Below are 288,358 nucleotides of genomic sequence, written 5' to 3'. Positions count from 1 at the left end.
GCGCGCCTTCTTCTCGACACGGTCACCGGACGAAACGGGCTCTTGATGTGCGCCAGCTAATGCTTCCCGTCCGCAACACCATGTCAGAAACTATCATCGCAAGTCGAGCGCATTTACATGCTGCCAAACCCTGAAAGCGCGGCAACTCGCGGGAGCTTCACACAACACACCTGTTCCACTGCACCACCCCAGCCAGACTCCGTCTTCTCTCTGCTCTGTCCGCGTTCCACGCGGCAGAGTTAACACTACCAAAGATCCTAAACACTTTGGTTCTCCACACGACTTATCGATGTATTCGTTCGATAGCATAGTTTTCCCTAGGCCAGACCCAGCGTATAAATACAAATAATATTCACAAAACAAACCAATTATACATCGACATAAATGCATATATATACAAATAGTAGAACAATTACAATATACAAAGACACAGAAATGTTATGTCTTCAGGCAACAAAACAAGGCAAAAAATTTGCAGTGCAATAGATGGAAATAGGAGGATATGCATTTCCGGCTTTACAAGATTCCCTTTAAGTGCAGTGTGGCAGAGAAAGAAAAGCAGTTGATCCAACGTCTGTCGAAGATGTGGCGACACTACTGCTGCAGGGGTCGAGCGGTTGTGCACAAACATGCTGTGCACGGGGAATTACCCGAACGTTCAACATGCCTGCGAGCACGGTGCATAAAATTCTACTAAACAACGCATGCACTGCTATCCGTACCAAATCACTCATGTTTAGGAGCAGCTTCCTGCTGATCCTGCTGAACTGCCAGCAAGACAAACGTTCAGTACGGAATTTCTTGCCCGCATGGAAGAGGACAACAAATGACCGTGGAACATTCTGTTTACAGACGACGCCCATTTCCATCTTCGAACACATAATAATACACAGAATTGACCGGTTCCACATCATTCTGCACAATTGACTGGGTAGTGCATATTGATGGCATCGATTATGGCAGGACTGTATTTTTTCGGGGAGATGAGTCCTGCGGATCCGGTATCCTATACCATCACTAGTAAACGCCACGAGAGTATTTTGTGCAGACAGCAACATTTTAATGCAAGGTGGTGCTCCTATGCACACTGCACAGCCACGCAGTGGACTGTCTGCTGCAGAGGGATTTCGGAAATGGTAGATTTATAAGCCGTCATTTCTCCACAGCCTAGACGTCCATATTACCTGATTTTAACCCCTGTGACTTCTGGGTGTGGGGTTATCTGAAAGATGTTGAGTTAAGTGCCCCAATTACTAACGTAGCTGAACTCAAAGAACGGATTGCGCGACGCATTCTGAAGGTAACTCCGAGACACTCCAGTCTGTTTTGGAACATGCTGTTTCTCGATTTCACTTTGCGGTAGAAAACGGCCGACAGCATGCTGAGAAAGTCTTGCACCAGTCTCACAACAATTAGAAACCGATGCCATTTTGGCTTTTACGCGGTTAGTGGATGGACTCACCTATCACTGCCATAACTGTAGACCACCGAACTTGTGCAGTCATCCACTTTGAACAGCCAGTGCGGATAGTTTGATGTGCAACTCAGACAATATCTGTAGTATTGCGATTCATCTGTCATTTGTAGGCAAACCCATTTACGTTAAGACACTTACAGCGCCATATGTTGATAAAAGTTTTGATTAATTTTTTCGTTTTTTTGGTTCCATAATATTTCCTCCTTCGTCAATAATATGATGTTTAAATTAGACGAAATTCTGAGCAGTGGTTCTCTTTCTGTAACGTCTTGAATCTGGAACTATAGTTATGAACACCCCGTATATACTTACTTGCAGGGGAATTCAGAATGAACTACAAGCGGCGATAACTTGATAACTATTTAATGCATAATGACACATCCATACGATTTACAGATAACGTAAAAGAAACTTCAAAATTTCGGTCATTGCCAAGCGCAGTGAATAAAAGGCGGCACGTGTGCGATGTTGTACAAGTAAAAATCTCCGTGTTTTAAGATGTAACAGACATTTGCATGGCCATACTTGAGCAATACCGAGTACCTCAGCTTGACACCAGTTCTAAGGATTAAAATTTTTTAAGAAGACGGAGCATGGCAACAGAGGAAAATGAAGTATCAAAGTCCGTAGCTCGTGGTCGTGCGGTAGCGTTCTCGCTTCCCGCGCCCGGGTTCACGGGTTCGATTCCCGGCGGGGTCGGGGATTTTCTTTGCCTCGTGATGACTGGGTGTTGTGTGATGTCCTTAGGTTAGTTACGTTTAAGTAGTTCTAAGTTCTAGGGGACTGATGACAATAGATATTAAGTCCCACAGAGCCATTTGAACCATTTTTCGAAGGTTCGAACACCTTCAGATCAACATTTTAAAACCGTTGAATGGATCGTAATGGACATGAACACGCTGTGTTCTGTTCTTGGTCACCCACATCAACGGGTCTGACACTCGTGGATGAGTTTTATGGGATTATGTGAAAGACCTCGTATATGTCTCCGGAATGAGATTTTCACTCTGCAGCGGAGTGTGCGCTGATATGAAACTTCCTGGTGGATTAAAACTGTGTGCCGGACCGAGACTCGAAAACGGGACCTTTGCCTTTCGCGGGCAAGTGCTCTACCAACTGAGCTACCCAAGCACGACTCACGCCCCGTCCTCACAGCTTTACTTCTGCCAGTACCTCGTGTCCTACCTTCCAAACTTAACAGAAGCTCAGTTGGTAGAGCACTTGCCAGCGGAAGGCAAAGGTCCCGTGTTCGAGTCTCGGTCCGGCACACAGTTTTAATCTGCCAGGAAGTTTCACCTCGTATAAGTGTTTCCCTTGCCAAAATCAATTCCAGATCTGAAAATGCGCTCGCGTCGTTAGCTCCACCTATTTGCTAGATACTCTCCGTGTGACCAAGGGAAGTCGCATGGAACACTTATAAAGCTTGTAAAAATATTTTGAACTTTCTTTTAGACTCACTGTAATTCTTATCGATCTATCACGAAGCATTAAACAGTAATACTCATTTGTTATGAAGAAATTTATTTGGAACTGTCCTTTATGTTGTGTTTGCCCCATAAAGCGTGTTAAGTCCAAAAATAACTGTCGGAGACAAATAATTCTGCAAGTTTGAAAGAAAAGGGTAATTCGTGTGTGTGTGTGTGTGTGTAATGCTGTGGCCTCCCCTCGCCCTTCACCCTCCACCCTCTCAGTTTTATCAGGCCGTCTCTGGCTGTGCAGCATCATTCGCGCCGAGTGGAGTGCCGTTGTCCTGTTTCCGTTCTCTGATCGTGTCCGCTGTTTGGCCCAATTACACGACCCGGGCAGTACTCCACGTTTTCAATTCTCCGCGGCTCGGTCGTATGCCAGCTAACAGTCCCCGCCCCAGCAGGCTCCAATGTTATTAAACACGCTACCACTCCTCGCTTGCCTTCCATTGCAGGGTCATGCTTGTTTGTAACTTCGAGCTTCACTAAGCAGCCACGGTGTTAATTAAGGACATAAGTTAGTACGTGAGACCCAACATAGGTACAGTTCTTCATATTTTACGCGAGGTTAATATCACGTTATTTGCGCTTTATTAAATGAAAAAAATTGTGTTGTTGTTGTGGTCTTCAGTCCTGAGACTGGTTTGATGCAGCTCTCCATGCTACTCTATCCTGTGCAAGCTTCTTCATCTACCAGTACCTACCGCAACCTACATCCTTCTGAATCTGCTTAGTTTATTCTTCTCTTGGTCTCCCTCTTCGATTTTTACCCTCCACGCTGCCCTCCAATACTAAATTGGTGATCCCTTGATGCCTCAGAACATGTCCTACCAACCGATCCCTTGTTCTAGTCAAGTTGCGACACAAACTTCTGTTCTCCCCAATCCTATTCTATGCTTCCTCATTAGTTGTGTGATCTACCCATCTAATCTTCAGCATTCTTCTGTAGCGCCACATTTCAAAAGCCTCTATTCTCTTCTTGTCCAAACTATTTATTGTCCATGTTTCACTTCCATACATGGCCACACTCCATACAAATACTTTCAGAAACGACTTCCTGACACTTAAATCTATACTCGATGTTAACATATTTCTCTTCTTCAGAAACGCTTTCCTTGCCATTGCCAGTCTACATTTTATATCCTCTCTACTTCGACCGTTATCAGTTATTTTGGTGCCCAAATAGCAAAATTCCTTTACTACTTTAAGTGTCTCATTTCCTAATCTAATTCCCTCAGCATCACCCGACTTAGTTCGACTACATTCCATCATCCTCGTTTTGCTTTTGTTGATGTTCATCTTATATCCTCCTTTCAAGACACTATCCATTACGTTCAGGTGCTCTTCCATGTCCTTTGCTGTCTCTGACAGAATTACAATGTCATCAGCGAACCTCAAAGTTTTTATATCTTCTCCATGAAAAAAATCTGGTGGTTCTATATTTTCAATAGTATTTGAAGTCGCACTGATCATAAAAAACCGACATTAGAAACAGTTTTGATACGTGCATTAAACTGCGATCTTCTGTTAGCATTGTTCAGGATTTTCTTAATCATAGGTAGACAGACAACAGTCTGGAACATATAAATGTTTCATTGAAGCAATCAAACTATTTTTTAAAGAGGTATGCGTCTACATTTACGTTTAAAGTCACATTAATGTTGAAAACTTCTTCTGGAAACTCCTGAGAAAACTTCTTGTTTGAATTATAATGGTGTGAGTAGTGTTTATTTACTAATTTAGAGTACTTCTAATGACAATTTCTGATAGCCTGTATCCTACAGCAGATGTATAATCTTTAGTTTTGTGCTTCTCTTAGTGTAATGTTTCAGTATGTTCCTGTCTATTGATGATGTTTCCAAGACGTTGGACAAACAGCTCTGCCCCGTTTTTCAAAGTCATCTCTGAATTGAATCTCAATAGAATCTTAAATGCTGTCTCATTCTAGAATAGAGCAAAGTCGTAGTGTGATATTTAGAATGCAGGAAGAAATGTTCTAATACCAGTTATTGTAGATATAAATGTAGTATAAGTGCAGAAATTATGTTTGTAAATGGCTAAACATGAAATAGTACAGAAAGTTCCAGACTTCACACTGAAAATGTAATCTTGCAATTTTGAAATTAACCTATGTAACCGCAAACAACTTACACGAAAGCTCAATAATTATCTCATTGACTTAGTACGATACTAGAATTTCAGAACTGCAGTTTGTTTCTCTATTACATCAAATCTAATTTCGTTAAACTGAACTTGGTAACCTGCTATGATTAATACTTAAACACAAGAAGTAACTATCTGTGAAACACTCGACAGCTTCCCCAGCAACAAACAAAACTTGAAACATTTAACTGCAGAGGGTCAAGTCTGTAAGCGTTTATTAATGAAACTTCAGGATTATGTGGAATATTACGAATTATCACTGTTTCCTAATCACAATGGACAATTCCTTGGCTTGGTCCTTACGTAGATTCTTACCTGAATAAATGGAACAGCTGTGTTGTACCCCGATCAAATACCTGAAATGAATCACTGAGCTGCTGGTACCTGTAAGAAATCATTGCGCTGCAAGCGCACTTAAAATCAATGCTCCTTCTCGCCAAAATCTAAACTTTCGTAACGAATACAGCTAGCTGACCTCCCAACAGTGCAATATTAAATTAGCTTTACTTAAATGCATTTAAGTGAAACGTGACAATCCTGGATTTAATAACTCAAAAGCACGTTTCAAACTGAAGCTGTCTTGAGACTCGAATTCACAGAGAATTTCAATTACATTAGTACGAGAACTTCGGATCTTCTTTAAGCATTGTCACAAACCGTGTGACAGATACAAGCTGGAACTAAAGAGAAGTTAGTACACGATTTTAGCAAGATTTACAACTTATTCCTTTCTGAATTGCAATTAAAAGGGCCAAAGAACGAAGAATCATTTACCAATTCCTGAACACATGACTGGTAATAGTGAAACGGATACCATTCCAGAGATTCTCTAACGAAATTGTCTTTCACCTAATAACAATTCGTGAAATGAATGATGATACCAAAACAGCTTGCGCGAGTGTTACAGTTAGAGCCCGTGATAAATACACAAAAACTCATACATATTACTTCATTCCAAATGTACAGGTACGTAGGGAAGCATTTCAATAGTCACCTACCGTCTAGTCCGCCAACGACACCGCAGACGTCACGACTGCTCGACAAGACCACGGTGACGTCATATGTCCCTAGAAATTCCCTCTGATAAGAAAAGGGGTGTGTATCATCCACGTGTTCAGGTAGTGAAACGCAAAGAGTATGAAATTTACCGCCATTTCTCATCATATACACATCTTGCACGGTATGAGGAAGAGGGAACTTGAGGTGCCACTATAATCCACCCTTCTATTACATTCCCCAGAGGTGCATGGATATAGCAACTGCCTTCGTACGTTATCTACATTCACTGATTTTCACGCCGCGGGCATTTCACGAGACGTAGGTTGGGTAATTAGTATGTCGAACAGTAAAAAGGTCCACATAACAGGCGGAACAAGATTCTCATAATTTAATTTACAAATACGGTTGGCTTTTAAAACATCGAAATGGCAAAGATGATGATTTAATTCTACGTTTTAAAATGCATTCAGGTATGTTCATCATATTACTGTAATACAGTTTGACCTTTTTGAAATTAGAATTCTGAGAAATAAAACCAACTGTATATAGTAAAATCGAACGGGTCATCAGGCCTTGATCGACTTACCAATAAATTACAGTTTAAATTAGCTATTTTTCATAGCTCGCATATATAGGGATTCTCTTGTACAACAAACGGTCTTGTGTGACTGGAAAACAGCACAGCTGACTTATGTTTTTTTATAAAGTGGCAAAATAACGAATTAAAAGAATTACAGATCACTAATTATGACATCGGTGGCGGAATTCTACAGATCAATAATTATGACATCGGTGGCGGAATTCTAGACAATAGTCTATGTCCAAATTTTGTAACACCCAAAGCGAAAGCTAATAGTAGTTATGAATGAGCCCGGATTCAAAATAGCCAGTAGTCTGTTAAATGCAGCTACCTTTTTTTCAGAGGCGAATTATCGCAAATAATAGATGCACGTGATATGGTAAGTCTGTCCTAGCTCTGCTACTGGTATTCGAGAATGAACCACTTCGTGCATTAGGTACAGGGATACCACCACACATATTATCTTTACAGTTTTGCAATTGGGGCGAAGAATTTTTTGCTAATAGGATGCTGTACGCTATAATTGCAACATAATCTTCAATAGAAACTAAAATAACAACTGCCGTTATCCAAGATATCGTAACACGACCTCCAGTTTCCTCGATGAAGTAGTTTGTCAGGTAGGCTACAAGATGACTCAGATTGTTCGCTGAGCGTATTGTTGCCTGCAAGGCAATACTGCCTCTGAATGATTGTAAGAAAATGGATCCTCTCTTTCAAAATGGTTCAAATGGTTCTGAGCACTATGGGACTTAACATCTGTGGTCATCAGTCCCCTAGAACTTAGAACTACTTAAACCTAACTAACCTAAGGACATCACACACATCCATGCCCGAGGCAGGATTCGAACCTGCGACCGTAGCAGTTGCGCGGTTCCGGACTAAGGGCCTGAAACGCTCCTCTCTTTCATACAGATTGAAACGCCCCCTTTGAACAATTCTACAAGACTGTGCTTAAACTGAAACACAATATTTTGTTAGCGCAACGCAATCTGACTTTCAAAATTCCCTACAAAAGAATGGCCATGACTAACATTAAACTATACCTTTCACAAATCACTTACCTCACAAAAATCTTCGCTGCTCAAGCTACTGCAATACAGCGAGCGCCACTACTGCCAGCTAAATAAAAAATTCAAACTATGGAAGGCACTAACTACTGATAGGGATAGTTAGCAAATGAAAGATATTAATAGAGAACAAACAATGTATTTACCTTGATATCATCATATATAAATATAGCAGTTCATGACAAATTTCAAAACTCCGCCATCTCTCTCCCCACATCCACCACTGCTGGCGGCTCACCTCCAACTGCGCAACGCTATGCGCTGTTCACAGCCAGCTGCCTCACACTACAATGGCGAGTATTACAACAATGCAAAGCAGCCACAGACTGCACACAGCACAGCCAGTGATTTTCATACAGAGGTGGCGGTACCAATAAAAAACCTAAACAGCCTACTTACATAGCCCCCATGCTCCCCACAAAAAATTTTACAAATTGGATTGGGCAGTGGCCAATATAGATTTGAAAAAAATTTTTCATAATTACAATAACAAAGAAATCAAATGCACACACTTATTGATACAATGTTGGTCAAAAGCTAAAATTTTCTCACAGTCCATAAAGACAGTCCTGATCGTTCATCAAGGTAAAATAGTAGTGTTTTCCTCAAAGTCTGAGCAGTAGAAGAAAATGCACATGGAAGTAGTGGATTTCCATGCAGTCTTGAAGAAGTAGCGTTGTCCTTCCAACGGAAAGACAGTGCTGACTCTTGACATGCTGACAGATAATGGGCCACAACAGAGCAAACCCACAGCAGAGTCAGTCATAGTTTGGAAGAATATTGGTAGGTAGGTCATCACAGAGCAGACCCACTGTAGTCCTGGTAGAGAGTATGGTATTGGTGGGCCACCAGAGGTGCAGACCCACTGCAGTCCTTGTAGAAAGTGTGGACAGGCCCACTGTAGTCCTGGTAGAGATGACCAGCAGCCATCTGTTGCGATTGTGCAGGTGCACATTCACCATTGCGGAGAATATAGCAAGTCCATAAACCACCACTTGTGCACTCACAAAGTTTTTGGAATTGTCCTTAGAACCAGCAATGCTGTTATCCAGTCCCTTGCTGAATTAGTAACATACGTGCAAACACTAACAGTCCCTACTTCTCACATATTGTCCATATACTATGACCAACAGAAACGTCTGCAGTGAAATGTAACTTACAAGTTAATAATAAGATGAACTGGTGTCAATTACAATTTTATAACATGAGAATACAATTACAAAGGTACAAAATACATCATTAAAGTACATAACAATACAGATAACATTTGTAGTACAGGCTTTACAAAAGAATAGAAATAAACAACTACATCAGTGTTACAGGAATTATGACATGAGTACAAAAATAAAAGATCAGAATCACTTTCGAAACATCAACTTCACACATGAGCATTAAAACAAAACAGAATAAATAATGTGTAAGCATATTTATAAGGTAAATAACATATTATTATTGCCAATTATTTTTGAGGATAACAGTATTCCTCATCATAGTGAATGTAGCTTAATATTAAAAGAAGAAAAAATTCTATGAAACTACACAGAGACAGGAAGAAAACAAATACACAATGGTACACAAACACATAGTGGGATAACACCAATAGGAAAGGACAGGATTCGTTTTCAGTGTAACATGTGGTACTGCAGTCCAACCCAAAACTTCATAATCTTTCCTCTTATTTCATCCTTTGTTTCCACCAAAAAAATTCTATCTAAGCATGCTTTCTGTATTTATATGTTCACACATTTCTTACCTCAACATTTATTTCCAAGAAAATCCTACTTAAACCTGTTTTCTGTACTTTTTTTCGTATAACTTCTGAATGCATTTCTTCCAATTCATCGCAACTCATTCTCTTAGAGGCTACCCCCTCTTAAGCTAACTTAAATGTACTGAGCTCAGATGCTAAACTAAGGGACGAGGCAATGCAGCAGCACATAAAACAATTAATATAAACAGCAATGAAAAAAAATGGAAAATCGCAAAGCAAGCTACAGTAAATCTAAATTACCAAGCAATTCAACATTACAACTAATATGAGGCAGTGCGCAGCAAACAAAAAAATAAATCTGGCTTAGCAGAGTAACACAAATTAAAGTTCAGTAGCACTATGCCTGGCAAACAGCAGCTTATATCGAAACATGACATAGCTCAAGCAGAAAAAATTGTACACTAAAGATAACAATGCAGATAAGGGAAATGTATAATCACATCTTAATGTCTAAGTAATTAAAGTGGTGCACCACAACAACTTATTGTAAAAGAAAGATTGCCATGTACTTGAAAAGAATATTATGTATGCAGTTACTGTTACTAGTCCCTTCTTATTGTTCTTTCCTTTCCAAGTGCTCCTTTTTTGAAGAATGTGGATCAAAAAATTATTATTTAATAGATCTGTTGACAGAAAGTGTTCACATTAGCAAATGCATTTAATTTTATTTTATGAAACCAATGCTGCAACACAGCTGGAAACCAGATATTAAACAAAATGAGCAATCTCTTAACTACAAAGACAATAGAAGTAAAATGTTTCTAATCATTTCATTAGGCATTTTAGTAAATATCATAAATTACGAGCTCCACAGTATGCTTTCAACAAGGAAATGTCAATAGCGAGGACAATGGCCTCCCCTTTCTTTTATTCTACCTGTGCTTCTGATGAGGCACTCACTAATGACTTGTTCTCCCAGCGTCTGACACAGCTGGGTGCCCACGACGCATTATGTGCAGGTGGTCACTTAACTTTCTTACGGAAATATTTACGACAGCAGTTTCCGCTACAGTGACAGTCTCATATAAAAATTTCACAGGTCGAGAATTTACGTTGCAAATGTGTAGAAACAAAATCCTATGAATATGTGTCCAAAAAAAATTTTCGCCGGCATTGTGATACATTCACGCATTTACACACATTTCATAACTCTTAAAGTACGGTTCTTGGTTTCCAACACCCTGTTTCACAAGTCAAGAGTCCCTAACTTCTATTCATTATTCATATACATATAAACACGTAATCACATTCCTCATATGTGGTAGCATCATCTTATTGATATAAACACACCTCAACAGCATAATACACATCGTCGTCGTAAAAATAACATCATAACACCTCAGTCAAATCTCAAAAAGGTCGTAGCTTTCTGCAATAATTTCAAACCATAAAAAATATTCTCTGCTCATTTCAATAGTGTCATCTACCTCAAACGTACTTTAAAATCATGCTCCCTTACCAAATACATCATTCAAAGCTCTCATAGTATCACGATGGTTCCAAAAAATGTGAGCATTTCTCAAAGTACAGACAAAATACAATTTCGTAAGTGTGAAGTTATCCAACTGTGTAATTACGTAAACATCTGTCACTGATGTAGTAAAAACGTTTGTCTGTCTCAGTTAAATGATCAGATAGCTGTGTAATTATGTGTTGGAGAAATATGGTACCGATGTGTAAAGTTGTATAAGCAAATACCATATTAGCTAGGGTTCCTTGTGGTTGCCACACACATGGTACACAAAGTAAGCGTGTACCCCCCTGAGGATTAATGTAATTATACCCTCAAGTGTTACAGATTACAGCAATGGAATGAAATGTATCACGGAAAACCTTTGTATCATTGTACTTCAAATATCTTTAAAAATAAATGATTTAAGTGCAAAATTAATCACTAAAATACGTGTCCTGTAGTGCTAATGTGCGTCTTGCTGTAAGATAATCTCTGTGGAAGTGTCGTAGTTATTGTCCTCTGAAAGCTAAGTTCTGCAGAAGCCAATGTACTTACCTCATGATAAACAAAAGTGAAATGCTTTATGTATAGATATCGTAGTTATTGCGCTTATTGCCATGATGAAGAAAGTACTGTGCTGTAACGTATTGTTGTGCTACGGAAAAGGCAGTCTCATTGTAGCTATACCACAAAAGTTACTACTAAAACATGTTTTACTTTCCAGAATAAAACAGAAAAACTGTGCAGATATAAAACAGAAACACCGCAAAAGCAACATTGTATATTGTCACTCATTAGTAGCGTCGTGATAAAATCGTGTAGCTGTCGCATAAACTAACCACTGTGTCATCTGGTATCTCACAGAAAGTACTTTAAATCCAGAATATATTTTCAAGTAAACCAAAATGTTGCATTAAAATCTCATTAGCAGTACTGGCAAATGTTCTAAGTATGTGAGCCTTATAGTCGTTACGTAATCGTGCAACTAACAAGCAAGAATGTACAAATACAACACTGTGTCGTCCGTTCACTATAACAATGCATTCGTAATTTCTGTTTAAAAATGTTCCCTAGGTTCTAGACTGGATATTTAACTTCAAACATTGTTGCATGTTAACGGTTTCTCAAGTCTGACAAAGCATACTAGAAATGTGAAGTGAAAAGTTTTATGGCAAAGACAAACTTAAAAAGCAGATTATCTTTCAATAAACGGTTTTACATGTGAAATGTGGTGTAAACCTTTACTCTTCCTAGTACGCAGAGTTTCAACTTCAACGCAATTATCATGTGGTATACGTCGGATTCTGTAAGCTCCATTGTAAACTAGAAAGAATTTGTGACTCAAGTGTTTCTTCTTATGTGACAATCAATGAGCTTTAATGAGAACTTTCTGACCAATATACAGTTTCTTTGCATTTGCTTTACCGTGTAGTTTTCTCCTTTTGTCTGCTGCAGATTTTATATTTTTAAGAGCCAAATCAATTATGTCTTTGTGTCCAAGTTTACGTGTATTCGGGAAAGATACAAGCTCTCTGATTCTGTTCGGTGGTTCTTCATTCTTCAGTACAAGAATAGGTGGTAAAACAGTGGAATCATGAGGCATTTCATTCAGCACATTTTGAAATAAGTGTAAATATCTGTCCCAATGCTGATGCTTTCTGTGACAATAAAGTCTGCAAAGCTTATTGATTTCTTTCATAATCCTTTCAGATGGGTTGCAATGTGGTGAGTACAATGAAATAAAAACAGGTTTGATTTTATGATTCCGAAGCGTGTGTGACCAACAGCAGATCAAAATTGCGGTCCGTTATCTGAAATGACTTTAGCAACGTGGCCAACTTCACGTAAGAAATTTTTGACAAAGGCGTTGGATACAGATCGTCCAGTGGCTTTACGTAACGGAGTGAAAGAAACAAATTTTGAAGTAAGTTCAACAGCGACTAGAACGTACGAAAATCCATAGGATGTTCTGACAAGGGGTCCCAAGAGATCAACAGCAGCAAATTCTTTTAATTTAGAAGGAATAATAGGAAACAACGGAGCACGATGTGAGATAGTAGATGGTTTCGCCTTTTGAAAAAGTTTACAAATAGACAAGACTCTTCGAATTTGCTTTTCCATATTGTTAAAATAACAAGTCGTTCGAAGAATATGATAACATTTTCGTGGACCAAAATGTGCGTAGCTGAAATGAATGTACCAAATGAGCTTATTAACAAAATCGTCTGGAATGCAAAGTACCCATAGCTCGTCATCAACAGTGCAGCGTTTGAAGAGTATGTTGTTTCTAACCAGGTAATAATGCCGAATCTGAGTGTATGTCTTTTCATGCCATTTGCGTTTGATGTCTTTCCAAATCGGATCTTTATCTTGTTCATGAGCAATGTCCTTAAAAGATGTGGTGATGAAGTTTTCAAAGGCGACTTTCTGAATGTAAAGAGTACTGAAATTTTTCTCGAGGTTGCCTTCTGTGTTACTTTTCTCAAGCCCAGCCGGTGCGCGTGACAGCGCGTCCGCAACAATGTTCTCCTTGCCGGGAATGTAGACTATTGTAAAGTGGAATTCTTGCAGAAACAATGCCCAACGTTTTAACCTGTTATGATTTAATTTTGAAGACATAAGAAATTGTAATGCACGATGATCACTGTATACTTTTACGTGCTTACCAGAAAGAAAGAAACGGAATTTGTTAAATGACCAAACGATAGCTAAAGCTTCTAATTCAGTAACGGAATACTTTTTTTCAGATTTTGTTAGCACTCGGCTAGCAAAAGCAATGGTTTTCTGAATGGTAGTGTCATTTTCTATGGCTTCTTGAAATAAATGGGCACCAAGACCGACTTTAGAAGGATCCGTGCTAAGGCAGAAATCTTGTGACAGATCTGGATGAGCTAAGTAACGCTTCTTTCAAAGAATTGAATTCCAATTGTGCTTGTTCGTCCCAGTTCCAAATAGTATTTTTTCCAGTTAGAGAACAAAGTTTTGGTGTAACAAGAATTTGCATATTCAGAAAACGACGGTAAAAATTTACGAGACCTAGAAAACTGCGGAATTGTCTTTTTGTGGATGGAACTGGAATGGCTCTGATTGCTTCTAACTTTTCAGGATCCAGCTGAATCCCTTCAGAAGAAATAATATGTCCCAAAAACTTCACCTTTGTCCTACCGAATTCAGACTTTTCCAAGTTAACTGTAATTCCAGATTCTGCAAAAATACGTAACAAACTGTTGAGGATGCGATTATGTTGTTCCCATGAAGCTTCTGCTATCAGAATATCGTCCACATATAAGGTGATGTGACGTTTTAAGAACTCAGGTAATATGGAAATTAACCCACGAATGAATGCTGCCGAAGAAATGTTCAAACCAAAAGGAAGTTTCCGAAACTGATAACAAACGCCGAAACAAATGAAAGCTGTGTATTTTCTACATTCTGGATGAAGTTCGATCTGATAAAAGCTGGATCTGAGATCAATGGAAGACAACACTTTTACACCATTAAAATTTTGAAGAAGTTCTTCCATCGTCTGCGGCCTGTCTGTTTCAGGAAGGATGATAGTATTGATTTGTCTCGAATCTAAAACAAGCCTGATCGATCCATTTTTCTTCTCAACAACATGTAATGGGTTGTTGTGTGATTTTACTGCAGGCTCAATAATGCCCTCATTAAGCATAGATTGTATTTCTGTTCTAACACGGTCCCTATAATGCGCCGGAATTACGTATTGTCTAACACAAAATTTAGTATGCTCACGAACACGAAATTGGTATTGAAATCCCTTGATTGTTCCTGTTTTGTGAGTAAAAACTGTGGAATGTGCTTGTAAAATCTCAAAAAGGTCCTGCCTATCAGTGTCATTACAATTCTCAATTGTTTGAATTTTATTCTGAATTAACTCATTAATTTCAAATATGCCGTCGATGTCATCCCTGTCAGTACTTGCAGAGTGATTGTTAGTGTCTAGTTCCGTAGAAAATTCCGAACTGTTGTCTAACAGAAAGTAAAGCCGATTAATTTCCTCATCATGGTTTGAGAGCCAGTCTTCAAATTTCAAAGCTATTGACTTACCTTCTTTCTCTAAACTTATTTCAGCATCGTGAAAGTTTAAGATTGCTTTGAATTCATTCAAAAAGTCTACTCTCAATATAATTTCCGTCGACAATAATGGAACAATAAGAAAGTTCGTAGAGAAGCTGTGGCTTTGACAAAAGAATTCTAAGTTGGTTTGTTGGCGTACATCTACACTTTTTCCAAAGATTGCACCTTGTAATTTAATCTTACGTAACGGAAGTGTGGGGCAATCGTTCGATTTGTTGCATTTGCTAAAGGCTGTTTCACTAATTACTGAGATGGGACTGCCAGAGTCAAGTACTGCCGTAAATTTTACATCATTTACAGTAATCTGAATCACAGGATATGCAATGTTGTTAAGTTTTACGTCGTGTTCCTGGAGTAAGATGTCCCTAATGTCTTCCATTTTTACGTAATTACTAGCTATGGCAGATGCGTCATCAGTTTCATAAGTACGTTTTGTTGCTGCCAGCGGTGTGAGTCATTGCCTATTGTCTCTTTGTTGGCGCTCGTCGTTATTGAGATTTGGAGACCTAACTTCTACAAATTCACTGTGACGAGAGGGCCCTGCTCTGTTTGAATCCCGCCAGTTCTGATGCAATTCAGGTCTGTCGTTACGATCATATCGTCTGTCGTCATGTCGGTAGATTCCATAGTTTCTTTCTTGTCGGTCACATGGTGGAGAATTTCTCCCTGAATCGTAACTGCGCGCTGGTCCGTTGCGTCTTAAGTTATTCTGTCTCCCTTGATAATAATTATTTTGGTTCTCAAATTGTCTGTTTCTCTGATTGTCTCTGTGATAGTCATTACCACAGAGAGGTGATCTTTCCCTGTAATTATTACTACTCTGCCAACGGTTGTCATACGAGTGGTGTCTGTTTTGGTCACGATTTGTGTTGTGAGAATAGCCTTGTCGTGTCAAGTTATTACTTCTTTCATCGCGGAATTGCGACGGATGTGACCTGTAATTGTTGTGTTCCTGGTTTCGCGTTCCGCGATTGTCAGTGTCAATTTCTAATTCTTGTAAGAGTCCCTGAAATGCTTCATTGTCGTCTTTGCAACGTCCTGCCAAAATAATATGTCGTAAATGTTCAGGCAGTTTGATTAAGCAAATGCGGATGAGTTCTGAGGGGCTGTATGGGTTTGAAAGATACTGATTCTTATGCAACATGTCTTCAAAATATTTCATAAGACTGGAAAATTCAGATTGTTCGAAATGTTTCATCATTATGATGCTATGTTTTACTCGGTCTTGTGTGGCTTGAGACCAATATGCTGAGAGGAAGGCATGGTAAAACTCTCCTTCACTGTGGCAATCGTGAATTACCGATCACATTCTTACAGCTGGTTCATTCTCCAAGTAGCCACACATAAATTCTAATCTGTGTTCTAACGACCAGTTGGGAGGAAAACAATGCGAGAATTGATGGAGCCATGCTTGTGGATGAATGTCGTTGCCAGAATTCTTAAATGTTTTGAATTTACGTGTAGTAATGATCAGCTTATAGTCAAAATCATCACGTCGCCGAGTCGCATATCGGTCATTGTTAGGTCGTGTCTGCCGTTCCATCTCAAAATTCTGTGCACATTGCCAATTTCTTTCATAACTTCCGAAATGCCCTGTGTTATTATTTTGTGGCTGTTCCGTATTTCTGTGTCCCTCTTCCCATATTGGGGCGCGAGTATCCTCTGAAATACGTAATTCTTGTATTACCTGTGTCAGCTGATCTTGTACTTCCCAGATTTCTCTTTTGTACTGTGTATTGATTTGATTTTGATTCTGTTTGAATTTTCTAATTTGTTCATACTCTTCTGTGTCAGTGAAGGCTACAGGTCTTGTGTCATTCAGATCATCATCTACCTTTGTAGATAAGTTAGTGACCTGATCCGAAAGTTTGGCTACTTTCTCCGATAGTGAACACATTTCCTCAGTGTATTTTTCTGAACCAAGTTTCAGAGTGTCCATTTGTGTTGAAATCGAATCTACTGTGTCCTTTAAGTTTTCCTGAGTTTTTGCAAGTTGCGTAACCGAATCGGTAGATGCAACTGAGTCAATTTTAGCCCACAAGGTCTCATGATTTTCATGAACAATGGTTTGCAGTTCTTTTAGGGCTTGTAACGTCCCTTAGCAAAAGACATATTTTGTAGTAAAGAGAAAATACTGTGCATCGTATTCTGTTATTGTATGGAATTATGTATTTTTTTTATTATTATTTATTTTAGATAATATCTGTGTCGGCGAGTACTGAAACCGCACAGATGATAAATATCATACACAAATGAAAAACATCACTAGTATAAATAATACAGCATGAACATTAATTTCTTTGTCTTCTTCTTGGAGTTATGGGAGTAAGATAGCCTGTGTCGCAGTTGTACATGCTAACGTAGTCTTCTTTTGTCATGGTTAATCGATGTACGCCATTACGTACGCATTTTTAAAAAAGGTGTGTATTGTAGATAAGTTAACATATTTGAATGTTTTGAATAGAGTTATTTAATGAAACCTTGCATTATTATTTGTAGTAGCTTGCTTAAATTATTATCCCATCCTTTTAAGACATTTTCAGTTATTTAAATATTATCCGTGGTGCAGAGCTGCGCTACGAACGAACAAGCCGCTGCCGCGGCGCTTTCAAACTGCATTAAAAGAAATCGATCATACCGCCAAGAAGCGGGAAGGTAATAGTGAAATAAAATCATCTCTTTCAGCTTCTGGACTTGCAGAGCAGAGCAGCAGATTTTATGATGTGTTTTGCAGGTTGACGCGGGCTGCTGATAATATATTGCTAACAGTACAAAAGAGATAATTTACCTTCGTAACATAATAGGAATTTTGTTGTGCTTAGTTCTGTTCTGGCAAACCTTATAGTGAAAACGTATTTTTCTCCAACAATAGTCTCATGTTCTTGTGCTAGTCGTGGTAATTATTGGTGTTTTATGCTTAACAAAAATCCACTGCAAAATGTTGAACAATCTTTGCGAACTGTAACATCAGTATTTCATAACAAAGTAATTTTCATTTTCAATAACTATAAAGTAGGGAAGATATGTTGATTTTTTATAGTGAGTTACAGTAACCAAAAATGTTCCTTTAATAGAAAGCCAGATACAGAACAATAAGAACCCAATATATTCTGTTTTGTTGAAAATTAATGATTATAAAGAAATTCTGGGCACAGCATTACTAAAAGGTATTTCGCGGCTCTTTTCGTACATCTACATCTACATCTCTACTCCGCGAGCCACCTTACGGTGTGTGGCGGAGGGTACTTATTGTACCACTATCTGATCCCCCCTTCCCTGTTCCATTCACGAATTGTGCGTGGAAAGAACGACTGCTTGTAAGTCTCCGTATTTGCTCTAATTTCTCGGATCTTTTCGTTGTGATCATTACGCGAGAAATATGTGGGCGGTAGTAATATGTTGCCCATCTCTTCCCGGAATGTGCTCTCTCGTAATTTCGATAATAAACCTCTCCGTATTGCGTAACGCCTTTCTTGAAGTGTCCGCCACTGGAGCTTGTTCAGCATCTCCGTAACGCTCTCGCGCTGACTAAATGTCCCCATGACGAATCGCGCTGCTTTTCGCTGGATCATGTCTATCTCTTCTATTAATCCAACCTTGTAAGGGTCCCATACTGATGAGCAATACTCAAGAATCGGACGAACAAGCGTTTTGTAAGCTACTTCTTTCGTCGATGAGTCACATTTTCTTAGAATTCTTCCTATGAATCTCAACCTGGCGCCTGCTTTTCCCACTATTTGTTTTATGTGATCATTCCACTTCAGATCGCTCCGGATAGTAACTCCTAAGTATTTTACGGTCGTTACCGCTTCCAATGATTTGCCACCTATGGCATAATCGTACTGGAATGGATTTCTGCCCCTATGTATGCGCATTATATTACATTTATCTACGTTTAGGGAAAGCTGCCAGCTGTCGCACCATGCATTAATCCTCTGCAGGTCCTCCTGGAGTACGTACGAGTCTTCTGATGTTGCTACTTTCTTGTAGACAACCGTGTCATCTGCAAATAGCCTCACGGAGCTACCGATATTGTCAACTAAGTCATTTATGTATATTGTAAACAATAAAGGTCCTATCACGCTTCCCTGCGGTACTCCCGAAATTACCTCTACATCTGCAGATTTTGAACCGTTAAGAATGACATGTTGTGTTCTTTCTTCTAGGAAATCCTGAATCCAATCACAAACCTGGTCCGATATTCCGTAAGCTCGTATTTTTTTCACTAAACGTAAGTGCGGAACCGTATCAAATGCCTTCCTGAAGTCCAGGAATAGGGCATCAATCTGCTCGCCAGTGTCTACGGCACTGTGAATTTCTTGGGCAAATAGGGCGAGCTGAGTTTCACATGATCTCTGTTTGCGGAATCCATGTTGGTTATGATGAAGGAGATTTGTATTATCTAAGAACGTCATAATACGAGAACACAAAACATGTTCCATTATTCTACAACAGATTGACGTAAGCGAAATAGGCCTATAATTATTCGCATCTGATTTATGACCCTTCTTGAAAATGGGAACGACCTGCGCTTTCTTCCAGTCGCTAGGTACTTTACGTTCTTCCAGCGTTATTACGCGAGCAATAACAAAAACAAAACCAAAATAAATAGAAAAGAACATATATATATATTTACTATGACAAAAACGCGAAATTGTCGCCCAAAAACGCGGGGCCCGAATTTGCAGTGGCCACGAAAAGAAGAATATTTTATGTACTTTCTTTCAGTGTTTATTGTTATATATATGTATGTATTTAGTGATAAATGTATGTATGTGTATCATGATTAATGGTATGTATTAATGAATGTACAAAAATTTTTCATGAAAAACCGCACCACTTCAAGCAAGTTAGAGGAAACGATTCTGATAGTACTGAGAAACTGTAACGACTACATAATCCGGGGGCAGCCGAACCCCGAGATCAGATAAATAAAAGGTAAGACTACAGTGTAGTTGTCCTGTTTGTAGAAGCTTAACTCCAGTGAAGTGATCTCATATCGCTAGTGGTGTGTAGTTTGATGTTAGTGTTTATGACAGGACAAAGTTGATTGTAGATAGCAATTTTTAGTGTGCAGTGTATTGTAGATAAACTAACATATTTTGTGTGCAAGTGAAAAAACTGTCAGGTCTTGTGTTCGAGTAGGTAATTTATGAATATGGTTAAATTGCGTAGTCAACGTCCGAGCAATATGGATACTGAGGAACAGCCATTAGTTAGTGCAGGAAATGTAGAAGCGGGTGCATTAAGCAGTACAAGTACTCTCTTTGAGGAGATACCATGCGAAAATGTGGGGGCAGGGGCACAGGAAGTGATGCCACCGCCCACCAGTGCTCAAGGAGAGGTAGATAAAGAAATTGCACCACCTCCAGAAAAGCAGGAACCAGAGAGTGGTAATCTGCCTGGTGGGAATTCACTTCAGGCGATATTAGAGCGCGTGTTGGATTACCAGGCAAAATTTGCGCAACAGCAAGCCGAGCGAGATCGCCAGCAAGCTGAGCGAGATCGCCAGTTAGCAGACAATTTACTTGCCCAGCAAGCTGAGCGAGATCGCCAGCAAGCTGAGAGAGATCGCCAGCAAGCTGAGCGGGACCAGCAACTTGTGCAATCGTTAGAAAATATGAAAAAAGAGATTGCCTGTATGAAACAGAATTATGAGTCGATACCTAAGGCCGTGCAGGAGTTGACTGAACAGGTCAACAACCTGCAAGTAGCAAACACTAACATGGTAGATGAAATAGGTGTCTTAGCCAACCGATTAGAAAAGCTAGAAGTAGATTCCACACAGCTTGTAGAGCAGAAGTGGAACGAACAAGCAACTAAAATTGAAACTGAATTCAACTCATGGCTAGAAGTGAAGGAGAGTGAGATCGACAAAAATATTAATTCTAAGGTACAAGCAGCTATGGCAGATAGAGATTCCGACTCGTTCAGTACCGCAATAAATAGTCAGGTACAGAACGACGTGCAAACCATCAAACAAATACTCAGTGAGGATATTCCGCAGTGGCAAGTGAATATTAACAAACGGATATCCGACTTGGAAAAGGGTTTAGCACAAAGTAGCAAACATCTTGAACATGAAACTATGTCGCCAACAGCCAATGTTTCTGGCAACGCACAAACTTATACGCTATGCAACAATGGTGAATCTTTAGGCGATAATGCGAAGAGCTGTAGCTTCGTTTCGGAGCACACAGCCTATGTCCCAGGAGCAAACCAATATAGCCCAAAAATATTAGTTGAAGAAAGTTTGATAAAAAATAGGCAGTTTCAAACGTTTACTACTGAACGGAAGTCAGTACACCCAGTAGTATTCATAAAAAGCTTTAAAAATATCTTGCCTAGTGTGTGGAACGAAGCACAGAAAATTCAATATGTAATGTCATACATTCAGGGTGATGCAGCATTGTGGGCTACGGAAGTAGCAGACAGCTGCATGACATATGAACAGTTCGAAAGAGCGTTTTTGTCGAAATACTGGTCGCCTTGTATACAAGAGCGGCTAAGAAAAGAAGTATACAATCCCGAACCGTACTCACCCCGTCTTGGGAATCTGAGACGGTATTTCGAGAAGTACATAAACAAAACGCGTTACTGGGACTAGCCTATCTCACCAAGAGACATAATAAGACTCCTAAAATCACATTTACCCCTTCATATCAAAGAGAAATTAATACACATACCAGAAAGCGACATGGAACATTTCCTGTCTGTTCTGGATTCAATAGACTTAATCCAGAAAGACGCAAAAGCAGCGTGTGATCACTCGCGTATTAATGGATCAGGATGTAAACATGACAGAAATAATAGTGCACAAAACCACAACCATGGAAATGGTGAGGGTGGTAACAAGCGGCAAGAGCATTCGCAAAATTGTAATAATGGTAGAAGTCAGAACGGGTATGGGCAGCCGTCCCACAATAAAAAGCGTCGATTTGACGACCGGTACGATTCCGGATTGCCAGGGACCAACCGCTGAAAAACTGCGCGATGTCAGTGGCATAGCAATTACAATGACGGTAATCGTAATTGGAATCAGAATCAGCGACCAAGCCCAGAGCGGCAGGGTAATGACCGGTACGATAACAACAGACCACAACTGCAGAACGCGCCTATTGCGCAGTCGTGGCGGCCCACAAACCAAAGCGTAAACATAGTAGAGGTCGCGGATAATAGCCGTCCAAGTACCTCGCAAGCAAGCCATCCGACAAACTAGAATCGACCTCGATATGCTCTCCATCGCTGGCCGAGGGGTGGAGTGAGAGCAACACGAATAACAATAGTATCCCTGGAATACATATGCTGCGATACAACGACGGTATCAGTATGGATAAAGATCTACTGACCAAACCGCATGAATGTAAGAAAGATAGCAACGAAAATGTGCAAGCCATAATAGAAGCGAAAATCAATGATGTTGCAGTGAATATAGTCATTGACACAGGTGCCTCAGTGAGTGTAATGAGTACAGAGTTGTTTAAAGCGCTAGGGAAGGGACGTAGTATACCGACTTTCCGGTTAATAATTGCAAGGTGTCTGGAGCTATAAGTGCACACAGCCAGTTAGTTAAGTACCAGGTGCAGGTGGAGATTTGTAAGGAGGGCGAAGCCATAGTGAGCTCGTTCCTCATTGTTAAAGGGTTAAAGGTGGCCTGCATTCTGGGAGTAGATTTTCTCCGTGAGAGGGACGCAGTGATCGACCTCTCCTCGGGAAAACTAAGTATAGTTAATAAAGGTAGGAGGATTGAGTTGTCTATGATGAAATCGAAGGCGGTACTTGTGCCATGTTGCAATCGAATTAATATCAAAGGTAGGAACGCCTGGGTACTACACTTTAATGATTATTCACCTGTGACGGATCTCTATTATCCGAATGTAGGAGATAGAAATTTTGAACCAAATGTTTATGAATTTCGAACCAAAGTACAGGAATCTGAAAGTTTGAGCAACATACAAAAGCAACAGTTGACGCAGCTGTTATCAGAATATAACATGGTATTTACCGACCGACCAGGAATAGTCAAAGGGTACCACTATCACATAGAGGTGATGCCTCACAAAACATACTGTCGCGCATCTTACTCCATCCCTTGGTCAAGGAGGGAGGTAGTGGCTAATGAGATTAGGAAGATGTTAGAATGGGATATCATTGAGCCCTCTCTCTCTCCATATAGTAGTCCTCTTGTAGCAGTGGCGAAAGCCAACGGAAAAATCCGGCTAGTGTTAGATGCACGGGATATCAATAAAATCATTATACCCGTCAGAACTCGCCCAGAAAATTTAGATGAGCAGATACAAAAATTCCACGGAGTGCAGTACTTGACCTCGGTTGATCTTAAAAGTTCGTACTGGCAAATCCCACTTACACCAGAATCAAGGAAGTACACAGCCTTTATATTCGGAGGGCGAAGTTACCAATTCAACGTACTTCCCTTCGGATTGAATGTAAGTGCTGGAGTATTTATTACTGCTCTAGACACGGTACTGGGTCCAGACTTGTTAGAAAAAATCACAGTGTATGTTGATGACCTTGTAATCGCTACTGCTACTTGGGACGAACATATGGAATTGCTGCATAGAGTATTAGAGAAATTTAAGCACGCAGGTGTGACAACAAGTTTAGAAAAGTCAAAATTCGGACGCAATAAAATTAAATTCCTAGGACACCTTATCACGCCGCTTGGTATCAGCCCAGACAACAAAAAACTAGAGGCGATCCGAGAATTTCCGAGCCCCCGAACTAAGAGGCAATTGAAAGCATTCATTGGACTTACGTCTTTTTTCAGAAGGTTCGTACCTAATCAGTTGTTACATGACGCGTCATTGTTAAATCTACTCGAAAAAATGTGCAGTGGGTTTGGACTGACAAATGCCAGCAAGCTTTCGAAGCAATTAAAACCGCCCTGCTGAATGCAAATATTTTGCAGCACCCGGACCTATCAAAAAATTTTTGCCTTGCGACAGACTCGTGTTCATATGGCTTGGGAGCGTGCCTGTTCCAGTGGGAGGAAGGCAACGACCCAGCAACAATAAAGATTATCGGCTTTGCCAGTAGGACTTTAACTAGCTGCGAGAGAGCCTACTCAGCAACAGAACTGGAAGCGCTCGCCGTAGTCTGGGCTGTAAAAAAGTTTAATTACTACCTATATGGGAAGGAGATTAAAGTGTATAGTGACCACCAGGCGTTAAGTTTTTTGATGTCATGCAAGCTATTCCATACCCGACTAAGGAGATGGATGCTTACATTACAAGAATACCGAATAAAGATTATGTACATAAAAGGACAAGATAACATAGTAGCGGATGCTTTGTCGCGACTGCCGGTAGGATTACCGGAGTTAGCCGAGATGCTAGAACAATCCGCCGAATATAAAGTGCTTTTAGTACGAGACAATGCTTACAGGAAGAATTTTCTATATATATGTCAAAATATGTCTGAACTACAGAGGACAGATCCGATGTGGGCAAAAATCATTAACAATATTGAAAATGGTGTCAACAATAGAGACGACCAAGGTTTTAAAATTGTGGACAATATTTTGTATTACAAACTTAGCACGAAAGAAGACGGCTTGGCAGTATGCATACCTAACCAGTCTGTCAAAGTCATAATATGGCACACGCACTTGGCATGGGGCCATGCAGGAATCGGAAAGTGTGCAGAAATCATGGCGAGATACTGCCACTTTCCCTGAATGAAACACCAAATTCAGGTAACAGTTAGGACTTGTACTGTATGCCAGAAAGCAAAACATTATAATAGGTCCACCAAATTTGAACTTCATCCCATAGTTCCACTCCGGCCGCTTCAATTAGTATCTGTGGATGTAGCAGGTCCCTACCCCATGGCCAGAGGAGGTATGAAATATATACTGGCCATGTACGATATTTTTTCCAAATACTTGGCAATTTATTGTATAAAATCAGCTACTGCCAAAACCATAGTCAGACGGATCAATCAAGAATACTTGCCTCAAGTGGGGAAACCTGAAGCCATAACGACTGACAATGCCACTTATTTCACGGGTCACACTTGGAAAAATTACCTAATGGAACAAGGTATACAGCATATTCTAGTATCCCGGTTCCATCCAGAAGCAAGTTTAGTCGAAAGAACGTTCAGAGAATTGAATAAGTTCCTTAGAATTTACATAGGGAACCGACACACCAGATGGCCTGAGTTGGTACCTAAATTTGTAGAAATCCTCAATTCAACACCCCACTCAAGTACAGGATACCCACCAGTAGAGATATTGAAAGGGGTTAATGAGACACAGAATGAATGGCTCACGCCTTTACCGAGACTACCAGCCAGGGTAGAAACAAGAGAGGAAAAGAGAAAAATGGGACAAACTAACCAGCTGTGCTGCCAAGAGAAAAAAGAAGTACGACCGAGGTGTAACTAACGAACAGAAATACAGTGTAGGGGACATGGTGCTTATTCGTAACCACCCCAAATCCTCAGCCACCCTAAAGCGAAATAGTAAGTGGCAAATGGTATATTCAGGGCCCTTTGAAGTAATAAAGGTGCCACACGAATGTAGCTATTTGTTAGCACATCCCTAGACGGGGAAAATAAAAGGACTGTATCCACATAAAGATGTAAAGTTATTTATTCAGTGACATGTCTGATGTAAATAGTTGTGGTAAGAAGATTTCAATTGTGTTTTAAAGTATGTTAGTTTTAAGAAAGAATTTATGTATAGTTACAATTCTGAGGAAGTAGAATCAGTAAACTGAGCAATAATATGCAAATGGAAGACTTTGTTTACAGACAGTTAGTGTCATTAAAATACTACATGCTCTTCAAGCAATGAATAATCTTTTGTTGATAAAATAATGATTAATTTCTTGAATCATTTTGTAGTAAGTAAGTACAATTAATGATGAAATCTCATATAAATATGTAGCAGATGTAATTGTGTTAGAATTAAGGAACCCTGAGAGAGAGACTATACTGGCAAAAAATTGACTTTGTAGTACGAAATAATTATGTGATGTAATGTTTACTGCCAATAGTGATCTGAGAACGACACTGGAGCAGAATCCAATAAAAAACAAAACCGTTCCGTGTAACCTATGCTTTGTATGTATTAATGCTTCAATTAAAGCCTGTGTACTTGGTACACGTTCTTGAATATTAATTACGCGGTACGCGAATCAAGTTACGCGGAAACTACACTGTAGTCCTGTAGGACGGACCGTTAAAAATAATATTAGTACTAAATGAAGTATTTATTGAACAATATGCCCAAGTCAAGCTGTCATGCACATGGTAAAATCTGTTTGCTAGATGGGTGATAACCTGGCAAGCTACACTAAAAGAGGAAATGAAAGCTATGTATAAAAAAAAAAAATCACACACCTTTAAATAATTACAAAAAAGCAATATATGCCTAGTAATAGTATTAAAAGTGTGGAATGAGAAGGTAACACAATGGACTCAATGTAGATGAGAGTGATTATGCTAAGAACAGTTGTTATGCATTAAAAATAAACTGTGTGCATAAACAACCTAGGAAAGGACGGAATATTGTGTGTAGTAGGGACAGAAAATGACTGTTGTATCTGCACCAATATAGACGTCGGTATAAGTTAAGTGTTGAGTGACTAACTGTCATAGTGCAGTGCTCAACGAACAGTACACTGTGAGTAAAAACGGTAGTTAGTGATCCGTTCGGAGTCGATTCAAACAAACATCGCTCGACGGAGACATTTAGTATGTGTGTACAGAAATATTTTCGCGTGTTGAAAGACGCTCTGGCAGTGTATCAACCGTGAGAACAAGTGAAAGTGTGTAGTACAATGTGCGTGTGACGAACCCTGAATACCAGTGTCACAATGCCACAAGAAACCTGTTATCATGCCAAAACATCCTGTGCATACCAGTGGAGCGACGGCGTAATGAACAATAAACGCTTTTAACCAGAGTGCATTTTCTTCCACAGCTAATAAGTTGTATCCTTAAAGACAGTACACCGTTGTGGAATATTTGTTTCATGCGTTACGACGGGGAGCCATGCGGAGAAGCAGAGACGGGTGCCGTGCCGCCAGCCAGCCGGTCGCAGGAAACCACTACAACACGCCGACATTGGTGAATGGTTCGGCGCGGTTCGCGACTGCTCGGGCGCCACTGCAGCACGCCGTCGATGTTGCTGCTAGCAGATCGTCGACCTCAGCGGTCGTTGGTACGCCGCGCTCCAGACGACGCTTCGCAACAATTGCTTCGCGCCGCCCGCTCCGTACGACATTGTTGACGTTCAACCGAACATTACCAACTACGTTGTTCATGTACTAATATGAAAATGATTTATTGAACACGAAATTACGTGACAAACATTTTTTTTGCTGAGTATAACTCAAAACATTCACTTGTTCGATGATGTATGTCATATGTTTTCGTCATATTAGTGAAACAAACTGACACGAATGCCATACAACGGTAGAACATTTGTCGTGAGTAAGTGTAGAGACAATCCATTACATTGCTATCGAACTGGTTAATGATTGACCTTAATTGTGACACAGAACACAAATGTGAAAAAGTGTAGAAGGTACATTTTTAATAGAGAGACTAAAGGGTTTAACATTTTGACATAAATAATCATTGTTATCTGTGAACATTGGATAAAGTCCACCCTTGTTTAATGAACAAAACCGTGTGTTAAGACAAACCAGGCGAGATGACCATGGTTCCGGCGCAGTTTTCCCAGGTTTTCTGATCGCACGTAGCCCAAATGGGGGAGCCAGAAAACTGTAATGACCCTGGGACTAGGTTTACGGTCACCTCACAAAGTGTGAAAAAACTATAAAAAGTGTAATTAAAACTATAATGTAAAAGAGCAAAGAAGTGAACAGTGAATATTCCAAACAAGGTGATAGACAATGACAAAACGGACGTTAGTGGCAGCATATTGCCGAACATTCTTAACGTTAGTCAATTGCTGCCAGGGGGCATTGTAACGTCCCTTAGCAAAAGACATATTTTGTAGTAAAGAGAAAATATTGTGCATTGTATTCTGTTATTGTATGGAATTATGTATTTTTTTATTATTATTTATTTTAGATAATATCTGTATCGGCGAGTACTGAAACCGCACAGACGATAAATATCATACACAGATGAAAAACATCACTAGTATAAATAATACAGCATGAACATTAATTTCTTTGTCTTCTTCTTGGAGTTACGGGAGTAAGATAGCCTGTGTCGCAGTTGTACATGCTAATGTAGTCTTCTTTTGTCATGGTTAATCGATGTACGCCATTACGTACACATTTTTAAAAAAGGTGTGTATTGTAGATAAGTTAACATATTTGAATGTTTTGAATAGAGTTATTTAATGAAACCTTGCATTATTATTTGTAGTAGCTTGCTTAAATTATTATCCCATCCTTTTAAGACGTTTTCAGTTATTTAAATATTATCCGTGGTGCAGAGCTGCGCTACGAACGAACAAGCCGCTGCTGCGGCGCTTTCAAACTGCATTAAAAGAAATCGATCATACCGCAAAGAAGCGGGAAGGTAATAGTGAAATAAAATCATCTCTTTCAGCTTCCGGACTTGCAGAGCAGAGCAGCAGATTTTATGATGTGTTTTGCAGGTTGACGCGGGCTGCTGATAATATATTGCTAACAGTACAAAAGAGATAATTTACCTTCGTAACATAATAGGAATTTTGTTGTGCTTAGTTCTGGTCTGGCAAACCTTATAGTGAAAACGTATTTTTCTCCGACAATAGTCTCATGTTCTTGTGCTAGTCGTGGTAATTATTGGTATTTTACGCTTAACAAAAATCCACTGCAAAATGTTGAACAATCTTTGCGAACTGTAACATCAGTATTTCATAACAAAGTAATTTTCATTTTCAATAACTATAAAGTAGGGAAGATATGTTGATTTTTTATAGTGAGTTACAGTAACCAAAAATGTTCCTTTAATAGAAAGCCAGATACAGAACAATAAGAACCCAATATATTCTGTTTTGTTGAAAATTAATGATTATAAAGAAATTCTGGGCACAGCATTACTAAAAGGTATTTCGCGGCTCTTTTCGTATATGCGTTATTACGCGAGCAATAACAAAAACAAAACCAAAATAAATAGAAAAGAACATATATATATATATATATATATATATATATATATATATATATTTACTACGACAAAAACGCGAAAGGCTGCTTCGTGATTCTGTAATGCATTTTCATGCCGCGAAAAAATAGGTTGAAAATGCTCACAAATTTGTGTTTTTACGTCATTACAGACTTTTTGACATTTCGATTCAATGTTATGTAACTCAGTAGTTAAATCTTCACGTGTTTGTTCAAGTGTTTGTTCCAATGAGTCTAACTTTTTAAGATTTTGTTCCACTGTGTCTAACTTTTGAAGCTTTTGCTGTGTTTGTCTCTGATTTTGTTCCATTGTGTCTAACTTTTGAAGCTTTTGCTGTGTTTGTCTCTGATTTTGTTCCATTGTGTCTAACTGTTGCTGTGTTTGTCTCTGATGTTGTTCCATTGTGTCTAACTTTTTAAGATTTTGTTCCACTGTGTCTAACTTTTTAAGATTTTGTCCCATTTGTCTCTGATTTTGTTCCATTTGTTGCATTAATTGCAATAATAATGTATTAGTGTCTGGAATCTGTTTCTCTACGCTTTTCGGCAGTGCATTTGCACCGGCAACATTCACATTTTGACAAGCAGAAAATGTGTCTTGACTTATTTGAGAAAACGGTGATGACCCAAAACCTGAATCTACAGTATTTGCGAAATTGTGTCCTGTCATTTCGGATTCCTGAGGCGAGCTGTTGCCGACCGATCGATCGATAATGCTTCCCTGTTCAGTAATTGTTTCACTGTCTACACCATTGTTTGCAGCCCGCTCCATTTCCCTATGCACAGTTACCAAATTACTGCTTTGAACATCAGTTAATTCATTACTCGGTGGCGCTAACACACTGCTTTCATTTTCACTGTCATTTCTCAGTTTACTTTGGAGCCTAGTATTACGTTTTTCACACGCCATTATTGTCACAGTATTTCACACGACAACACAGAAAAACACAATTCGAAGATCAAAAATAAGAGAACACATTAACATAGCACTGAAAATAATATCTAGTTAATTGCTGCTGCGAAATACTTGGTGCAAATCTACATGCATGCCACAACTGTTTTACTGTACAACAATGAAAGACTGCAACTACAAAGGAGATTTTCTCTACAATTACGCGCTAGCAATAAACAATAGCTACACTAATTACACAAACTACAAGAAAAAATCAGAAGATTCCAGTGAGGTATCCTCGGCTAAGGGTCGACATATGAAACGTCCCCTTTGAACAATTCTACAAGACTGTGCTTAAACTGAAACACAATATTTTGTTAGCGCAACGCAATCTGACTTTCAAAATTCCCTACAAAAGAATGGCCATGACTAACATTAAACTATACCTTTCACAAATCACTTACCTCACAAAAATCTTCGCTGCTCAAGCTACTGCAATACAGCGAGCGCCACTACTGCCAGCTAAATAAAAGATTCAAACTATGGAAGGCATTAACTACTGATAGGGATAGTTAGCAAATGAAAGATATTAATAGAGAACAAACAATGTATTTACCTTGATATCATCATATATAAATATAGCAGTTCATGACAAATTTCAAAACTCCGCCATCTCTCTCCCCACATCCACCACCGCTGGCGGCTCACCTCCAACTGCGCAACGCTACGCGCTGTTCACAGCCAGCTGCCTCACACTACAATGGCGAGTATTACAACAATGCAAAGCAGCCACAGACTGCACACAGCACAGCCAGTGATTTTCATACAGAGGTGGCGTTACCAATAAAAAACCTAAACAGCCTACTTACAAGATATACGAACTGTTCTTTGAAAATAAAAAGTGATAACGGCTGCCAGTCTTGCTTGGTATAGAGTCGAGTGAAGAGTCTGAATCAGAGGCTCAGGCGGTTCTGCGACCGCGTAGGCTGCGGATTCCTCGACTTGTGCGTTAGGGTGGTGGGGTTTCGGGATCCGCTAAATAGGGCATAGGGCAGGAGTCATTACACGCAGGAGACGGCTACACAGGTAGCGGCGGGTGTGAGGCGTGAAATGGATGATTTTTTAGGTTAGAGGGTCGCGGGAGAACGTAGAAAGGGCATCGGTCTCAAAGGGTGCTGGTCGAACACAAGAAGAACTAACTCTAGGAAGCATTGGTATAACAGTTGTAAATTGTCGTAGCTGTATTCGGTAAGTAACAGAGCTCCAAGCGCTAATAGAAAGCACTGATGCTCAAATCGTTATAGGCACTGAAAACTGGCTAAAGATGGAGATAAGTTCAGCCGAAACTTTTGCGCAGGACCTAACGGTGTTCGGAAGGGATAGGCTAAGCTAGGCTGACGTTGGCGTGTTTGTTGCTATTAGAAGTAATTTATGTTGTATCGGAACTGAAGTAGATATTTCCTGTGAGTTAGTACTGGCAGAGGTCATTCTTTCCAAACTTAAACGAACGCAAAATCTCCAAGATTTCGGTCCAAACTGTATACCAGTAAGCTTCCTTTCAGAATATGCCGATGCAATAGCTCCATACTTAACAATCAAACACAACTGTTCAACGAAAGATCCTTAACCAAAATCTGGAAAGTAGCACAGGTCACACCAATATTCAATATACGCAATAGAAGTAATTTACTAAATTACAGACCCATACCATTAAAGTGGATATGCAGCAGAATTTTGGAACATTTATTCTGTTCGAACATTATGAATTACCTTCCAGAGAATGGTCCATTCACACACACTCAACATGTATTTAGGAAACATCGTTCTTGTGAAACACAGCTAGCTCTTTACTCACACGAATCGCTGAGTGCTACTGACAGAGAATTTCAAACTGGTTCCGTATTTTTAGATTTCCAGAAGGCTTTTGCCACCGCACCTCACAAGTGGCTCGTAATCAAATGCTTATGGAACATCGTCTCATCTATGTGATTGGATTCGTGATTTCCTATCAGAAGGTCACAGTTCGTAGTAATTGATGGAAAGTCATGGAGTAAAACAGAAGTGATTTCTAGCGTTCCCCAGAGTAGTGTTATAGGCCCTTTGCTGGTCCCCATCTATATAAACGATTTAGGAGACAATCTGAGCAGCCGTCTTGGATTATTTGCAGATGATGCTATCGTTTATCGTCTGGTAAAGTTATCAGAAAATCAAAAAAATTGGTAAACGATTTAGGAAGTATGTTTGTAAGGTGCGAAAGTTGGAAATTGACCTTAAATAATGAAAAGTGGAAGGTCATCCACATGAGTGCTAAAAGGAATCCGTTAAACATCATTTACACGATAAATCAATCAAATGTAAGACCGCAAATAGAATTAAATACCTAGGTATTACAATTACGAAGAACCTAAATCGGAAAGAAGACATAGAAAGTGTTGTGGGGAATGCGAAACAAAGAGACTGCCTCCACTACGCTTCTCTGTCCACTTTTGGAGTACTGCAGCCCGGTGTGGGATCCTTACCAGACAGGATTAACATTCAGAAAGTTCACAGATCCGTTTGGACAGAGGTGGCTACCAGTGATTCCTAAACACACGCGCTTAGATGTTCTACAGAAATTCCATGACACACCTGAAGCCGGATATTTAGTACTTATTAAGACATACGTTAGGATACGCACTCTTGGCCAGGTTTATTTAGGAGTATCCGTCACTATGTGTCGCACTGTCAAGAGCACAAGAGGAGAAAGGAAGTTCCTCAGAAACCAGTCAAAACGCCTTTCCAGCGTGTTGGGATTGACCTCCTCGGACTATTTCCAACGTGTGTAAGTGGCAGTGGATGGATTATTGTTTGCACTCATTATCTGACGCGCTATACCATTACAAAAGTCGTCAAAACAGCCGAAGCCTTCGAGGTAGCGAAATTCATCGTGGAAGACATTGTATTAAAACACGGTGCCCCAAGGTCGTTAATTACGGATCGAGGGAAAGTTTTCAATCGTATCTTGTGACAGAGAGAAACCGTCGGTGCAACATTACTCATCACATGACGACTGCCTACCATCCGCAAACTAACAGGCTTACTGAACTCATTAATAAGGCCTTGGCCGACATGCTATCAGTGTTGGTCAGTGTTGAGCATATCAACTGGGATGAGGCGCTACTTTTCGTAACGTTTGACTACAACACCGCCAAACAAGACACCATTGTGCGTGAGGCGACTACAACGAAGGACACTGTGTTTCCGTTACATCCTGATGACAGAGCTGAGGAAGCCCGACAGTTTTTTCGACTTCGCACGCTGCAGGCTCAAGAAAACGATCGCCGAAGCAATGACGCGAGCTACCGTCCTGTTGTCTACCAGCCTGGTGACCTCGTCTGGATCTTCAGTCCTGTTCGGGAGGTTAGTCTCTCTGAGAAGCTCCTCAGGCGTTACTGTAGACCTTACAAGGTTGTAAAACAGCTCTCCGATGTTACTTATGAAGCTGAAGATTTCGACCCCGACACAAGACGACGAAAGATCAGAGATACGGTCCACGTCCTTCGAAAGAACACTGACGAACACTGATAGCATGTCGGCCAAGGTCTTATTAATTCGTTCAGTAAGCCTGTTAGTTTGCGGATGGTAGGCAGTCGTCATGTGATGAGTAATGTTGCACCGACGGTTTCTCTCTGTCACAAGATACGATTGAAAACTTTCCCTCGATCCGTAATTAACGACCTTGGGGCGCCGTGTTTTAAGGGTCCTGCAACCCAGGGTAAATTCGAAGCTCCAGCAACAGGCAACAAGCGGACAGGTGACGAAGAGCGTAGCGGCAAAGGAAGTTCTAAGAAGATGAACGCCAGGGATAACATCAGTCATCGGGAGTCGGAGTATGCAGGACTGATGACTCGTTCCCGGACTAGGAGGACGTAACACCGAGACGCTGTTCTCCTAAGAAGGGAGCAATGTCGCAGAAGACTCTGGGTAGCACTGTCACCGTGGTGTAGTGGTTATGCTACTAGACTGTTGCATCGGGGCTCGAGAGTACGAAATTCACCTTAAATTTTAATTTCTGTATTCGGTTCGAGTACATTCTAGAAGTATCCACAAATGTCAAGAATCATTTTACTGGAATGTTCTGTAACTGTATATAGACAGTATGTGTTCTGGCAGGAGGCAGTTTGCTCTGCGCTCTTGTATGTGCAAGTGCTGAATAAACCTTCGTTAAGTGAAGTTTGTGATCGTCATTCATTAATTACACCATCTTCAAAGTGTCAATATGACGTGATTACTGTGAGGGTGTTTACGAGACGAGTGGGTTTCACCTGTTTGGAAGAAAATTAACGCACTCTTGTTCTCATTTAGATTAAGGACGAGATCTGTGACGTGCTTAGAGACGTTAAAAATCTCAATATGATGCTTAAGTTTCTGACGTTTTGCTTTATTTATCCAACAGGTAACGACTTTAAACCGATGTTGCACATCTGCAGAGAGCCTGCCTGGAGAAAGTATTGTCGCTACTTTGGACGTTAAACTTTAGATGTCAGATAATTTAATTCCGAGTTCAGGAAGGGGATTATATTACGTAAGTGAATTTTGGGTTGTGGTATTCGAGGTAGACTGTACAAGAGTCCTCCTATCCTTAACACATACATCGTATAGAGGCCGTGATGAAAAAATCAAAGTGCTTAGGAAGCGAACAGAGGTAGTCATTTTTCCTTTGCTCAGTTCGAGGATGCGAAAGGAGAATAGGTAATACGGGTCGAATGTACCACGTGACATGCGCCTTAGGGCAACTGATAACATGCTGAGGTCGAAGCTCTTTTGTCCGTGTTTCCTTAGTAAGTGATTTGTTTTTGGAGGTCCGTTTTGAGAAAAACATGATTTCATCTTTTCTTCTATTTTTGAGACAGGTTTCACTGAAGTTTCAGCATCATCAGCGAGCTTTTATTTCCTTTCTATTAAACAGGAAAAATGTTCTTTACTACTTCTACACATATAAATTTGACATTTCAATACAATTTTAAAAACAGATGAAGTTTTTTATCCGAGGTGTGTGGAAAAGTAATGAGACTTTTAACAAAGCGAGCGAGCTGGCAACGCTGCGTTGTTCTACGTGTGTAGACTGTTGTGTTTATCCCTTACAGAGATTCAGTTCGGGATTCATCTCTGTACAGATACCATGTGATTTTTGAGAGCGCCATCAGTGAAGTTGTGTTATTGTTGTGGGTTACGAAAATACAACAGCGGATTTTAGAGCAACCTTAATGCCGTCAAGTTTTGTGTCAAACTTGAGAGTCCACGAGTGTTACCTTTTAAAAGTCGAAACAGGACTATGGGGAATATTCCGTGTCAACAGCATAAGATTTTCGCTTGCACAAATCATTTTTGGAAGATCGAGAACACGTTGAAGATGAATTTCGCTCAGGAAGATCTTCAGCTTCAGAAACCGACTAAAACGTCGAACGTGTACGATTTCCTGTGAGATCAGGCCGATGTTTAAAAATAAGGATGATGTGTGACCCGTAAAACTTCAAAACTTTCGCCCTACATTAAATTTTGACGGTCGTTTTGCACATGGGAAAGGTTTGTGCTAAAATGGAGCCGAAAAACCTCACAACTCAGCAGAAGGACAGCCGACGAAACTTGTGTGTTGATCCTCTTGACACGATTGCCAATGACAACGAATGGTTCAGTTGTGCGAATCCTAGATCTCTGAATAAGGCCCTGAGACAAAGTGGCGAAGTGAGAAGAGGCACACGTCTGCTCGGCCGAAGAAAAGCTCGAAGGATCAAAATAATGCTGATTTGCTTTTTTTTTTTTTGACGATAGGGATGTCTGGCATAAAGAATTTGTCCCTCCAGGCAAACTGTAGACCTTTTCATAAAGATGTCCTCGAAAGGCCCTGGGTAAGGGTGAATCGAGTGAGACCGTACATTGCAGACAAGTGGACGCTGCAAGATGACAACGCTTCATGTCATATGACCACTTCCATCACAGAAGTTTTGACTTCAAGAAAGGATTCCTGTTTTCATACTGCCCCCCCCCCCCCCCCCCCCCACTGTTCACCTGATCTGAGTCACTATGACTTACTTCTTTTCCAGAAATTGAACAATGTCTTAAAAGGACGTAATTTTGGGAGATCGATTACACAAGTTACTTAAGATAGAACTCAACTCACATGAGCAGTCTTTAACTTCGTTGATACGTTGTTATAAGCACTACAATACTTATTTCAAGGAATATTATAACGGAAACTACTAATTTGGGAGATGTGAGAGTCATTTCCATGTTATTGCAGTTATTTGTAAAGACTGGTCTCAGATGTTCCATTGCCCTATTTACTGAACCTGATAACGCTAAGTCGTCAGGAACAGGAACAACCACTTGTTTAAGAGGTTTTGTAACACTACATGCGCTTGTTACTGATAACTTATTTATTTTGAGAGTAGTCGATTTCTCTTCCTTTGGGCCCCACCTGTCCCTGTCTTCATTATATGCCATATAGTTCTTATTTTGTTGCCTGGTGCAATTATCTTTTTCTCATAATAAACGTGGTTAGATTTCTGGATTACTTGCTTCAGTATTTTGTAATATTGTTTGTAATGCATTACACTGCTGACATTACAGCTGTTCCTAAATAGTAGATGCAGTCTCATTTTTTTTTCTTACATGATGTCTTCATTCCTTTGTAAGCCATGGTTTATTTTTAGACTTCTGCTTGATTTGAGCTACCTTTAGGGGAAAACAATTTTCAAAATAGGAAGGAACTTTATTACTGAATGCTTTGTATTTTCCATTTGAGTCTGAAGTACTGCAAACATCTAACCAGTTCCTGTCTTCGAACAGTCTCCTAAAAATCTCAATTTTTGACTGGTTATTATCCTCTTGTACTCAGATTTACTAGAGTTTATTTTATTCTAACAACTTTCAACATTTAACACCAGATGCTGCATGTCAATAACAGATAGCCCATTTACTACTGATTTTGTGATGTGACTTTTTCCTTCGATTTGTCCTCAAACACAGGCCAGAGTGGCCGAGCGGTTCTAGGCGCTACAGTCTGGAACCGCGCGACCGCTACGGTCGCAGGTTCGAATCCTGCCTGGATGTGTGTGATGTCATGGATGTGTGTGATGTCCATAGGTTAGTTAGGTTTACGTAGTTCTAAGTTCTAGGGGACTGATGACCTCAGAAGTTAAGTCCCATAGTGCTCAGAGCCTTTTTTTGTCCACAAACATATTATCAATAGCAGTCTCAGAGTATTTAGATAGCCTAGTTGCAAAGTATACAGTAGGAATTAAATTGAATAACAGTGTTACTGACTCTGACTGCAATAATTGTTCAATAACAGACATTTTCAATAAATCCACATTATAATTATCAGCACCCACTATTTCCAGTTTTTTTTTAAAATACTACGAATTGGGACAACAGAGCTTCCAGATTTTTTCTTTATAAGAGCATAAAGTTTCTTGCAGGTGCTCTGTATACACTTACTATTGTAAAGGCCTTATTCTGAAATACTACTTCTGTTGCACAAGTTTTTAAGTACTGCACTGAACAGAATGTATTAATACCAATATTTTTAAAATTAAAAGAGTTTTTGACAATTGTGGAAACTCCTCCTTTCTCCATATTTTCTCTACGGATGTAAGAAGCTAACTTGGACCCAGTAACATTTAAGGTATCTGTGTGAGTGCTCACTTGATGTACAGAGAGGCAGATTATATCAACTCGTTTGCTCAACTCCAATTCTTGAACACAAATAAGGAACTTATTGACTTTATCCCTTAGTCCAGGATATTCTAATGCAATAAGGATAGCTGATTTTTTGCACTGATTGAATTACAACTTGATAAACCTATTTGTTCTGCCAATTTTGGATTATCTCCAGGTTCAAATAATGAATTGTGTACATTAAAATTAGATTTGAGCTGCCTCTTTTATCCCTGTGAATGCAATTTTCAACCTGTCTCTGAATACTTTGGTTTCTGCCCTCCCTACCCTAAAAAAATTGCAATTTTGTCACTTGTACCCACTGACACTTTACCACTTGTGGCAGTGCTCCCCATTAGTTACTTGCTATTAGCCCCGTCAGTTCTCCCTTCCCTTTCCTGTCGAGGTGAAGGCCATAGTAAGTATAGTCACAACTACTTATAAGAGTCAACAGGAACCACATCAATACAAGTCCCCGTACCTGATACAAGCAACAGTTCCACCTATAAGTTAACCCACCTAACAGAAGAGTTTGAATGACGCCGGTCATGATGCCTCAGAACAGATACAAGTCTAACGCCAGTATGTCTGATTGCTGAAACTATCTTTACCAGATCACCCCAAATTGAATAATTAGGGTCCCTCTCAAAGCTGTCGCCTGCTCCACCCATGATTACCACTTTGTCTGCCTACGTAAAGTCATAGCGATGTGAATCTACGTCCTCTATCACTTGACCAAGATTTGCACTAGGTTTAAAAAATTTTGATCAGGTAATCTGATCTTCGTTCATCCTGCAACAGTTGGCCAACAGCTCCACCTTGTGAACTATCTAACAACAAAACTTTTTTCTTCTTCACAAGTTTTTCTGAACTCTTCTTCTCAAACAGTATTTGAAGGTTTGTTGTATCCTGTCTACTCCTACACCTCTTTGTGTCTTATCGGTTTTCAACTGTGACAACAAGTCAAACCTATTTTCTGCAGGGACAACAAAACTGTCTGAGAAAATTATGTTGCTATTTCTTCTACAATCTGTTGTCACTTACCACCACTGTTTTCCCTTCTCTCCCTTAACCTTTCCAAATCTTGTTTAGCCTAATCTTGCTCTACCTGAAGGGTACCAATCTACATCTACATCTACATCTACATGGATACTCTGCAAATCACATTTAAGTGCCTGGTAGAGGGTTCATCGAACCACCCTCAAAACTCTCTACTGTTCCAATCTCGTATAGCGCGCGGAAAGAGCGAACACCTATATCTTCCCGTACGAGCTCTGATTTCCCTTATTTCATCGTGCTGATCGTTTATCCCTATGTATGTCGGATTCAACAAAACATTTTCGCATTCGGAGGAGAAAGTTGGTGATTGGAATTTCGTGAGAAGATTCAGTTGCAACGAAAAGCGCCTTTCTTTTAATGATGTCCAGCCCAAATATTGTATCATTTCAGTGACACTCTCTCCCATATTTCACGATAATACAAAACGTGCTGACCTTCTTTAAACTTTTTCGATTTACTCCGTCAGTCCTATCTGGTAAGGATCCCACACCACGCAGCATTATTCTAAAAGAGAACGAACAAGGGTAGTGTAGGAAATATCCTTAGTAGATCTGTTGCATTTTCGAAGTGTCCTGCCAATAAAAGGCAGTCTTTGGTTAGCCTTCCCAACAACATTTTTATATGTTCCTTCCAATTTAAGTTGTTCGTAATTGTAATTCCTAGATATTTAGTTGAATTTACGGCCTTCATATCTGATTGATTTTTCGTGTAACCGAAGTTTAACGGATTCATGTAGATGACCGCACACTTTTCGTTATTTAGGGTCAACTGCCAATTTTCACACCATTCAAATATCTTTTCTAAATCGTTTTGCAATTTGCTTAGATCTTCTGATGGCTTTATTAGTCGATAAACGACAACGTCATTTACAAACAACCTAAGACGGCTGCTCAGATTGTCTCCCAAATCGTTTATATAGATAATGAACACCAAAGAGCCTGTAACACTAGCTTGGGAACACCAGCAATCACTTCTGTTTTAATCTATGAGTTTCCGTCAGTTACTACGAACTGTGACCTCTCTGACAGAATATCACGAATCCAGTCTAATAAATGAGACGATGTTCCATAAGCATTCAATTTCACTATAAGCCGCTTGTGTGGTACAGCGTCAAAATCCTTCTGGAAATCCAGAAATACGGAATCGATCTTAAACTCCTTGTCAATAACACTCAACCCTTCAAGCGAGTAAAGAACTAGTTTTGCTTCACAAGAACGATAATTTCTAAACCCATGTTGACTGTGTGTCAATAGACCGCTTTCTTCGAGGTAATTCATAATGTTCGAACACAATATATGTTCCAGAATCCTGCTGGATATCGATATTAACGATACGGTCCTGTATTTAAGTGGATTACTCCTACTACCTTTCTTGAATATTAGTGTGATCTGCGCAACTTTTCAGTCTTTGGGTACGGATCTTTCGTCGAGCGAACGGCTGAATATGATTGTCAAGTAGGGAGCTAATGCATCAGCATACTCTTAAAGGAACCTAAGTAGTAAACACTCTGGACCAAAAGACCTGCTTTTATTAAGTGATTCAAATTTCTTCACTACTTCGAGGCTATTTAATTCTACGTTAGTCCTGTTAGCAGCTGTTCTTGATTCGTTTTCTGGAATATTTACTTCATTTTTCATATGTGAAGGCATTTCGGAAGGCTGTGTTTAGTAACTCTGCTTTGGCGGCACTGTCTTCGATAGTACCTCCATCGCTATCGCACAGAGAAGGCACTGATTGTTTCTTGCCACTAACATACTTCACGTACGACCAGAATCTCTTTGGATTTTCTGCCAGGTTTCGAGACAAAGTTTCACTGTGCAAACTGTTATAAGCATCTCGCATATAAGTCCGCGCTAAATTTCGAGCTTCTGTAGAAGATCGCCAATCTTGGGGATTGTGCGTCTGTTTAAATTTGGCATGTCTGTTTCGTTGTTTCTGCAACAGTGTTCTAACCCGATTTGTGTACCTAGGAGGACCAGCTCCTTCATTTGTTAAATTATTTGGTACAGATGTCTCAATTTCTGCCGACACTATTTCTCTGAATTCAAGCCACATCTGGTCTATACTTGTACCATTAATTTGGAAGGAGTGGCGATTGTCTCTCAGGAACATGTCAAGTGAATATTTATCTGTTTTTTTTTTTGTTGAATGGTTACATTTTTCGTTTATTTTTGGAAGATATGGGTTACAATATTCAATCTCGCTACGACAACCCTGTTTTCACTAATCTACATCTACATCCAATCAACAGCCAACTGACGGTGTGTGGTGCTGGTCATTAATTCAGGATTATTTGTGACTAAGAGGTCAAGTGTGTTTTCACATCCGTATACTATTCGCGTGGGCTCAAGAACTAACTGCTCGAAATAATTTTCAGAGAATGCGTTTAGCACAATTTCAGATGATATTTTATGCATACCTCCAGAATTAAACATGTGTTTTCGCCACCATATCGATGGTAAATTAAAGTCACCACCAATTATAATCTTATGAGCCGGGTACGTGTTTGAAATCAAGCTCAAGATATCTTTGAACCTTTCCGCAATTGTATCATCGGAACTGGGAGATCGGTAAAAGGATCCAATTATTATTTTATTCCGGATGCCAACAATGACCTCTGCCCATACTAACTCACAGGAACCAACTACTTCAATTCCGCGACAATAATAAAATACTTCTAACAGCAACAAACACGCCACCGCCAACCGTGTGTAGCCAATCCTTTCGGAACACCATTCGGTTCTTCCCAAAAATTTCGGATGAGCTTATATCCGGCCTTAGCCAGTTTTCAGTGCCTATAACGATTTGAGCATCAGTGCCTTCTGTTAGCGCTTGGAGCTCTGGTACTTTCCCAACACAGCTATGACAATCTACAACTGTTATACTAATGGTTCCTGTACCTACATTCTTCCTGTGTAGCCTTCACCCTTTGTGACTGAAGCCCTTCTTGTGTTTTCTCGAGACCCTCTAACCTAAAAAACCACCTAGTCAACGTCACACAGCCGCTGCTGGTCTTGTAGCCGCTTCCTACGTATAGTGGACACCCGACCTATTCAGCGGAACCCGAAACCCAACCATCCTTTGACGCAGGTCGAGGAATTTGCAGCCTACACGTTCGCTGAATCGTCTGGGCCTCTGATTCAGACCCTCCACTCGGCTCTGTATCAGAGATCTGCAATCGGTCCTGTCGACTATACTGCAAATGGCCAGCTCTGTTTTCATCTTGCAAGCAAAACAGGCAGCCTTTACCACTTCTGTTCGCCGCTCGAAACCAGAGAGAATCTCTTCTGATCCAAAGTGACGCACATGATTGGTACTGACGTGAGCAACCACCTGCAGTTGGCTGCACCCTTTGCTCTTCATGGCATCAGGGAGGACCCATTTCACATCTGGAATGACGCCATCCACTATGCAGACGGAGTGCACATTGGTTTTGTTTCCCTTCTTGGCAACCATGTCCCTAAGGGGCCCCAAAACGCGCTTAACGTTGGAGCTCCCGACTATCAATAATCCCACCCTCTGTGATTGTCCGGATCTTGCAGGCTGAGGGGTTTACTCTGAAACATGACGGGCGACAGCATCTGGCTCAGCGACAGCGTCAGCCACAGACAGCGCCTGGAACCTGTTTGTCAGACAAACTGGGGAGGCCTTACGTGCAGCCGCCTGGGAAGTCTTTCGCCACCTGCTATGCCCTGGCGCGAACTCCAACTCGACCACAGGTGAGGGATCAGCCTCAGTGCGAGCAGTAAATGGGTTGTCCACCGGTGATGACCGATCGGAGGACTCTGACGTGCTGGACGTCCGTTGGATCACCACGGCCTCCCCACAACAGTGGTGCCCATCCACTGCAGCCTCAAGGTGTGTAACTGAACCAATTCTCATGCTGCTGCAGTCACCCACATGAAAGAAACCGCAACAGCCCTCACACGCTAACAATCCTGTAGCAAGTCATACACTTCTCACTCATGGCAGACAGATTTTAACTTTAGTTTAAACCAAACAAGAACAACTTCTTAGACTACTCAATTAATATATTAAATACCTAAAAATGTTTAGATCTAAAGTGTGGATCCTAATTCCGAACTTCTGGAGAAATAGAAGCGATTAAATCTGTATAGTTTACGTGACGAAAAAAAGTAAACAAAAAAGTGAGCCTGCACTATATGAAATTTTTGCTTATTTCTGAACTTTTCACTTTGGGAACGTGTTAAAGAACCAAATGGATAACGTGTAAGAATGCATTAACAACATAATATGCACTTTACCGAAATAATCACGTAACGTGCAGTATACGATAACGCAAACAAACACTAGGCCAAAATTCGTGCTGATGAAATATTTTAAATTTCCGAAAAATACGCAAATAAAAGTGTAACCTTCAGTTGATAGCTTACAGTAGGTATTCATTTACTTATTTATGGTATGATATTTTCTTAATTTATTGTTATTATACAATTAAAAACTTATCTTTAAGGGAGCTCTGAATGTACACGTACCGCGCGGAGTGACCTCGCGTTTTGAGGCGCCATGTCACGAATTGCTTGGCCCCTCCCGCCGGAGGTTCGAGTCCTCCCTCGGGCATTGGTGTGTATGTTGTTCTTAGCATATGTTACTTTAAGTAGTGTGTAAGTTTAGGGACCGATGACCTCAAAAGTTTCGTCCCTTAGGAATTCACACATACTTGATCATTTGAATGTACACGACTCGTCAACCAAAATTGCTGGAAGTCTGTAGAAGACAGGAAACGAGTGACTTGTTGTGTTGAATCACGCTGTAGCCCATGAGAATAAAATCACAGAGTTTAGGAAGTGAACGGAACCAGTAATTTTTCCTTTGCTCAACTGGAGCACGCGAAACGACTGTATCCCTTGTTACGCGCTTTAGAGCAACTGTTGGGTATAAATGCGCTGTATGATCCAAACTATCCCGACACCCCTCTGAAATGTGGAACGGTTCCATTGAGGTGAATATCTGCTGGCGTCACGTTTAGAGCCAACAGTGAATCTGGTGCTATGATATGGGTTTGTCTTTCCTGGGTAGGGTGTTGCCGCCTAATTGTGTTTAAGAAAGTGATAAATGTGGGAACGTAAGAACACATTTTACAGCATTCTGTTGTACTGCGTACCGTAAAGGGACTGTTAGGCAGCGATAACTGTTCATATTAGCATGGCAGTGTACCCTAGATAAAACAGCATAAGGCAATGATTTGTGGATACTAATTGTGAATTGTAGTGGTCTGGCAAGAGTCGCGACTGTAGTCCATGGGACATCTTTTTTGATGAGTCAAAATATCGATTTTGCTCTAGAGCACAGCCTGCAGCGTAGAATGTCCTTCGGCTTCGGTTCTTCAGGAAGAATGGGCTACCTTTCTTCCACAGACTTTTAGACACCTCATTGAAAAAGTTCAAGCCTTCATAAACATGAAAGATGGACACACCCCACATCAAACCCACCAATGGATCATACAGTGTAATGGCTGGATAGTTTTGATCGGATAATGTACGTGCATGTCGATGTCGATGCCGATTGACAGCAAAACCTACGTTTTCAGTGTGTGTAAATGTATCTGAAAATAATGATGGAGGCTGAAGAGTTCAATGAAAATTTGTTCCAAGGCCAGGACATGAACACATGTCTCCATGCCTACTACACAGGTAAGCTAACCGTTACTCTGCCACGATATTATAGCTAACATAGCTGCGCAGACTACTTCAGTCCAGCGCTTTCCTTGATATAAATTTCAATTCCCATCTTCAACATACTTTCTCCGTCTTAGATCGTGAACTGAAGTTTGTATTAGTGAGGGCAATGGATTAGTGTTTTCCGTCTAGCTGTGATAGATACAGTTTTGAGGTGGTGTAATGGCTATCACACGTACCTGCCAATCCAGGAGGCCTGGGATCACAACCCAGCCACAACACAAATTTTAATTTCTTTCTTCAACTTCCATCATCATCGTAGATAAAGGTGAGACTAGAATGTCTCGAAAAAAGTATAATTGTATTTGAGAATGTTGTATGAGGATTGGCCAAAATAGAACTTGGAATCCATTTTTTCAGTCATGTCGTCACACTATGTCTGATTAAGGTATGCGATGGAACTTCATTCGTAGATAGAAAGATACATGAATGTCTAATGAAGATAGTGCTGCCGTGTCCAACATTCTGCTTATTGAAGAATAAATGGCATCGCCTACTCTAGGAAAGAAACAGAAGACACTGAGAGGACTCTCCACCAGTTGGTAACAGTGATGTTAATAACACACTCACAATGAAGCATTCCACGCTTCCACGAGAGCCATTCGTACCTCACCCGGGTCGCTGCCCAAGGGGGCCTACTCTATTAGCATTTTAAATGTTGCAACTAGTGTGTTCCGACGTGCCGCGTGCAATCAGAGCTCACCGAAATTCACGGCGATGATTGCATTGCATTGTCGCGGGTGCAACGAGCACACGCACAGGTCGTGTGGAGTGAGCTGCCTAGCAGAACGAATTGCTACGTGGGCTGCCAATGCCGGGGTGGTCCGACAAGCCAAATTAGTGGTCCCATTGTGTTCCGCGCACGCCGGGAGCTCTGAAACCCTGCAGCTGTAATCCGCGGTGTCTGCCTTTGGATGCGTACTACCGGGGCAGTGCTGATCACGCCAGTGCAGCGGTATTTTCTGCGGATTTGCGGCATGCACTCATAGCGAATCAGAACCGGAGCGCTATCATCATTCATTGGCAGCAGAGGTACAAGCGCGCAGTGTGGTCAATGTTGGTTAATTCACATACCATTTTCACGACGTTTACGTTTATATTAGCAAGATATGAAGGAATATCTTCTTACACGCTCTGAATGGTGACTTGTCCGGAAAACCTCGGAAATGGGGAATTCTCAGGCAAACTGAATTTGCTAGAAAAGTGAAAAGACTGTGGAACACTCACGGAATTCTGAGAAAGTGTGGCGAGTTAAAATGGTCGATGAAGGAAAGGTGTATACTAATTACGATCTTTTGCCCGAGATACCATTCTGAGGTTCTGCTTCGGAATTAGTAAGTTGTGGAGTTGCGTGACGTTGAATAAGTGCCCTAAACTATAATGTCTGTTCCTTTGTCGCGGGTGCCTTCGTTTTTGTCTGCATCTATATTAAATGACTACCCTGTAATTCACAATTAAGTGTCGGGAAGTGGGTTCATAGAACCATTTGTAGACTGGGCTACCTCGCGACCGATCCAGTCTCGAACAGCGCCTGGGAAAAATGAGCATCTAAATCATTCTATGCGAGCTGTGAATTTTTTACTTTATTACGATGGTCATGTAATCTTATATAGATGAGAGTCAACAAAATGCTTTGAGATTCTGAGAAAAATGTTGGTGACTGAAACGCTTTGTTTTCACGACTGCTAACCTAACTCGTTTCCTACATCTTTGTCAGTCTGTCCCCTGTTTCGCGATACTTCAGTGTTTATAGTTTTTTCTCCTTGAACTTCTAGTCCTTCTCCAAATTTTTGTTTGGTTTCCTTTACTGCTTGCTTAATGTACAGTTGAATAACATGGCTATAGCCCTGTGTCACTCCCTTCTCAACCACTGCTTTCTTTTCATGCCGTTCGACTCTTATAACTGCCAGTTGGTTTCTGTGCAAGTCATAAAGACCTTTAGTTCCTTGTATTTCGCCCGTGCTACCATCAGAATATCAAAGAGAATATTCTAGTCAACATTGTAAAAGCTTTCTTTATCTCTACAACGCTCTAAACATAGTTTTGCCTTTCTTTAACCTATTAACTCTGCTTCTTCGAACGATCACTGGTCACTGTTACCTCGCGTGTCCTACATATATCAGGAATGCAAACTGATCTTCTCCAACGCCGGCTTCTGCTGGTTTATTGCTTTCTTCTGTAAATATTTCGTATCAGTTCCTTGCAACCGTGACTTATTAAACTGTCAGTTTGTAAATATAAAGACCTGTCAACACCAGCATTGTTTGTAATTGTAATTATTACGTTTTCCTTGAAGTGTGAGGGCATTTCGCATCAATTATACATGTTGCACTCCACGAATAGTTCTGTCATAGCTGGCTCTCCCAACGATATCAGTTGTTCTGAGAGAATGTTGTGTATTTCAGGGGCCTTAATTTTGCTTACTTCCTTCAGTGAGTTATCACATTCATTTTACAGCATCATATATCCCATCTGATTTTCATCTACGTCCTCTTTTCTTGCTGTAACATTGCCCTCAAGTCCTTTCCCGTATATAGTCGCCCCATGTATATTTTCCGCTTTTTAGCTTTCCCTTCTTTGCTTAGTACTGGTTTTCCATCTCAGCTCATGATATTCATGGAACTGATTCTTTTTCCTCCAGAGGCCTCTTTAATTTTCGTGTAGGTACTCTCTACGTTCCCCCTACTTATAAATGCTTCTACACACTTGAATTTGTCCTTTAGTCATTTCTGCTTAGCCGTCCTGCAATTTTCTGACAATCTCTGCATTTTACCTTTTCTCCTTTCGTCGATTACATTCAGTATCTCCTGTGATATCCAAGGGTTTCTATTAAGCATTGTCCTTTAACCTATTTGATCCTCTGCTGCCTTCAATATTTCACCTCTCAAAGCTATTCGTTTTTGTGCCCTGCTCCTTTCCTCTCTTTCAGTCAATAGTTGTCTAACGCTCTTTCTGCAACTGTCCATAACCTCTGGTTCTCTCAACTTATCGAAGCTCCATCCTCCTAGCATCCTACCCTTTTCCAATCCCTTAGTTGTAATCTAAAGTTCAAAATCATTTATTATGGTCAGAAACGACATCTGCCCCTGAATGTGTCTTACAGTCTGATTCCGAAATTTCCTTCTTACCATTATGTGACTAACTCCAAACCTTCCCTTGGCTCCAGATCTCTTCAGAGTTTACAACTTTCTTTCATGGTATTTGAAGCAAGTGTTAGCGACGATCAAATTATGCTCCGCGCAAAATTCCGGCAGACTGCTTCCTCTTTCATTCCTCTTCTCCAGTCCATGTTCTCCTACTACTTTTCCTTCTCTTCCATTTGCTGCTATCGAATTCCAGTCACACATTATGATTAAATTTCGTTCTCCCTTAACTATCTGAATCATTTTTTTTATCTCATCATACAAACTTTCAAAGAATATGTAATACTGTACTACTGTGCTATTGTGGTGGATGTTGACTTCGTGTCTATGGTGGCTACGATAATGAGTTCAGTATGGTGCTCCTAGTAGCGTAACCATATTAAAAGTTTCTTACTCATAATTAGACGAATTTGCATTACGTAAATCTATTTCCTTTTGTATTTATAACTCTGTAAGGACGTGACCAGAAATTCTGTTCACCCTGCCACATAACTTCAATAATTTTCACTATATTCCACTTCAATCCCTCATTTTCCTTCTTAGAATCTCTAACCTTTATACCCTATTAAGAGATCCAGCATTCCACGCTCAAGACCGTAGTACGTCAGTTTTGTTTTTCCTGATGACATGGGTCAAATATTGAGAACAAATTTGTTATCATTTTCAGTTTAGGTTTTTCATTTCAATTACACCTTCTTCTGCTCTTTGAATAAAGTTAGATTTAAAAGAGAAAATGTTTATTTGGTTAACTAAAACCAAAGCGGCTGAGAATATAATAAATGGGGAGAATCACATGAGTGGCCATGTTTGAGGGCCTTAGATTAATATCTCCACATCATAAGTAGGTGTTAATTAACTTTCCTCTGGTTTAAGAGACCATTACTTATTTTCAGTCATCTGATGTTTCAAGGTGTCCTAATTATTTAGTATTATTAATTATTTAGCCTGGAGGTCGAGTGAGGGACAATTTTACCTCCGGAATATTTTACCCAAAAGGATACAGTCATCATTCAACCGTATAGTAGAGCTGGATGCACTCAGGACAAGTAATGCCTTCCTTCACACCGCTCCCAATAACAGCACAGCAAGGTCATGTTGGCAAACGTAACAAGGGCAGATCAGTGACTTTTGCAAATAGTTGCCCTTGCCACTACTCAAAATGCAGCTGTATTTCTTTAGGAAACAAATGTTAGTCTGGTCCTTCCACAGAGACCCCTCTTTTTTGGGGCAACTAACGCATGGAATCTGTATCGCTCTTCCACGCAAGCGACCCCATCACCGTAAGGTCCATGGCTTATCGGGGTACCGTGCTGATATATTGTTGTTGTGGTCTTCAGTCCTGAGACTGGTTTGTGCAGCTCTCCATGCTACTCTATCCTGTGCAAGCTTCTTCATCTCCAAGTACCTTCTGCAACCCACATGCTTCTGAACCTGCTTAGTGTATTCATCTCTCGGTCTCCATCTACGATTTTTACCCTACACGCTGTCCTCTGATACTAAATTTGTGATCCCTTGTTGCCTCAGCACGTGTCCTACCAACCGATCGCTTCTTCTAGTCAAGTTGTGCCACAGATTCGTCTTCTTCCCAATTCTATTCACTACCTCCTTATTAGTTACATGATCTACCCGTCTAATCTTCAGCATTCTTCTGTAGCACCACATTTCGAAAGCATCTATTCTCTTCTTGTCTAAACTATTTATTCTCCATGTTTCAGTTTCATACGTGGCTACACTCCACACAAACACTTTCAGAAAAGACTTCCTGACACTTAAATCTATACTCAATGTTAACAAATTTCTCTTCTTCAGAAACGCTTTTCTTGCCATTGCCAGTCTACATTTTTATGTCCTCTCTACTTCGACCATGATCAGTTATTTTGCTCTCCATATAGCAAAACTCATTTACTACTTTAAGTGTCTCATTTTCTAATCTAATTCCCTCAGCATCACCTGGTTGAATTCGACTACATTCCATTATCCTCGTTTTGCTTTTGTTGATGTTCATCTTATATCCTCCTTTCAACACACTGTCCATTACGTTCAGGTGCTCTTCTAGGTCCTTTGCCGTCTCAGACAGATTTTCATTGTCGTCGGCAAACGCCAAAGTTTTTTTATTTCTTCTCCTTGGATTTTAATTTCTACTCCGACTTTTTGTTTTGTTTCCTTTAAAGCTTGCTCAATATAGAGATTGAAATACGTCGGAGAGAGGTTACAACCCTGTGTCACTCTCTTCCCAACCACTGCTTCCCTTTCATGCCCCTCGACTCTAAGAACTGCCGCCTGGTTTTGGTACAAATTGTAAATAGCCTTTCGCTCCCTGTATTTGACCCCTGCCACCTTCAAAATTTGAAAGAGAGTATTCCAGTCAACATTGTGAAAAGCTTTCTCTAATTACACAAACGCTACAAATGTTGGTTCTCCTTTCCTTAATCTATTTTCTAAGGTAAGTTGTAAGGTCTGTATTGCCTCAGGTGTCTCAACATTTCTACAGAATCCAGACATATTATACAAATCATTTTGCAGTTCTCTGGTGATTTTACTAGACACTTTACGACAGCATATCTGTAAATAATCAAGAGAGATACATAGCTGACATAATTAGGAGCAATGTGGGACTTGTAACACATCATTGGTGGGAACTAAATGACTTCTCGTCAGTTAGTACGAACAGTGACTTATCTGACAGGAAATAACGAATCCGGTATCACAGCTGAGACGATACTCCGTAAGCGTTTAACTCCATTAGCAACTGCTTGACTAAATGGCACTGGTGCGAAAGCATCTTGTTTAAAACATGATGCTTCGTTTTTAAGTTAAGTATCTTATCGTTGGTGCTGGTAGTTGCGTTATCGCCGTTAACGTTGCTTCTTTTATGTTATTATTTTATTTTATTTTTTTATTTATTTATTTTAATTTTTATTTTTGGGCGCCCAACCAGTAGTAATTGGGCGTAAAAGAAGAACAGTTGGAATTTATTGTTACTGAGTAGTGGTGGCTCGGCTGCTCGTAGGAACGAGAAAGAGTAATATAGCTGCAAGAAACTTGAAGTGTGACTTAAAGAGTGGTTATTGATGATGCGTTCACTCCAGTGTATCGCGTAACAGCGCCAACGGTATGCGTAATGCAAAAGCTAGCCGAATCGTATGTGATAATAAACCGCACCGCGTGGACGGATCTCGTAACACAATAATGTTCACGAATGGATGATCAGTGATCTTTCGAGGTTGACTGTGAAGGCGACTTATACTCAACCCTACGAAGTACGTACGCTTACTTAAAAATATCGTGAAAATTCCATGAGTATATGCCAGATTAATTGGTATTGTAGCACAAACTCATTCTCTCCACATTGAATATGATACTGAATGAAATATTTGGGCATAACTGCAATCACGATATTATGTAGGAAGGAGCAGTCTTGTCCGGGAATTGCTGGTAGGCAGGAAGGGGCACGGTCGTAAAACGTAATCTGTCTTCCCCACGTAGTACCGTCATATATTGCAGCCGGGCACCTTACACGTTTTTATTAAAGTCTGTTGGTATTACATTCCAGTGTAAACATTTCCAAGCAAGCTGATACATCGATTTCTCATATACTTTGTGTTTTCGCACAATGGTATGAAATAGTGTTAAACGACGGTAACGAAAGAATTTTCACTTGTGACAAGAGCTTATCAATTTCTGGATTTTTGGTAAAACCACAAAAAATGTCTTTTTGAATGCGTCGTTTTGATGTGTGCCTAATTATTTAGTCGAAAACCGCTCTATCAGTACGCTCAGGGTGTACTACGTTTTTATGCATTACGCCTGCAATGTGAAAGGTGCCCGTTTATTCGGCATGTTCCTTTCTTCACATTATTTTTAGTGGATCACGATATTGAACTTTTCTATACTCTATACGAGTTTGCATCAATCGATACAAGCACTGTAGCAAATCTCTGCTTCTTCAGAGCCGTGATTTCACGTCTTTGGGAGTCAATTTTGCTTTCTACCAGTGGGTGCCATTCGCAGGTTTTTGCTCAGGTGATGTGCCTTGTTTGAAAGGCAATCTGTCATTCTAAGTCTAATTCTAGTGATTGCTTCGTTACTGTCGAGTCTGTGAACTGTTCTGCATCGATAGGATGCCTCAGGTGGAAAGGTGTTTTGGATCGAAGATAACTGTCACACGCTTAATCGGAAGAGGCTATTTCAGTTTATTTGCTGCGATGAAGATTAGTTCTGGTCGCGAAGTTATATTGGTATTGTTTACTATTGATCACTCCCCAAGTGGTCAGGGGTCATTCACTTACGAGCAGTGATTGGTAGCACAGAGGATGCTCATATGTAACTGATTGGAAGCTGATTATAGCGTCGTACATCAAATTATTTCACTTCATTTCGTTGTAATTTCAAAGGTCTTAACCTCTATTGATGGACAGAAAATAGTTTCTCTCTCAGTCAGAATTAAGAGACGAGAGATCGTGTTTCTTTTGCTTGAAAATCTACCTCTTGCAGTTGTGGGTTTGAATATCCTTGAGAGGCAGTAAAGTTGTTTTACAGTATTCGTTGATGATATATTGCTTGTTAATTCACTTCTTTCCGTTTTATTTTTACCACGAACGTTGTCATTCTTTGTATCCAGGCATTTGCGAGTGTGAGGTAGCTTGGGCGCCACTTGTTAAAACATGTGACTTTGGCTATGATCCATACGCACGCAGGATGTGTCGGAAATCAGTCGGTGAAGTCGATCGTAAGTAATACTGATAATAAGCGACACTTCTTTGCTCAGGTAATCGAGCGCTGCATTGCTGACTACTGTTTGTCAAAGACTGGACTCGGTAACCTCACTCCCTATTAGCATGTTATGTAAGAATGAGAATCAGGATTTAGTTACTTGTCAGTCGGTTTAATAATTTTTGCACGTCAAAATCGTGATCAGAGAATCAAGGAAACATCCCCACGTCCCAGCTGGGCGCCACAAGTAGAAGGCTAACACATGGTCAATTTGGTTCTCGATCTTTGAGCGAAAACAGCATACATCTACGATATACAACTACGAAATGGCAGACAGTGTTTCCTTTGGCTGAATTTATTAACATATATGTGTGTGTGTGTGTGTGTGTGAGTGTTTGTGTGTTTGTGTTTGTTTGTTGTTAGTTCCATTGAACTTCACCAGTCAGACAATGTTACCAAATTGCCGTTACTTGGTATGAAAAAAGTTATACATAGTTCACATCTTGAAAGTATCAGTTCTTGGTAATCACTGCACATGGGAGCAATCCCTGCTTAGTTAAAAACATACAAGTTTTTAAAATTTTATTAATTTTATCTCGCTTAAAAGGAGCAGCCACTACGTATTGTAACAAATACGTCTCGGCTGGCTTTATTTAACAATGTTGCTACGTGTTTCCAATTGTTCAGTTCTTTGGCTGTCGTAATGTAATAGTTGCTCTCACCTACAACAAAAATAGCTACGAAGAAATACAAAATTTCAGCCCGTAAATCTTTTGATGGAACAAAGTCGACACCCAGATTACACAAATACAGCAAAAAATCATTAAGGTAACGACCCAAAACCGTTAACTGACACGTGTGGGTAAAACACGAAAACAAAGTGCCGTGCAGAGAACATATATTTTCATGGAAAAGAGTAGGAGCATTTTTGGAAGATCAGATCATCTTTTTAGAGAAACACAGCTCTATATTCTTCTGATCATGTCTTGTCGCTGTTTTGTCATCATCTGTGAGCTTAAGAGTTAACATTAATCAGAGCTGTTACTTTGTTCGGTTCTCGTTTCTTCATTTTATTCAACTTTTTGCCAGTAACATTATTTTGTGCTACAGCAGGCACATAACAGGGATGCAATCTACGAGAATATCGTTACAGCACCTCATTTGAAACACCAAATATGTGTTGCATCATATACATTAAGAAATTCTGAATCTCGGTGTTGCGTAACAACTCTTTTTTACTATAATTCTGACGTTTTTGAAAGTTCTCACATATTACAGCTGCAAAAGATTACTCTAGCGATTCATAACTACGATAATGTTACACTATCCTTTATGTGAGTTATGAGCTCATTTCGGCACATTGCCATCGTCAGGTATTTTGAGGTGTAATATCGATGCTGCCATAAGCTGTCATTGCGATTTGCGCAATAAAAGTGAAATATAGAGCAGTGTAACTGATATTCATTAACGTAATCATGTCGCTACAAGACATATTTTACACTGTGGGCTCCGAGGAATAAAGGTTTATAACTAAAAGCACATGTAGAAAGAAATCAAACTTTTGAGCATCTTTGATTAAATTATTTCTTTAAACGACTTGTTGCACTTAGGGGACTACAGCCTTTAACAACTCATGAAAGACTCACCCTGCCACATACCTGCAAGCCGTTTGAACATTTTATATGTCTCGAGAAATTCAAGTTTAATAAGTATTTTTTGTAGCATGTATTTAGCTGCAGTGATATTTTTCTATTTTATAGTCTTTATCGAACCATACAACAAGGCAATAAGAAAGAAAATTTAGATAATGCATTACAGAAGAAAGAAAAATTAATGTTGTTGTAGCTCTAATAAAGTAGAACATAATCACTGATAACGCCAAATCAGAAAGATAAATCATGTCTGTGTAAGAAGAGAAAGGAACTGTATCTTTCCATAAAGCGAACTTGATCACAAAAAATTATGATGTCCAAATACGGAAATAACTACGAGTATTGAAGTGCAGTGTTACTGTACAGTACACGAGGATTGCCAAAATTAAAAACGAATTTATTTTAGATGGAGATGAAGTACAGATGCTGCCACTTCCCAAGTAACTGTGTTGTTTTATAATGCTGATATCTTCTTTTAGTTTGTAAGCTACTATTATTGGATTTAAAGGTGGTACTGTATATGTGGATTTTCTTCCAAATGTCTTACGCTAGATGAGTAATTTATGTTGTCTCCTATCGTGGTTGGGGGAGGGGGGGGGGGCGCTGCTGTAATCGACTGTCAGGGTTTCTTTTATGTATATAGACGGAATCAGTGAGTGAAAATTTATACCAAGACCGGGAATCTAACCCCCTCCTTCCCTTAAGTCAAATAATGGGAGATAAACAGTGCCACCACAGTATAAACCAAATGATTTGAGGCTCGGGCCGGAACATGAGCGATGAAAAATTTCACTGTTTGTAAATTATACGGCAGCCTCGACGTTAAGTAACTTTTCCTCAAAGTACATTAAAATTTCCGTAAACGCTTTAAATTATGAAGGTAGTTTGAGGAGATCGTGTCACTGACCGAATGCATTGTTCGGCCTTTACGAGTTTCACATTTCAGAAGCGGTCATCCATGAATTGAACCTAGACCAGGCAAATTTTTGCTGTAACCTAGCGGTGCTGAGACAGTTCGTTACAACAGAGGTAATGTCCTTATGTTGCCCATGTTGAACTTTGATTTGTAAACCGTGACTGTTTAAGACATAAAAGATAAAATAGTTGTTTTCGTCTATCACTGATTCCCTATTTGGTGGCACCTCACAGAAACGAGTAGATGAAACTTCCATACTAGATTTAAGGATCACCCAGTGTTTCAATGTACATAATCACCAGTAAACCTGACAATATACTCAACTTCATTACACTGAACATGTGTTTGACATAATAGATGATAATCTAATAATGCGTAATAAAATAAACAAAGACCACAAATTGAACCTGTGTGAACAAAATGGCAAATCAATTAGTGAATTAAGATGCTGAGACGTAGCTTTAATTAAACATATTGATTCACAAGGTACTGTATTTTTACATATGTACAATGTCTGGATCGTTTAAGTTGTTGTTACGGGTTTGTTTGCCAGTTAGGATGAATATGTAGACTATATTTACGACGGCTCTCGGAATTCTTTCAGGTGGAAATTCTTGTAAGTAGCTCTATTTTTGTTTACAATTTAAAATTCCAGTGCTATCTTATAATAAGTGCAAATCATAGCCTCTTTGTTGAGAAGTGTAGTCACAACCAGACAACTGGGTACATGCAGCTGGGTACATGCAGCAAACGAAAGTGTAATATAATCCATAGACACACCTCAATATGACGGTGTAAGTCCTCGAAACGCATCGTGTGAGAAAATAAGTGACTGTCACAGATACGAGGTAATGTCAATAAAGAATCTAGTCACCACCAGCAGCTGTTGAGCAGTTACAGAAATTTGATGCTGTGAACACCAGTGGTTCACCTGAACCCACAGGAAATGAATGGTAGGCTTATACAATTTCTCTCAACGTAGTAAGAGTAGCGTGAATGAAGTGTGTCACCGTCCAGGGCAAGGCAGCTGACACAAGCCACCGAAATTATCTCCATAGCTGGTGAATGTGTAGAGGTCGGGTTTTCTCCCGGTTGTAATAGACAGTGCGGCGAATTTACTGATGTACACAAGCAACATTGAACTGTAATAACTGTAGACTTTCTGTACTGGCATTGTTAACAGCAGAACTTGAACTTCTCTTAGTCGGCACGGATTTTTAACTGATCCTTACCGAATAAAGTTATTTTGAAAAATTTAGAAAACCACAGGACATTTTCTTAACCTACGATTTTGTAGTGTGTACCCAATAAAAGATTGTGCATTAAGCTACTGTACTGCAGTTCTCTTAATTTTTCAAAATGATCTTGTCCAGTTACGGCTGCTGCATGAGAAGAAATCTTCAAGAATACTGTAAGTGACGTTTTATCCGAAAATAGAAGCTTGCATAGATGCGTCGTATCACTCATCAATTTCGCGAAGATCTCTCGGACAACTGTAGCCAATCTTGAAAGCCACTACTATGAATATATTGGACGAGAGAAATGTGGAATGAATGAAATGCACTGGAATGCAGTGTTCGCAGAATACCCCATTGGTTGATCCCACTCGCACATTCAAGTTGACACGTAGCAACACATGGATTGTTTGACGCCATAATGAAATTTCAGCTGCATTTCTACCATCACTTGCTGCTATTTTTCATCGACGTGTTTTATGCTTACATTTCTGACTTATTTATTTTCGTTTCTTTTTATGTTTGAAAGACAAAGACTCATGGCCTGAAACGACCCGGATACTTTTCAGCTAACAAACATATCTCTGGGCTATTATTTTGGCGATTCACCATAAACGAAAACCTTGTGCACTTTTTCGACTGTCTTATGCATTGAGAAAGTCTGAATAGCTGTACGAGCAAGTTTTCTGATCGGTGGGGTTTAAGCGCAAAGGTACGAGGAAATATAGCTGATTTAGATGTTTCTTTACATTTGGTGCGACTGGGTAGACGCTCGATGGACTTGTTATTCTGACGGCAGGACAGTAGTTTGCGGCGGTTGCATTTTGATCAGTTTCCACATACATATGCAACTAAAATCCTCTTCGAATCCTCCTACAAATTTCACAGAAAAAACATGTATTTCAGTTTTAGAGAAATGTAACGAAATCCGTAAAATAATTCGCCAGGCATAGATGTTAAGAGTTACTTACGTTTTAATAGAAAATTCGCCACATTGTCCATTATAACTTAGTCGAAACTTGAGATCTTCGTAGTTCCGGATATGAACTTGTACCTGCTCATGATTGGCAAATGTTATATTCCACTAAATCCATTTCTAAAGGAAACCTGTTTCTTTGTATTGTTGAGGCGCAATGTTTTTCTGTCGGACGGAATGTCCGAGCGGTTCTAGGCGCTTCAGTCAGGAACCGCGTGACCGCTACGGTCGCAGGTTCGAATACTGCCTTGGGCATGGATTTGTGTGATGTCCTTAGGTTGGTTAGGTTTAAGTAGTTCTAAGTTCTAAGGGACTGATGACCTCAGATGTTAAGTCCCATAGTGCTCAGAGCCATTTGAACCAATGTTTTTCTATGGGGTTCTGATAATTAGAGTGATTATCTTGTCAATTCAAACGATAAAGCTAATGAATCGATAGTTTTTACGTGTTGTTTGTCGACTTTCTTCTGAAGTTAAGAAATTGCTACATTGTTCCACAACTGTGGAGCTGTTCCTCCACGAAGAGTAAGTAATCGTCCCGTAGATAGGGCTGGGGTTGACGAGGTGCTGACCTGTAGTAACAACCTTTAATCTTTAATCCATGGAAAAATCTGTACTCACGCTTGATACACATAAAATATACTCCTAGGTTGATACATACTGCTAGGAAAATATTACTGTGAAGCATAATGCAACATCACGCTCTAGCGACGGGATTGAGATGGAGATGAAACGTAAAATAATAGAAGACAACTAACATTATGGGCAAATACATGTTAATAGGTTCACTAGGCTGACCAGTAAAATCTCAGGTGGTCTGTCCCATCTCTCGGTAAGGTACTGGTGGCAGCGTGAGAGATTATTATGTATAAGGGGAAGCCAAATGAAAACTAGACACATGGGAAAAGTATGTGAACTGATAATTATTTCAAAACTAATCGCCATAACTGTTAACACAGTTATCCCATTGTGAGACAAGGTTGCCAATGTCGACACTTTGCAAAAACTCAAATGCATCATCAAATCCCAACGCCCAGGGATGTTGACAGAGAGCATCATTCTGTTGCAGGATAATGCCCGCTCACATGTTGCCACAGTTTCGACTGAGCGGCAGAAGTTTCGGTGGGAAGCCCTTACACATCCTCCACCCACGCCCGCTCCCTCTCTCTGTACGATTTCCATATTTTTGGAGCCCTAAAGAGAGATAGTCAGGGCCATAGATTTGCTTTGGATAAAGAGGTGCACGCTTGGGTACAGTCATGGTTCCGTAGACAATTGTACATATTGTAAATAAAATTCTTCTGTGTTTGAAGCCGCATTGTCATTGGTTAAATTCTGACGTTTCGTCGACTGTTGCAAGGCGCCTTCTTCAGGGTGTATTGCAATACACCCTTAGGAAGGTGCCTTGCAACAGTCTCCGCAACGTCGGAATTTTACAGATGACAATATGGCCTCAAACCCAGGAGAATTTTATTGACAGTGCAACGGCCGCGGAAGCTTACGTTTACAATTGTATACATTTTTTTCATGCAGTCATTGACCCTCTTGTCTGTCAGTGGGATAAATGTATTAACAGTTATGGCAATCATCTGTCTCGTTTTCATTTGGTAGCCCATTACAGATTTGACCCTGCTATCCAAGCGTAACTCATGACCCGCCTTCATGGCTTTACTTGCGGCAGTATCACTCTGGTAATTTTCCAATATATAGGTTTTTATCCTGCTTACCTTGTAGAAATCCTTACTGAAAGGGTACTGTGGAGAGATGGCCTAGCCACAGCTTAAAGGATTATTTCTAAAGTAAATTTTCGCTCTGTAGCATAGTGTAAGTTGTTTTGAAGCTTCCTAGCACATACAAAAAAGTTCTGGGCCCAAGTCTCAGCCTGGCATCACTTTCCTGAGAGGTCTTTGCATAATATTCTGCTATGGTAGTCACAGTTGGCTTCAAATGTTGCCCTTCTAACAGCCAATTCCGTTTGCTTTAATATCACCTTGCGTACATTCCAGTGGTGGATATGAAGATCCAACACACACCATTTTGTGTTGAAGTTGGTGTCAAGTGGTGCTTTCAACGTGAAACGTGTTACCACCAAGGCAGTGAATATCAGGTGATGCTCATGTCTTACTAGCAAAACTAGTTAAATAAATAAAAAAATTCTGACATGTGTGGCAATTTGAAAATTAATTTCGTTTTCAGCGACAGGTATGGAAGATATATATCGATCATTTGAAATACTAATTAAGGCAGAACATGTAAAATTGTTTACTTTAAGCTTTTTAAGAATCTGGCATTCAGTACTCGCAAATCTAATAACTACAACAATTGGTCTTAGATGACAACCAAAAACTATTAAAAACTATTTACATATTTCTGGTAACTGTATATTCTTTGTAAAGGTAGTCACCTAATTAACTGTTTTAGTATTAACAGGGAACATGACATTACTTAGATGTCTGCTGAAGGAATATAGATTGTGATAAACATAAAAATGAGTGAATATTAACATAAGTACCATTATCTAAAATAAAAATGTTAGAGTAAACGGCCAGAATAAATAATATAAGATAATTCGTTAAACAGCTTTGTAATATATGAACAAACTGACAAAATGCTATGCATTAACTTAACCATAATAAAATTGAATTTCCCAAGTACATTAAACTATGACTCAGCAGTTTGTAAAGAACCTTTATATGCATGTAAATCCTTTAAAAGGAATTACAGTACTCATAGACCAGACTTAATAAAACGGATGAGTATATTAGTTATATATGTGGTAAAGACAAAAGTTGGTTGCATGAGTAGTAACAGTGAAGAGATATTTCATAATATGCTAAAAGTATCACAGATAATCAGACAAATTATTTCTCTAATACTTTTACTGATGGCAAAGAGTTTAATGAAAGAAATAAAATTATGGTGAATCCATAAGCAATAATTATCATACCTAAAATGGAGCCCTACATAATGTTTAAATGTCCCTCAGATATTTGATCTGTTTATTGAAAATTTTTGTTATATTTATTTTTTAGATGAATGTCACGTTTCTGGGAAAATCTTTTGCTAATAACAATAATCCACAGAAGAAAAAAGCGGATTAAGTAAAAATATGGTACACCATAATTTAAAGCACCATCTCTTTATTAAAAAGTTTGCTATAATTCTATTTCTCTCTTTTGTAACAGTTTCCTCTGAATACATTCTATATTTATTAATCATTAATAGACACCATTTATATATAAATGCACAACATGTAAGCTTTATTGGTTGCATTAATGAAAACATTAACTCAATAACCCGTATTATTGATGTAATTATGTATAGCTACTCTGAAAAACAACATTAAAATTGTTTTCTAATTCAAAATGTCACAATGAATTTCGTTTACAATGAAAATAATTAGTAGTCACATAGCACTTCCAATACCCTGTGAACGTATTTCAACTACGTTTAATCTATTACATGATTCCTTGGTGAGCTGTCATAGCTGGGAGGGTTTTTTTCATGATGGGAAGTGACAAACTCTGATTGTAATGTAAAGTATGATAAAAGCTTTCATTTCATCCATGGATCTTTCTATTGTTTTATATAATGGTATAAAACTCTGCAGTGGTAGCCTCATAGTTGTAGATCAAAATTACAAGATGTGTATAAGAAGATGTGTTACACAAATAGAATAATATACACAGACTATTCTCTATATTTATGGTCCCTAATTTAATCACCTCTGTTAACAAAATATATTTAAAGTAGTCAGATTACTGACTGCTTATCAACTTTATTCTTGTGTTTATTTTATGCAGTTTAATAATAATTTTATTTAGGAATTCAACAACTTCTCAAATTTTTATAAGAAATTGTTTACAACATTGTTACATATTAAAATTCTACAAATTGAGGTAATCTTACAGACCGGTGTATTAAAATATTTTCTTATAACTACAAAACTTTGTTTCTACATAACTTTCTCGAGCACAGTACTTGCAAGAAGACACACATTGACATAGAAGAACATACTAAATTGACTATATACTCAGTTAAGAGAGGAAAATAACGGTTAGAAAAATTAGTATTATTATGAGGGGGAAAATGTACAAATGTTTGTGGCGTTTTTAGACACAATTATACTTCCACTTATGGCTAGTCCGTTATTGAGCTGTATTTCACATTATTTTAATTTACACTGAAAGTAATTATCCCCATAAGAGAAGTCTGCAGTGATTAATGTTAATATTTGGGTTTCACCAGATGTCCTGAAGACTTTAGTAGACCTTCTGTTACTTCTCTCTTGTTTATTTACCACACGGTACATTTACTATTTTAAATTCTTCGGAAGTATCTGACATTAGTCTCGTTTTTTCACCATTAGAATTGTTTGATATTTATTAGAAACAATGGGTTGTCACTTATTTCACTAGAATTTACTTTTATGTGGCTACTCTTCTGTTTCAGTAACATGTGATGAGCTGTATATTATGGTTACAATAACCTATCAGGTCCCAAACAATAAATGTCATATGTGGAAAAGGTTGCTTAGTAGCTGCCAGTGATCAAAATAATACGCCTTTTCTGTATATTTTTTAAATAACAGACGAAAGGTAAAAGGTGTCTAAAATGCTAGGGCTGTTATTACCACAATTTCTATGCAATTTTCTAAACGTAAAATATTGTACTACTTAAAAATACATGTCTCGAGTACTACTTGGGAACAATGTCATTCATTCTTGTATTTTATGAATATTGTTGTTCAAAATAACAAACTGAATTGGTCTGTAAGAATACGATGTATTGTTTAGTTAATTTAGATATAAGGATGTGAGTTATAGTAAGATATAACAAATGGTATGAACAATCTTTAACAGAACAGAAAATTATAACAAAAATGGTACTTGAATTTATCCAGCGAGTTTCGAAGTTTGCTGAAAAGTAAATAACGAAATTCCTAGTCATTGAGAAAGGCCATTCGAATCAGGAAGACGAAATAAAAAGAATGGGGAAGATTTAAAAGCGAGTCTCGCCCCATTAGTAATAAGAATAATTTTTGGATATTATGTTATGGTTTTTAATTCTGTGTTGACAGTGATTCAGTGGGCATAACTTATCAGCGAGAATAGTGCTTTGGAATGAAATTTGTGCGTATAATTGTAGATGATGGAAGCTATTGTCTAGTGGTAGAAGTGAAAAAAATGTTTGAATGAAAGAAACCATTCAAAAGTGGCATGAAAGGAACTGCGGACATAAATGGTGGATTTTGATTATCTGTTTGTTGAATTACCTTCCTGGTTACTTCATGTTGCACGAAATTCTGGCTGAATTTGCGGCTTGATAGGGCAAATGGAAATAATGATTTGGTATGCCTGTAACCCATTTTTTTTATTTGCTTCTTTCTCATTACTCTGTGTTTCAATATAGTTAAGTGTCCACAGATTTATGCAATAATAGTGGTTTGGTCTGCAGCTTTATGCTAATGGGGTACTCCAATGTCAAAATGCTTCTATGTGGCTGTATCATTTTAAATCCACCTCAGTTAATGTACAGTACTTTGTCTCAAATATGGTAATCAGTACAGGAACATTATAGGTTATCAGTAGAGATGTGCCAAAACAAATGCGAAAGGAGGTGTCGCATGGGATGTGAATTGATGCAGACAGTAATGGAATGACTGTTTAGGAATTAAGATGATAAGTTATGGACTGGTGTGGACTGAAATACGAGTAACGTCTGTAGCAGTGTACACACCCACCGCAGGTGTATCACATTTGCTGTACGGTGTTGTGAGGAGCTTCTGGTCTCAATAATCGTTTTAGTTCTTCTCGTAATCATTTGTGAGGCCCAACACTTGTTCCAAATGTCTGCTCTCGCAGTAGGTAGGTACCGGTGAAGAGACTTGCTAGAGCCGTCATCTCAGACGCTGACTAGAGTGGTAGAGTGGCGGAGTGCCGAGTCGTGTCAGGTGTCAGGACGTGCACTGGAGAGACAGTCCCACCAGGTGCAGCTGCGGGAACAGGTGGAGGCCCTTCAGGCAGCCCGAGACACGAGGGCGGGCGAGGTGGAGCGCCGCGGCGGCGGCGGCGACGGCGTGGTGGGGGCGGCGGCGGCGGCGAGTCGCGCGGCGGTGCGCGCGCACATGACGCAGCGGCGCGCGCCCAGGTAGGCGCCGGGCCCGGGGCCGACGCCGGCGCCGCCGACGCCCAGGAGCAGCGGCCCGGCCCGCGAGCAGCGGTCCCGGGCGCGGCGGGCCTAGGCGCTCACGTAGAACTCGCGCCGCTTGCGGCACTTCTCGCGCACGATGTAGCACAGCGCCATCGAAATGAGCACCGCGATCGTCACGCCCATGCCGATGCTCACCCATATGATGGCCTCGTTGATGCCCGAGTGGCTGCGGCCTGCAACACGGCACGTCGCATTCTACATCCAATGCAGTGGTCTCACTGACAGGGAAACGAGTACGTAATTTACGAGAGGAACAGTAGCTTCACTTCAGTATTCGACAGAAAGGATCTTAGTAGTCACTGACACATCAGAGCTTGAGGTGACCATTATAGCACCCACTGTTATACTAGGTGCAACTAAATTCCCTCTACAGACTATCGAGACTTGTACAGGGGACTGAACCAGTTAAATCTGCCATAGCAACTCATGTCCAGAAACTTTCCGTTTTCCCACTACACGAAAAATACCACCATACACGTTGCTGTCTCACTCCTGCTGCTTCTCGTCTGGGCCTGCTGACAGATATGTCTTGATGTGACATCACACTCCAGTACAGTCTCTCCACATCACACTCCAGTATATACTTTCACCAATCCCTGGTTGACCAACCTCTGCCCCAGCAACAACACCTGCCAGCAGGCCTTCTTTAGATGCCACAGCTCTCGTAAATCGAGGGTTTCACGCCCACAGGCAGTAGTCGATTACCTTCAAGTCGGGAGAAGGTTTGGCCCAGTCGCACGTCCAACCAGGAGAACTTCTCATATGTTCATACTGTATCGTTCCTGAAATCCACAGAGATGGCAGCACGTGGATATTAATTACCACATACACGACCGTTTTGGAAACTGAGAGCACTATCCCTAGTGCACTTCGCTTCATCCATGGAATGGATCCACCATGGGAAGCTGCGCTCGTCCTCACATCCGTGCAAGAACCCCCTGCAGAAGTGGGCTCGTGACGCAGAATTCTGTGACTGCCTTCCCTTTACCTTCTATGGGTTTACAGGCGCAGCTGCTGCTCGTAAAGAACACATGGTACAGTTTGATCATCCACATTCCGTCTACTTACTACATTTCTGGTACTCGCCACTGCAAGGACTACATCCTCTTCAAACTTAGGTATGCGAAAACAAGGAGTGCTAAGGATTCTGGCGATGTGTAAAACTCTCTTCATACATCTGACAAGCAACCCTCCCATTTCACTGAGCTTCGCTCTACATTAACATCACACCCTGAACACTTTTAAAGTATTTATTAAGAAGCCCGGTATCCGTACGACTGTGATCCATCGTTGTACACGACCTGATACAAAGCACAGATGGTGGAGATTGTAAAGTTGAAGATGTGTAACTTTTCCATATGTGTGCACTTGTTAATTGTATTTGGTTACACCTTCTGTAAAACTATTACACTGTCAATTTCTTTCTGTCCTTACAGATCTGAAGATGGTAACACAGTGTTACCGAAACTGGTCATCTAAATAAATACTTTACTAGCCATCTTGGCTGCTTGGAATTTTTATGGAGTTCATTATACCACAGATCGCCCCCAATCTGAGAATGTCAGGAATATAAACGTCATGTATGCTGATTCCGCAAAACTGTGGTTCACTATAGTCAAAAGCAACATACTAAAAACGAAATCTACACACAGCTTATATTTTTTACTCTACTGAATGATTACTAGCGTACCGTAGTGCAATATAAAAAAAGCCCATGACCACAACAGCAACTCAGTTCCCTTTGGCCATATCACAAACTCAACTGAATGGCACGTAAACAAACCACTAGTGGACATGAACAGGTGATCGTGAATGATGTATTTAATATCCTAGTCAGTGGAACCGAAAATGCAGGACATTTAAAAGTGTATTGTGATATTTTGCATTTAGCGGGAAAGCAGAACACTTCTTGGCAGTAGTTCCTATGCTAAACTTAACCGTCTTGTTCCTCACTAGAAGTCCTCAAAGTGTGCAATGGAATTTTAGTTACAGCCTGTATTAACTGAAAAAACTGATATTATGATCATATCCATAAGTGAGGACTAACAGTGAGCTAAAATAGGTAGTTGTAATAACTGACACAGTGCCACGGAAGGAAGCGAACGATGATAATGGTTTAACATCACGTCTACAACGGATGAAGGACACTTGCTCGGAAGGGGAAATGAATGGGGATAGAAAATGAACTGACTTTTGGTTTTCGCCATTGTCAAATGTCTAACTGTCAAATGTTTCACCACTCTCCCACTCCACTCATTATGTAGGCTTGGAATATAAGATGTGTTAAACTTCTCCAGTGATGGACGTGAACAGCAGAAGTTTCTGAACGACTTGTTAGGAATCTCAGGCATCCATCTTCTAATTTTTCATAGCAAAATTAAAAGGATATGATGGTTGCATTTTCCTCATAATATAAGTTGGGCATCAGTTTATGGAAATGACAATACTCCATAATCAGGAGAGGCACAGAGTGAAATATATGAAGTGCTCAAAGAAAACTGATGGCTCAAATGGAAGAACCAAAGAAATATTTTAAACCTCAGTTAAAAAGTCCTGAGCAAAAAACAATATTTATTGGCAGTGGTGACCGGTATTTGTCAATATGTGACCATCCTCAGACCATATACAGTATGGAGCAGGTGGTGCCTGTTAATGGGGTAGCTATCTGGGATCCACGAATGTCAGTTGCCACGATACCAGCTTCATTAACCACCACCGCCTGCTCCGTGGTGTGTATTACATTACATTACATTAATACTTGTTCCACGGATCGTGTAGATCACGAATACGACATTTGTAATGATGTGGAACATGTCAGAATAACATAATGCTTCTTCAGATGATATAATTAATTTGTTTAAATTACTACATCATATCTACAAGTTCATCTACTGAGTAGAAGGAGTTGTCATTCAGAAAGTGTTTTAATTTTTTAACATGTGATTGGCTATCTCTTAGACTTTTAATGCTATTTAGTAAATGACCAAAGACCTTTTTGGCAGCATAGTTCACTCCTTTCTCTGCCAAAGTTCGATTAATCTAGAATAATGCAGACCGTCGTTTGTTCTAATATTGTAGCTATGCACTTTGCTGCTATTTTTGAACTGGGATGCATTTTTAATAACAAATTTCATAACTGAATATATGTGTTTTGAAGGTACTGTGAATATCCCTAGTTCCTTAAATAGATGTCTGCAAGGTGCTCTTGGGTGGGCTGCAGCTGCTGTTCTGATTAAATAAAGGCTTTTGTGCAATGAATGCTTTTTATTTTAATGAAAGCAGTGAATGAAAATATGCATAGTAGGCTAATTTACTGATATGTTTATCATCAACCCTAATAGCATAAGTAGCGGAACTCAAACATTTCAGCAGGTCATCAATGTGTTTCTTCCAATTCAATTTCTCATCAATGCACACACCCAAAAATTTTAAATATTCTGCCTCAGCAACAAACGTCTGTTCAAAGTCTATACTTCTTAAAGGTGTTAACCTGTTTACTGTAAAGAACTGTAGATAGTGTGTTTTCGCAGAATTTACTAAGTGACCATTTGCACAGAACCATTTAATAACTTTCTGAAAGATATTATTTACGTTTTCCTCATCTAACTCTTGTTTTTGGGGTGTGATTACTACACTTATATCATCAACAAAAACAAGTAGCTTTGCATGTCTATGAATACAATGAGCCAAGTCATTCATATATATTACGAACAAAAAGGGTCTCAAGATTGAATCCTCCCAGTTAGAGGACTATTTGCATTGTTAATTTCAAACTTTTGCGTTCTCCCAGTTGAATATGAATTAAACCATTCGTGCACTCTCCCAGTCATACCACAATAATCAGGCTTATCCAGACGAATTTAATGAGTCAAATAGTCAAGAGCCTCTGAGAGACCACAAAAAATTCCAGCTGTTTGATGTTCGGTTATTCAGAGCATTTAGTATTTGACCAGTGATAGTATGTATAGCGTTTTCTGATGAGAAGCCTTTCTGAAAACCAAACTGCCATATTGTTAGTACTTAATTTTCACAAACATGTGAAGCTACTCCAGAATTCATTACTTTTTCAAGACTTTTGGATAAGCTGTCAGAAGTGAGAAGAATCTAAATACAAATTTAAACTGCAAATTCCTTGCAAAGCCTCTGTGACAAACTGGTAAGCACTGTACCAGTTTTATTACTTAAATGGGTTATTAACAGTACCTTTAGGTTCGTCTTTGAACAGGAAACTTAAAAATGCAAGCTCGACATCTGCAAATGTCGTGTAATAAATTCTACTTTAACAGTGAATTTTCCTGCTAGTTGACAATGAGATCTAAGCTCACTTTTTCCGAGGTATGATATGGTGAGGCCCTCTTCATTGAACTGAAGTGAATAACATGGTGCTGTGAGTCATTGATATGGTTGAGATTTAGTACAAATGTTAAACTTTCCCAAGAAGAAAAGCTCTATTTCTATTCTTGGCTCCGTGTTATGAATTTATTAATCAAACTTTCACAAAAATATTTTGTCTGAAGTAAGTCATGATGGCTTTAAACGGTTACGAAATAGTATTTCATGTGAATTGTGAAGGCAGTATACCCAGTTTTTACAGACTCAGTTTCAAGGACATCTCCATATGTGGAGCAAACACTAGTCATAAAATAACGAAACAGTACACACTATAAAATTATTGTTTGTTTCTCGTTTTGCACTTTTCCTGTATCTACAATTAGATCTGCAAGAGACCTTATGGGTTGTAGCGTACATAAATTATCACTGACTTGGCGTTATAGAGTAGTGCTCATTAGATTGAAAAACTTTCGGTTCAGAACTTCCTCCGCACCAAACTAAGGAAACCATTAACGATACTGCAACATTAATTATTTTGTAAAATGTGAGTTTTGCAACAGAAAATTTCATACAACTCTATAAACAGCGATTGCCAACTTCTTATTATGAATTTTCAGTTGTCATAATGCTCCTAGTCTGATTCTAACCATGTGAAATATTACTGGATTCTATATTCGATGTCCTGTCTGTATATGTTTTCCTCTGGTGTTAGTTTTCAGTAATGCTCTTGATGTTATCATTGACTGTGTTTTATTATGTAACTGATATGAGTATAAAAAAGAAGTAAGTGACTCTTGTTTAACTTGATCTGGATGTTTTCATTGTCACATTTTGTCTTTTGTCCTTTTATTACCATGACCTCGACGGTATATGAGATGGATGTTACGCCGCGTACAGTGAATATTGAGCAGCTACGTCCTACCCATCATCCGTGTATGCCGTTGGTCGCAGGCTTGAAATTTAGGTCAATATTTCCTCTGTACTGTTTCTTCAGTTCCTTACGTCTTCTCTATTTCCCTAATGCTCAGGATCAGTATATATGTCACGTTGCATTCATTGCTGATGCCTTTCATTTCCAAACAATGGGCAGAAACAAGCTTTATTGGTTCAAATGGCTCTGAGCACAATGCGACTTAACTTCTGAGGTCATCAGTCCCCTAGAACTTAGAACTAATTAAACCTAACTAACCTAAGGACATCACACACATCCATGCCCGAAGCAGGATTCGAACCAGCGACCGTAGCGGTCGCTCGGTTCCAGACTATAGCGCCTAGAACCGCACGGCCACTCCGGCCGGCCCAGCTTTATTCATACGTTTTTAGATATCTTTGTCTTTGTTAAGCTTGACATCCCACGTGCCCAGAGTAAGATTTTCACTCTGCAGTGGAGTGTACGCTGATATGAAACTTCCTGGCAGATTAAAACTGTGTGCCGGATCGAGACTCGAACTCGGGACCTATGCCTTTCTCGGGCAAGTGCTCTACCATCTGTGCTACCTAAGCACGACTCACACCCCGTCCTCACAACTTTACATCTGCCAGTACCTCGTCTCCTACCTTCCAAACTTCACAGAAGCTTTCCTGCGAACCCTGCAGAATCAACACTCCTGGAAGAAAGAATATTGCGGAGACATGGCTAAGCCACAACCTGGGCGATGTTTCCAGAATGAGATTTTCACCCTGCAGCGGAGTGTACGCTGATTTGAAACTTCCAGACAGATTAAAACTGTCTGCCGGACCGAGACTCGATCTCGGGACCTTTGCAAAAGGCCGGCACACAGTTTTAATCTGGCAGGAAGTTCCATACCACGTACCATTTGCACTTTCGACTTTCGGGTTAACTCAGTAGAATACTTGTCAATTCTAAAATAAATTTTGTTAGCTTTTCTGGCGCTGCAATATGCCTTTCTTCGTGATTTCATTACGTAATATTTATTTGACACACATGGTAAATTTCAGACATTTTTTTGCGCTTTGAACTTGTGAAGTAATACAACATTTCTTCAAAAGCTGGGTTATAGCTTACCATCTGTTCCCGTAGCTGACGTCATCGACTGTTCCTCGAGTGCTGTAGAAGTCGTCTCATCTATCATGATGCACCATGTCTAATTTCTGAGTTTTACGCAGATCTTTGTAACGCGGGCAGTTACAACCGTTAAACTTCATAATAAATTTCTTATTTTATCTTTGGATACATTATTTCATTCTTAGGACGCTCCCCAACCTTTCTTAATCAAAAATCCCGCCCAGTTTACCTTATGTCGCGGTCTTAGCGTCGCTCTCTAGTGCCTCCCATTGTATGTCATCTTTCTGCCTGATAAAAACACTGTCAATAACCATGCCAGTATGTTGAGGTTTTAGTTTAGTGTCCCTAATGTCATGGAATCCACACGGATACGCTTATTGGATTGTTGCTCATTCAGCCCTACGGCCTCGACACATTTATTGGTAATAGGGTGAGTGAGGGGTATTGGAGTAACAAAGCGTGGCCGAGATGGAGTTGTTGGTTATTTATACCACTGGAGAGCCCAGTTTTTATCTTTCCTTACAAATGTGTCTCGTTTTCACTCATTGTACTTATATACGATTTTTTTCTCGTAGTGCGCCACCGCAATGTTCGTCCCGATGTCATGGGCCTCTTGGTGCATTCTTTGCCACTGTTGCGAGTTAAATTTTTATTTTCTTATTCTGTTTAAATACCTTACATAAGATCGAAAAAAAGTTTGTAAAAGATTGTAATAGTATTTTGATCATACTTATTACATGATTGTCTTGTGACAGCCAGAGCGACAGCACCAGCAGCAGCGAGTACTGTTTGTATAAAGCGTTTATTTTGCATTTTGTTTACGACCTTCCACTAAGGAAGGGATTCTATTTGTGTTTATCTGCTCTGCATAGTAACTAACAGTTCTTGATAAAACTTTACGTAGTTTTCGTGTTAGATTTCTTAGTGTTTTCTTGATCGTTTAGAACAGAAAGCGCCCTAAAACCGTCTTTTGTTTGTTTCGCGGCCGTTAGCCACTAGTCACTTGAATCAGCAGTTGTCTTGTGACAGCCAGAGCGACAGCACCAGCAGCAGCGAGTACTGTTTGTATAAAGCGTTTATTTTGCATTTTGTTTACGACCTTCCACTAAGGAAGGGATTCTATTTGTGTTTATCTGCTCTGCATAGTAACTAACAGTTCTTGATAAAACTTTACGTAGTTTTCGTGTTAGATTTCTTAGTGTTTTCTTGATCGTTTAGAACAGAAAGCGCCCTAAAACCGTCTTTTGTTTGTTTCGCGGCCGTTAGCCACTAGTCACCTGAATCAGCAGTTGTCTTGTGACAGCCAGAGCGACAGCACCAGCAGCAGCGAGTACTGTTTGTATAAAGCGTTTATTTTGCATTTTGTTTACGACCTTCCACTAAGGAAGGGATTCTATTTGTGTTTATCTGCTCTGCATAGTAACTAACAGTTCTTGATAAAACTTTACGTAGTTTTCGTGTTAGATTTCTTAGTGTTTTCTTGATCGTTTAGAACAGAAAGCGCCCTAAAACCGTCTTTTGTTTGTTTCGCGGCCGTTAGCCACTAGTCACTTGAATCAGCAGTTGTCTTGTGACAGCCAGAGCGACAGCACCAGCAGCAGCGAGTACTGTTTGTATAAAGCGTTTATTTTGCATTTTGTTTACGACCTTCCACTAAGGAAGGGATTCTATTTGTGTTTATCTGCTCTGCATAGTAACTAACAGTTCTTGATAAAACTTTACGTAGTTTTCGTGTTAGATTTCTTAGTGTTTTCTTGATCGTTTAGAACAGAAAGCGCCCTAAAACCGTCTTTTGTTTGTTTCGCGGCCGTTAGCCACTAGTCACTTGAATCAGCAGTTGTCTTGTGACAGCCAGAGCGACAGCACCAGCAGCAGCGAGTACTGTTTGTATAAAACGTTTTTGTACTTATTTGCTGCGCTTAGCTTTTAAATAGTTTTTCTGGGAAAACCTAGCGTAGTTTTCGCGTCTCGTATTTCAGTGAGTGTTTCTTGATTATCAGAGTAGCTCATCAGTAGATTATCTTGGGAATTTGTCACCGTATAGAGTAGGGTAAACATAGTCATGTGTAGGGACTGTGGTTGTTGTGAGCGGACGCAAGGAGAATTGGCCACTCTTCGGGGGCAGGTGGAGGCTTTGTCTGTTAGGCTCATCGAGCTCGAGGCGCAGGCGTCGGCTCGTAGTGGCGTTGGGGCAACTGTGGTGAGACCTATGCCTACTTCGGTGGCCTTGGAATCACATGGAACCCCTGATGTCGCTGCGTCTTCCGGCAGTGAGCATCTTACCGGTCAGCCATCACTCCAGGGTGAATGGCGGACAGTGGTGGGCTCGCGCGTGCCTGGCCGAAAGGCGAAGGTGGGATCTGGCCGCGTGGCAGCTGCCTTACCCCTTTCCAACAGGTACGGGGTGCTTCCTAGTGGTGATGACATCGTTTCCGAGCCACCACAGGGTGCCTCGCCTGTTGGGCCAGTGGCCGATTCTCCGGCAAGGTCCCGACAGTCACAGAGGGCGGGCCTATTAGTTATAGGGAGCTCCAACGTTAGGCGGGTTATGGAGCCCCTCAGGAAAATAGCGGGTAGGTCGGGGAAGAATGCCAGTGTGCACTCGGTGTGCTTGCCGGGGGGTCTCGTCCGTAATGTGGAGGAGGCCCTTCCGGCAGCTATTGAACGCACTGGGTGTGACCGGCTGCAGATAGTAGCACATGTCGGAACGAATGACGCCTGCCGCTTGGGTTCTGAGGCCATCCTTGGTTCCTTCCGGCGGCTGGCTGATTTGGTGAAGACAACCAGCATCGCACGCGGAGTGCAAGCTGAGCTTAATATCTGCAGCATAGTGCCCAGAGTCGATCGCGGTCCTCTGGTTTGGAGCCGTGTGGAGGGTCTAAACCAGAGGCTCAGACGACTCTGCGACTATAATGGTTGCAAATTCATCGACCTCCGTTATTGGGTGGAGAACTGTAGGGCCCCCCTAGACAGGTCAGGCGTGCACTACACACCAGAAGCAGCTACTAGGGTAGCAGAGTACGTGTGGCGTGCACACGGGGGTTTTTTAGGTTAGAGGGACCCCCCCTTGGGCGAAACGATAAAATACCTGACGGCTTACCAGAGAGGACATTATCATCGTTGATAAAGAATGTCCGTCCTCAGAGACCAAAAACAGGAAAAGTTAACGTAATATTGGTAAACTGCAGGAGTATCCAGGGCAAGGTTCCTGAATTAGTATCTCTTATTGAAGGAAATAGTGCGCATATAGTATTAGGAACGGAAAGTTGGTTAAAACCGGAAGTGAACAGTAACGAAATCCTAGACACAGAATGGAATATATACCGCAAGGATAGGATAAACGCCAATGGTGGAGGAGTATTTATAGCAGTAAAGAATTCAATAATATCCAGTGAAGTTATTAGCGAATGCGAATGTGAAATAATCTGGGTTAAGTTAAGTATCAAAGGTGGGTCAGATATGATAGTCGGATGCTTCTATAGACCACCTGCATCAGCAACCGTAGTAGTTGAGCGCCTCAGAGAGAACCTGCAGAACGTCGTGAAGAAGTTTCGTGATCATACTATTGTAATAGGGGGAGACTTCAATCTACCAGGTATAGAATGGGTTAGTCACACAATCAGAACTGGAGCCAGGGACAGAGACTCTTGTGACATTATCCTGACTGCCTTGTCCGAGAATTACTTCGAGCAGATAGTTAGAGAACCAACTCGTGAAGCTAACGTTTTAGACCTCATAGCAACAAATAGACCGGAACTTTTCGACTCCGTGAATGTAGAAGAGGGTATCAGTGATCATAAGTCAGTGGTTGCATCAATGACTACAAGTGTAATAAGAAATGCCAAGAAAGGAAGGAAAATATATTTGCTTAACAAGAGTGATAGGGCACAAATCGCAGAATATCTGAGTGACCACCATCAAACGTTCATTTCTGAGGAAGAGGATGTGGAACAAAAATGGAAAAAATTCAGAAACATCGTCCAGTACGCCTTAGATAAGTTCGTACCGACTAAGGTCCAAAGCGAGGGGAAAGATCCACCGTGGTATAACAATCATGTACGAAAGGTACTACGGAAACAAAGAAAGCTTCATCATAGGTTTAAGAGTAGTCGAATCATAGCTGATAAGGAAAAGCTGAACGAAGCGAAAAAGAGCGTAAAGAGAGCAATGAGAGAAGCATTCAACGAATTCGAACATAAAACATTGGCAAACAATCTAAACAAGAACCCTAAAAAGTTTTGGTCATATGTAAAATCGGTAAGCGGATCTAAATCCCCTATTCAGTCACTCGTTGACCACGATGGCACCGAAACAGAGGACGACCGAAGAAAGGCAGAAATACTGAATTCAGTGTTCCGAAACTGTTTCACTGCGGAAAATCGTAACACGGTCCCTGACTTCAGCCGTCGCACGGACGCCAAAATGGAAAATATTGAAATAAACGATATCGGAATTGAAAAACAACTGCTATCACTTAGTAGCGGAAAAGCATCCGGACCAGACGAGATACCCTTAAGATTCTACAGTGATTATGCTAAAGAACTTGCCCCCTTTCTATCAGCAATTTATCGTAGATCGCTGGAAGAACGTAAAGTACCTAGCGACTGGAAGAAAGCGCAGGTCGTTCCCATTTTCAAGAAGGGTCATAAATCAGATGCGAATAATTATAGGCCTATTTCGCTTACGTCAATCTGTTGTAGAATAATGGAACATGTTTTGTGTTCTCGTATTATGACGTTCTTAGATAATACAAATCTCCTTCATCATAACCAACATGGATTCCGCAAACAGAGATCATGTGAAACTCAGCTCGCCCTATTTGCCCAAGAAATTCACAGTGCCGTAGACACTGGCGAGCAGATTGATGCCCTATTCCTGGACTTCAGGAAGGCATTTGATACGGTTCCGCACTTACGTTTAGTGAAAAAAATACGAGCTTACGGAATATCGGACCAGGTTTGTGATTGGATTCAGGATTTCCTAGAAGAAAGAACACAACATGTCATTCTTAACGGTTCAAAATCTGCAGATGTAGAGGTAATTTCGGGAGTACCGCAGGGAAGCGTGATAGGACCTTTATTGTTTACAATATACATAAATGACTTAGTTGACAACATCGGTAGCTCCGTGAGGCTATTTGCAGATGACACGGTTGTCTACAAGAAAGTAGCAACATCAGAAGACTCGTACGTACTCCAGGAGGACCTGCAGAGGATTAATGCATGGTGCGACAGCTGGCAGCTTTCCCTAAACGTAGATAAATGTAATATAATGCGCATACATAGGGGCAGAAATCCATTCCAGTACGATTATGCCATAGGTGGTAAATCATTGGAAGCGGTAACGACCGTAAAATACTTAGGAGTTACTATCCGGAGCGATCTGAAGTGGAATGATCACATAAAACAAATAGTGGGAAAAGCAGGCGCCAGGTTGAGATTCATAGGAAGAATTCTAAGAAAATGTGACTCATCGACGAAAGAAGTAGCTTACAAAACGCTTGTTCGTCCGATTCTTGAGTATTGCTCATCAGTATGGGACCCTTACCAGGTTGGATTAATAGAAGAGATAGACATGATCCAGCGAAAAGCAGCGCGATTCGTCATGGGGACATTTAGTCAGCGCGAGAGCGTTACGGAGATGCTGAACAAGCTCCAGTGGCGGACACTTCAAGAAAGGCGTTACGCAATACGGAGAGGTTTATTATCGAAATTACGAGAGAGCACATTCCGGGAAGAGATGGGCAACATATTACTACCGCCCACATATATCTCGCGTAATGATCACAACGAAAAGATCCGAGAAATTAGAGCAAATACGGAGACTTACAAGCAGTCGTTCTTTCCACGCACAATTCGTGAATGGAACAGGGAAGGGGGGATCAGATAGTGGTACAATAAGTACCCTCCGCCACACACCGTAAGGTGGCTCGCGGAGTATAGATGTAGATGTAGATGTAGATGGGATACTTTCCTTCTTATGTAGTTCACCTGAGAATGCTGTTTTAATGCAGAAGAATCTGGTGTGATAATACAGAAATCTCCAATTACAGTTGTCGTGCCGTTCAGTTTACTTGCATTCATTCTACGTTTTAGCGTACTACATATTTCAATATTTCATTGCTCACTGTGATTTCCTTCACGCAATCTATTTCTTTAGTAATTAAGTGCTATTGAAGGGTTTACCTCATGTCAAATCAACTACATCCACTTCCAGTACGTCTTTTAAATACGCAGTGCATCACTTGAAGCTTGCACCGCAAATATTCCGGAAATGGAGAAGACTGATGATGTACGGTTTCCACAGAATGGATTCGTAGTCAGCGGCTCTCACTGTAAGCCAGTCAACTCATTCTAATAATACAAATAAAATGTATTTTTGTGCAGTCATACACTTTTCTCAATGGAACAACGAGTACTGTTATTAACGAACTAAATCAGGGTAAATTAGAATATCAGTGGCTTTTGTTGCAGGGTTCTAGTGTGAGTAGTTTACGAGATATCGTAATTTTCGAAAGTTCCCACAATGACACTTGTACAATGTCTGTGATAGCAGTACTAGCGAACAAAGTGCATACACTACGTACGTGGATTATGACTAGTAACGAGACAATTGACCATCAAAGGTTGATTTCAAAATGAACACCTGCAGCGGCGATACCCGCTTCTACTTTGATATGGAACGCCTGCTGCACACGTGCTAGCATTTCAACGGAGATTTCCGAGCTGGTTGCAGTAATACGTACTTTCATATCATTGGTTATAATGTTCTAGACAGCGGCCAAGGTACAAGTCCTCTGCATCCAATCCAATGATTGGGAAGCAGTTTGTGAAGACATGCTGTAGTACTTTCTGCACTATGGGCTGGCCAGTCATCATGTTGGTACCTCATGTTTCACCTAGTTTGCAGAGGAACGTCTTGTAGGATCCATGGAAGATGGCCTGTTAGGAGGCTGAGACACTTATGCACGTTCAGTGTTCCGTCTATGAAAAAGGGGCCTTTGAGCTGATGGTTCACTACTCCACGTCGGACGTCGACACCCCACGGACGCTGACGAAGGCAACAGACGTGACAAAGCCAACGTGGATTGTCAGCAGAACACACGTGCATGTTTCGGCGGTTTACCTGGCCGTGATTGGTAAACGTCTGTCTTAATGCCCATGTACAGAAGCTAACAGGATTCTCATAAACATCTCCATCCAACTCGTGATGGACAGAGATGTGATAAGGATGGAACCTATGTCGATCGAGAATGTGTAGGACACTTTCCTGACTCGTGCCCCTTCCTGATGCAATTGCATGGGAGCTAACATGTGGAACAACGGCAACAGCGGGAAGAACATTAATTTCCCACTCATCTGTCGTCACTCATTTCCTTCTGTTACACTGGCTAAGTGTTATACTACCACTCGCACGTAATTGGTTGAAGAGGCTGATAAATAATTGCCGAGCTGCTTCACGTCTATTGATATATCTTGTCGCATACACCGCACAAGAACCAAGTACATTCTTTTTACATTCTCTGTACACCATGAGCATGTTGGATTTTGCATGACCTATTAACTTCTATCGTCCACTCAGGACCTACTCCTTGGACTATCACACAGTAAATGACAAGCAAGTCACAATGCACTCAGGGAGCACACAAGCACACCGTACGCAAGCATAACAACATAGTATGTAGCAACTACACTGGTTGAACGGCATAAATAAGTGTCGGTTTGAAAACTCTCCAAAATACGATATCACGTAAACGACTCGCACTGGAATCCTGCAACCAACACCACTAGCATACTAATTTTCCTTACTTTTAGTTTATTAATGCCAATAGGCATTGTTCCATTAAAACAATTGTATGCTTGCATTAAAAATACACATTATAAGTACCATTACAATCTGTTCATTGACTAACAACACCAATTCCCGACTATCAATCCATTCCGTGAAAACCGCACAACAATAGCACTTTGCATGTCCGGAACATTCTTGGTGCAAGTTTTAGGAGATTCGCCGTGTTTACTCTTTATACTGCACATTGCTTCTAATCTCTCTATTTTGCTGTTGGTATGTAACTAAACTAAGCAAGAAAACCGTAAATCTCTTTACGAAAATAATGGAATATAGAATCTGAATTTGAATCTGCATGAATTAACACGTGCTGCTGAAACTCTCTCTCAAACTTTCTTTTGTATGTATGTCTGTTAGGCATATCACTAGCTGGAAGATCATCTTGGAATCGGTTATTCAGTGAAAAAGACACAATAAACATAGGTAATAGTACTCGAATTTGATTTTATACAAACACATTTCCTTTAATAACATGTTTTATTAGGTTGTTTAAATCGCCGAATACCTCATGTGTTTAGATGTTGGTCTTAGGTGTGATTCCTGCATCCGAAAAGAAAGACACAAATCCTTTCGCGTTACTCACTTGACAGGTCCGCCACAAAATCGTTGACCGCTAGCGGGATGAACATTAATCCCCTCGAGATCCACCCATCCGCTAGACTTGCTGGAGCCAGGGGCAGTCAAAGCTACTGCTACATTCATCGTCCTCTTACCACTGTACTTAGTGTGATCAGATTTAGGAAGCAAGAAGTTGCGGGATGCTAGAGGAACACGTACCACTGTTTCGTTGGCTTTGTACGCCCAGCAGTATTCTGTTGCCTGAGAAAGTAATGGAAGCAGCCGTCGTACACTATATGAAAAGATGGAAGACGTATGAGACGCGACAGGAAGTGTCTAAGGTGGTTTTTTAGATGGCCAGATGAAATCCATTTGTGGAGCAAGATTAAAATCGTCACTGATAAAATGGGAGGCACTAAGAAACGTGAATTAGCCATTACCCTTCGTACAACGACATATCGCTCCTGACAAATGACAGAAAAACGGATTAATGTAGATGTCCAGGAACGTACAAAAGAGATGAAAGAAAATAATTAGAAAGGACTGAAACAAGAAGTTGTCGTATAACGTCACTCTCATCCAAAATTCTCTTTAGCAATTAGTGGGGAAGACATGCAATGGAATGAACACCTTAAATATTTAGGGGTTTGTATGGATCGAAAATTAAACGTGCAAACCCACATAAATAAATGTGCTGAGAAGGCAAAAAGTAGGATCAGCGCACTGAAAAGATCAGCTTGTAGTAAATGGGGACGTTCAAGCACAATGCATAATACAACGTAAGAAACCTACATAAGACCAATTACAACCTATGGTAGCGAACACTTGTTACAGCTACTACATGAAATATCAACTGATTAGAAGAAATCCAGAACCAAACATTAAGAGTTATAACTAGTGGAGTAAAAACAAAAGCTTTATTGTTAATGACAAATACAGTTCGATTAGAATCTACTGACATAAGTATTCAAAAGTCGACATTGCTGCAGTATGAGAAACTGATTCGTCTATCCAAAATAAGTTTAATGTCTAAAATATGAATTCGCCTACAAATTAGTTTCATCCAAAAAGGTAGAAGACATAAGATTACAATATCAACAGTTGAAAGGTGACACTTAAAAATTTATTTTCCCACTCCCTCCAATTCTGCTTCCTCGGTTGCAACACTAGCTAGACATAATGGTTAATTATAAGAATGTGAAACAGATGAGTTAATAAAGAGAGCTACAGCGTAGAAAACTAAAGATCTGATACAGGCTGAAAATCACTGGCTGCACATCTGCACAGGCGGTTCATTGACTAAAAAAGGAGGAAACATTGGAGTAGGAATATACAGCAAGATTTTCTCTTTCTGTCTAAATTTACGACCGCACACTCAAATTTTTAAGGTGAAGTTAAAACCATTAGAACTGCCAAAAATCAGGTAAATAAACATTTACATACATTCGACAAAGTGGCTCCATTTTGTAATGCCATGGCAGCAACATCGATGGTTATCATCACACAAATCCAAAAATCGTTCAAGTTAAACAAGTTTCAGATGTAATTAAATATAAACAACAGAAGAACAAGACACTAGCAATTTAGTGGATACCATCACCCTGTCGGTAAGACGGTAATGAAAAAGCAGCTTTTATAGCCAAAAATGGGAGAGAAATTAGAATAGAGAAACTAACATGTCGTATTTTACAATGAAGCGCGCTGTTAACACTTCTAGAAGAATTGAAACGATCCCTAAAATATTTTGTGGGGGGAAAAGATCTGAGGAAACCTCAAGGATAGCTCAGTAGTGTCTGATCGACCAGGGACGGAAGATGTAACCATATGTATTCTCTGTCACAAGATTGATTCATGAACAAGAAGCATTTAACAGAGTGAACAAAATTAAGTTATTAATTCAGAATTAACAACATATCACGGGGTAGCACGAAACCGAAAGACAATAAATGAAGTCCCAGAACACCCAAAATAATAATAATTATTGTGTGTGTGATGTCGCTCATTCCTGACTTGGCAAGTCCTCTGCTCTGTCATTTGGCATTGAACTAGCAACCATGATCAGCAGTCACGAACCAAGTGAAGTGCCAAACAGTAAGCATCCCCTCCCTGACCTTTTACAATGGCCTTCCAGTGGGCAATAATACCTGGCATCCTGCACCATAAGGGACTCCCTATGTCCTTATCCAGACTAACTGACCCTGAAGTGACCAATTAGAAACTTGTGCTATTTACTGGAGGCCACGGAATTCTACACTCCACTGCTTGACAAACATTTCCAAAGCACAGACAACTGCATTCTTGTGCCCATTAATTACCTTCTGCCAATCATTATCTACCACACCGACTAAGAATCTTGAAATATATTGGTCAATTTTTAAATTCACATTTGAATTGAGAACATTTATAAATGATTCCTTACTCATTTTTAAAGCATGTGATTTCTTACTAGCTAGTTTTCCTTCGAGTAACTTTGATTCTTGTCTTTGTAGAAAAACCCTAACTGAAGTTTTAACGTTGAAATCTAAATCACTTCGAATATATGGGATGTTACAGGAAAGGTATTCGCTACACATTTTCAAACGAGGAACTGGATATAGTTGACTATCGTGGAACAGAGGATTCGTAGTTTATCCTCTTTTGGTTGAAAATTATATTTTTAGTCTCGTTATGTCATTACAGCCAAGATAAGGAAACAATGAGGATTTTGTTAGTCTGCCTTGCTCTGCATAATGTTACTTATAGTTCCTAGAGGCGTCTACGTGATTTCATCCCACACAGATTGACAATTTTTTGGAAATTTACATTCGTTATGTAGCCCAAAAATTATTTCAGAGGTGCTGGCTATTTTTGGGTTGTTATTACACTTAAACACTTCCAGTACATCGATAAATACATACACTCAATAATACTGTAATCCATCTTAGTTCCTTCTATTTTCCATTTCATAACTGTGTGTCATTAACATGTTACCTATTTCTGACAGTCTAACAAAACGCTTCCCCTATTAACGACCATTCCTATTCTCTGTAGTTACTGGTGATAATAAATGATGACTTTATGGTAACACAAGGAAAATACATGAGTGGTTGTGCTCAATGGAAGCAGCAATGCCCTGTACAAACACCTGCGTGCATCCACAAAAAACAATACTATGTATCTGGTGAATCGCCGATGGTGTGGAGTACTACAAATAGCTTCCCGAGGTGTAACCTTCAATCAACAACTCAGTCGTCTTGCAGACGCGTTTCCAGCACAACAACCTGGAAGACTGCGTGAAGTTATGCTACTCCACAACAATACCGGAATGCTCTCTGATAGACTGACAGAGAACACTACACAGGAAATGCGTTTCCAGCACAACCTGGAAGACTGCGTGAAGTTATGCTACTCCAGAACAATACCGGAATGCTCTCTGATAGATTGACAGAAAACACTACGGTAGCGTTCTCGCTTCTCTCGCCCGGGTTGCCGGGTTCGATTCCCGGCGGGGTCAGGGATTTTCTCTGCCTCGTGATGATTGGGTGTTGTGTGATGTCCTTAGGTTAGTTAGGTTTAAGTAGTTCTAAGTACTAGGGGACTGATGACCATAGATGTTAAGTCCCATAGTGCTCAGAGCCATTTTTTAAAACATTACACAGGAAATGGGCTGGGAAGTCATTCTGCACCCACCTTATTCACCTGACCTTGGGTTATCAGATTTTCACGTTTTCCCCTCTCTATTGAACAACCTTCAAGGAGCATCCTTTCCGTATGGAAATATGCTCCGAAGGTAGCTCAACGTGTTTTTTGCCTCAAAATCGCATTATTTGTGCAGTCGTGCAGGGTTGGCAGTCTGATATAAATAGTGAAGGAGAATATGTTGTTGATGACCAAAGTCTATGTTATGTGTATCTCCTGTGTCCTTATGGAAAAGTGACACGAATTTATACACCAACTTAACTCACTAGCCTGTCAATAACAATCTCACATTAAAACGATGCAAATGGATATCTGTGATAATGCCCCTATCTAAAATATTAGAATATCAAACTGCAGTGGCCTCTGTTGTCGATATAAGACTATGTGAGACGATTAGCATCCACGTTGGTAAGTAATACATAAAGTCCAATTTCTATCTGTGCACTACACGGCAGAGCTTTTGCATGGCTGCATTTCGTATTACTTTTAAGTCTTTGGACAGATGGTTGTCAAACTTTTTTGACACATACTCATACTATTTCATAACCCAGTAAATTATAACTGAGTGTATATGAAACAAATAAAGTGTCGCTTTTAAATTAAAATAAACTACAGTTTTTGGAAGAAATCTGGTTCAGTGGCCGTTACAAAGAATTTATTGTGAAAATATTGTCTTTCTGGCAAATCTTCGACAATATAACATACATAAGAGTTTGATTTATGAGTATGCTTGTTCTCTTTCATGACAAATAAAAGGTAAATACCATAAAAATGTAAACATATGTTTAAAAAATTAAGGAATTTTAACCAATATGAACACTATATACGAAAGGCATGCAAGAAGTCAAATACGTTAACTAAAGCAGTATATAATAGATTTCTGCCATTATTATTTCGAAGTGTATTAAATTGAAAGACACACTGAAAAAGAGTAAGATTCATGTCAGTTACCAACATTTACATATCAGTATCTAAAATGAAGGATTTCTGTGAAATGGAAAAACAGCAACAACTGAAGATTAGGCTTTGTCAGGAGACATAAAAAGAAAATATTGAGGGTCGTTTAGAATATGGGAAATATTCGGAAACAAATTAGAGAGAGGACAATTGTCAGACGTGCTGAAGTGCTAAAACACATTCTGTACAGAACACAGACGTGCCATGCTACAGGCTAGACACATAGATGCTACACAATGATTGCTATAGGATCATCTGGAAAAGGAAATATATTACAACAAAACTTTTAATCATTTGGTTATCATCTTAGGCATCTAATTTAATAAAAACATAGTTACATGTTAATACATCTTCATCATTTAAACAATTTATTGATGAGTCAAGTGTATTGAATTATTCACATGAAACCATGTGAACTTTATTTAGTAGAACAAAGTTTGGCAAGTTTCGTTGGTGGCATGGTATTTGTCTGAGAATTTACTATACATAGTCATTTCGTTTCTTAGATATATTGGTGATAAACTACAGGATTTCTTACACTGGATTCAATAAGTGCTAGTATTCTGCACAAATTGTTGAACAACTCGAAATACTTTTGGTAAATGTTAGTCAAATGTAAACCAAACTTAGGTGACAGCCATTAATTGTTACTGTAATACAAAAAAGTATGTTTTTACGAAAATAGTCAGGAGAGTAAAGTTGGCATCATACGAAGTGGACACTGTGGACTGATAACCAATGTCTAGAAGTATAGTAGTTTTGTAGTTAACCAGACAAAGTGTGTCAGAATGTCTGTTATTGACAGAACTATCATGTTTCCATTGAGATGTTTCCTGTGGCATGTATGTTATCAACTTCATTTTAAGTCGTGATTTATGCATGCTCTGTCATTAGAGGTTGCTTTTTTTAACATAGATCTTTAACAGCTTCAAGGATTTCTGGAAATGGAAGAGAATCACATAAAACCAAAACACACCAATGAAAAAGTTACTTGATATACATATAAATAACAGCATAACAGGGACAAATGAGGCGTTTCTTTCCTGTGTACCAGTGATAGCGCTATGTAGCTACAAATTCTTAAGTATAGTCGGAAAAATGATAACTATTCTGGATCACGGCAAATTCAAGGACCATCCACATACACTATATATTAAGAACTGAAATTTGCTGCTTATGAAGTCGTTTCATTCACTGAAATCTCTTTTGTTCACATTTCTGATGTTATTGCGGAAACTGCACGGGTTCTTAGAATCTGATTTATTTTAGAAGAATTTCTCATGTTCCACTTTTTAGTAAATCACTGTTTTCAATAGTAGTTCATTTCTCAGTATGTGAACATATAACTATATGCTGAACACTACACAGAATATTAACGGTTTTGGGAGTGGACTATTAGACAACATTGCTAAAGTATTGTACATTGGCATAGGCCTTGAACTGGAATGAAATCATTCAACCTCAAATAAAAGAATCTGCTTCAAGTTAGTAACTTCTATGAAGCATCATTTATTAAGTTCAGATTAGTTAAGGAAACCACACTAAGGTAACAAAAGAAATTCTTAAAAATATATGATAGCAAAAATGATGAAAAAACCAAAAAATAGTTTCTCTACAAAAGTAACAATATTTTTGAAAAAATGTGGTATAGTGGGTTTCACAGTTGCTGAAAGTTAAATAGCACTCAGTTTTAAAAAAGCAAAACTTTACAGTAAGCGTCATGCAGAGAGCTCAATTTATTTCACTAGCACTGATATTTAACTCAATTAATTAAACCTTATTCTGAAAATTAGTTAAATTCTTGTTAGTGGTCGTAGATTACTTTTTACTTTTCACCTTAGTGACCCCTTATGCTCTGAGTTTTCTCTCTTCCACTGTTCTCCCCAACCAGACGAAAATTTTTCTTTTTGTGGTGGATGCACTAATGTTCCAAAGCTCGGATATAAAATTCTGCGCTAGAGTCAAACTGTTACTACTGACTTGAATCTTCATTTTATTAAATTTATTTGAAATGTGTATCATTTTTAGTCAGTATAAGTATAGGAGAATTCGCAGCACAGTTCCTTAGAAGAGCTTTTAAAAGTCGTTGAGATAAAAGTGGATTGCAGCAAAAGCTTTAGGGGACTTGGCCTAAGTCCCAAGGCAGAGAGAGCAAGCGACCGGGTTTGCGGCACAGAATTTGCCCCGGTTATGCGTTATTTATAAAGTCACTTATCTGGAGGCCAGGCGCTAGCACTTGCTAGCACGCCTGACCTCTACCGGAGGAGCTGCGCAACTCGACGATGGACGCCATTGTAGGCTCAGCGACTCACCATCTGAAACAGGAAACAATCAGCTGCACTAACTAACACGACACTCACTGCCAGGCGCTGGGAGCCACAGCTGGTTCAAGTGGCGCGGACACGGCCACTGATACAAACACCGTGGTGCTGCCACAGTGAGCGGAAGCAATCTAGAATGCAAGCAGTTTTATTCCGAAGGCAGGATGAGTTTACTATGCCTCCAAAGCTATTTACCAACAAGGGAACCTTGTACAAAATACTGCAGAGTATATGAAAATAACAATACTGCAGAGAAGGAAACAAGAATAGTTGTAAAATCCTTTCTATGAATAGCGTGCATTTCAAAATTCATCAGTTGCTACTCAAAAAGGGAAATGCAAAATAAATCACTATGATTCATCATTTTAAAAATAAGATTAAAATCTGAAATATTTTCGTGGACAATGCTCTTACAGACTGGAATTACCTGCGTAAATAAAGAATTTTACCAGCTGTTCAAGACGGTAATACGACATTTTTCCAAGAATTCTGTACTATCTGTTAATCGATTTCCTTTAAAGAAGGTGAACTAGGACGTTGGCTTCATTACTGCCGCCAGCAATTTTGATAAATTTAACGTAAAATGATCTATGTTACATGTAACTGTTGCACTTATGGGCGAGGTAGTACCTGCGTAATTTTCAAACGGAACATGAAAGACAGATGATTATTGCATAATTAATTTCTCTAGATAAACCAGCGTCAGAAACATCAGTAAAATGGACGATGCCTATACTTCACGATTCATAGTTTCATTAATGAGTATGCTCTTGAAGTGTCACGCTTCACTTAAAAATGATACTGATTTTATGTGAGCTGAACTGTTATGATGTACTTATAACCCTTGTGGGGATATGAGGAATGAACGAGTAGCAGGTAAAATTTCGGGATGCTGAATGAGGCTCCCGATTCTTCGCCTTCGAGACCATACCAAACAGCTACCACGCAGAAGACAAAATTACAGTCTCATATTAGAACAAAGAACTGACATAAAGCGTATATTTTGTTAGTAGTTTTTAAAGTGCCCTTCCACCTGTTCCTTGTGTCATCATGTACGGAAATTCATATTCGTTGTTAATTTCTTCGTATGTCAGTAGTTAGATGAGTGGTTTTGTCACTGGCTGGAATAGAGTAGTGTCTACCAATTATTTTGTGAAGTTTGCACTCGAGAAAGGAAGGTCTAAGGGAGTTTTGAGGAGTGTTTGCTGGTGACGGAAAAGTGTGACAGCCCGTGAGTCGAGCCCTGACCCGCTGCTGTCGTGGGCACCCTCCTTAACCAGTAACCCCACTCTATCATGTATTCGAGCCGTTCTAAGATTGGCATTGCATTGAGGAGCTTGGCTTATCATAGGGGTATACACCCACTAAAAATTCACGAGTATGAAATATATCTGATCAGTGCGTATAAAGTTATGAAATCAGTGATGTGGAATGATATTAGTGCAATCTTTGAGAACTGCTAAATCTGCGACGTAAGAAGCATATTTTTTTTAGAAACGAAATCTTTGTGAGGAAAAAATTAGAACTGACTCCACCTGCTCTTTGCAAGTCCAGGCTTTATGTGTATAGCCTATAATGAGCACGCCTCCAGTAAATTTCATGCATAAAGTCTCCATTAAGTCGTACTGCACAGCTTTGTTAACCGGGGTAGGACGTCAAACAGGCCGACATGGAGCAGGAGACGCACTGCAGGACATTTTAATTTGCACTGTCTATATTTTTACAAATAAATTCATAGAACTTTGTCAGAATGACCAGGAAGGATTCAGAATTCACACTCATAGCAGTGGAAGTTCGAAAACATAACGAAGTAATTTTTTTTACATGTGAAATTTCATCTTTTTTTCACTTACTGCATTTGTTGCTATAGGTACACTTTTCTTCATAAGTAAGAGAGATTCTTCGATGAATTTTGCACAGGATACAAACCATACTTAAAGGTGTATGAAACTCTAGAATTTTCCAAATCTATTAAAAACTGTGGTGAAAATTGAGGTAATTAACTATAAAATTTATGTTTTTCCTAAACATGAAGTTTAAAATATAACAGCTCATTAGTTTTTTCATAAATTAAATAAATTCTAGAGTTTCATAAACCTATAAGTATGGTATGTATGCTGTGCAAAATTCATCGAAGAATCTCTCTAACTTATGAAGAAAAGTGTACCTATAGCAACAAATGCAGCCATTAGTAAGTGAAAAAATGATGACATTTCACTTGTGGAAAAAATTATTTTCTTATGTTTTCGAGGTGGAAATTCTGAATCCTTCCTGGTGATGCTGACAAAGTTTTATGACTTTATTTGTAAAAGTATAGACACTGGAAATTAAAATACCCTGTGATGCTTCTCCTGCTCCAAGTTGGCCCGTTTGACGTCCTACCCCCCTTAATGTAAAACCACCACAATTTGCTAGAAACTTTTATTTTGCTGCAACTTATTTTGATATTAAATTTATTGCCCGGCAGGATTTAATATTGTGATAGTGTATATCATACTTCTACAAAATGTAAATCTATTAAACATCTATTTATCTCTGGAATATGACACGACTTCATCAAAAAGATATATGAATAAATATGTGTGACATCCACTGTACAAAATTTTGAAGTCTGCCCGACAATGACTCTAATGTTGAAGCTAGTTGCACAAGAATTCAAATTTGTGACAGCCTTACAACAAACTGAAATCTAAGTCGTGTAGCATAAACCTTAGAAATGCTAAGCCAGGATCTTCCGCGAGATTCCTCGGTCCACTGGTCAGATATAATTGGAAGAAATGCCGTTGACAATCAATGTGTGGGATGTACCTGAAGGCGTGCACAGACTACCAAACGCGACTGCTCGCATAAAGCAGAAAATTCGAGTTAGAAACTCTGTTTGGCCCAAACTTTCGGTGTCGACGTCATCATTACATCAACCAGCCCTGAGAGTATGCGACGGCCGATGACAACAGACGGGGAACTTCAGTGCAGTACCTATTTAGGTATTTGTTCCCAGACGATTCAACGACCGAAGACACAGAGAACCATCGGCTCCGCTCTGAATTACTAGAACAGGATGTGAATAATAGCGTTGTGACTCTGTCCGTCTAGAAGGAAGTGAGGCTAGCAATGATGTTAAACAGGAAGAAAGCACCAAGGCCTGCTAGAATATGACAGGGCTATTTGTTTGGTAAATGCCAAAGTACAGGAAAAGCTACTATGCCGTCACTGAGGGACCTCAGACAGGTAGTAAACATGAGCCTCCTGCAGTACGGTTTCAGACGAGGAAAATACGCTGACGATGAGTTAAATCATTTAATGAATACTGTGAATACCTCACATAACATGTATTTTATAGGCATAGTGATTGATATAGCTGGAGCGTTTGATAATTTGTTGTGGCCTGCCCTGTTCAAAAGACCGAAACAGACGCATTGTGCCAGCTGTGTCTACAGCAGTGTACGAGATTATTGCAACGACAGGCAGGTGTGATTAAAATGTCCTAGGAAGGCTGACCACAGAGTTCTATGATATTGTCATAGTATCATTGCTGAACCAGCTTCAAACTATAAAAAACACTGCCGGCATCACCACCTACGCAGACGATGCAAGAAATCTGCGACAGGGCAGAAACAGGGAGAAGAACCTACCAGTTAGTTCCTAAGAAAGAACAAGAATGGAATGTGTGTGAATTCCTAAGGATCAAATTGCCGAGGTCATCGGTCCCTAGACTTACACACTACTTAAACTAACTTATGCTAAGAACAACACACACACACACACACACACACACACACACACACACACACACACACACACACACATGCTCGAGGGAGGACTGGAACCTCCGGCGGGAGGGACCACGCAGTCCGTGACATGGCGCCTCAAACCGCACGGCCACTCCGCGTGGCTTACAAGAATGGCATACTTCCTTCTGACCAAGAGCTCTACACATTGATGAGAAAAAACATTATGACCACCTGCTTAATAGCTTGTTTGTCCGTCTCAGAAACGAAATAGATCACTTTTTCTGCGTAACAGGGTTGAGGCAGTTTGTTGGTAGGTTCGTGGAGGAATGTGGCATTAGATGTCCTCGCACGTTTCATGTAATTTGTGAAAATAACGGGCCGCTGATTTGCGTACGCAGTGATGGCGCCCAATAGCGACCCAAATGGGTTACATTGGATTTACATCACGCGAATTTACTCACTGAGACATCAAAGTGAGTTGACTATAGGGCTTGTCAAACCACTGTAGCACGGTTCTGGCTCCGAGACACGAACATTTATACTGCTGGAAGATGAAATCGCCGTCGGGTAAGACAACAAGCATGAAGCAATGTATGTGGTTCGCTGCTGTCGTTGTGTCTTCGATTGCAACCACAGGTCCTAGGCAAGCGCCGTACTGCTCCCATGAGCCTGCATCCCTGGCGAGCAGCACGTTTCGAGCTTGTGGAGACGACCATCGACCTAGTACAGCAAAAACGTGATTCACTCGAAGGGCCGACACGTTTCTACTGATCCACGGTCGAATCCCGATGGTCCCGTGTCCACTGCAGTCGTAATTGACGATGCCGTTGGGTAAACATGTGAATACGTTGGGTCGGCTGCGGAGTTCTACTTTCAACAACGCACGATGAACGATGTGCTCCGAAATATTTACGTCTGCCCAAGAATTGTGCTCTTTCGGCAGAGATGCCACAGATTACCATCTATACTACTTTAGTCTTTAAAGAAGCCTCCGATCCCCATCTTCTGTCCTGTTCTCCTACCTCTTTCCCGTGATACTCACGACAGTAGCATGTGAAAATTCAACCAGCTTCGCCATTTTCGAGGTACCCATTCACAGGCTCTACGTAATAATAATCTGCCCTTTCTGAAAGTCGCTTATCGCAATGAATTTCTCCATTTGCAGCTCATATGACCGCTAGGGTGATCCCGTCTCCTTGTCTACTTCGCCTATATACTTTTGTTACCGCGTCCAGTGTCGAGTTGGACGGTAGTCGTAATGTTTTTGACTTATCAGTATAAACTACCGTCGAGACATGGTCCAAGAGCATATCCCAGCTATTTCCTAAAAATACAACAGCGCACCACAGACACTTATGAATGGGGAGCATTCGGAATCCCGGATCACATCACATGGGAATGTACCATGTGACAAGGTGTTGGAGACCAGGTCAGGAACGCATTTGTAAATGCAACAGTCTTTAATATAATAAGGAATGAGAAACTGTGGCATAACCGGAACTCGCTGACACCTAAAATATCAGACTATGAACTGCAAACCAACATGGCTTTCCGAAAACGAAGAAGAGGCCATACTCCACCCACAGTAATCTTCTGGAAGCATTGAGGAGATGAGCCTCGGGGGACGAGGAAGGATTTCCTGAGACCTCGTCTGCTGGCAGCCAACCTCTACACCTCTTCGAGCACAGAAGCCTAAACCCTGTGAATCCTGAGGTGTACCTCAGCGTGTCAGAGCTAACCATCCAGACAAATCATAAATTCAGCGTGGTTCTGATACCAAGTACAGTAGTGAAGTGTAATGCAGTGTAGTGCAGCGTTGTATAGTAGTGTAGTCCAGAATTATAAATTAAAAAATTTGTGACCTACCACTGCTGCACAGCGTAAAAGAGCAATAGTTGGTGACAATTGGATTCCAGATGAAAGATATCTGTGCACTAGGCAGGCAAATGGTACACATTTTTAGTCATTATTGTTCCTTTCTATGCAGATATTCTATGTAGAATTTTCCCTTAAATATCATAATTCTTAGTTATTACTAACACATTTGAAATTTAGTTAAGGTATTACGTGCTACATTCATGCCAGTTTAAGTACAACATTCGGTCTGTTCCCTTACACAGAAGAAAACTAAAAGCAAATACCAAATAAATAAGTAAAGAACGTCTTCATTACAGTGCAGATTCAGTGTTACTGGACGAATTTCACTGATGTCATTACATATCCTCATTCTATGCTAATTGTCCTCTTGCCGACAGGTTCCTGGTCTCGCTCACAACAGTAATTTGGGAGTTCAAAGTGAAGCACACACCCTTACGGAGAGAAAGATCCTTTTTGGAACAGGTCCCTTAGGGTGTGGCTAAGGCATTTCTTTGCGATGTTCTTTCTTCCTGGAGGGCTACTGGAGCGAGTTTTTCAGGAGAGATCAATTGAAGAATTGCGAGTAGGAACGAGGGACAAGCTGAACTGACTGGATAGCTCACTCTGCCAGAGCACTGCCCACGAGATTCAGTCTAAAATAATGACAAATTCTCGAGAACTTAAAAAAGAAAATTAAGTGCTGTCTATAGTATCAGCTGATACTTGTCTCAATGTGACTTTTAGGAGCGAATGTACATTTGAGGAGTAGTGAGCGCGCACTCACCGTTCTGAAGGTTGGAGAAGATCCCCACCTTTCCCGCGACCCGGCCGCCTACCGGCATGATAGCGATGGCGGCCTGCAACACAGAGAGCGCCCACGCCGCCATCAGCGCTGAGCGTAGAGCCGACTCCGCGACGCAGCGAGCAGCGATCAACTAGCTGCTGAGCCGAGCTGAGCTGAGCCGAGCCGAGCCGAGCTGCAACAGCAAGCGACGCGCCACGCGGCCCACGTCAGTCCTGTCGCCGTGTCACCATCCGCCCTCCGCGCCCCAGCCGCAACACCGAGCGCAGCGTAGCAGCGAGCGCCAAGCGGCGGCAACAGCAGCGGCGGCGGCAGCCAGGCAGGGAGCAGCAGAAAGCGGGAGCGCCTGGCGGTGAGGCTACACTTTCAGCAGCAGCGTCCGTCGCGTTGTCAGCCGACAGGCGAACACCAGGCCCTCTCAGCGGCAGAAAAATGTTGCCTGTTATCGTGAACTGTGTAAGAGCCGTAAAGTAATCCACGCCCTGCCTGAGGCAGCATATTTCAAGTTTAATTTACTGTTATTTGTTTCACCTTTTCCCTCTAATCTCAAGTATTTAGAAAGAGTCATATCTTTCTTATTTTATCGTCTCTTTATCCTTATCATCTAGTCTATACCCAGTCTCATCTACAGTCTCTTTTATATATTTCAATATTTGTGTAATGTCCTTATTTTCTCTCTCTATTTGTTCCATATGAAAACATCTAGATGTTTTCCTCAAAATGTAATTCGCATTTCAAATGAAAAGAAAAATAATAAATTAACAATTGCTAGAATCAGCTGAACACTTAGTATTTGGAGCAGATGAAGACAAGCATCGACGGACAGCGAAAGATATCAACAGAACACTAAGAATGGCGACGTGTACTTCTCATAAATCAAATAAATATTTCAGAAATAAGCTTCCAATTACCGTAAATTGGAAAGTTTATGGAGTGAGAGAGCATTGTTGGTATAGGGCAATGACACATGACATTCAAGTGTGAAAGCAGTACAGACACTGAGCGTTGCATGATGGGAGTTACTAGGAGAAACAGAAAAGCGGAAAGACGAAAGAGGGAAAAACTGGACTCGAAGACGTAAACATGACTTCATATCGACATGAAGTATTTTGGGACATTATTCCGGAGAGTGAACATCACATCTTTAGATGTTTGTTCTACTCCAAGAGATGGGAAAAAACAACGAGCCGATTAGAAAGAATGTGGTTAGGCAGAATCAGAAAACTCTTCGAGGCCCAATACTTAAACCAAAATTTAGATAAAAGACGTGTTAGTTCCGTTCATATGAATTGAATCATATGGATTAGTGATTACGTTAATATCTAAAGGATTAGTGTATACTTCAAGCTACAACATGTGTTCCATGCATCTGATCAAATCTGAGAATGAGGAGGTACCATAATTATTTTGAAGGGTTTGCGTACATGGGAGCTAATTCTCTGCAAGTCACACAAAGTTTCTCTTGCAACCAGTTAGCGTATTTGTAAAGCTAATATTTGCAATCTTGGGCATATTTCCTTTCACTTGCGCTACGCCATCACGAAATAGTCTATACGTAACTGGTTAGGGTCCCTAAAGCTGTATCATAGGGTCGTAGCGTAAGCACCATCATCGCCTCCAGTTGCTTCGAAAGTCAGTCCGCACGCCACTCCTTGAGGAGCTTTCCGTTCGTACGTCGTCACGAAGTCGTCGTAGAAGCTGTTTATTGCCTTAATCTTGGGTGTGGGCGGCTGCAGGCAGCTATTATTTAACAACAAGCAAAACAGAGAGCCAGCTCTACGTAGCGGGTAGGTCTACATAGAAGGGTCTGACTTGGTGCAGGCAGGATCAACTTACCGTCACATGCAGTAAACACCGATCGTGTCCCCTTCTTCGTTACTCGGTATTGAACTACTCTTGTATCTCCGTCTGACAAGTGTTGACGGACAATGCTTCGTCCTTATTATGAACCTCTTATTTTAATGTACACAGTTTAAAGTTTGGAAGTAATTCACACAATTTTGCGTAGGTGTCACCAGCATTGATTTTAGTAGAATTTTTAAGTGTATGTTGTGTTCAAATATTAGGAGTGACATCGAAGAAAACTGTCTAACTACACATAATGAATATGCTATCACAAAGTGTAGTTGTTACGTAAACAACTATTTTCTACTCGCAGGAAGTAATTAATGTGAAGAATTTGATTTCAAATGGCTCTGAGCACTATGGGACTTAACATCTGTGGTCGTCAGTCCCCTAGAACTTAGAACTACTTAAACCTAATTAACCTAAGGACATCATACACATCCATGCCCGAGGCAGGATTCGAACCTGCGACCGTAGCAGTCGCGCGGTTCCGGACTGAGCGCCTAGAATCGCTAGACCACCGCGGCCGGCAATTTGATTTCATATTGCAAAATTTTCGTAAGGCTTTCCTCACAAGATGCAGTTAGTTAAATAGCGTGTCAATAGGATACCGTCTCAGTTACACGTTTTCTTGTCAACCTACTTTGTATTTGTTCCTTTCCAGTATTTGAACAATTGTCTGTTTACAGTCTTCAGAATTTCCGTGTCCTAACTAAAGACAGCCATTCAATTGAGCAAGCTATTCTCTGAATTCGGTCAGCTCGGCATAACTTCCGAAGGTTTTTCGCCTACGACGTTTTTGAACATTCTGAAAAGGTCCTCATCGTTACGAGCGAGGTTCGAATTGTGTACTGGCTGATGAAGCCATTCCATCTAGAAAGTCTCTGGTTGCAGCAGCACTGCAGGAATAGACGTGAAAAAGCACAACACTGACGAAAAGTCATTCGATGTCTACTATTTTGCACTATTCGCCGACGTTTTCCTACTGTGACACCACATCGATCTTACTCCAGCCAATTCCTTTTTGCTCCCATTCTTGTAATACCCTCGTGATATTTGAGAAAACTGGATGTGCTATTTCGAGATAAAGGCATTAGCAGTGGAGAGGAAGTACTTACAGGCTTAATCAGAGCAACTCGATTCACAGACTGAAGGCAAAAATAAAAAATTAGAAACGGTTATATTTCACACAGACAAGACACTAGCGAACTATTCGTGTTACTTGTTTGATCAGGTGCTATGGTATTTGCCAGAATCAACTGGTTTGCCTTCAGAGCGTGTTGGCGTCAAAGTTTGCAGCAGGAAGAGACGTCTCTGCTTTAAGCGGCGCCGCTGTGTCGCAGGCAGTGGGCGGTCGAGTAGGGGGAGGGGGAGGGGGAGGGAGATCGAGGTGGTGGTGGTGGGGGGATGCTCCCCTCCCGCCCCGACAGTCATTCCAGCGGCTGGGACCGCGGCTCCACGGAAGGAAGGAAGCATTCCATCGCGGCCGCAAGGCCAGCTTCTGCAGCGGGGATAGTTCTGGCTTGTTTGTCACAACAACCATTTGTGATTTTTTTCATTACTGTAGTTACAGTATGTAAACATTACTCATTACTATAATAAGTTTGGATTACAAATAATACAGCTTACAAAAGATATGTTGCATGCAAATAAAGTTTTAGTCGAATTAAGAAGTGAAGAAACCATGTGTTTTTAAGAAGAATGACGCCATCTTTAAAGCAATGAGTTCCCCTGAAACTTTCTATTTTCTCTTCCAGTATCTCTTTTGTTCACTTTGAGCATATCGCAGGTGCAGGAAAATGAGTAGAAGACTGTCGCTCAAAATTTAAAAGCTCTAATGATCATTTCCGCAGTTATTCTTTATTTATTTTATTTTACACGTCTAGTTCCGTAGGACCAAATTGAGGAGCAAAGCTCCGTAGTCATGGAACATGTCAGTACATGAAATTACAACAGAAAAGTAATAACGAATAAAATGAAATGTGTATGAATTTTAAAAAGAAGTCAAGCTATAAGTTTATGTAAGTTCCACTAACAATATAACACAGGAATCAGTTTAATTTTTCAAGGAACTTGTAGCCAGAATGGAAGGAGTGACCCATGAGACAACTACTCAGTTTAGATTTGAAATCGCGTAGATTACTGCTAAGATTTTTGGAATCTTGTGGTAGCTTATTGAAAATGGACAGCAGAGTACTGTACGCCTTCCTGCACGAGTCAAGGAAGTGCGATCCAAATGCAGCATTGAGAGGTCAAAGTGAGAATCGGTAGGGGCCGAATATATGTTCGTGAACTTACACCACTTATTGCCCGAACCACCCGTTTCTGAGACAAAAATACCCTTTAGAATGGGAAGAGTTACCCCAGAATATAATACCAGACCCCATAATCGAATGAAAATATGCACAGTGTCGAGCTATCACTTACTTCAGATAATGTTGTAATAGTAAAAATGGTAGCCAAGAAACTGAACACGGGCGATCCACGACAGTTTACTCGTATGTGTCTCTAAACCAAGAATTTGAACTGTTCAGTCTCACTAATCATATGTCCATTCTGCGTAATTATAGCAGGTTTTATTGACTTTCGTGTTACAAACTGTAAGAACTGAGTGTTATTTTGATCTAGCGTTAGTTTATTTTCTACAAGCCAAGAACTTGTGTCTTGAACTGCGCTACTTGAAACAGTGCCAACGTTGCACATATCAACCTTTATTATCAAGCTTATGTCATAAGCAAACAGAAACCACAATTGAATTAGAAGGTACATCATTTATATAAATAAGGAACAGGAATGGATCCAGCACTGATCCCTGGGATATCCCCCCCCCCCCTCCCCCATTTAACCATGCCCCACTCGGACCTTACATCATGAACATTCTCAATACTGTGGAGAATCACCTTTTGTTGTCAGTTCTTAAAGTAAGAGGTGAACCAGTTGTGAGCTACTTCCGGCATTGCTCAATGGTCCCACGCCTAGAGCAATATTTTTTGATAAACAATTTTAGTGCCATACGCGTTTCGCCTTTATTTTCTGCAAGGCATCATCAGTGGCAGATCTAGATTATATATGGCTTTAAAACAAGCGTTCAGTGCATAGTGTTGTGGAATGGGGAAAAAACAGCAAATTGGCGTTCATAAGAAGAAGAACAACACCAAAAATGCAACAGGAGCGTAATATGTAGGAAATTGTCGACGCAACCTGCCACTGATGATGCCTTGCAGAAAATAAAGGCGAAACGCGTATGGCACTAAAATTGTGTTTTATTCAGTTGCTGTCAGACGGTCCATAAGTAAAAATTATTAATATACCGTAATATTACACGCAACTGAGGAAGACAGGACTATAAAAGTTGAAGACTATCAAACTCCTTAGTTAAATCAAAAAAAGATGCCTAGCGTTCGAAACTTTTGTTTAATCTTCCCAATACATTCACAGAGGAAAGAGAATAGCATTTTCAGTTGTTAAACCACTTCTAAAACCAAACTGTACATCTGACAGCAAACGAATTGATCAACTATCCTTAGATACATAAGAATATCACGTAGAAGAAAATGGGAACTATATCAAAATGTTAGAAGTAGTCAGCATTTAGCTACAGTAGCCGGTTACAAACAATACTGCAAAGAGCCTAAAATGTTATTAGGAGCGCAAATGACATGTGGTACCCATATGAAACCGCTAATTCACAGAATAAAACTAAAACCATATGGTCAGTCGTGAAGGAAATGTCCAGTCAGGACCACAAGGTCGAGGATATAAAGTCCGTACATAGTAAAAATGTTTCTGATTTTCCATTCGTGTTATTCCCTCCTGGCTTTTGTAGATTGGTATATTACCCATCTTTTCTTACAGCTAACCCTACTTTTCTAAGAATTTCGAACAACTTGGACCATATTACACTGTCGAACGCTTTTTCGACGTTCACAAATCCTAGGAATGTGACTTAATTTTTCTTCAGTCTTTCTTCGATTATCAACCGCAACGTCAAGAACTGCCTCTCTGGTGCTCTGAAGCTAGACTGTTCGTCATCTAAGACCTCCTCAACTTTCTTTTCCATTCTTCTGTACACCGTTTTTGTCAGTAACTTGGGATTATGTGATGTTAAGCTAATTTTGCGATCTTCCTCGCACTAGTCAGCTACTGCAGTGTTCGGAACTGTGGGGATGATGTTTTTTTCCGAAAGTCAGATGGTGTATCGCCGGACTCATATAATCTACATACCAATGTGAACAGTCGTTTTGTTGCCACTGTCTCCAATGATTTTAGAAATGCTGATGGAATGTTATCTAGATTATATATGGCCAGATTCGTATATTCTGCATGCCAACGTGACCAGTGATTTTGTTGTCATTTCCCTCAATGATTTTAGAAAATCTGATGGAGTGTTATCCATCCCTCCTTCATTATTTGATCCTAGGTATTCAAAAACTCATTTAAATTCTGATTCTAATACTAAAGCCACTATTTCATCTCTATCGACTCCTCATAGAGGCCTTCGGTGTATTCTTTCCTAGCCGGCCGTAGTGGCCGTGCGGTTCTAGGCGCTACAGTCTGGAGCCCAGCGACCGCTACGGTCGCAGGTTTGAATCCTGCCACGGGCATGGATGTATGTGATGTGCTTAGGTTAGGTTTAATTAGTTCTAAGTTCTAGGCGACTGATGACCTCAGACGTTCATTCGCATAGTGCTCAGAGACATTTGAACCATTTTTGAACTCTTTCCACCTATCCGCTCTCTCCTCTGCATTATCTAGATGATACATTCCCTTTACACACTTGTCTATGAGAGCTAATTATTGCCGGCGCAGGATTCCCCACTTCACTTGAAACCATCACGACCTCTAACTACATCATTCGTCGCATGTATTTCAATGGCTTCTCTGAACACCGAAACCGCCAGTGGTGATACAGATGTTAAAAATCTGGAGCTTCTCGTAGTATGCAGCGTTGTCTGCCTGTATACAGTGCCCGGCAACAGCGAATTTACGAGGCTGTAGCAGACGGGTCTAGCTTCCATGTTCCGCGGGACGTTCTTGTTCTGTTTGTAAAACACATCCGACGTACTGTATTCATGACTGCCTTCCATAGAGTCAGGTCATCCTGCCCAGAGCTTACGAGCTGACCATGACTTTATGTTTCGAGATGATACAACTTGTTTTAGATTGATTCCCTACAAAAAGTAGGAAGGCCATAGGCTAGAACGTTGTCTCATTAGATTCTTTAGGTAGGACATTCACCTTCAGTCTGATTTATAAAGATCTGCGTATCTTCCGTAGTGGATAGCCAAAGTCTTCAATATCTTTTCTGAAGTGATTGATTTCTTCCTGTAGATCGTCCTTTTCAGCAGTCATTTGTACCTTGTGGACAGACATACTGAGGACACCTTTGTTCTGCACAAGATGATTATGGATATCTGTTCGCAGGAACAGAACAGTGTCTGTCGGCTTGGAAAAAGTGTCCATTTGGCGGTGAAACTTTCGTCCTTTTTAAATCCTGATGGCAAATTAGATGTTCTCACGAATGGAACGCAGGTTGTCTTACAACTGATGACGTTACTCTTCGCCTTGAGGGGACGTTACAAACGTATCATTCACAAATTCTCAAGATATGACAGGCTCAAAACTTGCAGAGCCCAACGCTTGGTCCTCAAACTCACCCATGACGTAGTTGGCCAACAAGGCTGACCCCGGTCTTTCAATGGCAACCGTGCTAATTTTTTCATACACTGATCAGTCAGAACATTATGGCCATCTACCTAATAGCCATATGTGCACCTTGCGAACATAAAAGCGGCGACGCGTTGTGGCATGGGAGCAATGAGGTCTTGGTAGGTGGCTGGATGTAGTTGGCACCACATCTGCTCACGTAAGTTACCTGATTCCCATAAACTCCACGGAGGCAGGCAACGCGCTCTGATGCCGCGTTCAGTGACATCCCAGGTGTCTTCTATCGGTTTCATATCTGGTGAGTTGGGGTGCCTGCGCATCAATTGAAGCTTGCCAATGTGTTTCTCGAACAGCTGCATGACATACCTGGCCATGTGGTACGGTGCATTATCTTGCTGAAAAATGCCGCTGCCATCAGAAAACATGATCGCCATGAAGGGGTGTACGTGGCCTGCAAACAGTGTACAATAATCCTTCGCCGTCATGGTGCCTTGCACCAGCTCCACTGGACCCACGAATGTTCCTCAGAGCATAATGGAGCCGCCGCCAACTTGTCTCCGTCCCGTACTACAAGTGTCAAGTAGCTGTTCCACTGGAAGACGACGGATTTGCACCCTCTTATTGGCATGATGAAGAAGGTATCAGGATTCATCAGACCATGCAACGCTCTGCCACTGTGCCAACATCCAGTGCTGATGGTCACGTGTCCATTTCACTCGTAGTTGCCGATATTGTAATGCTGACATTGGCACATGCATAGGTATAGAGGCCGATTTTGTTCAGGGCACTGTGTGTTCAGACACACTTTTATTCTGCTCTGAAATAAAGTCTGACGCTAGTTCCGTCACAGTTCGCTGCATGCCCTGTTTTACCAGTCTGCCCAGCCTACGACGTCTGACATGTGTAAAGAGGGTGGCCGCTCAGCCCCGCGAGGCCTAGACGAGGTTTCACCTTCGGTCCGCCACGTGCCGAAGACACTTCCCATAGCACCCGACATATCTTGAAGTTTCCGAAATACTCGTGCCGAGCCTCCAGGCCATCATGATCTACCTTCGGTCAAACTCAGATAGATCGCGCGCCTTCCTCATTCTACAGATTCTCAACACGCTCACTGATACCACAAGGATAGTGTGTGTGTCTGACTAGGAGCCATTCATCGCCACGTGGAGCTGCTGTCGCCTGAGTGGTTTTATATCGATAGTAGGTCGGTAGTCATAATGTTCTGGCTGATCAGTGATTAGTTCCTTGTTATATACGAATTATTTCCAGAGAGCACGTGCTGAAACAAGGTTATAATTTAGGATGATATCCTCACTCTGCAGCGGAGTGTGCGCTGATTGAAACTTCCTGGCAGTTTAAAACTGTGTGCCGGACAGGAAGTTGGTCGAAAGGAAGGGCCGGCCATGGTGGCCAAGCGGTTCTAGGCGCTTCAGTCTGGAACCGCGCGACCGCTACGGTCGCAGGTTCGAATCCTGCCTCGGGCATGGATGTGTGTGACGTCCTTAGTTTAGTTAGGTTTAAGGGGACTGATGACCTCAGATTTTCAGTCCCTTAGTGCTCAGAGCCATTTGAACCATTTTTCGAAAGGAAGGAGACGAGGTAGTGGCGGAAGAAAAGCTGTGAGGAGGGTCGGTAGTTGTGTTTAGGTAGCTCAGTCGGTAGAGCACTTGCCCGCGAAAAGCAAAAGTCCCTAATTCGAGTCTCAGTCCGGCACAGAGTTTTATCTATTCGGGAGTTTCCAGGTTGTAATCTGTTTATCCCATTCTTTCTTTCCCAACTGAAAATAAGGACTCAACGATTGAAATTTTGGTTAATAATGACACAACATGAAAACTAACCGGCTTCACGCTATTCGTGTATATTCCGTAGCTGCAGCTAAAATCAGGGAAGTAAGCCTCATACAGTGGCGTACTAGTAGCCACTCTTCCCTCTCTCCATCCGTGAACGGAATTCAAAAAATCTTAATGCTGCGGGGAATGTACCCTCTGTCACGGACGTCACAGTGATCTACAGAGTGTATACGCCGATAGAAGCTCGCAGACGGAGTGATACTGATACCGGTCAATAGGAAACTCAGGAAATCGTGGCTCATTTACCGCGTTTTCTCTGGAGCAGAACTAACTGTCATGGAAGTCCTAGAAATTTATGATCGTTAAGTGTTCTATGAATGCCCGACAATAAGAATGAAAAGTCATCTCTGATACCAGTAAGCAAAACGCGTATAGTAAAGTGGCACATTTAGGGGTAACAAGATTAATGGGATGTCGTTTCCAGTGACAGAAACGAGCCACAAGTAATATAAGAAAGGAAGAAACTGGAGGAACTACGTGCAGAAGAAATTTTATGAAAACGTGGGAGTCTAGAAGTATGGTAGACATTAGTAGAAATCATGCAGAGAAAAAGCATTATCATCGCATTACCAAAGAGAGCACCAGCTGATACATATGAAAACTATCAGACGATTACTCCGAGAACCAAAGCACATATAAGAGTAATATACAAAATAATAAAATGGAAATGAAACTTTATAGCACGATCGGTTTAGTTCTGATAGGGTAAAGTGCGCCAGAGAAGAATTGCTGCATTCAGCATGATCTTTTAATTTATTACTTCAATTTGCAAAACAGTCTGCAGACAGTATTCACATACACCAGTGAATGTACTTCCAAAAATATATCGTTGTACGATAGATAGTTCAGGAGCTATGTCGTCATAAACATTGAACGCAGCATGATGTATGACATTTTCATTTATTACTTCTTTATTACTAACACTATTCGCAATACATTTCGCAGACGGTATCCAAATATACCACAGGATGTACCTGCAAAATCACATCATTAAACGACACACTGTTCAGGAGATACGACGTCATCAACAATGAACTACGTGAAGAGGAAACAGCAGGGCGAAATTCGCGAGAGATACAGGTAGAATAGGTAACAAATATTTGTGAAATACGTTAAGTGTATGGCAAATGTATGTGCTATGTGCGTAGGTGGGCAAAGCCAAGGGTAAAAGTTCCTACTAAGACCCTGGCTCGACTTCAGCCCAGCTTGGTACACATATTTCATACTATTTGGAAGGAAAGTAAGATAAAGTGACCTCCTACTGAGGTGTGGTTGATAATGTGCAGAGAAGCGGGAATGACGAGATGGACAGAGAGAGAAGGGAAAGAAGGAGATGTGCATGTGTTGGGGAGGGAGAAATGTACAGAAAGTGAGGAGATGGACAGAGAGAGAGGAGATGAGAGATGCTGACAAATGAAGGGGCAAGAGGTAATGGACTGAGGAAGAGAAGGAGATGTTGAGGAAGAGAAAGAGGGGGAGGACGAGATGGACAGATGGGGAAGAAGCAGAGGAACATAGGGGGAGGAGCAGATTGACAGAGGAAAGAAGGAGTAAGCATGGACAGAGGGAGGAGATATTAGATGGAAAGCGAGAGGGGGGAAGAGGAGATGGTCAAAGAGGGGGGAGGTTGAGATGGCCTCAGAGGTGTGAGGAGAGAGTGGGGAGGAAGAGATGAGGAGATGGATTTAGTGGGTGGAGTGGGAGGTGGACAGAGAGGAAGAAGCAGATGGAAAGATAGAGGCGGGGAAATAGATTGAAAGAGAAACAGGCAGGAGGAGACAGACAGACGGTAGGGGTGGAGGGGATGGACAGAGAGAGGTATGAGGCAATGGACAGTAGGGAGAGGAGGATATTGGCAGGAGGAAGTAGGAGATGGATTTTAGAAGACCTGAGTAAATACATACCTGGGCAATACCAGGTACTCAGCTACAAAATAAATAAAGAGAGATAGAGGAAGGCTAGTAGAAAGGGGAAAGATAACAAATTTGAGAACTATGTAGTAGTACAAGTATGTTGGATTGTGGGCAGGAGGGGGGGGGGGGGGGGGGGGCGAAGTGAAGGAGAGAAGAAAACTGGAAGCATTTGTAATGTGGTGCTATGGAAAAGACCGATCAAAATTAAGTAGGCAGATAAACTACGAAATAATGCAGTACTGGAAAGGGAGGGTTGCCAAAGGAATCTGGTTAGAAGTGGATGGAATGAGTTAGTGGCACATCTGCTCCTGTATCCATAAATGACTTTGGAAGTAGTGATACGTCTGCACAATATATTTCCAAGGATGCTGAGTTTGGTAGCTACATAGTAATGAAAAGATGAGCACAAGAAAGGGACAGGATAAGAACACTAGAGAGGGCAGAATAAGAATAGCATAAAGCCAGTCAAATGACTCTTGAGTTAAATAAAAGGGAAGAACTCTTTTGGTAGTATTTTTGTTCATTCAGCGTAAAGCTTCCTTTGTGGACGTGCATTCAGAGGGGTCCCTTTAAGATCATTGGCAGAGCAACACCAGTCCATTTTATCGTTCTCAAATTTACACAGTATCTTTGTTTAATTCAACCCATCCATATCTGATCGTCTATCAGATTCATCATTACGTAAATATGTAAATTGATTTTCCCAGTAGAGAAAGTGTTTGTAACAGCTTTTAGAAATATACTTATTCATTTAAAAAAAAAACACAAAAATTTGTAGCTTTTGCTTGATATCCTTCATAGAGGCACTGGGACGAGGGTGAGGTCCGTTCTGACCTCACACTTGCTCTATTGGAAACTCATGTGGGCATCTTGCTGAGCAGGGCTACCTCAGTATCGTGCATACAGTCAATAGAGACCCGTGGTATGTGTGGACGAGCAATGAGCTACAGTCGATCATCAGGGTCGATGTTCCATCCAGGTGGAGGTAGGGCGCACCTAGTCATTGCTACGCATTACATTTAAAATCTCGCACGTGCTGCTGCCGGGTGATCATAGGGTCAAGGGTGACGCCACAGCACTTTGCGTCATCGGCCCATTGTATAGGCTTTCCGAAAAGCTGCAGTTGTGGACTCACTGGCCGATGCCTCTTAGCTCTTAGTCACATTGAAGCATATCCTCTAATTTGTTGCCCAGTCCTCTACGGCTGAACACGCCTTCAACAAGCGTCGGTGTATGCCTAGCAGCCATAGACTTCTCGTAAGGATTGCAGTGTCGTCCGCATAAACCGTCCGAGAAACTTGAAGTGTCCTGAGTAGGTCCGAGGTGTGGAGAGAGTAGAGTATCGGCCCTAGGACACTGGAAAACCCCTACTTCATTTCTACCTCGGAGATGCTGTGTCCCATCGCTCGTGCGCCGACTATCACACCACGTTCAAACTCACCTAAATGTTCATAACTTGCCGTTAAAACAGCAGTAACCGATGTGACAACTGCGCTAGACACTTGTCTTATATAGGCGTTGCCGACCGCAGCGCCATATTCTGCCTGTTTACATATCTCTGTATTTGAATACGCTTGCCTATACCAGTTTCTTTGGCGCTGAAGTGTATATTCGCAGCTTCGTCTACTAGAGTTTGGATTCTTTCAGAACCGATTATAACTGCTCGCTAACTGCAACATAACACTAAAATTCAACTTGTGAGGGTACAGAAATCTCACAAGGGATATTAGCATTTTACAATACGTAATTAGTTTTTCCACATAATAAACCGGGAAGAACTTCCATAACCGATTTTCAGGACGAAAGATTCGAATACTTTTCAATGTGGAGGAATTTTAACTTTAAATGGTAAATTTACAAAAATTAAACAATATTAGTTCTCATGGGAAAAAAATTATTTGTTTTCAATGAAAAAATATTTTTCGTTTGCATAGTAAATAATTTATATTTACAGACTCATTTTAAAATTTATGAACAATCAAACGTGCAAAATAATTTTAACCTCCAAACAGTTTTCTGCAGACATGGACGCAGGCACACGTTCACTTTAATTCCTAATGGTAGGACGTTTGAAAGTGAGCCGTTTGTGTATAGTGTAGGCCTTTTCCGAAACCATGGAAACACACCACGAACGATTACCAGTTGTAATCGAGTCATATAATTTTTTGAGCAGAAAGTCTAAAATTTACAGTATCTGGCTGTCGCCCTGGGTTATTGAGCGTCAGCTGCAAATGACGAGGCGTAATTCCAATACTGGAGGTGCAAGTGAAAATTCAGCATTGTATCAGACATAAAGCACACGCACCGTGAGTGTATCCTGTGGACGACACCTCATCAAAGCTTTACTGACTATTCCTTCACAACTGTTCGTTCTTATTTATATCCACATAGATTATGGCATTAATTGAGATAAAGTTTTACGTATAGCTCACTTTCGCCATTTGCCAAGTCAGGGGGTTTAATTTGACTATGGTGATATGTAAAAAACACGTATGGAGATGTTTTAGATCTCTGAAGTACTCTTACACTGTTATTAATGGTGTTAACACCTTAAAAACATTTTTTTATTGACTAACTAGGATCGGTAACAGATTCATTTCCTGGTCTTTCCTTGTTGCTTTTTATTTTTCCGATACTCCTTCCAATGTTGATATTTTTTACCTTGGTCCATGTTGTTCCCGACTGCTTATTTCTTCTGCATTGAAAACCTTCTACATTTATTCTAAATTCTAATTAATTCAAAATTTATTCTCAAGAATATTCCTGTCTGTTGCTTCCGATTCTTTGATGTTGCTTCTTTCTAGATCTTTCTTTATTTCTGTAATCCATGTTTTTGTCGATTACTTGTCCCGGAAATAAAGGAATATTTATTTCATGAACCTGTTCTCATTCATCTGCTAGAGGAGTCCTAAGACGATTAATCATCATTTACCCATTACTTCTGCTATTTCTGTAGATCTCCTCGCTACTTCGTATGAATATTATTTTCGACTGTCGGTAATAAGACAACAGAAAATTAATTTCTAGGCAATATCAATTAAACCTTTTTTTCTTACGATGGAAATTTGTGATTGAAAAGTCACACTATGTCTAGTTATAAATTTGTGATTGAAAAGTAACACAGTATGACTAGTTATGTTATCGTAAGAGGTTTCTAGCCAGTAAATGACGAATACCAAGCAGAAGAGGTTGATAGTATTAAATTCTTCAGGTTACAACTTTGTAATTAATTAACCTTGTAATGAAACCAAAGAAATGGCGATGCGTCGAAATAACTTATTATTTTCAATGCAGATGCGGTCATAAACAGGTACTTCCCTTGCTTTCATTCCGTAAAACCATATGCGCTTATTTTTGGGTAACTCAACAAGCTTTGTGGGTTCAGCTCAAGGACGTCCTACAGAGGCCTCGGTGACACTACTTACTGCTTCACAATATATTAGGTTCGAATCCTGCCGCGGGCATGGGTGTGTGTGATGTCCTTAGTTTAGTTAGGTTTAAGTAGTTCTAAGTTCTAGGGGACTGATGACTTCAGAGGTTAAGTCCCATAGTGCTCAGAGCCATTTGAATCATTTTTTTGATAATGTCAATTACGTTCTGAGCAACGGTCATAAGCATCTCCCTTTTTTTACGTATTATCTGCTTTTGTTTTGTGAATCATTTCCTTAGGATCTCCTCACCAAGGATATATTGAACTAACAGTACATAATCTAATCCGATGCAGTAAAGGAAACAAAAGAAAAATTTGGAGTAGGAATTAAAATCCATGGAGAAGAAATTAAAACTTTGAGGTTCGCCGATGACATTATAATTCTGTCAGAGACAGCAAAGGACATAGAAGAGCAGCTGAACGGAATGGACAGTGTCTTGAAAGGAGGATATAAGATGAACATCAACAAAAGCAAAACGAGGATAATGGAATGTAGTCGAATTAAATCGGGTGATGCTGAAGATATTAGATTAGGGAATGAGACGCTTAAACTTGTAAATGAGTTTTGCTATTTGGGGAGCAAAATAACTGATGATGGTCGAAGTAGAGAGGAGATGAAATTTGGACTGGCAATGGCAAGGAAGGCATTTCTGAAGAAGAGAAATTTGTTAACATCGAGTATAGATTTAGGTGTCAGGAAGTCTCTTCTGAAGGTATTGTATGGAGTGAAGCCATGTATGGAAGTGAAACGTGGACGATAAATAGTTTAGACAAAAATATAATGGAAACTTTCGAAATGTGGTGCTACAGAAGAATGCTGAAGATTAGATGGGTAGATCACATAACTAATGTGGAGGTATTGAATAGAATTGGGGAGAAGAGAAATTTGTGGCACAACTTGACTAGAAGAAGGGATCGGTTGGTAGGGCATATTCTGAGGCATCAAGGGATCACCAGTTTAGTATTGGAGGGCAGCGGGGAGGGTAAAAATCGTAGAGGGAGACATTAAACAGTTTTAGAAGGATATAGGTTGCAGTACGTACTGGGAGATGAAGAAGCTTGCACAGGATAGAGTAGCATGGAGAGCTGCAGCAAACCAGTCTCTGGACTGAAGACCACAACAACAACTATCCGATGATCCCTTTGTTGGCGGATTTTATTCGAAACAGTATTCTTCTACACCCAGAGAAGAGGACTATAGAAAATACGCTGCCGTATCGGCTGTCTCAATTAAGTTAATGCTGTTTTTTGCCGAACTCGCCATTCGCGCACATAAATCGTCATGCATGATACTATGAACAGTGCATACAGCAGTGCCGCCTTGACCGGCAACATTTTTGGCGTCTGTTTGTTGTATTCACAGGTCCATCAATTCTGGACTAGGCCATGAGGATCCTGTCACAGGAACTCACAGAAATTCTTAAGACACGAAACCCTTTCGTAAACCCAGCTGTGAGTCAGCCATTTTTGTACGCCTGCTTTGCGGTTTTTCTGCTATCAAAACAAAACTTAATTTGGTTCACGTTTCCATTTTGAAAACAATGGCAAAGAATGAACTTGTACCATAACATACATCGTGAACTGGAAAAAGTTCGTTGCTAATCGCTACAATAATAAGTAAAATAAAATACATAAAGACTGCTGGTACAGGAGACTTGAGTCTACGCTTATCCAGTTTGTTCGAGTAACAGCGTCACTTGTTTCTCGTACAAAACTCACTTCCGAAACTTATTCCTTTTTTGTTATTTGGAGTTGAATTAGTTGTACAGTCGTCTCCAAAACGTTTATGGTGAGCAGATATTCATACTGAGCATATCTCTGAGTATACTACACACTTTTAATATGTGAAGCTTCTCTCTCTCTCTCTCTCTCTCTCTCTCTCTCTCAATCTACCTACCTATCTGTTGTGCGGGCGGGGCTATTGTACCGAGAGAGACGGCGGCAGCGCTTCCAGATCGCTAAACGGCCCGCGCTGTCGCGACGGAACAGCAGGTCAATACACAACGGCCGCTGCACTTGAAGCCGAACCACCGTGGCAAACGAGTACAACCGAAAAAAAACTCTGAACTAACTTTCCTCTAAGATCGTAGAGGAATTACGTTTACGATGTAGATATAACGCACTAGCCTTGCTCTTCATATGCAATCCCTCAACAAAAATATACGGGGCCTGTTCAGAAAGTAAGCTCCGATTGATTGCCAAATTGAAACCACAGTGAACATCAGAAATGTTTTACTTGTAACAATTAGCTACACCTTTCAGCTACTTCTCTACGTAGTCGCCGTTCTGACTTAGACTTTTGTCATAGCGTTGTACCAACTTTTCAATAGCCTCATCATAGAAGGCAGCCGCCAGTGCTTTCCGCCAATTCTCCACGCTGGGCTACACCTCGTTGTCTGTGTCAAAATGTTGTCTTCAAAGACAGCGGTTCATGTGACCAGAGATGAAACTCAGGGGGAGATAATTGCGGACTGTATTGTGGGTAATCTCACATTTCCATTTGAAAACGATGCAGGAGCATGTTCATTGCCCCTGCAGAATGCGGCTGAGAATTGTCTTGAAGAAGAAACAGCACGACAGTTATGTAATGTTAGCTGCATAGCTTCAGGCGAAATTTCTCACCAGGCCCTCGTACTTGGCGGCAGACACTATTTTCTAGACATCTTTACGCACTCACTGCGAGCTCAGAAATGAGAAGAGCGACGTGATGCTAACTGGGGTTATACTAGAGACACTACCCAACACATCTGTGCAAAGCTTTATCGGATTTTCATAGTCGTTTCCATTTCGCGACCGATCGGAGCTTACTTTCTGAACGCCCCTCGTAAATGATTTGAGTCACAATTGTCTGTTACTGGTAGAACGGCTACCAGTGTGCGTTAGTTTGTTTCATGTTTAGTGTTGTTATCAGGTCTTGCACGGCATATAATACAGCGTTTACTGTGAAGGACGCAGATATAACACTTCAACTTTGGATTTCATGGTCGCTACGTCCGACTCAAGGAAAGTGATCTCTGGGGGAGGACGTTTATAGTCCAAGCAGATGGGGCCACCACTACCGTCCGATTTGTCCAGGCAGGTGTCCCACGAGCATATCATGAGTGTACCGTGAATATCAGGAATGCGATAAAACATCAAATCTCCAACATCGCTGCAGCCGGAAAAAGAACCGGTAAGAACGGGACCAATGACGACTGAAGAGAATCTTTCAGCGTGACAGAAGTGCAACCCTTCCGCAAATTGCTGCGGATTCCTATGCTGGGCCATCAACTAGTGTCTGCGTGCGAACTATCCAACGAAACATCATCGATATGGGCTTTCGGAGCCGAAGGCCCACTCGTGTACCCTTGACGACTGCAGAACACAAAGCTTTACGCCTCGCCTGGGCCTGTCAGCACCGACATTGAACTGTTGATGACTGGAAACATGTTGCCTGGCCGGGTCTCGTTTCAAATTTTATCTAGCGGATGGATGTGTACGGGTGTGGAGACAACCTCATCAATCCATGGACCCTGTATGTCAGCAGTGAACTGTTCAAACTCTGTAATGGTGTAGGGCAACAAGGAAGAGAGTAATAGTGACATTCAGATGAGACAATAGCAGTGGGAATGAATGAATGAGATAATAAGAATAAGAGAGAGCAAGAGGGAGACAGTTATAGGATAGGAGACAGTAGCCGTACGACAGACCGAAAGAGACTGTGGCTGAGACACAGGAGACAGCGACAGTTTTAACGACTCACAAAGAGATAATGACAATGAGTTGGGCTGCAATAGTGAGTGAAAATGGGCAGGTGGGAGTGGACGAGTATGAGCGACTTACAGCGATGGACTAGTGGATGTGAGAGAGTCATAGTCACGGGAGCTTGTGGCAGTGAGTTGCATACTAAAAAGGGTGCGAACACGTTCACATGCCAAAATTTTGAAGAAAATTTCTAAAGGTGCTGTGGAAGGTAAAATAAGGCAGCTGCTATCCGACTTTTCAGTCTGAGTCCTTTATACAAGAGCATATTCGGCTCGTTCGTTCTCCGATAAGAGAATTTTTCCTGCTGGTTCAAGTATCTACTCGAATTTTTCTGCATGAACACTATCCTAACGTCCCTCTTCGTTTAAAACTAGTCGGGGAAATTCTTAAGCGGCAACATTATTGCAGAAAAAAATTTGATAATTATTGTAGTAATGGATTAAAACGTTACCACTGAGAACGAACAAAAGATATTGATAAATAAAATTTAAAAACTACACTATTATGTATCACATGTATTTCAATATAATAAATGGTAACTGACGAACGGCTAGAAAAATATAATGTTGTATTCAATGCACTTCCATAGCGACTGTTTATCCTGACGCAGTAGCGTTATTTAATGACAGTCTGGGCTTCTCTGATCCTCCGGTGGCATGGGATCTGAAGATTTGGCGATATTTTGATTTAATAGCATCATTTTGGGAACTGACATTCCACGCAAATGAAGCACAACAAGTAGCAAAATAGCTGTGATTGATGACTCTGGCACTACGTGAAACTCTACCCTAACGCTAAACTCCAAAATAAAATCTCTTTACATTTTTTCTTGAAAATTCAAGGTTTCGTATTGAGTCTCATGACAGTTCTGCAAATTCTTCTTGAGACTTTATTGAAAGATTTTTGCTTAGTTTATTACCATGGAAAAGTGATTCCGAGTCCAGTGAATAATAAGTTGTTATTATTGTTTATCCATTAATATGTGTCACATAATTGGTTTTTTTTTGTAGAAAATACTTCTCAAATGTGATGGTAGTTATCCACATACCATATTGTTATGATATACCTGCTGTCCAAAGAGTGGCCAATCGCTGGAATAGAAATTTCAGTGTTCCACAATACTCATTACTGTGACTGATTTCAGTTAAATATGACAAATGTAACAAATGGCTCCAACAAACGAATGGGTACAGTTCTTCTCCTTTACCACGCAATAAACAATGTTAATATTATTGGCGAAGATTGAAACATTCGAAAATCATTTTTGTCCGATCATTTTTGCTACCCCCAAATGTGTTCCTGCCATCCCCAGAGGAACTCTAGTTTGAGTAGCCCTGTGTCAAACCTACCCACCACACTCCGATCTGTAGAATGACAGATCTGTATGACAATAAATTATACTCTTGAATATTCCCAACCCAGATATCCGAATGGGGGACTATTTTACCTTTAGAATATTTTAAGAAGAAAGACGATATCGACAGAACCGACGCTGGTTTATGGGCTTAAGACCGAACACCTATGGTCTTCTATTCGTCCCCCAGGACGGTATCTGAGTGCACCATCTGTCTGCATCTAGAGTAAATTATATGAGCAAGTGTGAGAAAGTATTATGGCGCAACGTAGTGTGTGTGTCCGAGTCGTGGACTAGTCCAGTAATCACCTAGTAGGATTTGCAAAACCACCTAACACTAAGAATATGACTGGGCACCACATCGACTATCGCTGTCAATTCGCTGAGCAGATTTGAACATATTGTGGTACTGCAGTATTTTGGCCGTGTCATGGGCAAATGATGTAATTTGGTAAGCTCTGATAGTTTCGTATTCCCAAAGGTCGACTTATACAACATATCGCAGTTTTTGCAGCGTTTACTGATAGTCTGTTACACCTTGCGTGTATATAGCTTACTTGTTATGTTCTCTCACTTCTTGACTTTCACATTTCCAGTCGCTCCTTGGCCCTGCAACTTTATCTTACTGTCAGCTATTTTGCGGCCAGCTTTCTTTACGGTTTCAGCTAGATTTGTCTTGACCATTTCAGCGCCTTCTTCATTTTCTTGTAGGAACTTTTGTGTTATTTACAAAAGGTAGGCAGTCTTCTCCGGTGTTTTACTTCGTATCCCATTTGTACATCTTCGGTAGCGATGATTTTGTTCGCCTGTCTCCACTCATTGGCCACTACATCCACAACCAAACTGAACAGGATCGATGACATCTTATTTCCTCGTTGAACTTCTCTCCTTATTTCAAAGCTTTCCTACAACGAGCCTCACTAACGGACGTTTAACTTCCAAATCAATATATTTTATGTATAAATGTTACATAATTAAACATTTTTAGTGTTTCTAAATTACGTTCACAATTCTTAAGTCCAGCTCGCTGAATAGCGCATGTGGTACTATTGGAAAACTACCCAACATCACCGAAAATTCAATGTTATTTTTGAATCCAAAAATTGCAAATATTCACGATGTAGCCGCCAGTATCCAGCATAATGCCATCTCAGTACACAGGACACCAAATTTTCGCGACTGAAGGTCGCTCAAATCAGTTCGTATCACGACCGTAATTGGAAGGAGCCGAAGGTCCTCTAAAATAGTAAACAAGTATTTTTCACTTGCGTCCACGTTTTCCTGTTTAGACTCGTAGCAGATTCAATATTGTGAACTCCGTAAGATTGCTTATTCCTTGCACAGCAACTCTATTTATCTCAAATCAACGTGCAATATTCCTACAGCAGAAGCAGAAACCATACTGAAAGGACTTTCCCAGTTCCACTTGTTCCTGGGTATCGGAACATCTGTGGGTGTCAACTTGAAGAGGTCATCGTCTTACAACAACAACTTCTCTTAGGTAGAAATAAACTGTATTGGAGGAGACAGCTTAAAATGAATAGCAGCAAACATTAATCAAGTATTACACAGGAACAATCCGCCACATACTCGACTACGCCTGATTCGGAGTTCTCTCTGCAGCCTTTGTAATCCTGAGAACACGACTGCAGATTGTACTTTATGCAAAGAGTTCTATCGTTTCCACAACACGACAGGAAGAGAGCTAATTCCGATCACCAGATCAGTGCCTCACAAAATCAGAATACTACATATCCTGAAACCAGATACAGAACGTTTCTTTTTAACTAGAAAATATTGATGCATCAAGTAACACTTCAGTTTACTTATTAAACATTTTTTTTAGTCGTCATTCTTTTTACTAGTTTGATGCGGCCCGCCACGAATTGCTCTCCCGTGTCTACGGTTTTCACCCTCTACAGCTCCCTCTAATACCATGGAAGTCATTCCCAAGATGTCGTAACGGATATCTGATTCTGTCTCTTCTCCTTTTTAGTATCTTCCACATGTCCCTTTCCTCTCACGATTATGCGGAGAATCTCCTCATTTCTTACCTTATCAGTCTAACTAATTTCCAACATTCGGCTGCAGCACCACATCTCAAATGCTTCGAATCACTTCTGTACCAGTTTTCCTCAAATTCAACCCTATGTTTGATACTAGTAGACTTCTCTTGGCCAGGAATGCCCCTTTTTCCAGTGCTAATCTTCTTTTTATGTTCCCCTTTCTCCATATGTCATGGATTATTTTGCTGCCTATGTAGCAGAACTCCTTAACTTCATCTATTTCTTGATCACGAATTCTGATGTTAAGTTTTACGCTGTTCCCATTTCGCTACTTCTAATTTCTTTCGTATTTCTTAGATTTACTCTCAATCCATATTCTGTACTCAGTAGACGGTTCATTCCATTCAGCAGTTACTGTAATTCTTCCTCACTTTCACTGAGGACACCAACGTCATCAGCGAATCTTATCGTTGGCATACTTTCACCTTGAATTTTAATTCCAGTCTTGAACCTTTCTTTTATTTCCATCATTGCTTCTTCGATGTATATATTGAACAGTAGGTGCGTTTCTTACACCATTTTTAATGCGAACACTACGTTTTTGGTCTCCCACTCTTATTTTTCCCTCTTGGTTCTGCTACATATTATGTATTACTCGTATTTCCTTAAAGCGTACTCCCACTTTTATGAGAGTTTCAAACATTTTCCGGAATTTTACCGTGTCGAACGCTTTTTCCAAGCCCACAAATACTGAGAAAATAGCCCGATTTTCTCTTTAATACTGTTCCCATTGTCAACCGCAACCTCAGAACGACCTCTTTCGTGCCGTTACCTTTCCAAAAACCAAACTGATCGTCATCTAAGAAATTCCTGTTTTTCCCATTCATTTGTATATGTTGTTGCCAGCAGCTTGTATGCGTGGGCTGTTAAGTTGGTTGTGCGATAATTCTCGCACTTGTCAGCTCTTGCAGTCTTCGAAATTGTGTGGATGATATTTTTCGGAAAGTCAGATAGTATACAGCTAAACTGGTGGAAAGTTAACTACTTCTAGTGTGTTATTGTATCTTAGGTCTTTCTAAGCTCTTTCAATTTTTGATTCTAACACTGGATACCCCATCTCTTCCCTATCGACTACTCTTTCTTCTGTCACATCAGACAAGTCTTCCCTCTCACAGAAGCCATCAACATATTTTTTCGACATATCAGCACTTTCTTCTGCAATTAACAGTGGAATTACCACTGCATTCTTAATGTACCACCCTTTGCCCTTAATTTCAACGAAGGTTGTTTTGACTTTTCTATATGCTGAGACAGCCCTTCAGACAATCATTTCTTTTTTAATTTCTTCCCATTTTTCATGCTGGTATTTCGCTTAGGTTCCTTGCACTCCTCTTTACATCATTCGTAATCAAGTTGTATTTCCGTATTTCTGAATTTCTCTGAACGTTTTTGTACATCCTTCTTTCATCAATAAATTGAAACGTTTCTTCTGCTACCCACCTATTCTTCGCAGTTACCTTCTTTATACCTATGTTTTTCTTTACAACTGGTGGTCCTTTTTAGAGATGTCCGTTCCTCAACTGAGGTGCCTACTTAGCTATTCCCTATCGCAGTTCCTATACCCTAAGAGAACCTCAAGTGTATCTCTTCATTCCTTGGTGCTCTTCTATCCCACGTCTTTGCGAACTGATTCTTTCTGAATAGTCTTATAAACTTCAGGCTACTTTTCATCACATCTAAATTGTGATTTGAGTCTATATATGCTCTTGTGCACGCCTTACAATCCAGTACCTGATTTAGAAATCTCTGTCTGACCATGATGTAGGCCCGCAGCTCGTGGTCGTGCGGTAGCGTTCTCGCTTCCCGCACCCGGGTTCCCGGGTTCGATTCCCGGCGGGGTCAGGGATTTTCTCTGCCTCGTGATGGCTGGGTGTTGCGTGATGTCCTTAGGTTAGTTAGGTTTACGTAGTTCTAAGTTCTAGGGGACTGATGACCATAGATGTTAAGTCCCATAGTGCTCAGAGCCATTTTTGAACCATGATGTAATCCAACTGTAATCTTCGCGTATCTCCGGGGGTTCTCCAAGTGGACCCTGTAATCCCTGACACAGTACTCGTTAAAGCCTGTGCTATGGTAAGTGAGCGGGATTCCCCTTATGAGAAAGGATTTTCGCATAGATATCGACCACGTGTACCTGAATGGTGGCAAATCAGACTTAATCCACTCTGTAATAACAATGATCCGTTAAGTAAGTTCGAAATGCAATTACACGTTAGGAAGGATCAAAAGCAAACCAGAAGATGCTAACGATGAGACAATAATACGGTCGCCAGCCTAATTAGCCACTAACGGAGTTTCTTCCCTGTACAAGTTGGTATATATTCATGCAAAACAACAAGTTGTAACACTGCATAATATAGTAGAATTTTAGAACCATAAAATCGATTGAACTGATAGTTTCACGTTCTGTACTGATATGGAAAATTATGAATACATGGCACTACACTATAATGTTTACTACAAAACTTTATACCGTCTATTAATCTGATTAAAATCGGGCATTGGTTACCCTAGAAATTGTAGTTTCATGCCACACACAAAATGTCAATTTTGATAAAGGTAAAACACTGATAAATTTTGACTTTTATATTGACACTGTTATGATCGCTGTATTTAAGAAAAAAAGATTACTGACTTTATTATTCATTCAAGATTTTCAGTTTATAAGTTACTACTCTTTTCATCTTATTTACTGCTCATTTAAATGCCTTTAAATCTGTCTCGAAATAATAAACTTCATTACTATATCAGTACTGAAGTTATATTTCTACTTCGTTAGACTTTCGCTGTTCATTTACTGGTTCATTAACAAAACATTTCTTTAAACACCATTCTAATATAGCTAGTTCTGCAAATAATTATTATTAACACTATTTTGAATTTTCATTTCGGGACACTCGGATTGCACAACGTTTAGAAAGCACCCTGTGTATGTCAGTTGTGAGGATAATTGAATGATGGAAAAGTTCTGGTAAAATTTAGGTTATTATTGCACCAAACAAACACAGTTCACTCTGATCCATACGAATACAGTGCTAAAAGTTTCAACCTGCTAGTACTGATGCGGCGGTTGGCGGGCGACAAGATGGCGAGGCACAGAGCACACATACGACCACAGCTATGGCTCTTGACGTATCGGCACTTTAATTCTTATTAGCGTCGCAATACTTTTCCATTTAATGGCTATGGAATTTTGCCATGCTGTGTGGGCGTTGGAACGGCATACCCGAGGCTCAGTGATGCTATGCCTTCCAGGAGAGCCTCCTCGCTCCAGAAGGTGTTGCTCAAACCAGTGTCAAACTCCAACTACTACTGTACCCGTTGTGCCGTGCAGTGCCCGCGCGCATTTTCCCGCGCTCGCCTGTCATCCACCTTTATCCGCTCCCTGACAGACCGGGTATTCACCCGAGGTTTTGCATTCTACACATCCTAACACATTGCCTGCGTATGGACCAGACGCACAGTTACAATTTTAAACATCTTACAACAGTTTCAACATTTGTTACATTTCAACTCTATTACAATATTACTTGACATTTGACATAAACATTAATATTCACATTAGAACTTATCTACAGTTTTCTTAACATAATGGCATGAAACAAAAAGAAATGAAATCAGAACATCAATTACACAAGTTTATTGTAAAATCAGATGAAAAGAATTACTTATATGTACAATAGTACAGAGTCGTTGTTACAACCTCCCCTCTTGTGAGTCTTGATCAGTGTATTCGCTATTACTAGCTGAAATTAACTGCAGAACTCAGTTAGTCTTTCTCCTCTTTCATCCCGAGTACCTATCTCATATTCTCCGGTAAACATTTCGTCTAATCCTTCTCCTACAACGGCATTCCTGTCGTCCATGACTATTAGTTTTTCACCTCCCCATACATTCTGAAATACTAGTTCAATATTTTCATATACTTTCTCTACCTCTTCATATTCAACTTGCGATGTCCGCATGTTGATTCTGATAAGAACATCCCTATCAATGAACTGTTAACAGTAACATATTCTCTGCCCTATCTTATTATTCATAACGAATCCTACTCCCATTATATCATTTTCTGATGCTGTTGACATTACCCAAAACTCATCTGACCACAAATCCTTCTATTCTTTCCATTTCAGTTCACTGGCCTCAGATGAAAATAATTACTTATATGTACAATAGTTCAGAGTCGTTGTTGTTACAACCTCCCCTCTTGTGAGTCTTGATCAGTGTATTCGCTATTACTAGCTGAAATTAACTGCAGAACTCAGTTAGTCTTTCTCCTCTTTCATCCCGAGTACCTATCTCATATTCTCCGGTAAACATTTCGTCTAATCCTTCTCCTACAACGGCATTCCTGTCGTCCATGACTATTAGTTTTTCACCTCCTCATACATTCTGAAATACTAGTTCAATATTTTCATATACTTTCTCTACCTCTTCATCTTCTACTTGCGATGTCCGCATGTTGATTCTGATAAGAACATCCCTATCAATGAACTGTTAACAGTAACATATTCTCTGCCCTATCTTATTATTCATAACGAATCCTACTCCCATTATACCATTTTCTGATGCTGTTGACATTACCCAAAACTCATCTGACCAGAAATCGTTCTATTCCTTCCATTTCAGTTCACTGGCCCAACTATATCTAGATTGAGCCCTTGCTTTTGCCCTTTTCAGATTCTGTAACTTCCCTACCACATTCAAGCAAGCTACTGACATTACATGCTCCGAGTCGTAGAACGTTTTCCGTTCTTTGGTTATTCAACCTTTTTCTCGCAGAGCAGTCTCCTCCCGGGGATTCGAATAGGGGACTATTCCGGAATCTTTTGGCACTGGAGACATCATCATGACACTTCTTCGATTACAGGCGACATATCCTGTGGATATATGTTATGTGTCTTTAATTCAGTGGTTTCCATTGTCTTCTGCATCCTCATGCCTTTGATCATTGGTGATTCTTCCGCCCTTAGGGCAGTTTCCCACTCTAAGGACAAGGGAGTGTCCTGAAACTGCAGCCCCTCCTCCGCTTTCTTTGACAATGTCGTTGGCAGAATGATAGTGTCTTCTTATGCCGTAATTCTTCAGCCGCCTCTGCTCATGATTTTTATTCGTAATTTAAGCGTTGGCGAGGTTCAAACACGTGACCAAGGACGTCTTGATTATTAAGCAAATACGATATCCTTAGACCACTTGGAAACCAGTAATCTGACCTTCCGAGAATTCCAGGATTATCTTTTCTAGAAGTACACGAGGCTGCAACATCAATTACATCACACAGATAAAGACACATTTAAATCTCACTTGCGCATACCAGTGAAATCTGAATCAAGAAATACTTTTATGAAACCTTATATTTATTTTTGTCCAGCATAACCATGTGCAAGTGATATGGTGCTGACCTCCTGCTTCTGTTTTATATAACGGTGCAAGCGAAGTCGCATGTACTACTGCTGCTGAAGATAACGTGGCTCAGCTTCCGATAAACTGTAATTTTTCTTGTGGTTATTTATTATTAGACATGAAAGAGTCTTCTAATTAAAAGTCAGTGATACGAATAATGAATCCTCACAGTTATTCATAATCGGGTAAGAAGTAGCCATAAGTATTTACACATTTGGCTGAATAACTCATAGAATGTATCAGTAATCATCATTAGTGCATTCCTCACTGGTACGGGAGTTATCCGCTCACTGCGACTTCCATTGTCCTATCGAACTATTTCTCCACTGGTTCGCTTCTTCTCCCTGCTACAGCAGAGAATCTCACTCACATGAAAAGAATTTTATGAGTCAGTAAGATTTTGATAATTTACTTGTGTGAAACTGAAATAACTCATAGCTAATTGTACATCTCATTCCGAATCTTACGCGCCAAAAAAAATTTCTTGTGCTTCAGTGCTACAACAGAGGGTCCCCACCTACGTTCTGATGATAATGGAGACGCTGTACAACAGGTTCTTCGTACTGCGACATTTTATAACCTGCGTTTTCGCCTCATATCGGAATCTACAAGCGTATTTCATGTGTACAAGTGCGGTTACATTGAACCTCTGTATTTCAGAAACGGGTAAAGATATCAAGCAAGATCGAGATGTGGGAATACATCGTAAAAAAAAAAAAAAAAAAAAAAAAAAAAAAATCCACTTGCTCTCCGTAGCCGTCTTGGAATCCGCGCATCGGTTTTGGTATCCAAAATAAGCTAGTTTGTAGGGGGTGGATAAAGGATAAAGATTTTTAAAAACGGAAAGATGTCACTTTTAGATAGATGCCTAGAGAATATATCGTTAAAATTTGAACAATTTGTTGTTGTTAGTTATTTAGCAAGACATCCGCTATTGACAACTAAAAAAATGGAGAAAACACTTTTTTTAGGTTTTTTCAGCAACCACTCGTGTTACTAAAGTCTCTTCATAACCTCTGCGGTTCCAGGCCACCAGCGGCATGTTTATCCGTCTAATGTTTCTATTACTTATAACTGATGACACAGAATGCTGCAACCTGTTGCAGTGGGTAATGACACCTCCCAGAAGGTAAGGAAAGTTCTGACGCGTTATTTTTGGCGTCACATGGTTTATGTATGCAGCTGAAAGTCGCCAGGTCATTGTCGTATACGACTCTCAGGGAGCGAAGAGGATAAGCTCCGTAAGGTGTAACATAGACCACATCTAACGCAAAACGAACCAAACGATTTGCGCCATTTGCCTAACCTGGAGAAAGTGTGTAATTTTCAGTTACCCTGTACTGTGGGGTAGTTAGGGTATAAGACGATCCTTCTGTTGTGTGCAATACAAATGGTCCCTAGCCCAAGGGCTGTCCAAAACACCTGACCCTACCTTTATGTCCCCAGCAGAACCCGAGATATGATCCCTGAGAAAATCCAGTTGTTATGCGCTGCATTTGGCTGTCGTATGCGCACCAATAACGGTTTTATACATAGGTATTAGTAAAAGTATTATAACACTGTGAGGATGTCGAAGAAATGCGCCTGTGCGAATGCAGTCACCGACGGAAAATTTTTGAGGACCCCTGGGTTAAAGAATTAGAAAAGACAAATATACGATAACTACAATGTTATCAAAATCGTGAAAGAACGAAATGTATCACAATAATTCGTTTAATTAGTTGCAGATGAAGATACTCTTTCAGTAAATACGGCACGTAGTGCGCGCTCGGTGGTGCAGCTTTGTTCTCGACTGCCTTTGCCGCTGAACCGCTGTGGGTCGCTCCAGAAGCAATTGTGTTCGGGCAGGGCCGGACCTCGCGGAAGCGGAAACAGGGCTTCTTTCTCCACGTCTCTCTCTCTCTCTCTTTCTCTCTCTTACTGTCCTTTTGCTCATATTTGCCCTCCCCCCCCCCCCCCCCCACAGGCTCCACGCCTCGCGCTACACTAGCTGCTCTCTGGAAATAAACTTTTGCTGCTCCGTCGAGTTTTATTACTGGCCGGAGTTTGCTATTAAACTCCGGTTCTGCGGGCCGCACTGCACCGCCTTGCTTTCATGTGCAGCCGACGGCGCTATGACTGGCAGACTGGTTACCACACCCAAACTTCATGGACTCACTTAACAGCAAAGCCTGCCAACAGCTGAGCTAATTAGCCTCTGTCCGCCGCCTGACGGATGATGTGTAATTAAAGATTCCAGTCAGGCAGGCTCTCTGTACATGTAACAATGAAAACTGACACGAAGAAAAAGACCGCAAGCAATTATTCCGGATGTTTTGTCGCTGAGTCTTTGTCTCAGATCTTTCAAAAGCAGTTGGTATTTACTTAAGCAAAGTCTGTTGATTTAACCTTTTATTTGGTGCTTGTAAACAGATTTGACCCGTTTTTTTAGAGAATCTGTTTTAACAAGTCTAATAACTGGAGCCAAACTACACGTTATCCAGGTCAGACCGATGTTCGAAGACTGGAGACTGAATAATTCGATAGTGAACGCATGGCAAATTCTGAGGCGTTTGGTGAACTGTGTAGATGTACGGAAGAAGTGTTTTGTGGCGGTGACTGGTTGGGAAACGATCCAGAAAACAATGACTCATAGAGTTATGGAATTGTGAAATTTTAGTGATGATAATCGACATGAGATTGATAAGAAGGTACATGTATGGTGGAAACGAATGTTTCGTTGGATATGGGTGGAAATTGGTGCAAATTACTTATTGCGAACTGGAAAGAGGGGAAGTAGAATACGTAAGGTCTTTATTTAGTTACAAACGACTGAGTTCGTTATAAGAAGCATTATTTGTGTTTGATTAATGGACGAAACTGAACTGCAGATTATTACTTTTATGAATATTCATTCCGAACGTCACAGTAGTGAATGTCCGTTTGTAACACCAGCTGGAGTTATTCTATGATTTCAGTGACCTGCCAATTATGTCACACTCTGTTCACTATACGTAGTAATCACATCAGGGGATGATTCGCATTTGTGACTTATTGCTTACTAATGAGTTCCTTTAATTTCCTAGCCAAAGACTTAGCTGAACACTTGTTCATTTGACTGCTTCATTACGGTAACCCGATATAGTTGTGGAGGTATACGACATTGATCGCCCAGCGAAAGTGTCTGAAGTTGGAGCCTTATATGTACGAATTCGATCGTAAGTAAAAAGAAAATTATTACTGCTATTTGGAAGCACAACAACAAGAGAAAAACAGTTCTTATTCTCTACAATAGCCACGCGGGATTAGTCGAGCGGTCTCAGGCGCTGCAGTCATCGACTGTGTGGCTGGTCCCGCCGGACATTCGAGTCCTCCCTCGGGCATGGGTGTGTGTGTGTTTATCCTTAGGATAATTCAGGTTAATTAGTGTGTAAGCTTAGGGACTGATGACCTTAGCAGTTAAGTCCCATAAGATTTCACATACATCTGAACATTTTCTCTACAATAACACATACATCCCGAAGAAAACTGATAGCATATTTAGTGAATGCTGAACAAAATTAAAGCTCAAACTATTTGCTCTGAGATGTCTATATCTACATGAATATCCCGCAAGTCATCTAAGGGTCTGTGGCGGCAGCTACTTCTGGTACCATCAAGTCATCGTCCCTTCCCTGTTCCACTGGCGAATGGCGCGCAGGGGTACTGATTGCCAGTAGCCCTCTGTCTTTGTCTTTTATTGTTCAACCCTGAGGTTCGTTTGCAGCAGAGCGCCATTCCTCTCTTCTGTCTGCCTTCCTCTTCATTTCCATGTATATGTTACATCCAACGTCATACATGATCTGTTGCATGCATGATATCCTTGGTCGCCCCCACCAATTCCGCCAATTCCTTCCGTCAATATCTCCTTCTGCTATTGTGCCAATGATGTTGTTGGGTCGTAGGATGTGTAGCCCTCTGTATCAGGTCTAATTTCACGAATTTTCTCTTCTTGGTCATTATGCTAGACGTATGTGGGAGGAAGTAATACGTTGTCCTACTCTTCCCAGATAGTTCCCTCTAGAAATTTCAATAGTAAGTCCCTCCGTGATCCACAGCGCCTCTCTTGCAGCGTCTTCCAGTGGAGTTTGTTGATCGTCTCTATCAAGTTCTCGCGCAGACTTATCCCGTGACGTAACAGAGCCGCTCTTCGTTGGATCTTCCCCATGTCTTCTATCTGTCCTACCCGATAGGATCCTATGTTGATCAACAATGCTCAAGAACCGGTTCAACAAACGCCTTGTGTCCCACTTCCTTCGTGGTTGAGTTACATTTCCTTAAGATTTTTCAGTGAATCTCAGTCTGGTATCTGCTTTTCCCAAAGTTCGTTTCAAGTGGTCATTCCACTTAACGTCGCTCTGGATAGTTATTCCTAGATATTTTACGGCAGCTACTGTTTCCAAGAATTTGCTGTCAGTGGATTTGTTTTCCTATGTCTACGCAATATGGTACATTTATTTACGTTTAGTGTTAACTGCCAAAGTCTGTACAAATGATCAGTCCTCTGCAGGTCATTTGGAAATACATTCTGCATTCTGACGTTGCTACTCTCTTATAGACAACTGCATCGTCTGCCAACAGTCTTAAAGAGCTTCCGACGCTTTTTACTATATCATCTATGTATGAAGTACTCCAGATATTACCTCTACATCTGCCGATTTTGTTCTCTTAGCAACGTGTTGAGTTCTGTCTGCAAGCAAGTATTGGCTCCAGTTGTAAAGCTGGCCCGATACTCCTTAAGCTTGCATTATTTTCACTAGAAGGTAGTGCGGTTATGTGTCAAATTCCTTCCTAAAGCCAAGGTACATGAAATGCACCTGAGAGCTGTTATCTCCAGCGCTGTTGATCTCAAGGAGGAACACAGCGAGCTAAGTTTCTCTCGATTTGTATTTGCGGAATTTTGATTTTTCTAGAGGAGATTTTTGTCCTCAGAAAACGTAATTGTTGAGCATAGAATATCTTTACTAACTGTGCAACACATTGACGTGAACTACAAAAGGTCTATAGGACTGTACATCTATCATACAGTCCCTCTTAAAAACGGGAATGACCTGCGCTTTCGTGCAGTTGTTAGGTACCCTCCGTAGCTGAAGCGATCTACGATAAATTACTGCTAGGGGGAGAGCAAAGTCTTTCTCATTATCTTTGTAGAATCTTATAAGTATCTCATCTGGTCCTAACGCCTTTCCACTGCTAATCTACTGTAGTTGCTTCTGTATTCTGTATTTGGGCCTTCGTACGATGACAGAAGTGAGGGACTATTTACGATCTCCCACTGAGAAACAATTTTGGAAGACCGAATTCAGTATTTTGGGCTTCATTCTATTATCTTCCGTTTCGGTGCCACTGTGATAACTGACAGAGTAACAGATGATTTTGAAACGCTTACTGATTTTAGGTAAGACCAAAACCTGTTAGGGTTTTTAGTCAGATCGGTTGATAAAATTTTATTTTTAAAGTCACTTAACGCTTCTCTCATAGTTCTCCTTAATCTGTTTTTCGCTTCGCTCAGCTTTTGTCAGCTAGGTTTTGACTTCCCTTGAATTCGTAATGAAGCTCGTTTTAAAAAGAAATCTGGAAGCGTTTGAACGGGAATTTGATACTGGGGTTGAGAAAGAAGAAGCGATTGGAGAAAGAAGAAGCGATTGGAACAATGGACGGAAGGCACAGACCTTGCACGATAGAAAGTGCAGTGTATTTCATCTGCTGGAAATGTCTGTGAATTGCTTTTAGAATGAAGAAAATGAATGTGAAGGCGTCTGACGAAAAGTAGAAAAAAACCATCTTTCGTTATGAAAATGTGGCTGCCGTCTTAGCACTAAAGCACCCGCTCGACCCTCTAGAGCAACGTGTCCGAAATCGTGGGGAAAATAGGCATACGCTGTTGGGTAACGTATTATAAACACAAGCAAGCAAGGGGTAAAATAAGAATGGAAGACCAAGAGAAAGATGAAACGATTAAAAAGGGCGTAAGGTCTGATTCAATCTGTCACCTCTAGTGATCGAAATATATAACGAAGAAGCAATAAAGGAAAGAAAAGAAACATTCAGGACAGGGATTAAAATTCAGAGTGAGACCTACGGCAACAGTCTTCCCTGAAAATGTTTCCTGTGTGTAAGCGAGGAGTAACAGTAGGACCTGCCGATCAGCGTGGTATGTTGAGCACAGACTATGGAATACAGTAATCTAAAGAAAAACGAAAGAGAAGAGAATATCAACTACCTTAGCATCTATATTGGAGAGCACGTAGCAGAAGCTAAGAGAACATTTCTCGCTAAAAGAAATATGATACTTTCAAACATTGGTCTAAACTTGAGTAAGAAAGTTCTGAGAATGTGCGTCTGAACCAAAGCATTGCTGTGTGAAAGCTGGGAGAGAAAAGATTAGAAGGGTCTGAGATGTGGTATTATAGGACGACACTGAAAGATAAGTGGACTGAGGTAAGAAATATGAAAGTTGTCCACAGAATCTATGAGGTAAGGAATACGTGGAAAACACTAGCTGGAATAAGGAATGGTATGCTACGACATGTGTTAGAGATAAGATATTAACCTCAGTGGTAGTAGAGGGAGTTTTAGGCAAAAACTATAGTGACAAACAGAGGTCAAAATGCATCCAACAAACAGCTGAGGAATTTGTTACTAGGGGCTACTCTGTGACGAGGGGAGTGGCACAGTAGGGGAACTTATGACGATTCCAAAAGACTAGTCAGAAAATTGATGAACAAGACAAAAAAATCCCTTCCGCCACAAATGTGATGCTGGAAAACAGAGTTTAAAAATACAAACTGTAACAGTGACTATGGCCATCGGATTTGCTATGATGTGTCTTCCATTAAGAAAGTATGACATTCATAAATCGGTATCGTGCAGGCGTCTCTCAGTCATAATACCAATTCATTATTCCAATACCAGATAGCCAAAAAATTAACACGTTTACACAGATACATGCTGTGCTCTTGTTTCATGGCAATCATTTTTAACGTACACAGCTTGTGCCCCTTTTAGTTCGTAATAAAAGCTGCGACTGGAAAAGGGTGTAGTTGGATAGAGGCTTTAAGACAGAGATAAAAATTGTGTCGTAAGATATCTAATGTGATACCACATAGAAAAGCGTATTTTCAATAATATTGTATATGTAATTTACTTAATGTAATGGAAACGGTAATTTTGAAATATGAACAGTTTGTTGACATTTTGCACATTGAATAATAAGTGTAGATCCAGTCACACTTCCTTAAAGCAATATTAAATTTTACATTCACTTTGGAGTTTGCCATTATTCAGCTGTCTTAGGAAGAAGCAAAAGTGCAATCTAGTTAAAAAAAATACATGGTTGCAGCAATAATTACGCCGAAACGTAATAGTTGTTACTGAAAATAAAGTTGCGAATTTTTTAGTATTATACTGTAAATTTTCGCCTCTTATTGCAGCAAACCGGAAATTTGTCTCCCATGTCCACTACTAGCTGCAGTATGAGACGTGGCAGTCTACGACCGTAACACTGCGCCACTCAAGTTCATAATTCAACGAATTCAACAATTAAGATTAGTAATTACGCAAAGGAAGTCACTAGAAAATATGTTAGTTGATGCAGTATTTTATTACAGTAAGAATGGTTGAAACAAAGTAACGATCGGAATTCGTATAGCTGAAATATTTAAATCAGCGAACCCATCAGAATTTACTCAGCGTCGGCTGGAGACGTGGAACCAGAATAGAATGTTTTGGAGCAGGCGCCGCCATTTCTGGCCTCCCCATTCTGCGTGTACAGCACCAATGCAGAGTGGAAAATTCCAGTGAAACGTACATGCAGAAGTCTATCGTCATTGTCAGCAAGAAAAGGTCGACAATATTCTACTATTGGCGCAAAAACGCCTTTCGGTAGTTGAACACATCACCAATTTCAAATAGGCGCACACTCCACTTCACAGTGGAAGTTCATTGAGAACAATGGACTCACAGTAACATCCCACAGCATTGGTCGGAGACTAACAGCAGAATTACCGCACTATGCGTGGACTGTCGTTAACGCCACAACACTCTCGGCTGATGTTTGCAGTGATGCCGTGATCGGGAAGCATGGACTGCTGGTGAATGGCATCACACTCTGTTCATCGATAAATCACGGTTCTGGACTACCCCTGATAGACTACGAGTTTGGCGGCGACCTTGTTGGAAATTTGTGGTAAGGTCTTATGGGACCAAACTGCTGAGATCATCGGTCCCTGAGCTTACACAATATTTAATCTAAATTAAACTAACTTACGCTAAGGACGACACACACACCCACGCGCGAGGGAGGACTCGAACCTCCGGCAGGGGATGCCGCGCTGTCCGTGACAAGACGCCTGAGACCACGCGGCTACCCCGCATGGCTGGCGACCTTGTGTGACGTCTCATTCGTCCAATGATTTGGAGAGGCATAGTGGTTTTCCTCCTGGCGTCATAGTATGGGGACCCATCGGGTACGACTGCTGGTAGTGACCGAGGGAACAGTGATTGCAAAGCGGTACGTCACAAACGTAGTGCGATCTCCAGTGCTACCTCTCATGTGACAGCATCGTGGTGCGATTCAGCAACAGGACAGTGCCCGCCCACTCATGGCACTTGTCTCTGAGACCTGTCTGCTTGATGTTAACGTATTACCGTGGCCAGCAAGATCACCAAGTCTGTCCACGGCAGGGCAACTGTGGGAGTTACCCTTCCATCAACTTAACCTCAGTGTAGGTATTCAGGTAATCAGGGACCAGTTACTTGCAGGCCATCTTGCCTCAGGAGAGGATACAATGGTTTTCTACCACACTTTCCAACCGAATCAGTGCGTACATGCAGGCGAGAGGGGGTACAAGCCCATATTGATAAGTGGAATGAAACTGCCAAGTTATTTGTAAATTTGTCTCGAATTTGTAGTCACTGAAGAAACATCAAATACCTTTTCGTCTCCTCCTCCCATTTTGGGTGCTTTACTTGTTTTGTCAGACAGTTTATTTACTCCGCCTTGATGTATTGTAGGTATCGGTTGTTTGGTTGGTTGATTTGGGGAAAGGGATTAAGCAGCGAGGTCATCGGTCTCATCGCGCTAGGGACGGATGGGGAAGGAAGTCGGCCGTTGCCTTTCAAAGGAACCATCCCGGCATTTGCCTCAAGCGATTTAGGGAAATCAAGGAAAACCTAAATCAGGATGGCGGGACGCAGGTTTGAACCGTCGTCCTCTCGACTGCAAGTCCAGTGTACTAACCCCGGCATCACCTCGCACGGTGGGTATCTGTATCGCCGTGTATCTTCTCAAACAGGTGTTAGCATACCAATTTATTCTCACTTTCGGGTCCGTCTCTGTTGATATTATGAAATTGGTAACATGTACAGACAATCAGTACTGTTTCATTCGCAGTTAGTTAACATATTCTATGACGAGTTTGTGTTCTGACCCGCTGTTTTAAATGTGATTTACTACGTTATACCGCACCTTAATATTGACTTACGGTTGGCGGCACAGTTCTAAAGGGTGATATTTCAACAAAGTCTCCGGGCATGAGAGAGAGCAGAGAGACTCCTCTGTCACTGAAATATTTTGTCTCATAAGACGAGTTAATTACAGGACTTTCAGGAGTTGAATAGCATCTACAGACGTCAGTTACCACATTTTTATTTAAATAATCAGTTTCCACAGAAATATAGCTCCTATATATATATATATATATAAAATTATTGCTTCAGAGGAGGCCTAAACTCTTTTTCTTTGAGGCTATTCTATGATTTCTCAGAACAATCAAGGTTTACTACTAAAGTAGATTACACATATAGACACAGACAGCGGAAATGCTACTATTCTCTCTTAAATCAAAATTTAAATGGTATATCTTTTCAGAAGAAGGATCTGGTTGTCATCTTGTTCTGAATACAGAAAATAAAATCTCAGTGACCGGCGATTAGAATAAGAAACTTCTATCTTTTTAGAATGCTAACTACTATTCAAAGGCATTCAATTCTTGAACCACGTATTGGAGACTTTTATAGCTACGTCGGTCTGTAGCGTTTCTTTTATAAAGTGGTGCATATGTAGTACTTTATGGTTACATGTACAACTTTTGAGTGCTGTGTGCTTCTCCTATCTGGGATTAGGTTAGTTCTAGTGGTGGGAAGGCTCTCAAGTAATTACTTCAGTATAACGGTGGTAATGTGTCACATTTATTATGCCACTAATGTAAAGAAATTTCCTGTTTGGGGAGCAGCCGGTTCCGGGTTTAATTAAGAATCTTTGGTCTGAAGTTAAAGCTCAACTGTATCTGACATTTCTAGTGCTTTTTGTTTTCATATGGACTCCAGTGTCACCTTACCGATCAGGCTGACAATACTGGGTTAACTGCTTGGGAAGCCGAGGAACTGTATTCAGTACAAAGATCCTCTTGTGTCTCCTAACGGTCATTACAACCATCCCTGAGACGATCGCATCAAAGCTGTCACTTTTCTCAGCAGAAGCAGTAGCTATAACTGCCTTACTTCAGACAGTTAATCTCCCCAACACAACACGATTCTTTACTCAATCTCAGTGAATGAAAACATCGACATATAAGCACTGATTACATTCATACGCGTTGCCTGCAACAAATACGTCTCTAGATACACATTCCACGCAAAGATAACTTGCTGAACAATCGATATTGGTGTTGTTAAGGTTCTCATCGGCTAATTGCTCTGCGTGACATGAAAAGATGCATGTGATATGCAATTAGCGCAACAAAAATTATTATACCGACCATTTCCTACCAAAGCATAGCATCTTACGCACATTTCAACTATACAGGATGTAAATCGTAACTGTTTACAAAGTACTGCAATGATGGGAGGGGAAGTCGAGACAAAGAAATTGACGCAGGACACTAGCAGGCTATTAGGCCGACACACAGCCACAAATTGGCATATAAAAGCCGTTAACTATGCAGCACATGTGTGATGCGCGAGATTTTCTGTATTCTCTTTCCCTTTAACGCCACCAGCTTAGTCGGTTATTTCGTTAAGACATTAATATACCCTCGAGGGTAATTAAGAAAGAAGATTTTTAAAACTGTTGTGCATGAACTAATTATTTTTACTATTCGATCTAAACTTAATCCTTAGGACATAGTGGTTTCGTAGTAAGAAATTCATAAAAACAAAACGATTTATCTGTTAATTTTATGCTGTTACTGTCCACCGTCAATTTTAACGTCTTGGAAGTATAAGGAAGGGGCGGTTTAAGGGCGATTTTCGGCCAAAATATCACGTGGCCAGCTTGTACAGTAACTTAGGTTGCTCTTCAACACCAGTTTCGTATTTTTTCTCTGTTCGATAAACCACAAGTGTGCTGTATCAATTTCTTCGTCTCGATGTCAGCTACAACGTTGGGTACGTTGTAAATTGTTGTTTACACCCAGAACACTGCTACTTATTTTCTGAGAACTAATACTCACCGAATAGTTAGAAAGGTACCTGTCACCAATATGACATGGTAATACTGTCGTAGCGCATGGCCGGTATCTGCTCTTGCTACATCCTGCATGAAAGAACTGCAAGTAAACACCAGAAATGTGTTGCAGCCAAATGTAGAATTTTCTCGATGTCCTGTTCAGCCAGTACATAGCCAGGAAAGATAGGTCAACGCCCCCAGTAGAAATCAAATGGACAAACAAGCACAAAGCAGACATCGCGGAAAATCGAAAAATCCGGGGAGAAGCTTGAATTGTAATCTTAGCAACACGACCTAAGCAAGCAGAAGTCAATACGTCATTGTAATAGCTCAGTCTGATTTCGTAAGAGAGAGTAAAACTTTCATGAGATCGCCTATGGATGGAAAGCAAACAGCCTGAGGCTTTGAAAGCTAGTTTTACGAAATAGAGAATGCTGAAGACCGCTGATGAGCCTGCAAAGGTAACTCACACGCGCTCATCGCCGGTCCGACATAATGTCACTGCCTCAAACCAGTAATTAAAAATACTCAGCCTATGTGTTCAATCTTTACGTCTCAGTACACCAGCTATGAGGCTGAGCCGCTGATGTGGTGCTACGTGCTACCATTCTTCAGGATGCCCTCCGCCGCCCAGATTGCTACATGTCTGGTCTAACAGATCCTGTTGCTGTGAACTGCCGACCTCACAGTCATTGCCCAGAAGAGATGAAGACTTCTACCTACGTCTTGCTGGGGAATTGATGGTAATTGACTTACCAACCACCTGTCGCAGTATTCGGGAGCCACGAAAACAGTTACTGCCCGCGGCTGGTAGCTGGAGGTAGCCAACGCCATTCGCAGCCTTACTTGCATAAGGGCTATGTTGTTGGTCACCTCCCCGCAACATGCAGAGCTGCTGAGAGATTACCCAGTCACAAGCCTCCGACGTTCCTGCCCTAGTGATACGCAATCTCCATATCGGTCAGCCTCTACCGTCGTAGAGGCTACGCCGTTTGTGTCAGAGGCCTGCCACCGGCGAGACACCGTGATTACGCGAGTTGCACAACGAGAGTGCTCTCCAGCTAAGTTCGCCTAGACAGCATCAACAACGTCGGAGGCTGCGACGCTGCAGTGCCACCGAGCTCGGCGACTACTCATTGCAGAATATACGTTTCTGTACTTAGTGAACGAATTCTTGTCCCGTTAATGTTGTGTCATTAGTCCCCAGTGCGCCGACTGGCCCGCTCTACTGCACTCGCACTCCACTCTCCGTCATCCGAAACAGTAGAGTCTCAACCCAGGCGATTACGGCGTTACACTAACTGAATATCACACTCACGGTTTCACGTCATATAGAGGTCATCAAATTAACTGGTGAGCTTGTTCAGAGCTCCAAGGTATATTCTTCTCCTATCTCAAAGGTAACTAACGCTTGCGAGCAGTACAGTGTATATTTAAAATAAAACTGACCCGAATCTTCATAGTGGACCTGCTAGCGTCACTCTAATGCCAATGGCGTGAAATATGAATAGACATCACAGCAACACTTCTACCAACTTTCGTTCACATCGCACAACTCTTTTTTGCTGTTCGATATTCTTCCGTCAGTGTATTTAATGATACCAGAAGATGATCAGATGGTCGAAATATATGTATATCTAAACCTGCAACAGATAAAGAACAGCACTGTCAGCAGAACATACTGGTTTTGATGTAATTTTCTGTTAAGGTTTGGCTGACAATGTGTTGAGACATTCAGCGATTAAGGAATAGTCGTTACAGGAAAGAAGGGAGGAAGCTACTTGGTAGTTCATCTTTTCGTTGATGCGGTGGCAGAAAACTGTAGCGAAGTGCAGCAAGAACTAGATGATAGTGATACTTGGTGAACTGGAAGCCAACGTACAGCAAAAATGCAAACGGCTTGCGTCCAAGCGTGAGGAAAATACCATTATTTTTTGATTACGCGATCGTAGATGAATCACTGGAAACCATCACCACTGCTACACATCTAATGTTATGTTTCAGATGGGTTTTTATGTTGAAATTCCACATAAAACATGTTTTAGGGAAGCTAGAACTCACGCTGAATATGAATAGAATAACTCGACAGTCACTTAGTACTCCCTCGAAAGTGGTATCTTGGAGAATCCCCGATCGACCACTTCTGGAATACTGACCGTCAATCTGCGACCATTAACACATAACGGGAAAGGATTGAAAACGACCAAAATTTGAGTAGGCGCGTCGTCATTGTTTAGTTCTGTCAGCTCGAGAGTACCACGGAGATGCCCATCTCCAGTGGCAGACGGTACAAAAGAGGCGTTGTACATCATGGACAGGGTTACGTAAAAAATTCAGACAACACGAGTCCCATTAGATACATCTCACGAAATGGTAGTGAATCTAAAACCAGAGAATTTAGAGCTCAAGTTTTTTTTTTTTTTTAAATCAGTTTTATGACTGATTTGAAAAACTCCAACGATATCTGAGCTAGTGATGAGTCAAGAGCAATATATTCCATTAGATGCATCTCGCGAATTGGCCTTGAAGCTAAAACCAGAGAGATACGAGATCATGTTTTCACTGAATCCTGTCTTCTGACTGGTTGGATAGGGTCCACCACAAATTCTTCTCCTGTGCCAAACTTTTCATCTCAGTGTAGCATTTGCAATCTACGTCCTCAATTATTTCCTGGATATATTCCAATCTGTGTATTCCTCTATAGTTTTTACCCTGTATAGTACCCCCTAGTAGCTTGGAAGTACACTAAGCAGATGTAAATCGATTCAGGTTGAATTAACTTTGCGGAGATGAAGAGTGTTGCAGTGGACAGAGTGGCGTGGAGAGCTGCATCAAACAAGTCTTCTGACTGAAGATGACAACAACAACAACAAAACACTATGGTTGTCCGACAACCGCGCGCATTTGACGACTGGAAGAGAAGAGGGAGGGTCGGGTCGGGAAAGACAGCAATTTCTGCTGTCACCTCCGTTATATAAAGTGAGATGGCTTGCAGAGTACAGATGTATGGAACGTTATTTTTCTAACGGCTACCTCTAGGTCCACAAATTCATGGACATACCAGTAATCAATGTATTGCGTAGTTCATACGCACAGTTTTCTGACATACTAAGAGCACCGATATTTACAAATATATTTGACGTATGTGTATCATTTAGAGGCAATTATTTAAGTTTTGAATAAAATCTGTCACTCTCACAGTAGTATTAATATAATGAAATGAGAGCGAAATAAAACCAGTAAATAGGTGAATTGGGGATGGAGCGCACTCTTCAATAGGTTGTGACATCGAAATTGGGAGTTTCAGTACTGTTTTCACTCATTTATCCAGCAAGAACATCTGCTATAGATCTACAGGGAAATTTTGATTTACAAGTGACATCACTTTCTGTATAAATGCGTACGGCTGTGTTAGTAGCTGTGCAAAGTAATCGTAATGGGTAGAACTCTTCCACTAGGTAGATCTGTGACAAGAACCCACCGAATTAGTTTCATCGTACTGTGAGGGCAGGCGACAGCGATCGGTGAATATATGAGGTTAACTTCTGGAACTCGTGAATAATTTTGGAGCACTATCGATTTCAAAGCCAACATAAACATAAAACATTCTGAAATAGGAGTCATCTGAGACTGTGAGAGTATTGCAGTGAACAGTTCGTCCTCCATCAGCAGTGACGGTCAGTGTTAATGGGATGCATCCTCATTATGGGCACCTTTTAAATATGGCTTTGTTGGACACACATTGAAAACTAATTGCCACGCCGAGCTCATCTCGGTTATTACAGCGTGCATGGCGCTTGCATTAAAGCCCTGGGGCAGCCCATTTAGCCAGGGAGTGCTGTCGGCAGTCGCGATAGATACTGTTTAGTGCGTATAACCAAATTGTTTACCGCCGCCAGAGAGCTTCATAGTTACACACTACCGACACATCGTGCAAACGCTGCGCTAATTTAGGCACGTTTATTCAGCGTAGATGAAGAGGAAGCAGGTTGCGTTATGTTATTACGTGGTGAGAAGTACTCGAACACTTGCAGACATGGCGTCAGTAACAACAAAATTTGGTTTCTATTAATATGGAAGAGTCCTTAGAAGAACATGGCAGCGAAGAAGCCTAAGCTATACGATGCTTACCCATTCCTGTCTTATGCGTTATACGAAATGAAAATCTCGTTCCTCAGATTGTTTCACAACGTTGAACTGCGTTCAGGGAACTATTTATCATCATATTGACCAATCGCTTAAGGAATATGGACTAAAAACAGTCAAAGAGAAACGAAATAGGCACTGGAGAATACGAAGAACGTAAGCGATAGAGCGGTTGATCATTATAGTGTTTAAACCACACTTCGCACCACCATGACGGATTGACTTTTTTTTTGAAGATCGTTGATCGGTTACATCTTCCTCAACACTCTTTTGGACACAGGAAATTAGTACGAACAGCCACCTGTGTAGAGGAATTAAAAATAAACTGGCATTCTCCGTGCTGTATAAAGGGCTATGCACGTCGTACCTGGAGGAATGGTCAATACCAGCAGATACCACACGAACGATTATTCGAAATAAATGAGTCAAACACGAGCTCTAAAACGCATGCGTCAAGGGTTATGGGCATTTCTTCGTCTTCAGTACTATGAACCAAATTTCTTCTATTGGAAGGTAATTTCTTTCAGTAATTTTGTAAAGAGGTAGCAATGAACAAATCAAGAAAAGATGGTGCAGTAAACGTCAGCTCTAAAATGTACACCTTAAGAGCTAAGGGCACTTGTTCAGTAGAAGAGACATGTTTCAAACTATTTGAGATAAAGAAATGGTCATATCCCTTAAAGTACGGAGTTTTGAGCCTAGAATTTATTGCTTAGATTGATCGTTCCTGCCATATCCATGAATACTAATCATTCGTCTTCGGACACCCTGTACAGTGTTCAAACACCGCTTTAAGCATGTGGCTTGGGTAAGCTGTTAAATGTGCCTCGAAGTGTCAGCTGAAGCTTAGAAACACCGCGCGTGTATGGTTTATAGTAATAAGTGATGTCAACATGCGAAGTGGGCCGCAGAATCGGCGTACAACTCAGTGACCCTGTGGCTTACTCGCTTACGACCAATCGGCTATTCAGATCATTGTCTAGGGAGCGCTCGTCCTATGAAATATAACAACACGGAGATTCTAGCATGCGCTTCCAGCCATTCGGACAGTGTTATTAAGAAAGCAGTTTCAATTAAATCAGCAAGTAACATTGTACATAGAGGTTTTTGCTTAAATGCTGCTAGGAGCCCTGCTCGGCCATTGTCAGAAAACAGAGGGACAGAGTAAGTGCTATAACATCCACTGTCCAATTGTTTTCATTATCGATAACTTCTGGGTTCAGTCATCTTTGGTTGTGTTGTGACGTTGGTGTTAACAGTGTGTGTGTGTGTGTGTGTGTGTATGTTTCTTCTTAGGTCTTCAACCATCATGTTGAATAACAGCACTAGCCATCCATTTCTGTCTTCGGTCTTCCTCTTGAGAGCGCTATAAGTGGTGCAGCTGGTATCCTCCATGATCTGCTTGATGTATTCTAGCTTCGCCCTGCCTCTTGTATTTTTCCCTTCTATTGTGCATTCAATGATACTTCTAATGATACTATCATGTCTGAGCAGATGGCCGTCCAACGTGTTCCTTCTGTGTTGGACAAACTGCAAGAGACACGGCTTCTCTTCCTCCACTCTGTGATCGCCTCTTTGTTTGATATCTCGTCTGACTAGGAAACCTTGAGCATCCTGCAGTAGATCACAACTCACAGGCTATTATTTTATGCTCTTCTGCTTCTCCGAGTTTTCCTATTTCACTTCCTTACAGCAGCACACTTCACATTTTTAAGAGTATTTTTCTGAAATGTTAATCTATGCTGCTTCACGCGAAAAGATTTCTTCTCTTGTTAAAAGCAGCTTTTGACTGGTGCATTCGCCTTACAATGTCCTATCTCGATCTTCCGTTTGATGTAATGTTACTCCCTAGATAGGCAAAGGATTTGACAGCCTCAAGTCGCTCATTGATTAGATAGCATTGGGCAACGGCATTTTGTCTGCTCACCCCTGAGAATTTTGTCTTAACTTTATTAATCTCTTTATTATAGGAAAGACTATGGGTGGCTTCTGTCTGGGCCAGCATCGCTTCTTATTGTTCTGCACCTTCACTTAATACTTCGATATCATCAGCAAATCTCAGCAAGTATACCATGAATTTTAACTCCTCGTAAGGATCCTAGTTTCTCCCGGACTTCACATACTGCTATCTGAAAGTATCTGTTCAACAAGACGGAGAGAGTGAGCAGCCCTGTCGTACACCTTGCTTTTTAGTAGGTTCTTCTTTATGTTCTTCACAACTTACCACAGCCACCTATTCTCTTTACTATCTCTACATTACTCTTCTCCCCTTATTCTTTACACCACTCTCTCTCAGCATCTTAAAAAGAACTCCACCCCTTCAAATGTTTTTCCTTGTCACAAGACTATCCCGCCAAATGCTTTTTCTAAGTTGATGATTGCAATATGCACTCAGCCAAAGAAACAGATACAGCCATGCGCATTCATATAAAGAGACATGTAAACAGGCAGAAGACGACGTTACGGTCGGAAACACTTATATGTGACAAGTGTCTGGCGTAGTTGTTAGATCGGTTACTGCTGCTACAGTGACAGGTTATCAAGCTTTAAGTGAACTTGAACGCGGTGTTATCGTAGGCGCACGAGCGATGGGGCGCAGCATCTCCGAGGTAGCGATGAAGTGGGCATTTTCCCTAACGACCATTTCACGAGTGTACCGAGAATATCAGGAATCCGGTAAAACATCAAATCTCCGACATCGCTGCGGCCAGAAAAAGATCCTGTAAGAACGGGACCAACGACGACTGAAGGTAGACAGAACTGCATCTCTTCCGCAAATTACTGCAGATTTCAATGATGGGCCAGCAGCGAGTGTCAACGAGAAATCATGATACGGGCTTTCAGAACCGAAGGCCCACTTGTGTACCCTTGATGACTGCACGACAGAAAGCTTAACGCATCGCCTGGTCCCGTCAACACCGACAGTGGACTGTTGATGACTAGAAATATGTTGCTTGGTCGGACGAGTCTCGTTTCAAATTGTATCGAGCGGATGGACGTGTACGGGTAGGGAGACAACCCTATGAATCCATGGACCCTGCATGTCAGCACAGGACTGTTCAAGTTGGTGGAGGCTCTGTAATAGCGTGGAGAGTATGCAGTTGGAGTGGCATGGGACCCCTGAAACGTCTAGATACAACTATGACAGGCGAGACGTACGTAAGCATCCTGTCTGATCACCTGCATCCATTCATGTCCATTGTGCATTCCGACGGACGTGGGCAATTCCAGCAGGACTACAAAACACTCCACACGTTCAGAATTGCTACAGAGTGGCCCCAGGAATTCTCTTCTGAGTTTAAACACTTCCGCTGGCTGTCAAACTCCCCAGACACGAACATTTGTGAGCATATTTGTGATGCCTTGCAACGTGCTATGCAGAAGAGATACTCTTACGGATTTGTGGACAGCCCTGCAGGATTCACGATGTCAGCTCCCTCCAGCACCACTTTAGAAATTAGTCGAGTCCATGCCACGTCGTGTAGCTGCGCTTCTGCGTGTTCGCTGGGGCCCCATACGATATTAGGCAGGTGTACCAGTTTCTTCGGCTGCTCAGCGTATTACACACATTTTTCAAGGTTCTTTCGCTTAACACAGGGATATCATCAGCAAATTTCGGCATGTTTATTTTCTTACCGTGAATTCTAATTCCTCTTACAGGTCCTAGTTTCTCCCTAGCTTCATCTGTTGCCCAATGAATGTATCCGTTGAACAAGGCAGGAGACAGTCAGCAGCCCTTTCATGTTCGCTCCTTTATAGCAGGTTCTGCTTGATGTTCTCCACACCTTATCACAGCCACCTCTTCTTTCTACAGTTTCTGCTTTATTTTTGTATCCTTGTACTATATGCCAATCTCTCTCAGCATCTTGAAAATCCGCCGCCGGTCTATTATGTCCAGTTCTTTTTCTAAGTCGATGAAGACAATGTACGTGTCTTGAATCTCCTTTCTCTCAACAATTAATCACGATCCGAATATTACTTCTCGTGTGCCTGCACCTCTTCTAAAGCCCAACTGGTCGTCCGTGATCATTGAATCTTTCTTACATTCTGTCCTCATTATAACGAAAGAGGTCAATGTCCTCGAGGCATGTGTTCCCAGACTGAGGGCCTATATTGTTCACATCTGTTTTCAGGTGCTTTCTTTGGTACTGCCACTGTGATGCATTCTTTAAAGTCTGTTGGGAGCTCCATGGTTTTGTATATAATTTGTGTGAGACGGAATAGTTCTTCATGTAGCTATTCTGCAGCAGCCTTGATGAATTATGCAGGTATATCTTCAACGGCTTTCTAAGATATTAGCTGCTGGGGTGCAAGGTCGAATTCGTCGCGCAAGAAATAACGTTCCTCTCCTTACGGACGTTTTCCTCAGCATTCTCCAGTTACATATATTCATTATTTCCTACATATAGTTTTTAAAAGTATTCTTTCGAACTTTGTACTACATCTTCCTACACGCACAACGCTATTCCATATTTTTTTGGACTACACTGCATTTTATTTGTCTGCTTCCAAAGAACTGTTTAGCTGATGTATACGCATATTCCAGATTTTCTACCTTTATTATTTCGTTAACCCCTCTGAATCGCTTCTCCAGGAATTTGTTGTTTACTTTTCTTTTTTTTTTTACTCTTGACTGATTTCAATCCTCAGCGCTCTATATTGCCTTTGTCCTCCCTATTGTCTCACGATACGTATTAATTTTATTTTTGTTATGCTTTCTGTAAGCCATTATTTTTTTATGCTTTGCCTTCTTTCTCCCAACTACTTCGTTTGCTGCTGGTAAGATATTGATTTCAAGAAGTCCCATGTTTCTTCAACAATCCTGGTTTTCATCATAACTGTAGCCAAGCGTATTTGTTCCTCGTATCTCAAACAAACCACATCATCCTTTAGTCTCTTCAGAAATGGGTTTCTCGCAAGTTCTTTTGTTAAGGGTTTTGTATTTTACATCACTTTCTCCTGTCACTATATTATGGTCACTAACAATATCTGTGAATGGGTAGCTTCTGCAGTCTCTTATTTGACTGCGGAACCTTAGTCTAACTAGAATGAAGTCGATCTGATATCTCTTCCTACCTTCAGGGACTTTACATGTCTACCTTCTCTGTGGATGCTGCTGAAACCACTTGTTAAATATTACTAGTTGATGCTCTGTACAGAATTCTACCAAGCTATCTCCACGTTCATTTCTTTCTCCAAGGTCCCACTATAGTACCATCTCTTCCTTCTCCCATAGATGCATTCCAATCTCCCATAAAGCTTACAGCAGCTTTCATCTCGATGTACACTCCTTCCATTTCTTCATCATCATCATAGTTTGATGTCGACATGTACACTTGGATTATCAATGTCTTATCTGTTTCGTGTCCAACTATACAAGTGGAATTCTGCCCCTATTTGTTGGTAACCATCTACTCTACAAGTCTGATCTCCTTGGAAAGGACCACTCCTATCCCCCCTTCTCTCGGGCACTCCTCCATCCAGCACGTCTCAGTAGTAGCAACTCCAAAGTCTCCAACGTGTGGCCACGTAATCTGCCTCACTCCTGATAGGTCCAGCTTGAGTTTCTATGGCATGCTACACCTCAGAAGTGTGAGGGCATTCCATGTTGCGATTCGTTTTCTTGTGTTTTTCATAGCATGTATTTTACGGGAAGCACAGACTTAAGCATTCCCATTTAGGAGATCCGAATGCGGACCTATTACGACATCTTTTACAAAAGTAAGTACACATTCATTTCTCAAGTGAAACGAAACAGCTGATCCTAACGATATCCTGTGGATCTTTAATTTGATGGTTTCCTCCTACCTTCCATAGCTGTGCCGTTCACTCGAGAAGAATTCTTCCGTCTTCATGAGGGGTATATCCTTCCAAGGGCTAGAGTTTGTCCTGGATCTGTACCGTCTCATCCGACCACCAAAGTGGCCGTTGGCGCTTAGTAGAGTGGGATTCCTTATCTCTGGAATAATTTTGCCCTGTGCTCATTAACCACTTCTCGCAAACGTTGCCCGCTCTCTGACACAGGTAAGCGAGCATCAGGATTTTTCTTTCATCGAGACTTGGAACCAGACGGCATTTCCTAGTCTCTCCAGTACTTTAGAGAGACTAGGTTAGAACTAAGACTGAAAAGTTCGTAGTCAGACCGAGGCCGTGTTACACTATCGTATTTATTTGACACGGAAATCTGATCAAGTATTCGTCAAAAGTCTTTGAAAGAGATATTTGGCGGGGTGCTAAAAAGGGGTATTACAGTGTCGACATCATTTTCGTCAAATTTAAAGATGACGGACAACAACTGCTTGTTATTATGCGCTGCATTGTGTGTGTATTTGGAAGAAAAGCGGCGGGAAAAAAGGAAACGTACTTGGGTGGAGCCTGGGTATTACGTCGAGATCGTAAAAGCATTCAGCAAAGTTTGTTACGGGAGCTGCAACTGGAGGAGTCAAGTCTTATATAAATTACTTGCGAATGGGTGAGACCGCATTTCAGTATTTGCTCAGTAGAAAGGCTTCTCACATTACGGAAAAGAATACTTGTTTGAGAAATGCTGTACGTGCCGAAGACAGGATCACATTGATTTCTTGATGCAGGAGAGAGCTGCTCTAGTAGAACGCGAGTATCACTTTTCAAGCTAACAAAAATAATTCGAGAAATGTATGAAGCGATTTACAGAGCACTGAAGGGGGAAAATCTGAAGGTAAACATATGTTTATTACGCAAAAGGGGCCAACACTTGGTTCAAGAATCATGAAAGAAGAGGCCTGGAGACACTGGAAGGTTTCAGATGAATTATATAATGGCAAGACAGAGATTTAGGAACCGGGTTTTTAAATGTAAGACATTTCCAGGGGCAGAGGTGGACTCTGACCGCAATTTACTGATTATGAAGTGCAGAGTAAAACTGATGAAATTGCGAAAAGGTGGGAATTTAAGGAGAAGGGACCTGGATAAACTGAAAGAACCAGAGGATGTAGAGAGTTTCAGAGGGAGCATTAGGGAACCATTGCCAAGAACAAGGGAAAGGAATACAATAGAAGAAGAATGGGTAGCTTTGGGAAACGAAATAGTGAAAGCAGCAGAGGATCAAGTAGGTAAAAAGATGAGGGCTAGTAGAAATCCTTGGGTAACGGAAGATATATTGAATTTCATTGATGAAAGGAGAAAATATAAAATGCAGTAAATGAAGCAGGAAAATAGGAATACAAATGTCTCAAAAATGAGATCGGCAGAAAGTGCAAACCGGCTAAGCAGGGATGACCTGAGGACTAATGTAAGGATGTAGAGGCATGTATCACAAGGGTAAGGGTAAATTAAAGAGGCCTTTGGAGAAAAGAGAACCACTTGTACGAATATCAAGAGCTCAAACAGGATACCAGTACTGAGCATAGAAGGGAACGAAGAAAAGTGGAGGGAGTATACAGAGGGTCTATACAAGAACCATGTACTTGAGGACAATATTATGGAAGTGGAAGACGAAGTAGATGAAGATGAAATGGGAGATATGACACTGCGTAAAGAGTTTGACAGAGCACTGAAAGACCTAAGTCGGAGCAAGGACCCAGGAGAAGACAACATACCATTAGAACTACTGACAGTCTTGGGAGAGCCAGTCCTGACAAAACTCTACCATCTGGTGAGCAAGATGTATGAGACAGGCGAAATATCTTCAGACTTCAAGAAGAATATAATAATTCCAACCCCAAAGAAAGCAGCTGTTGACAGATGTGTATTTTACCGAACTATCAGTTTAATAAGTCACAGCTGCAAGATACTAACGCGAATTCTTTACAGACGAATGGAAAAACTGGTAGAAGCCGACCTCGGAGAAGATCAGTTAGGATTCCGTAGAAATGTTGGAACACGTTAGGCAATACTGACCTTACGACTTATTTCAGAAGTAAGATTAAGGAAACGCAAACCTACGTTTCTAGGATTTGCAGACTTAGAGAAAGCTTTTGACAATATTGACTGGAATACTCTCTTTCAAATTCTAAAGGTTGCAGGGGTACAATACTGGGAGCGAGAGGCTATTTCGAATTTGTACAGAAATAAGATAGCAGTTACAAGAGTCGAGGGGCATCAAAGTGAAACAGTGGTACGGAACGGAGTGAGACAGGGTTGTAGCCTATCCCCGATGATATTCAATCTGTATATCGAGCAAGCCGTAAAAGAAACAAATGAAAAATTCGGAGTGGGAATTAAAATCCGTGGACAAGAAATAAAAACTTTGAGGTTCGCCGATGACATTGTAATTCTCTCAGAGACAGCAAAGGACCTGGAAGAACAGTTAAACGGAATGGACAGTGCCTTGAAAGGAGGACATAAGATGAACATCGACAAAAGCAAAACGAGGATAATGGAAGGTAGTCGAATTAAATCAGGCGATGTTGAGGGAATTAGATTAGAAAATGAGACACTTGAAGTAGTAAAGGAGTTTTGCAATTTGGGGAGCAAAATAACTGATGATGGTCGAAGTTGAGAGGATATAAAATGTAGAATGGCAATGGGAAGGAAAGCGTTTCTGAAGAAGAGAAATCAATGAAGAAGATATAAAAACTTTGAGGTTTGCTGATGACATTGTAATTCTGTCAGAGACAGCAAAGGACCTGGAAGAGCAGTTGAACGGAATGGACAGTGTCTTGCAAGGAATATATAAGATGAACATCAACAAAAGCAAAACAAGGATAAAGGAATGTATTCCAATTAAATCGGGTAATGCCGAGGGAATTAGATTAATAAATGAGACACTTAAAGTGGTAGATGCGTGTTGCTATTTGGGGAGCAAAATAACTGATGATGATCGAAGTAGAAAAGATATAAAATGCAGACAGGCATTTGCGAGGAATGTGTTTCTGAAGAAGAGAAATTTTTTAACATCGAGTATAGATTTATCAGGAAGACTTTTCTAAAAGTATCTGTGTGGAGTGTAGCCATTTATGGATGTGAAACATGGACGATGAACAGTTTAGACAAGAAGAGAATAGAAGCTTTCGAAATGTGGTGCTACAGAATAATGCTGAAGATTAGATGGGTAGATCACGTAATTTATGAGGTGGTACTGAACAGAACTGGGAAGAAGAGAAATTTGTGGCACAATTTGACTAGACGGAGGGATCAGTTGGTAGGAGATGTTCTGAGGCATCATGGGATCACCAGTTTAGTACTGGAGGGCAACGTGGAAGGTAAAAATCGTAGAGGGAGACCAAGAGATGAATGGACTAAGCAGATTCAGAATGATGTAGGTTGCAGTAGGTACTGGGAGATGTAGAAGCTTGTACAGGATAGAGTAGCATGGAAATCTGCATCAAACCAGTCTCTGGACTGAATACCACGACAAGAACAACACTGGCAAGGAACACTTGTTTTGTTTTTGAATAATTTAATTAATAAAGGTAGTGTTTCCACAAATACAAATAACAAAATTACGAAACAGATGAAACGCTTTTTAACTCGTGGCATCCAGAATTCAAAAATAAAGAAAGTAAAATGGAGATTTATGGCCTTTTTTTTTCCGGCTCGCTCAAAAGCTGCCAGGATATTTCCAAATGTATAGGCGGATGGCTGTAAACTGTGGATCATGATGTGAAGTTGGCAACCAATCAGAACATGGTTAACAGCATACATTTTGCCCATTGTTCAACCCCACCACCCCAGGCGAAGCAAGTTTATTAAAAGGAGTTCCAAACCTCACCTATCCCTACTTTGAAGCAATGTTTACAAATACACTAAAGAGAAGTCAAATAGCGGTAGCTATGCAAGCGCTTCAAGCGGTGGCATTTCACACTGCAGTGAACAGAAGACGAACGACTTTAATGATAAAATCTACGGTGAGGCTCTAGATTTGAGCCGCGCGGTGTAGCGGGCCGTCCAGAGCGCCTTGTCATGGTTCGCGCGTCTCCTCCCGTCGGAGGTTCGATTACTCCCTTCACTCATGGGTGTGTCTGTTGTCCCTAGCTTATGTTAATTTAAGTTAGATTAAGTAGTATGTAAGCTTAGGGACCGATGACCTCAGCAGTTTGGTCCCGTAAGACCTTACCACAAATTTACAATTTTTTTTCTAGATTTGCCTCGTACGTACACTACTGCCCATTAAAATTGCTACACCAAGGTGAAATGCAGATGATAAATTGGGTATTCATTGGACAAATATATTATACCAGAACTGACATGTGCGCGATTTGGGTGCACAGATCCTGAGAAATCAGTACCCAGAACAACCACCTTTTGCCATAATAACGGCCTTGATACGCCTGGGCATTGAGTCAAACAGAGCATGGATGGCGTGTACAGGTACAGCTGCCGAGGCAGCTTCAACACGTTACCACAGTTCATCATGAGTAGTGACTGGCGTATTGTGACGAACCAGTTGCTCGGCAACCATTGAGCAGATATTTTCAATTAGTGAGAGATCTGGAGAATGTGCTGACCAGGGCAGCAGTCGAACATTTTCTGAATCCAGAAAGGCCCGTAGAGGACGTGCAACATGCGGTCGTGAATTATCCTGCTGAAATATAGGGTTTCGCAGGGATCGAATGAAGGGTAGAGCCACGGGTCGTAACACATCTGAAATGTAGCGTCCACTGTTCAAAGTGCCGTCAGTGCGAACAAGAGGTGACCGAGACGTGTAACCAATGGCACCCCATACCAACACGCTGGGTGATACGCCAGTATGGCGATGACGAATACACGCTGCCAATGTGCGTTTACCGCGATGTCGCCAAACACGGATGCGACCATCATGATGCTATAAACAGAACCTGGATTCATCCGAAAAAAATGACGTTTTGCCATTCGTGCACCCAGGTTCGTCGTTGAGTACACCACCGTAGGCGCTCCTGTCTGTGATGCAGCGTCAAGGGTAACCGCAGCCATGGTCTCCCAGCTGATAACGTCATCGAACTGATCGTGCTGATGGTTGTTGTCTTACAAACGTCCCCATCTGTTGACTCAGGGATCAAGACGTGGCTGCACGATTCGTTACAGCCATGCGAATAAGATGCCTCTCATCTCGACATCTAGTGATGTTGGGATCCAGCACGGCGTTCCGTATTACCCTCCTGAACCCACCGATTTCATATTCTGCTAACAGTCATTGGATCTCGACCAACGCGAGCAGCAATGTCGCGATACGATAAACCGCAATCGCGATAGGCTACAATCCGACCTTTATCAAAGTCGGAAACTTGATGGTATGTATTTCTCCTCCTTACACCAGGCATCACAACAACGTTTCACCAGGCAACGCCGGGCAACTGCTGTTTGTGTATGAGAAATCGGTTGGAAACTTTCCTCACGTTAGCGCGTTGTAGGTGTCGCCACCGGCGCCAACCTTGCATGAATGCTCTTAAAAGCTAGTCATTTGCATATCACAGCATCTTTTTCTTGTCGGTTTAATTTCGCGTCTGTAGCACGTCGTGTTCGTGGTGTAGCAATTTTAATGGCTGGTAGCGTATTTTTTTGACGAAAGAAATTTGACAAGGTCCCCTCTTATACTGTCAGATGCCTTTGACGTAAATTTTTGACGTATCAACTTTCACAAAGAAATATGACACTGTAATACCGGCCTTACGGCTGAATCACAAGGCCCGATTCGTGTGCAGACAGTTCATGTTTACGGGTCTTGAGCGTCTCCCGGCGTGTACAATATTAAAATAACTTACGGGAATGAAGCCTGGTGTATGTTGTGTTTCCGAAATTGCTCTGAATACCGAGGATTTAAGCGTTCACTTTCTGCGGTTTTGACTTAAACATGACAGGGTGTTCGTCGAAATATCGGCAGTCTTCGACGACGTCACCAGGCTGAATTCTCTTAAGTTATTCGAACACTGTACACGTCGGGAGAAACTAAAGTCTCGTGTACGTGAACTATCTGTACACGTGTCGGGCCTGGTGATCTAGAGGTAAATCATGTGTCTTGAAACCGAGAAGCCGGGGGATAGAATCTCGGTCAGACTATGGATTTTTCATTATTCGTTCTAAACTAACCTTTACCACTCAGCAATTTGGGAAAGCTGCCACAAACAACACCTGGTTTTGATGTCACGTTGAACTGTACGTCTCCTTTTCCGTAGTTGAATAACTGGCACAGGTTAGAGTCACGGAAGTTATCGAAGTGGCGTCCAGTAGAACGATTTACTCCCTCGATCCATGCGGATTATCTATACCCATAATGAAGAGTTTATGCAACCCTCAGAGCGCTAGCCCAACAAGTATTCGTCCGGTTTGTTTTAGTCGTCAGTCTTCCGTCTGCTTTAATGCGACTCACCACCAGTCCCTTTTCGTGCCATCCTACGCATCTGAGTGTAGCACTTGCAACCTATGTTCTCAATTATTGGTTGGATGTGTGCGAGTCTCTGTCTTCCACTACAGTCTTTCGCCTCTGCAGCTTCCTCTAGTTCCATGGAAGATATTCCTACTGTCTATTCGTCTTGGCAGTGTTGTACACCTGTTCTGCAGAAAATCTCCTCATTTCTTATCACTTGTCTGCTCCTAATTTTCGACATTATTCCATAGCAGTAGATCTAGTTCTCTTCTTTTCCAGTTTTCACACAGCGCATAAATCAATACCATACAGTGCTGTGCTCCAAACGTACATCTCGGAAATTTTCTCCTGGATTCGTCGGTCACGTGTTATTTTCCTACAGACATACCAGAATTCCTTTACTTCATTGTTACCAACTTTAATATTAACTTCCTCTCTATTCTAAACCACGCTACTTTTCATTTCCTCTTTCCTCGGTTTACTCCAAGTCTGTATTCTATACCCATTGAACCATTCGATTTGAAAGATCGTGCGTTCTTCTTTACTTTCACTTAGTGTAGAAGTGCCACAAAAGAATCTTATAACTGGCATTCTTTCGTCTAGAATTTTCGTACAAATCTTGGGCTTACCTTCTGATGCCGTTATTACTTCTTCGACGTATAGATTGAACAGAAGGGCAAAAGACCATGTCCCCGTCTTACACTGATTTTTTTTTTGAGCATTTCGTTCTTGGTCTTCCTTTTTTATTCTTTAGATTCGTGTACAAATCGTATAAAATCCATCTTTCTCTCTAGCTTACTCTTATACTTCTCAGTCGAACATTCTTTCGAGGTCGAAAAATCCTATAGCACTTCGTCTTCAGGCCACGAGTGGCCTACCGGGACCATCCGACCGCTGTGTCGTCCTCAGCGGAGGATGCGGATAGGAGGGGCGTGTGGTCAGCACACCGCTCTCCCGGTCGTTATGATGGAATTCTCGACCGAAGCCGCTACTATTCGGTCAAGTAGCTCCTCAATTGGCATCAAGAGGCTGAGTGCAACCCGAAAAATGTCAACAGCGCATGGCGGCCTGGATGGTCACCCATCCAAGTGTTGACCACTCCCGACAGCGCTTAACTTCGGTGATCTCACGGGAACCGGTGTATCCACTGCGGCAAGGCCGTTGCCCGAAAAATCCTATGCGCCCACAACTTTATACCTCTGCTGTGAAACTATCGTTTATCAGTTTGCAATAGTAAGTATACAGGGCGAATCGCCTAAAACTTGCACGGCAGATATAGTGGAAATGGAAAGTGCTACTGATGTACGGTTTTCACAGGATGGACTGGTAGCCAAGGGCTCATATTATTAAGCAATCAACAGATTGTAATAATACTTAGAAAGTTTACTTTTTTGTGCAAACATAGAGGCTTTTTATATATACCAGTGCCCATTGACATTAAAAAACAAAGTATGGGGTAAGTTAGTGGTGTCTGTTGTAGGATTTTAGTGGAAGTCGTTTACGAGATATCGCATTTTGAAAATTTTACAAACCGACTGGTGTTTGTGCCATTCAAGCTACTTAGTTGCTAGGTACGATATTGTTATCTTTGCTTACAGTGTGCTTGCATGTTCCTTGCATGGAAGGCAACTTGTTAGTCAGTTAGTGTGCGACAGTCCAAGCAGTAGGTCGTGAGTGAGCAATGGGATTTACCAATGCAGAGAAGTTGACATGCTCTTGGTATATAAAAAGTATAGGAAGAAAGCAGTTCACTCTTGTACTGTGTATGCGGCAAGATATTCCAATAGACGTCAACCATCTCGGCAATTATTTATCAGCCTCTACAACCAGTTACGTGGAAGTGGTAGCACAACACCTAGACAGAGTAACAGAATAGGGGAAATCAATGTTCTTGTTGCTGTTGTTTTTGATCCACACGTTAGCTCCCGCGTAAACACACTAAAAAGTGGTCTCTATCAAAAGTTGCATTGTAACGATTATGAGAATCTTGTTAACTTCTGTACATGTTCATTAAGACAGGATACCCCAGATGTATCACGTATCTTGTTTAGAGAAGAAGTTACATTTACCATTCACGGCCAGGTAAACCGTCGAAACACACACTATTAGTCTGCTGAGAACCCACATTGACTTCGTCAGATGGAACGTGAGCGTCCACGGATTGTAAACACTTGGGATGGGATAGGTAACCGCCAGCTCATACGCCCGTTTCTCATAGACGTTAACACTGAACGCGCATAAGTATCTCAGCTTCCTAATAAACCATCTTCCGCGTATACTAAAACATTTTCCCCTTCAGACTAGGAAGAATCTGTGGTACCTACGTGATGGCTGCCCAGCTCATAGTGCACGCAGTGCTACAGCATGTCTTCACAAATTGTTGCCAAACAGTTGAATTGGACGCAAGGAACCTGTACCCCGGCCTGACCATTCTCCGGATTTGACTCTTGTAGATGTTTTTCTATGGGGAAAGCTGGAAGACGCTATCTGCAAGGACATACCTAGTACATCTGATGGTAAGCAACGATGTATAAGTGCAGCCTTCTATATCATCTTCGCTGAAATGCTAGCACATGTGGTAGCAGTCGTTCCGTAACAGAGTGAAAACGTGCAATACCATTGCCAGTGTTCATTTTGAACACAACGTGTAGCGATAAACTGTTTCGTTACTTGTCAGAATCCACGTATCTAGCGTATGCACTTGTGTTGTTCTACACCGTGTGCTACCACAGGAACTGTACAAGTGTCGGAGTGGGAACGTTTCAAAATACGGTATCTCATAAACGATTCGCACTAGAAGTCTGCAACAAACGCCACTGACATTCTAATTTACTCTACTTTCAGTCTGTTAATGGCAATAGCCATTGCTCCACTTAAAAACACACTTTGTAGTTCATTACAATCTGTTGATTCGCTAATAATACCAGCCCCTGACTGCCAATTCATTCTGTGAAAATCGGACATCAGTAACATTTCCCATTTCCGCAATATTTCCGGTGCAATATTTCCCTGTACACATACATGAGTCGGTAGCGTTAAGGGGATTGATATGTATGACAGCATCTATCACGACGGACCGTACAAGGAATTTTAAGAAAGGTAGGAAGATATATTTGCTCAGCAAGGATGACAGGATACAGATTTGAGAATATCTCATTTGTCAGCATCAATTATTCTGTGACGAAGACGAAGTTGTGGAGAACAAATGGAAAAAGTTCGAAGGCATCGTTCAATATGCCCTAGACAAGTATGTTCCGAGTAAGGTTTTAAGGAATGGGAAAGATCCACCATGCTTAAATAACCGTCTTAGAAATACGCTACGTAAACAAAGATCACTTGATCTTTGATTCAAGAGAAGTAAAAACCCCGCTGACAAAACAAAGCTGAACGAAGCGAAAATGAGCGTAAGGAGAACAATGAGAGAAGCGTTCAATGATTTTAAATGTGAGCGTATTCACCACGAGGAGAAATTTCGAGAAATTAGAGCCAATACAGTGGTTTACCGACAATCATTCTTCCTACGCACTATTCGCGAGTGGAAAAGGGTTGGAGCAATCAGATAGTGTGACCGAAAGTAACCTCCGCCACACACCGTTAGGTGGCTTGCGAAGTATGATGTAGATGAGGTTTTATACTGCTGACCCTCGATAGATGCTTTCTGAAACATGATACTGCTTCCTCAGTAGTGTCTTTTTCTCCCTCATTTGGGTCGCTAGCAGGATGAATCTTTCGAGAAATTTTGAACTCCATGACGGTTCCTTTCCAAGGTGTCTAATAATACCTAACAGTCACAATAGGAGGTGATCTTACTTACACAAGATTGGTTTTGGGCTGGTGCTCATCTTCAGGTGGTTTGCATTGCTTACATCTTTCATTTGGACCATTAATTTAAATTTCTTTCGTATTTTCTCGTAGCTAGAATGGAGCACACGATCCAACGGCCGTCTATTTTCGTTTTTCTTCGCAGCTTCTGGCAGAATACCTTCTCACCCTTCCGCAAGCGTCTTACGTTAATGGATGTGTCTGCAGAGCTATTTAACACAATCGAATGGAATAGGGTCTTCAGGTTAATGATATTCAATGAGCCCCCCTGAAAGAGTAACAGCGGACATTAATTGAAATAGTATTTAGATACTCGTAAATTCGATCGACATCAGTTCGATCCTACTCCCGGGGTTCCGAAGCAATATGGTAACCGTGTTTCGATTTCAGAAGTGTAAAGTGGTAGGGTTATCAACACATAATCTTTGAATTGGTCTGCTTCTTCAAAAGAATTTGTGGTCATAGAAATCCCGGGAGGCACTCCACGTGTTGATGATGTGTTTCAGTTGTATGAATTTCAATGCACTACCTGCTGACGTGCGCCCTCTGTAAAGTGCCGACAGTCGACCGACGGTAAGTATGGTAAGTATGGTTTGTATGCTGTGCAAAATTCATCGAAGGATCTCTCTTACTTTTGAAGAAAAGTGTACTTATAGCAACAAATGCATCCAATAGTAAGTGAAAAAATGATGAAATTTCTTATGTTTCTGAACTTCCACTGCTATGAGTGTGAATCCTGAATGCTTCCTGGTCATGCTGAGAAAGCTTTATGAATTTATTTATAAAAGTATAGACAGTGGAAATTAGAATGTCCTGTAACGCCTCTCCTGCTCAAAGTGGGCCCGTTTGACGTCCTACCCCAGTTTAGCAACTCGTTAAAGGCACATCACAATCTTAATTTCAAAAACTTTATATCTTCTACCTAAGGTACGAAACTGATCCGACAGTTTTGGTTCATCACCGCACACAAACCAACTGCGCGAGTACTAATGAGGCAATATTATGTTTTTAAAGATATAATGGAACGAAAGTCAGTGACGTGAATGAAGGATTTAAGAGAGAAATTCATGGCGCATATTTGGCGACTTATTGTTCCCGGTTGTGTGCCGTCACGATTTTGCAAATGTTCACTTCTTGGCTGACGAAGTGAAACTGCAGTTTACGCTTGGTGGAGAAGACAAAGTCAGTCGCAGGTTTCGAGCAGTATCAGCGAACATCACCAGGGAACGCGAACAAATTCCTCTGTCGGTGCTGAGGCAAGAGAGTGCCAACAGGAGCAACTGATTTGCCAACGTGGGAGGAGCTGTTGTAGGACAATCTTTGACGTTACTCGCCAAGGGAAGACCACGGCTTTTAGCGTGGAGCAAGAGGACTTCTAGACGTAAAGTACGATAAACATTAGCCTCATCTTCGAAGCTGGAGTCCAGGCGCCGTTCAGATTAAGGTGACCGCATTTGACTACGTTGTCATACACACAAACTCTCCGTCAACGGTGAAGCCCTGGCGTGGTTGTTCCTCTGGTTTCTCCCAAGCTCAACGAAATCCTATGCGTTTTTATCATCACAGATTGTGGAAAGTCTCCCAAAAAATTGACAACAGGAAGCACTGTTATTTACCTGTTACTTAACATGTTTATAAAGATGCAATTTGAAATGACTCTGAACAAAACTGATCTGACGCTCGAGCCGAGAAAAGGAAAACAAAATTCTTCTAAATATTCAACGAAAGATAAACTTCTTCTTGAAAGGTCCAGATCGAAAGAACAAAATTTGTCAGTTCATAGCAGGAAACTCAAACATCATTTGGACCAAGGCCATGTCACTCGCCCGGCACGTAATATATCCTCCCTTGTTTAAAAATACATGAAACTGTATTTATGTGCGATGATGCGAGGACCACTTTGTCCCTACCGAGAATAAAGCCAGTGATGCTCAGATTTCGTGCCACCTCTGTCCGCTGAAAGACGTCAATTGTTATTTTTTGTTCTTGCAATATTATCTGGTGTGAGAACATGTAATTTTGAGTAGTGATAATCTGGTGTGAGACATGTAATTTTGAGTAGTGATAATTTCTCATATTTAAAAGCAGTGATTCATACTCTTTGGTAAAAGTGGTTCAGAAATACGCATTATCGGAAGGAAATGGCCAAAATGTTATTGAAGCTCGCCCGAAAAATGATGGTTGCGGCTTCCATTGATCTCTGACGTCACGGCCTTTTGTCAGACGGCGGAGCTCAGTTCACGCCAGTTTTACTGCCTGTGTCAAAGTTACTTACGCATGACCTATCACGTATTTGCACCAGAGTATTCTAAAAAGGCAATGAAGGTGGGGACCAAGGAGCCTTAGCTTCAAAGCGACCTCTTCGTTCATGGCTGGAATATATAGCAGCAGAACCTGCCTCGCTATCGACTCTCCAAGTTTACACAAAAAATATCATCTTAGGCTTCAGTTAGCGATGTAATTATGGTAGCAACGACAACGCAAATATAAATTCTAATTGAAGAATTTCTGCTTCATTTCACGTACATTAGTCACACTTCCGGCATATGATATACAATACTCGTAATCAGCTTTATAGAAACACACACACGCCCACACACACACACACACACACACACACACACACACACACACACACAGATCGTGGGGGCAGTGCATCCTTCCTAGAAGAAGGAAAACACGGCCTCCGAAAAGACCACTCGTGTGAAATACTGCATGTTGCAGACTGTCGCCCGCATCTCGTGGTCGTGCGGTAGCGTTCTCGCTTCCCACGCTCGGGTTCCCGGGTTCGATTCCCGGCGGGGTCAGGGATTTTCTCTGCCTCGTGATGGCTGGGTGTTGTGTGCTGTCCTTAGGTTAGTTAGGTTTAAGTAGTTCTAAGTTCTAGGGGACTGATGACAATAGATGTTAAGTCCCATAGTGCTCAGAGCCATTGCAGACTGTAGATGGAGGTGAATATACATATCCCATACACCTAGAGTTATGAATGTTAATCAACACTGTACCACATCGCCGAGTGATAACCAACCTACGATGACACGGAGTACTTGTTTCTCCGAAAACTGTGACTCGTTTCTAGAATATCTATCCAATGGAACCCAGCACGCTCTACTGGGATTCGAACGTTCAACTGATGCAAAAGTAAAATCCGGTTATCCCCAAGGAATGTTCACGGCAAACGTAAACGATTTTTCAGACCGGTTTAGCTGTACCATTACCTTCCGAAAACACGTTATTAATACGTACAAGAAAACATGATCGCTGCTTGAGCATAAGGAACTACAGGCTTACTTGGACAGAATTTTCACTTGGTTTAACGGATGCAAGCTGTCCGTAGCGATGGATAAATGGGAGATAATGAGACTAACAACGATTCGCTGCTCTGTCGGTTTAAGCTACGTTTACGCCGCTGCTCTCTGCGTAGGGTTTGGACGAGAGTGGGTTTTGTTCTGCCATGCATTAATTTTCCATCTCAGTTCACTCACAGACAGATCTTGGGAACTATTACTGTTCAAATGTTTCTATGTGAAATGATTTTGTCCCCTAGTTTTATGTGTGCTACTTTTACGGGACGTACGTAGAGAGCTGAAAAACATTGTAAATTTCTTGCCTGGAATAGAATAACTGATATATATTTGCTTCACGCTTAAAAGACGCCAACCACAAAATACATAATGTCGATGATTCACTACAAATATGAAGTAAGTTACAGAAAGGAAAAATCATGGATATAATGGAAGAAAATGGAATTTCCAACCATCTGAAAGATCAACCAAAAAGACCTGCTAAATGGAAAGTTCCTAGAAACGTTTTTACCAATCCTACGACGAAGCATTGCAGACCCTTAAAATATACCGTATAATTATCACAATTATAAATAAATATGACTGTAATGTGAAAAATCACGCAACCATAGAGCAGATTTTTTTCGATTCTCATAGTTTTCTGTACTGTTTCACTAGAGTATTGCGCTCGATTAAATATATAAGATCTTTGTAATAACTATTCATAAAAGTGGTGCTCCCACAATAACAGAACAAATATTTACAAGTTATGCTAAAGAAATTATATGCAGTCATATTTACACCAATTACGAACGGTAAATAAAAGTAACAGCAACAAAGACACATATAGGTTACTTAAAAATTTCTGTAAAATAATTATAATCTTTGTAGTTTAAGAGCGTTAAAAGCATCGATCTTATATATGAGGGCTGCGCAACAACTGCCCCAGAGTAATGTGCTCCTAAAATAATGAAAGACCTTCTCTAATTTATCTTGTGACAATTACATGCAGATATAGCAGCAAGGACGTCCATACAATAATATATCACTAAAGAATCGTCCTGAAAGCAAGTTACGATGCGCCACGTGTATCCAGGAGATATCACTTGTTTCTACGTTAAAATCACAAGTGACGCTAGTGTATCCAATGCACAGTTACTCCGTTGTAGTTACTTGAAAATGCTGTAAGGCCGAAATTGTACAATCTTTCTTGAAACAAAGTGAATGGAAGCTGAAGGTATCAAGAAATCATTCAAAAAATTCATCGCAGCTACAGACCCTACAGCAATGAAAATTATAGTTGTTATCAGCGTTATAATGGCTACAATGCGCGTAATTGAAGATTGTCGTATCTGAAGAAGCCATCTGAGGCAGGGCGAAGGAAACTTGACCCAGATAATGAAATTACGCTCCGTTGATGTACGGTGTACAAAAAAATTGTGACTGTCGCTGCCGGCACTGACCTCTATCGGGTAAATTTGTGATCCCTGGAACAAACTGTTACTGTAACCAACTAAACGTGTCTCCTACCTCTTACAGTTAGTAAGTGGTTTATTCCCCAGCAAAAAGTAGATTCCTCTTGTTGTCTTATATTACAAACGTAGCTCGAGTGTCTGTATTATGATAAGATTTAGGACGCGGAAGCAGACTCGACTAGTGGTTATTCAGATGTGTGTTGCCTGCGTTTTAGCAAAATTGCATCGCCAGATTTTACAACAGGACGTGAAGCTTTTAAGGAGCAGACAGCAAGATAGGTTTGTCGGCGTTTTGGTGTGCTTGTACTGTTGGATGTTACGTGCGCACGCCTGCAGTATAAGATACGGGATACAGACATCAAAAAAGTTTTGCGTCACCTCGGTTCGGAGAGTTCCGGAACCTGTTCAGGAAATTGGAATAGAGATCAACATAAACATTATTTCCGCCCTTTTTATTGCTCTTGAAAACCACACATTGCACTTTGTAACACCATATAGCGAGACGTTCAGAGGTGGTGGCCCAGATTGCTGTACACACCGGTACCTCTAATACCCAGTAGCACGTCCTCTTGCATTGATGCATACCTGTATTTGTAGTAGCATACTATCCACAAGTTCATCAAGACACTGTTGGTCCGAATTGTCGCACTCCTCGACGGCGATTCGGAGTACATCCCTCAGAGTGGCTGGTGGGTTGCGTCGTCCATAAAAAGTCTTTCAATCTAACCCTGGCATGTTCGATAGGGTTCATGTCTGGAGAACACGGTGGCCACTCTACTCGAGCGATGTCGTTATTCTGAAGGAAGTCATTCACAAGATGTGCACGATGGGGGTGCGAATACGATCACCTCGCCAATATGCAATTGATATGGTTGCACTATAGGTCGCAGTATGGCATTTACGTATCGTACAGTCGTTACGGCGCCTTCCGTGACCACCAGCGGCGTACGTCGGCCCCACATAATGCCACCCCAAAACGGCAGCTAACTCCCACCTTGCATCACTCGCTGGACAGTGCGTCCAAGGCGTTCAGCCTGAACGGATTACCTCGAACACGTCTCCGACGATTGTCTGGTTGAAGGCATATGCGACACTCATCGGTGAAGAGAATGTGATGACAAACGTGAGCGGCCCACTCGGCATGTCGTTGGGCCAATCTGTACGGAGTTGCATGGTGTCGTGGTTGCAAAGATGGACCTCGCCATGGACGTCGAAGTGAAGTTGCGTATCATGCAGCCTATTGTGCATTGTTTGAGTCTTAATAAGACGTAATGTGGCTGCACGGAAAGCATTACTCAACATGGTGGCGTTTCTGTCAGGGTTCCTCCGAGCCATAATCCGTAGGTAGCAGTCATTCACTGCAGTAGTAGCCCTTGGGCGGCATGAGCGAGGCATGTCATCGACAGTTCCTGTCTCTCTCTGCATCTCCTCCATGTCTGAACACCATCGCTTTGGTTCACTCTGAGACGCCTGGACACTTCCCTTGTTGAGAACCCTTCCTGGCACAAAGCAACAATGCGGACGCGATCGAGCCGCGGTATTGACCGCCTAGGCATGGCTGAACTACCAGCAACAAGAGCCATGTACCTCCTTTCTCGTGGAATGATTGAAACTGATCGGCTGTCGGACCGCGTCCGTCTAATAGGCGCTGCTCATGCATGGTTGTTTACACCTTTGGGCGGGTTTCGTGGCATCTCTGAACAGTCAAAGGGACTGTGTCTGTGATACATTATTCACAGTCAACGTCTGTCTTCAGGAATTCTGGGAAACAAGGGGACGCAAAACTTTTTTGATGTATGTAGATGTAGCACGGGAGACAGGAAGCATCATTCGGGCATCGTCGCCGATAAGCAAGGAAGTAAACCACAAAATATCTCCGAGCGCTTCTTTTGTGATATTTCCAAGGCATTGTACTTAATAGACTGTCTTAAAAAAGCGAATTCTTTATGGAAGTGATGGCTTCAGAAACAGTTGGTTTGAATAATGCTTAACGAGCAGAATGTAAATTTTTATACTGAATGTTTCCATGTTCGAAATAGGGACAATTTTAGTCAGTGGAGAGAAATCGCGGAGGCCGTTGGATTCAGTTTTGGGTCCACCCTTCTTTCTTATTTTTGTGAATGACGTTACCACTTAACATTCAACAGGAACAACTGGCACTTCTTGCAGACGATACTAGTGTTATAGCCGGCCGGAGTGGCCAAGCGGTTCTAGGCGCTCCAGTCTGGAACCGCATGACTGCTACGGTCGCAGGTTCGAATCCTGCCTCGGGCATGGATGTGGGTGATGTCCTTAGGTTAGTTAGGTTTAAGTAGTTCTAAGTTCTAGGGGACTGATGACCTCAGATGTTAAGTCCCATAGTGCTCAGAGCCATTTGAGCCATAAAGGCAGTAAATAAACTTCGTTGCCTGCGTAAGATGCCTTTGTCTTTTGTGAACATATTTATTTGGAAATAGCACAAACTCATTTGCAGTTACACATTCACAGCTATACTGCTAAAAGAACACAACATCGACATTTGAATGAATAATTCGGTATCTCTGTGAATGAAACTGTATTGTCGCGAAGTACGGCAACAGTGCAACGTATAGGAGGGAGATTCTCGCATTCTAGTTACATTTTGCATCTAACCGTTCGGAAGTAGAATGAATCTTACCGGCTGCCACTGGTTAATGGAGGAGGTTGCGCAGAATGGCTGAAAACTGGGCCACCTTCCTGCAAGACACGGACTATAGCAGCATAGAAGTAATAAATGAAAACTTCATGCCAGACGCTGAAGTTTTAGTGCGTGAAAATGTAAGCGATAAAGTTTCGTCGCTTCATTATGTAGTAGCAGTGTTGGGCAGAAAAAGTTTCGAAAGGGTTTGAAATGATGGATAAAGTTTTCTATACGTCGTGAGGTGCACTCTTTCTGAAATATTGAATACATGTGGTCTGGGTAATTTGCAAGCCATGAGTTAAGCTGCTTCCAGATAGATACATAGTCTCTGACTTTAATACTTGATGTAGTATGTTAAAACTTTAACGTAAGATTATACTTGTTAATGGATGGGTCATGACAGTACTTAAAATTTTTAAATTCGGTCAATAATTATATAACGTTTTGGAAATTAAATTTTTATTGCCCCTGGAAGTCGTTAGATAGGCAACCTGTAACAGGGGAACTTGGGTGATACACGCTTTTGCAATTCTGAGTTTGTGCGGCAGAAATGGACTTAACTTCCGATTGCTTTTGCTATTACATATATTTCCTCTCAGTTTAATTATTCGTCACATTCTGTAAATCGATTCTTGAAATTGATTGTTAAAATGTTTTCTTGAGTTAGGCTTCTTCCAAGTCTACGTGGCCGTCAGCCAGTTCATCATTTGTTACACAAATGTGGTGGCTAGCAATGTTTCATTATGACATGTATATATGTAATGTTTCGTAAATTAGTGTGCCAAGAGGTTGACTGTCGTTTCTTGCTCAGATATATGTGACGTTCACACGTTGCTATTGTTGTCGATTCTACGCTACTTATTTCGTAACTGTTCCGGAATTTGTATCGCTGAAATGCGTCGCGTCGTCCCTACTTCCCGGAAAGGAAATCCTACGTAAGTTCGAGATTCAGGATACCACGTTGTGGCTAGTGAGCGCCAAGCCATTCGCTTTATCGGGCAATGATCAATGAGACCAAAATCCGTGCAGCTTTTAGGAAAGATTTAGATTTTGTTATGAAATACACTATGATCAAGATCGCAGTTAATGGAAATCCGTCCACAAACTTCACAGGGGCTGTTTCACTGTTTAAAATTTGGTTAGGTGCAGAACAATAGTACGGCTGTCTTCACTGCAGTCAGAGACGTTGTCCGTGGACTTGTCTATAAATATACTAGTAGTAAAGTGATTGCTTTGCATTTAAATACTCATTATTAGTTAGATATGCTTTTTATACTCAGTATAACTCACATGCGCTTCTGCAGTCAGTGCCAGTCGCTTGTGCTCCTATATTCAGCACGTGTCCGATGCAAATATAGAGTCCGTAATATAGAGCGGCTTTCAGTTTGAAAGTACCAACAACTTATATCTTACAACTATCAGAATTATTTCTGGCATAACTACCTGATGGACGGCATATGATAGGTTGGGTGTGTGTGATAGTGACACATGAAGATTAATGAGAGGGAAAGAAGACAATGATGTGGACGTAACCGATTAGCTGTGCATACGCTGGAAGCTTAAAGAGGAAGCCATAGCTAAGTGATTTATGTATTTATGTGCAGAGAGAAAAAGTAAGGTGTATAAATCCTTACATAACTGTGTGTGTGTGTGTGTGTGTGTGTGTGTGTGTGTGTGTGTGTGTGAGCATAGCTCGGGAACACCTGTTGCAATTTCAGCCAAACTCGAAACTTGTTACACATATAACTTACTATCGGCAAAACTTACTGTGCCAGTAACACATCTCAGCACATAATTTGCGAGTAAAATGCAGCAGGTTACGAAATCGGTAGTATCTTGATGGACTGTGGTGGCATTGGAAAAGTGATGACATGTAAAAATATGCATCACTCTGAAACAGATGGATTAGTCTGAAACATACTTGGTGGTCTAATCGTAATTATTGTGGAGTAACGCTTTTAACGGCTGCCTATGGCTTTCCAGGGGGTCTGGGTAATCGACAAAGGCAGGAGCAGTTTCATATTATCGGTTACCTAAACGCGCAAGAAAATATTTTTCCATAATTTCCGTGTTCTGATAAATTAATAATCTTCGCAATCGTGTGCATATTTGCAATTGAATTTACTCTTGCTGTTCAGAGGGGCGGAAAGAGAGAGGCGGTATATATTTATAGTCACGCTCAGTGTTTAGTTAATGCTAATGTAGTTTCGTAAAACACTCCGAGAATGGATGTTCTCGATTTTAAACAAGACAAGAAAGCTCACAGAGATGTGTTGGAGGATATATCCCTCCTGGTGCCGACCAATGCTGTCCAAAGAGCACTTAGCCACAGAGGCTCATTTGGTTGTAACATAAAACCCTGTTGTTTCTTCCCCACTGCTGCTTATGGAATTAACAACAATGCCAGTATGGTAACAGCCACCTAATTGTGATAGGCCTCTTGGTGGAAATATCGCCCAACTGTAAGTCGTTTCGAAATGGCACTAAAGGACCTAAGTGGCTATTGCTGGAGAAATGAAATGTCACTTCAGTAGATGTAAGTGCTCGTTGCCCGAATTCCGCACACTCTCAATAACTGACACAAAAATACTCATCAGCTGCCTGTGTCCTTCCGAAAAATCATGGCATGATTTGAATACCAACCGGGGACTGCACAGGAACTACTGCCAGTCTTTATGTGAATCTCTGTGGAAAGGACGTCCTCTTGCTTGGGTTACTCTTAGAACTACTGATCTCTTGTTTTTTCCACTATCTTTGGAGCCCTGTGTGGTTTCTTAATCGTGCGGAGTAAAAACAAGCCACAGTCAGGCAGATAGCGAAAGTCACAGAAGGAGTTCAAAAGCTACAAGTCGCATATAAAAGCATAAATTGAAGAGAAATCGCATCTCAATCGTATTAAACGTAATCTTATTTCCCGACAAAGCGATTTTCAGACGGCCGGAAATGTAGCCAGAACTGTAAATAAGTTTATCTTGCGCTAACTTCCATGTCTGTCTACCTGTCTCGTATTACTCTCTTCCAACAAATCTCTTTTTTCTGTTCCTTTCTCACTTTCCATCTCCTTCAAAACTTTATTTTTCCCTCGCATCCTCGCAGTCAAATTACTACCCGACCAAGGAAACTTCATACCGCTTCGAGTAGGAACAGTATCGTCCTTAGATCAAGAAAGAGAGAGTCGGGAATGTAAACCCCACAGTTTATTGGAAAAATTACGTCATGAGAACAAAAACCCGTGAAACGGATATAAAAGCTTTTTATCTAAAATTACACAGAACAGGTGGTTCGGTAGCCTTACCTTTGTGGGAATATGCTAAAACAGTTTACCATAGATTAACACCATCTTCTAACATAATGTTCAAGCAAAGATTCGGATCACTACTCCAGATGTAACAAGAGTAGACATATTTTCAGTAAAATGGATAAGGAGGAGGTCATCACTTTTTTTGGCCAGGAGCTATAGTAATTTAATTCAGGCAGTGACACAACTTCGAAGGAAAAGTCGACCAAACTCTATAAAAAAACTTCCTCTCAAAAAAATTGAAAATGGTTTACGTAAAATATCGGAAACGTTTTCTTAAAGAACAGTATCTACTGCACAGAAGCTGCAAAAATAAGCAGACCTTAACTGGAACTCGCCCAGTTGTCAGAAAAACAATGCGTGAAGTCAGAGTACTTATCCCAAAAAACAAGGAAGTTCGTACTACGGTTGATGGTAAGCAGCACAAAGTGCTAAAACTCTTCGGCCCCAGGGGTTTATATGGATTCCCTGTTAAGTTCTATTTCGAATTTACGAGTGAATCAGTGCCATCCCTGATTATAATTTACCAGAGATCCCTTGAGTTGCAATAAGAACCTCCCGATTAGAAAAGAGCAATCTTATCTATGGAAATTATCATGGGTTGGTGTGTCCTTTGAGCAAGGGATAGGTGAAAAAAGATAACTCCTTTTCAAAACATCATTGTCGGCTCTGGCTGCTTAAATTATTTATTTACAGAATCTACGGTTATAGCTTCGGATTCGGGTTACAGCAGTTTCCAAGTGGAAACGGTTAGCTCATGTCAAATGCCGGCCATCAGTTGTCCGTAAAATTTACGTATTTTTGAATGTGGTTCCTGACTACATTTTTCTGTTGAATGTTAAACATTACGTTATCTTCGGCGGTGTAGTCTTCATGACTAAAAATTAATCAAGATGTTTCGGCGTTCCTAGACTTTCGAAAACTTGTTGCTTTCGAACATTTTCTAAGTCTTCTGAAGAAAAAGCGATATCTACTCAAATTGGCGTCCGAGTTGCACATATTCCGACGGGCATGAGATGGAATATTATGATGGATGGAGACTCGTGTACAGACACCAAAGTAGTATCTGTTGTGTCCCAGGAAAATTTAGTAGGACCTTCGTTGTTCAAGTGATACAAAGTAGTCCCGACAACGAAATCAGGTGGCTCGCGGTCACGCCTTACGTCTTACCACTCGTCGCCTTTTTACTGTTGTAGTGTCAGATATTGGGTGCTCATTCGCCACCAAAGAATTTAAATTTCGTAGCATATAGCCACAGCCTCAAAAACCGGTCCCCTGTGGAGGATGGGAATATGTTTAAAAAAAATTATATGTAAGAGGAGATTAACACAATAATAATAATAATAATAATAATGAAGATTTACAAGAAAATAAAACAATTTATTACCATCTTATTCTTACAACGTTTCACAGACATTTCAATTGTAAAATTATTTCATTGGCATTTCTTTTTAAACTGTTTTCACTGACATTCTACTTTTGCAATGTTTCCATTGATCTTTAAGTAAAATAAGCTTTGTATGAAGCTGTCCTTCGGTTTTGCCTGTCTGATCGAAAGATTTAGATTTACGTAAATGATTTATTCTACAGATAAAACGATGCTTGAGGTGCAGATTAGTGTTTCACGTAATGCACTTCTTCCCTAAATTCAGTTGCTGTAAGACTATGGTCACTCTTACAAATAAGGAACTTCTCAATAATTGCAGTGAAGTGTTCCTGGGGGAGATAATTTCACAAACTTTGGTAAGTAGCTAAATGCCTTAGAAAAATAAAAGTTTGGGATCGGAGCTAATTTCTTTATTTGCTGAGAATTTTGAGATACTGTACCATTATCTTAAAGTTTCAATAGCTCCTTCCACAGATCTCCAGTAGCACATTCTGTGCTAGTACTCTGTCATATTCTGCTTTCAGCGTTTTAGGACTGTGATCATCATGAAATGGACAAGCAAATGATTGAAATTCCACCATAAGATTATAGTAATAATTTTACAGTATAAAAAATTAAAATTATCACGATCCGAAGGTATGCCCTACTTAATCAAACCCGGAAATGACAAGCATGATTGTAGCTCGTTGAGCTCCCCTTAATGTTCTGACAATCATGGAATGGCGGCCGAGCTAATGTTGGGTGCTGCAAGGACTCCTGCAATTCGTGCGTTAGCCACTGTATGACAATTTAACTCGTTAGTCATCAGAGTTCGCTACATCGCTACATTCGTTCGCACTGTTCCATAACTCATTCTGCTTCACAGGTAGTAAGTTTTGAGTGATACAGAAGAGCGACATCTTTAGCATAGCGTAGTTACCAGCCCAAGTCTTCTTTCTAAATAAGGGGATGGAATAGACATTAGAAAGCAAACTAAATACGCAACATGTGAACGTTCATTAGAATATAACGTTCACACAGGGCTACAGACAGAAAAAGAACTTGCTGTTTGCAATTCAAATGAAAGGCATTTATTTAGCATGGTACTTAACTGCACATGAAATGCGGAACTGCCCGCATCTCGTGGTCGTGCGGTAGCGTTCTCGCTTCCCATGCCCGGGTTCCCGGGTTCGATTCCCGGCGGGGTCAGGGATTTTCTCTGCCTCGTGATGGCTGGGTGTTGTGTGCTGTCCTTAGGTTAGTTAGGTTTAAGTAGTTCTAAGTTCTAGGGGACTTATGACCACAGCAGTTGAGTCCCATAGTGCTCAGAGCCATTTGAACCATTTTTGAATGCGGAACTACGAGGTATCTCAGTGCTCTCTACAGGAAGACAACACTTTATTTAAACTCCCTGAATCATTCTAAGCGACCTCAAGCAATGAAATGCCACCAAGGATCCCACTGTGCATTATAAATTCATAACAAAAGGAGAAAAGTGACAACGAGATAGAAAAGTAACTGAACCAGCTCAACAGAGAAAAGGTCACTAAGCCTGAGGGCATATCAGTACGATTCTACATAGAGTATGCGAAACAGCTTGCCCGTCTTCTAACAGCAGTACGCCGTAGATCTTTGGAGGAGCGAAGTGTTCTTCATAATCTGAGAAAAGAGCAGGTCATTCTCGTTTTCAAGAAGGGACGCCAAACAGATGCAGAGAACTGTAGGCCTACGTCTCTGACGTCTGTCACTAGTGGAGTTTTGGATCATGTTTTACGCTCGCGTATTGTGACATTTCTGGAGACCGCATCTCACCTCCGTAGGAACCAGCTTACCTACGGAAAACAATGATCGTGTGAAACCCATCTTGCTCTGTTCGTTCAAAGACCCAGAAAGCAGTAGATATAGGCACCCAGGTAGATGCCGTGTTCCCTGACTTTAGGAAGGGATTCGATAAAGTTGCGCACTGCTGCCTAATGAACAAACTACGAGCGTACGGAATATCGGACCAATAGTGTGAATGTGTTGAAGAGTTTGTAGGAACACTACATGGCAATCTGAACTTCGGGCGTGCCCTGAGAGAGAGTCAGCAGTACCATTGCTATTGACAATATACAGAAATGACTTGTAGACAACGTCGGATGATACTGTTGTCTATAGAGAAGTCACGATGCAGGAGAATTGCAGTGAAATGTAGGGAGACCTTTAGAGGACCGACGCTGGGAGCAGGGAGGGGCAATTGACACTCAAGATAAACCGTGTAACGTATGTAGCCCATCAACAAAGAATGTAGCTCCCAAAACACTCATTCAGCCAATACTTGAATATGCTCGACAAGATGATATCCGTACCAGGTACTACAGATAGGCAAAACAGGAAAGATCGAAGCATGATCAGGGCGTTTCTTTTCAAGTTCAATTAGTCAGCTTGAAAGCATCACAAAGATCATTAACCAACATCAGTGGCAGACGCTGTAAGAGGGGCGTTCTGCATCACGGTGTTTAGGACCATAGATACAGAGATGCTGAAAGAAACGCGCTTGGCTGTCAAGAAAGCAAAGCGTGAAGCCTTCATTGTCTACCGTAGCGGAATATTGTCAAATGATCTTTCACAAATCCCAAACACGTTAAAGTCCCATGCAAAGACTATTAACGGCACGAAAGTTAGCGTCCAGTCACTAGTGGATGAGATAGGAAAACAAAAGCAAAAATGCTCGTATCACTAGAAAGGATGAGTGAAAAAAGTATTAGTGTTTGTGGCGTTGAGAAACAATCGTTAAAACTGAACAAAGCTCCAGGGCCCAATGGAAGCCTTATCAGTTTCTATTCTGAATTTACGCCTGAGTTAGTCTTTCTGTTAACTATAATCCATCGTAAATCACTCGAACAAACTATCGTGTCCATGTCTGCAAGAATGCAGAGGTGACACCCTCTTACAAGCAGAAATGATCCACAAAACTTCCATCCAATATCCTTGACACGGATTTGTTGTGGGACCTCAAAAAATATTCTGAACTTAAAATAATGATTTAGCTCGAACAGAATGACTTCCTCCATGCTAGGCAGCATGGATTCCGAAAACCTCGTTAATGTCAAACTCAGATTTTCTCACATGACTTACTGAAAACTTTGGATCAAGGTGCTCAGTAGATGCTGTTTTCCTTGATTTCCAAAATAATTTGACACTGTACTCAATCTACACTTATAATAAAAATTACGATCGTATGGAGTATCAAGCGAAGTTTATGACTTGATTGACGACTTTTTTTATAGGGAAGACGCAGCAAATTATCTTGGATGGAGAACCACCGACTGATGTAGAAGTAACTTCGGGTGTGCCCCAGGGAAGTGTGTTGGGACCCTTGGTGTTCATGTTGTATGTTAATGACTTTGCGAACATTGTTAATAGAATCCAGAAAATTTTTGTAGATGATGAAGGTATCTATAATGAAATACTATCTGAAAGCTGCATACATATTCAGTCAGACCTTGATCAGATTTCAGAGCGATGCAGACTCTGGTAACTGGCTTTAAATGTTCAGATATGTGAAATTGTACGCCTTACAAAAAGGAAAAACGTAGTATCCCTTAACTATAATATCAGTGAGTCACAGTTGGACTTGGTTAATTCATAGAAATACCTGGTGTAACACTTTGCAGGGATACAAAATTGAAAGATCACATGGGTTTAGTCATGGGTAAAGCAAGTGGCAGACTTCGGTTCATTGATAAAATGCTAGAAAAATGCAATCAGTCTGCAAAGGAGAGTGCTTACAAATCACTCGTGCTGTCCATCCTTGTATGCTGCTCAAGTGTGTGCAACTGGTGCCAAAGGGGAACTGAACGTTGGTTGGTTGGTTGATTTACAGGAGGGGACCTAACAGTGAGGTCATCGGACCCATCGCATTAGGGAAGGATGGGGGAGGAAATCGGACGTGCCCTTTCAGAGGAACCGTGGCGGCATTTGCCTCTTCAGTGCTGAGGGAACTGGACAATATTTTTTATTTCGTCCATCTCAGTTGCATGAATATCCAGTTTTTTCTGCAATGGTTACCGGTTTCTGAATGCCACACCAATTCTCAAAAAAAGGTGTGTGGTTTGACAATGTGTGTGTCTGCCAGAAACTGGTAACCACAGCAGAAAGAAATTGTATATCCGTATTACTGAGACGGACGAAATAGTAAAAATTCCGATTTCCACACTATCTTCAGTTCCGAACAACAAACAGAGTCATACCAATAACTGATGCAGCACAGGAGCAGCAATCAGTAAATGCGGTAGAATGCTCTGATTTTTTTCTGTGCGCATATAGACGAAAACTAGAACCAGCAAATTCTTCTTACTGAATTTTTCAAACAATTAGGTTGAGCTACTTTAGCTCTATGTACAGTTGCTAATCATGGAAACAAACGAATCAGCCTCCGTATATACTTTCCATATCTCCACTGAATAATGTGTTATTGAATAATTTATTGGCGCAATTTATCAGTTGTAAGGAAAACATTAACTGCACAAAAGCGAGCAGCAGGAATAATACGTGGTATTCACCCATGGACACCACGTAGGTACGTCTTCCTGGAGCTAGACATTTTAACTACGCCATCACAGTACATATATTCGCTAAAGAAACTCGAAGTAAATAATCCATCTCAATTTGAGAAGAATAGTGACGTCCGTGTGCCTACAACACTAGAGTAAGAAATTACCTTCATTACTTGTTATTAAAACTGTCATTGGCTCAGGAGGGGCGTATATAAGCAGCAACAAAAATTTTGGTCATTTGCCCAATAACATAAAAAGTCTGACAGGTAGAAAGCAAGTTTTAAATCATTTGTCCTGCACACCTCTATCTATTTCATTAACGAATTTTGACTTAAGATCACGTAGCCAGTAACAAAAATTAATAATTAAAAAAGCCTCTTTTAAGCACAGTTGCATAAGAACAGCTAAAATAATGTGTTCATTAATATTAATACTAATAATGTACGCATATCCTGTAAATTGACTCATTCCACATCATTTCGATAAAAGAATGGTTCAAATGATTTACACAACATGTAACTAACAAGAAGGCATTCAAAACCATCATTCTTCCCGTGCTCCTTAAGTAAATGGAACAGAAAAAACTAATAAATTGTCCAACGGGAGTACCCTCTGCCATGCAATTTATAGAAACTTCCAGGAGCGTACTTTCGTGGAAGAGTCAACAAATATATTGCGTCCTTCTATATATAAGTCGCGAAAACACCATGAAGCTAAAGTTAGAGTTATTCGAACCTAAACGGTGGCTTACCTGCAATCATTCTTTCCGTGAACTACTCGCGACTGGAACAAGAAAGGGGGAAACGGTAGTTCTTTGCAAAGTACTCGCCGCCATCCACGGTAAGGCAGGAGGTGGGGGTAGGCGCCAACTGGAATATAGATGTAGACGTAAAACCAGACCCACAGCAATTTCGGACTGCTCCGAGAACACGTCATTACAGAGGAGTGTTGGGTATAGGGCAAGTTGTAAAATCCTTCTTTCTTCCTAGACCACACAAGGGAACTTAAAAAAAGGCCATTAAAGAACACTGTTCTCCTACTCGGTCCAAACTTTACATAAACAGGTTGTAACTTAACGTCACTGAGGCAACTGCCTTTTACTGACGACCGAGAGATGCGATGCTCACATTTTCATTCGTCAAGATCTAATTTTACATATACGTTAGAACGGCTGAAATCTCCTACCAGGATGGAGAACGGTCATGACCGTTGTATCTCAACAATGTAATTATGTTGCAATGGACCTAACAGTAGACTACGCTTCTTGTGCACTCCCAATAAAAATAGTTCAACGAGACTTTAACGACTATTTAAAAGCCCGTGCGAAGGCTCTTCCATGGTAAAGTTCGCTGGACGTAGAACTGTGATGAAGGAAAGGAATTAAAAAAGTCATTAAATTTATACTAGCTAGTACCCCCAATTTTATAGCCCTACTCCCACCTCCTGCCTTCCATTGCCCCTCACCCCTCCCACATAACCCAACTTTAGCATCTAACAAAACTGTAGAAAAAAGACTTCTCTTGGATCATTTTTATTTTTAAGATGATAAAATATGAATGATATTGTGTGTGTGTGTGTGTATGTGTGTGTGCGTGTGAGTTCGTTAGAATGAATGATGAAACAATTTGTGGTGCATCACAAGTGCTACCTACAACTTATTCTCAAATAAGGAGGGTGAGGGTAGACACATGTTACAAAACATGGTTCCCCTTCATTAGTCCCCTCTACTGCGGCACACCCAAATCAAACAAGTTCAGATGTGTGCGCTACACTCAGTGTTCGTAAATCTCTTCACTGCCACACTCCTTACTTCTGAATGGCAGAGACTGGACGACTTCAGGCTGTTAATACTTTGTGTCTAACCACTCTAATAATAATAATAATAATAATAATAACAATAATAATAATGAAACTGTGTACGGTACGATAGTAGCCCTTATTTAGTTACTGCTATGTCGTGCTGTCAATTAATTCATTTATCCTTTTCGAAGGGAGTAATGAAGCAATTTCTGGACTACTGCAGGTACTATTTACAATTTGGTGCAGTTATTTTCTTGAGACATTTAGCAATTGTTAGGTATATGTCACACTTTTGTCATCAGCGATGTACGGGACAAAGCACAAGATGTGTGTGTAGAGGGTGGACTATCTGAGGAACCTGAAACCTTCATCAGATTAATTTAACTAATTGAGAAAAAACAGTTATTGATAACTTATACAATCAGTATTAGAGTGTTAACTGAAACACAATCGAATCGTTTAGTTTTTAACCCTCAGAAAATTTCATTTTACGCCTCAATGGGTAGTTACCAGCACGTTGGGAAGCTTGGGAGCCACTGATCTAAACTCTACTCATTCTGACACCTAATTACATATGACAGCTCACATGGCGAAAAGGAGAAATTACAGACAAATTCGGGAAACTGTCGTAGCCTGGCTCGTATGCTTACCAGTTGGCGCTAAACAGGTTACTAAATGTAGGCAGTGAAATGTCGTAGCTTGGCTCGTATGTTTACCAGGTTACTAAATGTGGGTAGTGAAAATGTGGTCATGAACGCATGAAAATTTTGAACTGTATTCGGTGGCTGTATCATCAATGAAAGTTAACACTTAATACAGAAAGTGTGTTAACTGCGTAAACACATAAGGACGCTCAGACGGAACTGAAATAAATTCTCAATTTAGAATTCCGTTAAGTACAATCTATATTCTAAAATTAACTTACCATGTGGTTATTCAATTTCTTTTCTATTAGATATATGAATGATCGTTTGGTAATCTAAAATCAGTCATCAACGTTTTATTATTGAACAATTTGAAAAAAAAAAACTAACAGGAGGCGATATACGTAACTTACTGATTCCTATTTAGTTTCATCCATCCTAACGATATTTTTAGATTATCTGCAACTGTGTCAATAATTGCTGATATTTATTTCTACATCTGCATTTACAATCTTCATACTAAAGTGCACTGCAGCGGATACTTGGCGTTGTATTAGTCATTAAAGCTGTCACCCATTCCAGTCACGTATGGATTGCGGAAACAACGTTTGCTCTAATGTGTCTTTGGGTGCTGCAACTGATTTTGTCTTCTCGATTCATACATGTGCGATACGTAGTGAGTTTTATTTCATAACTATGTGCTTCACTTGAAATGTCTTCTTGAATCTTTGTTAACTAGGCTTTGACGGCATGGTCTGCACCTAATTTCAAGCGTCTGTAAATTAATTTTTTCCAGCATCTCCTTAACGCACTCCCTTGGCTCAGAAAAACTTGTGAGGATTGACTTTCATTGTGTAGGTTCAAAATTGCTCTTTAGCTTCGTTTGGCAGGAGATCCACACATTTAGCAATAATCCTGGATGGGTGGAACGAGAATTTTGAAACAACTTCCTTTTGTAAAAGGATTGTGTTTTTCTACAATCCTACCACTGAACCGACCGTTTCATATCCCTACAAATACTGGAGTTAGCAGAACAGATTTAAAAATTTATTTTCATTTTCGAATGCTGTGTGAGTAAGCCTCATTTTAGAATGTGATGTTAACTTTTTTCATATTGAGTCTCTATTTGCCTGCGGTCGTCTTCTTTGCTTCTCTCTGTACTGTGTCTGCTTTATGACGTAGAAATTCAGACATACGCACCACGTCGGTCACATGTTAGTTTATTTTGAGAGATAACACAGCTCATAGCCATCGTATATTATTGCACTGCCTGGCAACAAAGCGAAATACCTAGCTGACATTTTCGGAAGTCAGTGAAACCTCATACACGTGCATACCATCGGCGGATGTGCAAATGATTAACGTGCAATGCCTCTGTGACAGGTAGAACGACCACTAGAGATCACTAGTTTTGTTCGTCTTCAGTGTTATTCCCAAACCTAGAAGGGTGTATAAAGTGAGGTGAACATCGTCAACTGCTGAGCCATCACTGTACACAAACACGATACACAAGAAACGTACAGTACATCACAAAAAAACGGTATAAGGTTGTATGATGTAACTAGCACTGTGAGCAATATGCATGTAGACATGGCATTTTGTACTAGGTGTTTTATGTTTTTTAAATATTTTAGCGATGACATCCCTTTATAATGTGGTGATTTTAATCCACCTGGCATCTTGAGCGTGAGGTTCAGCGTTACACAAACGTGTTTAACAACAAAAAGATTTTAAGACCTGGAGATGACAGCAAAGTCTGGTGAAACAGGTTGTCTTAGATAAAGAAATAGTTTATGCGATCTTAGCTGTTAAACAGTTCTTTTTTACAATTAAAACAGATTGCCCTTCAGTAGTCTCAAATTAAGAAAATTCCATCGTGTTCGGCATTCGGAACATTTTCTGTTCTGTCCGTGTGACAGTGCTAAAGCATTTCACTATCGTTCGTGTTTTAAGACCAACAGAAGTGTTATAAACAGTTACTGTTCTTCACTGTTCACCTCATAGGATGTTAGGGCTCTGTTATCTCTGTTGCTGGTGAGGGGCGCCGAGCGGCTCTAGACGCTACAGTCTGGAACCGCGCGACCGCTACGGTCGCAGGTTCGAATCCTGCCTCGGGCATGGATGTGTGTGATGTCCTTAGGTTAGTTAGGTTTAAGTTCAAATGGTTCTGAGCACTACGGGACTTAACATCTGTGGTCATCAGTCCCCTAGAACTTAGAACTACTTAAACCTAACTTACCTAAGGACATCACACACATCCACGCCCGAGGCAGGATTCGAACCTGCGATCGTAGCAGTCGCGCGGTTCCGGACTGAGCTCCAAGAACCGCTAGACCACCGCGGCCGGCTAGGTTTAAGTAGTTCTAAGTTCTAGGGGACTTATGACCTCACCAGTTAAGTCCTATAGTGGACAGAGCCATTTTGATATCTCTGTTCTGGGTTGTTCCATGTTAGAACCTGTCCTTTACTAAAAGAAATAACATGAGCTATTGATCATAAACTGGTTTTCCAACTGCCATCGTCACCCGCATCCTGATCAAGAAAGTTTAGTGCAGTCTTGGATCTTCTGGCTGGGCACAGAGTTTTTCTGTAAACTGTAGAAAATGTCACACGCTTATGAGGCCGTTGCAAAATAGCTGAGAAACACATATATAAACATTTGAATGAAAATAGCAAAAATAATGAACTGATTTGCACCTTGCAAACAGAATGAACACTGTTCAAGTAAATACTGATTCATTAATGCTGTTACGATCGTTCTAGACGCCTGCCACTCTTCCCACTGATGTGGTGGCCGACTTAGTGGGTGGAGTGTCACACAGAAGACTTGGGCTGTGTATAGAGCGTGGAACGGTGCGGTCTCAAAGACATTCAAACGAGAAACATTATTGCGACACACATAAATCGTAACGTGGTTTCTGCAACATTCACTAACGTAAGTTCCGTTTACTCGAAGCCCTCATGCACGAATCAGCTTGACACACAGCAATATATCCGGCAGAAAACTCTCGGTGTAGTTCAATAGTTCTAAGTGACGTCAGTTCTGTTATGGTATACAGTGGGTTGCTGTGATCTTTATTCCGTAGACTGGTCTGATGCAGATCTCCACGGTAGTCGTCCCAGTTCTGTGTCTGGATGCACGATTTCCTGTCGGAAAGTTCACAGTTTGTAGTAATTGACGGAAAGTCATCGAGAAAGACAAAAGTAATAATTGGTGTTCCCACAGAAAGTGTTGTAGGCCCTCTGATGTTCTTGATCAACGTTTAGAAAACAGTCTGAATAGCACTCTTAGATTGTTTTTAGATGATGCTGTCATTTGCCTTCTTATAAAGTAATGAGATTATCAATACGAACTGGACATTGATTTAGACAAAATATCTGTAAACAATGAAATTTTCATTCTGCAGCGGAGTGTGTGTTGATATGAAACTTCCTGGCAGATTGTAACTGTATGCCTGACCAAGACTCGAACTCAGGACCTTTTCCTTTCTAGAGCAAGTGCTCTACCGACTGAGCTAACCAAGCACGACTCACCACCTGTCCTCACAGCTTTAACTTCCCCAGTACCTCGTCTCCCATCTTCCTAACTTCACGAAAGAAGGCAAGACAGTAAATACTGGTAGAAGTAAAGCTGTGACGACGGGTGGTGTGTCATGCTTCGGTAGCTCAGTCAGTAGAGCACTTGCTCGAGAAAGACAAAGGTCACGATTTCGAGTCTCGGTCAGGCACACTGTTTTAAACTGACAGGAAGTTTCAAAATATCTGTATGCTGTAAAAAGTGACAACTGACCCGAAGTAACGAAAAGTGTGATGTCATCCACACGAGTACTAAAAGGAATCTGTCAAACTTCGCTCAGCGAATAAATCACTCAAAACATGTGACGGAGCTGTTGAGCCACGCAAGTGCTGCCGACTAACGCGACTAACGTGGTGCGCCGCAGAGACTGCGGAGGTGATGAGGGGGGGGGGGGGGGGAGTGTTCTTCCTTCTCGGATTAGCCACGAGACAGTATACATGGCTGGAGTCATAGCGGGGTATCGAGAAGTTTGCGCCACGTGCCGAGTTTCGGGTCGCTATCGATCTGTTCCAGTTTCCGCGTGATGGAAAACTTTGCATAGTGAATGAGCTATTGTGTCCTGTGGCCATACAATTCTACTTAACTGCATCTGAATCGCTATTTTGTGCGTTATTTTCTGTTCGCCAGCAGAAGATGTAAGTTGTTTATTACGCTGATGTACAGTGTGATTAACCTTAGTTTTAGTTATTCCACATTTTGACACCCTTAGCTTCTAGTGGTTACAGAGGGGGGTGGGGGGTTACTTTAAGCAAAATTAAGAAAAAAATTCGTTACTACTAGTTTATGCTAATTTGATTAATAACACAGTTTTTAAATAGGTACTGATGCGTAACCGCGGAGTGCCCGCGTGGTTTAGGGGGCCATGTCACGGATTGCGCGGCCGTTCCTGCCGGAGGTTCGAGTCCTACCTCGGGCATGGGTCTGTGTGTTGTTGTTAGTATAAGTTAGTTTAAGTAGTGTGTGAGTCTAATGACCGAAGACCTCAGCAGTTTCGTCCCTTAGGAATTCACACACATTTCAAAATTTTATAAATGAGGTTCAGAACCTGAAAACATCTTTAGAACTGTATTAGCTATACCAACATATTCTCCATAACAAAGAGGAGATATTTTTTGTTTGTTTGAAAGGATAACCCGCCTCTTGACTGTGTATTACTGCATTTATCTTCTGTACTATCTACATTTTGCCTTTTATGTCTTTAACGAGTGCAGTTCTAAAAATTCTTAGATCATTAACAGAGATAGGACGTGTTAATGGTCTAGGAACTTCTAGCATTGTATTCGATAATGACATAGAAGCAGAAATCTACATAGTACATAAGAGAAATACAGTAACACACAATCAAATGGCGGTTTACTCTTTCAAAAACCATTGAATTGCTTTTTTTCAACACCATGGAAAGTTTTCCAAGAGGCGATACTTCATGAATGCTACAAAAGAAAATTAAAAAGCTGTGTTAAAAGCCGCCCTTGCCGTTTATTCACAATATACATTTTAAAGATTTCTGCTTTGTAAGAATGATACTAAACCTCGAAATACGAATATAACATTTGTTGTGAAAAGTCACTTCTACAACGAAGACAAATTTTTAGGTCAATTCTACTGAAAAATTTTTAAAATTTGAGTCTGGGAGAAAAAAATTATTAACATCAATAATATTTTTTTCAAAATTTTACAATTTATGGCACATAGATGTGACAATATTTTCTACAGGTGGGCGCAAAGTAGCCTCAGCGACCCCCTCCCCCTTGTTACTGTGAGGGTTAATCCGCCATTTTACAGCTGGCATTGTTGGCATTGTCACAGAGGCCGGAGGAGCGGACAAAGGTTCAGGGCACTCTCTTGTCCTTGAGTTGGGAAACTTCACCTAATGGCGGGAGAATCAGCAGTGATCAACGGCATGAGGATGCAGAAGACAATGGAAACCATTGTATTAAAGACACATAAAGTGTTTATACAGAACTTGCAGCTTATAGTTGAAAAAAAGTCATGATGATCTCGCCATTGGCAAAAGATTCCGGGGGAGGTCACCATGAGAAGAAGACTGAATAATCAACGGAAGGATAACGTGTTCTACGGATCAGGGGGGGGGGGGGGGGATATCAGAAGCTTCAATGTGGTAGGGAAACTAGAAAATCTGAAAAGGGAAATGCAAAGACTAAGTCTAGATATAGTGGGGTTCAGAGAAGTGGAATGGTAAGAAGACAAGGGTTTCTGGTCAAATGAGTATAGGGTAATATCAACAGCAGCAGAAAATGGTACAATGGGAATAGGATTCGTTATAAACAGGAAGATAGGGCAAATAGTGTGTTACTGTGAACAACTCATTGACAGGGTTTCTCTCACAAGTATCGAAAGCAAAACGAACACCGACAACAACAGTCCAAGTGTATGTACCGACGTCGCAAGCCAAAGATGAAGAGACACAGTAAGTATATGACGATGTTAACACGTAATTCAGTACGTAAATAGAGAGCAAAATCTAATACTCGAGGGGAACTGGAATGCGATTTTAGTGGAGAGGTTAGAAGAAAGGGTTACATCAGAATATGGGTTTACCTGTAGGAATGAGACAGATGAAAGAATAATAGAATCCTGCATTAAATATCCCTCAGTAACAGCGAATGCTCTGTTCAAGAATCACAAGACGAGAAGATATACTTCGAAAACGCGGGGAGATCAATCGCATCATAGACAGATTCCGAAATCAAATACTGGATTATAAGCATACACAGGAGCAGGTACGAACTCAGATCAGAATTTCGTCACAATGAAAAGTATGCTGAAGTTAAAGACACTAGTCAGAAGGAATGAGTGCTCCAAGAAATTGGATACGGAAATCGTAACCAATGAATAGAGACGCTTTAAGCTACCTGAGGCTATAGACCCTGCGATAATGAATATCTCAGAAGGCAGTTCAGTTGAAGAGGAACGGACATGACTGGAAAGGGCAATCACAGAAGTTGGAAAAAGAAACGTATGTACAAGGACGGAAACGGTGGAGCAACAATGGATACCAGAAGAAATAATTCATTTGGTAGAAGAAAGAAGGAAGTACAAAAGTGTTTAGGGAAATTCACGAACATAATACTGCACGCCGATGAGGAATGAAATAAACAGGAAGTGCAGGGAAGCTAAGACGAAATGGCTGCCTGAAGACTGTGAAGAAATCGAAAAAGGAATGGTGGTCGCAAGGATTGACTCAGCACATAAAAAATTCAAAACAGCCTTCGGTAAAATTAAAAGCAAGGACACTAACATTAAGAGTGCTGTGGGATTTCCAATGTTAAATGCAGGGAGCGAATAGATGGAAAGAATACATTGGAGGCCTCTATGAGGGGGAAGATTTCCCTGGTGTGATAGAAGAAAAAACAGGAGTCGATTTAGAAGAGATGGGGATCCAGTATTAGAATCGGAATTTAAAAGGACTTTGAAAGACTTACGGGAAAATAAGGCAACAGGCACTGACAGCATTTCGTCAATATTTCCGAAATCATTGGGGAGAAGTGGAACACACAACTATTCACGCCGGTGTGTAGACTGTATGAGCTCGCAATGTACCGCCTGAATTTCGGAAAAAAGATTCAGCCATACAATATCGAAGACAACGAGAGCTGACAAGTAAGAGATTTATCTCACAATCAGCTTAACAGCTAATGCATCCAAGTTCCTAACAAGAATAATTTACTGAATAATGGAAAGGAAAAATTGAGAACGTCTTTGATGACGATCAGTTTGGTCTTAGAAAATCCAAAGACACCTGAAGGCAGTTTTGACGTCGAGGTTGATAATGGAAGCAAGACTAAAGAAAAATCAAGACACGTTCATAGGATCAGTATTTTTTATTTTATTTACACTTCAAGGTCCGTTGGACCAAATTGAGGGGCAAATCTCCAAGGTCATAACACGTGTCAGTACGTGAAATTACAACGTAAAAGTAACAACAGATAAAAATAAAATGTTTATGAACACGAAAAAATTCAGTCCATAAGTTTAAGTAAACGCAGGCAAAAATACAACAAGAATCATAAGGAACTCCACGACAGAATAGAAGTGACCCATTAGGAAACTCTTCACTTTCGATTTCAAAGCTCGTGCATCACTGTTAAGATTTGTGAATTCTGGTGGTAATTTACTGAAAATGGATTTAGCAGTATACTGAACACCTTTCTGCATAAGAGTTAGGGAAGGCCGATCCAAATGCAGGTTTGATTTCAGCCGAGTTTTAAGTGAGTGAAAGCTGCTTGTTCTTGGGAATAAAATGATATTGTCAACAAGAAATGACCGTAAGGAGTATATATATTGAGAGGCCAGCGTGAAAATACCCTGACTAGGGAACAGGGTTAACAAGAGGTTCATGAAATTACACCACTTACTGCCCGCACCGCCCGTTTCCGAGCCAAAAATATCCTTTTAGATTGGGAAGAGTTACCCCAAAATATAATACCATACGACATAAGCGAATGAAAATATGCGATGTAAACTAAATTTCATGTGGAACGATCACTCACTTCAGAGACCGTTCGAACAGTAAAAATGGCAGCATTAAGCCTTTGAACAAGATCCTGAGCATATAGGCTTTCCCCGACAGTTTATCTGAACACCCAGAAGTTTGAACTGTTCAGTTTCACTAATCATATACCTATTCTCCCCCCCCCCCCCCCCCACTCCATGAACCACGGACCTTGCCGTTGGTGGGGAGGCTTGCGTGCCTCAACGATACAGATAGCCGTACCGTACGTGCAACCACAACGGAGGGGCATCTGTTGAGAGGCCAGACAAACGTGTGGCTCCTGAAGAGGGGCAGCGGCCTTTTCAGTAGTTGCAGGGGCAACAGTCTGGATGAATGACTGATCTGGCCTTGTAACACTAACCAAATTGGCCTTGCTGTTGTGGTACTGCGAACAGCTGAAAGCAAGTGGAAAGTACAGCCGTAATTTTTCCCGAGGGCATGCAGCTTTACTGTATGATTAAATGATGATGGCGTCCTCTTGGGTAAAATATTCCGGAGGTAAATTAGTCCCCCATTCGGATCTCCGCGCGGGGAATGCCAGATCCCTTAATCGGGCAGGTAGGTTAGAAAATTTAAAAAGGGAAATCGATACGTTAAAGTTAGATATAGTGGGAATTAGAGAAGTTCGGTGGCAGGAGGAACAAGACTTTTGGTCAGGTGAATACAGGGTTATAAATACAAAATCAAATAGGGGTAATGCAGGAGTAGGTTTAATAATGAATAAAAAAATAGGAGTACGGGTAAGCTAATACAAACAGCCCACGCCTACTACAGTAGTACAAGTTTATATGCCAACTAGCTCTGCAGATGATGAAGAAATTGATGAAATGTATGATGAGATAAAAGAAATTATTCAGGTAGTGAAGGGGGACTAGAATTTGAGAATAGGAAAAGGGAGAGAAGGAAACATAGTAGATGAATATGGATTGGGGCTAAGAAATGAAAGAGGAAGCCGCCTGGTAGAATTTTGTGCAGAGCATAACTTAATCATAGCTAACACTTGGTTCAAGAAACATGAAAGAAAGTTGTGTACATGGAAGATACTAAAAGGTATCGGATAGATTATATAACGGTAAGACACAGATTTAGGAACCAGGTTTTAAATTGTAATACATTTCCAAGGGCAGATGTGGACTCTGACCACAATCTATTGGTTATGAACTGTAGATTACAACTGAAGAAACTGCAAAAAGTTGGGAATTTAAGGAGATGGGACCTGGATAAACTGAAAGAACCGGAGGTTGTACAGAGTTTCAGGGCGACCCTAAGGGAACAGTTCGCAGGAATGGGGAAAGAAATACAGTAGGAGAAGATTGGGTAGCTTTGAGGGATGAAATAGTGAAGGCAGCAGAGGATCAAATAGGTAAAAAGACAAGGGCTAGTAGAAACCCTTGGGTAACAGAAGAAATATTGAATTTAATTGATGAAAGGACAAAATATAAAAATGCAGTAAATGAAGCAGGCAGATAGGAATACAAACGTCTCAAAAATGATATCGACAGTAAGTGCAAAATGGCTAAGCAGGGATGGCTAGAGGACAAATGTAAGGATGTAGAGGATTATCTCACAGGAAAATTAAAGAGACCTCTGGAGAAAAGAGAACCACTTGTATGAATATCAAGAGCTCAGATGGAAACCCAGTTCTAAGCAAAGAAGAGAAAGCAGAAAAGTGGAAGGAATGCATAGAGGAACTATACAAGGGCGATTTACTTGAGGGCAATGTTATAGAAAGGGAAGAGGATGTAGATGAAGGTGAAATGGGAGATATGATACTGCGTGAAGAGTTTGATAGAACCCTGAAAGACCTAAGTCGAACCCAGGCCCCGGTAGTAGACAAAATTGCATTAGATCTACTGACAGCCTTGGGAAAGCCAGTCCTGACAAAACTCTACCGTCTGGTGAGCAAGATGTATGAGACAGGCGTAATACCCTCAGACTTCAAGAAGAATATAATAATTCCAATCCCAAAGAAAGCAGGTGTTGACACATGTGAAAATTACCGAACTATCACTTTAATAACTCACAGGTGCAAAATACTAACGCGAATTCTTTACAGACGAATGGAAAAACTGGTAGAAGCCGACCTCGGGAAAGATCAGTCTGGATTCCGTAGAAATGCTGGAACACGTGAGGCAATACTGACCCTACGACTTACCTTAGAAGAAAGATTAAGGAAAGGCAAACCTGCGTTTCTAGCATTTGTAGACTTAGAGAAAGCTTTTGACAATGTTGATTGGAATACTCTCTTTGAAATTCTGAAGGTGGCAGGGTTAAAATACAGGGAGCGAAAGGCTATTTACAATTTGTACAGAAACCAGATGGCAGTTATAAGAGTCGAGGGGTATGAAAGGGAAGCAGTGGTTGGGAAGGGAGTGAGACAGGGTTGTAGACTATCCCCGATGTTATTCAATCTGTATATTGAGCAAGCAATTAAAGAAACGAAAGAAAAGTTTGGAGTAGATATTAAAATCCATGGAGAAGAAACAAAAACTTTGAGGTTTGCTGATGACATTCTAATTCCGTCAGAGACAGCAAAGGACTTGGAAGAGCAGTTGAACGGAATGGACAGTATCTTGAAAGGAGGGTATAAGATGAACATCAACAAAAGCAAAACGAGGATAATGGAATGTAGTCGAATTAAGTCGGGTGATGCTGAGGGAATTAGATTAGGAAATGAGACACTTACAGTAGTAACGGAGTTTTGCTATTTGGGGAGTAAAATAACTGATGATGGTCGAAGTAGAGAGGATATAAAATGTAGACTGGCAATGGCAAGGAAAGCATTTCTGAAGCAGAAAAATTTGTTAAAATCGACTATAGATTTAAATGTATGGAAGTCGTTTCTTAAAGTATTTGTATGGAGTGTAGCCACGTATGGAAGTGAAACGTGGACGATAAATAGTTTAGATAAGAAGAGAATAGAAGCTTTCGAAATGTGGTGCTACAGAAGAATGCTGAAGATTAGATTGTAGATCACATAACTAATGAGGAGGTGCTGAATAGAATTGGGGAGAAGAAGAGCTTGTGGCACAACTTGACTAGAAGAAGGGATCGGTTGGTAGGACTTGTTCTGAGGCATCGAGGGATCACCAATTTAGTATTGGAGGGCAGCGTGGAGGGTAAAAATCGTAGAGGGAGACCAAGAGATGAATAAACTATGCTGATTCAGAAGGATGTAGGCTGCAGTAGGTACTGGGAGATGTAGAAGCTTTCACAGGATAGAGTAGCATGGAGAACTGCATCGAACCAGCCTCAGGGCTGAAGACCGCAACAACAACAACATGCCTATTCTGTGAAATTAATCCGTCAGGTTTTGTTGAATTGTGTGGTAGAAACTGTAAAACTGAATCTTACTGTGATTTACCATTAGTTTAATTTCTACAAGCCATGAATTTAGGTCATGAACTGCGCTATTTGAAACCGAACCAATGATGCACACAACATTCTTTACTACCGAGGTAGTGTCATCAGGAAACAGAAATATTTTAGAGTTATTCATAATACTAGAGGTTATAACATTTATATAAATAAGGGACGGGAGTGGTCCCAACACTGAACACTGATCCCTGGGGCAGCCCTCCCCCCACTTAACTGTACCCCATTCAGACCCCACATCACAGCCAGTCTCTACACTGTGAAGTTTTGCTATCTGTTGCTAAAGTAAGAGGTGAAGCAATTGTGAGCTACTCCCTGTATTCCGTGATTGTCCAACTTCTGGAGCAATATTTTGTGATCAACACAATCAAACGCCTTAGTTACATCAAAAGATGTGCCTAGCGTCGAAACTTTTTGTTTAACCCATCCAGCACCTCACAGATAAAAGAGAATACAGCATTTTCAGTTGTTAAGCGACTTCTAAAGCCGAACTGTACATCTGATAGCAAATCATGTGATGTTAAATAATCAGTTGTCGTTAAATATACAGCCTTTTCAATAACTTTAACAAACACTGATGGCATAGGAATAGGTCTACAGTTATATGCATTATCCCTTTCTCCCTTTTTATAAAGCGGCTTTACTAATGAGTACTTTTATCGTTTTCGAAACTAACCATTGCTAAAGGAAAAATTACAAATATGGCTAAATACAGGTCTAACATGTGCAGCACAGAACTTTAATATTCTGCTAGGCACTCCGTCATATCCATGACAGTCCTTATCCTTCAGTGGTTTATTATAGACTCAATCTCCCTCTTGTCTGTATCACAGAGGAGTATTTCAGACATCAGGCTCGGAAAGGAATTTGCCATAGAGTTATATGATTCCCTATAGAAACTAATTTTCTTTAATTCACCAGCAACGCTCAGAAAGTGATTGGTTGGTTGGTTGGTTTGGGGAAGGAGACCAGACAGCGTGGTCATCGGTCTCATCGGATTAGGGAAGGAAGTCGGCCGTGCCCTTTCAGAGGAACCATCCCGGCATTTGCCTGGATTGATTTAGGGAAATCACGGAAAACCCAAATCAGGATGGCCGGACGCGGGATTGAACCGTCGTCCTTCCGAATGCGAGTCCAGTGTCTAACCACTGCGCCACCTCGCTCGGTCAGAAAGTGATTGTTAAATACTATACATATATCTGATCTGTCAGAAACAGAAATATTTTTACTATGAACTGACTTTATATCGTCGACCTTGTGCTGCTGACCATCTACATCTACATCTACATACATACTCCACAATCCACCATACGGTGCCTGGCGGAGGGTACCTCGTACCACAACTAGCATCTTCTCTCCCTGTTCCACTCCCAAACACAACGAGGGATAAATGACTGCCTATATGCCTCTGTACGAGCCCTAATCTCTCTTATCTTATCTTTGTGGTCTTTCCGCGAAATATAAGTTGGCGGCAGTAAAATTGTACAGCAGTCAGCCTCAAATGGGGGTTTCCTAAATTTCCTCAGTAGCGATTCACGAAAAGAACGCCTCCTTTGCTCCAGAGACTCCCACCCGAGTTCCTGAAGCATTTACCTGTCAGTAACAAATGTAGCAGCCTGCCTCTGAATTGCTTCTATGTCCTCCCTCAATCCGACCTGATAGGGATCCCAAACGCTCGAGCAGTACTCAAGAATAGGTCGTATTAGTGTTTTATAAGCCGTCTCCTTTACAGATGAACCACATCTTCCCAAAATTCTACCAATGAACTGAAGACGACTATCCGCCTTCCCCACAACTGCCATTACATGCTTGTCCCACTTCATATCGCTCTGCAATGTTATGCCCAAATATTTAATCGACGTGACCGTGTCAAGCACTACACTACTAATGGAGCATTCAAACATTACGGGATTCTTTTTCCTATTCATCTGCATTAATTTACATTTATCTATATTTAGAGTATACACCAATCACAAATCCTGTCTAAGTCATCTTGTATCCTACTACAGTCACTCAACGACGACGCCTTCCCGTACACCACAGCATCATCAGCAAACAGCCGCACATTGCTACCCACCCTATCCAAAAGATCATTTATGCAGATAGAAAACAACAGTGGACCTACCACACTTCCCTGGGGCGCTCCAGATGACACCCTCAACTCTGATGAACACTCACAATCGAGGACAACGTACTGGGTTCTATTACTTAAGAGACCAGACACTTTCCTCACAACTGACCGCATGGTTTTCATTTTATCCTGTGAAGTAGCCATTCTATTTGCATACCACATACTCTTTGCCTTCCTAATAACATTTTTAATCGCCTTACAATACTGTTTGTAATGGGCTACCGTAGCCTGTGTGTGACTACTTCTAACATTTTGATCTAATTCCCACTTTGCTCTACTTGATATCCTTATCCCACTAATCAGCCACCTGGGCTGCCTATTACTGCTAGTATTCCATTTAGAACGTTCTAATGGAAAGCAACTCTCAAAGATCATGAGAAATGCGTTAAGGAAAACATTACATTTATCATCTACGTTATCAGCACTATAAACATCCTGGCACTCTTGTTCCTTGACAAGGTTTAAAAAATTCTCTATTGCTGTTGGATTACCTCTCCTAGATATTTTATAATTACATGTAACATTTGGTTGAGTACAAAAGCCTTTTGGTGTTAAAATGTGTGCATCATGGTCTGAAAGGCCATTCAACCTTTTAGTAACTGAATGCCCATATACTAATGAAGAATGAATAAAAATATGGTCTAAGGCTGCGCTACTATTCCCCTGCACCCTAAATGGAAAAAACACAGTGTGTATCAGATTATATGAATTTACGAGATCTACCTACATCGATTTCCTTGCATAATCATATACAAAATTTATATTTAAGTCACCACATATAACTGATTTCTGGTACTTCGTACAAAGTGAATCAAGAACCCTCTCTAGCTTCAGCAGAAATGATCGTCATTCGTAACATTCCTACATAACTCCCCTGACAAATCTGTCAGTCACCTGAGTCAACCCTGCACTAGGTTTCACAATGCCGGTGACCTCGTACTCATTCCCCAACACTTCTTGCAACTGCTGGCCGACACCTCTACCGTGTGATCTAGCCAGCAGCAGACTTTTCAAATGACCTAGACCTCCTAAATGCTGAGGACTATTCCCTACAACTACAGCTACAAGAGGTCCTCTCCACTCTACTCTGACGGTTGGTCAAATCTATTGTATACACTGAAAGTATAACTGTCTGAATACCTCCTACTCCTAGCTGCCTTCTTGCCAGCTTCAAGTTCCCATTTCCCACCAGCCTTCACCCTCCTCCACTTATCCAGATCCTCGTTTGCGCATTGTAACTGCACTTGAAGGACGCAGATCTTAAGCTCCTGCTCCTCTATCGCCGTATTTCTACTACAGATTCTGCATTCCTGGGTGCGGATCTCGCGAAAAGTATATCCCTGGCCAAGAGAAGTCTACTAGTATCTAACATGAGCCTTAATTTGAGGTAGAAATTTCTGAGAATGTACGTTTGGAGCCCAACTTTGTATGGTAATGAAACATGGACTGCGGGGAAACCTAAACAGAAGAGAACCCAAGCATTTGTGATGTGGTACTGCACGCGAATGTTGAAAATGGGTGGACTGATAAGGGAAGAAATGAGGAGGTTCTGCTCATAATCTGTGAGGAAGGGAATATGTGGGAAACACTGAGATAACCATATGGAAACAGAACAATCAAACTGGGACTCGTTTCCGAAACACTCCAGCAGAGTACAACTAACAGTAAACAGACGTTCTTCCGGCACAAAAGCAAGTTGTAACATTACATATTACAATCGGTCGCCATCATAGTTAGGCATTCTTGTGTTAAGCAGAACGATAAAGGAGAAGGCAGTGCTAAGGTTAACCTAACCTTCCTTGACCCACACATTAGACTCTTTCCTTATATCTATTCACACTGCAACACAGTAACCTAACCTTGCAGATAAATGCGCTATTAACTAGGAAGTTAGATAAAAAAAATGGCAATGAGATAGTAAACAGCAACATGTGCCTCTGAACAACACTTACCTTAAATGAACTAGGTCCAGCAGTTTATAAACTCAGTTACCGACACACACGAAACTAATAGCAATACTGAACAGGGAAAAGATTGAAATGATTCTGAATTTAAATTAGGGGGTCTGCTAATGATCATTCCCTGTTATTTTGTTGCTTAATACAGGGTCTCTATATCTGTGCATTAACTAACATGCATTAAAATAGATAACACGGTAAACAGTTCTTTCTTTAACTCGGTTTGAAGCAGCTAAACAGAATGAAAGTCTAACTACACTGGCTCTGAAGGAGCCTTTGCATTGCTTCAATAACCAACTAGCCTAGTACATGAGGACCCTTAAGTTTTCATGGTTTGAAGAACCATGCTCATTAACAAAAGGACACCAACTTGTATACGAAATGGTGGGTATTCTTATGATTAATTATTAATTAAGTACAGCACAACAAACTATATTTTTTAAACAATAAATGTGCTTTCATCAGCAGTCTTCTGACCTAACCAAAAATATAATTGGCTGTGCAACTGACAACACCATATTAAATTAAAGCTCAACCACTTTCTCATAATAAATTAGGACACTTGGAATTAAATTCAATAGGATAGGGTTCCTGTCCAGGTTTGTGATTTGGGATAATCACGGGTTTAAATAGAGTTTTTATCAACAACATGATTATAAAATCAACCAAATTTCATAAATATCTTGTCCATTTATGGAGTGCCGAATATAAACAATTTAGTGGAAGGCTAGCGGTACTGGTAGCCCAATTTGCATTGGCTATTGACCTTGTGGCGATGCAATCGTGGCAATACTGTTGCCCTCGCCCTGTTAGACATCTTCTTGAAGTCGGAATTATATTTGTAGGGCCAAAAACCATGCCATGATAACGGTATCACAAAATGCAGCATCTGGGGCCCATAAAAACTGCCCTTACGGTCTTTTGATCTCAAAACTTCAGGATTATGAGCCTCAATGATCCGCTACTGCTAGCCAGGTGTTAACCACAGCACTGGTCAGCCCAGACTCCTTACTCGTCACAAAGGACGAGTTGTCACTTGCGCCCCAACCACACCTTTTCCAATCCGTCAGGCTGCTTCCGTAGCCTCTGGGCTTCCCCACATCTTTTACATTCAACCCCATGTTACTTAATCATGGACCAAGTCATTTATAGTACATTACGTAACAATAATTTCAGTAGTTACTTAAATTCACAAGCACAATTTAAACTACATCGTTCAAAAGTTCACGTAACTGAAATATGTATACATAGTGAAAGAGTTTCCGTGATAGATACAACATTCTATATAAGGAACGCTACAAACGGACATATAAATATCGATACAGATACAAAATAGGTCAAAATAGGTGTTGCAATAAGACTGATGAGTGAAGAATAAAAAGATTTGGAGAAAGTGGTTGACAATGTTAACTCCAGTGTTGTCCTATACGTTATGAAGGTACCAGTTACAAACTATAGGTATGTAAAGGTTATACATAGCTTATGCTTGCAGTTATAGTCGAAGGAGGTGAAAGATAAGGACGTGAGATATGGTTGCAGCCCAGGCCGATGCTGCTCAACACGTTCACTGAATAAGCAATAAAAGATCCCGAAGAGAAAACTGGAAATAAGGATGTGGGAGAGTAAATAAAAACTTGTGGTTTGCCGATGACACTGCAATTCTATCAGAGGTGACAAAAGACTTAGAAGAAAAGCAGAACAGAGTAGTTAACGTCTTCAAAATAAATTATAGTGTGAGCATCAACAATAGTAATACAAGGTAATCGAATGTAGTCGAAGTAAATCAGCCGATACTGATGATGTTAGATAAGTATATGAATATCTAAAAGGGATAGATGAGTTTTGTTACGTAGGGAGCAAAATAAGCGAGTATGGTAGAACTAGAGACAACATAAATATATAAACTTCAGGTTGCAAGACCTACTCTGAAATGAAGAGGTGGGCACAGGAGAATAATTCGCGGCTGGCAACCAGTCTGGAAACTGATGATTAAAAAATTTAATGACCTCGCAATCGACAGGGCACTAAATTCTAATCTTCCTTCCATCACTTTTCCGAATCTCTAAAGGTTTATGTTCAACTCCCACATTTTAGATGTAGAGGGGCGATTTCATTTTTGATACGTGCGATGTTTCGTGAAATGGAAACTACAATGAATATAAGAAAGGCTTAGTTTGCAGCTTTTAGCTACACCTCCCATCTACTTCTCAACATAATCGCAACTCTGATTTAGACGCTTGTTGTAGAGTGCTAACATGTTTCCAACAGTTTCGCCGTAGAAAGCAGCCACCTGTGCTTCTCGCCGATTCGCTACGCTGCTCTGCAGCTCGTTGTCTGTGCCATAATGCTGTCGTTATACCCAGCGGCTCATGTTGACAAAGAGATGAATATCAGAGGGACCCAAGTCCGGACTGTATGGTGGTTGATCAAACATTTCCCACAGAAAACGCTATAAGAGCGTGTTTGTTGCAGCTGCAGGTTGCAACCGATCATTGTCATGAAGAAAGACAATCCTCATGACAACATTCCTCTTTGCTCGTTCTCAATTGGCCTTCGTAGACAATTTCCTTGATTCGTCCGATCAGCTGACTGAAAAAATCAACGGCTGACAGTCGCTTCCTTCCGTGACTGCCTGCACCTCTACCGTTACCACGTTCTGCTTCAGAATTCCTGCAGCATTGTCGATCCATTTTGCTGTCACGCATGACAGTTACGTTGTGATCTGCATGAAATTAGGTCGGACCCTTCCGTTTTAAGAAACAGAATTACAGGACGCACTGTCCGCGGCTCGTGGTCTTGCCGTAGCGTTCTCGCTTCCCGCGCACTGGGTCCCGGGTTCGATTCCCGGAGGGGTCAGGGATTTTCTCTGCCTCGAGATGACTGGGTGTTGTGAGTCTTTCACCATCATTTCATCCTCATTCACTCGCAAGTCGCCGTCGTGGCGTTAAAAAACTTGTGGAGCGGCGGCCGAACCGCCCCGCGAGGGGTCTCCCGGCCACCAATGCCATACGCTCATTATTATCACTGTCATTATTACAGGACGCACTCCACGGTCGGCGGTACACTCTGTTGCTGTAATCGTCTTTTCTTGGTGACTGCGCCCACAGAATTAAAATGTTGTACGTGATGTCATCGACGGGCATACTACAGACACTGCCACACACATCTACACAAAGCTTCAACGGACTTAGTGGTATTAATTTCGCGACGGATTGTATCATAAAAAAGATAAATAGGCCTCGGATATTACACCATTCCATATCATTACCTAATACCAGAAGAGTATTTATTATTGAAAACTCTTTCTTCCCCTGTGCCAGTCCGTTTCTAATATCTTGCTAGCTTCGGGCATCCTGTGTAATCATGTGGTGGAGCTTAATGTGACTCAAGTTTAACTTGTTGAAAGCAGAAACCGTTATTTACTTTCCAACACAACAGGTAGGTGCTGGGTGACTGCCGTACTACCCGTGGACCGCCCATCACGAAGCATAGAACTGACGCACTCGCCTCTTGCAACATCAAGCTCATCAGGATGGCAGGGAGATGTATCGTGTGCGTACTCGAGACAGCTGTCGGTGCATGCTCAGCTGTGGGGTGAGTTGACATGGGCCAGCTTGGCCATATGGGAGGTCGGCTGGCAGTTGGTCCAGTATGAGATAGCACAGGCATCGAGACACAAATCCTGGACAGGCGCCTGCCTGGCGGTGTCTGATGCTGGTGAGTGCCGGTGGCTCTATAGTTGCGAGTGCCTATTTAGGACCCTCGGCCCATCAAGGCTGGACCATGCCAAGGACTTGGCTGAGCAATGGCGGCCTCTCGGCGAAACCCCATACTACAGCAAACGCTGACTTGATGACTTTCCGATCCGATGCCCATCCTAGCCAGACAGCCAATACTTATAATACATGCCAAAGCTGGTCTGTTGTGATGTTCCCGCCGAAGATATCGCGTAACCCACGTTTCGAAGTGTCCCTGGTTTAGGTAACTTGATAGTCATTGACGGAAAAGCAATGTGTCACACCTAAGCAGGCACAGTGATGTAATGCTGTGACAGCGAATTCAGGAAACGTCCCTCCTACGGCAGTGATTTGTCTCGCTTTGGCTCGCACCAATACACATACTTTCTAGACTGAAGAATTCTTCCACTCCATCTAGTAGTTTTTCTTCTTTTGCTACAGCCTTTATCCCGCATTGTGCGCAGGGTCGGCAGGGTTAAGTACGGATTTGGTATGGTTAATTTTAAGGGGTGGCCGGATGCTATTCCTGCCGCCACCCCAAACCCCCAGGACGGAATTAGTGTACCCCAGCTGTCTGTGTCTAGTGTAAATCGTGAAATAGTGTGAATGTGTTTCAAATATCTGCGAGTCGTGTAACTGAGGCAGGAATTGGGGACCAGCCCAGTATTCACCTAGGAGGATGTGGAAAACCGCCTAAAAACCACATCCAGGCTGGTCGGCACACCGGCCGTCGTCGTTAATCCACTGGGCGGATTCGATCTGGGGCCGGCGCGCCTACCCGAGTCCAGGAAGCAGCGCGTTAGCGCTCTCGGCTATCCTGGCGGATCTAGAAGTTTATATTTCCCTAAATCTCTGTCAACAGGTCTCCTAAGTCTAATTTAGATCCAGCCACTACGTCTGCGAACTTTAATTGTGGCGATTTTTCTTCTTGTGCACTTATTCGTCTGCTTCTATCAAAAAAATGGTTCAAATGGCTCTGAGCAGTATGGTACTTAACATCTGAGGTCATCAGTCCCCCAGAATTTACAACTACGTAAAGCTAACTAACCTAAGGACATGACAAACATCCACGCCCTAGGCAGGATTCGATCCTGCAACCGTAGCGGTCGCGCGGTTCCAGACTGAAGCGCCTAGAACCGCTCGGCCACACCGGCCGGCTCTGCCCATCCTTCTGGCACATACACATCGAACAGCAGCACTGAGAAGCTGCAATTCCGTCCCACTCCACTCTAGTTTTCTAAGTGTCGTGTCGCTGCTACAGCCCCCAGAATCTTTTTATGCCCAACAATGTTATGAAAAAAGCTGAAATTTTACGAATCCACTTTTCTTTATTAAGCCCAAACAGAATAACATGGTTAGTAGAAACTTGTAAAGATTTTGAGGTAGGTATGGTTGTAGAGAAAATCAACGTCATGTACACGAAAATTAAACGAAATGTAGAAGAACTAAACTATGTGTTAACTTACAAGGAAGCAGTAGGTGGAAACCTTCAGTCGAATGAGCATCTAGGGGCACGCTGACGGTAAGATTGCATGGAAGACGAGTGTGATGAAGAGAAATTGTGTTGATATGTGGTAAATGAGGAGGAGATTGAAGCTTCTGTGAAAGCAATCGGTGATCCAGGAACGCGATTATAGTGTGAGAAGGCTTGCGGTCCTACCCCGAAGATTATTTGAGTGGATGTGAAAAATGTATGAAACGGATGAGGTATTGATGGATTTCCAGAACAGCATTATCATAACATCAACAAAGAATCTGATTCATCTGATAAGAAAGCCGCTAAGCAATTGTCTTAATGAAAGGCGTTCCAGATCGGCCCTGATTTCTTTTGAATCTGGGTAGATCGCTTTTCTTAAGTCATTGATACGTCGTTTGATACACGGAGGAAATGTCTACGAAACTAATATCCGATAAGATTACAATTGAAAGTGTTGAACGAGTTTCAAAACCTCCATTTAGAAGTAGCAACATACTGTTATGTGCACTCTTCATTCTCATATCATGTCATTTTTATAAACTGTAATGGAACTGGTCAGTGATGCATTCTCTTTGTATAGTGAAGGACGCGATACGCACATTCATTTCACTTTGCTACTCAATAGTTTTTATCTCACAATATTCTCGTTATTTCTACTTTAGAATCCTACATATGTTATTTACTTATGTACTAATATTAAATGCATATAAAAAGTTACTTTCATTACAACAATGTAGTTCCTGCATAGTATTACACATTTTGTGCCTCTTCTATCTCAAAGCTTTGAACACGATTCTGATGAAGATTGCTATTATTCATAATTTTATTACTCTCAATATTGAACCATAATGTCAAAAATGAACTGTAAATACAACGTCCACAATGTCGCTTTTTCAAAGTTACGATCGATACTAATGAGACGTTCATCTATAAATGTTTTTTCACTGCTTAACGGGAAGTTGCGAATAGGGGCACTGAGTTGCTTTCAGGCATGAGATGCAGTCGGACATACTTTGGAGAGAGTTATGAAAGTCCAGTGCTGTCGAAGTTTGACTTTGTGTCGATTTTATGTACTTCTAAAAGAGTAATATTGGCAGTGTACATTAAAATGTTGAAGATGGGAGAAAAACCAACATTACATTTAAAGGCAAAGTAAACATTCTTAGGCATCACAGGACCACCAGTTCAGCATCGCAGGGAAGTGTTGGGGGGTGGGGAGAGTATTAACTGTAGATGGAGACAAAGATAAGAACACAATAAGCAGATTAAGAAGGATGTAGCTTGGAGTGGCTATTCGGAGGTGAAGAGGCTTCTACATAACAGAGTAGCATGGAGAGCTGCATTAAGCTAGCCTTCAGGCTGAACGCCACAACAATAAAAACATAAACCCGAAATAAGCTCTGAAATCTCCTCTACAATCACGAATATCATCCTTTCACATAAACTGTGCCAACATCGTAAACAACGAGTAATGGACAATGAACACAAATTAAGTATTAGCCAAATTATAAATATTCAGAATTGAAGTTAAGAAAGTTTTAATCTTTATTTCTTTCTGATTCCCAAGATGTTAAGAAACATTCACGGGAACTAGATTACTGTACCACTGACTATTTTTATTTCGATTCTTTCAGTGCAGTACAATTAAGAGATAATTAATAAACCTTGTGATGTTTCGGGTTCGTGTTAAGATTATTCCAAAAAGTTCTTCCTTTATACAGCCTTTGTATAGGAAGAAGACTTAAACAAGAGATCCGAAATTTTGGATCATAAATTTATACTAGAGCGAAGCTCTACCGATACCCGATAATTAATATCAGCGACAATAGCGATGGAAGGCTATTTTGTTACATTCTTATACCAAGCTTAGCAGGACCGGTAAGCGTCTACGGTAATTCCCAAGAATTCTGCATTGCGGTAATCTCTGACAGCGATCGTGGCAGTCGGTACATTGCTGCTGTAATTAATTTTTGAAGTGCTTTGCGCTATTTGTTCTTGAGTTAATATCCTGCCGGAAATTAGGCTTCCCAGCTCAGTATTCTCGAAGATAAATGCTGAATGTCTGCTTTCCCTGATCGATTGATGGATTGTGTTCAGCGGCAGTTTCCCCTTCAACAATACATAGGTAGCGATATTGATAGTTACTGACATCTCCAGGACCTCCCTGCACACAAGTACGAGACTGAAGCGCAAAAAAAAAGGTATAGGCATGCGTATTCAAATACAGGGATACGTAAACAGGCAGAATACGGCGCCGGGGTCGGCAACTCCTATATAAGACAAAAAATGTCTGGCGCAGTTCTTAGATCGGTTACTGCTGCCACAATGCCAGATTATCAACTTTTAAGTGAGTCTAAACGAGGTGTTACAGTCGGCTCACGAGCGATTTGACACAGGATCTCCGAGGTAGCGATGTAATAGGGATTTTCCCGTACGACCCTTTCAAGAGCGTACCGTGAATGTTAGACATCCGGTAAAACATCAAATCTCGGACATCGCTGTGGCCAGAAAAAGATCCTGCAAGAATGGGACCAACGACTGAAGAGAATCGTTCAACGTGACAGAAGTCCAACCCTTCCGCAGATTGCTGCACATTTCAGTACTGGGCTATCAACAAGTGTCGGCGAGCGAACCAATCAACAAAACGTCATCGATATGGGTTTTCGGAGCCGCGTAACCTTGATGATTGCACGCTACAAAGGTTTACTCCTTGCCTGGGTCCATCAACACCTACACGGACTTCTGATGACTGGAAACATGTTGCCGTGTCAGATGAGTCTCATTTCAAGTTTTATCAAGCAGATGGACGTGTGCTGGTATGGAGACAAACTGAGGAATCCATGGACCCTGCATGTCAGCAGGGGACGGTCCAAGCTGGTGGAGGCTCTGTAATGTTGTGGGACGTGTGCAGTTGGAGGGATATGGGATCCCTGATACATGTAGATACGACTCTGACAGGTGACACGTACGTAAGCATTCTCTCTGATCATCTACATCCATTCATGTCCATTGTGCATTCCGACGGACTTGGGCAATTCCAGCAGGAGAATATCAGCCCCCAAACGTCCAGAATTGGTACAGAGAGGCTCAGTGTCTCCAGGGACACTCTTCTGAGTTTAAACATTTCCGATGGACACCAAACTCTCCAGACATAAACATTATTGAGCATATCTCGTACTCCTCGTACTCTTACGTATTTATGGAAGCCCTGCTGGATTCATGGTGTCAGTTCCCTCCAGCTCTATATCAGACATAAATCGAGACCATGTCAGATCGTGTTGCGGCACTTGTGCGTGCTTTCATAGGCCCTACACGTCATTATGCAGGTGTATCAGTTTCTTTGGCTCTTCAGTGTAGTAAGAATGCAAAGCGCACATTGCCCCAATTCTCAAGAAGAAGTACTCAGACAAGTAACCGATTCGTCTCATATTTGGCAGTTCACTTGTGTACAGTCTAAAATGACATACTACAGTATTTGGCTCAACAATCATCCTTTTTCTAGAAAAACGCTCCTAAAGTTCATGCTGTGCTATGGACTCAGGATAGACAGAATCGATAGATAATTTCAGCATTTTTCGTCATCGAATATGGGGTCCACAAACGGATGTCACCTGTACAGGGTGAACATTAATGAAACTGACAAACTGCAGGGATGGATTCCTAACTGGAAGTGGAGGAAAAAGTTACTATGAACATGTGTCCAGAAATGAACGGTGTGCGTGCAATGACAACAAATCGTCCCGGAACACGGCATAGAGCTGTATCGCATCCACATGACAACAGATATTGAAAGTGGCCTCCATGGAATGCAATGAGTGCGTTCACACGACACGTGATGGATTGCCACACTCGTTGGAAAGTGGAAGTACGTGGTTGCCAAGAATCCCTGCCCACACACTGATTATGAACCGCCGCCGTTGAGACGCCTCAACCATTCCCAGAGGATTGTCTGTAGCCCACAGCTGACGATTATGCAGATTGATGACGACAGTTCTGCTGAAGGCTGCTTCGTCGGTAAAGAGGACTGATGACAGAAATCCCATCTGGTGCAAAAATCATCGTCAAAATTTTTCCCGTAGAGGGAAATCCGCTACTGGTAATCCCTGCACTCGTTTCAGGTGATACGGATAGTAGCGGTTGTCATGCAGGGTACACACAAGCGTGCCTTGGCTTACACAATGTTGGCGGGCTACTTGCCTTTAGCTTGTACAAGAGTTCGTGTCAATGTCCTGTAGAGCCCAGACCTCCAAGTCTGATGTACGCACAGATCGCTGCTTTCCGTGCCCTCTGTAGGATGTTCAAAATTTGCAGGTGGTGACCTACTACCCCTGCTCTAATTGGGTGCAGGAGGCGCCTTTAATTATTCGTCGTCATGCACAATATATCGCTTATGAAGTCTGAACCTAAGCATCTCATCTGGTCGGTGACCTGTAATGGAGTGACACTGTGAGGTGTCCTTTCCAGATACGAATGGCGATAGACTTTTCGACATCAGTGCACCTACCTGAGACTGCCCAGTATGTAATGATCGATACCATGGCGATTCTCATGTCGTCACCACCGTGGAAGGTCAGTATCAATTCATCTGCATACCCACTGCTTCCGAAGGTGGTGGTACCGAGCCTCATTCCAGTCAGTCTACGACATAGGCTATACAACAAAGGTTGTAAGACCAATGCGTATAAATTGTTAACAATGGACAGCCTATGTGCACTGATCGGTGAATCTGGATGGGCGCCGTTAAACGAAAGTTAACGAACACAACTGATTATTAATCGTGAAGTAGGTGCATCATTGCTTCGATAAAGCAGTCCGGGTATCGCATGCTCTGGAGAACTGCAGTCAAAATCAAGTTGTCAACTCTGCCAAATGCTTGACTCAAGTTAATGGATATATAATGTCCCTATATCGGCGCCGGCCGGGGTGGCCGAGCGGTTCCAGGCGTTACAGTCTGGAACCGTGCGACCGCTACGATCGCAGGTTCGAATCCTGCCTCGGGCATGGCTGTGTGTAATGTCCTTAAGTAGTTCTAAGTTCTAGGGGACTGATGACCTCAGAAGCTAAGTCCCATAGTGCTCAGAGCCATTTTTGAACCTATATCGGCACAGAGCTATCTCTCAGTTGTGGGGACCCCAATGAGGCTTGATCTTTGGGAATTACAGAGTATATTGTTTTCCCGAAATACGTAACTATCAATTTGGTGAATCTGGAGACATCAGTCCTTGGCATATTTCTATCCTAAATGATACCACAGATGCTTTAAGGTCCAATAAATCTCCAAAGCGAGGGCATCTGGCACCAGGGTCTTGTCGACCACTCCTCTGACAGTGCCTGTCGCTGCCTTTTGTGTTACGTGAGTTCGTGATACACTGAAATTCATTCCATGGGTAGGCTGTATTGTGCACTCGTGCACAGTGTGGCTCCTTCCAAATGGAGACATCTGAGGGAAAAGATCTTTGCTTCGGCACGGTTAACTGACGCCTGTCTGTTCGGCATGAGCGGCTGACCGGAATGTTCTTTGAGGATGGTAAACCAAAAGTCTGTTTGTGTCAGTGACACATAACTGCTTCTCCGCCATATAACATGCAGGTTCGTTTGAGGTTTGTTTTGTGTAAGTCGGCTGGAGTGGCCGAGCGGTTGTAGGCGCTTCAGTCTGGAACCGTGCGACCGCTACGATCGCAGGTTCGAATCCTGCCTCGGGCATGGATGTGTGTGATGTCCTTAGGTTAGTTAGGTTCAAGTAATTTAAGTTCTAGGGGACTGATGACCTCAGAAGCTAAGTCCGATAGTGCTCAGAGCCATTTGAACCATTTGTTTTGTGTAGTCAGTCCACCATCACTGGGACTAATGGTGAATACCACGACCACAACCACAACCACACTTGTCACATGTGTCTTGCATGCCTACCTGACAGACTGGGGAGGGCAAATGGCTGGTGTTGACCTTAGATGGGCTTCTATTTCAATGTGCCCACTTAGGACTGAGGTCTGTGGCACTTACATAGGCCAAGCATTCCGAAGAAGATGTTGGTCATAGCTCTACATTCTGTAGCGCAGTCTTGAGTGAGTGAGTGACATAAGTCTGGCTTGAGTCAGCTGGATGAATGACACCATGACTGCGGCGTAAGAGCTGGTCCGAAGGCGTTTGTGTGCAGTTGAAGTGCCTGCCAATCACCTGATAGACTAGTCGACCGTGGAACAGCAGCGCAATATCCTCTGCACAACGACTGGAGTATTCCAACCATCTATCTGTACCGGAAGGTGCACAGACATTGGTGAGTGAGATTCCATTCACTGTGGTGATCATGGCCCATTTGTTGCGGAGGTATTGAAGGTCATCAGCTATCAAGCCCTCTCTAAATAGGACAGTGGCGCCGCTGCAGGTGGGAAAAGTGGTGAGACATTAGCCGTGTAATCAAAGAGGCCGGGAAAACTAGCTACATAGACGTCTTGCTGGAAAGTGTTGTCGATGTCTGCAGTATGAAGTATGTCTTGCAACATGAAGGATTTATGGCGTGTTCTGATCATGTTGAAGTTGACTGTTGCCAGCTGAAAAGTCTCTTGCATTGTCTCTGTCTCAGGTGGTATCATCATGGTCGACGAAAGACTGGGACGTCGTCGCCAGAACGTCCTGACTCACTACCATTTAATTGGTCGCCGGAGCAGTAAGAGCACTCGGGGTCCAACGCTATTTTCCTCCTTCTCTTCTGTCGGAGTGTCACATACGGTGTTGTCTGCCATGGGCAATAAGTTGCCTACTGCTATTGTGTAGTAGTACCAACGGCTGTATCCCATGTCTCGTTTCAAAGGGCAGCTGATGGAGGGTCAGCGTCCCTTGGCGTCGTAGGTAGAATGTCATCAAATAAGGAGACTGCATCTAGAGCGTGGAAGGTGTGAGGTCGGCACCACGCTCCGGATGGTATCACCAATCTTGTAAATAGCTGTGGAGGTTTTTGCCTAAATTTTTTGTGAAGTCCTGCTTTATTCATTGTCAAAACAGTGGGACGAAGTTAATGCTAACTCACCCATGGTTCAGTAATTTTCAATATCGATGACTTCGGGCGTCGAGCATCTTTGGTTCTCTGAAGGCGGTAGCATTCGCATTGTGAGTGCATGTGTTTTATTTTTCCGGAATTACTCTGCAAACCGGGTTTTTAGTTCCCTAGCACAGTGCTCTCTTGACGCAACGTTGCAAAGGAATAGAAACGAGAGCGTAAGAACGGTAGTGGTGAAGGTGAATGGTAGACTTCGGTTTATTGGGACAATTTTTCGAAAGTGTGGTTCATCTGTAAAGGAGACTGCGTGTAGATCACTAGTACGACCCATTCTTGAGTACTGCTCGGGTGTTTAGGTTCCCCACAACGTCAGATTGAAGGAAGACGTCGGGGCAGTTCAGAGGCAGGCTGCTAGATTTGTTACCGGTAGGTTCGATCAACACACTAGTATTACGCAGACGCTAAGTGAAATCAAACAGATATCCCTGTAGGGAAAAGATGTTCTTTTTGCTTAAAACTATTCAGAAAATTTGGGGAACCCGCATTGGAAGCTAACTGCAGAATGATTCTACTGCCGCTAACGTATATTTCTCTTTAGGTGCACGAAGATATAGTAAGAGACATTAGACTGCGGTTTTTCCCTCCCTCTCTATCTTCGCAACTGGAACAGGAAGGGAAATGTCCAGTAGGAGTACAAAGTACCCTTCGCCATCCACCATACGGTGGCTTGCGGAGTATGTAAACTGAAGCGCCAACGAAACTGGTAGAGGCATGTGTATTCAAATACAAAGGTATGTAAACAGGCAGAATAGGACGCTGCGGTCGGTAACGCCTATATAAGACAACAACTTTCTGGCGCAGTTGTTAGATCGGTTACCGCTGCTACAATAGCATGTTATCAGGATTTAAATGAGTTTGAACGTAGTATTATAGTCGGCGCACGAACGATGTCAGTCAGAACCTCCGAGGTAGCGATGAAGTGGTGATTTTCCCGTACGTCGTTTCAAATTGTATGCAGCGGATGGACGTGTACGGGTATGGAGACAGCCTCATGAATCCATGGACCCTATATGTCAGCAGGGGACTGTTAAGCCGGTGGAGCCCCTGTAACGGTGTGGGGCGTGTGTTGTTGGAGTGATATGGGTCCCCTGATACGTCTAGATACGGCTCTAACAGGTAACACGTACGTAAGCATCGTGTCTGATCTACTACATCCATTCGTGTCCATTGTGAATTTCGACGGACTTGGGGAATTTCAGCAGGATCGTGCTGTGCTCCAAACGTACATTATCAGAAATTTCTTCCTCGCATTAAGGTCTATTTTTGATACTAGCAGACATCTCTTGGCCAGACTGCCCTTTTTGAAAGTGCTAATCTGCTTTTTATGTCCTCCTTGTTCCGTCTGCCATTGGTTATTTTGCTGTCCACGTAGCAGAATTTCTTAACTTCATCTACTTCGTCACCATCAATCCTGATGTTAAGTGCCTCGCTCTTCTCATTTCTCTACTTCTCGTTACTTTCGTCTTTCTCCGATTTAATCTCAGTTCTTATTCTGTACTCATTAGACTTCATTCCATTCAGCACATCATGTAGTTCTTCTTCACTTTCACTCAGGATAGCAACGTCATCAGCGAATCGTATCATTCATATCCTTTCACCTTGAATCTTTCTCTTGTTTCCATCATTGCTTCTTCTGTGTACAGATTGGACAGTAGGGGCGAAAGACTACATCCCTGTCTTACACACTTTTTAATCCTAGCACTTCGTTCTTGGTCGTCCACTTTTATTATTCCCTTTTGGTTCTTGTTCATATTTTATATTACCAGTCTCTCCCTATACCTTACCCAAATTTTCCTGAGGACGTCGGCCATCTTACACCATTTTACATTGTGTAACACCTTTTTAGGTCGATAAATCCTATGAAAGTGTCTTGATTTTTCTTCAGTCTTGCTTCCATTATCAACCGCAAAGTCCGAATTGCCTCTCTGGTGCCTTTACTGCTTCTAAAGCCAAACTGATCGTCAACTAACTATTCCTCTGCTTTCTTTTCCATTCTTCTGTATATTATTCTTTTCAGCAACTTGGATGCATGAACTGTTGACCTGATTGTGCGATAATTCCCTCAATTGTCAGTTCTTGCAACCTTCGAAATTGTGTAGATGACATGTTTCCGAAAGTCAGATGGTATATCGCCAGACTCATATTTCGTTCACACCAGCGTGAATAGTCGTTTATTGCTGCTTCTCCTAATGATTTTAGGAATTATCTTGGAATGTTATCCATCCCTCCTGCCTTACTTGATGTTATGTCTCTCAAAGCTCTCTTAAATTCTGATTCTAGTACCGGGTCCCCTATCTCTTCTAAATCGACTTATATTTCTTCTTCTATCACATCACACATATCTACCCCCTTATAGAGGCGGCCTTCAATCTATTCTTTCCACCTATACGCTCCCTCCTCTGCATTTAACAGTGGAATTCCCGTTGCACTTCAATCAGAATATTCATTGAATTAAGGGGCCAACTCCATATTTGTTGATTTTGTAACTGTAGCGGCGCAGCTGATGGTTATCTCGACGACATGACTCACGAATCCAGAAAGTACTTAAATTTTTCGTAACTTATAAATAATTTGGGTGGTAAACGCTCTTATGGTTACTGTTTTAACAGGTTTTGGAAACACAACACTTGGCGTCCAACAAAACGCCTGATGTCCACAACGAACGTTCACTCCCTGCTCGAAAACAATTACACAATGATGATGATGATGATGATGATGTTTGGTTTGTGGGGCGCTCAACTGCGCGGTCATCAGCGCACGTAAAAAGTCCAAATTTTTACACAGTCCCTTTTCTTTTCACAATCCAATCTAGTCACTATCACAAATGATGATGAGCAGAACACAAACACCCAGTCGCCGGGGAGAAAATCCGCAATCCACCCGGTGATCGGACCCGGGAGAAAAGAGTTCCAGTCCACTCTCTAGAGTATTTTAAGGCAATTATTGATACTGAGGCGGCCAGCGATACAACAGTACTCTTAACAAAAATATCTAAATCGCAATAATTAAGTCTGAGGGCCTATATTTGTAAAATAATTGCAGTGGGAAGAATTAGATAACGCTCACCAGAAAGCGATCGATAGGCAAGTGTAGTAGTGTGGCTATGAAAGTGACTCATTTTTCACAATTGGTAAGTAATATTTGGAGCATTTATTTTTAAAACACATATTTTGGAATCGAATTAAAACTACAGCTTGCGTTCGTGGATCCACAACACCTACCCCGTTCATCGTCACCGCCTGACATCATGGAGTAATATAGTCTGAAAATGGTCACATTTTGACAGGAACCGGTTAGGATTGCCAGTAAAATTAATGTTTTAATGAGGTGAAAACTCTTTTTAATTCAGTTTTAAAATACTTCAAAACAGAGCTTACGTTACCAGAAGTGTGCTACTTTAATTGTTATAGTAGCACCCATTCCCTCCGTCTCGAACTTTTGTATTGTACTGATAAATTTCAGCATTTCTACGAACGACAGGTAAAGGGCGGAAGGGCAGCCCACGATGAAGTTTCAGGTGAGTCATTTAGGTCATGATCGTAGCCTTTCACCTATATGGGCATTACTGGGAGAAAGAAACAGGACGGAGAGTATAGCAAGTACAGAGACGATTTGTATAAGTTTGTCGAGTCGGTTCTCTTATAATGTCGAGTCACGCTTGAATATTCTACGACAATGAAACATTTTTACTGCCACTTCCACGCCTTACTTATATGTTTTAACTTTCCAAAATTCTACTCGATACCGCAGTATCGATACTATGTAACACTGTACAATCCACCACTTTATGGCAAATGAAAGATCACAAATACGCGTGAAGTACTATCAAAGGAACATTTGTTATAGAAGTCGATAATCATATGGCTATTCTTTTCTTGTTACTTTGGGTTCGTTTTGTCTTTTGGAACCATAACACGAAGTATAAACTCTTTACTCTTGTGCGTTGTGTTTGTAAGGAGCTGAAGAGGATATCGCAGCATCATCTGGGTAACGGATGTTACATGTACCATTGATCTTCGTTCTTTTATCAATACCAACCAATTCTTTGTGACAATAGAATATGAATGGGAGTGTGACGGCGATAATATACATATTGAGGAGTTCTAAGTTCATCTGAAACGTACTTCCTACCTTTCCGTAGGCCTATTAAATGCAGAATCTTTTTCGCCTTTTTTCGGATCAATGGAAAATATTGCACGATAAATCGTAATCATGGGGAACGAGTCATTTTACACTCACATCGCAAATTAATTTGTAAATATGTTAGATGCTGAACATTTCTAAGTTCTTTTCTTTTCTGTTCTTTTTCCTGTTGTCAAGCACTATTCATTTAACGATAGTAATACCAACCTACTTTTCCTAACATCTACTACCTGAGAGGGGGGGGGGGGGGGGGGATCTTGAACGCCAATATATAAATATGAAATTTGCTGTTAAATGTCACATGGACTGCTAATACTTAAATTTCTAGGTAGTTTTACTGAAAAAATTAAAACAATTCAATAATATGGTAGAGGATATCATTAAAAACAATAACAATATTTTTTCCAAAATTTTAAAGTATAGATAACAATATTTTGGAAGGATGGACATTAAGTACTCCCAACTTGGTATTGTGAGGTACAAGAAATAATAAAAGACTTTCATAATTTATAAAGCAGACATCTGCTTGTTGGTCTAAACATTTTTGTACTACGACCCGGACGCGATAGGTCTTTTGTTCTGAGACCACTCCTAAGACCACTCTGTAAGAGTTTGTCCGTATCTCTCTTTGTAGTCGGCTGTGCAGTATGCTCAGGAACACTGCCGCAGAGTGACTCATTAGGTGGGTAAGTTGCAGTCACTAAATTGTTTATCATCAAGCTTCTTTGCATGGTTTACAGAAAAAGGTATTCAGGCATTTCCAAGGTATATACCCGTTATTCCAAACACATTAAAACAACTTCTTGGCGATATCCGAACGTCTACAAACTTGAAGATTTCACTTCATATGGTCGATTTCTGGCTTCCTTTGATATCTATGAAGAGCGAAAATAAAATAACAATCTTTCACCTCGTAAGCTGTAGAAGAAAATTAGATTTTATGGTTCAGGTAGTGAACTTTTTTGTGTTAAGAATTCAGTGGCCATGGATAAAACACAACTGCTGCAGACCTTATACTATAGTGTATATTATACAAAATCATCCGAATTTCTTTTTGCATAGAGTCTGTAATTTGCGGCCAAACGACGCCTCTGGCTAACGCCAACAGTTACAAGGTAACTTTTCTGGCCAGCTCTGTAATTTCCCCGTGGGCTTGTTACGGCAGCACAGACAGGAGCGCAGAGTGACGTGGCATTTAATAGGGTTATGACGAAGTGTTTTTATGTTCATTAGGCAGCTGGAACCAACAGTTAGATTGCACACAGACCACTAGTGGCAACTCGTATGCAGTTAACAATGTGACCTGTTATTTGACACGCGCCCTGGCAGAGACCGCCAAGCATGTACACCACTGGAACAGTCTACATCTAGTTCTGCGTATCACTACACAATGTCTCAAAGAGGTGATGGAAATGGAAATGAGCGTTTGGCGTCATTGGCCTGGAGGCCCCTTACGGGGCAGGTCCGGCCGCCTTGGTGCAGGTCTCATATTCGACGCCACATTGGGCGACCTGCGCGCTGGATGTAGATGAAATGATGATGAAAACAGCTCAACACTCAGTTCCTGAGCGGAGAAAATCCCCGACCCAGCCGGGAATCGAACCCGGGCCCGGAGGACGGCAATCCGTCACGCTGACCACTCAGTTATCGGGGCGGACAAAGAGGTGATAATGGGTCCACAGCCGATTATATTGACATCATAAATGCGTATTTATTATGTTATGGACATACACATCGTAACCGCATAGCAGCTGTTCAAAGTAACGACCACCAGTCTCAATGCATTAATTTCAACGCCTCATGTAATTACGCCGCACTCTGGCAAAGATCCTGGGTGTCTGTTGTTCACTGAAACAGGCAGCGGGTGGTTAACATCGTATACCTCTGACCATCAAACAAACATCCTGCACACGACTTAGCTCATAGCACGTATGTCATACGACAACAGCATGCTTCGCACCATCGCATTAACCTGTGCCGCATGCACGCCACTACCCCTGGTGTCAGTTGTCCATTACATCAAACAGCTTGTAATGTGTCTATGGTGAGACGTGTCGTTGTGTATACTGCATGTTGCGTAGACAAAAATGGAATGCTACTCGTCGCGAGGGTTGGCAGACAAGTATTTGATGTACGATGATGCAGGGTGTAGGGCTCATTAAGCAGCACGAATGTACAGAGAACTCTATGCCAGCCGGGATACTAACTTGTGACATATGGAATCTCTCACACCACAGAGAGCCAGCAAGGTTCTGGCCAAACACATGTCAGAACATCAGACTTTGAGAAGAGTGTTGTATCGTGTGGCCGAACCCCCAGCAATAAGCACCCATCAACTGGCCCGTGAAATGCACACATAGAAGGATACAGTGTAGAGAGCACTGGTGGAACAAGTGTTACACCCCTGTCATAAGGAACGTGTGCAAGCATTGCGACCATTAGAGACCCGCGTTAATTCCTGTCAACGGATTGTCCACTGCAGTGCTGCAGCGCCTGACGTCGTACACTTACGCTTTGTGTTGTTTACTAGTGAGGCCTCTTTCACTCGTGATGGTGTTTTCAACAGCCGGAACAGCAATGTCTGGGGACAGGACAGTCCCTACGTCACCCACATCGGTGGCCACTAACAACAATTCTTTGTCAACGTATCGATGGGCATCGTCCAAGATCACCTAACAGGATCTTATTTTCTGCCTCTTCCTTTGATAGGTCCACGTTACCTCGTGTTCTTACCAGATGTGCTTCCATAATTCTTGGACACTGTACCCCTTGATGTACATGGAAGAACGTTGTTTGAACACCACGGTGCATCAGCCAACTTTGAAGTTAATGTCCTCGAGCCCCTGAAAAACACGTACCCTCGTAGTTACGTTATAAGAGAACGTCTTGCCCCGTGGCCAGCGCTGTCACATTATCTCACACCTATGGACTTTTTGCTCTGGGGCTACTCCAAGATGTTGATGTATGAAGACCCTACAGAACAGGATGAAGACTTGCATGCTAGAATCCAAGCTGCCTGTCCCCTGGTAAAACAGACACCAGAGGTACTTGAGAGAATGTAGCAGAACGGAATTTGAAGTCTAAATAAATAAAAAAAACTTCATATGGCATTACCATGCTTGCATTGAGACTTGCGGTCGTCGCTTTGAACAATTACTATGAGCTATGCAGTTGTTAAGTAGTGTATGTGTATATCCAGCACACAATAACTATGCATCTCCGACCATTTAATTGTGGACCCAGTATCACCTGTTCCGATTTCATCGTAAAAATGTGTATAATATGCATAGTAGTTGGTAGGCTACTTGTTTCAATGCACCACATATTAATTTACCTCCTCATTCGAATCATGGAAGGAACCTTGAAAAAATTTGGATTTACAACCCTCAGAATCAACCTCGCGGCCGAATAGATACATTGGTGGCTGAAGTATATTCGTCGTATTAGCATTGAAAACTCGTTCCTAAGCAGGTTTACTCGCTAAGAGTAAGGGTGTCACTTAGTTAAAACTTTTCATACCTTGTATTGCACATTACCACCAGCGAATAGGGTGACCATTCCAAACATTTTTAATTTTACCCACACGATGTCGCCTGTTACTCCGACTCGGTATGGGTCGTTCACATTTCAGCAATACTTCTGTATGGACCGTACAATTATTGCGCACGTGATCTCTTTCGTTCGTGTATTGCAGTATTTCCAGTATCTCAATGACAAATCGCAGCGAATCTTCAGTCAACATAACTTATTGATCGTTTAATTTTCTACCTGTACAGAAGGCCACACGCATATCCCTATTATTGGCTTTAATAGAACTCGTTAATCATGTCGTAAACGGATAGTATGTTATTTTAGTTTCGTAAAGGGCTAAACTGTACATTTCTCTACATTAGGAGTTATATGCTGGTCTCTTTAGTACGTTAACACTTTGTCGCTGCCAAACAGGATACTGTTACTATTATTATTGCATGTAACCGTAGTAGCTACTTTCGGGAACGATGACTGTACGCAATAATGAATTATATGTTTTTCTGTTAGCAGTCACTTTTATTTGTTTCAAGTTTAATTTAACGTATTGCAAGGCGTTTCGAGCATATTCTTCTCGTCTTCATGCGTTTGTACACAAAGGAAGTTGTTACATAAAATTAAAATGTCTTAAACTAAATTAACCTAGAACATTTTGCTTATTGTTCGCTTCTGTAGTGTCCTGCGATCGGCAGGAAAGAACTAACAATCACGTTTGAACACACTTTATTATAACTAAAACTCCTTCTTGGAATGCACTAATTTCCTAACTCGAAAACAACAAGAAGCACATCAATTATTGTGGTGGCAAAAATCAGATAAGAGTACAAGACAATGAAATGAAAATAATCAAAATACTACTCTACACAATAACAAAGATGAAACTTTCTACTGAATGCTACGGCAAGTGTCTGCTACGCTAGAACCGGCATAGTTATTGTCCAGAGCTGTGCTATCTGTAGGTACACACTGCCGGTCTGACTCTGCTGGCTTGCTTATAACGCCGATTCGACGTAGTGCTACAGGTAGTCACATTAGTTCCAATTGGTGGAGTTCTGTCACATGGCTTTCCACGAGGTAGTTCCGTGTTAATGCGGAAAGTCTGTTGTTGGTGACATCCACTGGCGATGTTTCGATCTGAGCTCTTGAAGAGAGATTGGGAGCCCACCTAGCTTGTCAGTTGTGCGGGCCCTCTAACGGATAAGCGGCCGCTATGACAGCTGCTTGTGTTGCTGTTGGTGTTCCAATTCCCCAACAGACACACCAGCAGCGAACAATATACAAAAACTCCTGTGTTAATTTAGTTTACGACATTTTATTTTCAAGTACCAATTTTCCCTATGTGTAAACGCCTGAACACGAGAAAAACATGTTCGAAATGCATTGCAGTGTGTTAAATTAAACATAATACTAATAAAAGTTACAGGTAGCAGAAAACAGATACACTCCTGGAAATTGAAATAAGAACACCGTGAATTCATTGTCCCAGGAAGGGGAAACTTTATTGACACATTCCTGGGGTCAGATACATCACATGATCACACTGACAGAACCACAGGCACATAGACACAGGCAACAGAGCATGCACAATGTCGGCACTAGTACAGAGTATATCCACCTTTCGCAGCAATGCAGGCTGCTATTCTCCCATGGAGACGATCGTAGAGATGCTGGATGTAGTCCTGTGGAACGGCTTGCCATGCCATTTCCACCTGGCGCCTCAGTTGGACCAGCGTTCGTGCTGGACGTGCAGACCGCGTGAGACGATGCTTCATCCAGTCCCAAACATGCTCAATGGGGGACAGATCCGGAGATCTTGCTGGCCAGGGTAGCTGACGTACACCTTCTAGAGCACGTTGGGTGGCACGGGATACATGCGGACGTGCATTGTCCTGTTGGAACAGCAAGTTCCCTTGCCGGTCTAGGAATGGTAGAACGATGGGTTCGATGACGGTTTGGATGTACCGTGCACTATTCAGTGTCCCCTCGACGATCACCAGTGGTGTACGGCCAGTGTAGGAGATCGCTCCCCACACCATGATGCCGGGTGTTGGCCCTGTGTGCCTCAGTCGTATGCAGTCCTGATTGTGGCGCTCACCTGCACGGCGCCAAACACGCATACGACCATCATTGGCACCAAGGGAGAAGCGACTCTCATCGCTGAAGACGACACGTCTCCATTCGTCCTTCCATTCACGCCTGTCGCGACACCACTGGAGGCGGGCTGCACGATGTTGGGGCGTGAGCGGAAGACGGCCTAACGGTGTGCGGGACCGTAGCCCAGCTTCATGGAGACGGTTGCGAATGGTCCTCGCCGATACCCCAGGAGCAACAGTGTCCCTAATTTGCTGGGAAGTGGCGGTGCGGTCCCCTACGGCACTGCGTAGGATCCTACGGTCTTGGCGTGCATCCGTGCGTCTCTGCGGTCCGGTCCCAGGTCGACGGGCACGTGCACCTTCCGCCGACCACTGGCGACAACATCGATGAACTGTGGAGACCTCACGCCCCACGTGTTGAGCAATTCGGCGGTACGTCCACCCGGCCTCCCGCATGCCCACTATACGCCCTCGCTCAAAGTCCGTCAACTGCACATACGCTTCACGTCCACGCTGTCGCGGCATGCTACCAGTGTTAAAGACTGCGATGGAGCTCCGTATGCCACGCAAACTGGCTGACACTGACGGCGGCGGTGCACAAATGCTGCGCAGCTAGCGCCATTCGACGGCCAACACCGCGGTTCCTGGTGTGTCCGCTGTGCCGTGCGTGTGATCATTGCTTGTACAGCCCTCTCGCAGTGTCCGGAGCAAGTATGGTGGGTCTGACACACCGGTGTCAATGTGTTCTGTTTTCCATTTCCAGGAGTATATAAGCAAGGAGATTAGTAATAATGTTTTACTGATGAGATGACCTTGTAGACAGTCGCATGAGATCACAGAGTGGAGCAGCTAACAGACCAATGATTGTAAGACGCACACAGTAATAGTATTACTGCACTTTACTAGGCACATCATCTGTTACTTGTAGATGTGCAGATGATTTCCTGTCCACTATAGTTCATTGCTGTCATCGGACATCTGTTTATATACATAAGCCGGTCGGTGTGGCCGAGCGGTTTTTGGCGCTTCAGTCTGGAACCGCGCGACCGCTATGGTCGCAGGTTCGAGTCCTGCCTCGTCATGGATGTGTGTGATGTCCTTAGGTTGGTTAGGTTTAAGTAGTTCTAAGTTCTAGGGGGCTGATGATCTCAGATGTTAAGTTCCATAGTGCTCAGAGCCATTTGAACCATTATTTTTTAAATACATAATTTGAAGTGTTTTGTGTAATATACAGGGTGTTTCAAAAATGACCGGTATATTTGAAACGGCAATAAAAACTAAACGAGCAGCGATAGAAATACACCGTTTGTTGCAATATGCTTGGGACAACAGTACATTTTCAGGCAGACAAACTTTCGAAATTACAGTAGTTACAATTTTCAACAACAGATGGCGCTGCGGTCTGGGAATCTCTATAGTACGATATTTTCCACATATCCACCATGCGTAGCAATAATATGGCGTAGTCTCTGAATGAAATTACCCGAAACCTTTGACAACGTGTCTGGCGCAATGGCTTCACATGCAGATGATATGTACTGCTTCAGCTGTTCAATTGTTTCTGGATTCTGGCGGTACACCTGGTCTTTCAAGTGTCCCCACAGAAAGAAGTCACAGGGGTTCATATCTGGCGAATAGGGAGGCCATTCCACGCCGCCTCCTGTATGTTTCGGATAGCCCAAAGCAATCACACGATCATCGAAATATTCATTCAGGAAATTAAAGACGTCGGCCGTGCGATGTGGCCGAGCACCATCTTGCATAAACCACGAGGTGTTCGCAGTGTCGTCTAAGGCAGTTTGTACCGCCACAAATTCACGAAGAATGTCCAGATAGCGTGATGCAGTAATTGTTTCGGATCTGAAAAATGGACCAATGATTCCTTTGGAAGAAATGGCGGCCCAGACCAGTACTTTTTGAGGATGCAGGGACGATGGGACTGCAACATGGGGCTTTTCGGTTCCCCATATGCGCCAGTTCTGTTTATTGACGAAGCCGTCCAGGTAAAAATAAGCTTCGTCAGTAAACCAAATGCTGCCCACATGCATATCGCCGTCATCAATCCTGTGCACTATATCGTTAGCGAATGTCTCTCGTGCAGCAATGGTAGCGGTGCTGAGGGGTTGCCGCGTTTGAATTTTGTATGGATAGAGGTGTAAACTCTGGCGCATGAGACGATACGTCGACGTTGGCGTCATTTGGACCGCAGCTGCAACACGGCGAACGGAAACCCGAGGCCGCTGTTGGATCACCTGCTGCACTAGCTGCACGTTGCCCTCTGTGGTTGCCGTACGCGGTCGCCCTACCTTTCCAGCACGTTCATCCGTCACGTTCCCAGTCCGTTGAAATTTTTCAAACAGATCCTTTATTGTATCGCTTTTCGGTCCATTGGTTACATTAAACCTCCGTTGAAAACTTCGTCTTGTTCCAACAACACTGTGTTCTAGGCGGTGGAATTCCAACACCAGAAAAATCCTCTGTTCTAAGGAATAAACCATGTTGTCTACAGCACACTTGCACGTTGTGCACAGCACACGCTTACAGCAGAAAGACGACGTACAGAATGGCGCACCCACAGACTGCGTTGTCTTCTATATCTTTCACATCACTTGCAGCGCCATCTGTTGTTGAAAATTGTAACTACTGTAATTTCGAAAGTTTGTCCGCCTGAAAATGTACTGTTGTCCCAAGCATATTGCAACAAACGGTGTATTTCTATCGCTGCTCGTTTAGTTTTTATTGGCGTTTCAAATATACCGGTCATTTTTTAAACATCCTGTATGTCAGTGTGGCAATTAACCGGAAGGTTTTCTGCAGCTCTGGAACACAGACTGCACCTGGGTACGTACGTGCATGGAAGGGGGGCATGGTGTGAGAAGACTATGAACCGTAACTATCAGGTTCATGACTGATAAAGCTCTTGGCTGCTGGACAGTATCGTCCCCGGGTGGTCGTAAGGAAGTGCAGGAAGATTTAATCCAGAGTGAAAGGCGTTAATGTTTGGATATTTTAATTAACCTCGTAATAAAAAGTAACAATTTGAAAAGTTATTTCTCGCTGTAGCGTTTTCCAAAGCGGGGAGCGGTTGAACACATAGCTTTACTCGTAAATAACTCTGCGATTTCAGAAGACGACAGGATACGTGACCGCGTTTTTAACTCACAGGTGCTCAGTTCCCCACCAAAATTCATCACATAAAACTGTCTTATTTTCTGCTGCGACGAAATCTGCTTTGCACTACTGTGTTCCATAAATCTATCTCGAAACTCCGTTACTTGGACTCAAGAAATCAGAGCCACGAATTATTTGTATAGCGCATGAACTAGTGATCAAAATTTATTTGCTTTAAAACTCTGCATTCTCTTGCGTCGACACGGATTTCTGTCGTCTGTTGTTGCATTCTCTTCAGCTTCTTCAGTTTCCCATTTCCACTCGTATTCTAGTCCTCCATAGTATTCGAAGACGACAACTCTAATTCAAGTACGGTGCGGATTAATTAAAACAATACACGGCATCCAGAATCCTTTACGTTAGACTTCCAATTTCCGCCTTAATGTCTGAAAGAGACTTTCCGCATGAGTGAGCAACACGAAGGTAAATGATTGGGTATAATAAATTCCACACACGCTTTGTTCACAATAAAAAGCTGAACATATTACAAGTATGAAAAAATTGTACGTGTCGTTGGTTTCCAGTCTGTCTAAATCTGCCGTCTTCTAGTCGTAGTGTCCCGATCGGCACCTCGAGAAGGCCGAAGTAACTTTCCTTTTGTAATACATGTCGACTCTCATTCTCTTTTTAATCGTGGTACTTTTTGAGTACTAGTGTACTAGTTTGGGTTGCCAACTTCTCCCGCCGAAGGCAAAGAGGTCGTTGCTATAAATCTCAGAAAAATGCGTAAGTTCCAGCACTTTTGGTGGGATTTCAGAACATCCATAATAGATAACACGTTTTGAAACGCGTCTCTCTCTGCATACACTGCCAAATTTTTCCCACAACCTGTTTGTAAGACAAAAGTTCCTGCCTTCAAATGGAGACCAATGTTTTTCTTTGTTTCAGTGTTGCTGACTGTATACGGGTTCACGAAAATTCTTCACACACTTCAACCAATGTTGCTAAGTACGTTACTCTGTCAACAGTAAGTTTATGAGGACTTCCTTTGTCGTGACAGTTGCTGTAAAATGGAAAAATTCTTGACCGTTCAATGTGGTATACATCTAATTCCCTGGCATCTTACAATACGTTACACTCGTAATTCATTTTTTACTGGATCGTTCCTAACACATCAGTAAACAGTTGTTAAATAAAACTGTTGTGGTCACATTTAATACTATTGTAACATGTAGAATAACATGGATTGTTAACTTACTCTTTCTAATGTTGACCAAACCTGTCAATTCGACATTAATCCATGTCTTTCAAGCCTGTGACATCGAGGCAAGTTATGTTGGTGGTTGGCACTGAGATTCAAAATTATGTGAAGCCTTGAGAAGGACTTCTTAATGATACAGGAGTGCCCGTATGTGGATTATGTCACATACAGTTGTTTGGTTCTCTTGGGGATGTTAGATAAATGTTATTAGATACTTAAAAAGCAGTATCTAAATCGACGGTACGCGTAGAGAAGTAACTTTTAAAACTGTATATTAGGATATATTACATACGCATCGCTTCTACGGGCTGAAAAGGACGCCTAAGTATTTGTAGTACTGAAGTAGACATTTACTTCCTAGAAAAAACATAACACAACAAACGATACACGTTCCAAAGGTCACTATTAGGGGGTCTAGAATGCTGTGCTAATGTCTGCGCTTGATTATTGGCAGAATACGGCGCTGCGATCGGCAACGCCTTTAGATAAAAAACAAATGTCTGGCGCAGTTGTTAGATGGGTTACTGCTGCTACAATGGCATGTTATCAAGATATAAGTTTGAACGTGGTGTAATACTCGGCGCACGAGCGATGTGAGACAGCATCTCCGAGGTAGCAAAGAAGTGGGGATTTTCCCGTACGTCGTTTCAAATTGCATCCAGCGAATGGACGTGCACGAGTATGGAGACTACCTCATGAATCCATGGACCCTGCATGTCAGCAGGGGACTGTTAAGCTGGTGGAGGCTCTGTAATGTTGTGGGGCGTGTGCAGTTGGTGTGATATGGGTCCCCTGATACGTCTAGATACGATTCTGACAGGTGACACGTACGTAAGGAGCGTGTCGGATCTACTGCATCCATTCGTGTCCATTGTGCATTCCGACGGACTTGGGGAATTTCAGCAGGACCGTGTGACACCCACACGTTCAGAAGTGCTACAGAGTGGCGCCACGAACATTCTTTTGAGTTTAAAGACTTCAGCTGGCCACCAGATACCCCAGACATAAACATTATTGAGCATATCTGAGTTGCCTTGCAACGTGCTGTTCAGAAGAGATCTCTACCCTCTCGTACTCACGGATTTATGGGCTGCCCTGCAGGATTCAAGGTATCAGTTCCCTCCAGCACTACGTCAGACATTAGGCGAGTCCGTGCCACGACCTGTTGCGGGACGTCTGTGATATCGCGGGTTCCCTACACAATATTAGGCAGGTGTACAAAATTCTTTGGCTGTTCATGCTAAGACCACATTAAAAAGTCACATACTTTCCAGAGACAATTAATTTTCATCATTAAGGTGGTTATCTGATTCCAGTAATATGAGGAAGTGCCTTTGAACATATTTGTACAGCAAGCTTTTATAGTTAACTAGATTAGTAACAGGACAGGGTAATGAGGTCTGGTAAAGTAGAACCATAGATGCACCGCACTGGATGAGAATCTCATTCGATATAACAGTGTGATAGAAGGGATAAATACCGCGAACAACGCGAACTAAAAGTCAAAAATTAGTGTCGATGGCACTGTAATACTCTTCACCGGGGACTTTGTGGTAAATACAGCTGCAGGCTGATGCACGATTCTTCTATAACGTAGAACAGTCTACACAGAAACTAAATTAAACACAGGAACTAACATCTACCTACTTCTGAGCCATATGAGGCCCGTGTATCCATGAACTGTCTACAATGTCCTCAGAGAGATCCCCAAATGTGTCCCCGATAGAACATAGGTTGGAACAACGTGGGCGTCAAATCCTCTCTAGCGTCAGTACGGAGGTTACCAATGCCCAGATATAACTATTGTCGGCTGTCTTGTTTCAGGACAGGATACAACGGCCTTCACAATCTAGTCAGCCCACATATCCAGACGAGAGACGGTGCGACGCCGTATTGTTAAGTTGGCTCTGACTGCCCAGTGCCTTGTAAATTGTACTCATCGAAATAAAGTGACATACATTTTCAACCCGCGAAGGTTCATTTTCTACCTTGTCCTATTATGGGTACTGCAATTTTCTTGTCAGGCAATATCTTTAAATTATCACTTGCACTTTTACGTGACTTCTATGAGAGTAAAGTAAATGAAGTGACAGAAAAGACAAGAAAAGACAGGCATCACGATAAAGGAAACCAAGTAATCCATCAATCCTGCCCGCCACCTACCCCGCTGATTAATGACGACTGAAAAATGTTATGATTAACGCCTTAGCTGCTGACAGAATTTTTTTATTAAAAACCAGTTTCGGTCGATAGATTGCCACCAGGTTCTTAAAAGCATTGCCTATCATCTTTTACATCTTGTTGTTGTTGTGGTCTTCAGTCCTGAGACTGGTTTGATGCAGCTCTCCATGCTACTCTATCCTGTGCAAGCTTCTTCACCTCCCAGTTCTTACTGCAACCGACATCCTTCAGAATCTGCTTAATGTATTCATCTCTTGGTCTCCCTCTACGATTTTAACCTCCACGCTGCCCTCCAATGCTAAATTTGTGATCCCTTGATGCCTCAGAACATGTCCTACCAACCGGTCCCTTCTTCTTGTCAAGTTGTGCCACTAACTCCTCTTTTCCCCAATTCTATTCAATACGTATTCATTAGTTACGTGATCTACCCATCTAATCTTCAACATTCATCTGTAGCACCACATTTCGAAAGCTTCTATTTTCTTCTAGTCCAAACTTTTTATCGTCCATGTTTCTCTTCCATACATGGCTACACTCCATACAAATACTTTCAGAAACGACTTCCTGACGCATAAATATATACTCGATGTTAACAAATTTATCTTCTTCAGAAACGTTTTCCTTACCATTGCCAGTTTACATTTTATATCCTCTCTACTTCGACCATCATCAGTTATTTTACTCCCCAAATAGCAAAACTCCTTTACTACTTTAAGTGTCTCATTCCTTAATCTAATTCCCTCAGCATCAACCGACTTAATTCGACTACATTCCATTATCCTCGTTTTGCTTTTGTTGATGATCATCTTATATCCTCCATTCAAGACACTTTCCATTCCGTTCAACTGCTCTTCCAAGTCCTTTGCTGTCTCTGACAGAATTACAATGTCATCGACGAACCTCAAAGTTTCAATTTCTTCTCCATAGATTTTAATACCTATTCCGAATTTATCTTTTGTTTCCTTTACTGCTTGCTCAATATACAGATTGAATAACGTCTGGGAGAGGCTACAAACTTGTCTCACTCCCTTCCCAATCACTGCTTCACTTTCATGGCCCTCGACTCTTATAACTACCACCTGGTTTCTGTACAAATTGTAAACAGCCTGCCGGCAGGGGTGGCCTAGTGGTTCGAGGCGCTACAGTCTGGAACCGCGCGACCACTACGGTCGCAGGTTCGAATCCTGCCTCGGGCATGGATGTGTGTGATGTCCTTAGGTTAGTTAGGTTTAAGTAGTTCTAAGTTCTAGGGTACTGATGACCTCACAAGTTAAGTCCCATAGTGCTCAGAGCCATTTGAACCATTATTGTAAATAGCCTTTCGCTCCCTGTGTTTTACCCCTGGCACCTTTAGAATTTGAAAGAGAGTAGTCCAGTCAATATTGTCAAAAGCTTTCTCTAAGTCTATAAATGTTAGCAACGTAGGTTTGCGTTTCCTTAATCTTTTTTCTAAAATCAGTCCTAATGTCAGTATTGCCTCACGTGTTCCAACATTCCTACGGAATCCAAACTGATCTTCCCCGAGGTCGGCTTCTACCAGTTTTTCCAATCGCCTGTAAAGAATTCGCGTTAGTATTTTGCACCTGTGAATTATTAAACTGCTAATTCGGTAATTTTCACATCTGCCAACACCTGCTTTCTTTGGGATTGGAATTATTATATTCTTCTTGAAGTCTGAGTATATTTCGCCTGTCTCATACATATTGCTCACCAGATGGTAGAGTTTTGTCAAGACTGGCTCTCCCAAGGCCGTCAGTAGTTCTAATGGAATGTTGTCTACTCCCGGGGCCTTGTTTCGACTCAGGTGTTTCAGTGCTCTGTCAAACTCTTCACGCAGTATCGTATCTCCCATTTCATCGTCATCTACATCCCCTTCCATTTCCATAATATTGTCCGCAAGTACATCGTCCTTGTATAGACCCTCTATATACTCCTTTAACCTTCTTTCCCTTCTTTGCTTAGAACTGGGTTTCCATCTGAGCTCTCTTTTCTCCTAAGGTCTCTTTAATTTTCCTGTAGGCAGTTTCTATTTTACCCCTAGTGAGATAAGCCTCTACAACCTTACATTTGTCCTCTAGCCATCCCTGCTTAGCCATTTTGCACTTCCTATCGATCTCATTTTTGAGACGTTTGTATTCCTTTTTGCCAGCTTCATTTACTGCATTTTTTGATTTTCTCCTTTCATAAATTAAATTCAATATAGCTTCTGTTACCCAAGGATTTCTACTAGCCCTCGTCTTTTTACCTACTTGATCCTCTGCTGCCTTCACTACTTCATCCCTCAGAGCTATCCCTGCTTAGCCATTTTGCACTTCCTATCGATCTCATTTTTGAGACGTTTGTATTCCTTTTTGCCAGCTTCATTTACTGTATTTTTAGATTTTCTCCTTTCATCAATTAAATTCAATATATCTTCTGTTACCCAAGGATTTCTACTAGCCCTCGTCTTTTTACCTACTTGATCCTCTGCTGCCTTCACTACTTCATCCCTCAGAGCTACCCATTCTTCTCCTACTGTATTTCTTTCACCCATTCCTGTCAATTGTTCCCTTATGCTCGCCCTGAAACTCTGTACAACCTCTGGTTCAGTCAGTTTATCGAGGTCCCATCTCCTTAAATTCCCACCTTCTTGAAGTTTCTTCAGTTTTAATCTACAGTTCATAACCAATAGATTGTGGTCAGAGTCCACATCTGCCCCTGGAAATGTCTTACAATTTAAAACCTGGTTCTTAAATATCTGACTTACCATTATATAATATATCTGATACCTTCTAGTATCTCCAGGATTCTTCCATGTATACAACCTTCTTTTATGATTCTTGAACCAAGTGTTAGCTGTGATTAAGTTATTCTCTGTGCAAAATTCTAGCAGACAGTTTCCTCTTACATTTCTTTTCCCAATCCACATTCACCTACTATGTCTCTTTCTCTCCCTTTTCCTACTCTCGAATTCCAGTCACCCATGACTATTAAATTTTCGTCTCCCTTCACTACCTGAATAGTTTCTTTTATCTCATCATACATTTTATTAATTTCTTCTTCATCTGCAGAGCTAGTTGGCATATGAATATGTACTACTGTAGTAGGCATGGGCTTCGTGTCCATCTTGGCCACAATAATGCGTTCACTATGCTGTTTGTATCAGCTTACCTGCACTCCTATTTTTTTATTCATTATTAAACCTACTCCTGCGATACCCCTATTTGATTTTGTATTTATAACCCTGTATTTACCTGACCAAAAGTCTTGTTCCTCCTGCCACCGAACTTCTCTAATCCCCACTATATCTAACTTTAACCTATCCATTTCTTTTTTAAATGTTCTAACCTACCTGTCCGATTAAAGGATCTGACATTCCACGCTCCGATCCGTAGAACGCCAGTTTTCTTTCTCCTGATAACGACGTCCTCTTGAGTAGTCCACACACGGAGATCCGAATGGGGGACTATTTTACGTCCGGAATATTTTACCCAAGAGGACGCCATCATCCTCTAACCATACAGTAAAGCTGTATGCCTTCGGGAAAAATTACGGCTATAGATTCTCCTTGCTTTCAGGCGTTGACAGTACCAGCACAGCAAGGCCGTTTTGGTTAGTGTTACAAGGCCAGATCAGTCAATCATCCAGACTGTTGCCCCTGCAACTACTGAAAAGGCTGCTGCCTCTCTTCAAAAAACCACACGGTTGTCTGGCCTCTCTACAGTTACCCCTGCGTTGTGGCTGCACGTACGGTACGGCCATCTGTATCGCTGAGGCATACAAACCTCCCCACCAGCGGTAAGGTCCATGGTTCATGGAAGGGGGGGGGGGATATTTTACATATTGACGATGTAATTTATCTTACGACATGATAACAACAACAAAATCGTTATTTTGTAATCTGACGTCAGTGACTTTCTATTGGTCTAATATGATGGTGCAAATGATTTTAAGGACCTGGTGATGGTACGTCGAACGATACATGTAGTAGATAAATATTTGTATGAATACCTCGCGGCGGTAGTGATGACACTTCCGATTATCTGCGTGCTTCGGCCGGGACTTATCTGTAGCGTTAAATACTTTCGTGTTTTAATGTTAATAAGAATCAACTATTAGAAGCTGTATGTTAAATAACCGTCGGTACATGTGCACTGCAGGGTTGGGTGGGGTGGGGGGTGGCGATTGGATGGCTGTGCGATGAGTATCTGGCCGTTAATACGGAATGCCAGGCCACTACAGTCGAGAAGAGAGCGGTTATTCCCGATTCCAATGTTGTTAAAAATATTCAGAATATTGAAAGTACGGTTTGTACTGACCAAATTACACTCCTGGAAATGGAAAAAAGAACACATTGACACCGGTGTGTCAGACCCACCATACTTGCTCCGGACACTGCGAGAGGGCTGTACAAGCAATGATCACACGCACGGCACAGCGGACACACCAGGAACCACGGTGTTGGACGTCGAATGGCGCTAGCTGCGCAGCATTTGTGCACCGCCGCCGTCAGTGTCAGCCAGTTTGCCGTGGCATACGGAGCTCCATCGCAGTCTTTAACACTGGTAGCATGCCGCGACAGCGTGGATGTGAACCGTATGTGCAGTTGACGGACTTTGAGCGAGGGCGTATAGTGGGCATGCGGGAGGCCGGGTGGACGTACCGCCGAATTGCTCAACACGTGGGGCGTGAGGTCTCCACAGTACATCGATGTTGTCGCCAGTGGTCGGCGGAAGGTGCATGTGCCCGTCGACCTGGGACCGGACCGCAGCGACGCACGGATGCACGCCAAGACCGTAGGATCCTACACAGTGCCGTAGGGGACCGCACCGCCACTTCCCAGCAAATTAGGGACACTGTTGCTCCTGGGGTATCGGAGAGGACCATTCGCAACCGTCTCCATGAAGCTGGGCTACGGTCCCGCACACCGTTAGGCCGTCTTCCGCTCACGCCCCAACATCGTGCAGCCCGCCTCCAGTGGTGTCGCGACAGGCGTGAATGGAGGGACGAATGGAGACGTGTCGTCTTCAGCGATGAGAGTCGCTTCTCCCTTGGTGCCAATGATGGTCGTATGCGTGTTTGGCGCCGTGCAGGTGAGCGCCACAATCAGGACTGCATACGACTGAGGCACACAGGGCCAACACCCGGCATCAAGGTGTGGGGAGCGATCTCCTACACTGGCCGTACACCACCGGTGATCGTCGAGGGGACACTGATTAGTGCACGGTACATCCAAACCGTCATTGAACCCATCGTTCTACCATTCCTAGACCGGCAAGGGAACTTGCTGTTCCAACAGGACAATGCACGTCCGCATGTATCCCGTGCCACCCAACGTGCTCTAGAAGGTGTAAGTCAACTACCCTGGCCAGCAAGATCTCCGGATCTGTCCCCCATTGAGCATGTTTGGGACTGGATGAAGCGTCGTCTCATGCGGTCTGCACGTCCAGCACGAACGCTGGTCCAACTGAGGCGCTAGGTGGAAATGGCATGGCAAGCCGTTCCACAGGACTACACCCAGCATCTCTACGATCGTCTCCATGGGAGAATAGCAGCCTGCATTGCTGCGAAAGGTGGATATACACTGTACTAGTGCCGACATTGTGCATGCTCTGTTGCCTGTGTCTATGTGCCTGTGGTTCTGTCAGTGTGATCATGTGATGTATCTGACCCCAGGAATGTGTCAATAAAGTTTCCCCTTCCTGGGACAATGAATTCACGGTGTTCTTATTTCAATTTCCAGGAGTGTATTTTCATTACGAATTTGTGTTGAGGATGTATGAACAACACGGGTGCTGCAGTTTCGTGCTCTTGTGAGCAAGAGGGATTTATTACCATTTACTGAAAGATGTGACATTTTCTGATGAGTCCGTCATAGCAATCTGTATTGTTCACAGCATATTTTAAAGGTCCTTATGGTAAATGATAAATAATTGTATGATTGTTTTACGTATATTTTACCGAGATTATGAACGTTAATGTTGTACCATTTTGTTCATCGATGTATGACTGGAATTGACATTCAGTACATATTTAAGCAATGATCACCAAATTCGGTATGAAGGTTTAGTTAGTCGTTATATCTGTCGGATTAGCACCACATTGTGATCAAAGAAATAATGGTTTACTTATTCATTTCCATTTTTGGACGTATCACTGTATATTGTCTACTATAAATTTTGTGTGGGGGTGACAGTCATTAAAGAGAGTGTGTAAGTCACTCGAGACGAGAAAATTGTGCCAAGTTTCAAGTACTTCGGACCGATAACGCCCGGTGTAGGAAGTTTTGAAGCTTCTCGTGTAAGTCGTAAAAACAAAGTTTAGTCTCTTACAGTTTTATAGATAGAAGGATACACGCAAGATACACATTGAACTCAGGAGCAAGCTAGTGATTTAGGAAGTCGGTACTACCCGAACGGGGCTCTGGGAAGTGATTTAGTGTTTCTTTGCTGGAAAGCTCACAAGTTTTCTCCAGTTTTATATTTAAGGCACGTGAGTTAAAATAAGCAAGAAAAACACAGCAAGAATTGGAGGAATAACTGCAAGGTCTAAGCGCCATAAAACAGCAGGGAGGAAGATATCTCAATGATCAGTCGTCGGCGTTAAGCGGGAGAGGTAGCCTGCAACAAACCTATGCTGAATCTGTGTCATTCGTCGTTAGAGCAGTCGTTAATGAACAGAAAATCGGACAGGCAGTCTGGTAGCAGCGGAGCACTTCAAGGCCGCCCAGGACACTGACGTGTTGCAACTTGGAAGAGCAGCAGATTTTCCTGTTTGGAGATGGTTGTGTGATGGGAAACCGAATACAAAGTCGCCGGTTCCTTCGCGGCATTTTCAATGCGGCTCCGGAGTATTTCCATGCTGCTTTTAATCTTGCAAGAAAAGGTACTTCATCGAAGTGTACACTTTGGAGACTTGAGGCAGTCATTATCATCATACAGTGGAAAGTAATGGTGATCTCCCGTCCACTGTACTACCTCTTAACGGAGCTCTGTTGTGCCAAAAGCGAATGACTCACTACACGCGTGAGTCGTTCTTGATAGTGCTCCTGTGAGCTCGGCTGCCTTGTCAGTTACATATATTGGTTGTTGACGAAGTAGGTACTAAGCAGTGCGGCACTAGGTGACAGATTTATGTGTTCCTATAATTAAGACTTTAAAGGGAGTGCCAACGGTAACATAGTGCGTCCTTCTGATTTAATTCTATCTGTAAATACTGGACCTCCTGGGCGGTATTTTGGTGTAATCTACTTTATATTGAATAGCCTGAGTTGGCACTCGGTTTCAGTTTGTGCGACTTGGCCAGAGGGGTCGTGTATTTAAGTGAGTACTGGAATATAGATTTGATAAATTCGTTGACGATGTTTAATTGTCGTAAACGTGGAATACTGGTATCTTCTCTTAAATTATATGTAACTTGTTTTTAATATGATATGGTACGTGCAATGATATTGTGGTTGTTTCTGTTTTAGAGCTCTAAAACCTAATTGTTTATTGCAGCCCTGATCCTGGGGGTCGCCTCGTAGGAAACGGTGCAGAACTTAAAAATACAGGCTGATCCAGGAGAAATGTCACACAACTTGTGAGGTGACTCTCTACTGAACTAAACGGAAAAAGTGCTATAAACATTTGTCCGACTTTTGTTTATCACGGAACTGGATTGGAATGAAGACTACACACACCCATGAAATAATGTTCTGTGGTGAGTGGGGTTGATCTGAGATTCTGTTATTCTGTGTAACGGATTAATCTGAGATGTACCCTTTACCCTGTGGCTCCAGCAAGATGCAATTTCCACCCCCACTCTGGTACAGAAGTCAGACAGACGCTCCTAACGTTCTAAAGAGAAATGCCTGAAAAACTTTCAGCAATAAATATCTTCTGGAGTCGTCCGCTGTAAGGAAATGACACAAAAATTCACAAAATTTCTTACGTAACTAGTGTGATACTTGGGTACTGGAGTAGTGCTAGTTAGTGTAAGAAAAACTGCAAGCGTATCCAGTGTTCGATCTTCAGTTGGATCAGTGAGCACCTGTGAGGCCGCATGTGTGTCGTGCTGGAACGTTGCTTGCTTGAGCAAGTCCACTATGTCCGTGAATAGCAACATCTCGCATATGTTCAACCATACTGAATACGCAGACTTGTTGTTCATGTGTGGGTACTGTAATGGTAGTGCCCGTGTGGCAGTGACAGGATACAAGAGACGTTTCCCTGATCGACGAACTCCTTGTGCCAGGTATTACATAAACCCAGAATGCTTCCCAGTGTACATGTAACATCAGAACGTGTGGCCCTCCAGTCAGTTGAGGAAAAAAAAGCATTCCTTCTTCAGGCCACAAGTGGCCCATCGGGACCATCGGACCGCCGTGTCATCCTCAGATTAGGATGTGGCTAGGAGGAGCTTACGGTCAGCACACCGCTCTCCCGGTCGTTAGGATGGTTTTCTTTGACTGGAGCCACTAGTATTCGGTCGAGTAGCTCCTCAACTGACATCACGAGGCTGATTGCGCCCCGAAAAATGGCAATGGTGATGGTCACCCATCTCAGTGCCAGCCATTGCCGAAAGCGCTGAATTTCGGTGAACTGACGAGAACAGGTGTATCCACTGCAGTAAGGTCATTGCCCAGTTGAGGAAAGGAATGACATTAGTGCAATGGTACAACAGAGTCTCAGCACCAGTACATGGCACTTTAGTTGTCAGCTTGATATTCCACAAACACTATTGTAGCATACGATACATTTTGAAGGCTTGTATCCATTCCGTGTGCAGTTCATGCAACCTCTGCATCCAGTTGAATTAGGAAGCAGACAACAATTTTATGAACAGTTGGCTGTACGCAGAGACATCACGTAATACACTTTACTTACAGCTGCTGCTACATTTTCACTTCCGTTTATGGGGATGTGTACGTTGCGAAGATGGGTACACGTAAATAACCTGTCGGTTTATTTTCACTTGTATAATCAACGCACAAATTATGTGACATTCCTTCTTAATCTCGCTGTATGGTCACATTAGCTTCTGAACGTGTTTTTCACGATTAGGTTTTGACGTTCTTCGTCTGTTACTGGACTGTCTTTTAGGACTGTACAGACATTTTGGTCTATGCTCGAACTCTGTTAGTTGTTTAGTTTAATGAATTCCTTATCTTCGCCCTAATCTATTTAAGTGTCTTTTTTAATTACCAATTTTAAATAATTTTTATGCTGCCTTATGGATGCATTAAACTGGCATGATAGTTACTATATATTGTTGAAGTTACCTTACTGGCACACTTAAACTACATTGATGTAAGTTATGTTTAAAATAATCATTGGCGCTTTCAGGCAGTGTAATAATTATCTTACAACGGCTTAGCAATAATTAAATGGGCTCGGGTTACCAACGTGTGCTTTATGTAAATTAGTTATGTAAAAAGAATTTGTAAAAATGTTTTGTCTTTTGTGTGGTCAGTCTTTTATCACTTCCAGAGCCGTTCCAATATGATCCGTACGGGTGGCAGCACTGACGCATTTCGGTCAGTTAATATCGTTGTCTCTTTAAGACGAGCACACGTTTTATTAGCTTTTACTGTTTTTCATTTCTCGTCTGATGGAATGTTTAGGTTTTCATAGCTTTGGTTTGGCTTGTTTCGAGTTAGAACCGGTGTTACTCTACAAGAATATAATACGAGCTATTGATCAAAACCAGTTTTTCCTATTAGTAACCTACTCCATTAACCGTTAATGTTCAACAATGTATGGTGCAAACATGGATATTTTGGTTGTACATGGTGTTTTGCCGTTTCTTCCTATGCTCCTGTCGTAAGTTACATCAGATGCATATGTGTTGGTTCAGAAGGTACTGAGAGATATATTTTTAAACATTTGAATATAAACAAGGAAAATAACTAACTAAATTACATCCATGCAAACTGACTAAACAGTACTGAGATAAATATTGTATTCTCAGCAGTGTGAAGATCGTTTTTGAGAATTACCACCCTCCCACAGATCTCGTCGTGATCGATATATTGGATGCAGTCTGACATAGGAGACTTGCTGTCTCCGTGGAACTCAACCGACGAACATTATCATCCCACACATCAGTCTCACAGTGACTGTTGTCATCTTTACTAACATCGGTTCTGTGCACACGAAGCGTAAGTGACATTTCGGCTTGAGACACAGTAATGCACTCAGAGGGTACAGCTCCGGGTTTAACACAGTAGTTCTGCGTAAATTGTAAGTTCTGACGTCAGATCTATTATGGTACAGAATGGGTTGTTGTTGTGTTCTTCATTCCGAGGACGGGTTTGTTGCAGCTCTCCACGCTAGGCTATCCTATGCAAGCCTCTTCATTTCTGCATAACTACTTAGAGATGCTTTTAATAGTTTGCATAACGAAATTCTGCTCTAAATCTGGCAGAAAATCCAAAGAGATTATGTTCATATGGAAAATACACCAGTGGAAAGACCCAATCAATACCTTTACCGCGCGATAACTATGGTAATGTTATCGATGACAGTGGTACTAAGGCAAGAGTTACTGGATACTATTTTCCGAAATCCTTTCACCTAAGAGGACCAAGTAAATATTCCAGAATTGGAATCAAGAACTGCTGCCAACGTCAGAAGCTTAAAACTAGATAACCTCTGTGGAGTGAAGCAACTCAAATCACTTAATAAGGCAAGTCCTCCAGTCTAAATAACATACCGGTTGGATTACTTTCAGGGTTTGATAATGTAATAGCTCCATATTTAGCAATCATATGGAAGCACTGGCTCGACGAAAGATCCTTACCTAAAGAATGAAGTCTGCGCAGATCACACCAGCACTCAAAAACAAGAAGCTGGAGTAATCTTCTGAATTACAGACCCCTATCGTTATCGTCGATTTGCAGTAGGCCTTTGAAACATATACTGTGTTCAAACATTACGAATTACCTTGAAAAAAGACCTTCTGCCACATGGTCAGCACGGACTCAGAAAATGTCAGTCTTGTGCAACACAAATAGCTCTATATTCTTATAAAGCGATGAGTGCTATCGACAGGGGATTTAAAATTTATTCCATATTTCTGGATTTCCAGACGGCTTTGTACAGTTCCTCACAAGCGAATTCTAATCTGAGTGCCTATGGAGTATCGGCTGAGTCGTGCGACTGGATTCATGATTTCCTGTCAGAAAGGTCTCTGTCCGTAGTATTTGAGGGAGATTGATCGAGGAAAACAGAAATGATGCTCGCCAAGGAACGAATCAGTATCAGTGATTTAGGAGACAATATCAGCAGCATGATGCCGTCATTTATAGTATAGTAAACTCATCGGAAGATAAAAACAATTGAAAAATGATTTACACATAGTATCTTTACGGTGCGATAAGTAATAATCGAACTTAACTAATGAAAATTATGAGTTCACCCATTTGAGTGCTAGAAGGAATCCGTTAAATTTCGGTTACACGATAAATCACACGCATCTAAAGACAGTGAACGCAACTAAATACCTGAGTATAATAATTAGTAACAACTTACATTCGAATGACCACGTGGAAAATGTTGTGTTGAAGGCGTACCAAAGACTGCGTTTTATTGGCGAAACACTTACAAGCTGCAACAAATCCAGTGAAGACACTGCCTATAGTGCACTTCCCTGCCCGCTACTAGAGTGTTGATGTGATATGGATTTTACCAGATAGGATTGAAGGTATACATCGAGAAAGTTGAAAAACGGTCACCTCATTTTGTATTATCGCCGAAAAAGGGAAGAGAATGCCATGAATATGATAGACGAGTTGTGGCCCAGTCATTTAAAATAAAGGTCTTCTTCGTTGTAGGGGCGATCTTCTCACGAAATTTCAATCTTCAGCTTCCTCCCTCGAACCCTAAAAGACTTTGCTAGTGCCAACCTATACAGGAAGAAGTGATCATTATAAGAGAAATCAGTGCTCGCACGGAAAGGTTTGAGAGATTTTTTTTTTCCGGTGCGCTGTTTGAGACTGGAACGGTAGAGAAACAGTGTGAAGTATTTAGAGAAACCCTCTGTCAGGCACACAACTGTGAACTGCATTGTAGTCATGTTTATGTAACTGCTCACTGAATTCATGTCTTCGACGTACACTATACATTTTATCACCCATCAATTTTTTCTATCTCAAAATAAGCTTATCACTCATTGCTCAGAACTTGCCTTGTTAGTCGACCCCAACTTTTAGTCAAGTTGTACCACTAATTTATTATCTCACCGGTTCGATTCAGTATAGTAGAGCGTCGATTATCCGAAGTAATTGGGAGACATGGGTGTTCGGAAAACTGGTTTGTTCGGATAATCGAACTGTACATGTTTTTTCTCAAAAAGAAGTACTGTACAGTACATTTATTCATAAAAACAGGCATCTCTTTTAGCATTACAAAGTAAGATCCAAAGGCAATTTCAGTAGGAATATATAGTAATAATCTCGTACTTGTCCCTCATAGAAAGGACAACACGTTTACGTTTAAGCATTTTCTATCGTCAAGTTCCCTTCTTCACGCAGCAGCACACAAGTGGTCGTAACAGAGAACAGAAGGTGACTGCACCGTGAGAAGCTCTTCTTGGGGCGCGCAATCCTCCAAACTGCGCGGAGCGGCACGCCTCAACTCTAGGCTGCGTTCACACTGCCGGCCGGTCCGAGCCGAGCCTGGCCGGGCCGCCGCCCGCTTCGATATCAAACACATGGTTTTGAATTGGGGTGTTCACACTGGCGGCCGGGCCACGCCGACACGGCGTGAGCCTCCCGGAGCCGAGCCGGCGACATCCCGAGTGTTTAATACTGCCGTCGCGAGCCGACCGCAGGCGCGAGCCTGTGGAGCAGCACTACAGCTTCTGCAGTACACGCATCACACGTATCCCTTCTGCTTTCATCACAAGTGTTACTGCACACGTCTTTTATTTTAAGATGTTACCTCACATTTCACAATCAATGAGGAAAAATTACGTTTATTATAATGATACATGCGAAATTACTTTTATTTCATTTATTTAATCTACCGGGCCGGCCGAAGTGGCCGTGCGGTTAAAGGCGCTGCAGTCTGGAACCGCAAGACCGCTACGGTCGCAGGTTCGAATCCTGCCTCGGGCATGGATGTTTGTGATGTCCTTAGGTTAGTTAGGTTTAATTAGTTCTAAGTTCTAGGGGACTAATGACCTCAGCAGTTGAGTCCCATAGTGCTCAGAGCCAAACTGGTAATCTACCGTATTTACATGCATTTATTTACAACAATAGCTTGCCAGCGATCGCAGCATTGCCGCCACTGAATAGTGCGCATTTACTTGTAAACGGAGACAGATATGAGTGTCACTGAGGGACGGAAATGTGTCCCTACCAGATGACAGTGCATTGTAAAGTCATGCTGTGGCACTTTACTATAAGCTGTTGTCTGTGACATCTTTTTGCGATGATCTTACTTTAATGAATGCAGAATAACATATACATTACATTAACTTGTGTCCATCAATTTGGTATCAGAAATTCGGCTAGTATGATAGTAAAGATGCAGTTTCTCGATTATGGAACAAAGTAACCAAGGAGTGTGTTTCAGATAGTACACACAAATATAAATTATTTTCGTTTATAATTTTATTTGTTTTATTTACAATGAAATGAGATACACAAAAATACAGTAAATAGCTAAGTACTTTCAATTCCAAAATTTATTTTTGAAAGGTTTTCTAATTATTTTAAGTTGCATTTTAACGAAATATTCAACAAAAGTGTTCCTGACAGTTTTAGAACGTAATGTGGAATTTCTGTTGAATGTGGCACCAGCTGTCTGCATATCAGCATTGTTACAAAGCTTTTCAGCTTCAACATTGCATCCTTCTCTGTCAATGACAATATTATGAAGTAGACAAATGCACTTTATGTGATCAGCTTCGTCAATGAATGTTTCAATTTCCTTCCTCAGTAGTCTCCATTTACTGGTCATTATACCAAATGCACATTCAACAACTTTTCTTGCTCTAGAATGCATATAATTGTATAGAATCTTCTCGTTGTCCAAATTTCTGCGAGGAAAAGGTCTCATCAAATTCTCTAATAAGGGGTAAGCTTCATCTCCCAAAATGACGTACGGTAGTTCCTGACACATTCCTTCAAGTCTTGTTGGTGGCGGTAATAACAGCTCCCCATTTGTAAGTTTCTTATATAACACTTTCTTTTAAACACGCCTGCATCAGACTGTTTACCGTAGGCACCAACTTCTACAGCTATAAATTTGTAATTTGCATCAGCAACTGCTTGGAGTACAATCGAAAAATACTGTTTGTAATTGTAAAACATGCTGCCAGAAAGTTTAGGACAATGGACACGTATGTGCTTCCCGTCTATACGTTCAACACAGTTTGGAAACCACCATCTCGTATGCATTTCACTAGCAATTTCTTTAAATCCAGAAACAGTTGGCGTTGGTAAATGAATGGGAGCAAGTGACTCCCATATGGCCATACAAACGTCTTTCACCACCACTGATACTCTGGTCACTCCTAATCGGAATGACGATGCTAGTGCATGAAAGGAGATGCCAGTGGACGGATACCTCAGAAAAAAATCGTTAAATGTGTCACTCAAGTGTGGTGTTGGGCGAAGTTTTTACAGTTTTGTTTGCACAGTAGATATTTACTCAATCCGTGTCATAATTAAAGAGACATTTATTGCACCCTTCTATATTTTTTCAATTAAAATAATGAAATTTGTGTTCTGTTTCGAAATTTTGTCTTGAATGTTCTGCAGCACATACTGAAATGTATTATGATTCATTCTGTAATACGAATAAAATTTTTCAGGATAGTTTTTAAGTTCTTCACGTAAAGAAAAAAACTCTCCTAAATGCCTGTCGCTATTTATGGGATGAACCCATAACCTCCTAGTTCTTTTGTACTTCAAAACTCGACGAATTACTGCAGAGTCAAAACAATACCAATAAAAGAGTGAAGACATTGTTCTACACGACAGCACAGACTAGCTAAAGGCGAGCAACTGTTGACTGCAGCTGCGTTTTCTACAAGCGTCAGCTGTCGAAGAGTGGGGATTTTTTTAAATTTATTAATTTGGCCTCGGGCACCTAACAGCCATTTAGTCAAAGAGTGGGGATTACCTTGACAGTGCAGCGCAGCCCGCCAAGGAAGGAAAAAAAGAAAAACAATGAAGAACAATGAAACTCACATCTGTGTCGATCTACAGTAGTTTCATTAACTCTCCATTATTTTTTCTGTCAAAGTAGACAACGAGACTACAGAATTGCGCTTCACTTTTTGCAGTAAACGTATCACAAATCTCCAGTGTGTTTTTGTGAGTAGTTTTACACCAAATTTTATCAAACCTATGTCATTGACACTTCTACCTGTACATGTGCGCAATCACGCACACATACAGACCATACATTTAGGTTTTTTAATGGGTTGATTGAAACGCTGCCCCACTCAGCCTTGGTTTCATTGCATTCATTTCCTAAAATAGACTACTTGTAAGAGCTATCCACAGATCTTTCTAAGTGGAGATAGGGTCGATCTAAGGAATGTAATTATTTACAGCTTACGGTACTACACTTACGTGAACTGCAAAAGCGACAATACAAAAAAAAAAATGAACTTCTTGAGCCTTAGTCAAACTTAGATATAGAAACATCTCTAAATGTATTTATATTCCTTAACATCTGCTGTTTATTATATGCAACTAGAAAGAAATCATGTAGAATGTTGCAAGGTTTTATTACAATGCATCAGGAGCAGGATCTCATCTTAGATTATCTTTTAGTTCGAAATACGAAATGTACATTATACCAATTTTAGGATGTTGATGACAAATAATTGTTTGTCTTTTGTGATGCAACGTGTGGCCAATTATAGAAGTATAGCAGATGATTGTCCAGTAGCTGAGGGAAAAATTCTTATATATTTGGATTTATCTAGACAATGAGACCATTAAAATAATACGAGGGACCGACACTAGATCTGCGCTGATCATCAGTAACTTAGCGTATCTGTACGATCTGTTACAAAAATTTAGAAAGGGATAATCTCCACAATTGTGATCCCTTTGTGCTTCTGGTAAAAAGTGTCCAAGGTTTGAAGTATAGAAGTTTCACTGTGATTACTCTGATATGGATGTAATAATGTAATACGACACACTGTACTATAAGCATCTGAAGATCACATTTCCACTGCAAGCTAGAAACAGTCGAAAAGCGGTCACAAATAACAATGTTTTAATTGGTTCGCCGTGATGAGAAAAAGCATTTCAATTGTTACTTGGACATTATCAGCATTAATAAACTAATTATACAACAACAGGGTACACAATTGAAGAAAATGGTTGGTATTATTACGAAAGTAGGAATATCCTAAAAGAATGTTATGATTAGATATATTTAATTTCTTGAAATGTGCTGCTGACAAAGGCAGATCTACTTTCATGACAATGAATTCGAACTGCATCTCACAAGGCACACATGGCTAGCTTGTGCATTCCTGTCGCGCGCATTATCATTCTCTGCTGACAATACACTGACCATTGTGTTGTGCGACAGATCAATTGTTTATTTTTCTCAATAACAACTATTTTATTCGTGATCACGCATTGTCAGTTTGGCAAGCCTTAGGTGAGTAAACACTATCCGGTATGCGCCTATCATTCCGCCTGAAGGAACGCTCGTCATTATTTTAATACTAATCAGATCAAGAGAAGGAATAAAATCCTTTGCTAAGTTTCCATTCCAGCTGCTCAGTGTTAAAAAATACGATGGGTTACGGGGATTCCACCAAAATTCCAACAGAATTGCCAATCTGTTTTGTGTGAGTTGTTAACCTTTTCTCATTCGAAGAAGCATCACCATTTATGAGTAAAGGCCACATTTCTCTTGGTGACTGGTTTAATTGTACTTCCTTTGCCACAGTGTAATTTGCCAAACTCATCTCACAGCAGCTATTGAGACAGAATTCCGAAACGGAGGGCCTCATTAAACAAGTAATTGGCAATCACAGAGCTCAATAGCTTACGAAAAACCTCATAGTATAGGTTTGCAGTAACATACAAGAAGAAATTTAATTTTTATTTTCATACTAGGAAGCTCTTGTTTCGCTAGCTGTCGATAACTCTTAAAAAATTACTGTCACTGGAGTGCAATAAATAAAAAAAGAAGTATAAGTAGTGATATATCGCCATAGATAAGAAAGTACCGTGTGTTTAATACTTGGCAAAACACTCTTCTCCTCGTGTGCTACCATTCGCCAAACTTTCGTTTCGATGTCTCGAGCGGTTTAGGAGATACAAGAGATGTTGTGAGTATTTCATTCTCGCGGGCGTGAGATCGGAAGCGAGCGCGCTACATGAGATCCATTTTCTCCAGATCGGAGGCAGATAGAGATCTCCTCCCAAGTCTAAAGAAAAATTCAGCATGTTAGCTAAATTTCATACACAGCAACATATGGTGTAATACGCACCAAACGCAAAATCACACAAACCTCTAATTTTCTCTGCAAACTTTTTGAGTTTTGCGTAGTGTCTTACTAAAATGTGTACATCACAATAAGAATGGTTATTAGCGAGGTGATGGGCACTTCGTCACGAAGCTGACATATAACGCTACAAGTAAGGCAAAAATCATGTATTTTCAGAGAATAGTTTCTGTAAAATCGTTTGAGAAAAATAACAGGTTGCGCGCGCTTCGGTTCAGTCAGCGCAGTGCGTCGCCAGTCGGCGCGTGCGAACTGTGGTGTACGCGTCGCAATATGCGCTGCACCCGCGCGACTCGTGCGGCACGTGCGAGTCGCGCTGTAGTGTCGTGTCACGTCGCACGTGCTATACGCTTCTTAATTTGCGCCTAGCCTTAGCTGGCGCAGCTGTTGCTGTGAACAGCTTTGATACTGCCGCTACTTCTACTGCCAGTGCCAAGCCTACAGAAGTGTGCTGATTGTTGAAACACAGCGACTGGCGTCTTGGCCGGTTCCCATTAGAAGCAATGTTCCGCCAGCGGTGGCTCAGTGCGGCGACTGCTGTGGGAAACTTGGTTTGGGAGTGAGAGGGATGATGGAGGGTAGGGTGGGAGAGTAACAGGTGAGAGCGAGTGCACAGTTCGGTTAAGCGGTGGTTCGGATGACCGACGTTCGGATAATCGACGCTCTAGTTTACTTCATCAGTTATCCGATGTACCCATTTGATATTCAGGATTTTTGTCTAGCACCAGACTTATAAAGCTTACCTTCTGGTCTTGTGTGTACTTTTTATCGCCCACGATTCATCACCATATGGGCCTACACTGCATACCAATGTATTCTGGAAAGATTATGTAACACTTAAATTTATATTGGACGTTAACCGATTCCTGTTTTTCAGAAACCCATTTCGTCCTATTCTGAGTCCTCATTTTATACTGTCTCTGCTTTGACCATCCTCACTTATTTTTCCCTTGCACAAAACAAAACTCATCTATTGCCTTTATATTCTTAGATCCTTATCTAATTCCCTCGGTGTCGCCCTTTATTTGCCGTTGTTGGTTATCATCTTATGATTTATTTTCAAGACTCTAACCACTCGTTCAACTACTCTTCGAAGTCTTGCAACTTCGACGCTCAGCCAATCAGTGCTGTGACTAGATCCCTAGCAGTCGACCCTATCACTATGACAATTCAGTCGTTTGAGCCTCAAGCCGACCTCACACTACAGTGGACGCTGACTTTGATGACTCATCGACTGGACGACTATCCCAGTTGGGCTGCCAGTTTCTTTCCCGTTTGAAGAATGCTTCCACTTCCTCCAGCGTTGTGTATTTGCCTAATGTCATAGTGTGTATTTGCCTAACGTGATTGCGGTGTCGTCGATAGTCGTTTATGTCGCGTCTGGGTCGTCCATCGCAAAGATGCTTCACATCCAAGCAGCACCACCGGCGACTCCAACGTGGACGAGGCTAGAGCCGCACCACGCCGAGTTTTCAGGCGCCACTGCAGCGCAACTGCTGTGAAATACGACCGCAAGCCGTCTCTAAATTCCGGCTCGGACTACGTCTCCAGCGGGTGTTCTATCTCTGCCTCCAGACTGCGGAGTTGACATTTCAATGCTCCGCCGAGCTATTGCAAGTCTTGTGTTTAGCGAGTGCGTTAAGTTCTGTCCTACGCACAAATGATGTTGTAACTGTATTACGACATTCAAACTTAAAGCTTTTACGTAACTCTGTGCATATTGATGTTTCTTGTCTATCAAGCTGTCCTTGTATACATTATTCCACGTGTGTTTACAGCAGTCAAACAATAGAGAGCGATAAAGGTAAGTTTCATTTTCTACTATATAAAGTGTTTTGTTATTTGACTGTTGGTACTACTAAACTGAATTTTCTCTGTGTTCACCTCCGTGTACAAACACAGAATACAGCAGTGACGTTAAGGAAGTAGGTATTTCCTTAAATATGTTCTTTACTCACGCCGTATTCTGTGCTGAGGATGCTGTCCTTAACCATTCAACAGTTCTCCTACGTATTGTTTACGTCCATCCTGAAGGACCATGACATCTGTAAAACTTAATTTTGATCTTTTTTCTTCTTCCACATATATTCCTGTGCCGAAATTATCATTCACACCCTGTAATGCTTCTCGAACATACACGCCAAACGAAAGTGGTGAGAAGATACAGGCCTGCCTGACTCCCTTCTTAACGTCTTAATTTTCAGCTTTCATTTCTGTCTGTAGTGATATCTTGCTGATGTATATGCATTTCAGACCTAAAAATTTTTCCATACCCGCAAATGCTGCGTAAGTATCATTTTTTACGAATCTGCTGTCTTTCACTTAGCGCTAAATGTATACAAGAAACACAGAAAGGTTTTGAAAAAAAGTATGATTTTAGGGGAAATCGACATGACTTGCAGGAAAATAAGTCGAAATTTCGTAAAATGAAACTGTAAGTGTGTTGTCTACAAGGTGCACGTTGAAAGCTTCAGTCAAGTGCAGATTAAAGAGCAGGCAGAAGGTAGGATTGCATCGAAGACCATTACAATGAAGAGAAACTATTCTGATGTGTGATAAACGAGGAAGATGAGGAACTTGTGAAAGAAATCGCTTATCCAATAACGTGATCATCGTTTGACAGAGAACTGATTGATCGGACCTCAAACAATACAGCTGGACTCGATGATAGACTTTGGATTCGTTCGGAGTTAACTGCAATCTGTGGGGATAGGGAACTGTGTGACTGGAAAGTTATTTGAGTGGATGTGAAAAATTTATGAAACGAATGAGATACTGTCAGATTTTCAGAAAAGCATTACCACTTATTAGCGAAGAATATGATCTTTCTGAGAAGTCAGGCGTTAAGGAGCTGAGCGAATGGAAGGCATTCCAGCAATATAGCTGGATATTATAGGTAGCTCCACATTCCGCTAGAGTCTGTATGGTTCGCCCTTTTTAACACAGTAATAGGCGGAAATGTCTATGAGACTGTTATCCGGTAAGACTAAAAACTAAACTATTGAAATGGTTTAAAAAGCTCCAGTTAGATGTAGCGGCATATTATTATATTGGCTCTGTATTCTTTTGTCACGTTTATCCTATAGAACCTTCTCATCCGACGTTTCGCCTTTTGTGCTGGGATTTTGTTCCGTAAGATTCTCCCTGCACGTAGCCTGTTCCAGGGTGAATGTCACGGCAAGAGATTTCGGATCAAAACGTTCTAGAAGAGTGACGCTGTACCGATACCCAATAAACTTTAATATCATCGACAACGAAGCAAGCTACTTTTCTATTCTTGTTCTGAGCGTAACAAGATCGGTATGCGGCGGACGTAATACGCATGAACATTATTATTGTGGTAAATTCTGATCGCCATCTGTGGTATTCGGAAAGTTGCTTCTACATTATTAACTTTCGGACTGCTTTCCGCTCTTTACCTGCTGTTAAGCTACCGAAAGTTAGGCCTCTCACTTCAGCAGTCTCCACGATAAATGCAGAACATCTGTTTCCGCAGTCGAAATGAAGGGTTTCTGTTCACCAGTAGTTTCTCCTGAAACAATACGTAACTTGTTTTGTTGATCGTGTGGGCATATATACAACCCAGCTGAATAACAGTAACGACGCGTTGCGCACATTCCTCCAACGCAGTCTTTTGAGTCCCAAGAATCTGATCGACCGCATAGTCAATTGCATCGTTACCGCAATACAATTGCATCTAAAAACCTGGACACCGCAAGCCACGATAGGGTAAGGCGGAGGGTACTGTGGATACAGTCATCACTAATTCTTATCGTTTATTCCAATTCTTGGTTACATATTATTTAAAAACTTTCTGAGACGTGGCTTATTAAAGGAATATTGTTCCTATAAAAGTGGCATGATCCCGAAACGGATGAGGGTAAAAGAAAGAAAACAAATACTTGCCGTCGAAACCATCGAGGTGGAAGTTGTCGAAAACTCACCGTATGAATTCGCAATCCATCATGGTCCTATCGTACCTCAGTGCAGTGTTGCCTATGTACGTAAATGATTTGGCGGACGAGGTGGGCAGCAACGTGCGGTTGTTCTCTGATGATGCCATGGTGTACGGTAAGGTGTTGAGGTTCAGTGACTGTAGGAAGATACAAGACGACACAGACAAAATGTCCAGTTGGTGTCATGAGTGATAGCTAGCCCTAAGTGCAGTAGCCAAGAGCTATTTTGCATCTGGTATGTGATACATCAACTAGAAAGTATTTTGGTGTGTAGAATCCAAATATACCTTTCAAAATGTTCTCGCACGTACCATTTTTGAGTTTTAAAGGTTTTTTTTTATTTTTCGTATTCAGTACTTCGCTTTTTGTTGTTCCTCTGTTTGGATGTTTTATTGTTTGTTTTTGATTTGCAGAGCAGAGCTAGAAGATCGTCAGTAAATGGTTGGTGTGGTAATCCAGTGGTGTGAAAGAGATCCTCAGTGAGTGTTTCCTGTGAAAGATAGTGCAAACTTTTTGTGTTTAAAACTTACGCTAAGAAAATGGCAACTAGAAAATGTTGTTGCTGTCTAAACCAATCCGAAAAATTTTGTTATGTGTGTGGGAAATTCATTCCAAAAACCAAAAGAAAACCAATCACTTATTTTGTTAAAAAGGCATATAAATAGTATTTTAATTGTCCTGTTGGTGACCAAGATAAAAATTTTGCACCTCATACTGCCTGCATAACTTGTACTACAACATTAACCGAGTGGTTGAAAGGAAAACGCCGAGCCATGCCATTCTCTGTTCCGATGGTGTGGTGTGAGCCTAATGACCATTATTCAGACTGTTACTTCTGTCTTACAAATATTTCGGGACATTGAAGCAAAACTAGATATAAAATAAAGTATCCAAATGTATCTTCAGTGCATTTGGTTGTGCCCCATGATGGGGGGTAGCCTGTTCCTGTCTGTAACTTGAAAGCCACAGAACCAGACACCGTGTCAAGTGAATCAGAAAATATTGAACATATATAAGAGCACTGCCCTCAACATCATGACGCTCTTCAAAAGGAACTGAACGATTCGGTTCGTGATCTAAAACTTTCGAAACAGCAAGCTTAATTCTCGGGGTCGAGGCAGCAACAACAGAACCTTCTAGCTCCAGTGATAAAAATTTCCTGTTTAAGATCAAGGGGTGCCTCCTTCGCTCAGTACTTCGATATGCAGAATTCTATGTGTGTATGTAGAGATGTCAATGGTCTGATGATGAAGCTTGGTGTACAACATAATCCACAGGAGTGGTTACTATTTATTGATTCCAGTAAAACCAGCTTGAACGTAGTGCTACTGCATAATGGCAATGGATTTCCATCGGTACCTTCGGCTTACGCAGTAGACATGAAAGAAAGTTATGAAACCATGGCTTTGCTGCTAGAGGCAATCAAATATAAGGAGTATGAATGGCAGCTTTGCAGTGATTTAAAAGTTTTTGCCCTCCTTACAGGATTACAGGCTTTATTCACGAAGTATTGCGGCTTTTTGGCCTTTTGGACAGTCGTGACATCAAGAACCACCATACTGTCAAGGAATGGCCTACAAGGAATTCATATGTTTCTGAAAACGTAAATGTGAACAATACCCCATTGGTTGAGTCCGATAAAATCATGTGCCTCCGCTTAATATCAAGTGGGGCCTTATCAAGAACTTTGTAGAAGCTCTGAATAAAGAAGGGGAGGCCCTCAATCACTTAAAAGTAAAGTTTCCCAAATTAAGTAGGGGAAAAGCTGAAAGAGGGTATATTTGCTGTACCACAAATAAGAAAATTACTGAAAGATCCTACCTTTCATACCAAACTCACAGATATCCAATTAGCTGCTTGGTCTTCTTTTAAAGCAATTGTGAAGGGCTTCTTGGGTAACAGAAGAAACAAAAGCTATGTTACCATTGTGAATTATCTGTTGGAGAACTATAAGAACATGGGGTGTAGAATGTCGCTTAAAATTCACTTTTTACGTTCTCACCTTGATTTTTTACCGGTACATTTCGTAGCCGTAAGCGATGAGCATGGCGAACGCCTTCACCAAGACATTCTTACCATGGAACACCGTTACCAAGGCCATTAGAACCCTTCGATGATGGTTAACTACTGCGCGGGTCTTGTTAGGGAAAGGGATGATCCGGCAAACAAAAGAAGAGCTTCGTCGTCGCATTTTTCAGCCACCAAAGACGATTAAAGGTGAAAATATCTTCTGAACTAATTTGGACCTTTTATTGACATGATACCCATATATACATACAAAATAGTATTGATTTCAAACGTTCTGAATGTGTATTTTTATTTCACTTAATTATGTCAATTTTCGCTATTACCATTTTTTATTCTGCTGTTTATGTAGGAAATGTAACGTCATAGAAAGAAACTGATTTTACCAGTGTATTCAGCATCCCAAAATTAGGTAAATCCAACCATTTACAAATCAGATACAGAAAAAAGTTTAAATTTGTTAACTATTGATGTAGAAAAATGCAAGCTAGCACGGATGAGTAGGAAGAGCAAACCTGTAATGTTTGGTTATATTGTTACTAGTGTCCTGTTTTATACAGTCACGTCAGATAAATATCTGATCATAACGTTGCAAAGCGATAGTAGGTGGAATGAGGATGTGAGAACTGGTAGGGAAGGCGAATAGTTGACTTCGGTTTATTGGAAGAATTTTAGGAAAGAGTAGTACAGCTATAAGGAAGACCGTATATAGGACGCTGGTGTGACGTATTCTTGAGTACTGCTCTAGTGTATGGGATCTATACCAGGTCGGACGGAAGGAAGACATCTAAGAAATTCAGAGGAGAGCTGCTTGAGTTTTTACTGGTGGGTTTGAACGACATGGAAGTGTTATGGAAATGCTTTGGGAACTCAAATGGGAATCCCCGGAGCGAAGGTGTTCTTTTCGAGAAACACTATTGAGAAAAATTAGAGAACCGGCATCTGAAACTTACCTGCAGAAAGATTCTACTGCCGCCAATGACATTGCGCGTACGGCTCACGAAGATAAGTTACGAGAAATTTGGGCTCATACGGAGGCGTACAGACAGTCGTTTTTCACCCACTCTATCTGCGAGTGGAACACGAAAAGAAATATGTAGTGCTACAGGGTACCCTCCGCCACGCACCGTACGGTAGCTAGCGGAGTTTCTATGTAGATGAAGAGGGGATGTGTACCCCACCTGGCCAAAAGTGTACGGACCAACCCTACGTAATGCGGAACGGGAAACCAGATGGCACGATAGGCGGATCCACCAGCATAAAAGGAGACTGTGAGTACTGTGTTTGCAGTAGAGAAGCAGTGTCCGAAGAATGGATCTGTCGGGAGAGCTCATTGCATTCGATCGAGGACTGGTCATTAAATGATGCCTGAGTGACAAAGCCATCAGTGACATTCCAACATTTCTAAAAAATTGCCCAAGTCGACAGAACTATAGACCTATATCTCTAACGTCGATCAGTTGTAGAATTTTGGAACACGTATTATGTTCGAGTGTAATGACTTTTCTGCAGACTAGAAATCGACTCTGTAAGAATCAGCATGGGTTTCGAAAAAGACGATCGTGTGAAACACAGGTCGCGCTATTTGTCCACGAGACTCAGAGGGCCATAGACACGTGTTCCCAGGTAAATGCCGTACTTCTTGACTTCCGCAAGGTGTTAGATACAGTTCCCCACAGTCATTTAATGAACAAAGTAAGAGCACATGCACTATCAGACCATTTGTGTGATTGGATTGAAGAGTTCCTAGATAACAGAAAGCAGCATGTCATTCTCAATGGAGAGAAGTCTTCCGAAGTAAGAGTTATTTCAGGTGTGCCGCAGGGGAGTGTCGTATAACCGTTGCTATTTACAATATACATAAATGACCTTGTGGATAACATCGGAAGTTCGCTGAGGCTTTTTGCGGATAATGATGTAGTATATCGAGAGGTTGTAACGACGGAAAATTGTACTGAAATGCAGGAGGATCTGCAACGAATTGACGTATGGTGCAGGGAATTGCAATTGAATCTCAATGTAGACAAGTGTAATGTGCTTCGAATACATAGAAACATCCTTTATCATTTAGCAACAATATAGCAGGTCAGCAACTAGAAGCAGTTAATTCCATAAAATATGTAGGAGTATGCGTTAGGAGTGATTTAAAATGAAATGATCATATAAAGTTGATCGTCGGTAAAGCAGATTCCAGACTGAGATTCATTGGAAGAATCCGAAGGAGATACAATCCAAAAACAAAGGAAGTGGGTTAAAGGACACTTGTTCGCCCACTGCTTGAATATTGCTCACCAGTGTGGGATCCGTACCAGATAGGGTTGACAGAAGAGATAGAGAAGATCCAACGGAGAGCAGCGCGCTTCGTTACAGGATCACTTAGTAATCGCGAAAGCGTTACGGAGATGATAGGTAAACTCCAGGAGAAGACCCTGCAAGAGAGACGCTCAGTAGCTTGGTACGTGCTTTTGTTGAACTTTCGAGAACATACCTTCACCGAGGAGTGAAGCAGTATATTGCTCCCTCCTACGTATATCTCGCGAAGAGACCGTGAGGATAAAATCAGAGAGATTAGAGCCCACACGGAGGCATAACGACAACCTTTCTTTCCACGAACAATACGAGACTGGAATAGAAGGGAGAACCGATAGAGGTACTCAAGGTACCCTCCACCACACGCCGTCAGGCAGCAAGCGGAGTATGGATGTAGATGTAGACGTTAAAAAACTGAACTGCGCCCGGACAGGCCGTGAAGGCGTAGCGATATTGACCTACCGCCGTGTTATCCTTAGGCCACAGACCGGATGTGGATATGGAACGGCATGTGGTCTGCACACCGCTCTCACGGCTGTACGTCAGTTTACGAGACCGAAGCCGCTACTTGTCAATCAAGTAGCGCCTCAGTTTGCCTCACAAGGGCTGAGTGCACCCCGCTTCCCAACAGTGCTCGTCAGACCGTATGGTCACCCATCCAAGTGCGAGCCTAGCCCGACAGCGCTTAACTTCGGTGGTCTGATGGGAACCACTGCTACCACTACAGGAAGGCCACTCCAAGTCGACAGTTGTGGTGCGGATGTGAAGCGGGAAAGAGAAGGAACAACTGCATTTAAACCAAGACGAGGCAGACCCGAATGCCGAGAATTGCGGAAGGTGGTTGTAAGGAGTCTCACATTATCAGCGAAAAGAATCAGTCCTGAGTTCCAGACCGCTACCAGTCGACCTGTCAGCACACTGACGGTGGGTAGCGAATTAAAAAAGAACAGGGTCGAGCAGTTCCTCATAAACCTCACATTTCTGTAGACAGAGTCACTGAGGTTCTGGAAGGTACAGGTAGTGGTGTGGAGCCATACCGACTCCAGTGTCGTGGCCAGTTGAGCTAGGTTTCTAGTTTGAGCGTCCATGGCGTGAACAGTCTGCTCTAGGTGGTTCCACAGATTCTCGATTGGGTCTAAATGAGGGAAGTTCGGTGGCCAGGGAGTACGGTAAGCTTACCATGGCGCTGTTCGAAACCTGCACGTACCCTGTGAGCTGTGTCCTGCAAGTAGTTCCATCATGCCGGGGAAAAGGCAGCTGGATGCAGGAGTGGACATGGTCCCCAAAGATAGATTCCTATATGTGTCAATCCATTGTGCCTTGCAGAATGACGAGATCGCCCGTGGAATGAGACGAAACCATTCCCCAGAATATGTAGCTCTCCCTCCTCCGGCCTGTACACTTCCGACGATTGCTGCAGGGCTGCATACCCCAACGGCCATCTGTCCGATGGATCATGAAACGTGATTCATCTAAAAAGGCCACCTGTCGCCACTCAGTGGACGTCGAGCCGCGGTATTGCCGTTCAAATTCCAGCTATCGTCGCCGATGATCAGATCTCAGCATGGGTGCATGAACCAGGCTCACCCGCAGCAACGTTCGCGGAGCGGTCGTTGACGAGGCATTGTCGGCAGCTCTTCGCTCATCTGGACAGTCAGTTGCTTTACGAGTAGCACGTCCGTTTGCCAACACACCGGAACCTGTCGTTCACTTCTGTTATCTATGGCCCATGATGCAAGACAGGTTCATCGGTGCCGATTGTGGATAGCGTCGTTTTACCATGGATCGTATACTTTGTCGAGCTGGGCGCGAACAGTTTAAAAACTTAGACATTACGAAAATGCTTCCACGCTTGGCCCGAAAGCCAATGATCATGTGCTTTTGGACGTCAGGTGAACCACTCCGTTTCCCCATTATGACAACGACCTGTTTTCTGCGTCCTCAAATTCAAATGGCTCTAAACACTATGGGAGTTAACATTTGAGGTCATCAGTCCCCTAAACTTAGAACTACTTAAACCTAACTAACCGAAGCACATCACACACATCCATGCCCGAGGCAGGATTCGAATCTGCTATCGTAGCAGCAGCGCGGTTCCGGACTGAAGCATCTAGAACTGCTCGGCCACAGCGGCCGGGTCTCCGTCCTCCCCACACTCTTTGTATACCCTCCTCTGCTAGTGATTCCATCTGCCATATGTGAGGGGTTGTTGTACATTGGCTAGAACATAGGCGGTGAGCACATTAACGTCATTTCATCATGTACGTTACCATAGCAACATAACATGTTTCAGGGGCTATAGTTTCACCACTTCAAGACGTACTCAAGTGAATGTTGAGTACCCGGAGGGTGTAGCTTTCGCTCCAACACATGTATTTTAAACATGAACCTAAAAAATGAGAAACGATAATTTTTTCATTGTCTGTGTGTGCAACGTGAAAGCTTTACATATTTGTTAAAATTTTTTATGTTTGTTTGAAGCAAGGTGGAATATACACATAATCTAGAGGCAGGAAATCATATACAACACTGAGATATGTTGGAAAAATCATGGAGAATTATAGGACTGGAAAACTAAAATTGACCGGGAAAATATTTCATATGCCTTAAGATAGGCAATCCGACACAGCTCAACTGCACTGATAGCAGATGATGTAAGCTGAATTGCCCACCGGAAAGTGCGTGTAATATTTTACCGCCAAGTGTTTTATTGCTCACCGTGTATAAATCACCCACCAAAGAAGAGCTGCATGAAACACTCAGTCGACTGTCGTTAGAGGTGATTGGCAGAAGACCGTTATGGAAATGCTGGTCATACATAAGCGGCAGAAGCCGTAAGAAAAGTATTATGGACCGCGGTGATGATTTCTGTTGAAATTCCGAGTGCAGACGTCCAAAAAAGAGTTTCACAACATATCAACAAATTAGATGCCATCGTACCATTTGGTAATCACATATTTTAATCCGAAGTTGCTGGTCGAGGCGTGTTTTGCGCGGTCCCTCCCGCCGGAGGTTCGAGTCCTCCCTCGGGCATGTGTGTGTGTGAGTGTGTGTGTGTGTGTGTGTGTGTGTGTGTGTGTGTGTGTGTGTGTGTGTTGTTCTTAGCATAAGTTAGTTTAAGTAGTGCGTACGTGTAGGGACCGATGACCTCAGCAGTTTGGTTCCTTACGAATTCACACACATTAGAACAGTTTGAGGCTTGTTTTGATTGTGATGATATTTTTTTTTATTGTTGATGAGTATTAATTACAATACAAGCACATATTTTCTTCATGTCAGTGTAATCTGCAAGAGTACAAGGGACACAGTTCTCCATTTCCAGATCGGACTAAAATTTCTCTAGAAACGTTGCTCCAGTCGTTGAAAATAGGTGTTTTTCTGATCCTTTGGATGTAAATGAACCGTAATAATGAAACAAATTTTTAAAAAATGATAGTTAATTTGTTAAAGACTCATTCAGCTCGCGAAATGAGCACGACGAGATAATCGGAGAAATTATAGCTCGTACACAGTTGCGGTTTCCGCACACTGTTACGCATCATAAGAACAAAGTGGGGAATTATTTGTGGTACCGTGAGCTCCCAGGGCCCCATAAATGTTTGTAGTGTACACTTCAAATGTGAGATGGCTAAGAAATTTGGAGAGATCTTGCGAAATGCTTCACTGTAATGTTTAGAAGTAGATTGCATTGGCATTCTGAAGGAGGGAGTGCTCCATGTCTGAACAAACTCTTTGATTGCGTGAGTTTTCTGAGAATCTTGAAGTACGTTGGAGATAGTATGGTGGTGCCTGTAGCCATGATTTCCAAACGCCCCTCATCTTGAACATCCCAGAGCACAGTGAGCATGACTTTTCGTGTTGATGACATGGTGTTGTACTATCCTGTAGCAGTGATCACTTGTGGCTGAACTACATTGATGCTCTCTCATTTTCGGGGTCAATGTGGTGAACCCAGTTTTCATCGCCTCTCACAATGTTGTTAAGGAACCCTCTTGCTCAAAACGCAAAAGACCTTTTTAACAGATTTCAAAATTCGTCTGTTTCATATCGGGAGTGGGCATTCGAGGGACCCATTGTATACAGAATTTTCTGGGCCGCAGTTGCATAATGATGGCCCGTACAGGTTTTCATGACATAACACACGTACCTGAGAGCTGTCCGTGTTAACCGAAGATTTTCTCTGATGCGTTTATCACCCTGATTCCGATGAGGCTCGTAAGTTGCCGTACGCGATCGTCCACTCCGAGCCGTGTCACACACGCTGAGCTTAGCACCACTGTTTCCTCCGTTACGAGCATGAACAACCCAATATCATTACCGTACGCCTCTTCAATTCTCCTATGGATTTCAACTGGAGGCACGTTTTCTGCGGGTACAAATTCTACTACAACAAGCTGTGTGTTAAAATCCGACGTAGTTACGTTGACACCTTTTTACATGCAACAATTCGGAGCCCTCTAGCAGAAGAGCATTGCACTTGCGTGAGCGAAACAGGAAAGTCGAGAAAGTAATCTGCCTAATACGTCACATTTCAACCGATGTCGAGAAAAGAATAAAAAATTAATAGGCATTACTCCTCAGCACGCCTTCGTATCCTATTGACCATAAAAATTCCGACACCAGAAGCTATCACCAAAAGTGACATTCTACTTACTTTTGGTGTATCGTATACCATCGGAGAAATGGGCCTATTGGCACACGAACAGGTGAATTTGTCCTTGTTTAAGAGAGTTTGACTGAGAAGTGGCGTACAAGCTAATTCATTCTACCCTCCCAAGTACCTTTAAAATATTGCAAAAAATTTTGACATGCGAACATATTAGCAATATTTAAAACATACGACTCGCCACCCACCCACACTAGCTCCCCTAACTGTAACTCGCTCACACCTGCTAGTCCATTACTGTCACTCACTCATTCCACTCCACTCCCATTTGCCCACACTGTCAATCATCAGGCAAACTCTTTGTGTCCCTCTGTCTTCCACGCCACAGCCTTATTGCCCTTCGATATGTCCCACTACTGCTGTCTCCTCTCACTGTAACCTTTCTCCCTCTTGCTCTCTCATTCTTACCTTTCCACACTGCTGCGTCTAACTCCCTCTTTCCCGTTTTCATTGTCATAGGCTCTGTCTCTCATTATCATAGGCTCTCACCCATTTCCTCTTTTCTCCTTCTTTTTATTCCTGTTCCAGCACTGTATCCCTCTCTTTCTCTCACACTGCCATTGTGGTGTCTCCTTCGCCCTTTCTATACCATAACCATTGTCTATTACCTTCCAGTATTCATTACTTTTTTTTCTCTTTCCCTCTGCCACTGTCTCCGTCTCCCTCAGCATAAAGAAGGACGAATAAGTTCGGAAAATTTTTCGAGAAGTTCTTGAAGGTGCTGAGGAAGGTAAATTGAGGCAGCTGGTACCCTACTTTTCAGTCAGAGTTTTTTAAACAGAAGCATATTCATCTTTTTTGTGTTCCTATAGGAGCATTTTTGCTCTGATTATCTTCTGTTCCCTGCTACAACAGGCGTGCCACACATATGAGAAGGACTTTAAGAGTCAGTAAAATTTTCACAGCATATGTTGTTAAATTGAAATGACACAAAAGTAATTTTACACCTGAGATCAGATTTTACATTCGTAAATATTTTGCATTTGCTTCAGTGCTACAACATGTGATTCCCACAACGATTCTGGTAGTAACTCGAACAGTTTGTAGCATATTTCTCAGTGCTATATCATTTCATAAACTACGTTTTCGCTTAACGCCGGATTTTATGTGTACAGAAAGGGTAATTTTGAACTTCTGTATACCCTAAATGAATAAAGATATGCAGAAAATTTTCCAGATCGTTCTGTATCGGGATCTTAGGAATATATTGAAAAATTTCTGCCGTTTTCTATACAAAGCCGTCTTGAAATCAACGAAAAATGGTAAAAATTCCATATTTTTTAGAGTTTTCTAAGGAACTGCGGATGAACCACTGATGCCTACATATGCCCCTTAAGGTCCAGGTCTATGGCGGAAGCGCGGTACACGCTGAGGTATTAGGTGAGTGGTCTAGGTCATGATCATAAAACAAACTTGAGCGTTATTGAAACGGCGCAGAGACTAATATAAAAGCAACTTAAGAGACGAATTCCATATGTCCTTCCAGTTGTGTCAGTTTACTCTTGGATATTCTGCCCCCATAAAACATTTTCGCACCAACGTGCATGGTTTCCTTTTTCCCTTCAATGATTAGGTGCACAAAACTGGAATCACGTCTGAAAACACGTGCCCAATTTTTGTTCTGTGTTTCATGGTTATGATTTCTGGATTTTTAGCTCGACTGTTTTACTATTTCAAGATTATACTCGATACTGCAGTTCCTAAAGTATGTAACACTTTACAGTTCGCCAGCTTGTGGTAAATTTATGATCGCAAACAGATGTCATGTACTTAACATTCTGAAATTATGTGCGTGCAGTACTAAGAATAGTTTTTAGGATTTCGTAGCTCATTCAGCCAAAACGAAACCACGATAGGATTACTTTGTGGTCCGTCTACCTGTCCGCCTGTTAAGACCCGCTTTTCTCAACGAGTAGAGGCATTATGTCAAATTTATTTGAAGTACTATAGTCTACGGTCCCTTTGGCGGTGTACAGTATTTAATACTCTAATACAGCAAATGCATTCGCAATGGCGATTATGAACCACTGTTGGCTGTGTATTCGGATGCTGCCAATGAAATACAGTGCTGCGCCGGGATTCGATCTCGTATTTCCCGCTTTACGAGAGCGGTCGCCTGAACAGTTTCGGCTATCCGTGCACGAATCACAGACAGACATAGCCTTACATATGTCGACGTCCATGTGTCACAAATTTCTCTATTACGTTACGTATATTCCTGTCCAGGAAGGACATATTTATTAAGAGTCGAGGGCCTGGTATTGGCGAATAAATACTAAATAGCAGTGTAAGTGTTACTAAGATATAAGACGCAATGTTCCTTCAGATATGCATGCGTGTCTGATGGAACACTGTATTGTGCCTCTTAACAGCACCGGAACTGCTATTTCGTAATATATTTAGGCCTGTATGTCATTGCAATCAAAAGACACGACCATTTATATCACTTACTTAGATATTCACTAACTTCCTCATCAAGACATGTAGGATGCCTCCCGTTGACCTAGAATAGTGAAACCTGCCGAGAATCAAGGTTCCACAATATAATTGAAGAAAAATCTGAAATATGTTAATTTTTAATTGTAAGGGGCGATGAAAAAGTTGCCACTCGGAGGCCGCTCAAACCTGAATCGGTCTGCCAATCACGCAAAATCGCCGTGTCCGTTGACGCAACCATCCCACCGAAGTACCAGGTTGAAGATTCCAGTTTGGTAAATCACCGTGTCCTACAGCGTGAAAAAGTCCGTAACTGTCTGCTGCACATCCTCGTCAGACAGGAATCACTGACCCTTTAAGACCATTTTTGAGGGACCGAAGGCGCGATAACTACAATGGGAGAGATCACGCCTACAGGATGGGGACTCAAGTATCTTTCACTTGAGGTGAAGTAGCTTCTGTCGGCCAGATAGATCGGCTTCTTTTGTCAAATCATGACCATCATGGAACATGGCGCACAGTTCTACAGACAGGCTGTCCCATACACATTCTTCTTCCTCCGCTGGATATCTGCCGGTGTTTTCCCTAGGCAGCCAAGAAAAGAATAATAGAACGTTGGTCCAGCTTCGACGTGTTTGGTAATAACGTCACCATAGTTCATGTTTCCCCAACTAGGACACACTCTTAGGAAAGACACTAATGTCATACTAATCCAGTGCCTACATGTCGGTGCTTATATACCCGCACAGGAGTCGCGCTACGTTGAATACACGGTGCAACAACGCCCTCAAACTGAAACGTCTTGATCGCTCCTTATACTTGGTCTACGACGTTGCTTCCGCCGTTTTTTTCTCGAAGTTCGGGGTTTTATTGTGAAAAACTTACAAAAAATTATGATTCATAGTATTGCCAATCGCTGGCCACTACATTCTCCCATCCTTCGGATAGCATACGAATCTCGTGGCGGAAGAACTGGGCGTCTTTTGCGGGGATCCATGAATCGATTGAATTTTGTCCTTGTTCATGTGATCGGAAGTGCTGGTCAGCCTGTCTGTATGTCACTGATCGAAAAAGGTGGCAGTCAGCAATGTACGGAGAATACGGCGGGAGGGATAGGACTTCTCATTTCGACGTTTCCATGTATATTTTGACGGGTTTTGCGACATGGGGTCGAGCACTGACCTGCTGCTAAATTACCTTTACGTGTCTATCGCTGTATGATGGCCGTTTGTGTTTCAGTGCTGGGCTCGAACGCATCAATTGCTTTCGATAACGATGTCCTGTGATTTCTTCGTCTGTTTCAGTAACGAAAACGTTCTATCTTCCACAGCCACGCCGGTCTTCGACATCAAAGTCACCGTTCTTAAGGGGTTGAAAACATTCCTTGCACGTTCTTCCACTAATAGTTCCCTCACCATTCGCCCTACCCAGCATTTTAAGAGGCACAACCGCTAATTTCTTCACGTGAAAGCAGAAAATGAAAACTTTCGTTGACGTACTTAATCGAGAATAACCTTATGATGCAATCACAAATCGACTAATATTTTTATGGCATTATGTTTACAGATGCCTAAGCTTATTGTATTACACCTATTACCAACCATCTGAACCCCACTTACCGCTACTGCCGTCTACTGCAAAACGGAGGAAGCAAAGTTGTAGACCTAATACATCACATAAATATTACTTTTTTACCGTTTATAGTCCGTCTGTCAGTTCGTGTATTGAAACACCATTTTCTCTGGAACAGGCGGAAGTATCAATTTGCAGTTTGTCAGTCCAAAGGTACGGCCATTTATTTCACGTACTTTGATACTCACGAACTTACTCATCCAAACCTATAGGTGAACTGCTAGTTAAGTTGCTACGGAACCCTCAGAGCGCGTGTCCCACTCGGAATTGTCCTTTTTTTTTTTTTCATCCCCTCATGGCGGTTCAGTTCTTATGGTAGCTACTGCCGTAACAATTACGTTTCAATATTTTGCTCAAGAATTTTCTTATCCGATTACGACGAAGTGATTGGATTCGAAACACAAGCTCGTAGCGGGAAGTTACAGGAATGATGCTGGCTGTCCTTTTTCTAAGGAACGTTGTTGTAACGGTTGATGATCAAATTATTTATTCTCTTTTTGCTACTAAGCATACGTTTTGTCTTCCGGACGTTCACGCGAGGTATAAATTCTTTTCTGTTTTTGTGCATTTCGTCTGTAAGGATCTGAAGAGAATATCGCACTGTCATCTGTATAACGGAAGTTACGTGTACCATTGATCATCGTTCTTTTGTCGAAACCTTAGAGTTATTTCTTAGAATATAATATAAGTGGGAATGCGACGGAGGTAATATACACATTGTACAGCTCTAAGTTCATTTGAAACGTGTATCCTACTTCTATGTTGGCGCACGGAATGCAGAACAGTTTTTCCGGTATTTGCATATCTTTGCCGGCCGAAGTGGCAGATTTTGCCAGATTTTGCGGATTTAAGACTTTCCCTAATATCAATGAAGAGCGAAAACGAAAATAAGATTCTTTCACCGCAGAAACTCTCAGTAGAAATAAAATTTTATCGTTCAGGTATTGAACTTTTTTATGCAAAATATTTCATGGCCATGGATAAAACACCTTATATTGACGTATACATCATACAGTATCATCGGAATTTCTGTTTCCATAGAGTTTGTAATTTGCGGCCAAACGATGCCTCTACCTAACGAAAGCAGTTACTTGCTATTCATTCTCGCCGGCTCTGTAATTACTGCGCGAGTTTGTTACGGGAGCACAGACGGGAGCGTAGAGTGACGTGGCATTTAATAGAGTTATCACGAAGTGGTTTTGTGTTCGTTAGGCTCTGCGTGCGGGACTAAAACCAACACTTAGATCTCACATAGATCATTAGTGGCAACTCGTATGCGGCTAATGATGTGACTTGTTATTTGACGTGCACCATGGCAGAGACCGCCACGCGTGATCAGCGTCTGTCGAAACACGACTATGCTGTGGTATATCGAGAGGTTGTAACAATGGAAAATTGTACTGAAATGCAGGAGGATCTGCAGCGAAATGACGCATGGTGCAGGGAATGGCAATTGAATCTCAATGTAGACAAGTGAAATGTGCTGCGAATACATAGAAAGAAAGATCCAATATCATTTAGCTACAATATAACAGGTCAGCAACTGGAAGCAGTTAATTCGATAAATTATCTGGGAGTAGGCATTAGGAGTGATTTAAAATGGAATGATCACATAAAGTTGATCGTCGGTAAAGCAGATGCCAGACGAGATTCATTGGAAGAATCCTAAGGAAATGCAATCCCAAAACAAAGGAAGTAGGTTACAGTACGCTTGTTCGCCCGCTGCTTGAATACTGCTCGACAGTGTGGGATCCGTACCAGATAGGGTTGATAGAAGAGATAGAGAAGATCCAACAGAGAGCAGCGCGCTTCGTTACAGGATCATTTAGTAATCGCGAAAGCGTTACGGAGATGATAGATAAACTCCAGTGGATCACTCTGCAGGAGAGACGCTCAGTAGCTCGGTACGGGCTTTTGTTGAAGTTTCGAGCACGTACCTTCACCGAGGAGTCAAGCAGTATATTGCTCCCTCCTACATATATCTGGCGAAGAGATCGTGAGGATAAAATCAGAGAGATTAGAGCCAACACAGAGGCATACCGACAATCCTTCTTTCCACGAACAATACGACACTGGAATAGAAGGGAGAACCGATAGAGGTACTCAAGGTACCCTCCGCCACACACCGTCAGGTGGCTTGTGGAGTATGGATGTAGATGTAGATGTAGATGTGGGCTCCAAATGTCTCCCAGTTATTCAGGGAACGTAGCAGATTTCACATTACTATGTCACACATAGGCTTGGATATTACCTTTACCCAGGACACCAGTGGAACAGTCTACGTCTAGGCGTCCACCGCTCTGTGGATCACTGTTATGTGCTTAGCTGTGGTTAGGCAACTTTTTCAGTGTACCACATTTTGAGTTTTCTCCCGGTTCGGCTCATGGAAGGAACATCGAAAGAACTTGTGTCCTTAAGTCTCAGCACCAACTTTCGTTATTCGACTTCAGGAACTTTGCGGAATAGATACGCTGGTGGCTCATGTATATTCGTCGTATTAGCACAGAAAACTCTTTCCTAAGCAAGTTTACTTGCTAAGAGTGTCACTTAGTTAAGACTTTTCATCGCTTGTGTTGCACTCTCTCCCTCTGCCAGTTACTTAAATGTGATTTGGAAAGTATCCATGTAGATGTTGATCAGCGAATGAGGCCAGTGATCATTACAAACACTCTTATTTTTACTCGCATGATGTCTCCAACTATTCCGACTTTATATGGGTCGCACACATTTCAGCAACAGTTGAGTACGGGCCGCATAATTACTGCACCCGCAACCTCTTTCCTACATGTATTGCAGTATCTTACCAATAAATTGAATCTAGTCGCCTGCTTCACTGTCAAAATAGCTTATGTTATCGCTGAATTTCATATCCGTACGCACTGTCACACGCGTATCTCTGTTGTTCACTTTAGTAGAACTTGTTAATCATGTCGTAAAGGGACGGTACGTACTTTTAGTTTCGCAAAGAACAAAACTATAAGTTATATGTTGGTTTCTGTAGCACACTTTCTCATTTACAAATAGGATACTATTATTATTATTATTATTATTATTGCCTATGGCCATACTGACTACTTTTGGGAACGGTGGCTGTGTGGAATAATGACTTATTTGTATTTCCTCCTACCAGTCATTTGTATTTGTTTTATGTTTAATTTAATATATTGCAACGCGTTTCGACATGTTTTTCTCCTCTTCATAAGCTCGTACAAAAGGAAGCCTGTAATTAAAAAATGTCTTAAACTAAGTTAACAAGTGACACTTCATTTTTTGTTCGCTGCTGATGTGGCTGTTGGTGTCCAAATTCCCCAACAGCGAAACCAGCAGCGAATTTGGACGCCAACAGCGAACAATAAACAAAAAGTCGTATGTTAATTTAGTTGAAGACGTTTTATTTTTAAGTGACAATTTTCTCTGTGTACAAACGCATGAAGACGAGAAGAACATGCTCGAAACGCATTGCAGTATGTTAAACATAAAACTAATAATAGATGCTGGTAGCAGAAAATAGAAATAATAAAGAGATTACTAATATTATGGTACTGATGAGCCGACGTTATAGACAATCCCATCAGTTCAAAAGATAGAGAACGCGACTAACAGACCTAAGAATGTGAGACGTGAAGAGTAAAAGAACCACTCCACTTTACTGTGGAGCTGTAGATGATTTCCTATTCATGATTGTGCGTTGCTCTTTGTCTTTTAATCAATTTTCAGTCCAATCGCACATCTTGTTAGATACACAGATTGATGTGTTTTCTGTAATAGAAACGCGGGTAGAAATTAATCGAAATGTTTTCCGCAGTCTTGCAACACTGCACGTGTTTACATATATGCATGGAGTTTAGGATGTTGAGCGAGACGAGTATGAATTGTAACTTTCAGGTTCATCACAGACGATGCTCTTGCCTGCGGAAAAGTATTGTCACTGGGATTTGTAAGGAAATGCAGAAAGACTAAAGCTTCCTACTACCAATTGTTTTAATACAGAGTGAAAGGCGTTAATTTGTGATTATTTTAATTAATATCGTAATAAAACGTAACAATGTGAAGAAATATTTATCGCCTTTGCATTTTCCAATGCGGGGAGTGGTTGGACGTTTGGTGTTATTCATACGTACCGCTGGGATTTCAGAAGACGATAGGACATGCGTCCACACTTCTAACTCACGAGTTCTCAATTCTCCATCATAACTCATCACATAAAATCGTAATTTTTGTTCTGCTGCTAATAAGTCTGCTTTGCAATAGCCCGTCTCATAAATTTATGTTGAAATCTCGTTTCTGGGACACAAGAAAGCTGACACATGAAATCTTCTTAGAGTAAGCAGTGTACAGCATATTCCAGAATCCTTTATCTTAAACATTCCATTTCCGCCTTAATGTAGGAGTGAGACTTTTTGCATGAGCAAGCAACACGAACGTAAATGATGGGGCATAATAAACTCCATACATGCCTTCTCCACAAAAAAAGGCGAACAATGTTGCCTTCGGGTCTATCTAAAATCGTTCTCCTTAGTTGGTCATGTGCCAGTCGGTCCGACGGAAAGACGGAAATAATTTTTCTTTTGTAATAAATGTTGAGTCTTACTCTCTTTTTTATCGTTGTTCGTTTGGATTACTACTGCCAGAACACGGAAGTCTGGGTTAACTACCCCTCCAGCCGAAGGCAAAGAGGACGTAGCTATAAATCTAAGTAAGATGTGGAAGTTCTACTGTACTGGCAGAATTGCAGCACATTCATAGCGGATAATACTTTTGAAAGCACGTGTCTCTCAGCATAGTCTGCTAAATTTTCCCCGCAGTCCCTTCCTATGACAGGGACTCCTACCTTCAGGTGTCTACTGATGCGTCTTTTATTACATTATTACAAATTCAGGAAATTGTTTTACACACCTCAGATGAACTTTAAAACCAGCCGGAAAATAGCAAATTTCTGAAACTTTCCTTTGTTGCAGAAGTGGTCATAAAAGGAATAATTCTCGACGATTCGTTGTAATCCGCACGTTATCACATAGAACTCTGAAATATCCTATATTCGTCATTCATGTTTTCGTGGGTCGTCCCTAACACTTCAATAAACAGTTCCTAAAATGAAACTGTTGTGGTCAAAGTTAATACTGTTATAACACGTAGAACTACATGCATTCATAATTTATGCTTTGTAATGTTGACGAAACCTATCAATTCGACAATAATCCGTGTCTTTCACTCCTAGAACGTTGAGGGATATAGAACGTAAAACACACACGTTATTTAGTACGTTGGCACTGAATTTCACAGTTATCTGAACTTTTACGAAGGACTGCTTAGTAATGTAGGACTACTCGTATGTAGATTACATCACGTATCATTGTTGAGTTCTCTTAGGAATGTTGGGGATATGTTATCTACTTAAAAAGCAATATCTAAAGCCACTATAAGCGTAGAAAAATGAGATCATATATTACATACATTCGTTGCTTCTGTGCGTGGGAATGAGGTATGAATGTTGGCAGTACATTTAGTTAGGAGGAAAGCGACCATACAATACACGATATTCATCGTTCAAGGGCAAGACTGGGAATGGTACAGAATGCTGTGCTAATGTCAGCGCTTGATTGTTTGTTTTGGGTGAAGCATCGGTACAGTCGTTACTTATTACAACAAAGTGGATACTCCAGCACATAAGAACACATTAAAACTCACGAAACTGCCGATAACTTTATGTTGATGGTCTCAAGAGGCATATCATTGTACGGCCATTTTCAGCACTAATGTTGTTATATGAACCTAGTATAATGAGGAAAATGCGTCTTAATACTTTTCTACGACAAGATTTATGTAACTATCTAGAAATGTATGGTCTCGGTAATGGTGATTGGAGAACTACTTAAACCTAACTAACCTACGGACATCACACACATTCATGCCCGAGGGAGGATTCGAACCTGCGACTGTAGCGGTCCCGCAGTTCCAGACTGTAGCGCCTAGAACCGCTCGGCCACTCCGGCCAGCAAAACAATATATAGGCCAACTAATTTAATTACTAGGACTAATGGCCATCTAAGTCTGTGAGTAAACATAAGTACAGCTCCTTTTATTCCTTCTTGAGACTATGGGGAAAGGCGTTTGCTGTCGTGGCGTGCTTTTGCCGAACATCGGTCATCTTCAGAAACCTTAAGCCTTGGGCATCTTGTGATTTATGATGTATGGCTGTATCGGGTCATGTTGAAAAGCGAATTTCGACATTGTATATAAGATGACTAACAGTATCTGTCGCCTACAAATAACTCACTTTTCACGGTAGACGGAATGCCATTGGTACCATATACATTAAGAGCCTGAATGTCGATTATAATGCAGGCAGAAAACTTGTTCAGTGAAATCACACGCACGATCATTTGTCTGAAATAAAGGTTCTCATCACCGGAAGTGAAACATTGCCACGACGCATTTCGTAGAAACTGTGATGGGGGTGACATACGGAAAGTTCCTCTTCTGCAGGATATAAACTCCTTACACTCTCTAATTTGGTTCACTGAAATCGTGTAACAGACACAAGAAGCAAAAAAACTGGATTAATACGATCCGTTGTGAATAGGGTTGGATTCTACCAAAACTGCGGTTCGGTAGTTTTGGTACACTACATAAATGACGTAGTAAATGGTAGGATTAAAAAAACAGAAATTAATGTCTAAGTGAGAAACTAGATACCAAATACTTCTATTCGTTTCCTTTTTTGTTTGTAGCCTTTCTCGCACATAATTGAAAGTGCACTCCATTCAATGTAATATAATTCTGTGTTTTGTATCCTTGAAGTATATAAATTGAGTATTATAGATAGCTGAAATTAGTTGGTCGCCTAACTTCGAAGCTTTTATACAACCAATGTAATTACTGTTGATTGCAAGTACAGTTTACATACATAACGTAAAATGTGTGTATAATTATCGTTGCTATTGTGTAACCAGTGGAACGTTATTCAACATGGTCAATGGCAAGAGTTCCCTGTTAGTACTGATAAATGTGAAAGTTGTTAACGAATTACAGAAAATTTTTTATATGCGTTCCATGATGTATTGAAGCGATGTTTGATATATTTTTCTTCAGTAATTTTTTTATTTTGCCTTTTTATTGAGGAAACTGCATTTTCTACTGTCGTATGATTAATCTGTATTATTTTCTTTATTTTTACTACGATATCCCTCTGTTTCACGTTACAAATTAACAACATTCGAATAAAACCTGAATTAAACATCGAGAAGTTCAATTTACTATAAATACTGTTTACTTTGAAGTAATAGACATGAGAATAATTATGTACGAAAAAAATGTTAAATATATTACGAGGCCATTTACACAACCTCAGTTTCTATATGGTTCACCGCTTCTGGTTTTTAGGGGACTCTAGTAAGGTACTGATAGCATTTGTAAAGAAAGCGATCGTTGTGAGGTAACCCTCGACAGATATGCAACACACCTAACATACAGGACATACGCGGGTTTGACCTTACCTAAATAAAGTTACTAGGAGAACTACCATAGTCTACGATTGGTTCAAATGGCTCTTAGCACTATGGGACTTAACATCTACGGTCATCAGTCCCCTAGAACTTAGAACTACTTAAACCTAACTAACCTAAGGACATCACACAACACCCAGTCGTCACGAGGCAGAGAAAATCCCTGACCCCGCCGGGAAACTAACCCGGGAACCCGGGCGTGGGAAGCGAGAACGCTACCGCACGACCACGAGCTACGGCCTAGTCTACGATTCCTTACAACAGTCTACGGTAGCCTATGGTAGGTTTACAGCTCTTGTTGTGAGCGATCGAGGTGGGGTAACAGGTATTGAAATGTTAATGTAAAACAAAAAAATGCATATATACTAGATACTTAATTAATTACAAGAATCATGGGATAAGGTAAAACGTAGTCTTCATGCAGTATGACGATCAATAGTGTCCCTTTCCAATAATGGTGCATGGTTTAATATTTCAATAGTGTCGGACTATTTATCAATTTGTAAAAATTATGTTAATATAAGACAAATACGAAGCTTCAGTTTTATAAATGTTATAATTGCACCCATACAGCTAAACAATAAAGACGTGGGGATTGTGATTTCGTGTTACCCAAGTAGGTAGTATAATTTCTCTTGTCCTTTTCGCTACTGATTACGTACCAGAATGATATGGCTAGTATTATTTATATGAAAAACTCCCCTGGGGCAATATGTAAAGTTTTTAACTTTCATTATACGAAGACGTATCGTATAACACATGTGTTCTTGGTGCCTCTGAATGTGCAACGTACTAACCTCGATCGTGAACGTAACATTGTCTGCTACAGAACTAGCTAACAGAACAATCAAAACATTAAAAATAAACGAGCGAAGCTTAGACCATGAAAGTCACTATTATAAGTGTCTTCACCAGACTGCGTTCTCCTTGGGTTAATTTCGTTAAAATGTGTTCTTTTTAACTATGCTATTTGCTTTTACTGAAAGCTTATTAATCTGAATGTAAACATTCTCTGACCACGTTAGAATATTTGTAACCAGTACGTCTTTGAATTCATTTCTTGAGAGCTTCAGATAATGTCCTGTGACACATTCCATTAACGACAGTAAAAATTTGTCTTGAATATAATCATAACTGAGAGATCTTATAAACTGGAAGCAAATAATTAGGGCAGCATAATTTTATCTATGATATAGATGTATATCGAAATCGTCAGCACTGTGCTGAAATGAGCACACAGCTTTACTAAGAAGTATTCCCTGTTCAGTTGAGTTTCATGCTGTGGTATCGACTACAAGGATGCGAGTAAAGATGTTCTGTGTTCTGCTGCAGATCAACGAGCAAATGCTACAGCAGTATGTGAATTCATCTATGTGTGTCGAATGTTTAGTGGGATGTCGTTTACATGAATTTCAAATCTTATTAAATCAGTGAATGTCTTTTGAGATTTTGAGAAATTAACATTCCATTAATGATTCCCCGTCGCCACCACTTTCTGTACCTCAGTGATGCGTTCAACCCAATTGTTAATGTTGATAATTTTTGACACAGTGCCTTATAAGAGGCCTGTGACCGTTTTTAGCCTCTGAATAAAACTGTATGTGCTCCTTGCAAGATTATTTAAAATTTATATTTGTACTTTACAACTCATTTCAAGTTGGACTTCTTTCAGAAGAATGACACTCATAAATTTTACAAAAAAAGCCATTGTTGTTTTTGCGAATCCGCATTTCAACCACCCTCCAGCTGTTTGGCCTTCCAAAGAACAAAGCTCATCTGCTTCTTTCAGTGTTTCATTTCCTCGTCTAATTCACTCAGTATCATGTTCTAACTTTCCATTCAGCTTATTTTACTACTGCTGTGTTCGTTTTGTAAACCCTGCGTAAAGTTCATAGATCGCGGAAGGCGGAAGCGTAAAACCAGCGTACGTAGATAGTAAAGCACCGTGGTACCAAAACTTTACTTGACCTGCAACCAAATAAACCTTTTCAAAAAAGTTAAACAGGGACAACCACGACTGACGTGCATACAATTTGAATCACAACAGCGACTGACATCATAATCACAGTGATTAGATCGGGGTGTAAGTTGACTGAATTAGTTATGACAGTATTTTTTAGTAGTTGTTTGGCTGGTTTCTAATCATTAACGTGTCGTGGTTTACGGAAAAAGTCATTCATAGGTCATGGAGTAGCAACTGAGTTATCGCGTAGGAGTGTTTAAACATTAGCACCTCTTTGTTCGTTTAAGAGAAGGGTATTACGTACCGTATTTACATTCATCTTCAGGATATATTCTACGGCACTCTTAATCCGCACATAAATGTTGACAAAAATGTTTACGTGGCATCAATAAATCATCTGAGCCCGAGTGATAGTGATCAGAGGCTTTGTTTATTCAGCAGTTATGAGGTCCATGTTCACTAATGGCAAATGACAACAAGGAAACAAACCCTCTAACTAGATTTACTTTCATCAAGTGGAAAATTTATTTTTTATTTATGTGCAAATAGTTTCAGTCTATCTTCACTGAAGCAAACAGTCTTTTTTTTTTTTTTTTTTTTTTGCGTGTCACGGGAGACGGAGATATGACCCTGTCTCGTCCCCTCTAAATAAACATTCGCTTAATGAAATTGTGAATGCCTGAAGTGAAGTGTGTTCAGTGTCTTAACAATCTGCAGAGACAGCTGACTCAGATTTTCAGAAAAACAGGTCTGAAGACACGAAGAATGTGAGAAGAAGGCTGGTGTATCATCAACGTGCCGATGTCAAATGGAAGGTTGTGTTGTTCTGTAGTGGATGCAGCGCGTCACAATGGGCGCAGTAGCTGGTGACGAGATGCCATCAGAATTGGAATGTTTGTAGGTCTAGAACTACAAGTGGCCATACGATTGCCGGCAAAGATATGTTAACATTTAAATTTGTTTTGTTGTTGTATGATGTAGACATGTCGAAAGTAATTGTAAAATTACATCTAGGGCAATATACAACGAAGTGAATAACGGACAAAATAGAGGAAATTGCTTACTGTCTGTAAACTTTCTTACTAGTGGTTCCATCTTAGTCAATACGGTGGATAAGTGTTAAACGCCATATATGCATCATAAAAGTTTAGAAGCCACTGTGTCTATAAACGTTTGCTGTCTGACAGTTACTCACCGCGATAATGGCTGAAGACCGCAAAGGGTGATATTCAAGTACAGAAAGATGTAGGTGTGTGTAATGAGTTTTCATAAATGTTAGGGAGCTGTTGACAGTCATCTGTTCAAAAAGTCAGTGGCAACTGGCATATATATTTTACGGTTTACACTGCTGTTTAAGGTCGCTAAGTAGATAAAGACAAACCATTTAACTCACGAATTTTATCTGATACTGAACACTGCATGTCCAGTTGCAGAGCAGTCTGATTCAGTTTCAGATGGAGTTGCTAAAATGTTATTTGGGAAAAATTTTTCTTTAGTCCGCATATCATGTGTCACATTGTTTATACCATTTTGTGTTAAGGAAGCTGTACATGGTCTTGTAGAAAGTTAAATCAGTGCAACACAGTTGTTTTATATAACGCAAATATGTGGGAGTGCATCGCTGAGATGGTAAAGGTCATTGTCTTGTAGCCAAGGTCAGCGTTCATTAAGTTCAAAATTTTGCGATATTTGAGTCCTTTTGTTCTCTTTCACCGTTGTATAATACGAATCAAGATTTCATTAAGGTAAGGTAAATAGAACGACTCGTCAGATATATGACGGTAAAAAGCGAAGTATGTGTATTGTTTAGCATATTCGTATCACTAGTAACTGGACTGACTGGAAATCACTCAATGGAACGCTAACAAAAAAGTAACAGGTGATATCCCACTATTCTTAGCTGCTCATACATGAGCCTTCTTTAACTATCTATTTCAATTATCTTCATGTATCATAAAATGGTTAGCAATACGCTGCATGCCAACCTTTCTAGTGTGACACCGAATGAAACAAAATCCATACTGTGTCACGGTGTCAATAGTAAAATGTTTAAGAAAGCTATCACTAAAATTCTTTGATATACCGTCGTGATGGCGCAACGTTAATACGAAAATGTAGGAAGTTGAATAAATTATATATCAGTGCATTCTAGTGTTGACTATATAACGCATTTTACTATTGACAGTAGCGATGCAGAATGATTTTATTTTTGACGCACAGTAAGAACGTTGTCATACAGTATGTTGTAAATAATAGTAGCAGGTTCTTTAATTTCTTTTTAATTACGCATGGTAGAGTGACAGGTGCGGTTTGCTCTATGTACTCCACCACAGTAAGTGTACTCATATTTAAGACTTCCAGATGCATAGTCCTTATTGTGTGTCAATCGTTCCATATTCACAAACGTGGGGAACGCCGATTGCAGAGCAAATAAGTATGCGCTGTTCAACGAAAGGGAGTGATGAGAAGAGGGGCATGCGGTCACTACACTCATTGCTCAAGACCACAACAAATCACTTTTGCCGGTCACTACAGGCTACGGCGCTGGAGGTGTACCGTACACAAGGTGGCCGCAAAGAGCTGAAGTCGGGCGACGCGGCGGCTGTTTGTAGCTGGTGGCAGGGAGGCTGGAGGCGGCATGCAGCGAGGCCGTGCTGCCTATAGCGGGGGCTGGGGGCGGCTACTCACGGTCCTGTCACATGTGAGCGCCCAGCGCGCGCTGCTCGCCACCCGCTGTCGCTGCGTTTGTGTCGACTGAGTAGCCGCTTGCCTGCCGCTCGCTGCGTCCGCCGGCGCACGTACGACTGCCCGCCAGCCGGAGGCTGCGCGCCCTCGGCGGAGCCAGGCGAGGCGGCGACGCGCCCGCCGAGGTCGACCGAGGAGCGCCGCTCGAGGAGTCGATAGGTGCGCACGCGCGGGGGGTTCCCCCAGCCCGCCGTGGGGCTAGCTGACCGGGCAGCGCGCGGACCGCGCGGCACCGCTGGCTCGCAGCTCGCCACTCGGCTTCCGGCGGCGGCGGCGCGGTCAGACGCCGCGTGGCCAGCCGCAGGGTTAGGCCCGCCGAAGCCCGCGCACAGTACGCTGCGGTACGCCACGAGCCGACCACGGTGTGAAGCGACCCTTGCCCGCACCTACGCAGATGAAATCATGTTCATACGCACCAGTGCGCCACAAACCAAAGCATCGTGCGTAGCGGAGCGTACACTGTGCACCAGTCCCATATTGCCGTACCAACTCTTTCTTGACCCATTCGCCGAAGGTGTTGTTTTGGTCCTCAACCCGAAGACTAATTTGCTACAGCCCTCCAGATTATCCGCTGCCAGCCCCTATTTCTGAATGACTACTGCATAGTCGTCACTGTATTCGTCCCTCTTCAATATTTACCCCTCGCACTTCCCTCCATTACCAAACTCACGAGTCCTTCATGCTTTCCAGTCAACAGATTCCTTCCTTTTGTCAAGCTGTGCCATCAATGTATTTCTTCTGTACCACCATATTTCAAGAGCCTCTTATCTCGACTGCTTATCGTCCACGTGTCTCTTAGGTAACAACTACTTACCTTCAGAAAAGCTTTTCTAACGCTGAAGATGCTTATCACATGGTAAGAAACGCCTCTTTTTCGAAACTGCTTTTCGTGCTGCAGCGGGACTGCATTCTGTATCGTCTCTACTCCAGCCATCACGAATTATTTTGCCGTGCGGGATTAGCCAAGCGGTCTAGGGCAATGCAGTCATGGACTGTGCGGCTGGTCCCGACGGAGGTTCGAGTCCTCCCTCGGGCATGGGTGTGTGTGTTTGTCCTTAAGATAATTTAGGTTAAGTAGTGTGTAAGCTTAGGGACTGATGACCTTAGCAGTTAAGTCCCATAAGATTCCACACACATTTGAACATTTTGAACGAATTATTTTTCTGCCCATAGAGCAAAACCCAACCACTGGTTTAGGGTCTAATTTCCTAAGCCTAGCAGGCTGCTGTGGTCGATCGGGTCTAGGCGCTTCAGTCCGGAATCGCGCTGCTGCTACGATCGCAGGTTCGAATCCTGAATCGGGCGCTTCAGTCCGGAACCGCGCGACTGCTATAGTCGCAGGTTCGAATCCTGCCTCGGACATGGATGTGTGTGATGTCCTTAGGTTACTTAGGTTTAAGTAGTTCTGCGTTCTAGGGGACTGATGACCTCAGATGTTAGCCATTTTCCTAATCCTATTCCTTCAGTAACACTTCACTTAATTCGTCTATACTGCATTGTCCCGTAGCGCTCAAAGCCATTTTCAGCCTGACTCGGGCTTGGATGTGTGTGATTTCATTAGGTTAGTTAGGTTTAAGTAGTTCTAAGTCTGGGGACTGATGATCTCAGATGTTAGCCATTTTCCTAATCCTATTCCTTCAGTAACACTTCACTTAATTCGTCTACACTACATTGTCCTTCTTTTACTTGTGTTGATGTTTAACTTACAACATCTTTTCAAGACACTATCCATCCCATTCAACTGCTGTTACAAGTCGTTTCTGGTCCCTCCAACTCCTTTGGTGTCTTTCACAGAATTACAGTGTAATCGGAAAAACTCAATATGTTTCTTCTCCCAGTACTTGAATCCCCTCGCCACTGATTGCTCAATGTACACACTGTATGACATCGAGGATTGGTTACAACACTGACTTACTCCAGTCGCAGTTACTGCTTTCGTTTCATGTCCATCGTCTCTTTCAATTGCAATCACATTTCTGTGTAAGCTGTGTGCCACATTTCACTCGTTTTGTTCCATGTGGATCATTAACGATACGCGGCAAGAAAGAATTTTCGTGTCGTGGTTATGACGCCTATCGATGTAAAACAATAAAAGTTTTGAGGAACGGCTGTAACCAGTCGTCTTTCGTCATGGTTGAGCTTCTGTGTTGCTACCACCAGTTTCACGCCGCCTAGCATGTCAGTGGTTCTACACAGCATTACGGGGATCATTGTCTACCTGTGGCAACACACAAAAATCGAAACAAGTAATAGCTGAAAGATTAAACCTTTATGATCAAATAACCGTAAGAAACGCTATCGACATTCTGCTGTAAATACGAGGGTCGCTCAATAAGCAACGTAACACTTTTTTAAATTCAGGATTCGAATACACCATATAATTCCCCTCCCCCCTCCCCTTCGCATGGTAAACCCTATTTTTCAACATAATCTCCGTTCAATGCCACGGGCTTACGCCAACTTACTGGGAGGTCCTGCATGTCTGCATGGTACCACATCAGTAACCTTCACGTCATCAACGTACTGCTTCTTTCGGAGTGCATCCCTTTTTGGAATGGTCCTTTGTTATTTTTTATGCTCATGTGATAGGCGGCGAGGAACCCATGGAGCACATTTCGTTCAGTTCCACAACCGGTGCACCAGTGTGTCAGCGCTACCGACGGAGTTGTCCAGTTGAGCAGAGAGATATCTGATTGTGATCCGTCGATCACCTCGAATGAGAGTGTCCACATGTTCGAACGTTGGAGGAGTCACAGCTTTGTGCGGTCGGCCGGCACACGGGAGATCGGACAGTTTTGCGCAGCCTTGTTGCGACTATGATTGACCCCTCGCCCAACGACTCATCTTGCTTTTGTTCGCTGCCAACTCTCCGTAGACATTCTGCGAGCACCTATGAATAACTGCGATGCTCTGGTTTTCGGCAAAAGAAACTCAGTGATAGATCTCTGCTTGGAGCGCACTTCCGTTATGGACACCTCCAGTCGGAACGCCATGAAACTACAGCGGCCGAAGTGGGAACATTCCACAATGTCCCACCACAAATGCCGTATTTTTTCAACTAAAATGTGTTGTATTACTTATTGAACGCCTCTCGTAATTGCAGATACCTCGCGACGCTTAGTGCTTGCTCGTTTCAGTTTTTTAAATTCTTGTTACAGCTACTCACTGACTCTCACGAAGTGTTTGACCCGCTAGGGGGAATCCGAACATTCCAACTTCTGTTCATCAACCTTCGAAGGGTGCAAGTTTCGTAGTTCAAATGGTTCAAATGGCTCTGAGGACTATGGGACTCAACTGCTGAGGTCATCAGTCCCCTAGAACTTAGAACTACTTAAACCTAACTAACCTAAGGATATCACACACATATATCACACACATCCATGCCCGAGGCAGGATTCGAACCTGCGACCGAAGCGGTCGCGTGGCTCCAGACTGTGTAGCGTCTATAACCGCTCGGCCACTCCGGGCGGCGCAAGTTTCTTAGTCTTACGTTCCAAATATTCACAGGTTACTGATGTTCAGAGACGCTGTTCCAACTGTCGGGTGGTGAATATTGCCTTAGAGATGCTGCTGGCCTCCTATGAAATTCTTTTAGCGGAGGAAGATGAAGCGTTTTGTGTGAGAGACACAGACAGACATTCCAGAAGAGCTAATTGCCCGTTTATCTGAAGCTGCAGCCGTTATTGGTGAAACATCTAGTTGTTTTCAGGGTGTTAGCGAATCATTAGCACGCAGACGCCATTTGTGTATTAATGTAAACGAACAACATTTCCAGCAACATTTCTAAAAACACAATTAATCACATGGCAATCTGAACACCGTCTCTGAAGATAACTAATGTCAAAACCTTCGTCGTCACCTGTCGAGAAATACAGTATATCTGTGACTCTTTTGTCAGATAAAACTCTCTACAAAATGAATTTTAACTCTTCAGCAGAGTCTGTGCTGATTTTAAACTTCCTGACAGATCAGAATTGTGTGCCGGAGCGGGACTAGAACCTGGGTCCTTTCCATAATGTGTAGAAGCACCCTTTCTACTTACATTCGTTCTGTCAGGAGTCTAGTTCCGCAAGATAGGAGAAGAGTCTGCAGGAAGTGAAGCTGTGGGGCCGGACCGCTAGTCGGGCTCAGGTAGCTCAGTCGGCTGAGCCCCTTTCCCTTGACGACAAGTCACAAGTTTGTGTCTCAGCCAGGCACATAATTGTAACCTCCCAGGAAGGTTAAAACAAGAAAGCGTTCCCTTTATGTCACCCGATCCCTCCCAAATTCTGTATACTGTAACGCCTCAAGGACAGAAAAACCCAGTTAACAAATTTTGTTCCAATGGTTCAAATGGCTCTCAGGACTATGGGACTTAACTTCTGAGCTCATAGGTCCCCTAGAACTTAGAACTACTTAAACCTAACTAACCTAAGGACATCACATACATCCATGCCCGAGGCAGGATTCGAACCTGTACCGTAGTGGTCGCGCGGTTCCAGACTTTAGCGCCTAGAACCGCTAAGCCACTCCGACCGGCAACAAATTTTGTGAAAACTTAAAGTAGGGAAGTGAGTCATCTTGACAATGACAATGACTATTGGTGATAAAATATTAATTACACTGATAATGCTTTGATTAACAATTATAACACATAAATACTGAGAGTAACATACAAAAGAGGAGATAAAAAAAGAAAGGTTTGTCATTCAATATCTTTTAAACTTCTATAGAATAAATTTAAATTCGTATTAACGAAGGTTAAATCCAAGGAGGTAATTAGGTCAAAGATAAGATTTACCATGGAAGAGATTTGTAGCCGCATCGAAAAGCAAATTCAATGCGCCTATAATGCAACTCGGATATGGAAATGTTAGTTAGTTGCTCTTGAGTCGCTGTAGAGTACTACTGCGGTAGTCGTCAGGAAGCAAATGCTATTAGATTGTTTCAGTTGTATAAGTTTGATAGTTCGGGAGACAGAGAGACTAATAAAGTAATCTTTACCGTTATCAACGCCACGGTAATTTTAATTGAGTGATGCTGATTTACTGGACTTAACCTTCGGACTGAAGAACAGTTGCGAACTTGATAGTAGTTCATCAGTGACAAGAAAACTATTCGTAGTCTTGAGTAGGACACAATAACATAAAGTCATGAAGAAAAACCAATACGCCCTTCAGTCAAAAGTGCGTGTGAACGGGACGATTACTGGACTGATGAGAAGTGAATCTCCAATGACATATCGGTGTGTGTGCGTGATAGAGGCAAACAGTTAATTACAAAAAGATAACTAAATTATTAGTCAAGAGATCAGATGTGTCGCTTACAAGGTTCAAGGAATAATATTACGTATGTTCATGCTAGTGTTTGAGTCTTTTAAACATTTTAAGTGACTGTGTGAAGGCAGGAATAACAGACAGTGAAAGGTGAATAATATAAAGATCAGCATTACGACGTTACTTCAACATAAGTGATCTCTGGAGTTACGTTGGACCGTTGTTAATAATTTGACGCAGCAACGGCATAGCAACGGAATTACGAACAGCAATTATTAATCCTCGCTAAGGATGATGTGAAAAACGACCGTAATGATAGGATTAAGAACCAAGATTTCACTGCTCAACGAAAATAACTGGGCATAAGATAAAAGATAAACAATTGATCAGTTAATACAAACTGATAAGACTGTTAAGGACGAACAATACTTTATTTCTTAACTACGTGAGGAGTTGTGTTTTATGAGAGTTACAGGTGCCGTTCCACGTCATACTTACGTGGACAAACGTCATTCCGAGGCGCGTCTCCTCCCGACGAGGTCAGAAGGAGGGAAGGGACGTCACAATACGTAGTTTCTTTACACACTGCATACTGTAGACTTGCGATGCGTTTTAAATCGGTAGACATGCGTGCTTACCAATATGTTCCAGAATGCCTCGCATAAAAACGGGATTTTTCCGGGTTTCGTACCTCGCTTCCTATTTGTTATAGAAAGGAAGGGACCAGCGTTCTGGATATTCCTTGGAGTAGGGACCATTTTTCATTATTCTACAGTACAGTGTAAAAATACGAATATTACACACTTCTTCCTCATTATGCAAATCGAGTAAATCGCTTGGCTCTTTTTGCAGTTGGTATGGTCTACAATGGGCCATAGGCGATTCCTTAGAAACTCCCAAAACAAGGTATTTTTACCATTTTTGCCACCGGAACTGGCCCACAGATTGTAAGATGCCTATGCACAGCTAATGGATGAAATATTTACGATACATTCCGAAGATCCACTTCGAAAAACCTTGAAAATTTTCTTGATGCCCTTATCCTATGCCGCGATACAAAGGTTCGAAGTTATTAGCTCATGGGCGATTGCTTACAGAACCCTAAGCAAAGTGTGTTTTTACTATTGTTTGGTACCAAAAGCGAGCCTCGGATTATAAGACGGCTACGCACAGCAAATGGCTGAGGTTTTTCAGTGTATTCCTAACATCCCGATCTCAAACAACCTTGAAAATTTTCTCGATATATTTATTCGTTTCCTACCTCTACACGTAAATTATTCACGTAAAACCCGGTATGAAGTGAAAATTAAATAATAAATAACCGCAACAAATTGCTAGAATTTCTGTCAAATATTCTCTGGGCATTTGTCTCGGGAGTGCCATCTTCTCGCTTTCAAAAGTCTTTATTGGTTCATTGATAGTTCCTTGGAAAACCCCAACAAATGAGTTGTTTGAACATTTTTTCGTATCAAATCGAACTGTGTATTCCATGCCAGCTATTCACTGCAAATGGCTGTAATTTTTACGATATATTTCTAATATCCCGACATCGAATATACTTGGAATTTTTTTTATATCCTTGTCCGTTTGCGATATACAAAGGTTCTAAACTACCCTACCTGAACACGTAAAATACGCAGGTTAAATGCGATGTGAGACGAAAACATAGTTTATAGAGCGACGTAGCACAATGAAATGTGCTGGAAAGTGTCTCTGTTATCATCATAAGAGTCCTGGAAAACCCATGTTGTAGTACTGAAGCATATGAAAAATTTTTCTGCACCTAAAATCCGGTCTGAGGTATAAAATTAGTTTCGTGTATCCTCGATTTCACGTAAGTAAGTAGACAATAAAAATTTTTTTGACACGTGATGTTCTTTTCATGTCAGTGACATGCCGTTCTGTGGCGGATAACAGGAGGGAACTAGAGGAAAAGTGCTGCTACTAGAGTATGAAAAAGACGAATATGCTGCTGATCAAAAGGCTCTAACTGCAAAGTGCGGTGTAAGCTGCCTCATTCTATCTTCCTCAGCATCTTTACAAAGTTTCCCAAAACGTTTGGCATGCGAACATATTCGCACTCTTTTGTGCTGAGACAGAAGGAGGCAGTGGCAGTGGGAAAGAGGCAATGACAACGAGGAACAGAGAGAGGTAGTGACAATGAGAAGATACAGCTCTACTGGGAAGGAAAGATGAGACAGCAGTAATAAGAAAGATCAAGAAGGAGACAGTGACAGTGGAAGGAGACAGCAGTGGTAGGGCAGAACGACGGCGACTGTGGATGTGAGACAGTGACAGAGAGACGCAATGAGATAATAACAATGAGTTTGGCTGAATGCGTAAGCGAGAGTGGACAAATGAGAGTGGATGGGTGTGAGGGACTTACAGCGATGGACTAGTGGATGTGAGCGAGTTACAGTTACGGGAGCTTATGGGATGAGAGTTGAGTGGCACTTTAAAAAGAGGGTGCATTTATTCACAAGCCAAAGTTTTTGGAAATATTCTTAAAGGTGATGAAGAAGGTAGAATCAATCAGCTCGTACCCCACTTCATGTTCAGACTTCTCCGAATTTTAACGAGGATCATATTCGACTCTTTTGTACTCTGACACGGGCATTTTTCCATTAGTACCAATCTTCATCAAACGATTTAGATGTCATTGGGACTTGTTGTGGTGTGGACTATCACTGGTTGTTATTCGTCCTACAAAACGGTTCAGTACACAGAACGTATTCTCTCCCAAATAATTACATATCGTTACTGTGATCGCTTACGGGCTACACACATTTGCTTACTCAACTAGAACGCGTCGTAAAGTTGGTACTGGCGTCTTCGTCTCCTAAATAACGCTCGGTTATCTCTGTTTTTACGACAACCAGCATTTGATGGCACATCTCTGCGAACCAAAGATCGATCATCTCTCTCTCTCTCTCTCTGTCTGTCTCTCTCTGACGTCGCTCATTGTTTCCCAATTTGTGCAACAAATCGCCGCATTTGCCGCTCGAAAAAATACAAGCTGATCACAACGTGTTTCACACAGGAATCAGAGTTTTTGTTAAAGATTCTCATTATACATAATTTTGATACATTTCAATCATAAAAAAGATAAACTTTGCAGTCACTGTGTGAACTTTACCGTTGGTAAATTGAGGGATAGCATACTTGGGAGCTATGTTTGAGCTAGTAATCGAAGCTTTCTGAGTCCCGGAACGAAAGCAGCCATTGCTTAAACTTTCAATAAAATATCATCAGCAACTGCGACCGATGACTCCTGGTATAAGGAGTCGACAGTCTTGTGAAACAGGATGAAGGTGTGCACAGTTGTATGGCTACCTCTCGTCCTTGTCGTAGCATAATGCTACTCCGCACGGTCTACGGCGCTTTGCAACGTCTCACGCGGCTGCCCCCCCCCCCCCCCCCCCCCCCGTCGGCGGTTCGAGTCCTCCCTAGGGCATGGGTGTGTGTGTTACTCTTAGCGTAAGTTAGTTTAAGTTAGATTAAATAGCGTGTAAGCCTAGGGACCGATGACGTCAGCAATTTGGTCCCATAGGAACATACAACAAATTTCCAGTTTCATAGCATAATGCACCATACATGACGGAAGAATCAGAAACGATAAAAGGCATGAAGGTGCAGAAAGCATTGGAAACCGTTGAGTTATAGACACAGAACGTACATCCACAGCACACCTGATTTGTAACTCAAAAAGTGTCGTGATTATCTGTCCACTGGTAAAGGACTATGAATTACTCGCCCAAATGGATTTTGATAGAAGACTGCCAAGGGGAGGTAAAAATGAGAAAAAGATTGAATAAGCAATAAAAGAGCAACATTCTACGAGTCTGAGAGTGGAGTGTCAGAAGTTTTAACGCAGGAGAAAAGCTAGAAAATCGGAAAAGGGAAATGAGTTATCTCATCGAAGTTAAATGGAAGGAAATAAGGGTTTCTTATCAGGCGAATAGCTTTGATTATCAAGAGCAGTAGGGAATCTATTAAAGGAAATAGGATCCGTTATGGACAGGAAGGTAGAGCAGAGAGAGAGTGCGTTAATGTCAACAGTACGGTTGTAAGTAGGCTGTTTATGTTTTCTCTATGTAAGTAGGCTGTTTATGTTTTCTTGTTGGCAACGTTAAGTAGGCTGTTTAGGTTTTTTTATGGTAACGCCACCTCTGTATGAAAATCACTGGCTGTGCTGTGTGCAGTCTGTGGCTGCTTTGCATTGTTGTAATACTCGCCATTGTAGTGTTGGGCAGCGGTAGCTGGATGTGAACAGCGCGTAGCGTTGCGCAGTTGGAGGTGAGCCGCCAGCAGTGGTGGATGTGGGGAGAGAGATGGCGGAGTTTTGAAATTTGTCATGAACTGCTATATTTATATATGATGATATCAAGGTAAATACATTGTTTGCTCTCTATTAATATCTTTCATTTGCTAACTATCCCTATCAGTAGTTAGTGCCTTCAGTAGTTTGAATCTTTTATTTAGCTGGCAGTAGTGGCGCTCGCTGTATTGCAGTAGCTTGAGCAGCGAAGATTTTTGTGAGGTAAGTGATTTGTGAAAGGTATAGTTTAATGTTAGTCAGGGCCATTCTTTTGTAGGGAATTTTGAAAGTCAGATTGCGTTGCCCTAACAAAATATTGTGTGTCAGTTTAAGCACAGTCTTATGTATAAATTGTTCAAAGGGGACGTTTCATATGTCGACCCTTAGCCGAGGATACCTCACTGGAATCTTCTGATTTTTTTCTTGTAGTTTGTGTAATTAGTGTAGCTATTGTTTATTGCTAGCGCGTAATTATAGAGAGAATTTCCTTTGTAGTTGCAGTCTTTCATTGTTGTACAGTAAAACAGTTGTGGCATGCATATAGATTTGCACCAAGTATTTCGCAGCTGCGCTTGAATTAACTAGATATTATTTTCAGTGCTATGTTAATGTGTTCTCTTATTTTTGATCTTCAAATTGTGTTTTTCTGTGTTGTCGTGTGAAATACTGTGACAATAATGGCGTGTGAAAAACGTAATACTAGGCTCCAAAGTAAACTGAGAAATGACAGTGAAAATGAAAGCAGTGTGTTAGCGCCACCGAGTAATGAATTAACTGATGTTCAAAGTAGTAATTTGGTAACTGTGCATAGGGAAATGGAGCGGGCGGCAAACAATGGCGTGCACAGTGAAACAATTAGTGAAGAGGGAAGCATTATCGATCGATCGGTCGGCAATAGCTCGCCTCAGGAAGCCGAAATGACAGAACACAATATTGCAAATACTGCAGACTCAGGTTTTGGGTTCTCACCGTTTTCTCAAATGAGTCAAGACACATTTTCCGCTTTTCAAAATGTGAATGTTGCCGGTGCAACTTCACTGCCGAAAAGCACTGAGGAACATGTTTCAGACACCAGTGCATTGTTATTACAATTAATGCAACAAATGGGACAAAAGCTTGAAAAGTTAGACACAATGGAACAACACCAGAGACAAACACAGCAACAGTTAGACACAGTGGAACAAAATCTCAAAAAGTTAGACACAATGGAACAAAATCAGAGACAAACACAGCAAAAGCTTCAAAAGTTAGACACAATGGAACAAAATCTTAAAAAGTTAGACTCATTAGAGCAAACTCTTGAACGAACACGTGAGGATTTAACTGCTGAGTTACATCACATTGAATCGAAATGTCAAAAAGTCTGTAATGACGTAAAAACACAAATTTGTGAGCATTTCCAACCTATTTTTTCGCGTCATGAAAATGCACTACAGAATCACGAAGCAGCCATAAAAGAACTGCAAACTATTGTTCATGAAAATCATGAGACCTTGCAAGCAAAATTTGACTCAGTTGCATCTACCGATACGGTTATGCAACTTGCAAAAACTCAGGAAAACTTAAAGGTCACAGTAGACACGATTGCAACACAAATGGACACTCTGAAACTTGGTTCAGAAAAACATAGAGAGGAAATGATTTCACTATCGGATAAAGTAGCCGAACTTTCAGATCAGTTCACTAACTTATCTACAAAGGTAGATGATGATCTGAATGACACAACACCTGTAGCCTTCATGGACACTGAAGAGTATGAACAAATTAGAAAATTCAAACAAAATCAAACTCAAATCAATACACAGTACAAAAGAGAAATCCGGGAAGTGCAAGATCAGTTGGCACAAGTAGTACAAGAATTACGTATTTCAGAGGACACTCGCGCCCCAATACGGGAAGAGGGACATACAAATACGGAACAGACACAAAATAACAACACAGGGCACTTCGGAAATTGTGAAAGAAGTTGGCAAGGTACGCCGAATTTTGAGATGGAACCGCCGAAACGACGTAACAATGACCGACATGCGACTTGCCGACATGATGATTTTGTCTATAAGCTGTTCATTACTACACGTAAATTCAAAACATTTAAGAATTCTGGCAACGACATTCATCCACAAGCATGGCTCCATCAATTCTCTCATTTTTTTCCTCCCAACGGGTCGTTAGAACACAGATTAGAATTCATGTGTGGCTACTTGGAGAATGAACCAGCTGTAAGAATGCGATCGGTAATTCACGATTGCCACAGTGAAGGAGATTTTTATCATGCCTTCCTCTCAGCGTATTGGTCTCAAGCTACACAAGACCGTGTAAAACATAGCATCATAATGATGAAACGTTTCGAACAATCTGAATTTTCCAGTCTTATGAAATATTTTGAAGACATGTTGCATAAGAATCAGTATCTTTCAAACCCATACAGCCCCTCAGAACTCATCCGCATTTGCTTACTCAAGTTACCTGAACATTTACGACATATTATTTTGGCAGGACGTTGCAAAGACGACATTGAAGCATTTCAGGGACTCTTACAAGAATTAGAAATTGACACTGATAATCGCGGAACGCGAAAACAAGGACACAACAATTACAGGTAACATCCGTCACAATTTCGTGACGACAGAAACAATAACTGGACACGAAAAGGCTATTCTTACAACGCAAATCGTGACCAAAACAGACACCATCCATATGACAACCGCTGGCAGAGTAATAATAGTTACAGAGAAAGATCGCATTTCCGTAGTAATGACTATCACAGAGACAATCAGAGAAACAGACAATATGGGAACCAAAACAATTATTATCAAGGGAGACAGAATAACTTCAGACGCAACAATTCGGCGCACAGTTACGATTCAGGGAGAAACTCTCCACCATGTGACCGACAAGAAAGAAACTCCAGGAACTACCGACATGACGACAGACGAGATAATCATAACGACAGACCTGAATTTCATCAGAACTGGCGGGATTCAAACAGAGCAGGGCACTTTCGACAACGTGAATTTGTAGAAGCTAGGTCTCCTAATCCCAATAACGACGCGCGCCAACAAAGGAACAGACAATGACTCACACCGCAGGCAGCCGCGTCCGCCAGCTGGTTCAGAGAAAAATAACATAGAAGCTAACCTTGCGAAAAATTCCAGTATTCTTTACCGACGTATACTGCATGATAATTGCGTTCAAGCTGAAACTCTGAGTACTTTGAAGAGTAAAAGATTGTACCACATTTCACTTGTAAAACCGTTTATTTAAAGATAATCTGCCTTTTAACTTTGTCTTTGCCATAAAACGTTTCACTTCACGTTACTAGTATGCTTTAGAAACTGTTACCATGCAACAATGTTTGAAGTTAAATATCCAATCAAGAACCAAGAGAACTTATTTAAACAGAAATGACGAATGCATTGTTATAGTAAACAGACGTCACAGTGTTATTGTGTGTGTACATTCTGGCTTGTTTGTTGCACGATTACGTAACGACTATAAGGCTCACATACTTAGAACATTTACCAGTACTGCTAATGAGATTTTAATGCAACATTTTGGTTTATTTGAAAATACATTCTGAATTTAAAGTGCTTTCTGAGAGATACCAGATGACACAGAGGTTAGTTTATGTGACAGCTACACGATTTTTATCACGACGCTACTAATGAGTGACAATTTACAATGTTGCTTTTGCGGTGTATCTGTTTTATATCTGCACAGTTTTCTGAATTCTTCTGGAAAGAAAAACATGTTTTAGTAGTAACTTTTGTGGTATAGCAACAATGAGACATCCTTTTTCGTGGCACAACATTACGTTACTGTACAGTACTTTCCTCATCACGGCAATAAGCGTAATAACTAAGATATCTATACGCAAAGCATTTCACTTTTGTGTATCATGAGGTAAGTACATTGACTTTAGCAGAACTGTGCTTACAGAGGACGATAACTACAACACTTCCACAGAGATTATGTTACAAGACGCACAGTTTAGCGCTACAGTACACGTATTTGAGTGATCAATTTTATACTTAAAACATTTATTTTTAAAGATTTTTGAATTACAAAGAAAGTTTTCCGTGATACATTTCATTCCATTGCTGTAATCTGTAACACCTGAGGGTATAACTACATTTATCCTCAGGGGGGTACACGCCTACTTTGTGTACCATGGGTTTGGCAAGCACAAGGAACCCTAGCTAATATGGTATTTGCTTATACAACTTTACACATCGGTACCATATTTCTCTAACACACAAATTACACAGCTATCTGATCATGTAACTGAGAGATAAACTTTTTTTATTACATCAGTGACATATGTTTACGCAATTACAGAGTTGGATTACTTCACACTTACGAAATTGTATTTTGTCTGTACTGTGTGATCTGTTCATATTTTTTTTGGAACCATTGTGATACTATGAGAGCTTTGAATGATGTATTTGGTATGGGATCATGATTTTTAAAGTACGTTTGAGGCAGATGACACTATTGACATGAGCAGAGAATTTTTTTAGGTTTTGAAATTATTGGAGGAAGCTACGACGATTTTGAGATTTGACTGAGGTGTTATGATGTTATTTTTACGACGACGATGTGTATTATGCTGCTGAGGTATGTTTATGATTAATAGGCTGAGGCTATATGAGTTATTTGATTATGCTTCATATTTATAATGACGAAATATTGACGAGTGTCGATGGATATGTATATGTGTAATGAGGTAAGGAATAATGAGTAGTGTTTAGGGACTCTGATTTATGAAAAGGATGTTGGAAACCAAGAAACGTACTTTAAGAGTTATGAAATGTGTGTGTATATTCGTGAATGTATTACAATGCAGACGAAAATTTTTTTGGACACTGTTATATTCATAGGATTTTGTTTCTACAGATTTGCAACGCTAATTCTTGACCTGTGAAATATTTCTATATGAGACTGTCACTGTAGCGAAAACTGCTGTCGTCGTAAATATTTCCGTAAGAAAGTTAAGTGACCACCTGCACGTAATGCGTTGTGGCGCCCAGCTGGGCCAGCCGCCCGGAGAAAAAGCCATTAGGTAGAAAAAAAAAAAAAAAAGAGGTCATTAACCTCGCTTCTGACATTCCTTTGTAGAAAGCATCGCAAAAACGACACGGTCGAACTTGAAAACATATGATTACACTAGCTCTTAATTTACGATATTTACTGAAATGCCTACTAAAATGACAAGAAATATTTTTACATCTGCACACCTGATTATGACAAGCGTCTTTCTATGAGCGTTGAGAGAATTTCTACTAACTTATGAAATGTCACATGACTACTGAATGATATTTTTATGCTTTGCTTTTCATAGTTGCTTATTTCATTTGACATCTGTTTTCCAGCTGTGTTGCAGCATTGGTTTTATAAAATAAAATGCATTTGCTAATGTGAACACTTTCTGTCAACAGATCTATTAAATAATTATTTTATGATCCACATTCTTTAAAAAAGGAGCACTTGGAAAGGAAAGAACAATAAGAAGGAACTAGTAACTGCATTCATAATTTTCTTTTCAAGTAATTGGTAACTTTTTGGTAGAATAACTTCTTGTGGTGCACCACTTTAATTACATAGACATTAAGATGTGATTATACATTTCCCTTATCTGCATTGTTATCTTTAGTGTACTATTTTTTCTGCTTGAGCTATGTCATGTTTTGATATAAGTTATTACATTTGCTGCTGCTAGCTTTGCCAATCTGTATTTTTTGTCATTGCTGCTTGTGTTAATTCTTTTGTGCTGCTGCATTGCCTCATTCCTTAGTTTAGCATCTGAGCTCAGTAGATTTAAGTTAGCTTAAGAGGGGGTAGCCTCTAAGAGAATGAGTTGCGATGAATTGGAAGAAATGCTTTGAGAAAACAGGTTTAGGTAGGATTTTCTTGGAAATAAATGTTGAGGTAAGAAATGTGTGAACATATAAATACAGAAAGCATGCTTAGATAGAATTTTTTTGGTGGAAACAAAGGATGAAATAAGAGGAAAGATATATGAAGTTTTGGGTTGGACTGCAGTACCAAATGTCACACTGAAAACGAACCCTGTCCTTTCCTTTTGTGTTATCCCAGTACGTGTTTGTGTACCCTTGTGTATTTGTTTTCTTCCTGTCTCTGTGTAGTTTCATAGAATTTTTTTCTCTTTTAATATTAAGCTACATTCACTATGATGAGGAATACTGTTATCCTCGAATATAATTGGCATTAATAATATGTTATTTACTTTGTAAAGATATTAGACATTATTCATTCTGTTAATGCTTATGTGTGAAGTTGATGTTTCGAAAGTTATTCTGATCTTTTATGTACGTACTCATGTCATAATTCCTGTAACACTGATGTCTATGTTAGTTCGATTCTTTTGTAAAGCCTGTACTACAAATGTTATCTGTATTGTTATGTTCTTTAATGATGTATTTTGTACCTTTGTTATTGTATTCTTATGTTATAAAATTGTAATTGTCACCAGTTCATGATATTATTAACTTGTTAGTTACATTTCACTGCACACGTTTCTGTTGGTCATAGTATATGGACAATATGTGAGAAGTTGGGACTGTTAGTGTTTGCACGTGTGTTACTAATTCAGCAAGGGACTGGATAACAGCATTGCTGGTTCTAAGGACAATTCCAAAAACTTTGTGAGTGCACAAGTGGTGGTTGTTGGCAACGTTAAGTAGGCTGTTTAGGTTTTTTTATGGTAACGCCACCTCTGTATGAAAATCACTGGCTGTGCTGTGTGCAGTCTGTGGCTGCTTTGCATTGTTGTAATACTCGCCATTGTAGTGTTGGGCAGCGGCAGCTGGATGTGAACAGCGCGTAGCGTTGCGCAGTTGGAGGTGAGCCGCCAGCAGTGGTGGATGTGGGGAGAGAGATGGCGGAGTTTTGAAATTTGTCATGAACTGCTATATTTATATATGATGATATCAAGGTAAATACATTGTTTGCTCTCTATTAATATCTTTCATTTGCTAACTATCCCTATCAGTAGTTAGTGCCTTCAGTAGTTTGAATCTTTTATTTAGCTGGCAGTAGTGGCGCTCGCTGTATTCCAGTAGCTTGAGCAGCGAAGATTTTTGTGAGGTAAGTGATTTGTGAAAGGTATAATTTAAGGTTAGTCAGGGCCATTCTTTTGTAGGGAATTTTGAAAGTCAGATTGCGTTGCGCTAACAAAATATTGTGTGTCAGTTTAAGCACAGTCATGTATAAATTGTTCAAAGGGGATGTTTCACGGTGATCATCTGAATGGTCAGTAAGACAACGCCAACAACAACAGTTCAGGTGTACATATTGATGTCGCAAGAAGATGATACAAAGTTTTTAAGTACATGGGTATGCTGAGTGGGCAAACCAGTAAGTAAACGGTCCATTATAATCATAGGAGATTGGAATTTGACAGTAGGGTATGGAACACAAGAAGGAGTTACGGTAGGGTCTGTGCTTGATAACAGGAATGAGAGAGGAGTAACACTGAATTCCGCAATAAACTAGAGCTAATGATAGCGAATACACTGGTCAAAACTCACAGGACTAGGAGGCATACATGGAAAACGTCTGGAGACATGCGACAATTCCAGCTGGATGATATCGTGGTCAGATACTCGAATTTAAGACACAGGAAAGAGCAGAAACAAATTCGGATTATAGTTCCCTAGTGATGAAAAGAACCCGAAGTTTAAGAGAATCATCCTGAAGATTCAATGAGGAAAGAAGTCTGATACTGAATCACTGAGAAATGGTGAGATATATTCGAAGTTCTGTGACGTTGTAAATACTGCAGTAATGAATACCATGTTGGCAGTTAGGGTGATGAGGAATGGGTATCACAAAGAAGGACAGCCACAGAGGTTTACTGACAAAAATGGGTAGAAGGAAGATAGTTGTCAAGTAATCTTTGGTAAGAGATGAAATACTTCAACTGATTGACGCAAGAAGAAGTTACAGAAATGACCAGGGAAGGACAGGAATACAGCGCTACGTTAATAAATGACTAAGGAATGAAATATATAGGAACTAAAAACAAGCGAGCGTGAAGTGGTTTTAAAAAAATTAAGAACAACCTACGGTGAAATTAAAAATAAGTGCGGCAACATTAACCTCTATTATTATTTTTCTCCGTGAATAGGCGTATTTTTTTCACTTGTAGACCGACTGTCCGTGAGTGTGGACTTTCTTGGTTTTAGTTTTATAACCACGTCTCACTGCCTAGCAAAGAACGAATCGTCTGTTAGTTTTAAGCTGGCCGCACGCGTAGAACGGTGACTGCCATAAATCTAATACGAATGCCAATAATTATTAAGCCGAAATATTGTAGTGTTTCCTTTCCTCGGGTTCTGCCGTGAAAATACAAAATAGAAAATCTGATTGGGTTTTGAATTTTGATGAAATAAGTTACGGATAAGGCGAACTTCGTATTATTGTTTGAGATAGTGCTGTAAGTTGACCGTGCATGGCAGACCGGGTCGGCAACACTACAAACAGCGACTGTACAGAAATAGTTGAAATTTACCTTATAATCTTGTTAGAAACGCAGTACTAATTACAATATAGTCTTCATGACTGTCCTCCTAATTCTCTTGTAGGACGACCCGTCTTTCACTTTTCCCCGCCTGTTGAAAACTTCTTCAAGTTGTCACTGTCAGGATCAATTTACAAATTCGGCGATAACCATTTCGAATCACTATTGAAACAACTTCGTTTAGTAATATAATTTTAATTTCCACCCAAAAGCATATTTAACACAGCGCCGAAAAATACACATCTTTCGTATGAAGACAAGAGAGAGAAAGTGTAATCAATTAGTTGTTAAAAACAAAACCTACACAAAAGTAAAAAAAGGTCAAAATTATATATAAAAATCGGTCGCTGGCGCAGCGCTTTTTCGCATGCGCGATCGTAAATTATATCTTTGTATTGGCGGAGGCGCGGTAGTCAAAGTACCATTACAATGCCTCCTCTACTGACGTGCTCCGCAAGCGAACGTGAAAGTATATATATATATATATATATATATATATATATATATATATATATATGAGAAAATAAGAGATTTACATATTAAAAAAATATTTCTGAGAACAATGCTCTCTGCATATCAGTCTTTGTATACAGTCTTTTTGGTGTGTATCTTCTTTAGGAGTCAAAACATTAATGTCTTTGAACTGCGGCGTATTATCGTTGCTTAGCACAGCGTTTGAATTCAGTTCATGTGATTCGTGTTTACAATGGAATTAATTCGAACAATAAATGTTTCTATTATATTGCTCCAATGTCTTTAAACGTAGTATCGGCTTCTTAGTGTGTGTGTACTGCCTGGATCTCCTGCGTGTGACTTGAAGAAAATCTAAAGTTCGTTCATTGTGTCAACACGAAATTGTGATCTCCAGCAGTCGAATTTTGGTGGCGTCCACCGGGGTATAAATGGTCAATGAGGGCACAGGAAACACCTCACGGCCTACGACAGGTGATGAGCTTGTCCTTTGCACCAACCTGAAGACCTGCTGGCTTCAACTACACCAATCACTTCAATGCATATTGACACTTTGTAAATATTTCTTGACTAGTGATCCATCACGTTGGTTTCTTCTTTGCACTTTCAGTTCCTTTTATATGAATCATGTGCTACATGCACAAGTCCTTTGCAGTTCATTAACATCTCCTTAAAATACATTTCTTGATATATAATAAGTACATAAATACACAAATATTTACAATTAATCCTTACATGAGATATTTACATTGTTGTCATATAGTACATATACAGAATTAAATGAAAAATATAGTAAATTTTTACATTACATTCAATATCATTGTGCTGACATGTGAATTACATTACATTCAGATTGAAATATACATTTTATTTATTTTATTTGGTAGCTCATTATTTTTCCTTTCTTTCCTTTTTTGTTCCTTTCCCTTTCGTTACACTTGCAACATTTTAACTGTGGCAACTAGCTAGAATATTCAACTTAAAATTCTTCTTGCATCCTGGAATAAAATTTACACGTATTTCTAGCTTCAAGACAGCCCTCTGTAGGAGGATAGGTTCATTTGGTTGGTTGCTAACTACTTCATAAATACTAGTAAAGTCATCTACTACAGTGGACTACACAAAATATAATGATAGACAAAATACATGTTAACGTAATATAATGTAAAATTTCCTATACCTATACCGTTTCTGAGTGTGGTGTCCCCACTATTGCTGTTTCTAACAGTGGTACCCCTCTATTACCGTTTCTAAGAGTGGTGCCCCTCTAAATATCTTAGGATCCTACAAGTATGTACATCAGTGTGGTAGGTGTATATATATATATATATATATATATATATATATATATATATATATATATACACACTCCTGGAAATGGAAAAAAGAACACATTGACACCGGTGTATCAGACCCACCATACTTGCTCCGGACACTGCGAGAGGGATGTACAAGCGATGATCACACGCACGCCACAGCGGACACACCAGGAACCGCGGTGTTGGCCGTCGAATGGCGCTAGCTGCGCAGCATTTGTGCACCGCCGCCGTCAGTGTCAGCCAGTTTGCCGTGGCATACGGAGCTCCATCGCAGTCTTTAACACTGGTAGCATGCCGCGACAGCGTGGACGTGAACCGTATGTGCAGTTGACGGACTTTGAGCGAGGGCATATAGTGGGCATGCGGGAGGCCGGGTGGACGTACCGCCGAATTGCTCAACACGTGGGGCGTGAGGTCTCCACAGTACATCGATGTTGTCGTCAGTGGTCGGCGGAAGGTGTACGTGCCCGTCGACCTGGGACCGGACCGCAGCGACGCACGGATGCACGCCAAGACCGTAGGATCCTACGCAGTGCCGTAGGGGACCGCACCGCCACTTCCCAGCAAACTAGGGACACTGTTGCTCCTGGGGTATCGGCGAGGACCATTCGCAACCGTCTCCATGAAGCTGGGCTACGGTCCCGCACACCGTTAGGCCGTCTTCCGCTCACGCCCCAACATCGTGCAGCCCGCCTCCAGTGGTGTCGCGACAGGCGTGAATGAAGGGACGAATGGAGACGTGTCGTCTTCAGCGATGAGAGTCGCTTCTGCCTTGGTGCCAATGATGGTCGTATGCGTGTTTGGCGCCGTGCAGGTGAGCGCCACAATCAGGACTGCATACGACCGAGGCACACAGGGCCAACACACGGCATCATGGTGTGGGGAGCGATCTCCTACACTGGCCGTACACCATTGGTGATCGTCGAGGGGACACTGAATAGTGCACGGTACATCCAAACCGTCATCGAACCCATCGTTCTACCATTCCTAGACCGGCAAGGAACTTGCTGTTCCAACAGGACAATGCACGTCCGCATGTATCCCGTGCCACCCAACGTGCTCTAGAAGGTGTAAGTCAACTACCCTGGCCAGCAAGATCTCCGGATCTGTCCCCCATTGAGCATGTTTGGGACTGGATGAAGCGTCGTCTCACGCGGTCTGCACGTCCAGCACGAACGCTGGTCCATCTGAGGCGCCAGGTGGAAATGGCATGGCAAGCCGTTCCACAGGACTACATCCAGCATCTCTACAATCGTCTCCATGGGAGAATAGCAGCCTGCATTGCTGCGAAAGGTGGATATACACTGTACTAGTGCCGACATTGTGCATGCTCTGTTGCCTGTGTCTATGTACCTGTGGTTCTGTCAGTGTGATCATGTGATGTATCTGACCCCAGGAATGTGTCAATAAAGTTTCCCCTTCCTGGGACAATGAATTCACGGTGTTCTTATTTCAATTTCCAGGAGTGTATATATATATATATATATATATATATATATATATATATATATATATAGTTGAAGTCAGTCATGTTCCTATAAAGTTTGTGTAGTTCATCTCCTTCCTTTCATGAGTATCAAGCAATATAAATAAATGTTTTACTTAATAAATAAATAAATCTTCCTCGTTCTTGTCAGATAATTGCTGCTGCGTTCCATCCTGTATATCCATTCTGTCTTGTATGTCTCTCCATACTGTCAGATAATCACAAATTATATAATGTCAAATATTTCACCAACATGTAAATTTTTTTTTAAGGGAGGGATGAGAATGTGAGCTGCAACAGAGGACTGACGTTTTTTTGTTTTCTCCTTATTCTCCTTTCTGTTTAATGGTGCATTAGTTCAGTACAGTAGATGAGCTTTAATTATGCCATTAGATGACTGCTAAATATGTTCTCTTAAATAATTCTTCCAATCTGAATTGTCATGCCTACGTAACTCCAAAAATTTCGTTACAAGTTCCCATTAGATTAGTCTTAAAGTGTTATAGATTTAAATCTTCTGGTACATTTTCAACAGTGGCTGCTGTAAATAATTCTTTCCACATAAATCTATACTTCCACCTTTAATTATAAGGATATATAAGACATCACATAAGTTACTATCTCAGGCATACCAATCTTCCAATAAATAATACTGCTTCCACTACTTTCATTCTGTATTCCATGAGTACATGTGATATAGCGTTCAAATCTAGTTTCTCTCCTCTCAACATATCTCAATTACTCATAACATTCTCACCTATCCATTATTCATTCATCAAAAAATAACATATACTTATTCCTCAGCATTATATATATATATATATATATATATATATATATATATATATATTCCTCTTATTCATCATCACTAACATTTTTACTTCAACTATAATAATAATAATAATACCCTTTTCTCATCTTATATTCCATTTACCTCTCTCCATATTACTGTTTATCCTCTTATTAAACTAAAATTATATTCACTCATCTCATTCAGTCACTCACATCACTCATATCAACATTACTATTATCACATTCCTTCTAAAGAAAATAATTCTGTTCAGTTCTCTGCCTCCTCTAATGTGTGTATGCCTCAATAGCAACTCCTCTTATAACCAAATATCTAATTAGCTATTGGATGGTTCACATGGCTTTCTAGACTTATCTGCATTCATTAGATTGTAAGTATCTGTATAACTTCAATGTAGGCTCATCATAACTGTATATCATATTTAATTATCTTCTTCTCATTAGCTAACATTTTACTGTATGTATTTTTTCAAATGTCTGTGTGGATGTAGACCTCTGGGTTTATGTGTTAATGGATATTCTAAAGAATAACAGCCAGGGTGTGGAATATTTGCAATTCGGTATGGTCCAGAGTAGAAGACCTGCCATTTCCTGTTTAAATGTTTCAGTTTCGTGGGTTTAGGATGTGTTCTTAGTAAAACTAGCTCATCAACTTGAAATGTTTGTGCTTTCCTGACACCTCTGTCATGTTTCTGCTTTGTTTCCTTAGCTTTGTCACATAATGTTGTGTAAGCTTGTCTTACCTTTTCTTCTAAACTAACAGGATTTGTTGTTGCTGTAAATTTAGGTAGATGGTCTGCCCATTCATTTCTTTCTGTTTTAACCATAATTAATTCGGTTGGTGTGTATCCAGTAGAAATGTGAGTTAAATTGTTCACTATTTTTTCAAATGGTGTTAGGTATTCTACCCATTTTGTGTGCTTCTCTGGTGTGTGTGTTCTCATAAACTATCCAAATTCTCGAAATGTTCTTTCTACCAGGTTTACTGCCATGTGAAATCTTGAAATTAAAGTATGGTTAACATTCTGTTCTTCAATAAAAGTCTTCCACTTTAAACTGGTGAAATATGCTACATTATCCGTGATCATAACTTCAGGTTTTCCTATTCTTACAAAATAATCTGTTAATAGACGTCTGGTAATAGCAATGCTAGAAACTGAACGTAAAGCATATATTTTTAAATACTTTGTGAAAACATCTAACACAGCAAGGATGTGTTTCATTCCTCCACGTGCCTGTGGATAGGGTCCTGCAATATCTAAAGAAATTAGCTGTAATGGCCTCTTAGGTATGACTGGATGCAATTCATTCATGCTTGTGCGATTAGAATATTTGGCTTTCTGACATATGATGCACTTCCTAATATTCCTCAATACTCTTCGCCGTAAATTTGGAAAATAGCAATATTGTATATTCTTATCTGTACATCTGGTTACACCATAGTGTCCCCAGGTTCTTTGTGTAAATAAAATAAAATTATCAACATGAGCTTCAGGTACGGAAACACACCAATGCTGTGATTCAGGGTTTCGTCGGTGGAATAGTACTTCTTTGTGTAATGTGTAATATTTTTCAAGATGTGGGTCTGTTCCTGCACGTAATTTATTCTTTATCTGGATCCACCTGGGATCATTGTCCTGCAATATAACTAACTTCATGCACATGTTTTTGTAGGAAGGTGCAAATGTACCATCACACATGAGTAAAATTTTGAAATCTGATGTTTGTTCTGTCACATCTGAAAATTCTTGTAGGCCTTGTGGCAAACGAGATAGAGCATCGGCTATAATGTTGGATTCTCCTTTTATGTGTATAATATTAAAATCATATTCTTGTAGTGATGCACACCAGCGTGCAAGACGTGAATGTAATAACTTGCATGATAGCAGGAAAGAAATAGCTTGATGATCAGCATAAAGCTTAGTACGTTTTCCCCATAGAAATTAGCGAAACTTGCGAAATGCCCATACTATGGCTAGTGTTTCACGCTCGGTCACTGAATATGACTTTTCGCATTCAGTCAGCGTGCGGCTAGCAAAACCGATAGGTTTGATGACCGTTTGCTCATTTTCTACATGAATTTTGAATAAAAATGCTCCGAGCCCATAGGAACTTGCACCTGTTACTAGGCAAATGTCTGACGTCATGTCAGGATGACATAACAACGGTGCATTTACTAAAGCATTCTTAATCGCATCAATATCTGTCTGACAGAACTCTGTCCATTTCCAAATATTATTTCTTTTGAGTAAAGATAGAAGATGTGCACTGTTAAGAAGATGGTAGGGTACAAATTTCCTGAAGAATGAAGATAGACCAAGAAAGGCTTTGAGTTGATTACGATTCTGTGGGGATGGAAAATTCTTAATTGTATCAATTTTTCTTGAGTCTGGATAAATGCCTTCAGTTGATATGATGTGACCAAGCAATTTGATTTCTCTTCTCCCTAATTTTGTTTTTGATAAATTGATAGTGACACCTGCATCAGAAAATTTCGTCAGAAGTTGCTTCAAACGATTAACATGTTTTTCCCAAGTAGTGATAGCAATGACAATGTCCTCAACATAAACTGTGATTTGCGATAACAGTTGTGGTCCAAGAACAGCATCTAAGGCTTCAATAAATACTCCAGCACTCACTCGTAGACCAAAAACACAAAATTGGTAACTACGTCCCTCACATAGAAATGCAGAATTCTTACGGCTGTTTTTATTGAGGTTCACCTGCCAAAACGATGAGTTGAGGTCGATATTGGTTAAATACTGTACATTATGAAATTTTAAAAGTTGTTCTTCCAAATTTATAGGTCGTGTGTTGATTGGGATTATGACTTTGTTAATTTCTCGTGCGTCCAACTCTAACCTTACACTACCATCCTCTTTATTAACTGCTAGGATTGGACTGCAATTTGCTGAATGTGACCTTTCAATGATACCCCAAGCTTGCATTCTTTCAGTCTCTTTCAAGACTGCGGGTTTCTTTGACCAAGGAATATTATAATATGTTCTACAGTATGTTTAGTGTGGTTTGACATCCATCTCATAAGTATAGCCCCTAATAATTCCAGGTTTCTCCACAAATACCTCAGCAAATTGTTGCAAACCTTCAAGTAATTCAAGTTGTTGTTCCTTCGTCAGATATTCAGATTTTGTACATTTCTCGTATAAATCATTAGGTTTAATTCCCTGAGATACAGCTTCATTAAAAGTTAAATCACATATGTTTGTTGCTGGTGGATACACATCATGTAACTGTTTCTGACTTACCTTGTTTACTATTTAAGTTTTTACCCTGTGTTAACTCTATTGCCAGTTGTTGTTGGTTTACAGTTAAATGACATTTCCCTTTTACTAAATCTATGATTGCTTGATATTCATTCAAAAAATCAATTCCTAATATGCAATGCATAACTAATTTGTCTACTACCAGAAAACGGTAATTGAGTGGTATATTTTAAAATGTGAAGTTAATGAGAGCTTGAAATTTCACGTTCTTTGATTTGTTACCGGTGGCACTTATAATGTGACAATTCTGTACTGGCAATGTTTGTATGTTCTTTATTTGTTTGAGTTCATTATATAAAGACATTGAAATGACACTTGCTGCTGCTCCTGTATCTAACATTACTTCCACTTCATAACTACCAATCATAACTCGTGTTATAGGCTGAATAATCTTCTTTGTTTTACTGGTACTATTAAAATCTACATCCCGATATAATGCTTTTTCTATTTTCTTACTGTCATCATATCGGAGAAAACAAATCGTCGGTTCCGTAGCGCTCTGCTCCCTATTGACCGTAACTCGAGCGCTTAGCTCGGTCGTCGTTCGTTTTCCGGCAAATTCGGCTGTTGCTGTGAGTTGGGTTCATTGCCCAACTCAATAATATTTACATTTCTGTCGCGCATCACCGAAGTATCAGCTGATTGGTTGCTGACATTACCTCGCGTCGCATTGGGAGTTCCGTTAGGTAGGAATTGAGGGTTGCTGTATTGCATGTGTCGTGGCGGTGGTCCATTGTGATTTCCCAATACATTATTTCGCCCATGACTGTAACTGGTATTGTCATTATTGTTATTCCTGCAATACATGTTTAGATGTTGTTGTATGTTGTTTTTCTGAAAATATCCTGGATGGTATATGTTATCCTCTCTTCTTTGATCTCTATGATTTCGGTTCCTTCTTCTGTTGTTGTTATTTTGAATATAACTGATATTGTTCTGATTGTAATTACTGTTCGGATAACCATTATAGTAGTAATTATCGTTTCCTTGTCAGTGCTGCGAGTTGTTTCTCCTAATATTGAATGGATTTGTCCCAGTGAAGTGCGAATTGTTTCTTTGAGTGTTTTGTTGTGGTGTCGGAGGCGGATTCCAATAGCCTCTGTCATTTCTGTTGTTGTGTGTACGCGAATTGCTTGGATGGATCGGATACAATTGATTGAAATTCCTGATCTCATCTCTGTAAACAACATCTATCACATCAACATATCTGAAAAATTTCTTTATGTTGTCCTCGGACACTCCTATTAATTTATCACGGTAAGGAAATGGTAAGTGGATTTAAGTGTTCTAATTACGTCTGGTAAATCTGCTGGTTTTGTCCAATATAATGTTTTGTCTAGGTAGCGTTCAAAGTATTGACGTAAAGTCTCTTTCTTCGGGTTGTAAATTTCTGGATTGTAGACTTCTCGTTTTAAACTTTGCTGTTCTGTGATCGACCAGAATTCCACAAGAAATGCTTGTTCAAACTGTTCAAATGTTAAACATCGTCTTTTCATTGCTGCTCCCCACTTAGCTGCACTTCCACGTAACAAATTTGTAACATATCGAATTTTATCGGCTTCCACCCAATGTCTCGGGAAAATACCGTCAAAAAAGCGGATTAAAACAATCGGATGCACTTTGTCTTTCTCATCACATGAAAATGTCTGAAAGTATCCATGTCGTACTAATGTTCCATCAGCTACTCCCCATGGTATTATGGGTCCTGCATTTTGTGTCAAACAGTGCATAGTATGTGGTGATGTCTGATAGTAATTTTGATCTTGTGGTAGCATTGAAAATGGTTCATTGGGATTTTTATCGCTCATTGGTAATCCTATTTTCGGCTGTGTGCTGGGTCTAGCATTATTCGGATTCTCATTTGTGTTTTGGTTGCCTGTTATGGGTTTCGGTATCACTGACAAACTTGGTATTACATTTTCTCTAAGTTTACGTACCTCTTTCTGAATATTATCTGTTTCTCCCTTTACTTGTTCCTTTGTCTTATCTAAAATGATTTGTGTCAATGTCTCAAACTTCTCATCCAAATAATCATCACATAATTTGCATTCATGTACAAGTTTCTCTGCTGATTTCCCAATACATTATTTCGCCCATGACTGTAACTGGTATTGTCATTATTGTTATTCCTGCAATACATGTTTAGATGCTACATCTGCTCTGTCTTCAAGTTTTTCTAACTTTTCCTGTAAGGATTTCTGATTCAATGTTACATAATTTAATCTGTCTGAAAGGTCTGTAATCGTCAGGTCTTAGTGTTCTTGGTTTGTTTTTACGGAATTGTGTGACTGTCGTAATTCGTCAATTTGGGTACTGGAATTCTGTTGTTCAAAAACTACTGTTAACAATTTCTCATTACATCGTTGTAAGTCAGTGTTTTTCTCGTAACTGAATTCTACAAATACCTTTCCTTGTGTCGTAACCTTGTCTGATAAGTCAGTAGATTTCCTTCCAAGACTACTGGTGGTTTCTGTCAAGTCGGCAATTTGTCTCAATTGTTTTTCAAAATTTTG

General features: G+C 41.2%; 1 protein-coding gene across 1 annotated transcript; it reads right to left on the bottom strand.

Moving 5' to 3' along the window:
- Positions 1–63,416: 63,416 nt before the first annotated feature.
- On the bottom strand, positions 63,417–260,424 carry LOC126456134 (uncharacterized). Its single transcript, XM_050091888.1, has 3 exons — positions 260,304–260,424; positions 91,482–91,674; positions 63,417–63,562 (listed from the first exon to the last, which is right to left on the bottom strand). Exons 2-3 carry the CDS (start codon positions 91,582–91,584, stop codon positions 63,417–63,419), a joined length of 249 nt encoding a protein of 82 aa, XP_049947845.1. The 5' UTR covers positions 91,585–91,674; positions 260,304–260,424.
- Positions 260,425–288,358: the final 27,934 nt, after the last annotated feature.

The sequence above is a fragment of the Schistocerca serialis genome, chromosome 2 (genome assembly GCF_023864345.2).
Source record: "Schistocerca serialis cubense isolate TAMUIC-IGC-003099 chromosome 2, iqSchSeri2.2, whole genome shotgun sequence".
In the NCBI taxonomy this organism is placed as follows: Eukaryota; Metazoa; Arthropoda; class Insecta; order Orthoptera; family Acrididae; genus Schistocerca; species Schistocerca serialis.
The sequence above is the reverse complement of the archived record's forward strand: the minus strand, read 5'-3'. Positions and strand labels throughout refer to the sequence as shown.

Excerpts from the sequence above, each read along its gene's own strand:
- LOC126456134 (XM_050091888.1), bottom strand. The coding sequence starts at position 91,584 with ATGGCGGCGTGGGCGCTCTCTGTGTTGCAGGCCGCCATCGCTATCATG. Across the intron at positions 63,563-91,481 it reads CTTCTCCAACCTTCAGAACG|GCCGCAGCCACTCGGGCATC; the intron begins GTGAGTGCGCGC and ends GCCGTGTTGCAG.